This window comes from Bos mutus, chromosome 16 (assembly GCF_027580195.1).
Source record: "Bos mutus isolate GX-2022 chromosome 16, NWIPB_WYAK_1.1, whole genome shotgun sequence".
Classification (NCBI taxonomy): domain Eukaryota; kingdom Metazoa; phylum Chordata; class Mammalia; order Artiodactyla; family Bovidae; genus Bos; species Bos mutus.
The window spans coordinates 25,779,949-26,068,306 of NC_091632.1; the positions used below are offsets into that span (position 1 = coordinate 25,779,949).

Here is a 288,358-nt window from a genome sequence, read left to right on the forward strand (position 1 = left end):
GAACCGGCCCCGACACAGCATCATCACCCAAAGCCCATGGTTTACATTAGGGTTCACTCTTGGTGGATTGTGCTCCATGGGTTTGGACAAATGTATAAGGCTCTGCATCACCATTGTGTCACCACACAGAGTAGCTTTGCTGCCCTAAAAAACCTCTGTGCTCTGTCTATTCATCTCTCCCCCCGTGCCGGCCCTTGGCAACCACTGACCCTTTCACTGCCTCTATAATTTTGCCTTTTCCTGAATGTCATATAGTTGAAATCATACAGTATGTAGCCTTTACAGTTGGGCTTCTTTCACTTAGTAACATGCATTTAAGCCTCGTAGCTCAGTTGGTAAAGAATCTGCCTACAATGCAGGGGACCCAGGTACGATTCCTGAGTTGGGAAGATCTCCTGGAGAAGGAAATGGCAACCCACTCCAGCAATCTTGCCTGGAGAATCCCACGGACAGAGAAGCCTGGCGGGCTGCAATCCATGGGGTCATAAGAGTCAGACACGACTTAGAGACTAAACCACCACCGTGTCTTTTCACACCTTGATAGTTCATTATCTTTCTTTTAGTGCTGAATGATATTCCATCATCTGGGTGTACCACAACTTATTTATCCATTTACCTACAAAGGACATCCTGGTTGCCCCTGAGTTTTGGCAATTATGAATAAGACTGCTATAAATTTTCATGTGCAGGTTTTTGTTTAGCTTCAGTTCACTTGGGTAAATACCAAGGAGTACAGTTGCTGGATCATGTGGTAAAACTATGTTTAGTTTTGTAAGAAAGTGTCAAACTGCTTTCTGAAGTGGCTGAACCATTTTATACTTCCACCAGCAATGAATGAGAGTTCCCATTGCTCCACACCCTTCAAGCATTCAGGGCTGTCATCGTGCTGGATTTTGGCCATTCAGATTGATGTGTAGTGGTATCTTATTGTTTGCAATAAATTTTTTATTTATTACCTGTGTTAGTAGTGTGTGAATATTAAAGGAATTCTGATAGTTTGAGGAATGATGATGGCTACACTTTCATAAGATTAATCAATGGGCAGTGATTAATGTCATTGATTAATCAGGCGTAAAGAGTAGTCAGTGTTCCTCCCAAAGGCCCTTTGGAGTTGAAATAGCCATCGATAGACAGAATATGTACTGAACATTGCAGGCCTGGGTGAGGGGCTCTCTGTGATAGGATTTGATGGGGGAGGTGAGTGGTGTGGTGTTAAGGGCAGACAGAGTCAGTCAAGGTTGGAGACAGAGGAACAAAGAATTATGGAAGGAGACCAAACCCGGGATGGTGGAAATGGCTATGGAAAAACTTAAGAATGGACAGTTTAATATTTCTTTGGATGTAATTAGCATCTCTGTGATGTAGACCTTCTCCATTTCCACAAATTGGCTACATTATGTGAGTGAGCCTTTTTTGTGTGTGGAACTCCAGGAAAAGTGACTGAGCTCAATGCCTGTGTCCGTGGGGTAGGGAGAAGGAACAACTATCAGCAGGAAGGTGAGGGAGACTGTTACCTGATGCTGCCCCTCTACCTAAGGACTTTGTAGGGATTTTGTGGCAGCCAACGAGTTTGGGAGGGTAGGGTTTATATGCGACTTGTGATAAACTAGGGTGTTGGAGCTAGCCTTTATCAGCTGGCAAACTAATTGTTAAAATTTCAGGAATTCTTGTGAGTTGGTTGTCAAACCACAGGTAGATTGAACTCTGCCATGGAGGGAAGTATTTACACCACAGAAATTGGCACAGACATTACACATCCGCAACTTGTCTAACACTTCCCCCAGCTGCTTGTTAAACATTTACTCAGATGGCCGCTTCCGGTCTGGCTCTGGGCCTCTCTCCAGGCTCAGCTCACACACCGGAAGTGCCGAATGGACCACTATTCCTGTCCCTGGTTTTCTGCGAATGCTGCCCCCTTACCCTGGCTTCATTTTTCAAGATTCAAGTCCAGCGTCATTTCCTGGAAAAGACTCCTCTCTGCAGCTGCTGAGTCACGGTGGGGCCGAGTGGAGGGAGATGCTGTTTTTGAAACTGGAGGGGAAATTCTCCGGAGCTCCCTGGAGGGGGTGAGGTGAAGGGCAGCTCGAGCAGGGCCTGCTGACGGTGCAGAGAATGATCGAGAAGCCGCCCTCCTGAGCGCGGAGGCCTGGAGCTTCCTTCTGCGTGGCAGGAGGGCGCTGGCCTGTGGTCCCTCTCAGTGGGGGCGGGAGGAACCGATCTCTCAGCATGAAATGGTCGCCTGGCCTCTGGGAAGGCTCCCAGCAGTCGACGCCCAGGCCAGGCCTGGCCGGCTGCTCCTCCAGCTGCTGCTCCCAGCCGGAGCCATTTTCCGACCCCAAAGACTTGTCAGCAGGACTAGAAATGGTGACTTGAATGCAAATTTTAAACCGCGAGGAAACTGTTTAGGGCTGCAGAGAGAAGTGCTGCCCTCAGGGTTTTTACAGGGGTCTCTAGTCCCCAAAGACGACCCTTGTCTCAGGGTGTTCACAAGCCACTCCTGCCCCCAGCTCCATCAATTTTGGGGAGAGGGGGAAGGGGCGTGGGAAAGGGTGGTAAAAGATCGACAGAAAAATGGGAAGATGCCTGCTGAGCCCGGCCTCAGGAACCTGCAGGCACAGGAAACCGGGCTGCTGGCCCCTGGATGAGGCTGGGTCACCGAGGACAGCAGTGATGTGGGCGAAGGGCAGGCAGGAGGGTCAGGCGGGCTGGCAGAGAGTGTTCCCTGACACTCCAGTTTCTTACTCTCAAAGCAGTGCCCCATCACAAACACTCTTTACTTTAGAACCCTAAATTGCATTTTAAAATTCTTATTGATGATGATTATAAAATACACAAGCCAGTCTTCTGGTGCTGATGGGACCTTGTCCCCGTGCCCAGCAGGAGACGGCTTAGAATGCAGTGAAACCAACATTAGAATGCAGGGAACCAACCCGGGTAAGTCAGCCCACACCCCGCTGGGCCAGAAGCCCTACCCAGGGGCCTGTCCCGACCCTGCGCATCCTGGTCAGGATGTGTCCTTCACTGCCTCACCTCTCTGGTTTTATATTTCCCTGAGTGGCCAAGAATTACTTCCCTGGAAAGCCCAGCATCTGTTTTTCCTGCACCGCTGGTGCCCAAGCCAGCCTGCTGTTCTGACATCACTGCTCTCTCCTGGGAACTGCTCCCGGGGGGTTGACTCGGTAGCTTGCAGAAACCCTGTTGCTCAAAAGAACCCATCTCTGTGCCAGGGGTGCCTGCCAGGGGAGACCTGGGAACATGAAATTCCTTAGCAGGTTTGCTTGAGGGCTGAAAGCAACTGAATGGCTTTATAGGATCGCATCAAGCCCTTGTTATTTCGGCCTGAGAAACTCAAGTATTGTATGTTTCCTTGTGTCTTCCTTCCCTCTTCTGTGACTAAAGTGGGCACTAAAATAGGTCTCCGTCTTGCTGTCTCCACTGAAACAAGCCAAGGGACTGAGGATGGAATTCCCTTTATGATTTGTGGACACAGTGTCCTTCTCGGTGCCTCTTGACATAGGTTACAGTCAAACAGCTGCTGGGCACTTTCTAAGGGCTAGCTATTATGCTAAGCCATGCAGGCACCAACTCATGTATTCAATTCCATGATCTTACGAGGAAGGGAAGTCTTTTTTTTTTCCAATTTATTTATTTGGCTGTAGTAGGTCTTAGTTGTGGCATGTGGGATCTAGTTCCCTGACCAGGGATCAAACCTGGGCTGCCAGCATTGGGACTGAGGAGTCTTAGCCACTGGATAACCTGGGAAGTCCTAGAAGGGAAGTATTGGGTTGGCCAAAAAGTTCGTTTGGATTTTCCTATAAGATGTTATGGGAAATGCTATTACTTTTACTATAATACTATACTGTTACTACTATACTATTATTTTCACCATTTTTCAGGTGAGAAAAGTATGAGTCAGAAAGTTATGAAACTGGCAGCATAGCTCACAAGTTATAGAGCCAGGATTTAAACTCAAATCTTTCAGACTTGGGGATGCAACACTGCTTTCCAGCAACTCATTATTTCAGTTGATTCTAAAGTTCAAGTCTTTGGACAACAGACAAACCTCACAGTATCAGTCTCCTTTGGAGAAAGTAAAAAAAAAAAAAAGCCATCCCAGGGATATTTCTATCAACACGTTGACAAAAGGTGAAACTAAGTGCATGTTTGCCAGCTACTGACAGACGCTGGACTTCTGCCTTGTTTCCTCTCTACAACCTGTGTTTTCCTGTCTCTACTCACCTGGGAAGTATTATGTTGAGTCATCTGAAATCAATGTTATTGTAAGTAAAACAGGAAAATGTCTGCAATTTCATGTGATTTAGCCCAATCATTGGAGAAGGCAATGGCACCCCACTCCAGTATTCTTGCCTGGAAAATCCCATGGATGGAGGAGCCTGGTAGGCTGCAGTCCATGGGGTCGCTAAAAGTCGGACACGACTGAGCGACTTCACTCTCGCTTCTCACTTTCGTGCATTGGAGAAGGAAATGGCAACCCACTCCAGTGTTCTTGCCTGGAGAATCCCAGGGACGGGGGAGCCTGGTGGGCTGCCATGTATGGGGTCGCACAGAGTCGGACATGACTGAAGTGACTTAGCAGCAGCAGCCCAATCATAGACACTGCAACTTGAAAAGCCTTTATTATCTTTACTATTCCATCTCTCTCTATCCTCAATCAACAATATTTCTTGTCCAAATTTTACTCTCACTTCAAGTTTCAGCTTAAATAATGCTGTCTCTCCCAGGAAGTCTTTGCTGACTTACCATCTGGAAATCATCTTTCCTAAACGCGCATGGCACCTTGTTTGCCTCTCTTGTTGCCGTTTTCCAGGCATCATGGTTATTTGCCTCTGTGTGTACATGTCTTGTTTTTCTGGTGTGGAGCCATGTCTAATTTATCCCTACCTAACTGGCTCCCCTGGAGAAGGGAAAGGCTATCCACTCCAGTATTCTGGCCTGGAGAATTCCATCGACTGTATAGTCCATGGGGTCACAAAGAGTCAGGCACAACTGAGTGACTTTCAACTGGCTCCTGGCATAGTATATAGCACAGTATAGGTGCCTGTTAAGAGTTGGTGGAGCTCCACTATGTGACTTCCTTCTCCTTGAGGGACATGCCTGTACCAGGGCTCCATCCTATAGCTTATAGGAGAATCTGAGGTGGGGGCAACACTCCTCCCTGCCGCACCCTCCCACTCCTGACCTTCACAACCTCCCCACCCCCACCCCCACCTCTGCGCTCTCCTGGGAAGGGCCTGGTGAAGATGCACCCTTGGCCCTGCTGTTAATTCAAAACCTTGGGTGCTTCCCTGAATGTTGTCAGAAACAGACCCCCAGTACTCAGAGGGCAGGGAAAGACTAGGAAAGAGGCGGGCCATTGCAGAGTAAATTGGTAGGTGGCAGATTTGATAAATGAGGGGACTGACATATAAGGCTTGTCTTGGGCAGCTTCAAGAAGAGTAGATCTTTGCACATTCCCTGCCAGAATCTTAAAAGTTTATACAGAGGGCTTAGCTGGGTTCAGTCACATATACTGTCCAGATGGTCTCAACAACAGCTTACTATTTCAAGGCTGTGTCCTTGGGCAGCTCCTAGTGCAGGGACCAGGGGAGGGGTGAGGGGTCTTTGATTCCCACATCTTCCTGATGACCTCCTCCAATGCCTGCTTGAGAAGAAGCCTTCTCTGGACCAGACTTAATGCAAAGATCAAGTGAGGATGACTCCAAGTGTGCCAGAGACAAGGCCCTCCTAATGTTATTCTCTCAACCCTGGCTTGATGGGCAAAGCCATGAGCCATGGTTTTGGTCACTGTGTCCAGTCTTAGGACGTGCCACTGAGTCAGAAGACAGGTTGCTCTGCTCTTTCTCCCACTGACGACCCTCTGGAAAGGAGTGCCTGGCAGCCCAGGCCTGGTTAAAGTGGAAGGGGTTAGTGAGTGTGTTACTTCCTCCTGAGGAGAAATCCGCACATACTGAGTTTGCTTTCTCTCCAGAGAAGGTGGATAGTGGTAGACTGCAGACCCTTGAGTAGCTCATCTTAAACTCAGCAGAGCTTCAGTTTCCACATTTCTCCTGGTTTCCCCTCTCTTCCTTTCTGAAAGCATGATTGGAAAATGGAGGAGGCAGGATTTTTTTTTAATGAATGACAATCTCCATTTTTCTGTGGGCAATCGCCCAGGGCAGACTCGGGAGCCAGGCCAGTGGAGCCAAAGTGCTGAAGAAATAAGGTGGTGAGGGCGAAGAACCCAGGAAGAGAGTCTGTCTCCTGGGTCTTCAACATGCCGAACATATGGCCTTGGGCAGCAGCTCCCCCACCAGCCCCCCATTATCACGTACCTCACTTTCACTACCAGAAAAAGGAGGAAGAATAAATGGTTCCTCTCTTTCAGACTTGTCTGGAGGATAAATTAGAGTGCAGAGGATGTAGGTGGTACTTCTGAAGACAATTTGAAGTCACAACATCCACCCCCAAACAGATACAGAAATGCTTTGAAAAATCAGAGAGCTGTATAAATGTAAGGGATCGATATTATCCATCCACTCCTTACCTCATACATTGAACACCTGGGACCTGTAGGGCAATGTGAGTGGTGCTGGGTCACAAAGGTGAGAGGTCCTAATCCTCAAGGAGGTCAGAGAGCAGTGTGGGAGATGGACAGATGGACACACACACAAATAACCAACACTAGACTTAAAGACACAGGTATAGGCGAATGTGAAAGAGACTGGGTGTTGAGATCCAGTAAAGCAAAGATTCCTTGGAGAAGGCGGCCCCAGCAGAAAGTTGAGGGGTAGGAGTTTACTAGGGAAAATGGTTAGTGTGGGAGGGAAGGGCCTTCCAAGCACAGAAGTACAAGCACAGGTGATGTTTGGAGGTCTCCAGTGTACATGGTTTGGGGGAAGGGTACAGGGCCAGGGGCTCTGAGAGTGGGCAGGGCAGGTCACAGAGGGCCTGGTAAGCCGTGTGAGGAACTGCAGCACGCTCTGGAAATAGAGGATGTCATTGAAGGCTTGAAGCAGGTGAGTGCTGGGACCAGGCGTGGGGTATAGGGCAAATGTGGCTGCAGTGTGCCCTGGAGGACTGCCACACCACAGCCTCCAGGACAGAGCCTGCTGAGGAGCCAGTGCCGTCAGCATGGAAGTGAGATCATGGGAGACCGACATCAAGGTAGCAGAGGATGGGGAGCCTGTGTGGCCAGAGGCAGAGAAATGTTGGAAGTATTAAGGATGCTTAATGAATGAAGATAAAGTGAGCGGAGCTGGGGAAGATGAGAGGCGGGGAGGAGCACTGAGTAAGTGCGGCTGTGCAGATCCAGTGCCACTCTCAGAACTGGGGATGCAGGAGGGCATCAGGTTGTGGTGGGAGATGAAGAGTTCTGAGTATCTTGAGCTTCTTTCCTTTTAAGTGAGAAATAGCGTTCCCTTTCTTTATGCCAGTAATTTGTTTCATTGCATTTTGCTTTGTTGCAATAAAAAATCAGGTCATATAGAAAAGTATATAAGTGAATAAAATTTCCTCTCGATTCTACCACTCGGAGATAATCAAGATATTGATGAATATTCTTCCAATTTTTTCTGATATTTTAATTGTTATTGTTTAGTCATTTAGTCCTGTCTGACTCTTTACAACCCCATGGACTGTAGCCTGGCAGGTTCCTCTGTCCATGGGGTTCTTCAGGCAAGAATATTGTAGTGGGTTGTCATTTCCTACTCCAGGAAATCTTCCCGACTCAGGGATTGAACTTGAGTCTCTTATGTCTCCTGTATTGGCAGGTAGATTCTTTACCACTGTGATAAATGATTATTTTTTAAAATTTGAAATAGAGTATATTACTGTTTTTAAAACTTTTGATGCCCAGTTGTACCCTAGATCAATACAATCAGAGTCGCTGTGGGTTGGGGACTAGGCATCAGTGCTTTTTAAGGCTTCCTGATGATTCTAACGAGTAGTCAGTATTGAGAACAAGAGCCCTTAAAGATGAGACAGTACCAGACAGCAGAGCACAGGCAGATTCTTATTGATTCCATGCTGCTCCTAAAGGCTCCATAAAGAACCCCAAATCTATGTATTAACAGGAGTCAGTGACCATAAGGTATCATAGACTTCTCCCTCATGCAATCAGACCGAGTCATGATTCAAAGAACTGAGGAAAAGCCTGTATTTTTAGATATTCTGCTCAAACCCAATGGATGCTTCGCCCTGGTGTGGAGTCACTTCAGTGGTCTGATTAATACATTAATACCTCAAGATGGGGCCTCTAAAGCTGGTCAGTGGCAGTGAAGATGTCATCAATCACAGAGCAATGTTAACTTCAGAATCTAATAAGGAAAGGGATTCTGAACTCTTGGAACAGGCCTTCACCCTCTTAGAGAAAGAAAAGAAGGTGAAGAGGGAAAAGAGAGCCTCCGGTTCACATTAGAGTTTCGAGTCCAAGAATTGTAAACATGAATACACTGCCAAATCTCACTCTAAATATATTCCAATGATCTCATGTTTTCATATGCAGTGGAATCAAAAGAGGCATTTTTATTCATCTTGGATGACAGCATCTTGAGCTTTTATGGGAGTGTCCTAGTGGGATTCTTTTAACCAAGAGGGGCTGCTCAGTACTCCAGCCATTTCAAATCACCACAATGGGCGCGTTAAGTGCCCTGCATGACAATTCTTTATCTTCTTGCAGCTTGGACCCTCAAATGTAACCCCGAATATCAGCAGCAGACCCCCCCACCCCTGGGGGAAAAGTCTCCAATCAGAGATCCTCTGAGGCGAGCCAAGAGCGGTTTTGGAGGGAGCAGCGCATATTTTGAGGTGATTAACATTTCGGTTTTGGCCTCTTCATCCGTATGAGCTTCATCTGTTACTCGTTTTCTCTTTGGCCAACGAGACCGCATCCAATGTCCCGCAGGAGAAGGCTGGAAATTTTTCTGAAAGCCCTTTTAGGTGAAACCCAGTGAGAGGGCAAATGAAGCTTCACTCCTTTTATGGCTGTACCTCAACATGAGAGAGAGGGAGAGAGAGGGATATCATCTCTGTTCCCCTGAGACAGAGCCTGTGTGCTCCTCAGCACTAACTGAACAGAGTCGATCCTAAAACTGGCGACACCCTCAGTGACCCCTACCTAGGGCGACAGGACCCTTCAGTATCCCTCAACCCCCTGCCAACCCAGACCCGCCTTCACCCCCCTGCCCCACCCCACTCCAGAGTCTTCCCTTCTGCCCTGTCAGAGCATAAATCAAGCAGCAGGGTAGCTTGAAAATATGACGAATACCTTGGCTGGCTCCAGCTTGAAAAGACAAGTGGGGAGGAGAGGGAATCTAAAGTAACCAGGCCTGGCTGCAAGTGTGGCCAGAATTCAGTGTTCCTGGAGCTGGCCCCAGTGGCTCGGAGGGCTGGGCGCTGCCAGAGGCGTCTTCCCTGGGGGTAGCCCCAGAGCTCCACGTTTGGAGGAGGAGGAGAGCGCTTTGGTGTCTGTCAAGAACAGTATTCAGGAATCTTCGGATACTCCGAGTCCTCACTGTGAGCACTGAGACAAGGCGGATGGGTGGGGAGAGCTTTTCCTCCTCTGGGAGGGCCCTTGTCATGGCCCCAGGTTCGGATGTTGCTGTTTCCACAGGGAGCTTGCCCACAGTTGCTGTGTGTGATGCTCGTGTGTGTGGGTTTGCACGTCAGGGGCCGGTGAGGTGAGAGAGCCCCCCGAACCCTTCTGAGGACCTAGGTCGATGGTGCCTCCAGGTCCTCGGTGTCACCCTCCTGCCTGCCGAGCAGATGGTCATCACAGGGCCCCGCAGCGGGCAGATCCTGAGTGTCCACAGAGTTGTGGCTGCACTTGACAGGGTTCAGGTTTCAGGAGCTTCAGTGCAGAGACTCTTTTTGATTTGTTTTGTTCTTGAGACTTGTGATGAGATTCTTCCAGTGGCCAACAGAAAAGAGATGTCTAGGCCGTTGCCCAGAGTGGTGGGGCCACAGTGACACTTCTCTGAGAAGAGCTGTGGCAGAGATTTGGTCCCAGTCTCTGAGCACACAGGTATCAGAAGGGCTGCCTCCCTCAAACTGGTAATCACATTAAAATGAGTCACTCCTCTCTCCAATCCTCATACCTAAAAGCACTTCCCCCCACCCAGGCAATGCTTTACTGGGGATCCTGCTGCAGCAGGGGTGAGTGAGAACAAACAACAGATTCCTTGCTTGCTTGCTCACTGGGGGTGGGGTGATCCTGTTCCTTATATGGGGTGAGGATAGGGGTGTGTCCAGGGGTCAGGCTGGAGGTGTGGGGTGGCTTCAGTGTTTTGCCCACTGCTTTGGTGGTATTGAGTGCAGGGGGCATGCTCAGTCCCCTGCTTTTGAATTCTCGAGGCCACAATACTGGAGTGGGTAACCTTTCCCTTCTCCAGGGGCTCTTCCTAACCCCGGGATTGAACCCAGGTCTTCCGCATTGCAGGCTGATTCTTTACCAGCAGAGCCACAAGGGAAGCCCAAGAATACTGGAGTGGGTAGCCTGTCCCTTCTCCAGCAGATCTTCACAACCCAGGAAATGAACTGGGGTCTCCTGCATTGCAGGCAGATTCTTTACCAACTGAGCTATCAGGAAAGCCCTTGCTCCCTACACCCTGCTCTAAACACATCTTTTTAATGCCTTTTTTTGGTTTGTTTTTTTAAGGGAAGAAGCCCCATGAGAGCCTCCCTGCAAGAAGCCGGAACATTATCACCAACCCCTCTCCTCTGTCCCCTCAAAGGCCTCTCCTGACCACAGTGTTAGTCCTCTGAGTTGGCTGGTAGAACAATTAGCTTTCCTCAGGGCATGGGCGGATCACCAAGTCAGGCCTCCAAGCAGGGGTTTCCTGTCACCAAAGCCACACTAATGCAAATCCATTTTTTATTAGGTGAAAATAAAACTCACAAGTGACATCAACTGAAAAATGTTCTTTGAGAGCAAGTTATTCCCATTTAAAGCTAAGCACATGATAGCTGGTGACTTTTAATGGAAAGTAAAATTTGTTGGTCTGAATTACTATCAAACCACTTGAGAATTTGTTTTTAATTTTTCTTTTTGGAGAAAGGCAGTGGTTTGGCGTCCAGAAGAGCAGAGGAGGAATGGAAAGGTCTAGTCTTGTCTCTAATTGTGGCCTTAAAAGACCCTGGACAATCTTTGGCAAAATCATGGTACAACATCTCTAGGTACATTAATTTCCTTCACCTTTTACTTAAAGCTCATTTAAGAAGCTGGTTAGAAACAAACCTCTCTGTTCTAGAATTCATTTGGGCTCTGTACCAAAACAATTGTATGCATCCCAAAACCCGTCTACCATTTCCCCATTTAATGGAAAATATCTGGTACAAAAGAACCCAGTGGTATCTGCTATGGACTGAATGTATGTGTCCTTCCTAAATTCATAGTTTGAAAGTGAAAGAAATTGAAAGTGAAGTCGCTCAGTTGTGTCCGACTCTTTGCAACCCCATGAACTGTAGCCTACCAGGCTCCTCTGTCCATGGGATTTTCCAGGCAATAGTACTAGAGTGGATTGCCATTTCCTTCTCCAGGGGATCTTCCCGACCCAGGGATTGAACCTGGGTCTCCCGCATTGTAGACAGACGCTTTACCATCTGAGCCACCAGGGAAGTCCTAAGATCTTCCTGACCCAGGGATTGAACCCAGGTCTCCTCCATTGCGGGCAGATGCTTTACCCTCTGAGCCACCAGGGAAAACCCTATAGTTTGAAATCTTAACTAATATGATGGTAGTTAGAGGAGAAGCTTTAGGGACATAATTAGGTTTAGATGAGGTCATGAGGGAGAGGCCCCTGTGATGGGATTAGTGCCTTTTTAAGAATGGGAAGAGACTAGAGCTCACCCCTCTCTCTCCAAGAAGCCCACTGTCTGCCAGCCAGAGCTCTCACTAGAAATAGAATCTGTTGGCACCTTTATCTTGGACTTCTTAGCCTCAAGAACTATAAGAAATAAATGACTGCTATTTAAACCAGTCAGGCTGTTAGGAGCTCTGTTACCACAAACTCCAGGGGATCAGCTATCTGTATACTTGAGCTGCATCAGACATAAAAGAACTATGTGAGACAGCCTCTGTATGACCAAATTTATTTCAGGACAGTATAAATTCAGTTCCTCTTTCCCTCCAGAGTCTTCTAGCACTTTCAGATTCTAACACACATTTGCCATCTTTGTGGGCAGTATAGAGAGCACCTTCAGAATTTGGGGACATGGTCAGAAGGAGTCAGGAATTGAAGAATGCTACTAGAACCCTCATAATACATCTGAGATTAACCACTTGTAGATGTGACCTGTCTCAGGTAGGTTTTGCACATGCATTGTTGAGGATTTCATGGTTTGCTACATTAAGGTTCAGTTTAGTTCAGTCGCTCAGTCGTGTCCGACTCTTTGCGACCCCATGAATCGCAGCACGCCAGGCCTCCCTGTCTATCACAAACTCCCGGTAAGTTTAGATAACTCAAAATTTATTGGAAAACTGAATTATATAAAGAAACGACAAACTAGATTGTAATAAGGTCATGTTATTTGAAGAGAATTAAATGGGTAGACATGAATAGCCCTGTATTGAGCCTAGAAAAAGGGGGTTAAAGAATAATCACATTGGTATTTATCCAGGAGTGTTGAAAGAATGGTAGAGAGGGCATTCCAAACTCTTCCAGAATATGAGACACACACCCCTTAACACCTTTTCCCTGATTTCTGCTTAAGAAGTACTTTTCATAAAGTTTGATGCTGTTAGATGTGTATACATTAGGATTGTTGGGTCTTCTTGGAGTAGTGACCTCTTGTTCATTATGTGTCCTTCTTTATCCCTGATAACTTTCTTGCTTTGAAATCTGCTCTGATGCAAATTAATAGAGCCAGTCCTTTGATCAGTGTTAGAATGGTATAAACCTTCTCTGTTCATGTATTTTTAATCTACATGTGTCTTTATACTTAGTGCATTTCTTGTAGACAACCACTTGTTTGTTTGTCTTTTTATCTACTTTGGCAATTTTTGTATTTTAATTAGTGCATGCAGACTATTGACATTCAAAGGGATTATTGATATGGTTGGATTAATATCTATTTTATTTGATACTGTTCTCAATTTGTTGCCCATGTTCCTTGAGGTTATTTGTCTTCCACTTTTCCTGCCTTTTGCAGTTTCAACTGAGCATTTTATATGATTCCATTTTCTCTTTCTTGGGATATCAGTTATACTTTTCTTTCTTTAGTGGTTGCACTAAAGTCAGAATATACAAGCTCATTTTCAAATAACACTATACAATTTCTTGGGTCATGTGAATGACTAATAATAAGGAAATAATCCTAATTCCTCCCTGTCCCTTGTACCACTGATGTCACTCATTTCACTTATTATATAAGCATATTACATATATATACACACACACACATACACACATAGGTATATGTGTATGTGTGTACATACATATATATAAGATGTATAAGGGCTTCCCTGGTGGCTCAGATGGTAAAGCGTCTGCCTATAATGAGAGAGACCCAGGTTCGATCCCTGGGTGGGGAAGATCCCCTGGAGAAGGAAATGGCAACCCACTGCAGTATTCTTGCTTGGAGAATTCCGTGGATTGAGGAGCCTGGTATAGGCTAAAGTCCACGGGGTGGCAAAGAGTCGAACACAAGCAACCGACTTCACTTCAAGATGTATATATGATAGATACATAAGCATTCATAATCAAATATTGTTCCTATTATTATTTTGAACAAGTTATTAGATCACTTAAGGAAAATAAAAAGTTTTTACAAAAAGTTTTATCATTATTCCTTCTTTGATGCTATTTCATTTTTTATGTAGAGCTGAGTTTCTGATCTATGTCAATTTTCTTCTTTTCAAAGAACTTTTAACTTTTCTTCCAAGGCAGGTCTGCAGGCAACACATTCCCTCAGTTTTGTCTGTCTAAGGAAGTCTATTTCTCAGTTATTTCTGAAGGATAATTCTTCAGAGTACAGAATTCTAGGTTGGTAGTTTTTCCCTCTCAAAACTTTTAACGTTTAACTCCACTCTCTTCTTGCTTGCATGGTTTCTGTGAAGAAGTGAGATTGATTCTTGTCTCTGATCCTCCTTAGGTAAGGTGTTTTTCTTCTGTTTCTTTCAGTATTTTTTTCTTTACCTTTGCTTTCCAATAATTTGAAAATATATGCTCAGCTGTAGTTTTTCTGAGACATTCCTCTTGCTTGGTGTTCTCTGAGCTTCCTGGATCTGTGACTTGATATCTAGCATTTGGGGGAAATTCTGTTCTTGTTTCAGATATTTCTTCTGTTCCTTTTTCTCCTGTCCTTCTGGCATCTGTGTTACTCAGTTATATCGTTTGTAGTTGTCCAGAGACGCCAGATATTCTGTTCTGGGTTTTTTTTTCCTTCAGTTTTTGTTCTCTTTGCTTTTCAGTTTTGGAGATTTCTATTGAAATAGCCTCAAGCTCAAAGATTCTTTTCTCAGCTGTGTCCAGTCTCCTAATAAGCCCATCAAAGGCATTCTTCATTTTCATGTTTTTTTTCATTTCTAGAATTTCTTTTGAGTTCTCTCTCAGGATTTCCATCTCTCTGCTTACATTGTCTATCTGTTCTTGCATGCTATTTTATCCATTAGCGCCCTTACCATATTAATCTCACATACATATACAATTACATGTCCTAAGTCATACATACATATAATACGTCTTTTAAATTTCTTGTCTGACACTCAATAATCGACTGACTTTATTAGCAAGATATTTGAAAAGATAAGTTCAAATAGAATTTATCTTCCTTGGAATCCAGCTGTAAAAAGCATAAGCTAAAATGCTCTGTTGTTTGATCTTTAGTTTCTGTCTGAACTGACTCTTCACGTCAGCCTGTTTTCTTTAGTGATGAGCAAGAAGTTCCATTTACCATGGCTTTCCATACTCTGTCCTATGGCTTTTGTTTTCATTCAACATGTTATTTATTTGTCATGAAATAACATGCTATTTGGGGCTGATTAGAGCTTGCGGTGTTTACATTTATTCCCAATTATATAAATTAGAGGGCTTCCCAGGTAGCTGTGTGGTAAAGAATCCTCCTGCCAATGCAGGACACGCAGGTTCAATCCCTGGGTTGGGAAGATCCCCTGGAGAAGGAAATGACAATCTGCCCCAGTATTCTTGCCTGGGAAATCACATGGACAGAGAAGCCAAGTGGGTTACAGTCCACGGGTCACAAAGAGTCAGATACGACTTAGTGACTAAAAAACAATATACAGGTTAGAAGTATTATAGCAAACCACCATAATGGAACTATAAACCTCTTAAGCATCCTATAGCAACAACAAAAAATGCTAAACTTAAAATCATAGTAACAACTGTACTAGGCTTACCATGAGGCCTGGAGTGACAACCTGAGGGAGGAACACATGCAGGAAAGAAGGGGCTTCAGCCAGACACACAAGAAAGAGGATCTTTGCTGCAGTGCTGGCTAGATGTATGTGTGCAAGACCCTTCAACCAAGACTCTATTTCCTCATTTATAACAATGTTAACAATTCCTACCTCACGAGACTGGTGTAAGGATTACATAACATGACATATGCCAAATGTATGGCACAGTGCCCTGGAGGATGAAATGGGTGAAGTCTTACTGAAGGGCCCATCTAGTATTCTCAGATCCTTCTAGTATTCTCAGGCCTTGACCTCTATGGGTGGGTCTAAAGCATCCCAGATTCCCACCCAGAGCTCCATTACAGTTTAGCTCAGGTACACTCCAGTATAAACACAAAGGGAGAAGAGGAGCCTGTATGGACAGTAGTATAAAATAAGGAACAGGACGGTTGACTGTCAAAATGGAACAATTCTGAACTTTTTGTTAGAAAGCTACCTGTGTCCAAATTAACTTACGGGAAACTTGAGAGATATCACAATATAAATTTGCTTGATTGCACCTTCAGCTATTTGCCAGTGTCTAATGCTTTCCAGAGAGAGAGGGGGTTCCTAATAGCCACTTTCCACAGCAGTAAGTCCTCATAAAGCATGCTCATGGCTCAGGAGGTTCTAGCTGACCAAGGGAGCAGATTGTCATACTGGTGGCTCATCACTAGCAGTTATGAGCCTAGTGCCTGGCCTTGCACTTTGCATGCATTATCTCATTCAACCTCATAACAACCCCAGGAAGGAAGAACCATTTCATGCTGATTTTATAGATGAGGAAATAGACCGGAAAGGTTAAGTACAATTGATAGGAGGAGGTGAGTGAAATTGGCCGTTGAACATGCAGGGTGCCGGGAGGTTCTACTTTTTTCTAGAAAGGGTATCGTATTGCCAGTGGGGACCAACATAGCCTGCCCCTGAGCCATCGCTTGTCATTCCAGCTAGTACTGGTTACCAGAGAGCAGGGTGTCTGGGTGCCTGGGGCAGAGGAGCAGACTCCTTCAGTCTTGCCCCTCCCACGCTCCTCCTTTGGTCAGGCCCTCGTTCTCTCTCCCTTGGAGTGTTAACTACTCCCTGCCTGTTCTCCCAGCTTCTGCCCTCAATTCCTCATCCTGGCAGAGTCCTGACCGTTGGATTCCAACCTACTCTTTCTACTTTGTGCCCTGGGTCTTGTCAGTGTGATCTCTTCGCAGCCTCAACTGTGTACTTCTGAGACAGACTGGGACCTGCGAAGAAAAGGCCAAAACCCAACTGCCACTCTTGAGGCGCAGGGAGCAAAAGCAGGGGACTGAGCTTGCACCACAGCACCATCAAGCGGATGGGCAGACCACCTAAGCCAGCCCTGAAGCCCGAACCACCGATGGGCCCCTACACTCACCCCATTTAAGAGACTGGCCCAAATCAACCCCCCACCCCCTGCCACCCCTCATCAGGGAGCAAGCAAGGGAAACTGTTTCTTGTTCTCATGCCCTCCTGCTGTAATTGAGTCCCAATAAAGCCCTGCCTGAAGTCCTTGTCTGGACACCCCTGAGCAACTTAACAATAAGAGACCAAGAACCCAGGTCAGTTAACACTTCCAGTTCTTGCTTTCAATTCTCCTCTGGTCCTAAATCCTATCCACACAAAAATCTCCTCTCTTCCACCCAGCCTTTCCAAGCTCTCTGAGGCCACAGCATGGTGCTTTTCCTTCTGATTGAGCAGAACTTTTCTGATGTAACATGAACACGTGACATTTAAGCAATTCGGGGTTGTTCGTGATAATTGTTTTAGTGTTTTGTATTTGTGGTGAGGTTGTAAACTCAAGGGACCAGATTCAGCACAGTGCGTGCAAGGCCCATAGGGAGGCTCCGGCCTGGCACAGACATTGGAAAAAAAAAAAAAAAGATTACATTTGCATGTTGACAGCACATGAATTTCTTTAGCTAGAAACTGTCATAAGCAAGAATAACTAAAACAGGAAGCTGCTGGTTGTTCTTTCTTTGAGTCACATAATAAATCACAACATTATTTGCTGAGCTTTCGTGCTGCTAGCTCTGGGCACAGAAATTGCTAGGTTATGGCTCTGAAAGCCAAGGTCTACCCGGGTTGAGAATGAGACTGATCAGAGACTGAGTTCTGGCTCCACCCCTTACTGAGTGACCTCACTGAATTCCTTAACCTCTTTGACTCTTCCTGTTGTTATCTGGGAAGAAGTATCCTTTCCTCCTAGAGTTGTTATAAGGAATACTGAGAGATTGTGTATAACATGAGTAAGATTATAACCAAGCCATCAGAGATTGTGTGATGAATCAAATTGACAAGTTTCCATGAAATACGCTGGGGACTTGGGAGTGGGGTCTGCAGGGACACAGTGACAAGACACAGGGCAGGACTAGAGTGGGCTGGACTGAGGCAGGTGCTTAGTCACTTTGCCGAGAGTGGCTCTGGGGTCCAGGTGCCGGAACCCGGTGATGGGGAGCTGGTTGTCCCCAGACAGGGAAATGTGCCCCTTCTTCCCAGAGACTGCCCTTGTCTGACCTCAGCCGCAGGGTGAGAGCCTCTACCTGTCTCACACAGGTGATCACTGATCAGACGCTCGGTCACTCCTGAGTGGCCTCTCCTCAGCCCTCATGTTCCCAGCCGGGCAGCCCTCAGAGACAGCCTCTCATTGGCCAGAACCTGGCAGAGAGCAGGCATTCAGCACATACTGGCTTTTATTGGACATTCCCAAGTACATACTTTCCAAGAATAAAAGAAGAAAGACTTCTTTCTAGACTGACTTGTTAACTAGCAAATGGACAATTAAGATGATGCAAGAAAGCCATTGGCAAAGGTCCAGGAAGCTGCTTTTCTTGAACTCCTCACAGAGGTGCAGTGGGTTACATTTTTGGACAGCCATTACGTAGCTCAGGGCAGATGGAAGAACAACAAGTACAAAAGAGAACTTGATTTGAGCAAGACTTTTGACTGTTTAGCCACTGTTTACTGGATACCATAGTAGCGCGCCTTGTCCCGCTGTGGTGTGTGAGGTGCCTCGTTCATTAGCCAGTAAGGGTGAACGGAAATATTTGAGAGTAAAAGCCTAATCATTTTAAGACACATCAAAACAAAAGCAAGGAGGGAAACAATCTGGCTCTCACAGTTGATGAGAATTCAGCATCTCCGACGAAGCTGGTGCTGTCAGCAGAAGCAGAGCAGGGCCCCAAGGGAGCAGAGGGCCTGTTGCCGACACTGGACTGACCCCGCGAGGAGGCAGCTGCTTGGTCACCGGCCTCCCTGTTGACTGAAGCAGCAGCAGGGGCCTGTGTCTGGTTTACCCAAGTAGAGGAACGGAGTGTTCCCTGTTGAGCAGAACAGCGGCTGACCTGGCTCCCAACAGAGACGGCTCAGGGCACTCTAGCCGTGGGCGAGAGCAGAGGCTGATGGGGCTCCACGGCCCACCAGGGCGCCCAGTGTCAACACCTGTATCCTCCCTTTAATAGTAATACCACCACATAAGGAAGAGGTGTTTCTCTCCCTTATTTTGAGACTGTTAATGCCTCCTGGTTGTACTTTTAAAAATTAATAAATTGTGGGGGCACAAACAGAAATCTTGCAAGAAATCTATTATGTTTTTGCAGCTCCATCATTCCTTACCAGCGCACATAAGTCTTAAAAGTGGCCTGCCTTTTCCCCTTCTTCCTCCTTATTTTCTCTTTCCATCCCATCTTTCTTTTCTCTATTCTTTTGTGTCTTCTTTCTTTTCTCCTCTCCTTCCCCTCTTTTCTTGTCTTAAAAATAAAAGATGATCACGATCTGTAAGGAGTTCAGAAGCTGGACTCTGACAGGGTTGGGTTAATTCAGCAGCACAAGGAAATCACTAAGGACCTAGGTTCTTTCCATCTTTTCCCTCTGTTCTTGCAGACAGCTTTACTTCCAGGCCAGCTTCCTTCTTTGTCATAAAATGGGACCTTCTGTTTTAGGCTGCTAAAGAGACGAGTGGGGAAAATAGGTCAAAAGACTAGGGGGATACTTCCCTGGTGGTCCAGTGGTTAAGAATCCACCTGCTAATGCAGGGACACGGGTTTGATCCCTGGTCTGGGAAGATTACACATGCTGAGGGGCAACTAAAGCCCCTGAACCACTACTACTGAAACCCATGCACCCTAGAGCCCAAGCTCTGAGAAAAGAGAAGTCACTGCCATGTGAAGCCCTCACACAGCAACGAAGAGCAGCCCCTGCTCACCGCAACTAGAGAAAGCCCGCACACAGCAACAAAAACCCAGCACATCCAATAAATAAATAAATATTAAAAAAAAAAGACTATCGGGAGTGGTAGGGACTATGGCGCATTGGAGCAAATGACCTTGCTGAAGGCTTCCAAATACAGAACAATTTTCTTCCTGTTGCTTTGCTGTTAAGAGGGAGGAAAAGGGTATCCTGGATGTTCGGAAATAACTGCTTTGTGAGTAAATATATTGTTGCTGCTGCTGCTAAGTCGCTTCAGTCGTGTCCGACTCCGTGTGACCCCATAGACGGCAGCCCACCAGGCTCCCCCGTCCCTGGGATTCTCCAGGCAAGAACACTGGAGTGGGTTGCCATTTCCTTCTCCAATGCATGAAAGTGCAAAGTGAAAGTGAAGTTGTTCAGTCGTGTCCGACTCTTCGCGATTCCATGGACTGCAGCCTACCAGGCTCCCGTCCATGGGATTTTCCAGGCAAGAGTACTTGAGTGGGTTGCCATTTGTCGCAAGCAGTCAAAACATTGCTATGCTCCAGTTCTGCAGAGGTCAGCACTGAGCTGCAGGGACAGGAGATGGGCCAGAGATCAAATATGCGTGAAGCGTCCTCAGTCCTTGCCTCTCTGCCATGCCATAGCTGCTGGGAACCCTGTGGCTGCCCAGGCACAAGCTTGGCCTCCTCCCTCTCATCCTGAGCTATCTCAGAGTTTTGGGGTGCTGTCTTCTCCTTTTGTGCCCTCTTACCACCTGGCACAGATGCTCACACTCTGGACAGCACCCCGTCCACCACATTCATAGCACGAAGTTGCACACTCACAGCCTAGTGTGCATCGAAGATGGATCCTCTCATCTTCCCCTCCTAACCTAGTTTCTCATTTCCAGTGGTTCTCAACGTATGGCCTGCAAACCAGCAGCATCAGCAGCACCTGGAACCTTGTAAGAAATGTACATTTTTAGGTCCCACCCAAAACTGCTGAATCAGAAACTCTGGGGGATGGGACCCAGCAATTTAAGTCTTAACCAGCCCTCCAGGGGATTCTTATGCCTTTGGATGTTTGAAAGGCACTGTCCTAAAGCCTCTGCGGTGTTTAGAGACCAACAACCTAAATGTTGGTTTTTAACCCTGGCTACACATTCGTGTCATCTGAGAGGCTTAGTGCCCCCTGCCCCGACTGCTCCCATGCATATGGGATTGGTCTGGTGTGTAGCCCAGGCCTTGAAATTTTTAAAAGTTCCTTGGATGATTCTGAACTGCAGCCAAGGTTGAGAATCAATGATCTAAACAAAATGAAGGGAGACAACATACTGTAAATGAGTAGACATCCAAAAGTGAGACAACTGACAAAATATGTAAGGGGGGAAAAAAGGTTAATATGAGAGGATAAACTGTCATTCCAGACTCAAAGAAAGGCAATGCCCAAGAATGCTCAAACTACTGCACAACTGCACTCATCTCACATGCCAGTAAAGTAACACTCAAAATTCTCCAAGCCAGGCTTCAGCAATACGTGATCCGTGAACTTCCAGATGTTCAAGCTGGTTTTAGAAAAGGCAGAGGAACCAGAGATCAAATTGCCAACATCCGCTGGATCACTGAAAAAGCAAGAGAGTTCCAGAAAAACATCTATTTCTGCTTTATTGACTATGCCAAAGCCTTTGACTGTGTGGATCATAATAAACTGTGGAAAATTCTGAAAGAGATGGGAATACCAGACCACCTGACCTGCCTCTTGAGAAAATTGTATGCAGGTCAGGAAGCAACAGTTAGAACTGGACATGGAACAACAGACTGGTTCCAAATAGGAAAAGGAGTACGTCAAGGCTGTATATTGTCACCCTGCTTATTTAACTTATATGCAGAGTAAGTACATCATGAGAAACGCTGGGCTGGAAGAAGCACAAGCTGGAAACAAGATTGCTGGGAGAAATATCAATAACCTCAGATATGCAGATGACACCACCCTTATGGCAGAAAGTGAAGAGGAACTAAAAAGCCTCTTGATGAAAGTGAAAGAGGAGAGGCAAGAAGTTGGCTTAAAGCTCAACATTCAGAAAACAAAGATCATGGCATCTGGTCCCATCACTTCATGGCAAATAGATGGGGAAGCAGTGGAAAAAGTGGTTAACTTTATTTTTTAGGGTTCCAAAATCACTGTAGATGGTGATTGCAGCCATGAAATTAAAAGACACTTACTCCTTGGAAGGAAAACTATGACCAACCTAGACAGCAAATTAAAAAGCAGAGATATTTCTTTGCCATCAAAGGTCCATCCAGTCAAGGCTATGGCTTTTCCAATAGTCATGTATGGATGTGTGAGTTGGACTACAAAGAAAGCTGAGTGCCGAAGAATTGATGCTTTTGAACTGTGGTGTTGGAGAAGACTCTTGCGAGTCCCTTGGACTGCAAGGAGATCCAACCAGTCCATCCTAAAGATCAGTCCTGAGTGTTCATTGGAAGGACTGATGCTGAAGCTGAAACTCCAATACTTTGGCCACCTGATGTGAAAAGCTGACTAATTTGAAAAGATCCTGATGCTGGGAAAGATTGAAGGCGAGAGGAGAAGGGGATGACAGAGGATGAGATGGCTGGATGGTATCACTGACTCAATGGACATGAGTTTTTTGTAAACTCCGGGATTTGGTGATGGACAGGGAAGCCTAGCGTGGTGCAGCCCATGGGGTCATAAAGAGTAAATCGTAAATCGCTCAGGATACGACTGAGCGACTGAATTGAACTGACTGAGAAGTATAAAAAAAGAGATGATCTGTTTTAGACACTATGACAGATAACCCACTCCTACGATTTAAATTAGGCTGAAAAGCTCATTACCTCTTTTGGCAATGAGTATATACTGATGGGTTTCTAAGGCTGTAGGTGTTATATGAAAAGTTCTGTTTACTGCTTCAAAACACACAGCTCACTATGGTATAAGACACTTCCATCATTTAATACATTCTGTCACTGTCCTTTTCCTTTTTCACAGTTTGGATGGCAGGTACTTGAGCTTGAACTGCCAACAGAAAACGTCAAGTTATCATCAGACGTCTGACGGCCCTCTCTGAGAGTCCCTTTAGAGCAAAAGGCCCTCCTGCTGGAAGTAAGTGCAAAGAACAAAAGGCATCCACGGATGATTTTAACCAAAGAGGAAACACGAATACAAGCCTCTTCTTAAAGGAGAAACATGGAACCAGAAATGAGTCTTCCTTTAAGAGTCTGGGAATTTTAATTTAGTAAAACTAAGGAATCACAGAAAATTTGTCACTCAAGTAAGTTCATGAACTATCTTGATTTAGAATGAGACATAGAACGTAATTAGTTATGTCACAGCAAGTTAGGCTAGAATCAAAGGTTTCAATTCAAACTACATCAGGTCATACTCTCAACTTTTTTGTAGGCTGTCTATACCAAAGATCCAGGTAGATATGACCACAACCCAAAGTACAGTTATTTAATCTCTTTCAACATAGAAATCCCAATCCTGTATTCGTGTGGTTAAGATTTGCTAACACATCATTGAGGTTGCACGAGGTCTTAAAACATGGCTACTGTAGAGCTCAGTGGTCAGCAGAGGTTCACTGATTGTACTTATTGTTTGTACTTACTGATAATTGCTTAAGAAGTAAGAAACTCAATGTGAATCTCCAGGTTTTTCTTCCATGCCTAATGGAAAAGGATTCTGTTTTCATGTTAAAATCTCAGAATAGTTTCTGTCAATAAAAACAGCAACTTGTCTTTCTTCTGCAACAGCTCAATATAGATGCTAACAGTTTCCAAACCTTAACTGTATGAACAACTTGGTTTTGACAATTAGGCAATAACAAAGCAAATTCAGTAACTGTTATTTTCACTTGAGCCTGGGCTATGGGCAAATCAGAGCAAAATGAATTCAAAGTTCAGTGTGCACCAGGTACTGTCCTCATATTCCGATTTAGGCAATTTGGGGGTGGTGTTCAGAAGTCATCATTGAACAAGCAACAGGTGGGTGAAATACGGATCTTAATAATCAACAATAATAAAGTAGGGTTCTTTTTTTAGGTGGCTGTCCTTCAGGTTTTTCTCTACTTGCCAGTTAGTCTGTAATGAATATACCTGGTTTATTTCTTCATTTAGTTTACTAAGGTTTATAAGATACTTCTCAGTTCACTATGACTTAACTAGGCAAATACCTCTTCCTTATTCTCCCCTTCACCTCTAATCCCACTCTCCGTAACTGATTCCAACTCTCCCTAACACTGACAGTTCTTCCTAGTGCTGGCTCTGCTCATGGGGCTTTACAGACATCAGCTAAGGTGAGCCGCACAACTCTCTGAGGTGGGCTTGTCGCTGTGATCATTTTACAGAAGAGGAAACTGAGGAAGAAGGTTAAGTCACTTTCTCAAGATCACGCAGCCAGTAAGCAGTCCAGGGCTGGAATTCTGAATTCTTATGCTCTGTATATGTACACAATCTCTGTAATACTGCCCAGATGCTCTCTGGCACTGCCTCACCAGTTTGACAGGTTTAATGAGACAGCTCTTCCATGATTTACTTTGAAATTCTCTACTAACTGAGGTTGAGCATCTTTTCATAGATTAGCCACATAGGCCTCCTTCTATAAACTGTTTATTCATACCCTTTAGCACATTTCTCTACTGAATACATTTTCTTATTAATTTGCAAAAAAATCCAATCCATGTATATTCTTGATATGAATCCTTTGTTTTATAAACTCCAAATATTTTCTCACAATCTATTACCTTATTTGCAGCTAATATGACAATGGAATCATACTGGACAAACCATTAGAATTAAGGGATAAGGGATTTCAGTAAGGTTGCTGGGTGTTAAGTGTCAACATAAAAATAGCATTCCTACAGACAGATAACTCATAGCAGAAACAAAAACTAGTTTACCTAGGAATAAACTAATAAAAGAGGTATGAAACTAGGAGGGAGAAAACTATGAAACTTTATTGAGGGACATTAAAAACCCTAAATAAAACAGAGACAGTTCATATTCATAGATGAGATGAGTAAGCTTTTCAAACTGTTAATTCTCAAATTAATCTACAAATTCAAAGCAAGTCCAATAAAAATATTAACAGTGTTTTCATTGAACCTGACACACTGATTATAGAATTCATAGGGAGGATGAAAACAATGCAATTACCTCATCAGACATCAAGACTTACACAGCTATCCAGGGATGAAGACAATGTGGTACTGGCTCAGGGAACAGCCACTAACGAAACGAGGAGGGAACCCGGAAACTCAGCATGCACACACGGAGAACGAGGTGCTATGTGAGGCAAGGACAGGCTCACCCAAGAAGAGAATAGTCACTCTCTTTTGGTTCTAGCACAGTGTCAGTGAAAAATTTCAAAAGCCATCAAAAAAGTGAGAAAATAGTTGAAAACTGGGTTATGGTGTGCCCAAACACTGGGCATTCAGTCCCATCTGGAGGTTTCCCAAGCTTCTTAGAAGCAAACTCATGGAATTCTAAGAAAGGGCAGAGCAAACACCCCAGCTGATAACTTATAGGAGACTCAACACATGTATTTTGGTACTTCTTCTAATTTAAGGCTCCCTAGGTTGATGGCGGATTCTGTTCTCAGAAATGGTGAGAAGTGAGTGTCATGGTTTGGAATTTATGAAATATAGTATTAGCAAAGAGGGCCTCTATGGAGACTGCTCATATAACATACTTGGAGTGGGGAGATAGATATGTCGGAAATATTATACCCTTGACCTCTTTTCCCCAAGGCACCATCTGTCAGCATGCTGCATATCCTTGCTCTGGGATAGAGAAGAGCAACTGAAGTTTACCCAGACAGAAGCTTCCTTGTACCAACAAAATCCTAGTCAACTATTCTAGAAAGACTGGGAAAAAAGAAATCAACTTAAAGCATTTCTTTAAAAGTTAATGATAAAAATGTAACCATGGAAACAAATTATCCCCACACAACCTATATTTTTAAGTAATTTATTCCAATAGAAATATTTCAGAAAACTGTACTTAAATTCAAGTTAGCTTAAGCAAACACACTTAAGATCTCACACTCACATTTGCATATTAAACAGAAATCAAAAGTGAGAGAGGAACCAAGCTGCACGTCACTCCAGGAGGTCATAGTGCAAACGAGTACTTCATCTTTAGTACCTCAAGTTAACCGGGATGAAGGAGAGTAAAAATGGCTTGTGTTTTCCTGTATATTATCATTATTGGATATTCATCCCCACAGATGCCTTTATCTCCTTTAGATTACACTGTGAATGAGCTCCCCATCCCCTCCCCACACATACATACTTCAGTCAGCTGTAAAACAATGGATCTGTCGATAATCAAGGTATAGAAACTCTTGAGTCTGGTGACTTTTATCAGCTACTCTGTCAGATTTAGTAAGTCAATAATTATTGGACTATCTTCTGTGAATAGTTTTAATAGGTGATATCTTCATGGGAAAATTGATATTTGTTACCTGGTATCTAAAGCATAGCTAATTATGAAACTTTCTACTTGTCTATTAAAAAAAAAAAAAAAAAAGCTCAATCCCAAAGCATTCCTTTCATTATGTATTCCTTTAATCCCATCACCACTTTGCAGTCCAAATGACTAGAATCAAACTTTAAATCCTACTAATAACCTTCAAGGACCAGTTAATCCCTTCATTTGGCTTTAAAGACTAAATTTACTTGCCTCCTCTAGAACACACCAGCCCTTTACAAAATGTGGAGAGAGCATTTTGACTCTGTTGAACAATAGTATCTCCAGATCTCAGAGAAGCAAAATGCTTCCACACTTTGTTTTCACTGAGAAAGCTAGCTTAGTCTCTCAACTTCTCTTTAATTTATACCTTGTCATTGTTTTCACTCTCCTGACAGTATCTTCAAGTTAACACTAACCGGTAGGTGAAGCGACCGCTTATTGTTCTGAGTCCTGTTTAATTGTAAGAATGTACTGAACTAAATCTCACTTCTGGGCAAAGGAACTCTCATTTCAGGATTTTAGTAGCTTTTATAGAACCCAAACAAATCTTTCTGGCTGTACTGTATTCTTTTAAGGATTTTCTGAAAGGACTGATAATTGAATCTATGCTCAAAACAATTTCAACAACACAAAATAAAAATAAACTCAGCTGGATGGATGTTCTTCAAAGTTGCTCTTAGGCGTGTTCATCTAAAGGCTGACTTGGAGGGTTTATTTTTAATCTTCTCACCTGGAAGGAGAGGAGCAGGGAAGGAGCTTGTCTGAAAAGACTCAAAGCCAAGGAGGAATGCGATAATAACCCAGAGCGATCCGCACGCATTTTCTTAGACTTGCTGTGAGCAAGAGTAAGCTGGTGGAGAGAGGAATAGCACACACTCCTGAAATAAGAGGAGTAAGAAGCCAAATGATTATTGTCACACTCGATGCCCTAAAGTTGGTCTTCAAATTGATAAGGCACTGAGCAAATTTTCCCCGCACTACAACTGGAGATACCAGTGTAATGAAATAGCTTTCAGAAAGCTTAAAAGTTTGCTCACACAGATCTCTTTTGTTAGAATCCTCTAAATAGGGGGAAAAAAATAAAACAAGTCACCTTAGACACAAGCCATTTTTAAGGAAGCAAAACCAAAAAAGGTTAACTTCACACAGAAAATTGTTATCATCAATGTGTTAAATAACAATGTTTGTTACAAGAAAAGAGAATACTACTCTGGCTGTAAAATTATAAATTTACTATGCCTGAAAGAAATAATATAAAAGGAGAGAGACAGAAAATAAAAGCAAACCCTAAAAGACCACTGAAGAAGTCAGACATACCTCACCACTTGCTTTGTATCACCTATCACGCACCAGCAGTACTACTGTTCCACCAGGACACAGTCAAATTCATTTTCATTTTCAAAAAGGGATCCAATTATTTCAAAAGCCTTTGAGGCAGATGCTTTTTGAAAAAACTGATATTATCCTCTGTTAACAATACTGGTACCTCTTGTTTACAGCAAAAAAAAGATAATATGGTGGTTTAAAAGAACATTGAAAGGGACCATGTCTCAGAAAATAGGAACGAAATCAAGAGTGGATAGTTAATGGGTTAAATCTACTATTATTGACTTTTAAACTAATACCAAGTCCTGTAGTTTTGTTTTTAGCAGTAAAGTCATCTATAACTACAGATTTAACCTAAAAAAAAAAAAGACTTCTGCTCAAATCATTTGGCCAAGTGAATTCTAGTAATCCTAAGAGAGCAATAGGCCAGGCTGCTCTTGGCGGGCCCTGGTTTCAACTAACATACAAGGTGTATACACTAGAGACTGTAAACATTTTTCCCTTCTGTAACAGTGCACATTGGGCTCCTTTATAAACCTTCTAGAAGAGGAATAAAGCCACTTACAGAAACTCTGCAGCTACAAACACCCTAAGTTCCTGACATACAGAAAGATACAATACCAAAACAGTCCATACAGAAGGTAGCACAACAGTCATATGGCATTTTTCGCACAGGAAAACATTTATCATTGAAGCATATGCCTGGGGAGGAAAAAAAATACTCAGACTCAAATTGTTTGGATCCCTTTTCGTAATGTTTACACAAATAATATTTACACAGTGAAGAAAATGTAATAGGAAGGTGTGTTTGATTGGTTCTTTTAATTTTTATAGTTTGGAGGTTATATTAAAAATAATGTCTCTGAAAAAAATAAGTAGAACTCACACACAGAGGGGGCATGAGACCAAAATCAGAGCTCCTCAAGGTCATCATACAGTGATTTTTATAGCTGCATTTTAAAAACCGTTAGAGGTTACTTTTGCATGAAAAATAAGCTTCCATGTTCAAACAGTTAAATGAGATGTGCCTCAAATTGTATTTTGGTTGGTATTATACTGCTGCACCAGGCTGGATAATATACCAATCATTATGCTTATCAAAAACTAGCTTAAATTTAAATTATAATGGAATTTCCAATGAGTTTTTCTTGACTCAGAGAGAAAAAAATGGGCTTAATATTGGTGAAAATTTCAAGCTTGTGAGGTGCTAGTTTACAAATTTATTAAGGGTAGGCCTAGTAAGAGGAGAAAAATTTCATCTTCTCACTAACACGATGCCTAAATATTTAATATTGTAGTATTTATTTTTGCCTGCATTATTATTAGGTCTCATTTGGTGAATTATAAGATCAAAAATTCACCCACACTATTTTAATTCACTTCTCCCACTGGAATTCTCTTTGCTTCAAATGCTAAAGTAGCCTTAAAAAGCAATGAGCAAGCTTTTGAATGGACAAATCTGAAGACAAGAAAACAATGGTGACTTCCGCTACACAGTTCATAGTTTCCGTCAGTCAGAGGCCACAAATCTATGTGTGGTCTAGTCACCAAATCTGAACACTGTTCTCACTCTGCACAAGCAGCCTTGTGTTTAGCGCTGAAAATATCAAACACGTCTTCCACTTGAGCTCTCTCTTTGGCAAAACTGTGCTGTCAGGCTCTGACTTCCAGCTGCCCATCTTCAGCAATATGGTTAGCCTACCACTTAGTCTACTTTAGCTTATTTATGACAAACAGACAAGGTAATAAAAAATCCACAGGGTTCTCATCCACAATGTGTTTTAAAAGCACATACACTGTTAAAAACACTTATTTCTGAAGAGAAACAAACAAGTTAAGAAAATTAAAACAAAAGTCAGATGTGCAAGGTCTCAGAGTAATACTGCTATGCTGGTTATGCAGAGGGGGTCTTTTCCATGCCCAGCGTGGGCTGTGCTGGGAGGTCTCAGCTATGTTCTTGCCCTCTCCAGCTCATGTCATTTCCCACAAAACCAGAAATAGTGGTATTTCTAACTGTACTATGTGAGAAAAATATTTGAACTCTTAATATACTTTTCAAACAGAAAACAAAATTTAAAAATTTAGCAATCTGAGAAAGCTCTTCTACTTTCCAAATGGATATACTTTTAGTTAATTATTCTAACAAGCAATACTTTCTATGTAAGTTTCATGGATTCAAGGATGAAATACTTATGATTAAAAAGGAAAAAGATAAAATTCCCCTAGAATACAATCTGAAAGTTTTTATGTGAGGCCCAAAGTAATAGAAATCTATTAGAAGTTATCAGTCAAAAAGCACTTCTTACTCTGGGCCATAGGCGAAATTCATGCTGCCTCATGAGTTTATAACAGCCAACACACAGCCTTTGTTCAAGTGCTTTTTTTTTTTTTGGTTAAAACTCTAAGGCATTTCACCTTCAAACTTTTTTTTCCTCCTTTTTTTAAACTCAACATTTATTTTGGAAGTTAAATGCATTATTGCATAAAAGAGCTCTCACAAAACTCTCTTGATCAACTATTAACAAAATATGGTTTCATGGTAAGGACCTATTAGTAAATTTTGAGAAAAATGTTTGTGATAAAGGAAAGTTAAGTAGGAAGGAAAGTTTTGATACTCAAAATTTCCAGCCTCTCTTTCACCTTTTTCCCTTTGAAGATTATTCTGTATCCCTTATAATAAAATACATACATGCATACAAACACATGTAGATTCTCTTTTAAACAAATGTGATCCTGAATCTCATATTGAACAAAAATAATGAAAACAATTAAAAAAAAAAACTGGCATTGTGCACATTTAACACTGTAAAAGAAAATATCCTAATAAAATATTGATCCATCACCCTTGACGACAAAAATCACCTGTGAGTGAAAGAAGGGATAATCCACTTAAACCTGAAAACTGTAGTTACTGTAAAATCTTCTTAGAAAAGTTTAGGTTGGGATTACAGTTCTCTACTAAGCAGATATGTGGTCCAACAATGAATTCATATAGAAGGCCAAACTTTAAACCCAGTTAAAAACAACCATGTTTTCTGGAGCCCACTTGAAAAAAGTGTCTGGCATGTGAACACTCAGCCTTTATACCTCCAGCAGGAAATAATGTACCCCATACAGTACTAAATTTCAGAAGTTTAGTGTTTAAAAAAAAAAATCTCCCCTATCCAAAACAAAACAACCCCCCACCCCACCCCAGTCCCAAACAAACCCCAACAACTCACATTATTAACATTTCTAATTCCTACACTCTTGCTGTGAGAAAGCGCGTTGAGGCCGCTGACTCATGGAAGCTTAAGCAAACCTTTTGGCGAGGCGGCTGGTAGAACCTTACTAAGCTGAAACATCTTCACACTTCAGTTCAAAACCAGCTCCTGATGTCACCCATAAGAAATATGTTTTTCCTTTTAAAGTGTATCTAAAAAAAGGCATTCCCCCCTCCAAAATTAGTACAAAGTTAAAAGAAATGCAAATTAGCTACGATCTATTCCAAGCACAGCACCGCCAGGAGATTCACACGCACTGTTTGGTGTTTCGTGGTGGTTTTCCTTTCATTCTATTAAGGCAGTGGTTTCCACAGGTCAGTTCAGAGATAAGAAGCATGGTCCATGGCAGTTTGTTTTACAGCTCTGATGTGTTCCCTGGGAATATCTCACTTCGTTCCCTGAAATTAGTGCTTTTTTGGTTCAGGACTTCAGAGGCTGAGACGGAGACTCTGGGCTCTGCCTGGCACAGGATTGGTTTGTAGCTGGCACTCTTGCATCAGGTCCTCGCTTTCACTTAGGGTAACAGTTCACCTTGTTCTTTATCACGTTTTTACTCAAAAGTCATCAAGTTTGTAGGAACCTAAAAAATATAAGCATTACAAACTGATAGTATTTGAAAGGTGTTCTTCAAAGTACTATTTCTTATGTTCCCTTGTCATTTTAACTAAGCCCAAAGGAATTTGATAGAAGGTATTGTAATTGTTCATGAATAATGGATAAAATATACTAGAACATTTTTAGAGAAAAACCACTGAGATAAGTTAATACCCTTTCCAGTAAATTGAAATCTGGATGGCAAAATGGGCAGAGACAATACCTTTCTTGTCTAACACAGGGGAGCTCAGTAGACATTTGCTGAGTGAATAAATGAATGAGTGAGGAAAGAGTAAGTATGGCCTTAGTAGGTGTGAGATTCCAGACACACCTGTCATCATTAATTTTCTCATTATACGTATTATAATGAATTCCTACATGCAAATTTTAAAATCAGCATAATTTTATAACAGACATTACTAAGAATTTCTTTGTCATCATGAAATGAGTATAAAAGAATAAAACTCATCACTAGATAAATTCTAATCTGACACTTTGTGACTCTGAAAAATCTACAGGCTATAATAACAGTTGGCTGCTAATAGACTGGATCAAATTTAATTTGATTTCAAATCTAAAATTCAACAATAATTCTTAGAAATATAAATATATTTTGTTCTTAAAAATTAGTTGATGGGTCATCTAGTTAAGGACTAAAGAGGGTTTTGCCATGTTAAAAAAAATGCTCTTAACTTTTACTACCAGTTTTCCAAAGCTGTGCTGGTAGAGATATTCATGTATCAGTAGTCATTGCTGTGTCCTTTAGAAGAGTTTAACAGTTCTCCCTCTCTTTTCTTAGTTGTGGCATGCAGATGCTTAGCTGAGGCATATGGGATCTGGTTCCCTGACTAGGGTTAGAACCAGGTCCCCTGCACTGGGAGCATGGAGTCTTAACCACTGGCCCACCAGGGAAGTTAAAAAGAGGGTAACAGTTCTTTAACAACCTTTTCCTGAAAACCTAGGACACTAAAAAAAAAGATTAATCTCTTACACATGTCAGCTTCTGAATGAAAAATTATTTGATGATGTAATCATAAGTGAATTATAAATAAAATACAGTATGAAGAGACGAGTACTTAAAGTATAAATTCTCAGGTCTGGTTATAAGAAATCCATATTTAAATAAGGCAAAATTTTCATTTCCTCCTAAGTTGCCTGATGATGGTTTAAGATGTTGTATTTGAGTTACAGTCTTCTACTAAGTTTTCAAATTTCATGGCTTCAATTTATAAATTTGCTACTTCTCTCATTCTTCTAAGTATAGCAACAAACAAACTGAAAAAACAAAACCAAACCATTTATACACATCTGGTTAACTTTTTCAGCATGAAGATCCACTAATACAGTAAAAGAAACTGAATCTCTATGCTGGTATGCATACACTCTCTAGATTAACCTTGAAATCTTCAGATTAAAAAAAATGATACAATACTTTAAGGCCACATTTAAAGAAAATGTATGCATGCAACTGAATCCTCAAGAACTTGGTTTAGGCAAAAGAAGGTCTGTTTCCTTCATCCTGTCCCAGACACTAATTTGACAAGGGCAAGGATGTAATTTTTGCTTTATTATTTTTAAAACAAAAATTATAAGAGAACAAAGCCCATTCCAACAATATTTAAGAACGCATCTACAGAATGAAGACAGACTTTGTGTCTTAGGTCCACCATTTTTTAATTTTGTTTGTTTGTTTTACTTTTTTTATTTGTTTGACCTTGTCGAGGTCATTTATTAGCATTTTTAAGCCTTACTTTCTTCCTATACCAAAAAAGCGGTTATAACTTAGGTACTGATAGCACATGGTAAAAAACACATTTATAAGCTTTATAAACTTCTACAATGTATTATATAATTCAAAATTAGCTACTGATAATATTTACCATATACTTCTGTATTTCAGTACCTACAGGCAATAAACTTTTCAACTAAAAACTGGCCAAAAAGAGTGTAAAAACTTTTAACTCCAGTTATATTTATGTCTGCCCTCCCAATTCATTGTTCAACTTTAAATCAGCAGCAGGATTTGGGGAACACAGCACTATGGATTCATTCCTCTTTGCAGCCGAGTTCCCATCATAGACCTCTGTGGGTTAGGCCATCTTTGTTTCAGTGAAATAAAAACAAGGAAAAAGTCCAAATCGTTTTGGGTTTCACTGCAAGCATAGGAACCCACATAAAATTGTCAACAGAACAAATAGAGATGCATCAGAATAATTGTTGGCAAGGTACCATCAAATTTTTAACCTCTGAAGCTACGTTTCCTTGCCTCTCATTCCCATTCTTCTGACACAGGCTACACCTCCCTATTTTGAACACCTTAAAGCTTGTTTCACCTTCAGGGTCTTTGCACTTCCCTTCCTTTCACCAGAACTCTGCTCTCCCTTATCTTCACGTGGCTCTTCCCTCCTGTCATTCACGTCACTGTCATCTCCTTAGGGACACCTCTGCTGTTCACTCTTAATTTATTTAAAGTTGACTTTACTCCCATCCCTTCATATCACCTAATTCTATTTTGCTGCCTTCAAAGAGTTTTTACTTTTTGAAATGCTGTTATTTGTTCACTTGTTTATTGTCCATCTCCCTCACTAAAATGTGGACCTCACGTCTTGCTGACTGTGGTCAACAAAAAAAGAACATAAACAACACAGTTTTTCTACTTCATTCCAAAAATCAGTCCACATACTTCTCTTTCCAGCTCTTTTAAATACATTCCCAGTTTATGGACTCTTCTGAGGATGAAGAGAAATGCTCACCTGTTGTTTGTTGCTTTGGCAGGCTGCACTCAAATGCTTGAACCACAGCATTGCATTCATCCTACTGCCTGCTTGAAACTTGTACGAATTTCCTAAAATTATTAAAAACAAGGGGAAAACAACAAAAATTGATGAGAGTTCTCAGTCTCAGTTTATTTCTCTATCACCTGATTTTCCAATACAGAGTTCCATATGCTACATTCACAAGCTATAATTTATTCAGAAAGTCACTGCTTTGCTATTCATCAATTGGAAGAGAAGTATTTTGTTTTCTTACATGATCTTTAAGTATACCTAAATAAAACAATTGTTTGGCTTCTCTACATTTGTATGCATGGATGAGAGTACAGAATATCAGTTCTCAGCACTATTTAGATGACCTAAATACTAGTAGATGCTAAGACTAAATTTTTATAGGCCAAAATGTTCTAACATGTTTAACACTTAAACATTAGCTATTTAATGTGATTAAGGATTAATCAGCTAACATCAATATAACCTATGCTTTTAGTTTTTACTTACATTTGTCAAAATTATTAGAGAAGTTCCTAGGTCTAATAAGGGTTTATGTGAAAAATCTGAGAAAGCACCTTTTTCTCTTTTAGAAAATTAGAAATTCATTTGTTTCATTTGTGACATATATATTTAGACCTTGAAAGTGAAAGTGTTAGTCATTCAGTCTCATACGACTCTGTGACCCCAAGGACCGTAGCCTGCCAGGCTCCTCTGTCCATGGAATTCTCCAGGTAAGAATACTGGAGTGGGTTGCTATTCCCTTCCTCCAGGGGATCTTCTTGATCCAGGGATCAAACCTGGGTCTCCTGCATTGGTAGGCAGATTCTTTACCATCTAAGTTACTAGGAAAGACCATTTAGACCTTATGTTGACTAATAAAAAACTGATACACGATAAGAGTATTTTTATACATTTATATGTATTAAGGTAATAAACTGAGAAAAGAAGGGATTCATGTAGTATAGGCTGCCCTAAGTTAAGCTTAGTTCTCCTTCTCACTGACCTGAGTTGTTCTTATTTCCCAGTTCTTACTGACTTCTACTCTTTCCTTTATAACTACATCCAGTGATTCAGGAGCCTCATCTGATCTATATGTAGGCTTTATTCAGCTCTTCTTTGAGATTTTAACAATCAAAGACTTATTCATTTTCAGAAGCAAAAGTTCTCTTCACCATATGTTTAATTATTCAAATAACATTTTTTGCTTGTTGAACCCAGATCAAACATCAGATCAACCTAAATAACAGGCATATCTGACAAGCTGGCCACAGGGGCCATTTATCTACTCTTCTTCCTGAAAAAGGCTGTCAGTATAGATTTCATAAAAACCTTGTACTCAGAAGTAGTTCTATCAAGTACACTAAGGAATCAACGATTCCCTTGGAGAAGGAAGATGCGAAACGATTTCCTTTCTGGCTTCCTCTGTGGTGCTCATCAATGGCTGGCAGATGTTATAAAGCAAGAGCTACAATCATGTGAGGATCTGTTCTGATGATCACTGAGGTCCCCACGACACACACAAGCAGGGTAAGGAGACACACGACCTGATTCTACACGGCCCACCCTCCAGCCTCTCTCGTGCATTCTAAAAACTCCTGTGGTTAACAGCCAATAATGTTACTCATAAATGTCTCTACATATTATACAGTTAAGTCATTTCAGTCGTGTCCAACTCTGTGCGACCCCACAGACGGCAGCCCACCAGGCTCCTCCATCCCTGGGATTCTCCAGGCAAAAATACTGGAGTGGGTTGCCATTTCCTTCTCCAACGCATGCATGCATGCTAAGTTGCTTCAGTCCGACTCTATGCGACCCTATGGACAGCAGCCCACCAGGCTCCTCTGTCCACAGGATTCTCTAGGCAAGAATACTGGAGTGGGTTGCCATTTCCTTCTCCACTACATATTATAACCAAAGAATTATAATTAAAATTATACTTATATGGAAAGTGGTTTGAGTCAAATAACCAATTAATTTAATTAAAAATAATGGAACACAAACCATTTAAAGGAAAACTTTTGCCACATTCAGAATTTAACAATAACAATTTATTCAAGATATAAATGAAGGGGTATTGCATATTGTAAATCTGAGATTTTAAAGTAACAGTGTTTTATAGATTCTCAAATTCCCTCTTTCTTTTCTTGATTATTAGCTCTTCAAGCTTATTCCCATGTAGCAAAGAAAATAAGCTTATTAAAGAAGCAATTAATAGATACTGATATCTAAAAATATTGGCATAATTAGCATACATCACATGACAGAAATATTTCCTAAGAGGTGGAACAATATAAGCAATGCCCCCAGTTGAGTATTCCAGTTAAACTAAAATTTGGGTTATCTAAAGTTGTATAGTAACCCCTAGTTATTTCAATGATTCACCTTTCTCAGAGTCAGTAAGCAAGAAGAGATCCGGATGTTCTGGGTCATCAGCCATCATCACCATCCATCCTACTACAGACACGTTCTTATTTGATGTTGATTTAAACTGAGAGACAAAAAAAATAATAAAAACACAAAATTTATGGCTTATCCTAAGTAAAAACTTATTGTTAAAAAGTGTATTTTCAGTTTCTCCTAGGGAGAGACAAGATTTCCTGCTGGTTGGCTCTGCTCCAGCCTCTTACTACTAAATTCCATGTAGGCATGCCCTCTTCAGATCATCTCCTACTTTCCAGATCTTTCCCAGCTTCAACTCTTTATCAAAAGTTTAACTGTCAGGCTTCCCTGGTGGCTCAGTGGTAAAGAATCCACCTGTCGAGGCAGGAGACACAGGTTCGATCCCTGATTCAGGAAGATTCCACATGCCGTGAAGCAACTAAGCCTGTGTGCTACAACTATTGAGCCTATATTCTGGAGCCCGGGAGCCACAACTCAAATATTATCAACTCAGTTGATGTAAAATAAAAGCATTTGTTAGAATATAATGCATATTTGTGGTAGACTTGGAATTTATTTTTTTGTTTGTTTGGTAGATACTGTTACTGAATTAGGAAATTCCCTTCCAAGGAATTCAACAGTACCTACTAAACAAACAAAAGAAACAAACGACACTCCCCTCTTCCCCCAACCAACTAAAAAAAAAAAAAAAAAAAAACAACAACAAAACAAAAAACCTGAACAAAGTATACAGGAAAGAAAAACACAAAATAAAATAAAACCCAAACTAAAATTCTGCAGTATACGCTCAAGGGTAAAATGCATAAAACATTTCAAAGTCAGTTTCAAGACAAGGATGCCTACCATTGCTACTTTCATCCAATACTGAACTGGAAGACCTAGTCAGCATAATAAGAGAACAAAAAAGAAATAAAAGGTAAAAGGATGAGGAAGAAATAAAACTGCCATCACTTGCAGATAGTATTATCCATTCAGTTCAGAAAATCCACCAAACTAATAAGAAAAATGAGCAAGGATGCTTGGAAAAGATCACTATAAAAGTCATCTGCAATTTTATACACTAGAACTATAAAAGTCACTTCTAAGAAAGGTACCTAGGAATATATGTAACAAAAGACATACAGGAAAGTATAACAGTCAAAAGACATTCAAGAAGACCTAAATCAACAGAAAAATACCATGAGATGAAGAAAAAGGTTCAGTGTTGCAAAGATGTCAATTCACCCTTAATTGATCTACAGATTTAGTGTCATTTCAATAAAAAATTCAGTAGGGTTTTATGTGGAACTTGAGAAGCTGATTCTGAAATTTGTGTGTAAGACAAAGGATCAGAAGCAGCCAAGATGCTCCTGAAGAATTAGGCAGGACTTGCCTTGCTACACAACAAGACTTACAGATCTATAGTAACTGAGACTGTGAGTTACTAGGACAGGGAGAGACTGACAGGGCAATGGAAGTCTGGAAAGCAATCTGTGAATACTGATGCCAACTCAAACGACAAACATGGGCTCTGCAGACCAGCCAAGTAAGAACGGACTGTTCAACACATGGTGTCAGGAAAATAACCTCTCCAGGCAGATAAATAAAAATGAATGCCTATTTCATAACACATCTCACATATACCCTCCTCTGACTTCAAGTGGGTCAATGATTTTAAAGCAAACTGTAAAACTTTACTAGTAGAAAATACAGAACATTTTGATGAACTCACGTTAGAGAAGGATTTAAAAAATATGACTCAGGAAGTATTAAGCATAAAAGATAAATTTTATTACTTTAAAACTAAGAACCATTCACTAAAAGATCACAAAGAGAGTGAAACAAAAACTGAACAAATTGGAAGATATTAGTAATACATAATTGCTAATAAGTATCCAGAATATATATAAGGAAATTTTTACCAATTAGTAAGAAAACAAATTATTCAATAAGCAAAATAATTTATCCAGGCATTTTATAGAAGAAACACAAATAGCTAGTAAACATGAAAAAAATTATTTCAAACATTAATAATCCGGGGTATATGCATTAAAATCACAAAGTATGGACTTCCCTGGTGATCCAGTGGTTAAGATTCTGCATTTGCAATGCAGGGGTCATGGGTCTGATTTTGGTCGGGGAACTAAGATCCTTATCATGGCTGATAAGGAAGAAGATGCTATCTGGGAAGACTTGGATGATTCTTCTTATGCTGGGTGGAGTCATATACGTGTTTATTTATTATTCTTTAAAATATACACATATACAATATATCTTCTTCTGCATGTATATATTTCACAATTTTAAAGAAATGGGAAAAAGAAGGAACATATCACATTATTTTTAACAACATGGTTACAGCAAAAATGAAAGCCAAAGGAATTAGGAACTAGCTTTAATAGGATGAAGAGGGCTTCCCTGGTGGCTCAGCAGTAAAGAATCGGCCTGCCAATGCAGGAGACACAGGTTCAATCCTTGGGTCAGGAAGATCCCTTGAAGAAGGAATAGACAGAGGAGGCTGGAGGGCTACAGTCTATGGGATTGCAAAACAGTTGGACACGATTTAGCAACAACAATGCTGCGAAGAATCAAACTGGCAAAACATAGCTATCTGATAGTTTTATAGTTTATATCAAAGCATACAGCATGATTTTCTAATATCTTTTCTTAGACCCAAAAACCTCTGCATAAATTGCTTTTTTTCAGTAATAATAATAAAAACTCAAGCAATATAAGCCCATTCACAGAGTGCAAATGCCCTCGACCACCAGCTGAACCTCATCCTGCTCCCAGAATTTACCGTCCTTTGGGGTGTAGTCCTCTGGACCTTTCTGTCTGCATTACACCAAAGACTTCTTGTTGTTGTTGGTTTTCATATACAAATGGGGGTATACTTATACTCTGACTTGTGGTTTTTACCCATCATATTTCCTTAATAATAAGTATTTTCAGTGTTTGCAGACTGCTGATACTATAAATAGAACAGGAATATTCTTCTATAGATATCTTTGTGCATTAGCTTAATGATTTTCAAAGAACAGATTTTCAGATAAAGAATCACTGGTTATTATTAAGTTAAATGCTGAGTAGGACTGTCCACCACAAAAAGTACCAATTTAAATTTCTGCCAGCTTTGGGTCATAGTCTGTTTCCCTACATCATGGCCAATGCTACATTATCAATCTTTAAAATTTCTGCCTAATGGTCAAAAAAAAGCATTTCTTTAATCTGCCTTTTTGATAGCTAGTGAGGTTCATCACCTTTTCATGTACATTAACCATTTATATTCACTTTCTATTTATCTCCCTATTTCATCTTTCCACTGTTGTTTTATCCTTACTGAGTTGCGGAAGGTCTTTACATATGTTACAGACTTCTTTTTCGGGTGTAGACTTTGTTTTTAACTTATCTAACAGTATTTATTCACTCATTATGATGCAGAGAGGTTCAAAGATATCTGCAAACTTTTAAAAGTTATAATGAATATACTTTCATTATAAATAGTTTTACAGTGAATGCTTTCATTTTAAAACATTAAGAAGTCATACTCCTCTCTTGTCTATTCCCAAGTCTGCTCTTTTCCTCACATGCAAAGAAAAAAAAAAATTCATACTTTACAAAGCAATAAAACAGGTGTAGGTTTCCACATTTCTTCCTCCTGCATTTATTTACATATAGGAACACATATATTTTTATTAGTGACTTTTTTCCTCCTCCAGCTTTTAATTTTGAAAAAGTTCAAACTACTAAGAATGCTACAAGGATTACCCATATATCTACATTTTGCATTTGCTTGATCTCTTTGAACATTTAAATGTAAGCATCAGACATAATATTGAACCCTAAATATTTCAACATGTATCTTCTAAGAATATACTGATATTACTATATAATCACAATGGTTCACATTTAAGAAATTTAATGGACATAATCATATAAAGTCCATTATTATAATTTCTTTGATTGTCCTAATTATGAACTTTACAGCTTAAAAGAATTACCTCCAAGATTAGACCAAGGTACATACACTGCATTTAGTTATCAAGACTCTTCAAGTTTCTCTTAATTTAGAACATTCCTTCTATCCCTCTTTCTACTCTAGCTGTCAAATTTTGGTCTTAAGAATCCAAGCCAGTGGTCTTACACAATGTTCCATGATGTGGATTTGATTGCGTCCTCATGATTAAATTTTTGACAAGAACACCACACAGGTGATGCTCTGTTTATATATTTTAATCCCACACCTACTGCTTATCTATAGCCAATATTTTCTTTCAATGTGCATTTTAACTTTTGTTTGAAAATGATTAAAAACATTTTTCTCCACTGCTTTTAGTTCTGTGCCCTTTTTCTATCCTAAAATTGGATAAATATAAACATGGACTTGTCTCCATACTGCTTTGTTATTATAATTCTTTTTTTTAATCTTAACAGTTTAAACTAGAAAAGATGAGGAACACAGTCCATTTCCTTGGCACTCAATCTGGCTCCCTCACAGCCCACTAGGCTCTAATATCTAAACATTTCATATGCATTATTTATCACTTCATACAATTATAAACCCAAACTAGCTGTGTAAGTACCTATACTAAACACAAAAAGATACTTAACATATGTATTAGATAACAAATTCAGTTATTTTATCAATTCTCTAGTTTGGCTTCTAATTACAGTTAGGAAAAAATAAAAAAAATTTTATACATTTTACTTCCTTGTAATAGTCAACTAAGTGAAATCTAGCCAAGTCTCTCAAAGTGGCTAAGTGAACAGTTAACTATATCTGAAGATTATAATTCAGCTATATTAACCTTTTTTTTCCCCCTCCTTTGAGTACAGAATACTAACCAGAGGCAATTACTTTGCAAAACATTCTAGTGAAACTAAACTGTGGCTTTGTCAGGTATGTGGGCATTCTAGTCTATCCTTCACTTTAATGTGAGGATTAGATCTAGACATTTATAATACTGAACAAAAAGGTTGGTGCCTTTTAGGCACAATTAAAAAATGATACAATGTATCATTTAAGGAAACCTAAGTGGCAAACTCTAAAGAAAAGCCAGGCAATGAGTAACATGAATTCAGGACAGTAATAGGGTATGGGTACAGCTGATAAAGAAAGGCAGGTGATGCTATCTTATTACAGCATTTCCCACATTTATGTAAACCAAAACTGTATTTTTCTCTATTCCTGGTTTGATTAAAGGGCTAAAACTGTGAGAATAAAGAAAAGCTTCTCTGTATAATGATAATGTTTAAAGTTGAACTTATAACTGGCCTCATCCAACCAAACTTCAAACTAGGGATTTTCTCACTAAAAGGAAAAAACAAATACTTTGGTGAAGTAATACCTGATATTAAAATACATGCAATATGTATGTGTTATTGTTTTTGAGAGCCAGCCATTGTTGGAAAAAAAAAACATACAGTGATAATTGCCAAAAAGAAAAAAAAAGGGGGCATTTCTGAATTACACAGTATCACTAGATAATTTATAAATAGTAAAAGAACTTAATTTTTTTTCTCAGTGGCTTACTTACCTTTCCTCAATATGGTAAACCACTTAATTCCCCCCACCCTCAAAATACACAATTTAGAAATAAATTCCTCTCCAAGAGATAATGCAAAGCAGAAGATTATTTTCCTTTCAAATGGTGTATCACTGGCATACAAAGACAGACAGCATGCAAAAGAAGATTTATAGCAAGATTCTACATTTATAGCAAGATTCTACAAGAAAAGAGTTTTTCGAGGCATCTTTCAAGCACAAGAAGGTGACGATAGTAACCTTAGTAACTATTATTCCTCTTCACTGTTGGAAAAATCACTCAATCAGAGACTGAGGTGGAAAGAACTGCAGATGCTGGTCCTATTTTTCATACTTTACAAATTAGGAAATGACATTCCAAGGCAACAGTTTTCAACCATTTTTTCTGAAACAAAAAACCCCAGGTTTGGGAGGGCTTGGACATGAAGATAAGATAATGGCAGGGTGCAGTTTTAACATTTGCAAAGAAAAAACAGTATTCAAAAAAGGAACTTCAGAATATGGAAGTTATTCCAAGACCTTTCTTAGGATCATGTTACTAAACAAAAATAATTCCATTACAATACTCATACAAAGAAAGTCTAAGAACTTTTGGGTTAGAAAGTGGGGAAAAAACCCCAAACCCTCACATCCCATAAGGACTACTTTCCTTACCACCATATAGAGGCCGTGAAACTGTTAACGACTTGGAACAGGAATACGTACATGTTTTCTTTCTGTAGCCTTTAGAGATTTGGCAGCATAGTAGAAAAGCTGCGTCCCACACAAAGCTGCCCAATATTTTGTCCAAGATGCTACCTGGAGAGGACAGACACATGAATATACTACTCAAATGCTACCGGCTTCTCAGTCACTGTTCCTCATTGCCAAAGAGGCATTCCACTTCACTTCCACCACCTTAGCTTTGAGTTTGATCACTTCTGAAATCTTTATCTCAAATATTCTTACCACGTCTACTTGATACATTCTACTTAGGACTGACAAAACAAAATTGGCTGAATTCTGTTTTTTAGAGTTTTCTCTATTTTCTATTCCTTCTAAAAATACTCCTTAACAGGATATACTTTCAAGATTCTCCAAGAACTATATTAGGGAGCAAAGAGAAGTACAGGAGCATATTGATTTAAATACCTGAAGTGTATAATTTAACCAAAATCTATTAATATGTGGCAGGTATAATAACACTTTAAATAACATTGTGAGGCAAAATATATTTTAAATTATTTCAAGTGTATTATATAGCTGGTTTTATTTCAACTGTCTTCATTTTTTTAAGGATCTTATTCATTTGCTTATTTTTAGACATGTTTTAAAATATAAAATAATTCTTACTGTTGGCTTCTTGCCTTCTTTTAACAAAGTTTTTCTCCTGAGAACACCTTGAATAGTAACAGCCCCTGGATATAAATGTACTGCCAAATCCTCTGATTCTGCAGAACTATAAAAGTGAAAAGAAAAGAACATATAAGCACTTGAGTAATTATCAAGTAGGTATTTAAATAAAATTTAATTATTTTCAATTTTAAGACTGCTACTTTTTTAAGAATGAGAAGACACTGACAATTACAAAGGTTTACTGATCTGAAATTTACAAGCTGTCACAAAATGAATCAGGCAGTTATTAAAGTCAGCAGATGGTTAAAAAACGCATTTTACTGCATATCTGAACAAGCATAATTCAGAAAGAATACAGTGATTCACTTTAGTAAAGAGTAAATTAGGGATTCAAGACTTTTCTTCTCAACATGTCATACTGCAGCACTGCTGATACCTTTTTTTCCCCAGAAGAAACTCAAGTTCTGGTAGGAAAGGTGAGGACTCTATATGTTAAAAGTCTTTTTAAGCATATAAAACGCAAAATAAAAATATCAGAAAATCAAAAAAGGAAAAAAAGCAAAAGAAAATACATGCTCAATTCCAAAATAGGTGACAGAAGTAAAAAAGGCAACTAACAACATATTAAAAAATCAAACTTACTGCAATAAAATTTAATGACATTTTAATGTCATCAGTGCATCTAAGTGATTAAAGCCTAACAACTCTGCAAGAAAGGATTAACTAAAACTCAAGATTGCTTCCATCACAGAATAATCAAACATTTAAATATCTTTCCCCAACTCATTTAAGGTCCTACAGTTAAGAACAGAACAATTTTTATGAGTCAATTAAAACATATACACTGATGAAAAAAAAAATCTGTCATTCTCCAGTGATTTGATGTGAGCTGCAGAATTTCTACAACAGTGATGAAAACTGAAGTTTATCTCTTTTTGATTGTCTAGGTGCTCTCAATGACTTAAAAACCTAGAAACCACCAGAAATTTCATGCTGGAGCTATTTATATCCAAGGAGATTAGACACTATTAAACTGACATAAAATTAACTTTAAAATGTTTGCTATTGCATTGTCTCATGAGAATTGGTTGATTATTCACTACCATTAACCTCCAGTCCCCAATCAATCTACCATCTTTATTTTCTTCAGCAGCTAATGTAGTGCAGAAGGAGATCAGGATTAACTAGATAACCAAATGAACATGAGTTAAATACACAAATATTATTTCATAAAACAGACTTGTTTAAATTCAGACCTGCAGTTAATCTGAAAAATCCTTAAAAAAGACAAACTGAATGTAGTAAATTCTTTGATTGCAGCCTTTGAAAAACAAGTGGGTTTTTGCACTGCTCCTCTAATAATCAGCAATGTTAGAAAGACCTGTGCAGTTAAAAAGCTACTGATTTGGATTATTTAAAGAATGTGACATAAAGATGCAAATTTTAGCAATTAGCTCTGTGGATCAGAAAGAATACTTCAAATTTATCTCTAGATTAAATCTTGGAAAGAAAGTTTTCATGGGCATTTAATTTAGCTTTGAAACCAATTATCTGAGAAAGAACAGAAGTAATGTGAGACCACACCTATGAAAGCCAGTCACCACCACCAGAGGGGAGTTCTGTGACCCCTGAATGCAGGGGGATTGTACCTGCTGGCCTTCATGTGGCTTCGATAGCCATTTCGTGCCACTCTTGTCACCGGGCCGAGAGAATGGTATAATCTGTTCCTGTTGGATTCCATTATAAATTGCATATATTACTTTTATTTACATAGTCATCATCAATAACCTAGAACAGTATAATAATTTTTGTGTAATACAGCTTTCATAATAATTTCTTTGTGTAATACAGCTTTCATAATAATTTCTTCATGTAATACAGCTTTCTAAATCCTACAAAAGGATAGTATATGATTGCTCCTTTTTTTTTAAAAAAGCATGCAGCACAGATTTTAAATTATTATTTTCTTCTACCATTGACTATAAATACTTGAGGTTGCTTCTTAAACCATGTATTTATATACACATTCATTTTCACAAATTTACTAAAATAAAGAAGTATTTATATCCAAACAAAGCCTGAAATCCTTTTATTTATATTCCAGTTCTTAGATTCCACTTTATATATGGTACCTGGATTTATAGAATAATAATTTTTTATTATATGTCCCTATGAAGATACCTAAAAGCAATGTGATCTAAAAACTTAAAATTAATGTGATCTAAACATCTTCTTTTCTTTTCTTTTATATATTAAATCTAAAAAAAAAACTACTAAAATAGATAAACTGAACAAAAATAGAGGCTTTATTTTATTTTCACATCAACTACAATGCATGAGAAAGCCAGTAAATGATTAAAAAAAAATGGTATGAGTTAATTTTCATCCAAAATAGCATGTGATACTTAAAAAAGGAAATAAACACATACACACAGAAACACTGATATTTCTTTGCCTAGAAAAAGCCAAAAGCAGCACTGTTGATAAATGATATTTAAAACAAAAAGTTTTATTTTAGCAACTTAAGTGGCAAAATATTTGATGTCTATTTTCAAAGTTCATTATCCACAAGTACAACAGTATTTTAAATCCCAATTCTTTATTCACTTTTTAATATTTCATGTTTGAATCTTGCTGGGCAGCACTGATTTGATTTCAAAGTGTTCAAAAGAGCCACTGATTTAAACTTGGCAAAAGCACAGTAGATATTTTTGGCTGCAAATGTCTGCAAAGCAAAACATTTGTCAAAAGAAAAATACTATTTTGAGATGTGAAGGTTAACACTTAAATACCATCTTCCTTAAGTAACCTGGTGGAATAAGAACAGATTATTTAACACAACACCATTCTGGTTACTTGATTACTTCTCATGCCACATGATAAACAATTTTGTTCATCAATATTTTTTATTTAAATACAATACACTATAATCTACTTCTGATGATACCATGTTCTTACTAGAGGGAGACAACTAATAAAACAATTTGTACAGACAGAATGCCAGAGGCAACTCTTGTGATCTTCCTGTTTCAGGCAAACTCAAATAAAGAGACTGAAATAAAAACTTGGAAGAGAAATAATATGTAAAAACAAATTGTTAAAAATTTCCCAAAACAAAGAGAATAAAACTTAAGAACACTGATAATTAGAAGTGCTCAAAAGTATTTTGAAATATTGGATATGCAAGTAAAGTCTTAATCACCATGATGAGAATCTTCACGAAGCTTCAAGAACAAATGTGTGTCGTCACTCAGTCGTGTCTGACTCTTTGTGACCCCATGGACTGTAGCCTATGAGGCTCCTCTGATGGGATTTTCCAGGCAAGAGTACTGGAGTGGGTTGCCATTTCCTTCTCCAGGGACCTAATTTTCCAATAACACCATGAAATTGACCAATTCAAATATGTATAGTTCAATTTCAGATGTATAGTGAGTATAATTGCTTCTATTAAAAAGTGAGCAAGACAGCAAAAGAGATACAGATGTATAGAACAGTCTTTTGGACTCTGTGGGAGAGCGAGAGAGTGGGATGATTTGGGAGAATGGCATCGAAACATGTATAATATCATATATGAAATGAATTGCCAGTCCAGGTTCGATGCATGATACAGGATGCTTGGGGCTGGTGCACTGGGATGACCCAGAGGGATGGTAAGGGGAGGGAGGTGGGAGGGGGGTTCAGGATGGGGAACACGTGTACACCCGTGATGGATTCATGTCGATGTATGGCAAAACCAATACAATATTGTAAAGTAATTAGCCTACAATTAAAATAAATAAATCTATATTTTAAAAAAAGTGACTGGCAGGAGTTAGGTAACTAAATATTTTCAACTTCATCAAGTTTAATGTGACATTCAAAATTCAACCTAATCTGATTGCTCAGAAACTTATTGCTTAGTATATACACAATAGGAGCAATTATTTTGCTCAAGGTTCAAATATTTTAGTATGACAATGGCAGAACTAAAATGATCAAAGACAGCAAAATTCTAATGGATATTTATTAAATAACAATTATTTGTTCTACTTGCCTACATTTTTAGAAAAATCTTATACTGAAAGATCAACACAGCATATTTGCTGCAAGCAGATGACAGCTTTTATAGATTAAAGCATCAAGGAAAAGAGAATAGAATATGACTTACATTATTTAAGTATGTGTCTGTGTGCTTTGTGGAACCTTTTAATAAATAACAATTTAAATTCAAACTTTCATCTACTTATTTAGAGTATAATTTAAAATGTATAAATTAGCAGAGAATGAAATTGATCATTTCACTAAATACCTTAAAATTACTTAAATAAACCAGAATTTAAGGAAAAGATTTTACTTTTGTACATCAAAGTAGGTAAGCTATGATTGGTTATTATTTTTTTAAGTCATTTTTTTCATATTTTACTTATTTTTTAAAAAATTTATTTTTGGCTCTGCTGGGTCTTTGTTGCTGTGCAGGCTTTTCTCTAGCTGCGGACAGTGGGGGCCACCTCTCCAGCTGCAGTACGCAGGCTTCTCATTGTGGTGACTGCTCTGGCTGTGGAGCACTAGGTTCTAGAGTGTGTGGGCTTCAGTAGTTGTGGCTACCAGACTCCAGAGCACAGGCTCAGCAGTTGTAATGCACAGGCTTAGTTGCTCTGAGGCATGTGGGATCCTTCCGGATCAGAGATCTAACCTGTGTATCCTGCATTGGCAGGCAGATTCTTTACCACTGGGCCACCAGGGAAGCCCTGATTATTATTAATTTTAAGTTACAATTTAAAATGTACTAAAAATCAAATATATGTGTCAAGTCACCAAATACAATGTCTTTACGAGATAATACTGAATTCTAGGCTTAAGTATTAACTTTTAATTTCTGCCACCAGCAGGAAGCCTAAATAGTCCTTTTGTATGTAATAAATATTATGTCTTAAAATTCAGATTATCATATACTTTGTTGTTGTTGTTTAGTCCCCAAGTTGTGTCCGACTCTTTTGAGAGCCCGTTGACTGTAGCCCGGCAGGCTCTCTCTCCGTGGGATTTCCCAGGCAAGGATACCGGAGTGGGTTGCCATATCCCTCTCCAGGGGATTTTCCCAACCCAGGGATTGAACCCACATCTCCGGCATTGGCAGGCGGATTCTTTACCAATGAACCAATGAAGTATATGATGGGAAACATCATATACTTGGACAAAATAAACTCAAAACAGTTTAAATGGACAATTTTTCTTACCTTTCAAAAGCAGGCCATGAGGTCTCTTCACTTAGTTCAGAGCCATCACTGCTACCTAAAATCAAAAGTTATCTTATTTTTTTAAACATCATAATTATAGTTTAGATTTTACTTTAAAAAAATAAGTGCTCTAGCTGTGCTTATTCACATTATTTGTTGGTGAACATTCACATATCAATTCTTCATTCTAATACCATTGTGCTTGATTTATTTTGCAATATATTAGAACAGAGTTGACAAATCTACCCAAAGAAACAAAACAGCATAAAATATTTTTATATGTATACTTATGGCTTGAATTTATTACATTAGTAAACACTTTTTCTATCATCAGAGAATAAGTACATATAAGTTCACATATAAGCACACAATTTTTCCTTATAAGGTTTGTCATAATTTAAGACCAATATAATTACAAATTTCTTAGAGGTTCATGGTATACTTCCTTTTGCATTTTTTTTTTTAAAAACCCATTACTATCCTAAGGATAAAAAGCTCAATGAAATTCAACTTTTGTCTTTAGAGGCAAGGCAGAAGAGGATGGAATCCTTAAGAAAAAAAAAAGTAGCATAACAATGTAAAAACTTTCTCTTAGAGACCCAGAATATCAGTTACAATAGAAAGTTTTAAATTAGCTTAACTGGAGGGGAAAGAACTTGGAGAGTCCAAAACAGTGTAGGTTGATTTAAAATTTATTTTAAAGATAATTAATCAATAATTAATTTGTCCTTGTGTATCACATTGAGTCATCTATCAGACTTTTACAACCAGGGTTCTTTGAGAGGCTCAAACTTGAATACTATAAGGAACCCATTATGTGTGATGGATTTAACACCTCTTCCATGCATGTAGAATGGTACAAGTTATATCCCATCCTTGGAAGTACTAACAGTTACTGAAATAATTTTCTGGTTGTATGGCTCAGATAAGAAACTGGAGACAATCTGCTGTTGGTAGTTGGAGGCCTGTATGTTATTTTTGATGTGTAGAATATTATGTGATAAAGAATGAAAATTTAAGCATAATTAGTATGGCACCCCACTCCAGTACTCTTGCCTGGAGAATCCCATGGACGGAGGAGCCTGGTGGACTGTAGTCCATGGGGTTGCTAAGAGTCGGACACGACTGAGCGACTTCACTTTCACTTTTCACTTTCATGCATTGGAGAAGGAAATGGCAACCCACTCCAGTGTTCTTGCCTGGAGAATCCCAGGGACGGGGGAGCCTGGTGGGCTGCCGTCTCTGGGGTCTCACAGAGTCGGACATGACTGAAGCGACTTAGCAGCAGCAGCAGCAGTATGACTTATTTGTAGAAAACAAAAGTTTCTTCCAGAAGCACGGATCTTAAGTAGATATGCCTCCTTCAGCTGGTCAAGACTATTCTGGGATTCTGGGTTACCCAGGACATATATGCTATGTTAGAAAATGTTAGAGGCCACAGTCCCAAGCACTGGTTATTTCTTCAGGGTACTTTCTCAGAGCCTCCAAGGCATAAATTAATATTGTATGTAAAAGTTACAGCTAAGGAAAATATCTTTTTGTTATTATGAATTGTGTGTGTATATTTATAACTACCAGCTGTGGTTATAAACTTTCTTTTTAGAATGTTAAAGTTTTAAAGCAAACACCCTGGAAAGTAATGCTTATGTCTAATGTTCCTAATTTATAAACAAGGATACAACAATCCTTACTGTTCACCTACTTAGTCTTGGAATAATTAAACAATAAATACAAAGGCAAAAATTGAATTAGCCCCTTCTTGTTCTAAAAGATAGTTCTCTAAAATAAGACATTAACTGTAATGGAATGAAATAATTAGATAACTATCTTGTGGTAACCAAAAGAACATCTATGGTAAGTAAAAGTCACAAATAGAGAATAATCATCATTATAATACTTACGATAACTATTACAGAAAAGGCAAATATTTTATACTAAATTGAGAACTATAATTTTTAAAATTATTTTTTTTTTTGCTTAAAGTAACATGCTAGATTCCAGAACTGTAACACATTTTTAACTAGAAAAAGCTTCTTCCTCTCTCTTTTGCAAAATTATTCTGTGTACTATTTTTCAGATTGAGGTTAGTATTTGCATATAGGCAATTTACAGTATTAATGAAGAGATATTTCAGGTGACCAACTTGTCTTCTGTTCTGTAAATTTTGTCATCATTTGCATTTATAAAAAGGGAATACTGGACTAAAACTGCTGAACGAAGCTTTCCAGTTCCAAAGCAATGTCAGGGTTTGAAACTCTCAAGGGTTAAAAGAAGTCAGTATGTTCAAGAAAATGAACTACTATCTTTCTTTCTACTGATTGTTCATCAATATTGAGATGATCATATTAAGAGTAATAGACTAAGCCCCTGAGCAACCTTGGCAGTTAATCAGAGAAGACATTTTCCTCCTTTATTTTTTTTTTAAATAAAAACAGCATCATATAGAGATTTCCTAACTATCCAAAGAAATTATGCTCAGCTAGAAGGTTCAGACGGAGAAGGTCATGGCACCCCACTCCAGTACTCTTGCCTGGAAAATCCCATGGACGGAGGAGCCTGGTAGGCTGCAGTCCATGGGGTCGCGAAGAGTCGGACACGACTGAGCGACTTCCCTTTCATTTTCACTTTCCACTTTCATGCACTGGAGAAGGAAATGGCAACCCACTCCAGTGTTCTTGCCTGGAGAATCCCAAGGACGGGGGAGCCTGGTGGGCTGCCATCTATGGGGTTGCACAGAGTCGGACACGACTGAAGCGACTTAGCAGTAGCAGCAGCAGAAGGTTCAGAAAATAAATAACAGTTTAGGAAGTAAAAACAAACAAATTCTTCTTAACTTCACGTTCTTTTCCAGTCCTGGTTTTCTTCATAATAGCTATCTCTATTTTCTTACCTCTCATTCTCCAATCTACTCCAGCCAGGGCTTTGCCCACAGTATTCTATAAAGCAAATCTAGTCAAGGTCACCAAGTGCCTTTTATCTTGCCAAATTCAGTGATCAACTCCTGTTCTCCTCTTGTTTTCTCTTTTGTGCACTTGAATGGATACGTTCAGCACATCCCTCCCTTCAGAGATCCTTCCTCTACTGGGCTTTTGTGATACCACACTGTTTTTCTCCCTACTTCAGTGGTTCCTCATTTGTAGTTTCCTTTGATGGCTGACCATTTAAAAAAAATGACACCTCCAAATGTTAGCATGTCTACTCTTATTTATTTATATCCTTGCCCTTGGTGACCTTATCTGGTCTCATGGCTTGAAATACTACAAATATGCTAATTCTTATACCTGTATCTATAAATGTGACTTTACCTCCTTAAGCTTCAGATTCATACATTCGATTACCTACCTGACAACTCCCTATGGTCCAAACACGTCCAAAATGGAATTCTTAATTCCCCAAACCTAGTCACCCTTTACAAATACCTCAATACCTACAAATGGCTGCTGTTATAATGTTCTCTGCCTAAGTAACAGCACCACCATCTAACTAGCTGCTTAATCTAAAAAAAACCTGAGAATCATAACTCATCTGCCCCTTTCCTCATTCCTGCATTCCAACTACATGCAGTAACCAATTCAACCAGTGCCTGTTTTCTTCCCCACCATTCCTTGAATGCTTCCCCTTTTGAAGTCAAAAACATCAAGCACTTTTCAAACCATCATGAATTATTAATTTTTGCGGCTACTAGTAATATGATCTTATATCCACACTTTGCTACTTAGCTTTTATCAATTACTTTTTCTACCTGTAGTGGGGTTAATCATGCTTTTCCAGCTGAGTTTTGTTAGAAGTCTTATTTTACATAAGTTGGAACTCTCTCAGAGAATTATTTCTCACCTATTGATATTCCACTAGAAAGAGTAGAGCTTTCAGCTTGGCCTCGAGATGGTGCATGGGGCTCCATGACGCTATCATCTAACAGATGTCTTGGCCCTGCATTTGGGAACGTTGCACTCTTAAACTCTGCTGTGTTCATTTTATGAATGAAACTGGAAACAAAGAGAAATATTTTTCATATCTTTCATTACTGTTACTAATTCAGGATATAAAAGATACTCTTACATAAAGATTCAGGATATAAAAGATGTACCTGCTATCCTGAACTTACTTCTGAACTCTCATACTAATGAACACACAGATTTTACCATGAAAGCCTCAAGCTAACAGTTCAGGGAAAAATTTTTTAGAAAACCAGGCCATATCTACCTATATAACAGAAAATACTTTAATCTTGATGCTTGGGTTCATTAAAAATTATTTTCACATTCGCTTTTGAAAAATGTCTATTAAATTTCCACAAAAATCACGGCAAAGGTGAACCTGGGGTCCACTTTGAGGAAACAATCTTGTAAAGCTAAACGAAAAGACAGTTTCCCTTTCTTTGTATTTTGTTATAAAAAGAACAGTTTTTATATGCTTTATTTATGGTGACTTGTTTTGGTTAAGACAAGCAATGATATAAGTTATAATTTAAAATGGAAACAGTGTTTGCTTTCCTGATTTTATTTATGATGACGACCTGTAATGTTCATTTTTATTCCCCAAAATGTGAAAGCACTATTGGAAAAAGCTCATTTCCAAGTTAAGGTAAGGAAGAGATAAATGCCTTTATGCAAACAAGATAGTTTACTAAATCAGAAAAAGACTACTTTACACAAATAAAACTATGCAAGGACACTATTTTCTGTCCAACTAGTAAAATAAGTAGAAAATAAATCCAACTAAATACATAAAAATTTGAAAGATAAAATTCAAAGTGCTGACTTGTAACCCAAGCTATGGCACTTCCTGTGTCCATGCTGAATCAAGTTCCGAGGGGACGGTGGTGTCTGTGGTAGCAAGGCTCCTTCAGCTGCCATGCTTTTTCTTCCACTTTGTGGAGATGCTCCTACTTCAGGACCTTAAGGGTTAAATTAAAAAAGAGAGAGACAGAGACACAAAGAGATACAGACAGAAATTATTAAATGGTTTAGAAAGATTGCTTTATTTGTAATCCCTTGATATGAAATAAAAATTTTGGTTTAATTTAAGGTAATATGAATTCTATTTAATTGACTGAACATAAAAAATATTTAGTTTCTGAGTCATAAAACACAAAACCTCAAAACAAATAATATCTATTAATTTCTATCTCTTTTACTTGCCCTAAGTAGTCTGTTTATGGAGGAAGCAATGTAATTAGAAGAGATAGTGTAAGGGTCTCATATCACACACGAAACCTAGACTAAACCCTCAGGTCTTCTGAATCCTAGTTCAGTGCTTGTTTAATTTTCACATGACTGCTTCACTCTTAGTTTCAGCTTCTTCATAGATACAGAATATGTAGAGTAGGTCAAGGATTCAAGTTACAATTTAAATCTATACTGACTGCTCAAGTTTCTGGAAATTAAAAAAAAAAGGAACTTGAGAATACACAGATTTGCAAAATAACACTGAAAAATTTTTTTATTGGTTTACAGTTGCTTTACAAGCAAAATATCACTTTAAGAATGAAAAGAAAAGCAAATTTCAATAGATATAGCCTGAAACGATTTCCTCTGCTTGGACCACTCTCAGACCCTGTAGATACTGTCATGGTTTTGCTCCCTCATTCCCTTCATACCTTATTAGATGGGTCTCCAATTATTTTTAGGATATATAATAATACAAAGCTTAGTGCCAACGTCTGTATTTGGAATATTAAACAAGGTATTGTCTATGATTTCTTTAAAAAATTCTCTTCAATTTTACGTTTTTAGATTATTTATATACATATAAATCCCAATTGTAATGCAACAGATAAATTAAGAGACTATGACTATTCTTATGAGTACTTGGTCCAGCATTAGAGTGAAATTAAAAAAAAAAAAATTAAGCCACTAAAATTGACTCCTATAATTATTCAAATTAGTAAATTTTTCCACTTAGACCACAGAAATTTCTAACATAATTAACCCTCACTGCCCCTTACAGTATGCTTAATGAAAAAAGAACAGATAATTCATAAACACTTACTTATTATTTTCTGTTGGCTATATCTATTACTCTTGATTACTTGGCATATTTATTTGCATATTACTGAAAAACTACATGTGACAACTTTTTAATGAAAAAACAGGAAAACCAAATAGAAAAAGATGTATTTTAATACCAAAAATAAAACTGTGCAGGCAGAATAAAATGTGCTAAGCATTTACTCACTTTGGATATATCCCTTCTTTCTTATTAGGTTATCTGGTTTATTACTCAGTAACAAGAGAAAGCTGCACTAACCTACTAAATCCTCCCTGGAAGCAGCAGAACGTGGTGTGCTTGTTCCTGGTTCTATCTTTAATGAAAGCCTGAATTTCAGAAAGGAAAAAAGCACATAAAATGATTAATATTTGACAAAATAACATTAAAATCATATATTTTTCTACCAAAAGCCTAAAAACATTTTTTATAAAATAATCTCAACTATATATTTTTCTTCAAGGGTGATCTTAATTAAGCCCCCTTTCTCTTTCATACAAAGCTGATCTTACAGTGATTCCAGGAAATATTAAGAGAGGGAAAAACATCAAAACCTCATATTCAAAAACAGAGATAGCTCTCCCAAGAACCTCATTACTGCTGAACAATTCAACACATTTAAAGCTATTTGGTGATTTAACCTGAAGTTATACTGATACAAGGCAAGTAAGTTCAGTAAATTTCCAACACTGAGTTAAATTATGCAAATTCTTTCTAGAATCCTTATTGGATGGGCTAATGGTCTCTGTAGCACTGAAAATTAAAACAAAACAAAACAAACCTTATTTAAAACTAACCATCCAAAAAACCAACTCAAATTATCAAAAGAAAGATCTATCTATACAAATAAAAAGGCTGTTTACAAAATCCCTGATAAATCCCTTTCTAAGGCAGAGTTTATTAGTTGGAAATTAAGGTGGTTCAGTGGTAAAGAATCTGCCTGCCAATGCAGGAGACACAACAGACCTGGGTTCAATCCCAGGATCAGGAAGATCCTTTGGAGAAGGAAATGGCAACCCACTCCAGTATTCTTGCCTGGAAAATTCCATGGACAGAGAAGCCTGGCAGGCTACAGTCTATGGGGTCAAGAGTCAGACACGACTGAGCACACACACACACAAGTTCCATTTAGGAAAATGTATCAATTTTGAGTTCTGCAGCAAAAAGAGGTTATAATTCCTATCAGTGGAAATGGTTTCAGGAGATAGGATACTAAAGCAGTTGTAGAAAATATTTTGGTGTAGTCCAGGAAATACACTTTGGTGTACTCTGTATTATCATTAAACATTTGTCTGGAAATTAATGAAGACTTTTTATTTTTCAGCATCCTACCAACTGGAATTTTTTATGAAACTGCACAATACAAATGATATTATAATGATAAATCTATTCTAGGTGCTTAACTTTTTATCAATTTCTTTGATATCCTAAAGGAGAAATCACACATAATTGTACTCTAATTACTTAACCATGTAAAATACATGTATTGAACAGATGTATGATTAACCAGAACTCTCTGCTCTTTTTCTTGTTACAGGTAGCTGACTCTACTTATGTGAGCTTCAGACTATGCTATCTTCCTTCGCTGAACTCTTGTTTTGCGTCAGGCACAGTTCTCTCAGCACTGGAATATAATGGAGACTAAAGCAGACAGGGTGTCTCTCCCCTTCAGAAGCACAGTCCAGAAAAGTTTCCTAACACAGAACCAAAACAGAAAGGAACAGAAAGGAGGCTACGGGAGAATCACGCTGCTATTAACAATGGCTGATAACCGACAGCAATATAAAAAGTGGAAGCGTCTTAAACTGCACTTAAAGTGCAGTCAGTGTCAGTTGCCCATATCATCATCAAAACACTATATGTAACAGTGATGCGGGTTCACTGAGAAAAGATACCACGCTGCTGCTGCTGCTAAGTCGCTTCAGTCCTGTCCGACTCTGTACGACCCCACAGACAGCAGCCCACCAGGCTCCTCTGTCCTTGGGATTCTCCAGGCAAGGATACTGGAGTGGATTGCCATTTCCTTCTCCAGAAGATATTATGCTCAGTATTAAAATGAAATAACTTTGAAAGATTTTCACCCTGACTAAAACACATGCATGTAACTTGTAATATTGATACTGGCTGCCTATGTAGATGAAGCTGCCAACAACAGAGGCTTATGGATAAATGAAAAGTCATTTCTATTTAAATCTTTCATCATAAAATCCACTTTTCCCAACTTACGACCTTAATAGCTCTTATGTTAAAATGCTCTGATTTTCAACACATTTAATCAGTAGGTTCATGCAACACAACTGCATCTTTAGGAAAACACTATCTTCTTTAGCGTCCCATAAGATTCTCCAATACCACCAAGTGACTTGGAGTTCCCCAGCCGATTCCACTGATGGTTCCATCCCTGAAACACCTTTCTTAACTCTTCATGTGGAGCAACTCACCTGCTAAGATGCAGACTAAGGTAAGATGGTCACCTGAAGCTGCTCATGTTTATTTTCTCTTCACTTTTCCCAGTTAAAGCTGAGCTGGGTCTCCCCTCATCTATGTTCCCATAGCATCCTCTGCACATCTCTAGTATAGTACTCTTTGAACTATTTTGTAATTACTTATTTTGTAATCCCAGCAGCTAGCATTCACCTATAGCAAAAGCTGAATAAATATTTGTTTATGAATACAATGGGACTTCCCTGTAGCTCAGGTGGTAAAGAATCTGCCTGCAATGCAGGAGACCTGGGTTCAATCCCTCAGTCAGGAAGATCCCTTGGAGATGGAAATGGCAATCCACTCTAGTATTCTTGCCTGGAGAATTCCATGGACAGAGGAACCTGACGGGCTACAGACCAGAGGGTTGCAAAAGTTGGACACGACTAAGTGACTAGCACACAATGAGTATAATGGGAAGGCTGCTCAAGTTCTAGTTACTCATGAAAACAAAAATCAGTGTAACAGCATCCACTTTCTTACCAAAATGAAGCTCTCATGCCAGGATACAGACAGCTAAAACTACTTAAGAGCTTAGTTAACTCTATCCTTTCAGCATTAAAATTCACCATACTCTGTATTTATGCAACAGTTTCTTAGACTTCACTTCTACTGAAGGGGCTTTCCTGATAGCTCAGTTGGGAAAGAATCTACCTGCAACACAGGAGACCCTGGTTCAATCCCTGTGTCAGGAAGATCAGCTGGAGAAGGGATAGTCTACCCACTCCAATGTGCTTCGGCTTCCCTGTTGGCTCAGCTGGTAAAGAATCCACTTGCAATGCAGAAGACCTGGGTTCGATCCCTGGGTTGGGAAGATTCCCCTGGATAAGGGAAGAGCTACCCACTTCAGTATTCTGGCCTGGAGAATTTCATGGATTGTATAGTCCATGGGGTCGCAGAGATTCCCACTTGACTGAGCGACTTTCACTTTCTACTGAAGAGTTACACTTTAACTTTTAAAAAATCCATTAAATTTCTTGAGACAGACACAGAAATTTTAATAATGACTTACTCATGTTTTGAGTTTTAAGATAATCTTCTGTACCCAACTGGATAAAATATGAGTGTTTTATGCTATGTCAGTAGAGAGATGAGAGAAGTAAGTGATAAATATGACACAGACCATCACACTCAAGAAACTTACAATCTAGGGCATCAGATCTGTTAAACAGTGCCAAGATTATTAAAAAGCTGATGCACTGACCTCATACATTTTCAATGAATTACCCTATAAAATCTTTCCGTAAAACAAAAATTGATACAGAAAGATAAAGTGGTAATAATACAGTATGGTGGAGAAGATGACAATAAAGTGTTTTCAAATATAAATAAAGCTTTAGATACATTTTAAGTATATGTACAGAGCTTCTTAATATATTTGATATTTGAAGAAAAGTTATTTCCAGTTGTTTTCTGGAATTTCTAGCCTTTTATTATGGGTACCAATTCTGTTCTCCAGAATTCTTTAAAAAATGTTGAAACTTATGGAACAAAGAAGCTGATAATTACTATCACACAGCATAAGAAAATTTTTGTATATAATGCATTAATATTAAAAAATAACCTTATCTTTCACTTTGATAAAAATTTAAAGTATAACCTTTTACTGGAAAATATATTTGTGGTAGACACAAAGTTAAATTTGAAAGCTTAGAAACAGCAAAAAAATTTTTTTAAAATAAATGAAGCTGCAAGGAAAATGAAAAGCCTCAAGAGAAAAATAGCCTCTTTATCCTTATATCTTTTGGAAAAAAAAAAAAAAAAACAAAAACTTGGTAGTCATGATATAGAGCACACTACTGAAAAATAAATGCGAATGTACGTGTGTGTGCTCAGTCATGTCTGACTCTGTGACTCCATGGACTGTAGCCCAGCAGGCTCCTCTGTCTAAGGAAATTTCCAGGCAAAAATACTGGAGTGGGTTGCATTTCCGACTCCAGAAAAATAAAAAGGGTTAATAATGAAAAAATCCCTTTTCTGTTGGGCAGGACTGAGAATGGTTAAGCAAAAAGATATGGATATCAGCTGTTTTAAAAGTAAGTTTTGAAAACCTTTAATGAAGGACTTGCTTGAATAGAGGAAAGGACAAGTGTGGTGTTCTACTGGACAAATATTAATTCAGAGTCCAGAAGGTTCAATATTCTGTCAATACACAAAAATAACTGAAAACAAATTCAAAACTGTGTTAAAAATTTCCTTAAAGAGGAGCAATTTTTCTATTCATGGACTGCTTCATTAATTTTTCAGTCTATTAAAAGATACATTTCCATAAAGATTCAATGCTTCAATCGAGAAAGAAAGGAAGAAATGTAAAACTAGAACTATCAAACATCAGCTCTCAACAAGTTGAGAAACATACAATGCTTTTTAATAGAAGAAGAGATGACGTACTTGTATACTGGCTCAGTCACATCAAGTGACTGATTTAAAAACTTCACATGAATAGGTAACTTTACCACTGTAAATACACAACTGTATTTGCATGATAAGATGCAGTATTTAGATGTTTGAATACAGAGATGAAAGGGTAGAGGACAAGACACAGTTATACAAACCACTTCTGAAGATCCAACCTACTTGTAATTATCATCTTCCACAAACTTTTGCAGTTCTTCTATATACTGAACAGAGTTCAGGTATTTTTGGACGTGAGGCAACATGGGGATATCTAGGCAAAACATGATAAATAATTATCTGATAAAGTACATCTCAGGCAAAATTTTTAAAGTTAAGCTGAGAAAAATATATTTAAAGGTAAATTAAGGCCACATGAGTTTGGGTGAACTCTGGGAGTTGGTGATGGACAGGGAGGCCTGGCGTGCTGCGATTCATGGGGTCGCAAAGAGTCGGACACAACTGAGCGACTGAACTGAACTGAAGGCCACATGGCACCAAAATTTAAATTAACTCTAGAAGGACGTGGCTGAGGTAAATGTTATTTAATGTAAAACTGAAGGTCATTTAGAAAACTGCAGCTGCATGCTGTTTGTATAGATTAAAACACCTCCATTTACGAAGTCCCACATATATGAGAAATTTCATAAAAGAAAATCAGAGCCACCATTGTAATTTATAGTCAAACCTCATCTAAGTGCAACATATAAGGCAGTTTAGGGTTTTTTTTTTTTTTTTTAAAGAAGCCTGGCTCACATTTGTAGTTTTTTTTCTCTCCTACTTAGAAATTTCAAATAAGACTGATTTAACATTACAATTTGATGTTATGTTAAAAAAACTGAGAAAAGGATTAAAAAAAAGAAATTAAAGTTAAACAGCAACAAACTGTAAACTGTTTTTAAACAGCATTAAAATTACATAGCTGTAAAAACCTCTCTCTATTTTCTATCAAACTGAAAGCATTTAAATGCTTTAAAACAATAAATTTTTTTTTTCTAATCATTTGGGCTTGCATAAGTTCTTTTCACATATGTGTTTCCATAAAATACGTCTTGGACAAAACTGGTTATCTACTCAACATAGAACTCAAGAAAGCTTCTCAACTGTTACTACAACAGCCTCAGCTCAGTCCCTAACTGAAAAATAAAAGAAATATTTACATAATAGATCAGGGAGATCAAATGAGATGAGAAGAATAGAAAATAATTGTGAAAATTACATTAGCAAAGTTGCTACAAATTACAGAAGAGCAAAAGATAAAACTTAGCATTTTAAATATGAAATACTTGAACTCCTTAAAAGCAAGATCTTAAACAGGATGCTAAACATTGGACAGTGACATAATCATTATTTTCCTTTACATTAGGATGATGTACCCTGCTCTGTGAAAAGTGGCCATCAACCTGTGTAAATGAATCAAACCTTTATAAATAAATTACAGCATTACTCCCAGAAACTTACCATATTCACAGGACTGCTGCAAATCAGAAATTATTCTAAGGATGTTATTCATCAAGTTTGATCTTTGCTCATTTTCTAGAATGCTGCCAGTTGATGGATATGCTGAATCAATATATGTTAAATCAGATAGATAGATACCTGAAACAAAATTAAGATAAATGAGTGTTTTTCTACTTGTTAGGATGAGTATAGTTTGTTTATAGCTATATTTCAATATATGCCCTATTTAAAATATATTCATTATTAATACTGTGTTAAAACATGACCACTAAGGCAAGGAGATCCAACCAGTCCATTCTAAAGATCAGTCCTGGGTGTTCTTTGGAAGGAATGATGCTAAAGCTGAAACTCCAGTACTTTGGCCACCTCATGCGAAGGGTTGACTCATTGGAAAAGACTCTGATGCTGGGAGGGATTGGGGGCAGGAGGAGAAGGGGACGACAGAGGATGAGATGGCTGGATGGCATCACCGACTCGATGGACGTGAGTCTGAGTGAACTCCGGGAGTTGGTGATGGACAGGGAGGCTTGGCATGCTTCGATTCATGAGGTCGCAAAGAGTCGGACATGACTGAGTGACTGAACTGAACTGGACTGAAGGCCTAGATTTCTGTGGCATCCAGGTCAGACATGACTTAAAGCTGAAGTTAGAAACTCCAATACCTACCTACCCATGGGTCTTAATGGAAAGAAGATAAGCTCCTGAACTGGCTCTGCCTCTGTATAAAATAAAGATAATTATTCTAATTTCCAAACCTTGGTTTTTATGTCTATACACTAGTACCTATTTTTCAAGTTGTGGTACAGCCTGAAGAAGTTTTAAGTTAGCCAGCCTAACCACTTCCCTTCCACTTCCATGGGGCAGTTAACTTAATATTAGTTCTATACATGCTTGCCTCGAGTGGGTAACTATCACATGAGCCTTACTTTTTTTTTTCCTTTTAAATATTTATTTATTTGGCCGCACTGGGTCTGGGTTGTGGCACACAGGCTCTTCGCTGAGGTGTGTAGACTCCAGAGCGCTCGGGCCCAGCTGTCCCCATAACACATGAGATCCCAGCTCCTCAACCAGGGATGGAACCTGTGCTCTCCTCCCGCTCCACCTTGGAAGAGAGTTTCTTAACCTTGGGAGGACCAGAGAAGTCTTGATTCTTAATTACTTTGAAAACTGTCTCATTCTAGTAGAAACGTCTTGTTTTTATTAAAGATTAACAGTTGGATTTTTGAAATAGTTCTACTAACTACACATTGAAGTTAACCTTGCTCTTTTCTTCTGTACCAACAAAAATAATACATCCTCTCAAATGATTCAGTTGTCCTAGATATTCAAAGTCACATCTATAGAAAATATTTCCTGAGAGTTTACTATGCATGTGTAAAGCGTAAAAGGCACCATGTTCCTACTTTCCAAATCATTACTCCCGGTTCATGAACTTTCAGAATAAGTGCAACCAAAATGATGCACTTATTGCCTTCCAGATAAGCCCTGTGTTTTTTCTCATGCCGGTTCTTCCAGTTTAAATGATACCTGAACTCAACTCTGCCCATCTGAATCATTATCTTACATTCAGGTCCATGTCAACGGTTCTTTAGTTTCCTCACATATTCCAAGAAAGGAATTTAGAAACTGTCTAGTCCAAACCCTCTTTTCACAGGCAAACACTCTAAGGTCCACAGATATTAAGGAAGTGCCCAACACCACATGAATTGTTAGTGACAGAGCTGGATCTCAGAGTACACACTTGTACTCCAAGGTTTTTTTTTTTTAAAATTACACTGTTACAAACTCATACAGTATCTGTATCACTCACTTGATAGTTTTTAAGACTTTCTAATCTTTTTATTGAAAATCTTTAGTATTTTAATATTTAATCTGCTTAAGATAATAAACTCATTCAAGTGGTTACTCTATCTTGCACTTTAAAAAATGAAAATCCTGACCAGTATTTGCAGACAATTGGTGTTTAACAAAATGTAAAAAGTTGGCAATGGTAATCCTTTTACTCATTCCAGTATCATTCCTTTTCCATTCAGTAAATCTTAACAGTATTCTTTAAGCCATCTATCATAAATACTTCTTTTTCTTTAGAGACTCTCAACTTTATTTTTTATGACTTCAAATAAATCTGTAACCTAGCTCCCTTTCTTTCCCTCCTATCTCAGAGGAAGAAGAATCCCCTTCTTTTTCTTCCAAATCTAAACTGTGATTTTGAACGTAATCTCTACTGCCTCCTTTTAACATATCCACTGCTGCCTCCACTATCACTTACACTCCATGGCTCTTTTCCAAGAGCCAGTGTGCACATTTAAATCTCCTCTACATAAAAACACAAGCAAAGCAACCCTTCCTTTAAATCTGATCCCTTCCTCAATACAGGACTCTTGCCTTCTTCAACAAACACCTTGAAAGAGAAATAAGGACTGGTACAATTAATTTTTTTATCCTTCATTCTATTTTTATGTAATACTTGGTACATATAAAAGTTTACTTGTGTCAGGAAAAATTGTGATAGACTTTGCAATAGGCAAAAAGATTACTAGGTATATCCTGTTTCCAGTGCATCCTCTTGGCCTGAACTATTTTATAAGTTGTTGAAAACTGGTAATAATACAAATTCTTGTCCATAAAAATGCCAATGAATTATGTCCAGTGGGATGTAACTGATTATTGCCCTGTGGATGTTGAACAATTTTGCAACTATCTGTAAATTCATTCCAGCATTCCCAACGGCCTGCATGTATGTGCAGTACTCGGACTTCTTCCTTGAAGTTATTGTAAATATCTTCCTGATTCCCTGTATACTTAATGATTTAAACAAAACCTTTGACATGTATTCATATTTTATTTGTGTGAAAAAGATAACTGTATCTTTTAAAAATAACAGTTTAACATATAATATTGGTTATCAAATAATGTAATAAATACTCATCAATGTAAGAGCTACAATATCAGTACTGTTGCCTCATCTTTATCTTCTTTCCCTGTGTCATCTCTCTGCCTCCTGTCTAGAGGGAACTACCATTTCTAATTTTAAGATTATTCCCCTTGTTCTTTTTGGGGCACATGTCTGTACTCCTGCACATTTTATTTTACTTTTGCTTATTTTTGAGCTTTAAAAAAAATCATACTTTTATACGTGTGATTAAATGATAATATTGGTAAAGTTAGAATGCGTACACAATAAGTGATTTACAAATGGCTGTTAAATAAGTTTTTAAAAATATGATCTGTGATTGCTTCGTCTTACTATTTTGTTTCTAAGACTTATTCATCTTGTTAAGTACAGCCGTAATTCCTTAAGAGAATAAACTATATGTAACTATATTACAATTTACTTATTCATTTTGTTTGATACGAGTTTTGAGTTACTTGCCCCCTTCCTCCTTGTTGCTACAGACATTCTTGTACATGTCTCCTGGTGCACACGTACAAGAACTTCTCTAGGAGAGAGATATACACATATATACATACATGCAGGCATATATAATGTTCAGCTTTACAAGACAGTGCCACATTGGTTTTTAAAGCTATATCAACTGATACACCCACTGACAGCATATAGGTTTCTACTGATCCACATGTGCTAACATGTGAAATTCACATCTATCTCATTGCTGGAACTTATTCTGGCAAAGGCACACATGACCTTCTCACACTAATTCTTTAGACATCTCTCTTGGTCTCCTCTCTACTGCTCAGTCTCTCTGCAGTATTTGTACTACTTACTCCCTTGTTTCTCAGTCTTTACTGGCTTGAACTTGCCTCGCTTCCATCCTCCCTCGATTCTTCTATTTCCTCAGGTCCCTTGGAATTGGTATTCACCATGGTTCTGTCATTAATCTTCTCAATCTACATGTACTTCTGAATTATCTTATTTCTGAGGCCTCAACCATCACCTGATTGCTGATGACTCTCCAAATTTCTCTATAGAACACAGCTCCTGACTTTCATTTTCAATTTAACATCCCAAACTAACCATAATTTGTCCCTAGACACCTGCCAATCCACTTTCCAAACCTGGTCAGTGATATGAATTACTAACTAGTGAAGAAGAACTAAAGAGCCTCTTAATGAAAATGAAAAAGGAGAGTGAAAAAGTTGGCTTAAAACTCAACATTCAGAAAACTAAGATCATGGCATCTGGTCCCATCACTTCATGGCAAATAGATGGGGAAACAATGGAAACAGTGACAGACTTTATTTTTGGGGGCTCCAAAATCACTGCAGATGGTGGTTGCAGCTATGAAATTAAAAGATGCTTGCTTCTTGGAAGAAAAGTTATGGCCAACCTAGACAGCATATTAAAAAGCAGAGACATTACTTTGTTAACAAAGGTCCATCTAGTCAGAGCTATGGTTTTTCCAGTAGTCATGTATGGATGTGAGAGTTGGACTATATAAAGAAAGCTGAGCACTGAAGAACTGATGCTTTTGAATTGTGGTGTTGGAGAAGACTCTTGAAGGTCCCTTGAACTGCAAGGAGATCCAACCAGTCCATCTTAAAAGAAATCAGTCCTGAATATTCATTGGAAGGACTGATGCTGAAGCTGAAACTCCAATACTTTGGCCACCTGATAGGAAGAACTGACTCACTGGAAAAGACCCTGTTGCTGGGAAAGACTGAAGGTGAGAGGAGATGGGGACGACAAAGGATGAGATGGTTGGATGGAATCACTGACTCAGTGGGCATGAGTTTGAGCAAGGTCTGGGAGTTGGTGATGAACAGGGAGGCCTGGCATGCTGCAGTCCATGGGATCACAAAGAGTTGGACATAACTGAGCAACTGAACTAAATTAGAAACCCCTATACTGCTTAAACAAACAAGCTCTGAAGGAGTTTACTATCTCATATTTCTCCAGGTTAAGGTATTAGTGAATACAATGTGATCACTGAATGATCAAGTAATGTATTACATAGTATAAATCAGAGGCTAGAAGCTGTCCCAGTCTTTTTAAAATCAGGAAATAACATAGAAAGTATCTATATGACCTTTTCCTTAAAAAAATGGGGAGATCTGGCAATAGTGAGGTACAGCTGGGAAGAGTATAGATAGTAATCATTACAGATGTCAGTCTGTCGTAACCTATTTTCCTCTGCTCTCCTACTTCTCGTTTGCTTCACCTATATACATTACCTGCTTCATTCTTGTCGTGAGCATCTGTAGGCCTTTGAGTACACCCCTGCTATACCTATGTATGTCATGGGAATTTAAAGAAATAATTAATTCTGTGAAAGAAGTAGAAACTAAGCTGACTTCAAATAAAGGATGTTGATCAACAAACAGAGTTGATGATAGGGCCTGAGAAAGAGAAAAGTAGCACAAAGTTAGGCAACGACAGGGGGAAAGCACGTGGTATTGGTAAAGAGCCCACCTGCCAATGCAGGAGACATAAGAGACGCGGGTTCAATCCCTGGGTAGGGAAGATCCCTTGAGGAGGGCATGGCAACCCATTCCAGTATTCTTGCCTGGAAAAACCCCACAAAACAGAGGGCCCCAGTGGGTTACAGTCCATAGAGTCGCAAAGAAAACAAAATGACTGTAGGGACTTACACACACACACACACACGCACACAACACGTACAGAAAGTAGGAGCCCGCCAAGTTTTATCTAGAAGCAGCAATCAACAGTTATATAATCCAATCAGAGAGAGTGTGGCCAAATGCTTTGGAGTCAGAGTCAAATCCCAGTGCTACAGCTTAGTACTGAAGTCCTAAGCCAAATTACCTAAGATGTCTAAACCTGTGTCTCCTCAGCCACTGAGTTAATTAACATTCTTGATTTAAAGAAATAAAAAGGCATAGTCGGTACCTGACAATTACTAATTCTCTAAGCAGCTCCCTAATTTCATAGCAGAAGAATTGGGTCAGAGGTAGTAAAGTGACTTGTCTAAGTTCCCACAGCCAATGGGGGGCTCAGAACTCTCTCTTTCCCCTAAGACTCAGGCCAGGGTTATGTTTGCTTTTAAATCACAACATAAACTAATAAGAATAACTGTATTCAGACAAGTGGGGTCATGTTGCAGACTAGGAGGAAGTGACATTATGTAACATCAGAATTTAGTTATATAACATTAGAATTTAAGAAATATTAAATTTCTGAGAGAATTTTATACCTAGCTTTTCAATTATTTTTGATAATTGTATATAATGAGCAGTTTTATCTTAGAAATACACACCAGGTTTTTTTTTTTTACAACTTCAAAACCTTCTAAAATGGGCAAATTTAGTAAAATGTTTAAAAATTCTTCCAGGCTGTAAAGAGTATTCTATTAATTAGGATTAGGAGGCTAATTAGGAGGCTGCCTCTTTAGAACAGAGTCTCACTCCTAAGCTTTGTAATAAAAAAACAAACTCATCAGCCTGCAACTACTTCTAAGTGAAGTTGAGTACTATTTTTTCAGTATTCAACTTAAAAGATCTCTGCAGCAGACTCACATGTTTGTTTTATAATTGCCCGCTAAACTATGATAGTTTGTTTCCAGATGGTGCCCTTCCTTCAACCTGCACACAGTCTCTCCTTGTTTGCAGGCGTTCAACCTCCTGCTGATGCCACTACCCCCACCCCTATTTAAGGCTACAGAGAGGAAATCCTAAGGAGATTTTTCCCCCCTAGTCTCCAGCAAATTTTTGGTGACGTAATATGTGGGCTGAACTTGAGTCTCCTGAGAAAGAGAGGGAATCACTATTCGAGGGTACTGTATATACAATCTGGGTCAGCTGCAGCTGGTTTTACTGCATTTCTCCATGTGGCAGACAGAGCAAAGCCACAATGCTTTCTCTGCTGGATTAAAGACAGCCCGCAGACCAGGAACTTCCACTCTACTACTTAAAATTACATAGGTGGCTTGTCAAATTCAATTGATTAGTGCTGTAAGAAGAAAGAAGCTCCTTATTACAGCTTGGATTCAACGGTCCAAAACAAAAATGCAGTTGCCATTAAAGTCACAGACGAACAAACGTCTACTCTGATTTTTAAAAGCAAGAGTAAGAGCAGCAAGTTTCTGGGCTTGCTTTATCAACAGATGCAAAAAGGTATTTTAATATTTCTTTTATTTTAAAATTCTATGTATGCTGAAATGTGTAATTGTTTTATATTTGTAGTAGAAATGTCAAAATCTCTTATTAATCAAAGACTTTTGGAACATACTACAATTTGCTTGTCTGGAAAAGGTTTTGCTTTGCAACTTTAGATAAAACTGGTCATTATATACTTTGTGATGATTAATTTGAGGTTCAATTTAATGGTATTTAGTGTGTATGTTTATAGATTGATGTACATACATTCTGCATTTCAAAAAACAAGTGCTTTAGTGACATTAGAAATTTTAACAATTAACGTTAAATGTATAAGATTTATTGCACAATGATAAAAACAAAAGGATACAAACTAAATAGTTGTAAACATGATTAGTTTGTCTTTGCAGCTACAGTGTGTGTGCTAATGATTTACATGTACTGTTAAAATATCTTAAAGTAAAGCTACAAACACAATTAAGAAAACATCAAATTAACTGCAAGGCTTTGCAACGATACCCCAATCACAGCATAACCAAATATAACCTAGTATTTAGTAATCCTAAATATAAGAGTTTTAAAATAAGTCTATGGTATTTCTTGCTAAAACTCAAACTTTTAAGTAGTTTCTAAGTTTACATGTAACAGTACTTTAACTTGGGTAACAAAAATTAAAACTGCTACAACCGGAATTATGTGACAAACCAAAGCGATGGATACATTAAGTAGTCCTAAAATCTTACAGAGCATAGTTAAGAAGGAATACAATGTGACAGAAGCACTGCATAAGTGGCGGCGTTAACAATAGAAAGTAAGGACCCAGAAGACACAATTACTTACATACATAATTCAAAGACCAAAAGTATGTAATACTTTTAGACAAATACAATTTTGGTCAACGAACACAATTCTTTAAATATTCTATCTAGGAGCTTTGTTTAATTGTGTTACTAGACTAAAAATAAAATTACTAGTTACCAACAATGAGCTTTAAAACCAAAGACACTTAAGTTTGCTATGATTTGGGGGTTCTCTGTCCTTTTAAAAAACCAAAGAAATTCAAGGTAAGAATCTTCAACAAGCAAAAAAATGGTAAAGCTAAGTAAGATTTCCTCAACTTTACTTTCATGTCCTTTTCTTAAAGATTCAAAACTCTAAATACTGGGACAATCTCTGTTAAACATATTTTATAAGAAATTCTGATAAAATTTCCAAGAAATACTGAATCAGAAATATGTCATCCCTTTCTTTTCTGTTGTTGCCGCTATGCAAAGTACAGGACTTCAATTAAACCTTGGTTCTTATGGAAGCCTTAAGCAAGCATTTAATCTGAAACCCAGATAACTATTTATCCCTTTCTTAAACATCTCCAGGGGATGAAATCGTTCTTGAGGCTCTTCCCGGAACATAATTCACAATCTAGAAGTTCTTTATCTACAGTATCTTCAGTCCTTCATAAATTTAATTTCATTGCCTCATGCTGTTTTCAGGGCATGACACTGCCAGTTAAATGCCTCTACGCATTTACCATCTGAAAGGAAGTCAAATCTTTGCTTTCATTTCTTCTCCCTACTAACTGGCAATGTAGCAACTGTGAAGAGAAATAGTACCAATAAAATTAACTCAAAGCATGGAAGGCTTTTTTTCCCCCCTAAAAACAACCAAGCAGACATAGATTTAAACTTAAGTATACTGTAACTAATTTACAACATTCTCGTGGGGCCTAGGAAAATTTTAACATATACAGAAAGGTTTTATGAGGTAACACAGATTTATGGATCTTTCACTTTTAAAACTGAACATATGTGGGAAAATATTAAATGAGAGAATGTTTTCATAAAAGGTAACAGTAAATGTATTCTAAAAACTCATTCTTTACTCATGACGTAGCTAGTCTACTACTTAAGAAATGTGGCTCCTTATTCAGCTTTAGGTGACAACGAAATCATGACTTTTGTAAAGGATAAGGAAATTGTATTTATTTTTTTTTAAATAAACTTTCTGTTGTCCCCTTTAAATGTTAATCCTAGGTCAGATTCTCTTATCGTAGATGGTGATTCACCGTATGATTTAATTGTACAGGAACCCACAAAGAGCCAAGGCAGAATACAGCAAAAGGAAGCTATGGCTATTTTAATTTAGATTTGTATTTTCACATTTTTGTTCTTCCATAACAACACCGATACAAAGTTCCAACAGAGTTGGATTATATGCTTCTCAGTTCTATACAAATCTGTGTCTGGTAGGAATGTAAGACCTTCAATCAGAACACTGCTCAGAAAAGTCTACATGTTTTGAAGTTTCATGGTACTTTCTGAATTTTCCTTGTTTTGGTAGCTTTTTTTCATAGTAGATTACTTAGATAAAATGATTTTCTATGATCTAAGAGTTTCCATTCCATTATTGAAATGAAAGAAATGAGTGCATCTGAACAAGGGCTGCATTAACTACAGGAGAAACGCTGTACGTTTACCCATGAGGCTGATGGCTTCTATTTTACTGTCTGCAGTTTTAAAAATAAACCATATCTAAATCCCATGAATCTGCAAGTATAACAAGAAACATTTTACTGGTTTTTGGTACAGGTAACTCCAATATAGTAACTAAAGTCCTTTTTAAATAAAATAAATGAAACTTGGTCTAAATTTTCAACTGATGTCAGAAGGCAAAGGATGAAAACAAAAAATGAAAAGTACTCATCCAAGTGTGCTTCCGGCTATCTGTCAGCAAACAGAAGGCCTCGGACACAGATATGGAATATTATTATGCTCATCCCTCCTATCTTACGTTGATAAAGGAAAAAGAATTCCCTGCACTCCATCCATTCTTTGCTTTATTTTCATTATCACTCCAGTTTGCAAACCTTACTCATTTGAAAACACTGAAGTAGACATGGTTTTAGAAAGTAGTAGTCATCTTTATGAGGGAAGCCTGTTATAAAGGGGAAGCCCATCTTTATGACTCTAGTTGAAGAGTCCATATTTTATTGATACAACCTTTAATTTTAGGAGGATTCATAATCAAGTCAGACATGTTACTATCAACTGATAGAATAATATGGAGGGAAAGGAATGGCAGCAGAAAAGCTTGGGATATAAAACTGATCCACAAGTACTCGTGCATAATTAAGTAAGGGGTCAATGTAAAGAGATACAAACCAGGAAGAGACTGTGAAAGACAAGGAACACAAAGTTAAGATTCCTCTGCAGTTATGACCCAACTAGGATAAAAGTCACAGGTCTAGAGAGGTAAGAGTAGAAGATCTGAATCCCATCTAAGTGTTTCAGCTTCTCCAGGCTTATTCTCTGCAAAATGGTGTATGTTTACATCCCAGTGCTGCTGTGAATGCAAACAGTTAATATGAGTTAAGCACTACATAAATATAAAGGATTGTTGTAGTGTTGGTGATAGAAAAAAGGACAGAATATGTTGCCATATGATACAGTTGTTAATGAAAAACATGAACCCTGGAGTCTTCTGCTTGGGTTCAAATTCTGGCTCCATGTCTTAGAAAGCAGTGTGCCTCTGGGTGAGGTACTGATACTTAACATCTGGATGCCAGGTTTTTTCATTTGAAAATGAGGATAGTAATAACCTACCTCAGAGGGCTGTGGTAAAATCATTTAATGCATGTAAAAGGCTTAAACAATGCCTGGCACGCCCAATAAAAATGACCCACTGTTACTGCTGCATTGCTATTTATTAGTAGCATCATAAATCATTTGGGACCTGGCTTCCCAAATCAAAAAACAATTGGGTGGAAAATGGGATAGAAAAGTTCTTGGTATATCCACTGCCATCCTTCAAAAACAGCACACAAGAAGTTTATAAGAGAGGAAGGTGGGCTATCGTGCAGCACGGTGGGCTATACTGACGACAGGATGATACATCCTATTCATTCTAACCGCTACTGCTCTGCAGGGAGGTAATGAAAGAGAAAGGAAGCAGTTTTGCTTCCTGGAACTAGTTTTACTGTTTTCTAGAGTGTTTCTATCGATTATACCATAAAAAAATAAGCATTTATCTTTCACAGCAGAAGTGCAACATTCCAAGCACACATTTCAGCCTATGTGCCACTGCTAGAAACACTGACTAAAGAGCCAGGGAACCTGGATTCTAGACCTGGCTCTAATATTACCTACTTGTGTGGCCTTGGCCTTCAACATGCCCATGGGAGCAGAGAAGTCTTAGATGATATGAGATGGTTGTTAAACAGGCACTTTTCACTGATCAGATTCAACTACAGTTGAGTTTCTTTCCTTGGTAATGGTTATAAAAAGTTATTAATATTTTACAAAAATTCAGTTCAGTAGAACTTCTCTTAGAAGAATGAACCTGCTGAATCATATATAAACTTAGAGCATATATAGGAATATGATTTAGGAAACACGATTACCCACAGTGAGCATGCTATCATTCTCAAACTTGTCACCAATACCAAAAGGACATACTATGAAACAAGCAAAAACTACTATGCTAAAACATTCTGGTTTTACATTTTGTCTAAAAATGTTTCTTTAATTTGACAGATAAAACAGATACTTATTAGAGAAGGTCAAATTAATTCAAAACATACAATATAAAGAAAAAACACTGACCAGCAACTTTCACACTAGTTAGAGAAGAATGTTGTAATTAATTTTTTACAGGCATTGTGTACCATTTTCCGAGCCTTAAGACAACAAGTGAGCTTTTTAAAGGTAGGAGAAGTGTCTTACTAGGGTCTCAAAAGCCCCAAGAGCATCTAACCATATGCCTCAAAACAGGGACACCAAGATCTGCTCACTGAGCTGGGGAACAAAACGCATTACCTAAGATGGTAGTTGGAAAGCTCTTCTCTGAAACCTAATTTTTAAACAAATAGGAAGGCACTTAATATGGAATTTAAAAATTAATAACTTTAATTCTGGCCCCATTTATTAACACCAATAGATATTCAGTTTTTCCCTTACTTTTTTAGATTTCTGACTTAAAAAGTAGATTAATATTAATTATTTTCTACTTCTTCCCTTCATTGGTTTGCTTTTTCTTTTTTAAAGATAGCATACAACCTCATTTCAAAATGAAGGCTTTTATCTGGACCCTAAGTGTGCTATTCTTCCTACTAATGGGCATTGGACATGGCAGAGGAGGACAGTTCAAAATTAAAAAAATAACCCAGAGGAGATACCCTCGCGCCACAGATGGTAAAGAGGATGCAAAGAAATGTTCATACACATTTCTGGTACCTGAACAAAAAATAACAGGGCCAATATGTGTCAATACCAAAGGGCAAGATGCAGGTACCATTAAAGACATGATCACCAGGATGGATCTTGAGAACCTAAAGGATGTGCTCTCCAAGCAGAAGCGGGAGATAGACGTCCTGCAGTTGGTGGTGGATGTGGATGGAAACATTGTCAATGAGGTAAAGCTGCTGAGGAAAGAAAGCCGTAACATGAACTCCCGAGTCACTCAGCTCTATATGCAACTGCTGCATGAGATTATCCGAAAGAGGGATAATTCACTTGAACTTTCCCAGTTGGAAAATAAAATCCTCAATGTCACCACAGAAATGTTGAAGATGGCAACAAGGTACAGGGAACTGGAGGTGAAATACGCTTCCTTGACTGATCTGGTCAATAACCAGTCTGTGATGATCACTTTGTTGGAAGAACAGTGCTTGAGGATATTTTCTCGACAGGACCCCCATGTGTCTCCTCCTCTCGTCCAGGTCGTGCCACAGCACATCCCTAACAGTCATCAGTACACTCCTGGTCTGCTGGGAGGCAATGAGATACAGAGGGATCCAGGCTATCCCAGAGATTTAATGCCGCCACCGGATCTGGTTACTTCTCCCACCAAAAGCCCTCTCAAGATACCACCGGTAACTTTCATCAATGAAGGTGAGTTACCTCTTACTGCTAAAAATGGAAGTACAAGGTCAATATGTTTTATGGTTTATGAAATAATGCTCGTAATACATGCCTATCCTTCATTTTGGTGATGTAATTTTACATGAATATTAAATTTTCTGATTTTGTTTTCTATTAACCTGAAATTGTTCTTAAATACATCTCTCAGTCTTAACAGTTTCTAGAAACAGTATACTTTGTGGGAAAAGTAGTCATTCATCCAAATTCTTAAAATCTAAATTATTTGCACTGAGACAGGAATGAGTCCACAATCCACTCCTAACCTCTATGCCATCCTACCCGTCTCCAGCTAGGTCCTCACATTTGCTAAACATCCCTTTCATTTACCTCTTGCTGTTCTTCTCATCATTATCTTCCTCAGAAGGAATGTGTAACAATTAGTTCTCACTCTCCTAAAGTTACCCTGGTGGCTCAGAGGTAAAGAACCCACCTGTCAATGCAGGAGAAGTGGGTTCAATCTTTGGATCAGGAGGATCCTCTGGAGAAGGCAATGACAACCCACTCTAGTATTCTTGCTTGGGAAATCCCATGGACAGAGAAGCCTGGCAGGCTACCGTCTACGGGATCACCAAGTGTCAGACACGACCTAGCGACTAAACAACAACAGTAGCTCCCGAAGCTTAGCATTAACCTCCTCCTAGCTCCACTCTCAGCACATGCACCACCTTCTGCTGCTGTGCTGAGATACTTAGTACTAGGTTCCTTGTGCTTTCCTGTCTTGAAAACATTTGCATAAAACCCAGGCTTCTTGCTCTCAGTCTCAAGAAGAAGAAAAAGTACGCTGTGCTTAGTCACTCAGCTTAGTCCAGTTCTTTGTGACCCCATGGACTGCAGCCCGCCAGGCTTCTCTGTCCATGAGGGTTCTCCAGCCAAGAATACTGGAGTGGGTTGCTCTGCCCTCCTCCAGGGGATCTTCCCAACCCAGGGATCGAACCCAGGTTTCCTGCATTGCAGCAGGATTCTTTACTATCTGAGCCACCAGGGAAGCCCATGAAAAGGTATCCACCTCACCTATTTTTCAAAGCTAAAATACCCTGTAACCATGTAAATATAAATAAGTCTTCAATCCACAAAAATCCTGAGGATTGATCCTAGTATCTCTACCTCTAATTCCATCCCTTCCTCCTTTCATTCATTATCAGTCACTGATCAAGGTGTCTGCCACAAAAAGATGAATAAGTCATCTTTGTTTCCGTCTAGTAAGCTCACTGCTAACGTTCTGAATACATTTATTTTACACATACATCCAATTTCTCATAAGCTATATTCTCCTGAATTTTTTACAAATTGATTTGTTTTCTTAAAGGGAAAGACCCAAAGGCCCAAAAGTTAAAAAAAAAAAAAAGAAAGAAAGAAAAAAATTAATTGTAGTTTATTCACTTATTGAAAAGGGAGGACAAAAAACTGCATGTAGACTAAGAAATAATTTAAAAAAAAAACAGAAAAAAGACAAAAGACTGAAAGTATGTACACTGCAAAGTGCTCGTGTCTTTCTGTAGCAGGGGACATCACTGACCATTCACACATCTCTGCTTTCTTGGGTATCCAGATGATAATACTCTAACTCTTCCTACTTCTCTAGGTCCTTCACTGGCATCTTCTTCCTTCTCCTATGACTTAAAGGCTTTCTCGAAGATGTTGTGTTTTATTAGTGGTCTCACACTCCTTCAAGGCTACAAGCTTTACCACTGCTCAGATAACTCCGGCATGGAGCTCGCCCTCCTGATTCTAACCAAAGCTGGATGTTTGCACCTGGATCATTACCTCACATGCTGCTGCTTCCTCTACTGAAATGCCTTCTTTCAGCTTATCTGTCAACCTGGTAGATTTCAAGGCTTAGCTAAAATAGTGTCTTAACTGTTATACCTACTCAGATTCAAACAAATGTATCTAGAAGGCTCCCTCCCCAAACTGCTGACAATGCCTTGAACATGTTTTTTTCCATTACATTACACTGAAGTTATTTGTCTGCATGTCTGTCTCCCTGTTAGACTGAACATTTCTGGAAGAAAGTAAACTGTCTTTTCATTTTTCCATCTCAAACATCTAGCCAGGATTAGGTGTGGCTGTTGTATTCCACATATTGTAAGCACTACAATACATGCTTGAGGAATGAATACGTAAATTAGTAACTAGACCCTAAAACAATCTTTCCCTGAACTAGCATTCTGCTTTAAGAAATAAGTCAATTATTATTGTAAAAACAATAATTACTGAGGAAAATCTAGAAAATAGTAACAAACTTTTAAAAATGCTTCTGGAATATCCAAATCCTCAGAAGTAAACTATTACTGTAGTTTACTTCTGAGGAACTACTTTATAGTTAACAGTAGTAATAGGAGTGTACATTAGAGCATAAGATGCCCTTAGTACATTTATCTTTTAAGAAATTACAGAAATTTTGGAACTCTGGTCAGAAGCTCGAGATGAGAACCTATTTATATGGGCTTCCTTGGTGGCTCAGATGGTAAAGCGCGTGTTTGCAGTGTGGGAGACCCAGGTTCAATCCCTGGGTTGGGAAGATCCCTGGAGAAAGAAATAGCAGCCCACTCCAGTAGTCTTGCCTGGAAAACCCCATGGACAGAGGAGCCTGGTAGGCTACAGTCCATGGGGTCACTGAGAGTCGGACACAACTGAGTGACTTCATTTTTCACTTTCACTTTCTGAAAACACTTTGGTAATAATCTTCAGGTCTTTCTCCCCCGCTCCCCCCATAAACTTTAAAAATTAACCTTGTTCTTTTTCCCCCTCTATAATTATACTCTTCAGTTCAGTTCAGATCAGTCACTCAGTCATGTCTGACTCTTTGTGACCCCATGAATTGCAGCACGCCAGCCCTCCCTGTCCATCACCAACTCCAGGAGTTTACCCAAACTCATGTCCATCAAGTCGGTGATGCCATCCAGACATCTCAACCTCTGTCATCCCCTTCTCCTCCTGCCCCCAATCCCTTCCTGCATCAGGGTTTTTTCCAATGAGTCAACTCTTCGCATGAGGTGGCCAAAGTATTGGAGTTTCAGCTTCAGCATCAGTCCTTCCAACGAACACCCAGGACTGATCTCCTTCAGAATGGACTGGTTGGATCTCCTTGCAGTCCAAGGGACTCTCAAGGGTCTTCTCCAACACCACAGTTCAAAAGCATCAATTCTTCGGTGCTCAGCCTTCTTCACAGTCCAACTCTCACATCCATACATGACCACTGGAAAAACTACAGCCTTGACTAGACGGGCCTTTGTTGGCAAAGTAATGTCTCTGCTTTTCAATATGCTATCTAGGGTGGTCATAACTTTTCTTCCAAGGAGTAAGCGTCTTTTAATTTCATGGCTGCAATCACCATCTGCAGTGATTTTGGAGCCCAGAAAAATAAAGTCTGATATTGTTTCCACTGTTTCCCATCTATTTCCCATGAAGTGATGGGACCAGATGCCATGATCTTCGTTTTCTGAATGTTGAGCTTTAAGCCAACTTTTTCCCTCTCCTCTTTCACTTTCATCAAGAGGCTTTCCAGTTCCTCTTCATTTTCTGCCATAAGGGTGGTGTCATCTGCATATCTGAGGTTATTGATATTTCTGCATATCTGAGGTTATTGATATTTCTCCTGGCAATCTTGATTCCAGCTTGTGCTTCTTCCAGCCCAGCGTTTCTCATGATGTACTCTGCATAGAAGTTAAATAAGCAGGGTGACAATATACAGCCTTGACGTACTCCTTTTCCTATTTGGAACCAGTCTGTTGTTCCATGTCCAGTTCTAACTGTTGCTTCCTGACCTGCATATAGGTTTCTCAAGAGGTCAGGTGGTCTGGTATTCCCATCTCTTGAAGAATTTCCCACAGTTTATTGTGATCCACACAGTCAAAGGCTTTGGCATAGTCAAGAAAGCAGAAATAGATGTTTTTCTGGAACTCTCTTCCTTTTTCCAGCGGATGTTGGCAATTTGATCTCTGGCTCCTCTGCCTTTTCAAAAACCAGCTTGAACACCTGGAATTTCACAGTTCATGTATTGCTGAAGCCTGGTTTGGAGAATTTTGAGCATTACTTTACTAGCATGTGAGATGAGTGCAATTGTGCGGTAGTTTGAGCATTCTTTGGCATTGCCTTTCTTTGGGATTGGAATGAAAACTGACCTTTTCCAGTCCTGTGGCCACTGCTGAGTTTTCCAAATTTGCTGGCATACTGAGTGCAGCACTTTCACAGCATCATCTTTCAGGATTTGAAATAGCTCCACTGGAATCCCATCACCTCCACTAGCTTTGTTCGTGGTGATGCTTTCTAAGGCCCACTTGACTTCACATTCTAGGATGTCTGGCTCTAGGTGAGTGATCACACTATCGTGATTATCTGGGTTGTGAAGATCTTTTTTGTACAGTTCTTCTGTGTATTCTTGCCACCTCTTCTTAATATCTTCTGCTTCTGTTAGGTCCATACCATTTCTATCCTTAAAATTACACTCTTAGGAAATAAATTTCTGTAAATGAAACTGATAGGTAAATGGATTCTGACTTCTCTATTTTGGTGTATTTTACCACCCATTTCAGAATCTGTTTGGCTCATCTTTGACTCTTCCCTCCTGTCCCATGCATGGAGTCAACTGAGTTGTATCTGTGCTGCTTTTCAGTCTTTCATGGATGTGTCCCTCATTTCTGTTCAGAACCGGAACTCTAACTTAGATCCACATTATCTGTGAAAGCAGAGAGTGGACAAAAACGTCCTGGATTACTAGCTGGGTGACCTTAGCTGGGTGGAAGGGGTTGCTCTGTGTCTGTTTCCTCATCTGTAAAGTGGGGATAACAACAGTATTTACCACACATGAGGAGCCATTAGAACCATGGACCTGGCACTCAAACATTATTCTTACTGAGAATTGTAAAACAGCTTGCCAACTGATCTCTTTAACTCCATTTTCTCTTTCCACCAAAATATATTATACACTGCCAACAGATCTGCCTCAAATTTCCATCCTGATCACAACACACACCTGCCCAGCAGGTCCTTACTACAAACAGAAAACATCCAGTTTGCTTAGCCTGGGGAAGATTAATATCCTCCTCAAAAGAATCAACCCCACTTCTTTAGCTTTCCTTCTATTGATTTCTTTCACAAAAACCATCTGCTTCAATAAAATAAATCAACTCATTGTCTTCTAAATATTTTCCATGCATTCTCCCTAATTCAAATTGTAAGGCTCAGACTACAATATTATACAATACAAAAGTGAGTCCTCCTTGAAGCCTCTTTGAGAGCCTCTTTGACTTCCCCAGGCTTGAAGTGATTGTTCCTACATGAATGTCTCTACACTCTATAACAAAGACACGATATTTCTTATATTCACTGCTGAATTATCAGGTATCTTCACATGTACACACAGTACTTATGTATACACACATACATAAAATGCCTTCAGTCTATAGTGTAAGCTCCTTCATGGTAGGTGGATATTGTGTCCTTTGCAGATGCTAAATAAATGCTGATTAACTTGATATTATATTTTTATAGAGCTTCTTAAAACTGTCATTCCAAAGACCTTCATGAAAGTACTTTAACACATTCTACTCTACTGCAGTCATTCATTTTATGTTGTAACTGTCAGAAACAAGAGGCTAGTGAACCAGTAAATTGGGCAAATGATCATCATTAAGATCTCCATGCCCTCTGATTTTCAAGGGAATGATGTGGATGGAATGATCACCTGGATATATAAAGAAAGAAAAAACTTTTTTATATTCTCTTAAAAATAGATGTCTTGTCTAAGCCTTTAATGTATATAATTTATCAGTAATTTTTACATATAATTTATAAATAAACATAACTGAAGTGTGTGAATTTTTTTTTTTTAACTGATGGGATGTATAGTCACATAAATATGGGGATGACTGCCATGGAGTATCTTAATTTGATGGTTATCGCCAGTTCTGGAAGAAATGATAATTCACATATTCAGACAATGACACACTAAACATGCCTATGGGAAATGAGACACATCAGCTCTAGGTTTTACTAGACACTGAGCTGCAGTGCCAAAAAATCCAGTATTAGAGAGTTAAATCTCATGCTAAGGATTTAGCATATCAAAGGTCCCATTAAACAGACTTGCTTTAAAAGAAATAATGGTGTTTATATCCCAAATAAACCAATCCTTAATGTAAAAATGAAGCACAGGCATAACTTCTTCTGTTATTCATTATATATTTGTTGTTCTAAGCAAACATTAACTTTTTATTTTTTTCTGTAAATGTTGGTCTCTGAAACTCAAGGACATTAATTAGCTACAAGGGAAACTGCACAGAATTAAGGAAACTTGTTTTCTTTGTTATTGACCCTGGGTAAGTCACTTTGCCTGTTTTTCTCATTTGTACAAGTACTGGTGGGACTGGAAGACTCTAAAACCTCTTTCTAGTTCTAGTATTCTGTGATTCTTATCAAATATAAACTACAACAAGCAACAACAGACTTGCTATTTTTTCTTTATATATAATGTGCTAAAATCTTTGTTCATATTATTCCTATGTCAGACTGGAAAATATGTCAGCTGTTTGGGTACTTGAACAAAAAGGGCAAACATGGATGTCTATTGCTGAACTCACATATGCTCCTGGCACCAAGAATTTCATATTACTGCCCTCTACATGTAGGTACATGGTCATTCTAAACCCTTTAAATGAATAACGTGTATGTATATTTAAAAAGTGTCCTAGCCAATCACAGAAAGTCAAATACTATACAATTATTCTACATATATGTGAGGTATCTACAGTAAATTCAGAGGGACAGAGAGTAGAATGGTGGCTGCCAGGGGCTGGGGGAGGGGACGATGCTGAGTTGTTATTTAATGCGTACAGAGTTTTAGTTTTCCAAGAGGAAAAGAGCTATGGAGATTAATTGTATAGTAATGAAAATGTACTAATGCCACTCAACTGTATACTTAAAGATGGTTAAGCTGGTACATTTTATGTTATATATATCTTACCAGCATTTTTAAAAAGGTATCTTAATGACAGGCAATTTTATATTTTCATTTAAAATGGTTATAAGAAAAGTGCACCTCAGGAGAATAAACTTACTATGAGCTTATGGCAAAAAACAGAATATTTTTGTTCATTTACAATAAATAATCCCCAGAAAAATTACTTTCCCTCTACCTGAAAAACAAAATGTTTGGGAATGTAACTATACATTTGGCAGACTGCTATCAAAAAATTCTTAACTGGTAATGTTGTTCATTGGCGATAGTCTTTAATAAAAGAAAACACTTTCCTTTTACAGATGGTATATTTATAAGTTCATTCCTTGTAGGTAAATGAAGTTGAGAAAGTTCCTTCATAGTATGTTAGAGAATAGACCTGCATACCAGGAAATCTGGATTCTGGCAAGGCTCTTCTGAGGCTCAGTTGCTTCTTTTGTAAGAGCTTGTTGTGATGATTAAACGAGGTGATACAAATGAAAATAAGCTTTGTGTATGCTCTGACCATCCTTGTCGTATTTTTTTGGAGTGTACTTTCCAATATATGCCTTGCCATGTATGGGAATATAAAAGGCAATCTAATAAAGTTAAGTTTGAAAAACAGTCATTAGAAACTAAAAACATGCTTTTTAGTAAGTAATAAGCTAATTTTCAATTTAATTATTTATAATGCTTCCCATTAGTAAATTTTAAAAATGCAGCTGGTTTCAGTGGAATACTTATATTAACATTTAAACCAACAAAAACTAAATTAACGAGGACGACTAGTTGAGCAAAGGGGCTGAAGTACGCTTCTATTAACCAGTTATGAAAAACAATTGGTATATTCTTCAGTTCAGTTCAGTCGCTCAGTCGTGTCTGACTCTTTGCGACCCCATGAATCGCAGCACACCAGGCCTTACTGTCCATCACCAACTCCCGGAGTTCACTCAGACTCACGTCCATCGAGCAAGTGATGCCATCAAGCCATCTCATCCTATGTCGTCCCCTTCTCCTCCTGCCCCCAGTCCCTCCCAGCGTCAGAGTCTTTTCCAATGAGTCAACTCTTTGCATGAGGTGGCCAAAGTACTGGAGTTTCAGCTTTAGCATCAGTCCTTCCAAAGAAATCCCAGGACTGATCTCCTTTAGAATGGACTGGTTGGATCTCCTTGCAGTCCAAGGGACTCTCAAGAGTCTTCTCCAACACCACAGTTCAAAAGCATCAATTCTTCAGCGCTCAGCCTTCTTCACAGTCCAACTCTCACATCCATACATGACCACAGGAAAAACCATAACCTTGACTAGACAGACCTTTGTTGGCAAAGTAATGTCTCTGCTTTTGAATATGCTATCTAGGTTGGTCATAACTTTCGTTACAAGAAGTAAGCGTCTTTTAATTTCATGGATGCAGTCACCATCTGCAGTGATTTTGGAGCCCAAAAAAATAAAGTCTGACACTGTTTCCCCATCTATTTCCCATGAAGTGATGGGACCAGATGCCATGTATATTCTTAAGTAACTTCAATATAAGAGCTCAGGTTGCTAACTGCATTTTAAGCTTATAGATTAATAAACAAAGTAATTCATATTTTTACAAGAAAGAATCTATTATCACTTTAGAAGGCATTTGCCTCAAATTTCCCATTCCAGAAATGCTAAATATATTTATCTTATACTTAACTCAACCCAATTAAAAAATTTACCCCTCGAAAGATTTTACTTGCTGACCAGTTATCTGAAAGTTCTAAGCTGGTTATCCCTTTCGTCCTACTTCTTCTATCACAAAAAACACAGTACTGGGACAAAGTAAGGAAATTAATGAGAAATTCAACAACAAAAAGAAAAGGATTTACCTCTCAACTTAAGTAATTAAACAGTTTCTTTATAGAAAGAGGACAGGTATGTTAAATAAAGATGGCTTCCAGTAAAGGTGCTATTCAAAGTATGAAATCTTCTTGTCTTTTTCAACACACTGTTCTGTTCAAAACATGGGTTCTTCATAAAAAAATACATGTTGTGAGATATGTGGCATGACTGGTCAGTATTTTTCTTTCTTTTTTTTTTTTTTTTTGGTATTTTTCTATGATGAATCAGACCTATTAACTGGACTTTGTTAGTCTTATACAAATTTTAATCACCAAATAAACTGAGGAAGAAAGAGACCAGCCCTTCATATTCAATGTACAGAATTCCATTTTCACGCTTTGAGAAGAATCCAATTGCATCATAGAAAACAACTATTTCAAGATTACTCAGTGCAAGTCACTGATGTAGAAAACGAACTTATGGTTAGCAGGAGGGAAAAGTGGGGGAGAGGGGTAAATTGGGAGATTGGGATTGACAGACACACATTACTATATATAAAATAGATAATAATAAGAATCTACTGTATGGCACAGGGAACTCTACTCAGTACTCTGTATTGACCTATATGGGAAAATAATCTAAAAAAAAAAAAAAAGAATGGACATATGTATATGTATAACTGATTCACTTTGCTGTATACCTGAAACTAACACAACACTAAATCAGCTATATATACTCCAATAAAAATTTTTAAGAGGTTGTAAGCAAAAGGCTGTAATAAAATTCTTATTTTGGAAGAAAGGTACTCCTAGTCTATACCCGTAAATGACTAATAACAAATTCCTGAATCATATCATAGATAAACAAATTAATTTCTGATACTACACAAACCAGCAAGTTAAACTGGGAAACTGGCCTCTCAAAAATAAAGCTGGTACTTCTTTACTAGTCATTTAAGAATGCCTGGGAAGCACTTTTTATGGTAAAGAGAAAGCAGTAAAACATTTAATATAAGAATGATCTATAATCTAATCGCATAGCAGAAAATAAATAAGATATGAAAGTAATAATGAGAAAATATTTCTGCCAAGATCAATAGTATACACTGGGCTAAGACAGGTTAATGGTTTATTTATAAAAATAAATATAAACAAACACTAAATTCTGATACTTATTAGCTTTACTGAGGAGGAAAAAAATAGCTGCAAATACTGCTAATTTTATCCACATGTCTCAGAAAAGAATTTCTATCACATTTTCCTAAGCCTTGATATCAAGCAAGTATAACAGGCATCCAAAACTGCAAACATGAAGCTCACTACAAAAAAGTGGGTTTTGAAGATAATTTTAAATTTGCATAAACTGAAATCTTATCAAATCAAAGCTGGATCTAGAAAACCCAGGAACTCCCCAATTTGCCTAAATATCTGAGGGCCTATTAAATAGCAGAAGAGAGACAAATGGCATTCTACAAATATTCTGTCAAGGCTCAAAATGACGCTTACAAATGTTTTACAGCAATTCCAATAATCTAATACAAGTCCAACTTGTGAATATATATAGTAGAATATAAAATGTAAACTGTCAAAATTATACTCAAATGAGTACAGAGCAAACATTTACAAAGATGACATTCACTGAAGAAGCACACTTACGGAATGAGATTTGTATGTACTGCAACAAAAACACTTCATGTATGCATTAACTATAATACTGATATAAGTTTTAAAAGCAGTGTTCCTCAGATATTCTTGACTGTTCTGAAAGTGACAACTTAGAAAAAATCTGGTTAATTTTGTAAACAACTATGACAACTGCATTCTCAGACTGAAGACATCAATTTCAACCCTGCAGCAGACCTCAAGAGCTCTAAGAGCCACCCTCCACCACAGACATCTCATGCTGAACTTCTAACTCTCCTGGTTCATCAAGCTCTCTTCTCTCCATGCCTCGGCAGATGGAGCCAACACCATGGTTTCCCCACAAGTCTGGGTTAGCTAGTTCTTAGCCAGGTTTCCTGTGTGCCCTGCGGCCGATTGGAGGACTCATCAGGATATAGTGGAGTCTTCTCTCCCCACTTCCTCCTGGACTCTGTGGCTGTTTCTCTATCCCTGGAGCCTAACACAGTCTCCAGCCTATTGCAGATGCAGAAAAGACAGAACCAAGGAAACCACTGTGGCTGCCAGGAATCGTTTAATTCAACAAATATTTGAGCACTGAAGTGAGTTAAGCTAGATACACAGTTAAACTGGATATAAAAACTAGAGCTCTCACCCACAAGTAAATAAATAAAACATGTTACCATGCATTGCACAAAATAATCTAAGACTGGATCTGGAAATCATACTTCATTTAAACTTCTCTACCCTTCTCTGACTTGACTTGCATGCTTCTGTAACGTGAAGTAGCTCATACATGACTGGTTACAAAAACAATGGTGAATAACATCAGTGAAACAAAGTGGTCAAATTGGTTCACATGGGATTTTATCCAAGCATAGTAATGTTCTGTGCCACAAATAACTGCAGATGAACACAAAGTATGCTAAGAGCTAACATTAACTGTTATTTTTAGTGCATGATTTTGCAGAACATGAGGTTTTTCAGGAATACATTATTTTTCTACAATAGAAATGAGTGTACATTCAACTTTGAATAGCCACATTAAATCTTTTAATAAAACAAACGTATTTATTACACAAGCTACTTAAATTATTAAATAAGTTACTACTATGTGTAAAGGTCAGCAACAAAGAAGAAAAGGGAACTAAGTTACTGATGATGACTATTTTATTAAGCACTGTGTTAAAGGCTATGAATACTTTGTAATTTAAATTCAATAACCGAGAAGGTAGATAGGTAAAAATAATTCACATTGCATTTAAATGGAATGTGATCTAATTTACAGCTAGTGTGAAAAGGAAAAACATTATTTTTAGAAGAGCCCTCCCTAGCTTAAGAAACTATTTATGAGCTTTCACAATCTAACCAATATCCTCACAACTATAAAAACATAAATTCTTAACAAAAATTTAATAAATCAAGCTATATATAAAAATGATAATATAACATGACCAAGTTGAGGTTATCGCAGGAACAAAAGGTTGGTTTAACACTAAAAATACAATCAATAGAATTTATCATATTAACAAATAAAAAAGAAAAACCATATCATCATGTCAGTAGATAAATAAAAAGCCTTGACAAAATCCTAAATCCATTCATGGTAACAGCTCTCAACAAACTAGAAATAGAAGGAACAAGAATTTTTAAAGTAGTTATTACAGCTTAAAGGAAACTATGTCCATAATAAATGCAAGACTGGAATCTCAGAAGAGAAATAAAAATGATAAAAAATAATCTAATTGAAGCTCTAGAACTAAGAAATTTAATACTTAAAATAAATATAACCCAAGAAAGGCAGCATTATGTATTTCCAGTTTCTATAAATTTTTAGTAGCAATCAGTAGTGCTTACACAGTCATTATAATTTTTAAAAACCCAAAACAGAGAAATATCAATGAAACACAATAAAAATATGGACTAGAGAAATTGATCATCTCTTCTTTTTGCGTGTGGTTTTCAATTTCCCTGTATTTAAAATGTGAAAGAAACTCTGATTCATTTGCTTAACAAACTATTAAGTTTGAACTTAATAGTTCAAACACTGATGACAAGAAGTCAGAAGAAAAACAAAAACAGTCTCCATCCTTAAGAATAATCTAGAGGGAAGAGTTTACAGTTTCTAAGAAACCCTTCTCATGTTGTAGCTGTGTAACTATTTATTTAATGAGATTAATCCTACCCCAATAAGGCCCCATAAGGGACCTTGTACATACTTGGCATTGTACTGAAAACACATTCCTCAAAATTTCAACAATCCTATTATCATTACAGTACAGATTTTCTTGTATGAATTTTACTTGACTAAACTCTCACACAATTTCTAAAAATTCTACATGTCAGAACTTAAAATTTTTTAGTAAAATATAAAATTTGACAACTGAAATTTCTATATTCATTTGGTTGTTCTTTAGGGTAACTTAGGTTGATCTTTAGGGTAATTCTTATTTCTGAATCACTTAATATTTTGACATGCTTATTAAAAAATTCAAAGCATCAAAACACTGGAGAAGGGTGAAACTGAAGAATGCTCAGTAAACTAGATGCTATCTTTCTTTAGATCAGAAATATGGAAATCACAAGTTCAAGAGTCAGATACTCTACAAACGACTTCACAAAATGTTCTGTCGTTTTAAAATATATGAAGAACTTATCAGTGGATTAAAAAATAGGGAGTGAATTCATACAACTGTGAGATAACATGGGAACAATTGTAGCATAACAGTTCAGAGCATGGGTTCTGGGATTAGAAAAAAGTGGGCTTAAGTCTAGGGTTTAAAGACTAGTCAGTTAACTGTTTCATCTACAGAACATCTGTAAACTATTAGAAGGTTACTGTGTAGATTAAATAAGAAAATTACTGTTAGTCATATAAATTGATACAACACTTTAGAAAGGCATGTTGCCAACATTCCTGAAATGTATTCTTATGAACTGTTGTATGAGGGAAAAACTTTAAAGATTCCATAAGCTTGGGAGACTGGTTTATTTCAGGGCTTCTCAGTCTTTCATATGTGAATGTATACTGTGTTTCTGAAAGGGTAATATAATACTTAGCAGTTCTAAAACTTACTTGACCGTGGTATGCCATTTTCACTGAGTATCTCAAGGGACTAGCGTGATCCACTGAAATCAAATTTTGGTAACTATAAATTGGACCCCATGAAAAACTGTAAAACTGTTCACACACTTTTGATCTAGCAGATCAATCCTGCAAGATTTTCATACGTATGAAAAAATGAAGTAAAAAAGAAGACACTATGTATAGTGTTACTTATAATAGCAAAAATCAGATGAAACCTCAGTGCCTAATGGCAGAGGTAAGCATGATGTATCAACATCAAAGACTGTGTCTTACACTTACTGTAAGCGCTAGAATGGAGGCTGTAGTCCCATGGAAATGTTTCTTGAAACAAAAAGAATACAATTTTCTATGAGTGTCAGAATTATAACAATACAAAAAATATATGTATTTGGACAAAGACTTGCAAGAACAGTGGAAAATCAAGTTAATGTTCCAGATAGTGGGACTCGGGGGAGGGTAATTCTTTTATTTAGATGCTTTTTTAAAAAAAATTTAGTTTCTTTAGCTTTTAGAGGTTTGTGTACACAATATATTAAAAATGGTATCTGTAAAGAAAGATACAATGGTAAGACTCTTGACTAAAAACTACTTTAATATGGCTCTTTTCCTATTAAGTTTCCTGGCAATCAAAGCCAAACCAAAATTTTAATTACAGGACCATACAAAGATTGTCAGCATGCAAAAGACGCTGGACATTCAGTCAGTGGGATTTATATGATCAAACCTGAAAACAGCAATGGACCAATGCAACTATGGTGTGAGAACAGTTTGGATCCTGGGGGTTGGACTGTTATTCAGAAAAGAACAGATGGCTCTGTCAACTTCTTCAGAAACTGGGAAAATTATAAGGTAAATCAGTGATTCAGCCCTGGTGGGAGAGGTAGACAAAGCAGCTCTTGCAAGAATAGTCATTCTATGCAACAAATAAGATACACAGCTAAAAAATTGCTCTTCGTATGTTTTTCATTATCTGCATTTGTCCAAAAGACAATCCTCATCTTTGGTTTCAAGTCAAAATTAAAATGTAAAAAGGAAACTAAAGATGTACTTTAAAATGTTCCCTTTCAGTCTGGATGATTTACACATATATTTAATTCTTTGCAAAGATTGATCCTAATTTCATTTTCTAGGAAGACAACTGCTTTTTTGTTCACGACCACATCTGCACCCATTATCAAGTGTATTTAATCGGAGGTAAACAATCTTAGAAAAAAGGTCATGTTTTGGAAGTCCTATACTCTGTATTATTGCTTATAATAAGGAGACATTAATATATCCATGTGAGAAATTGTATAAATTTCTAAACAAGTAACAAGTGAAAGAACACAACCTCTTTGAAAATACATTTAGCATTAAGATCAGGTTTATCAAACTTATATTCTGCTGCATACTTGCGATGGCAAATATTTATGGAAATAGGATAGTTAATTTGTTACTTTCTTCAAACATTAACCTACAATTTTCCAACAGGACTTTGAAGATTACTATTTTATCATCTTACATTTACTAATTTTATTTTTAATAGAGCTAAAGAAGATAATTTGTTCTAAAACAGATACTACCATTTTTGCTGAGTATCATAAAAAATGTTAGATGTATTATTTATTTGACTATGGTGGAGACAATACCTATATTACTTTTAGAACAAAAATTTGTTTCTTTGTATGAGTATGAAAGAAATCAGGAACGCTTTTCGAGGATCTGGGTAGTGTACTAGTTAATATTTTTAGTTTCTATGAGTAATTTCAATTATGCTTTTATCTTATTTGTAGACTTTGGAGTTAGTTGTGCAAATAAATGCTGACAAATTGAGAGAAAGCAAAACAAAACAAAGTGATTACGTGGGACTTCAGTAGAACAGGTGATCTACAAAAATGGAAGATTACATTAACACTTAAATGGTCAATACCTTTCAGCTATCAGGTGTTTAAAACATCTAGAAAATGCTCACTATCTCTACACTCATTCATGTATGCATGTTCTTTGTTTAATAACAGAAAGGATTTGGAAACATCGATGGAGAATATTGGCTTGGACTGGAAAATATCTATTTGCTTAGCAATCAAGATAATTATAAGTTATTGATTGAATTAGAAGACTGGAGTGACAAAAAAGTCTATGCAGAATATAGCAGTTTCCGCCTGGAACCGGAAAGTGAATTCTATAGACTGCGTCTGGGGACTTACCAGGGGAATGCTGGGGATTCCATGATGTGGCATAATGGTAAACAGTTCACCACTCTGGACAGAGATAAAGATATGTATGCAGGTGAGTGAGAAAAAACTGATGCGTCTTCTTTGCAGGATCACCACTTTCTATGCACTAAATAGAACCCAGTTATAAAGTATATGCCACTGAAGTCTTTTCAGAAAAGTTGTTTTGGACTCAGTCAAAGGGAATACAACCTGCTAAAAGGAACAGCTTTTTAGGAGCTCTTCTCTAAGGCAATCGCAAAGCGTGAACTCTGTGAACAAGGTCTTGCTGTTCTAACCTGATGGGGTGGGATGGGAAACAAAACATAGTCATCTGGAAATAAACTTGCAACTGCCTACAACTGCTAACAAATCCCACTGGACACCTACCATGTGGTAGGCACTGTTGTAGGCTCTGAGGAACACAGCAGTGAACAAAGTTCCTGCCCTTTGGGAACTTACTTTCTGGAAGTAAATAAAATGATTTCTCAGGTGGTGGCAAGTGCTTCAGGAAAAGTAAAACTGAACAAGCAACAGGGAGGGTGCCATTTTCCGTGGGTTGGACAAAAAAGGTGACATTTGAACAAGGCCCTGAAGGGAGTGAAGGAAGCGAGTCATTTGGGTACATGGGGTAAAGGCACTTTTTGGTAAAGACGACTAGCAAGATGACTGCAGCAGGGGGTACAGGAACTGCAGAAAAGCTTTATTCAGAGGAGAAATATTCTCTTTAGAAAGACTCAATCAGGTCATCCACATAATGTAATTTTTAATTTAATTTTCACACACTTTTTGCCTTTTTAGCCTAGGTTTCTGGCTCTGATAAAGCGATATCTCCTGAAAATTGATTTATTTTTACATTGAGTTCTATGGCAAGCAGCACACAGGTCTCTATTTCACTCTGGCAAAAGAGGAAAAAGAAGACAGATATGACCATAATATATGCCTTATTTACAGAAACTCATTTGATTTGTTAATAGTACTATTTTAGATATAGATTTTTTTGCTATTTTAAAAATCAATTTTACCCAACTTTACTCTCTTTAGCAACTCCATATCTTTTTCCCTCCCAATCTCTCCCATTTCTCTCTCTTACATACAAACACTACTTGCATTTTATTTACCCTGCCTCCCAGCAAAGAAAATCACTCACAACAACAACAAAAAAAGCATGTGCTAATAAGCAAAGAGCAAAATAAAAAAGGCAATTCAAGTGATCTTTCAAGTAGTTGATACTCAAGCAACAGTAACAGGATAAATGAAAAAACACCACTGTGAAGATAAAGGTTAACTGAAATCAGTAAGAAAAACTCAAACTGTTCTCAAAGTAGAGTAGGTTTTTGATGGTTTACAGAGTACCACACTTAGAAGAAACTTTTACTCTGATGTCTGTATTTTTTTTCCTCAAAGGAAACTGCGCCCACTTCCATAAAGGAGGATGGTGGTACAATGCCTGTGCACACTCGAATCTCAATGGAGTCTGGTACAGAGGAGGCCATTACAGAAGCAAGTACCAAGATGGGATATTTTGGGCCGAATACCGAGGTGGCTCATACTCCTTGAGAGCAGTTCAGATGTTGATCAAGCCTATTGACTGAAGAGACGCAGTCTCCAATTTAAATGACACAGAACTCTAATTTTCAGTTCTTAAAAATGTAAATGTTACATGTGTATTATTTTGCACAATTCATTTCTACAGATATAGTTTTTTAAGTGAATTTTTACTATAACTATAAAAGGGGATTTATGAATATAGTTTCATCTTCCCTTAATATACTGTAGAAGATTATCTGCATCTATAATCCAAGTTATTTTAAAAATATTATTGACTGAATACAGCCAAAGTTTGTTTTCTAAAATGTAAATTATTTGTCACAACGTAAAACAAATTTTAGCTTTATTTTAAATCAAAATTCAATACATGTCAAGATCTTTAACAATTTATTTAAAGCCTTTATGAGAATGCTGTAACTTCCAATGGAAAAATAATTTTAAGATTTCAGCAACATCATACATTTTATTTATAAAAAATATAGACAGGAAATTAGAAAAAACTCTAGTTTTGCCAACAATTTGCATTGAATAAAAGTTATTTCAAAGTGAGTTTATGCCTTTCACATGAAATGATTAAACTTGAATTCTTGACAATATATTTTATGTCAATTTCAGAATGAAGAAATCTACAAGATACATATTTTTTAAAAACAAAAATAATGTTTACAGTATTTAAATGGCCAATTTATAGAAACAGAAATAGACAAATTAATTTTTCAATGTTACCTTCATATGATTTCGTATGAATACCAAAATTTCCTAAAATCTACTTTATGTTTTTATATCAGTAAAACATTGATATTACAAACGTGCAGAATATTTGGTGAGTCAATGGTTTTACAGAACTGAATTACAACTCTAAGCTTATTTATTAATACTTTTCCCTCCCTAATTTACTGATCTTAACTATTTAGAAAAAGTTTATCTGCTAGTCAAGTCAGAAAGTTTGGACAGCTTTACAAGCATTACTGCATACCGATGGGTGGGACTAAAACATCTTCAACGAGCTGTTAGATATCTTTCCAATACTGAGATTCAACAGTTTCAGGATGGAATCCACAGGGGTTTCAGTAGTCCAAATGGCTAATTCCAGTGTGTGTGTCTTTAGCTCATCTTTGCAACTAACAACTTTACTACCAATCTTCTAGAATAATTATCTTCTAAAAATATGTTCTGCTTAGAGCAGATCTTCCCTTAACTCATTTGTGAACTAAAAATTTTAGAGGAATCTCTTGAGACTTTTGCTCAACCAGGCAGAACTGAAGGTAATTATCTGCACAACTTTAATCCATCAACATCAAGTCCAATGTTTCTGCTCTGCCACATCTCAAAACTTCTGGTGAAAGAAGGTAAGAGAACATCAAGCTGACAGCAATGTTATTTCCTGCTTTATCTGGTCATTTTGGAATGTTTTCAAGTCCCTCTCCACCACCCCTAGAACCAGAAAACTCCACTAGAAAATTTCTGGGAGAAATTAGGCATCTAATCATTTTATCAAATCTTAATTGAATAAAACTTTACGAGGGCATTCCATTTATTTGCAGAACTACAGCATTTCACTCACACATCCAAAACCCTATTAAAGACAAGTCTCAGAGAATTTTCACAGAAGAGGAATATTATTAACACGAGAATCATGTGAAAGTCAACATACAAACTGGAAGACTGCTGAATGCTCACAGCGCCTTGCCCACAGGTTCATTATACCCTCCTTTATAGAGAGGTGATACAGCTCTGCTCTAAAGTTCCTGGAAAGCTTAACAATAACTTAGGCAACTGAGTTCCTCGAGATCAAGGAGTAGAAAGCAATTATTATATGATGGCTAAGCATAGGTCCTAAAGGCAGAACTGCTTGGCTTTGTGGCTCAAATCTACTATGTACATGTGTTAGACTTAGATATTCCTGAGGTCAATTTATATATTCCTGCCTCAGTTTTCATATCTATAAAATGGAGATAACAACAGTACTTAGCTCATGTAGTTACTGTGAAAATCAAATGAGGTAATACATGTGGTAAAACATTTAGAATAATGCTTGATACTAGTAAGGACTCAGTAGACTTCAACTACCAGATTATTCTTGCTCATCTATATACTTTCTGCATTACCTATCATGTGGTGTCTTGCACAGAGTGAGTAACCAACGTGCTAAAAGAAACAATATCCAAATTTTCCAGCACAAAATTACACTGATCCACGATCTTCATGTGCAAACTTAATAGAGCTATGTCACCTGTTAACGGCAGGTAGTAAAGAGCATTGGCCATAAGAAAAATTAAGAACAGCCATAGTAAAAAAAAGAAAAAAAAAAAAAGGACTCCCCTGGTGGTCCAGTGGTTAGGACTCTACGCTTCCAATGAAGGGGGCTAGGGTTCAGTCCCTGGTTGGGAAATTATGATCCCACATGCTGTGTGGCACAGCCAAAAAAATAAAAAAAGGAATAGCCATACTAAGAGATTTCAGCCTAATGAGAATCTTGTGAGCGATTAGGTTAAGTCGCATGTATGGTAGGCAAGGTCTGATAGCTAGCCACTTTACAGGTTACTCGGGAATAAGATGTGGTTGCCTTACCTTCAGTAACATTGAGCTATAAACTTGGAGCTGGTTTATAGAAGGATTACTTATGTTTAGTTATTTTTAATAAATGAAATGAAGCTTATCCTAAAAATGACTTAGACTCTATCCTCCACTCAATGGGACATCGTCAATATTAAGGAACCTTGACATCTCTAAAATTAAGTACATATGAACTAATAAACTCATCCTCAGGCTCCAAGCCTGTGTGAGTGTAAAGATCAGATTTTCAGTTTAATGTTCACTTGACTCTATGAGTCAAGGAGTGCTAATTCTTTTGGCATTATATTTGTTAGGACTCCTACTGGTAATCATATAAGAAAACTGTAAAAGCTTCTACAACTATGAAAATGTTTCAAATTACCTGTAAATCTGTACTACTGTGATATGATTTTTATATACTTGAATTAATCAATAGTAAGTTAAAGATGATTATATCCTAATGATTTTTTTATTCTTTTAGTGTCTGAGAAAATAAGTAAGAAAAGAATGATTCTACTTAATGATGGCATGACCTCTCCTTAAAGAAGCCATAAAAATAAGCTCAGTTTTCAAGATGAACTCAAAATTAAAACTAAAGACAGATTTCTAAAATATTAATATAATTCCATAATGCTTTCTTGGAGCTATAAATGAAATGGTTATAATGCATATCTTAAGAGCAAGTCAATTTAACCTCCCTTGTTCAGGTTTTTTCACTTACATGAATAATAATATCACTTATAAACTGTTGTAACAAATTAGAAAATTTATGTAAAGTGTACAATGTTGGGCATACGGGATTAAGTTGCAAATAAATGTTACTTAAGATTTTTATTATTATCCTCCTATTAAGGTTTGCTAAAAAATTTACGAAACACGTTACTGAAATATCAAGTTGGAAACACTGCTGGCAAAGCTGTTGGAACTGGGGGAATCTGATTCTCTTTATGATTAAAATGCAGATCTATATAACTTCTACACATAATATACATATATTTTAAAGATATAGGCCCTTCAAAAAAAACAAACAAACCCCAAAACGATGAAAATGGGAAAGCAATCAATATAACCCCATCCCTAGCCCTTTTATATCACAAGTCTCTGAATGGTCTAAAGTAAACTTCATAAAATACACTATTAAAGAAAGTTAGAAGAATTTTAAATATATATATAAAAAATGAGAGTAAAAAAGGATATAAATGAGGTAATGGAAAATGGGAATGTAATTTTGGCTAAAGAAAAAGCTAGGGCTAGCTGCCATTTGGTCAGAGCTCATTTCAGACCTCATTCTCAGGATTCAGAATAAAATGACTGAACATGCTTTATTGCTGTTTTAGAATTCACTATGTAATCCTAGTGAGAAGAATAAGGTAAAGTAATCCATGGTGTGTATTACCTACAAATCAAAGAAAGGAAAATGGAATAAAACTCTTAAAATATTAAAAGCCAGTGACATTTTTTGACCATTAGGCATTTTTGAGATCAGTGCCAAAGACTTTTATACATTTAACCACGTAAAATTCTACCAAAGAGGCAGGGAAAACACCCTCATTAAAACTTTGGACTTTGTCAAAATATCTTTGTAGAAATGTGAATAAAAAGCTACTGTTTTTGAAAATATTTGTACATAGATTAGCAAAAATTTCTAAAACTAATATAAAATTAAAGAACTATATTCTTCTAAGGGATCAAGATAGGTTGAAAACTCCAGAAACATTAAAGAGGATCAGATAAAATCTGAAGGTCCTTGCAAGTTTAGGCGTGCTTCAAACATTGCTGTGATGAGGGCACTGCTATCAAGGCCTGGTAATGTTATGCACCTCTTTCACAGCTTAGGAGATAGGAGAGGTTATTCACAAGGTAATGACATCAACACAGTCCTTGGTATTAAAGAGATGTTAAGTTCCACAAAGGAAGGGTTGAAGTCCACTCTGATCCCTGCTCTACATCTATCACCAAGAACAGCGCTAAGCAAACACTGGATAGCCAGCGGAACACTGGGAGAAGGTAGGGAGTTGTATACAAAAAATGACACACGAATAAAATTGCTGGAACAATGGGAAGAGCCAGAAAGGGATAATTTAATTAATGAAGTCAACCAGTTAAGTATTAAATATTAAGTGCCCACTTTTATTTGAGATGCTAAGCATAGAGCCCTGGACCAAGAAAAACTAAGGGTTTATTACACACTGCTGAGGGAGAGAGATTAATGAAAACAAAATACTTCTTGTCAGACGATAGGGGATGGAAAGGGTACAATTTATATTCTTTATTACAGATGGATATAAGGAAAGCTTTTCTATTCTCACAAAAAAAGAAAAAAAAAGCCCACCAGGCTCCTCTATCCATGGACTTTTCCAGGCAAGAATACTAGAGCAGGTTGGCATTCCTTTCTCCGGGGAATCTTCCCAACCCGGGGATCAAACCCTGCATTGCAGGCAGATTCTTTACTATCTTGAGACATCAGAGAAGCCCAACATAAAGACAGATTTTCTCTTCTCAAAAAAGGGAAAAAAAAGAGAGGGGGGTGAGAGGGGGCTATCTTGAAAATCTAACATACAAAATTGCAAATTAAGTTGGGGGGTGTCTCTATAAGAGACAGAGTTAGGCCATCTTACTTTTCTCTGTAACATTCTGCTTCTACTTGATAGGAAGCAGTGTATAGAACTGCAACAACTTCCTTATTTCCATAGTTTTAAAAACATATGCTTTCCTTCCCAGAAAACATCCTAAGCTGGTTGAGCTACTGCATCTTCCCAAAGTTACATAAATAAAGTAGAAATGAGGCTAGAAAACGCACATGAAAGAATATTTATCATGTTTCATACAACAACTAAATTATTTTTGCACAATGCTCTTTTGCCCTCTCTCCAGCAAAGCAAAACTTCCCATGCCAAATTCTCTAATAAGCCCCTTAAGACTGTTCTCCAATGACAAGAACAAATGAGTGCTGTTAATGATTTTCAGATTTAAAGCAATAATTCTCATATAAAACAATTTTTTCCTTGAAATTTGCCAAACTATTTCTCTCCAGAAAAACTGCATCCTTAGCCTAAGAACTTTTCACTATATCGTCCAGGCTGACTAATTTTTACCTTGAATGCAAACCAACAGAAGAGACAACTTTTCAACAGATGATGAGTTGAAAGCCAAGAAAACATTTTCTACTTTTTATAATTTAATCCACATTGAATTATAAATAAATCTGGCAGTATCAAAGTAAGAGTTTTGTCAGTATGTAAGCCTTCATTTTCTGTTTTAAATTTCACAGAGAATGATGGTTGGTTCAGTTCATAATTCATAACATTAATAACACTGTTAGTTTGGATAATGCCTCTTATGTTAAGAGTAGGTGATTAACCTTTACCTTTTCTCTGTACAGTACAGATTCTTTTGGTTGACGTATCTGTTCCAAAAGAACCTTCGCAGACACTAAAGGACAAGGGGTGGTTATTCAGTCACTGAGTTCTGTCTGACTCTTTGCAACCCCATGGACTGTAGCCAGCCAGGCTCCTCTATCCATGGGATTTCCCAGGCAGGAATACTGGCATACACTGCCATTTTCTTCTCCAGGGGATCTTCCCGACCCAGGGATCCAACCCTGGTCGTCCACTTGGCAGGTGGATTCTTTACCATGGAGTCATCTGGATAAAGGATAGCATTATGCAAATTCTGTACACTTGAGGAGGGATAGTTAACTAGAAGCTCCTAATATGCACAATGAGTATTATCTCTCAAATGTCTTCAGGACAAGTTATCTCCTATCAAATGTACAGCATCTTGTAAATATTGTCATTTTTGGCATCTATCTGCACTAGGCCTAGTTTAATATGAGTGGGGAAAAAATTCTGAAGAAAAGTTAAATTTAAAAACCATGATCCTAATTCATTTTTAATAAGGACAAAATATGAAAAATGTAAATATTAACAGGATATAAACTATTGTAAAATCTTCATTCTTCAACATACTTTAGTACTGAAGATTAGGAATGAGAAAATAAACCAGCTGCATATGATATAAATAAATCAAGCAGTCAAAAAGTTGTATAAAGTTGAAATGCTTCACATTTTCTTAGGAAAAGCATGTTTGTTTTGATAGATGGGATGAATACATTTAATCTCAAAGTGTGCTATAAAATGAAACTGTCACTGCATTAAAAAGGTGATTTTCATGCTGGAAATGAGCTTAACTGCATCACAAGAACTTGTCTGACAAATATTTCACTGTTTCATTTTCCTGTCCCAAGTCTACCAAATGTTTGTGCCAAATGTTCCACAATCATCTCACAATCTCAGATGCTTCTTCACAGACTGGTATAGGGATGAATAATTACATGGAGAATCCAATGTATAAAATTATGTAGATGCTAAAGTGTATGTTTCGTGTACAGAATACATAATATTCTTAGCAAGAATACACAGAATACTTCTGTACAGAATACTTCTGTACAGAATACAGAATATTCCTGGCAAGAATACACAGAAGAACTATACAAAAAAGATCTTCATGATTCAGACAACCATGATGGTGTGATCACTCACCTAGAGACAGACATTCTGGAATGCAAAGTCAAGTGGGCCTTAGGAAGCATCACTATGAACAAAGCTAGTGGAGGTGATGGAATTCCAGTTGAGCTATTTCAAATCCTAAAAGATGATGCTGTGAAAGTGCTGCACTCAACATGCCAGCAAATTTAGAAAACTCAGCAGGGGCCAAGGGAATGGAAAAGGTCAGTTTTCATTCCAATCCCAAAGAAAGGCAATGCCAAAGAATGCTCAAACTACCACACAATTGCACTCATCTCATATGCTAGCAAAGTAATGTTCAAAATTCTCCAAGCCAGGCTACAACAGTCTGTGAACTGTTAACTTCCATATGTTCAAGCTGGAATTAGAAAAGGCAGAGGAACCAGAGATCAAATCGCCAACATCCACTGGATCATCGAAAAAGCAAGAGAGTTCCAGAAAACCATCTACTTCTCTTTTATTGATTACACCAAAGCCTTTGACTGTGTGGATCACAACAAACTGAAAAATTCTTCAAGAGATGGGAGTACCAGACCACCAGGCCTGCCTCCCGAGAAATCTGTATGCAGGTCAGGAAGCAACAGTTAGAACTGGACATGGAACAACAGACTGGTTCCAAATCAGGAAAGGAGTATGTCAAGGCTGTATATTGTCACCCTGCTTATTTAACTTATATGCAGAGTACATCTTGAGAAACACTGGACTGGATGAAGCACAAGCTGGAATCAAGACTGCTGGGAGAAACATCAATAACCTCAGATATGCACATGACACCACCCTTACAGCAGAAAGCAAATAAGAACTTAAGAGCCTCTTGATGAAACTGGAAGAGGAGAGTGAAAAGTTGGTTTAAAACTCAACATTCAGAAAACTAAGATCATGGCATCCACTTCCATCACTTCGTGGAAAATAGATGGAGAAACAACGGAAACAGTGACAAACTTTATTTTTTGGGGCTCCAAAATCACTGCAGATGGGGGCTGCAGCCATGAAATTAAGAAAAGCTATGACCAACCTAAACAACATATTAAAAAGCAGAGACATTACTTTGCCGACAAAGTTTTCCAGTAGTCATGTATGGATGTGAGGTTGGACTATAAAGGAAGGTGAGCACTGAAGAACTGATGCTTTTGAACTGTGTAGTGTTGGAGAAGACTCTGGAGAGAGTCCTTGGACTGCAACAAGATCCAACCAGTCCATCCTAAAGGAAATCAGTCCTGAATATTCACTGGAAGGACTGATGCTGAAGGTGAAACTCCAATACTTTGGCCACCTGATGCAAAGAGCTGACTCATTGGAAAAGACCCTGATGCTGGGAAAGATTGAAGGCAGGAGGAGAAGTGGACGACAGAGGATGAGATGGTTGGATGGCATCACCAACTCCATGGATCTGAGTTTGAGCAAGCTTTGAGAGTTGGTGATGGACAGGGAAGCCTGGTTTGCTGCAGTCCATGGAGTCTCAAAGAGTCGGACATGACTGAGCAACTGAATTGAACTAGACTGAAAGTGTATGTTTTCTATTTTTAGCATAAGTTTTTGCCATTCCCCTTCACCCTTTGGCTTCTAATGGGGTTTTTCCAGTGGTTCAGGTGGTAAACAATCTGCCTGCAATGCAGGAGACCCAGGTCCAATCCCCAGGTCCAGAAGATCTCCTTGAGGAGGGCATTGCAGCCTACTCCAGTATTCTTGCCTGGAGAATTCCACAGACAGAGGAGCCTGGTGGCTACAGTCCATATAGTTGTGAAGAGTCGGACACGACTAAGCAACTAACACTTTCACTTTGGCTTCTAATTCTTGATAACCCTCACAAACATGCATCTTGCTTAACAGAGGGTCGCAAAGAGTCGGACATGACTGAGCAACTGAACTGAACTAAACTAACAGATGGTATGAGAAGTAGGGGAGGAGGAGAAATTCAGTAAAGCCAAAAACAAAGAACAGAAAACCCGCCAAGTGTTGAGGGTGGTGAAGCAGTGTAGATAATGCAACACTGTGATCACTAGGTCACTAAGCTAGGAGATAAGATGGGGATCAGGTATAGAAAAAGGGGGAAAATGATGAATATACTTCTGAACATGCTAAATTAAGAGTTACCAATAGATATCTCATTCAATCAGTATCTGAGTACCTAAAATGTTACTAGGCCACAAGAATTAGGAATTACTAGGCCACAAAGCCAATTGAATATATAGGTCCAATCTGAGATTTGGCAGTCATCAGGTGATATATGGGAAAAAGCTGAATGAGACCATTTTAAGTGTGTGTATGGAATAAATGGAAAGGACTGAGACCTTTAAAAGAACAGATTTGAGAGAAAGGCAGAGAAAGAGGAGTCAAAAAAACAAAAGCCATAAATTAGAAGGTAAATCAAGAGAGACTGGTGCTACTGGTGGAGAATTGCAGTAAGGAAGATTCTGGGTCATGAGAATATATAAAGTGAAAAGTAACTGAAAAGAGGAGTTAATGCAGACCAAATTGAAGACACAGGAAAGATTATGGTTTTATTATTTTCTCCAAACTAACTTCTATACCTCAGTGTTTTCTTCATTTGCCTTAACCCACAGGAAAAAATACTCCATTTCAGGTATCAGAGTTGGGAGAAAACAGGTATATTTTCTAAAGGAAAACTTGTCCAGATTCCACTATTTCAATGATTTCCCACCACACCCTCATAGGTATATAAGAGTGTGCTTAAGTGCACAGGCACAGACAAGTTCAAACCCTCTACTGAAGTTTCTATGTGGATAAATATAAAACAAAGACCCCTGAACTAGACATCACAGCACAAGGATTTATGTTATTTTGTCCTCTTTAATAGAAAATAATCTTAGTCTCCTTTGCTCAAAAAAAAAAAATTATGAAATTTGCAAAAAATATTTATTTCAATGAGAAAAAACACAATTGTGGAATCAGTAAATTTTAGAATAAGAGTTTAGCAGCTATAATTGGAAGGATGTTAGGTCAGAACCTCAGAACTGTCATTAACTAGGTTTTAGGATTCTGAATCAGCTCTTCTACCTTTCTGGACTTTGGTTTTCTCAAGTGTAGTATAAGTGATTTATATAGAAGAGATCACTGTCATCCCACCCAGCCTCAAGAAAAACATGTGTGCTACTTCTAGGTAAAGAAAACAAGGCTTAAAGAAGACAATTCAATGACTTGAAAAATGAATATCATAGAGCCATTTTGGAATTTACAGTTCCCAATTCTCAGTCTGCAATTTGGGAGACCTGGGTTCAATCTCTAGGTTGGGAAGATCCCCTGGAGAAGGGAATGGCGACCCACTCCAGTATCCTTGCTTAGAGAACTTCATGAACAGAGCCTGGCAGACTATAGTTCATGGGGTCACAAAGAGTTGGACACAACTGAGTGACGTGAATTCAAAAAATTCTGTCTAATGTTCTTTATGTTATGAAAAGTTTATGTTTTTATGGAGTATGAAGATATTGATGACTTTAAAAAGTCCTCTATTCTTCCTTTCCCCACTTTTAAGAATGTCAAAGCCAAGGTAATAGTAGAAAGTAGAGCGTATGCAGAATGCCTTTCCTAATATCAGCTTAGAGCCTGAGTTATGTTTACTATGGCCCTGAACCATGTATCAAAGAAACAGACAAACAGTACGTGGCCACTGCACAATGCACAGGAGTGCTCTGCCTTCAACACAGGATGTGCAACATTTCCTATTCCCACTGGACTCTGAGAATGTCCCACAATGATATGATGAGTTGAGATCTCTGACAAACTAAGGTGATGCTCTAGAGCAGCTGAAGGACAGTGCATCAGCTGTCTCTGCCCTGCTTTGAGTTCTGGTACTATACTGGTACTTTGTGTTCAGTGGTACTATAAAGACTTCAAAGATGACACTGTAGAGTCTCCTAAACAAGGAACAGGTTTTTCCATGATTTTCAGAAACAGTTATGATAAAATCCAGTATGAGTAGTTACATAAAAGACAGAGTGGAAATAGGAGGTAAAAGGGGATACCGGGAAAAAACAAATGTTATCTTTTGATTACTCTCTACATAGGATCAAGTCAATTTATTTTAATGCATATACTAGGTATACATAATATAATGCATATACTAGGTATACATAATATATTTTCTGTATTTAAATTCACATATACATTAAAAAGGTATAGTTTCAGTCATTTTTTTATTCAAACACCTAATGAACAATTACTATTCATATTTTGGTGAACATCTTACGTTATTGGTTTAATGCTTCTTGGAATTCATCAACACTGTAAAATATACAATAAAGAGATACACACTATGTGTAATAATATGTAAAATACAGATTTGTCTCAGCACTGAGCTAAATTTCCACAGCTAAACAGCTAATTTCTTCCAGAAAAACAATAACACCTTCATTGAGACTGTTTTTCATAATTCACTGTTAAAATACCTGCCAACAATATAAACTAAGAACTCATGATGTTGACAATAAATTCATTGTATCTTTTGATCAATTTCTTAAGTAAATGTTAAATATTTTCACAGCATTAAACTTCACTGCAAACTACTAGTTCATTCTTTTAAAGCATTACTAAAATAGGAAAAATGTATGGCTTTACCATATGCTTCATTTCTAAGAAAAAATGAAAATACATTCCAGGTAGTAAGGTAACACATTCCTCTAGACAATTTTTTCAACTTAAGAATCCTTTAATTTCTTTAAAGGACACACAAACTTTTAAAATACACTGAATTTTTTATAAACTATTGATTAAAGCAAAGCAACAACTAGGCATAATGAATATACAGTGACATAACTCACCTAAATAGGGAATGCAGGGTGTCATCTTTAAGCTACTTATATAGTCTCTGAGTCTTTTGTAATTATCTTCTTTACTCATTACATATTCTAGTTTTTCAAAGGTAGTTTTGTCTTTTCGACTTAATAACTATAAGACAAACAGAAAAGCCCAAGTTATCTCTGTATCCAATTTTATTAAAGACTTAGAATTACTATAAATTTGAATTTTAATTTCAAAGTTTTATTTTCTTTAATTATATTTTTGTAGTATGTAAATAAAACAAAATCAGACATGTTTATTAATATAATAAACCCATATTCATTATTTATAAAATACAATATACTTTGTATGTACGTAAAATAATTAACTTACTAAGTAGTAAATTATAATACATTATTTCTCATCTTTACTATTTTAAATGGTTAAACAATTTTTATTATTCATTTTCCTAATTTAAAATAATTATATATTCATATTCACCTCAAAGGCCCAAATATTTTCATGACTTGTCCTGTCCCCTCAAAGATAGTTAATTATGTAAATAAGCATTAGGAAATAAATACTGAATTTCATAATTTAAGTAATAACTTTTCTTGATGACTCTAACCATACCTAGTTCTTCCAGTACTATAAAACTACAATTTACATGTTTGGATTTCTGACATTTTTTTCCTTGATCCCTTTGATCAGTGCTGTATTATATACAGTTGAACAATCAACTGCAGCTGTTTTAGGAGGCTTGAGGAGTAGATCTGTAGTGCGTGCCCTTTGAGAAAAATGGAGATATCAAGGGGAATAAAAGAAAAGCAAGGACAGTCATCCGAAATAATATTAACTAAAAGATTCAGAAAATACATGTTTTTAAGTATTTCAAAGACTTTGGGAAAAAAAATCTCTTCTTTAAATATGTGAAGTTACTATTTCATTATGTTGTAATTTCACTTTATGTCATAAAATATTTGTTATTTTATAGCAGGCAAAACACTTCCACCTATAAAATTCTCATCTAATTCTCCTACGAGGTTAAGAGAAAAGTCAAGAGGACTAATTTAAAGATGAGGTGACTGAGACCCCAAGGAGAAGCAGAACACACCAACACTCGTCAGTCATCATTCACGAAGACTAGGTCCTGCTTTTATGGGTCTCAGTCTGGTCCTGGAGACAGAGTATTCTAACATCTAATCCACTACTCTTTTTAATATTACAAGTAATATAGTTGGGATTGATGCTGTAATCTATTTTTCACAGGCTCCAAGATAACAGATTATCTTTAGATAATCTCTAAAACAAAAACAAAAACAAAAAAACTGTCTAACCAGCATCCCTGAATGTTTTAGATGGGTTTTCCTGCAAACACTGGTTTCACGACTTTCTGTGGCCCAATTTCAATACACTTGATTACAACTTTCAAGATTTGGTGCAACTCTCCACTTCGATCTATAAATCCAAACATTCTTTTCTCTCCCACATAACAAAGTATTTGAATATGCAAAATATACTGCATGACATAGCAAGGATAACAAGAAATCTTTTTTTTTTTTCCCAAAGTCAATCATTCCAGAACTCTGGTACAATATCTGGAGAAACAAATTACTTGGAACTCATAGCTGATTTTGACATATCTGAAACACAAAACTGAAGAAGCATGGAGTCTGATATGTATAAAAATAATACATTTTGCAATTTTCATAACAAATCAATAGTCAGAATGAAAGGATTCAATTTGGGGTGGGATAGCAGAGACTTGTTTTCAGAGGACTATTTTTAAAAGCTGTGGTAAAATATACATAATATTTACCATTTTAACCAGTGTTAAGTGTATAGTTTAGTGGCAGTAAGTTCATTCACATTATCCATCAATCATTGCAATTATCCATGGCTAGTACTCTTTCCATCTTCCCTGAAATTCTGTAACCATTAAACAGAACTCCTCATTTCTTGCTCCTCTCAGCCCTGGGAACCACCTTTTACTCTGTCTGAATGATTGACTACTCTTGGCACCTCATATAAATGGAATCATTCACTATTTGTCTTACTGTGTCTAGCTTATTTCACTGAGCATATCATCATCAAGGTTTATCCAAGGTGCAGCTTGTGTCAGAATTTCAGTCCTTTTTAAGGATGTATAATACTTCATTGTATGTTTACACCACATTTTGTACATTCATCCATCTGTTTGTGAACATTTGGATAGTTCATACCTATTGGTTATTGTTAATAATGATGCTTTTTTATACACTGGTATAAAAATGCCTGTTTGAGTCCCAATCTTATGATTCTTTTGGGTATATACTCAGAAGTGGAGTTGATAGATAAATGGTAACTCAATGTAATTCTAATTTTTTGAGGATATATCTTATTATTTCTAATCTTTTTTGACTATGCTAAAATTTTTATGTTGAGTAGAAACAGTGAAAATGAGCATACTTTTGCTTGATGTTAAAAATAATGTTTCTAATATTTCCCCCATTTGTGATGTTGTTTTTTGGTACATTCCTTGTATTTGAGGGCACCAGGATTTTCCACCATACTACCCTTTCACTGTTCATTATTTCTTTCCTTTTACTTAGGTTAGATTCCTCATCTATCACAACTTTTATATTTACCTACTTTATCTCTTGTACTATCCTTGACCCCTCTGTGGTACAAACACGCCTAAAAAAATTCCAACTGGTTAAATACAATTAATTCTCAGCACTTCTTCATGGTAATGCTGAACACTAAGTTTCACTCTAAGTTCATGACCAAAAATCTCAAGTGGACCTTCCTAAGACCTACTGCTAAGTCGTTTCAGTCATGTCTGACTCTGTGCGACCCCCGACAAGGCAGCCCGCCAGGCTCCCCCGTCCCTGGGATTCTCCAGGCAAGTACACTGGAGTGGGTTGCCATTTCCTTCTCCAATGCAGGAAAGTGAAAAGTGAAAGTGAAGTCGCTCAGTCATGTCTGACTTTTAGCGACCCCATGGACTGTCGCCCACCAGGCTCCTCCGTCCATGGAGGCAAGAGTACTGGAGTGGGGTGCCATTGCCTTCTCCACCTAAGACCTACATGTTTCCCTAATTAATTCACTCTCACAGTCCCCTTGATGACTTTCATCCTTTCCTTTCTCTTCAAACCTCCAATACCTCTCCCACTGTCAATTAATGACCTTGCTTCTTATGTCTTATGAAACAGAATTCTGCAGAATCCCACCACCAAATCTACCAACATACCTGTGTTTGTAACCAAATGCACCCCCTTCTCTCCTGTTAAAACGGAGACACTGTTCCTGCCCCACTGGAGTACTGGACCTTATCTCCTCTGGGCTAATCTATGGTATCACAGCCTTGACTTCTTGTTTACCTCCTCATTTTATTAGATCACTGTACTACCACTCAAGCATACTGTCACGGATCTCATCTTTAAAATCAAAGCAAAACACCACAAATCTTTAATCTCACATTTCTTCTAGTTACCGCTGGCCCTCACCTCAGTACTTCACAACAAAATTCCTCAAAGGCATTCTCTATTCTTACTGTCCCATTTTTTCCTTCACTATTCTCTCAAATCTAATCATTCCAACATCTTTGACAAGGTCATCAATCCTTTTCAATTGCCAGGTCCAACTGCAACTGGGTCTAATCACTTATCAGAAATTCTTACCACATATCACAGAAAAGCATGAGGGAAGTATTTTACATCTCATTTACTCGGTTTTATTTTTCTACAGAGCATTCATCATTATTTATGATATATCATTTATATATTTACAGCTTATCTTTTCCCAGTAGAATGTTAGCTCTATATGAACAGGACTTTGTCTATATCATCCACTATGCACGTCAAACAATTAGTACCTAGCAAAACTGCAGAATATTTTCAAGTTTAACATGAACACCAAAAATTTTATTCAGATTAATAATGGAGCTGTTACTAAATTTAAACAAAACTATTTTTGATGCAAGACATGAGACAGAGACAATGAAAATAACTTCAGGAAACAAAATTAACTTGAGGGAAATGTATCTCATTTCTAAACCACAATATAAACCAGAGTACAATTTCTTTTCCCTAAAACTTCAAAGATGGAATTATGACTATATATTTATAATCACTTCCATTCCCTCATTAAATTAAAGTTTTAATAAAAGAGAATTAGGTCATCATTATTAAAAATAATTTTTAGAGTAGGAAAACTGTTCACTCAGGTGTTTCTAAAATACAAATGAAATATAAACAAGATCATAAGCTCTTCCATACTAATGTTTTTCCAGTATGAGAAACATCTGTCTCTTCAGACACTATGAAAAGTGAGAACAGCAGGCTAATTAAACACAAAATTATATTTTAGTAAGTAAAAAACTGTGATAAAGTTAGTCAAGTCTTTATTCCAGGACAGTAAGAACACACTAACCCTCTGCACAAAATGTAGTAAACAAAACCATTCCTCTTTAACATTAAAGAACAGTATTAATATGAACAGATTTAACTGAATCTAAAGTTTCAGTTCTATAAAACCTAAATGAAAAATACCCAGCAAGCTTGAGGCCAGTATCACATTGATCAACCATAAAAATACACAAATGTGCAAAAGTAAAACCTCACACTCTGACCCTGTTAAACAGAACCAAGTATGATTAGCATAATATCACAATGTGCAGAAACACTGCCTACTTCCCTGTTAGCTATCAGATTTTCCTTTATTCCTAAGGAAAAAACCCAAGAGTTTACTGAGTAAAAATATTGTAATGGAAATCTGAATCAGTAAATTTGGGGGGCAACTTACAATTTATATCTTTCTCAAATTTTCCAAAAGCATAATCTTTACATGATTAATGCAATTTATTTTCACATTTACAGTTTCCCATCAGTAAACTTGAAATTCTATATTGTCAAAGATGTTTTAAAAAGTTCTACAAAGATGATTTCCTAAAGAGCAGAAACCAAGCACCAAGTTGGTTTTAGCTCAAAATACTTAACAAGCCTCATGAAATACTTATTTAAGGGGAGAGGAAAAAATGTAGGTTTCAAAGAACAGAGTACAAACTAATTAAAAAATCCTTATCTATTATCATAATATTAACTTTACTAAGAACTACAAAAGGAACTAAAACATCTTCACTTCCAACAGGCAGTCTAACCTATCATTAACTAAGGAAGATTACTCACCGCCCATGTTTTAGTCAACCTGAAAATTGGGGCACTCTGTAAGCCAGAAACCACCGCCATAAGTGCATGAAGGTTATTCAGCTCATACAACTTCTGGAAGATTTAGAAAAAGGGGGAGGAGAGATGAAAAATAAATAGCATGAATACAAGACAACTTGAAGACAAATACAGTTTAGGCAACTGGTGGTTCTTATAGCATACTTATTACCCTCATTGTTGAGATTTGTTTTTGGGGTATCCACTGTGTTTACAGTAAGCTGATTTTTGGCCCACACAGAACTCCCTCCTAGCTCTGGGAATACATCTACCTCCAGTTGTCTAATACATTAAGAAAACCAAAGTTATGGCTCAGTATCAAAGTTATCTGGTATGCATCCTTGTTTCTAGTAGGCAGTTTCCTTTCTTATACTGAACTATTACTAGTTCTGCCTTATGATCCAAGTTCAAAGAAAGGCCCGCACCCAGGATCTTGATTTGTGTCCTACTCAGGTGCCCCTGCCTCCTAGGAGAAGGCAATGGCATCCCACTGCAGTACTCTTGCCTGGAAAATCCCATGGATAGAGGAGCCTGGTAGGCTGCAGTCCATGGGGTCGCTAAGAGTTGGACACGACTGAGGGACTTCCCTTTCACTTTTCACTTTCATGCATTGGAGAAGGAAATGGCAACCCACTCCATTGTTCTTGCCTGGAGAATCCCAGGGACGGGGGAGCCTGGTGGGCTTCCGTCTATGGGGTCGTACAGAGTCGGACATGACTGAAGCGACTTCGCAGCAGCAGTAGCAGCAGGCTCACTAACGGGAGAAGGAAATGGCAACCTGCTCCAGTATTCTTGCCTGGAGAATGCTATGGACAGAGGAGCCTGGAGGGCTGCTGTCCTTAGGGTCGCACAGAGTTGGACACAACTGAAGCGACTTAGCAGCAGCAGCAGCAGCAGAAGGACCCCTAACATTCCAGGGCTAGGGTTCAAGCTTGCTTTTCACAGCCCTCCTCAATTTCTGGCTTCCTCCCACCTGAATCCCCATCCCTTTTTTCCTTGTTCATGCTGGGACATCTACCTGCTTCCCAACACTAGACGTTGCTTTTTCTAGCCTCCATGCAGAAGAATCCCATATGATGCTGTGCACGCATGCTACTGCTAGGTTCCATCACTTTACCAAGAGATCATCTACTTTTGTCAAATTATTGCTAATTGCTCAGATTTCTCCAAACTATCAGATGTTTACACCTCAAAGGTCTTAGCATGTAAAACTGTCCTTAATTATTAAGAAACTCCAAGACAAAAATTGCCTGTTTTGAATATGAGAACCAAGGCAAGGCGAGGGGTTCTATTCTTTTGATGAACTCTAATACCACCTTAATTCTGGTCTGAAAGAACTCCTATAAAATTTCAAGAAATATGAACTCAAGTTTAAAAAAATAAAAAAGGGAAAGGGAAAAACACAAGGACTCTTTCTGCCATCTTTCTGTGCCACCATAATGGGGTGCATGAATGTCTTGGCTGATGCTCTCTAGAGTATCAACAATGCCGAAAAGAGAGGCAAAAGCCAGGTGCTTATTAGGCTGTGCTCCAAAGTCATCATCAGGTTTCTAACTGTGATGATGAAGCATGCTTACATTAGTGCATTTGAAATCACTGATGATCACAGGGCTGAGAAAGTTGTTGTGAACCTCACAGGCAGGCTCAGTAAGTGTGGAGGGATGGGCCCCATATTTGATGTGTGACTCAAGATCTATTACTAGAAAAATGGCAGAACAACCTGCTCCCATCCCATCAGTTTGGTTTTATTGCACTGACAACCTCAGCTGTCATCATGGACCAGGAAGAAGCAAGACAAAAACACATAGGAGAGAAAATCCTTGGATTCTTTTTCTTTTTCTAGGGATGTAGATTCATAAAAACTAGGGATGCAAATTCATACAAACAAAATGCCTCAGAGGAAAAATAAGAAAAAGAAAATGAAACAAGAATTCACAAATGGAGAACAACATCAGGTACTGGCTGATGAAAGCTATTGGTCTTACTGTCATTTCTTTGAAGGTAATTTGTCTTTTCTCTCTATATTTCTAGTATTTTAACCTGCAGCTGAGCACCAAGAGATTCACACAAGAATGCTGTATAAGTAGTGGTATTGATAACAGCAAAAATCCAGAAACTCCTTCCTAAGTCTCTAGCTTGTCTACTGGCCCTACGGACTCAAATTTGCCAGCCTCTCCCCAACTCAATCACATGAGATAATTTCTTAAACCTTTTTATACATGTTATACATTTACATGTGTGGGTGTTTTCTGACTCTATAGAACCTAACTGAAACATCTACTAAAAGAAGAGAAAGACTTGCCTGTTTCATAAGAAACAAAATAGAAGGCAGAGTCCCCAGTGGGACTGAAGACACAGTAATGGACAAAAAAATTAAGAATTTAGACCTTGGGGTAAAAGTAAGCACTATCAGAAATAACTCAAAGTATGAGTCTGAACAGGAATTAAATGATTATTTGATGAGAATAATGACAGGTTTAATGGATGTGGTGGTTTTGAGTGGAACATTCATAAAAAAAAGAAAAAAACTAACAAAAACACCAGAAAACAATAATGAAAATTCAGGATCTATGGAGAAAAGACATGGATTCTACTAGCTAAAATCCAATCTTTAACATATCACAAAGAATGTTTTTTAAAATTTTATGACACTTCTGAAAAAATAACAACTTTTAAGAAGGCTAGCTCTGCCACCTAGTGCCACAGAATGCTGGAATACAACTGCTCCCAGATGCTCAAGGAAGCCATGGAACAGTTAGGACTTACAATGATTACAATACTTTACAACTGTAAAAATCGTATCCTCAATTTATCCCATCTTCCTTCATTCACAGGTGAGATAAGTTATGTATTTATTATTAGAATAATGAATGTGGCTACCATTATACCTCTTTTCAGTCAACTTGACATAAATCTGGAGTTGTTACAAATTTTAGCAAAATTCTGTAACCTCTTGTGGAATGTCCTATTCCATCTTCCTCTGTAAATTTTAACTGTCTTTGAAATCCATGTTCTATTTCTCCTGCTGCATCTATTATCTATGTTACTCAATGTATTTGGTTAACACCCTCACTTATACTGTTCTTTTAAAATTAAGTCTTATTCTCCACATGGTTGGCAGAATAATCTATATGAAAGACAAATAACTGATATGTATTTCTCTACTTAATCCTGCAAGGCTTTTTTAGTCACCTGCAGAATATACCAAAATATTTTATAAATATTAAACTTCATCATAATCTGACCTCTGCCCAAATACAAATCAGCTTCTCTGAGAAAGAGAGGGAAAGTATAAAAGAAAGGGGAGGAAGATAGGAGGAATAGAAGAAAAGGCAAAGGAAACAGACATGCAATTTAAAAAATTATCTTAGGTTAATCAGTAGGCCTTATTTTCCAGCGTCAATAAATAGTGACTATAGTCACACAGGCAAATACTTACTCACAAGCATTCGTAAATGACTGAATTAAAAACAGAAGCACAAGTTTATCTTACCTTAGCAGTTTTAATATAGTGGCTCAAAACTTCTGCTCTAATTTTTAATGTTTGAGCATGAAGAATCTCTCTAACAACCCAAAAGCTTACCTGCAAATAAAAAATAAAAATAGGTGAATGGTAAGATTCTTTACTTACAGGATCAAAGAATGACAAGAGCTACTTGATGAACCACTGAGAATTGTGTAAAAATACTTTCTCTTGCCCCTGACTCACCACCAGGACATAACTCTTCAAATGCTGCACATACTTCATACACATATATAGACAGACAGATATAGACATGAGTATTTGTTTGTGTGTGAGTCCCTGTCACTAAGTCATGTCCAGCTCTCTGTGACTGTAGCCCACCAGGCTCCTTTGTCCATAGGATTTCCCAGTCAAGACTACTGGCGTGGGTTGCCACTTCCTTCTCCAGGGGATCTTGCCAATCTAGGGATCGAACCCACGTCTCTTGCATTGGCAGGCATATTCTTCACCGCTGAGCCATCAGGGAAACATATATACACATTCGTACAGACACATAAACACATCATAATGATTTTTCATCTATAAAAGCGAATGTAAAATTTGAAGGAAAAGAGAAAGCAATAAAACCATAATGATGCAACAAGAACAGTATACAAGTGTTTTTTGCTGTATTTTATAACACTCTGGCAGAATTAGATAAGCTCTAAGATCAGACTCTGTAAAACATGCTACTTATAGTATGTTTTTCTGTGTCTGTATAATCCCATGCTGCCATTTATTTACATGGAGTAGAATCCTAAATGTAAAGAATCTCAAGTATGGTTTTCCTGATATGAATAGGATAAAATATAAAACTACTTAAAGAAAAATATATCTAAGTCATTCTAAAATCAAGATTGTATTTTTAACAATTATGTAATGCTTTCTAATTCAATGAAACCATCTTCAAAATTTCTTTTAAAAAACAATAAACATCATTCATCATAAGGCAGGATGGGTCTGTAACATTACTAAAATGCTCTGGTGAAAATAGTGTGCTTATCATATGACACAGAGCAATATGTATGTAATATACATTTTTTATATAACATATTTCAATTCATGTACTATAAAAGCAAAATCAAAGCACTATCAGTTGGTTCAAAATTATACAAATCTAAAAGTAGGATGTAGTTAGAAATCTCAGTGCAAAAATAAAGCCACTACCACCTTTTCTTCTGAGAAATATTTCAGAATTTATTTGCACTTTCATCTATAAACAAACTGTCAAAATTTGTATATTTTAAAGTGTATATGTAAATGTAAAATGAATATATTTTACAAAGACATCTTTATATTTGTTACTATATTTGAGCTACTAATGACAATAATTATCCCTGATTCTAATAAATTTTACTTCTAAAATGTATCTAAAGTTAAGGTTATTTTAACAACAACCTTGTGCTGTCCTGTGCTTAGTCGCTCAGTCGTTTCCAACTCTTTGCAACCCCGTGGACTGCAGCCCGCCAGCCTCCTCTGTCCATGGGGATTCTCCAGGCAAGTATACTGGAGTGGGCTGCCACACCCTCCTCCCCGGGATCCACCCAACTTAGGGATTGAACCCAGGTCTCCCTGGGCATTGCAGGTGGATTCTTTACCAACTGAGCCACCAGGGAAGCCCAACAACAACCTTATTAGAAAATATTAATTATGATTCAATCTAAACTTCATGATCACTGACTTAATAAATTTAATGTCAAATTTTAAGACAAATACTATGGTAATTTAAAAACATGGCCACAAACTCTTTGTCACTCCTCACACTGAAAGTTGGGGGTATATGTCACCTCTCATCGAACCTAGACAAGCTCATGACTGCTTCAAGGAATAGAAAATTAACAAAACTGATACTGACTTCCGTGACAAGGTCATAAAAGAGCATGCAGCCCATGCCTTGATTGTTGGAACATTCTCTATGGGATTCCTAAACTACCACGTAAGAAGTCCAGCTACCCTGAGACCTCCATGACAGAAAGGCTAAGTGTAGGTGCTTCCCAATTCACAGTCCCTTCTAAAGCCAATCACACCTGATAATACCGCCCCAGAATCATCAACAGCAAGACACAGTTTAATGAAATTACTGGACTTAAAAGAGAAAAATCTTTAGGCTAAGAAAAGAGAAAGTGATTTTTAAGGAAAAGAAAATTTAATTATCATCAGACTTTTTAATAGCAACACTTTGCCAGAAAAAAAATGGGAGTACTACATCAAGTATTATCAAGGAAAGAAAATTTCATACAAAGGACAGGCAAACTTATCAACGTGTAAGAACTCAAGAATTATTGTTCCAATGAGCCCTTCCTGAGTAAATGCCTGGAGAACAGGCTTCAGAAAATCAAATGACTAGAGAAACACCAACATTAGAAAGACAGTGACCGTTAAATACACACATTCACAGAAATAAGAATGATAAGGGTTAAAAGAAGGAGAGTACATTATATAATGCCTATATGCCCAGACACTATATACTATTTATTATAAAAGAAATACAACATTTGCAAGAATATGTACATAACTGTTTAAAGGAGTATTATTGGCATTAGTATTGCTATTCTGAGACTGTTATTTGTTTATGCAGGTTAAGGCAAATGAGTAACTTGTAGGATACTGTATCACGCCCCGAATTCATGAAAAACCAGGTTCCAGGTGTGGAAGAAAGGATATACAGATATAATATGGAAGAGATTAAGTAGAACTCTGGTCTTGAATTTGAATTAGAAGTACTAGTATGAATTTATGAAATATTTTATCTTCAAGTAGTTGGTATATATATGTGTGTGTGTATGACATATAGGTATCCTAGCTATATCTGCTAAAAAAGCCTAGAAATTATGGTCACTCTAATAGCAATGAGCATTTTTAGCACCTAGGTCCATTTCCTACTATAAGAAACCAACATTTGTTAAAGAAACGCTGATTCCAGGCAGAGAGCTGGTAATGGACAAAATGAACATGCAACGTCTTTGCAAACAAAAGCAAAGAAACTGTTCAAGATTACAAGGGTCATGAGAAAGGTCATGAAAGCCAACCTGAAGAGGCTCCTGTTGGCCAATGACAGGATAATATGAGTTTCAATAATGATAATAATGGCAATGAAAATACTGATTCACATCATGTATGTTTACATTTATGAGTTTAAAATAAAATTAAAAAATTAAAAACTACTCTGTCATTGTTAAAGGATGACAGAACACCAATTCATTATCTTCAAAACCACTAAATAAAGTGAAAAAAATCAAATATTTATTCTTCCTTACCTGTATGAAATGGAATCTCTAGGTATGCAAATACTAGATGAGGGAAAAATATCTCTATAAAATTATCCCCACTAAAAATATTTCTTTATATCTAATATCTAATGTATCTACTAATATCACAGAAAAGATCTGATGAAGAAACCCCATACAACCCAGACTCTTGCCAAAGGCACTGAACCCAACTAAACCTTAGGAATTAGCAGCTAATTTCCAGAGAACATAGAACATATACTACACAAAATGCAATATAGACTATGGGAGACTATGGGAGACTCTAGAGGTTCTTCCACAGGAAATAGTAAGGAAGAGAAAAGGATAAAGGGAGAAATTGCAAATTAAAAAGTTGCAAACATTTAACAAATTAAAAAAACTCGCCAGGCTAAGTTAGGGATCCATATTTATGTGATAAAAACTATAAAAATAAATACATGACAGTGAGTGCTATAAAAGTCAGGACAGTACTTATTGTTGGAGGAAGAAAGGCTGTGAACTGGGATGAAGGCACATGGAGGGGTTTCTAGGGTAGTTCCCAAACTTTCATTAAACCATATGTTTGTTTTATGGGTTCTTTTTGTATCCATGCTTTATTTTACAATAAAGAGTTTAAAATAAAAAATAAGAGAATAATACACATGACCAGAGAAATCTGAAAATGATAGAACGTCTGAAAATGAAAAAAAAAAAAGTAAAATTAAAATTAGGAAGAACTGAATGAAAAAGTCCATAAAGAGAATGATCTCTGTTTTCCTTATTCACTAATATATCCCCAACATCAAGACCAATATTCAGGACATAGTAGGAACTTAGTAAATATTTAAATGAATGAAAATAAAAGTTGAGTCATTTTACATCAATTAGATTTCAAAGTTTAATGACACCAAGTGCTGATAAGGATACACAGTGATGAAAGCTCAAAGCAAACTGGTATAATCATTTTTAAAAATATATATTGTCTTATGTAGTTAAACATGGATATACTCTCTCTGACACAAATTTTGTATTTAGGAACACATTTTTCAAACAAATCACAGTGTTTTCCCGTTATTTTATGGTAACCAATTTAGTAAGTTTAAGCAGCAATTTTTTTTTTTAAGCAAAGACCGAAGTACATATTGTCTAATACAGGTAAGTATTATTTCAGAAAACTTTAGTTTGTATATTCAGTTACAATGTAAAAATATTTTATCTTATTGTGGGTCATAGCAAAAAATGTTTGAAAACCACCAATTAGAGAAACTACTGCACATGGGCACCCAAACTCTTAGAATATTCATAGCAACATTCTTCACAACAGCAAAAAATTAGGAGACACATTAGTCCACCCTCAAAATTAGTTTACCCTCAAAAGAATGATGAATTCTTTCTGATACATTCATGCAATGAGATGCTAGAAGATAGCACTGAAAATCAATGAGTAAGCACTATATGCATTATCACGGATACAGCAGAGAAATACAAGTGAAAAAAAGCCAACCACAGAAGTCTATATATAGTCTGATGATATGTTTTACAAAGATGAAAAGCAAGATATACAATATATTGTTTAGGGGCACAACTTTTTCTGGTAAATCTACTCATATAGGAATTATAACAAGAGTTAAAATTTTTAAAATCAAATTAAGAAAAGACAAAAGATAAAAAATTTTTTTCAGATAATAGTTACCCTTTTAGTGAGGACAGAGCAGAGAACATATAAAATGCTTCAATAGTTTTGGTAATATTCTTAGTTTAGGTGGTGAATTCACAGTTGTTTTATTATAATACTTCCTAATATACATTAGATTAACCATATGAACCTGCCAGTTCCGTAGGCCAGAACTGGCAGTTTCAGAAGATTCAAACAAACATTTAAAGTATTTTAGGAGTGAATCAAGTATTTCATTAAAAAGTATATCTTAGAAAACTTTTATTCAGAGGTTATTTCTAACTGTTGCTGCTTTATTCAAGCTTTTATAATCATATAAAAGTGTTATGAAAACCTTTTATTTACAGCCAAACATTTGTTAAGCTTTAAAGATAATTCCTAACTTTTTATCATGGAAATCTTCAAACGTATACTGAACTAAACATAATAATAATGAACTCCCCAGTACACATCAACCAGCTTCAACAACCAAGTTATGGCCAAGTTTTCTCACTTCTACTCTCATCCCACTCTCAAATGCTCCATTAATACTGTGAAGCAAATCACAGACAATATATGATAGCATCTATCAACATTTTCAAAAAGGAGTCTTTCTACAAACATAACCTAAAATTAATATCATTTCTAAAAACATTAATTTCTAATTAATCAAATTTCCAATTATCTAAAGGTAACATTTTTTAAAAATTTAGACAACCTTTCCCCCGCCCCACCAAAAAAAAAAATCAGAAAGCCACTGGCCAGAAGGCATAAATAAAAGTGACCAAAGAAATAGCCAAAATAGAATGAATATTAAAATTTTGATAGAGTCAAGTCACAGGAGACTATACAGATACTTAAAATGTTTTCAAAGTGATTTTATCAATATGATACAGTAACATTTCATGATACGTGAAGACAATAGGACTGTAAATTATATGTACAACATGATTTCTATTAGATTAAGAAAAAAATAAAGAATGGAAGAATATATACTAAAATATTAGTAACAGTCATCTCTGGGTGATTCTGCACCTACCCCCCAGCTTTTCATACATTTCTGCATTTTTTCAGTTTTCTGGCAATGTGTGCCAGTGTTTTGATTATCAATTGAAAAAAGCATAGTTTTAAAAAGATGTGGGAGAGTTCCATTTCTGGTAATGTGGAGAAGCAGGTATCTCTGGAAATGCTCCTCTGATTATAATTACAAATTATAAAAACAGTATTTAAAAGCACAAGAGAGGAACCAAAAGAAGGCATAAACTGGAGAAAAGATCTTTGAAAGAAGTAAGATGCACTGGATGAGATTTGCACTTATAAAGTTAAGTGTCTGAGGACATTCAGGGTTACCAGGTGGTGCACCGAGAATTTTAGAGAAGGCCACAGTCTTGATGGCTTCAAGAGTCAGAGAACAATCGGCTAGACAATAAGGGGTGAAATTCTGGAAAGGTAAGAAAAGTCCCCCAAATCTATATAAAAACTTCATCCAAATCTCCAGTTGACCTCGGAACTGTGCATGTGCAGGGGAAACTTTAAGAAGCCCAGATAAAGACAAAATCTGGAAAGAACCGATCTATTCTCCAACAAGAAAGAGAATTTAGAGTTTGAGCCCGGCCGAGTTAACTCAGTCAGTCAGTTCATTCGCATGTCATGTCCAATTCTTTGCGACCCCATGGACTGTAGAACGCCAGGCTTACCTGTCCATCACCAACTCCTGGAGTTTTAATGCTTTTTCTCTTAATACTCAGTCAACTTTTTCTTTTTCTTTGTGTGTCTGGTAATTTTTTCAATTGTATAGTCATCATTATGGATAATGTTATAGAGACTGTGGATTTTGTTGTCTTCTTTCAAACAGTAATGATTTTATTTTAGCAACTACCTACTAAAATTGTGTCAGATGGGGCAAAAAAAAAAAAAAAAAAGGAGGACTCAACTATATGCTATCTACAAGAAATTCATTTTAAAAATAAAAGTCTCTTTGCCACTTCTTTTGTAATTTGCTACTTCAGATTTCCCATCACACTTCTAAGAGAAAATAATAGAGTAATGGAATAACTAAGTAATGAATTTTATTATAGATCAACTGTAATCTTGATTAAGTGTAAAAGCTTTTGGTACACGGTGACATATTTGACCCTAACAATCTTTTGACTTACTTAAGAATAATATTAGTGTTTAAAAATCTAAAGTCAAATTTGTGGGTATTGTGACAATGTTTTTGTTGGCAAAAAAAAGTTTACTACGATGATAAATTCTGACCACTCCAGAAAAAATTTAAAACAACTGCCATATAGTTTAAATAAGCAATTCAGTATAAGACATGTTTGCTGTAGGTTCCTTACTAATGGTTTAATCTAACTGAAAAAAAAAATACTAACGGACTTCCATTTTGGGTAATGCAGTGAACCAAATAACTTGAGATATACTATTTGCTATAAACCCCTAGAAATGCTGAGTTAAAGAAAACCATTTTTTAAAAAGTAGGCTTCCCTGGTAGCTCAGCTGGTAAAGAATCTGCCTGCAATGCAGGAGACCCCGGTTTGATTCTTGGGTTGGAAAGATCCCCTGGAGAAGGGATAGGCTACCCACTCCAGTAATTTGGGGCTTCCCTGTGGCTCAGACGGTAAAGAATCTAGCTGTAATGCGGAAGACCTGGATTTGATCCCTGGGTTGGGAAGATCCCCTGGAGGAGGGCCCGGCAACCCATTCTAGTATTCTTGCCCGGAGAATCTCCATGGACAGAGGAGCCTGGTGGGCTATACTTCATGGGGTTGCAAAGAGTCAGACACAACTGACTGACTAAGCACTGCACATGACTAACTTGAAAAGAAAAGATTTCACTTGAGGCCAAAAATAAAGGAAATAAAGGCAAAAAAGGAAAGGGTATGACAGCTGCCGTTGGCAGATTTCCTCTCAAGAGCTTAGGGATGTGGGATTTAATACACCTTGTAATAAAACAAAATAAAAAGTTGAAGATGACTTAAGCAATTGAAAAAAAAAGGGGGGGGAATGATATTAGTGTAAAAAAAAGTACATAGATTTGAAGCAGATTTAACACATCTGAAGAGAATTGTTTTAGTGAACTGAAATATAAATCTGAGTAAATAACACAGAATGGAGCACAAAGGGATAGATGTAAAATATGACAGGTTAAGACACAAGTAGGAAAGAACATAAAGTTCCAGTAAATTTTCAATAGGAATTACAGAAGGAAAAAGAAAAAAAGATTATATGGAAAGACACTGAAGAGATATTGGTTGAAAATGCTCTAGAACTGATGTAAAAACTTAAATTATTTCTTAATGAAAAATTACATACTGAGGAATTGAATTTCAGAAACTAAATATCAAAATTTTATAAGCAACTCACATGATTAAATCTTCTTGTGAAGGCAACTGCATTTGGTGCAGAACTGTATTTTTCTTTTTTATTCCATCCACAACTTGAAAGCTCCTAAAAAATTAAATATAAATTCATGAAAAAGCCCAGTTTTCTTGTTACATTAATGGTTTAAAAGCATTAAAGACAGTTTGCATACTTTCCTAGAATTGTTTTATTTAATAGGAACATATTTAATAGTATAACCATTCAGGCAAATCACAAAAACAAATTTTACAAGAATACAAGTGGGCACAATTACTTATCCATATGAACATAGATAATTAGATCTATACTCCATATGCAGAATGTAGGTTCTTCTTTGAAGAGATTTGAATCCCAAGAAGAAAATCTACAAATAATGAAAGATGAGCATCCCACAACGTAAAGCGAAGCCTACTTGTTGCCAAGTCCCAGTCAATCATTCAGAGCTTCCAATCAACTTTCTGGTAACCTCAATCTTTTGAGCTGAAAGCCAATGACCCCAGGCATTTGAAGAAACCCCTAAAAGGGGATGTTTGATTCCCCATAGATCTATCAATAGAATTCAAAGAGCTCAAGAACTTAGATGTAAAAAAAAAAAAAAAGAAAATTACAATTCTGTTTTACACTAACCTCCAACTGAAATGACATTGCTTTTAATTATACATGTAGGCTACCGACTGTAGAAGAATTGGCAATATATGTGACTTATCTATGACTAATAAAAACACAGATTTTTCATATCACATTACGGTTGGTACAGATATCTCAAAAACATCATTTACACTCATCACTGCTTTGAAGTTATAATTTCAGCACCTCTAGATACTTAATATGTTAACAAAGGGGCACATATATAGCCATAGGACAGTTTTAAAAAAATATTTTGATAGGTGTATGTTATTAGAACTGATTTTCTTGGATTTTAAGTAAGGGTTCAGCTCCAGAAGCTTCAGTTTTCCAAAGGGGTTCAAGAGTCAAAACAGGTTAGGAACCCTGCTGTAATACAACGACCATGGCCAGAAAGAGACATAATCCATAGGAAAGAAGAATTCTGAGGACACCGAGTTAGGGTGGAGAAAAAAGAAAACAGAGAAAAGGGTGCTGCTAAGTCACTTCAGTCGTGTCTGACTCTGTGCGACCCCTGAGACGGCAGCCCACCAGGCTCCCCAGTCCCTGGGATTCTCCAGGCAGGAACACTGGAGTGGGTTGCCATTTCCTTCTCCAATGCATGAAAGTGAAAAGTGAAAGTGAAGTCACTCAGTCGTGTCCGACTCTTAGCGACGCCATGGATTGTAGCCCACCAGGCTCCCACCATCCATGGGATTTTCCTGGCAAGAGTACTGGAGTGGGGTGCCATCACCTTCTCTGGAGAAAAGGGTAAAACCATGTAATTATTACTTCCAGCTAGATATTGCTCCCATTAAACAGAAAAAATAGAAGGGTACAAACAAGAAAGATTCAGAGAACCAAATAAAACTCTTGGACATGAAAAATATAATAAAAGAACTGTTAAAATCAGGAAAGATAAAGGTGATAATACCTTTTAAACAATAAGCTAAATATGGGGGCAAAAATAGTATGTTAATTAGAAGAGTCCACTAGAGTCAACTTCTGAATAATAAAAATAATTCTAAAAGAATCAGAGAGAATAGAGGAAAGTAACTTATTGAAAAAAATGCTAATTCAAGAAAATGTCTCCTGAATCTAAAGGACAAGACCTGTCTAATGTCCATTATAAAAGATTAAAAAAAAAATACTCAAATCAAGGCCTAGCATCAAAAACCTGTAGCACACTGGAGACAAAGAAATCATAAAATCTGTCAATTCAAAAACAAAACAAAAACAGATAACATACAGAAAAAAAGGGATCAGAAGGTATCAGGTATTTCAACAGCAACTCTAGAAGATAGAAGACAACTGAAACAAAGCCTTCAAAATCCTAGAATTCTATATTCAACAAAAGAATCAATTAAGTATGAAAGTATATCACAGACATTTTCAGAAAGTCTCGGGGAATCTTCCTTTTATGCACCTATTCTCACAGAGCTTGCAGAATATGTCTTCCATCAAAACAAACTAGCAAAGTCAGAAAAAGGGAGAGAAGATCCAGGAAACCACAGAACCAAGACCGAAAGAAAATACTGGAAATCCCCAGATTAAGAGTAAAGGGTTTTTATAATAGCCAGGACATGGAAGCAACCTAGATGTCCATCAGCAGATGAATGGATAAGAAAGCTATGGTACATATACACGATGGAGTATTACTCAGCCATTAAAAAGAATACATTTGAATCAGTTCTAATGAGGTGGATGAAACTGGAGCCTATTATACAGAGTGAAGTAAGCCAGAAGGAAAAACACCAATACAGTATACTAATGCATATATATGGAATTTACAAAGATGCTAACAATAACCCTGTGTACGAGACAGCAAAAGAGACACTGATGTATAGAACAGTCTTGTGGACTCTGTGGGAGAGGGAGAGGGTGGGAAGATTTGGGAGAATGGCACTGAAACATGTAAAGTATCATGTATGAAACGAGATGCCAGTCCAGGTTCGATGCACGATACTGGATGCTTGGGGCTAGTGCACTGGGACGACCCAGAGGGATGGTATGGGGAGGGAGGAGGGAGGAGGGTTCAGGATGGGGAACACATGTATACCTGTGGTGGATTCATTCTGATATTTGGCAAAACTAATACAATTATGTAAAGTTTAAAAATAAAATAAAATTAAAAAAAAAATAAAAAAAAAAAAAAGAGTAAAGGGAGATTCTGAGACAAACCTAAGAGCAGACCATAAGAACGATAGTCCAGATGGTAAATAGCAAGGACGGAAATTCCAAGAGAGACATCTCTGAAAGATGAAACACTATCTGGAATGTTTGAACACAGAGAAAACACACTCACTGCATTCACTTCTGGCAGAAAAATCAGTGACAAGTCATAGAGAGAGCTAAAGGGATTCTCAGGTGGCTCAGTGGTAAAGAACACTCCTGCCAATGCAGGAGATGCAGAAGACATGGGTTCGAACCCTGGGTTGGGAAGATCCCCTGGAGGAAATGGCAGCCCACTCCAGTATTCTTGCCAGGAAAATCCCAAGGACAGAGGAGCCTGGCAGGCTACAATCATGGGATCGCAAAGAACTGGATACTACTGAGCATGCGCCCAAAAACAGAGAAAGTTAAAGTAAGTTATTTAGCTGAAAGAAAACAAAATTTAAGTAAGTAATCACGGATCAACTGTTCTTCAGCTTTCTCTACACTTGTAAAGAACAGCTGAGCCATGATTACTTATTCATGTCAAAATTGTGACATAACTATAAAGAAAAGAAGAGGAAATAAATTGTGCAAATGTGAGAGGAAGAGAAAATAGAGTGAAATCATCTTCCACAGTAGAGAGTCAATAAATCATAACCAAAATTGAAAACTCATAAACAATAGGTATTTAGATATATTATCTTTAAAACAAATATAAAGTCTTCCAAATAAGAAAAGTTAAGAGACCTGGATGGGTGTAGGGCTCAAAGGTGGAGGTTGGAAGGGTGGAAACAACAGGATATTGTTATATTTTGCTCTCTTGTGGAAATATTTAGCTCGTTAAACATGATATATGCATATCTTCAATACAATTTAAAAATTAAATAAAAACAAAAAAGAATGAACTGACTTCGGAAAGACTGAGGAAGTTATGATGGTATTATAACAACTTTATATGTTGTTTAATGTTCCCTGGAATAGGGTAGTATCAGTGGATACTGAAAATATCACTTGATCAAAAACTGGATCCACACAGTGTTAAGAATGAGGTATCCAGAAGTACTAAAACTCCCAAGTTTCTGGCCTGAGCAATTCAGATGGGGAATACTGAAGAAAGAGACAACAATTATCACTTTAACACAGTAAACAGTAAATTTTCTAAAGATATAAAGTACTTTTTTTAAACCTAGAATTTGCAAATTTCAAATCTGAAATTAATCAAGGAAAAGAAAATGACAGAAGCAACTCTACAATAAAAAGGAATTTGAGTACTCTGTACTCAGCCTAGATATATACTCATTTCACATAATCTTCCTGTATAGACACAAAATATTTAGTGATAGATATTATATTAACATAAACATGACACATGATAACTATATTAAAAACATCAAACTGCTAGAAAACATGTTTGGTCTTCCTAAATATCACAGTATATTTATACAACTATATAAAGATGTCAAGGTTTAGGACACAATTTCTAGGATTAAATCCATCAACTCTGAATTTGTTTTTAACCAATTACAAAATTTCCAAATTTATATTAATGCTATAATCAAAGTGTCTCTATGAAATTGCTATTCAACTTATCTAGCCATTTGACAAGCCATTTTCCTGTCATAAGTAAGGCTATATAGTATAAATAAAGAATATCCTTGCACCTTTTCTGATCATTTCCTAAATATACAGTCCTAGAAGCGAAATCACTAAGTCAAAGAGTAGGAACCCTTTCTTTCAAGGTCTTGACGCTTGTCAAACTGCCCTTCTGAAATACCGAATCATTCATACTAGCAACTCCTGTCAGTTTCACAAGCGTCTTATCAAAACTAGGTGTACTTAATTCTCTTTCTATACGTTATATCTTAACTTCCCCATCTGTAAGAGTAATTACAGTTGTTAAATAACAAAATTTGTTAAACAGAAAATCAGGGGGTGGAGAGGGGCAGCAGGCAGGGACCATACACCACCCAGAACCCACCACCTGAATAAACCTACGTAAACATCTTCCCTATCTCCTTTATGTGCATATAGAACTATTGACAGTAGCCAATACATCTGTCCTTTTCTGTGTGATCTAATCTTCTGACTCTGGGCTTAAAAAGTTCTTTCTTCCTTAGAACACAGGTCTTAACAGCTGCAATAAAAATAAAAGCTAACCCGAAGGCAGAGATCACTATGTGCCAGGCACTACTCTAAATGCCTTACACATATCAACTCATTTGATCCTATCTTTATCATTACAATTTATTATGATAAGGAACACAAAGGTAGCAGTGGATTATAGCCTTATGTTTTACATTAAAATTTTTTAAATTCTTTTCTGACTCCTCAAAATAAGAGAAGCTAAGAGGTTTTGAAAAATCCATCCAATTTTTGGTGAGTTGCAACATCACTAACTTAATGAAAAAATGCTTTTCCTCTAAGAAAACTCTGTTCAAGCAGACCTGAAAGAAGGCAGGGGATGAATGAAACTCCAGTCAAATTACTTGGGAGCAAATGGGTTAAAATTCCATTGGAGCTCTCCATCTTATACATAAAAAACATGAAGAAATAAAGAGGTTCTTTACCTTTTAAGAGTATATTTTCTGCTTCAGAAAACATTTCCCCTTGGAAACAATGTTCCATTACTAGCTCATCTAATACAACATCAAACAGACTAGGGTAGAGGACAACATGGAGGCTGCCAGGAACCGTGGATGAGGGAGTGGGGGTGTGGCTGCCACGGGGAAGCACAGGTGAGAGAGCTTTGTGCTGGGGGAACAGCTGTGTGTCTTGATGGAGGTGGCAGTTAGGAAATCTGCACAGACGCTGAACGCCACAGGACTGTACAGACATGCACTGTATAAACACCTACTTCTTGGTTTCAAAACCGTGAATCTAACACTATCTCTGGGGACTTCCCTGGTGGTCCAGCGGTTACGACTCTGTGTTCCCAGGGCAGGGGGCCCGGATTCCATCCCTAGCTAGGGAACTAGATCCCCCATGCCGCGACTAAAACATGGTGCAGCTAAACACATTTTTTTAAAAAAGGAAAAGAAAAGCAGTTCCCTATCTAAAATTAAACTATGCTTGTAGTATTTTTTTTGTAACTTTCTGTGAATCTCTAATTACCTTAAAATAAAAAGTTTATAAAACAACAACAAGAAAAACCCATATAATGGACTATGAAGGAGACACCGCACTGCGACTCATTCAGTGCTTTCCTCCTAAACCCTGACATGCATTTATGCTTAGCTGACCTTACAGGAATCTGTCTTGCCCCATCTCTACCTCAACAGCCACTAAATATCTCTGTGGGAAAAAAAACCTGCTTTTCCCTTTGTCTCTGTCTCTTTCTGTCTCAGACCCTAGAATCTTTCTCCACGTGAGACTATACCATCTGAGAAATGAATTCTCCTACCAGCACCATACTGTATTGACAGGTTATCTGCCAGGTCTCCAGTTACTCTATACTAAACCACTTCCCATGAACACCAAAAAGTTAAAGTAAACTTAGTGACTCAAAAGATGTTTTTTTAGGGTTTGACTCATGAATAGGACTGATTCAAGTTAAGTACACTATGTAAATAAGCCTCCATTTCAGCAAAGGCTAAAGGAAATAGAGCAGCCTCGATGCTTAAAATCTGCTCAAATGGATTCAACTTGCAATTTTTAAAACAGGCAGTGAAGAGAAAGCTTCTAACAGTAACTCACATATACAAAGGCAATTTCTTAATGGTCACTAAAAGTGTATCAGAGAGAATATGCGTGGGTTCATTTTTAGCCATTAAACAGATTATTTTGAAAGCATGTGGGAAGGCAAACACCACAACTGATGACCACCTACCCTATGAAAGAATTACTGAATTTCACGGGAGTCACAGCTTCTCTTATGTCTTGTAGGTCTGTTCTGTAAAGTCAAATTCTTGGTCTAAATTTCATCTTGTAGGTTCCAACACTCTTAAAAGGACTGCTCTAAGGGTGATGTTGTAGGGATACCTATAGATAGAAGAAGAGAAAAGGCCAATATAGACCAGTTGTAGACAAAGACTGAGGGAAAGAAAGAAAAAGCGATGGAATCTGTACAAGACTGAAAGGGTAGGGGTCCTCACAATGAGAAAATCACTACTGTTGAGGCAGGTATTCCTAGGCTCAAAACCTGGAAGATCTGGAGGGAACTGGTATATCCAGTATATCCATTCAGCCTATATGGCTGTTTAGAAAGAAGTCGCAGCCTGAAATGAAGCACTCACTGCGACTCCTACGCTTCTAATCCACAGAATAAGCTCTGAAACTATATAATTCTAATGTATTATGTTAAATTAAAAATATCACATCACTTTTCTAATGAACTCACATTCTCTACTCCCCCAACCTCCCTACTTCCAATACCTTAATGTTGCCCCTTACAGTGAGGTCAGAGATTAAGGCAGGAGCTATCTTCTGCTACCACTGATGGTGTGATATACCTACTCTCCTAGTCAACAGCTTTCTTCTTCACCTTCCCTAGTTCCCTAAGTCTGACCTTACTATATATTAAGAAAATTTTCAGTGAGAAACAGCAATAAGAACTGACAAAGCAGCTAACCTTACGTCCAACGAAATATGAGAAAAAAAGTCATATGTCTTCTTTGCTTTCTTCAAATCTCCTACTGTATTTATGGATTTTTATATTTTAAGCCTAATGAAAATGTTACTTTTCATTAAAACAAGGACAGAATTATGATATTCCTGATGTTGGAATTTCGGATGTTGCCAAGACAATAGTCTCTTTGCATACGAAAGAAATTTTGCATAGAGAAAGCTCTTTACATATATCACCAGAAAGATCACAATTGCAAGTTCTTCAGAAATGTTTTAATGAGATTCAGAATGACCTATATGTACTTTCCCTCATTTAACCAGAATTCTTCCTCAATCTCTAGTGTATCCCAGTTATACAGGAAGGTTTTATCTATCCTTTGTATTTACTGTTTATTGATATAATCTAAATGACTTATTGCACTGTGTTTGCGTATGTTATATTGTGTTTATTGATATAATCTAAATGACTTATTATACTGACCTACGTCCCATCACTTCATGGCAAATAGATGGGGAAACAGTGGCTGACTGTACTTTTTTGGGCTCCAAAATCACTGCAGATGGTGACTGCAGCCCTGAAATTAAAAGACGCTTACTCCTTGGAAGGAAAGTTATGACCAACCTAGACAGCATATTAAAAAGCAGAGACATTACTTTGTCAACAAAGGTCTGTTTAGTCAAGGCTATGGCTTTTCCAGTAGTCATGTATGCATGTGAGAGTTGGACTATAAAGAAAGCTAAGCACTGAAGAATTGATGCTTTTGAACTGTAGTGTTGGAAAAGACTCTTGAGAGTCCCTTGGACTGCAAGGAGATCCAACCAGTCCATCCTAAAGGAGATCAGTCCTGGGTGTTCATTGGAGGGATTGATGTTGAAGATGAAACTCCAATACTTTGGCCACCTGATGCGAAGAGCTGACTCATTTGAAAAGACCTGATGCTGGGAAAGATTGAGGGCAGGAGGAGAAGGGGATGAGAGGATGAGATGGTGGAATGGCATCACCGACTCAATGGACATGGGTTTGGGTGGACTCTGGGAGTTGGTTTGGGTGGACTCTGGAACCCCATGCTGTGGTTCATGGGGTCGCAAAGAGTTGAACATGACTGAGCAACTGAACCGAACTGAACAGAATAAACAATAAAGCACAGAACTTTCTTCTTTGAATGTAATACACGTCAGAGGACTTTCAGTCAGATCCTGTTACTTCATAAAGATTTGGGAACCTCTAAGAGAAGTAAACATTATCCAATGTAATGACTACAATACAGATTTCAAGCACAGCTGCTAATGGAAAGAAAACCTGATTGCAAGAGAGCGTTCTGTCATAACTCATCCTGTGCTGAGTAACGTGATACTCATTTTGAGGAGAAATCCCATCAGTGTAGTGAATGTGGCAATGACTTCAGAAGAAATACAAGTTTTATAGAGCATCCAAGAATTCATAATAGGAAAAAACCACAAAAATCCTATAAAGAAACATGGAAAATTCCTCAGAATACAGTCATTGCTTCCTCAACATGAGAGAACTCACACTGGAGAGAAGCCCGGTAAATGTGTAAGAGCTTTCTAAAGGAAAAATAAAAAACGTTCATGATTAGAAGAGAAACCATACTCGGGCAACCTCTGTATATAAGAAATGTGCAAAAACTTTAACAAGAGTTAATGGCACCCCACTCCAGTACTCTTGCCTGGAAAATCCCATAGATGGAGGAGCCTGGTAGGCTGCAGTCCATGGGGTCACTAAGAGTTGGGCATGACTGAGCGACTTCACTTTCACTTTTCACTTTCATGCATTGGAGAAGGAAATGGCAACCCACTCCAGTGTTCTTGCCTGGAGAATCCCAGGGACGGGGGAGCGTGGTGGGCTGCCGTCTATGGGGTCACACAGAGTTGGACGCGACTGAAGTGACTTAGCAGCAGCAGAGCCTCAACTAAATACCAGAAAATTCATTCTAGAAATTAATGAGTGTTTACCTTATGGTAAACTTTTGCCCTTACTGAACACTGAAGAATTCACACTGAGGAAGAAAATGTTGTGGATTATGGGCAGAGAGGAAAAAACACTTCTGCTTCCATAGAACAAGTGTTACTTGATAAAAATTACGTTCTTGGACTGGGTAATAGACTTTTGTGAAAATAACTAAACATGGTAAACAATGGGAGATGATATGCTTGCAGGCTGTACAGGCTGTACAGTGTACAAGCCTTGGAATGGTCACTCAAATTCAAGTATCGAATAAGTATCATTCAATCACTATAGACACACGAGCAGACAAGTTTCTGCCTTGGTGGAATTTATGTTCCATTGAGACCCTCCCGCCCCCCACCCCAATCTCTAAAAACTTGACTTCTGACCACCCCCAACACTTATCATCTCAAGACTTCTGCAGTTTTGGTCAAAATCCTATTTATTACTGATTGAAGCTACACTTAACTGAAGCTCTTACTCTGAAGTTACCACCCAAATTTATTCTACTTTCAGGAATCCTCAAAGACCTAAAGAGTATTTTAAAGGTCAAGTAGTCTAATATCCCTTCACTTATCTAAATTTTTTTTTAACAAAGCCTAATGACATAAAATTGATATTTCTCCTGGCAATCTTGATTCCAGCTTGTGTTTCTTCCAGCCCAGTGTTTCTCATGATGTACTCTGCATATAAGTTAAATAAACAGGGTGACAATATACAGCCTTGACGTACTCCTTTTCCTATTTGGAACCAGTCTGTTGTTCTATGTCCAGTTCTAACTGTTGCTTCCTGACCTGCAAACAATTTTCTCAAGAGGCAGGTCAGGTGGTCTGGTATTTCCATCTCTTTCAGAATTTCCCACACTTTATTGTGATCCACACAGTCAAAGGCTTTGGCATAGTCAAGAAAGCAGAAATTTTTCTGGAACTCTCTTGCTTTTTCCATGATCCAGCAGATGTTGGCAATTTGATCTCTGGTTCCTCAGCCTTTTCTAAAACCAGCTTGAACATCTGGAAGTTCATGGTTCACGTATTGCTGAAGCCTGGCTTGGAGAATTTTGAGCATTACTTTACTAGCGTGTGAGATGAGTACAATTGTGCAGTAGTTTGAGCATTCTTTGTCATTGCCTTTCTTTGGGATTGAAATGCAAAGTGACCTTTTCCAGTCCTGTGGCCACTGCTGAGTTTTCCAAATTTGCTGGCATATTGAATGTAGAGCTTTCAACAGCATCATCTTTCAGGATTTGAAATAGCTCCCCTGGAATTCCATCACCTCCACTAGCTTTGTTCATAGTGATGCTTTCTAAGGCCCACTTGACTTCACATTCCAGGATGTCTGGCTCTAGGTCAGTGATCACACCATCGTGATTATCTAGGTCATGAAGATCTTTTTTATACAGTTCTTCTGTGTATTCTTGCCATCTCTTCTTAATATCTTCTGCTTCTGTTAGGTGCATACCATTTCTGTCCTTTATTGAGCCCATCTTTGCATGAAATGTTCCCTTGGTAGCTCTAATTTTCTTGAAGAGATCTCTAGTGTTTCCCATTCTGTTGTTTTCCTCTATTTCTTTGCATTGGTCACTGAGGAAGGCTTTCTTATCTCTTCTTGCTATTCTTTGGAACTCTGCATTCAGATGCTTATATCTTTCCTTTTCTCCTTTGCTTTTTGCTTCTCTTCTTTTCACAGCTATTTGTAAGGCCTCCCCAAACAGCCATTTTGCTTTTTTGCATTTCTTTTCCATGGGGATGGTCTTGATCCCTGTCTCCTGTACAATATCACAATCCTCATTCCATAGTTCATCAGGCACTCTATCAGATCTAGGCCCTTAAATATATTTCTCACTTCCACTGTATAATCATAAGGGATTTGATTTAGGTCATACCTGAATGGTCTAGTGGTTTTCCCTACTTTCTTCAATTTAAGTCTGAATTTGGCAATAAGGAGTTCATGGTCTGAGCCACAGTCAGCTCCTGGTCTTGTTTTTGCTGACTGTATAGAGCTTCTCCATCTTTGGCTGCAAAGAATATAATCAGTCTGATTTTGGTGTTGACCATCTGGTGATGTCCATGTGTACAGTCTTCTCTCGTGTTGTTGGAAGAGGGTGTTTGTTATGACCAGTGCATTTTCTTGGCAAAACTCTATTAGTCTTTGCCCTGCTTCATTCCATATTCCAAGGCCAAATTTGCCTGTTACTCCAGGTGTTTCTTGACTTCCTACTTTTGCATTCCAGTCCCCTATAATGAAAAGGACATCTTTTTGGGGTGTTAGTTCTAAAAGGTCTTGTAGGTCTTCATAGAACCATTCAACTTCAGCTTCTTCAGCGTTACTAGTTGGGGCATAGACCTGGATTACTGTGATACTGAATGGTTTGCCAGGAGAAATATCAATAACCTCAGATATGTAGATGACACCACCCTTATGGCAGAAAGTCAAGAGGAACTACAAAGCCTCTTGATGAAAGTGAAAGTGGAGAGTTAAAAAGTTGGCTTAAAGCTCAACATTCAGAAAACGAAGATCATGGCATCTGGTCCCATCACTTCATGGGAAATAGATGGGGAAACAGTGGAAAGAGTGGCAGACTTTATTTTCTGGGGCTCCAAAATCACTGCAGATGGTGATTGCAGCCATGAACTTAAAAGACACTTACTCCTTGGAAGGAAAGTTATGACCAACCTAGATAGCATATTCAAAAGCAGAGACATTACTTTGCCAACAAAGGTCCGTCTAGTCAAGGCTATGGTTTTCCCTGTGGTCATGGATGGATGTCAGAGTTGGACTGTGAAGAAAGCTGAGTGCTGAAGAATTGATGCTTTTGAACTGTGGTGTTGGAGAAGACTCTTGAGAGTCCCTTGGACTGCAAGGAGATTCAACCAGTCCATTCTGAAGGAGATCACCCCTGGGACTTCTTTGGAAGGAATGATGTTAAAGCTGAAACTCCAGTACTTTGGCCACCTCATGCGAAGAGTTGACTCATTGGAAAAGACTCTGATGCTGGGAGGGATTGGGGGCAGGAGGAGAAGGGGACAACAGAGGATGAGATGGCTGGATGGCATCACTGATTCGATGCACGTGAGTCTGGGTGAACTCCAGGAGTTGGTGATGGACAGGGAGGCCTGGCATGCTGCGATTCACGGGGTCGCAAAGAGTCGGACACGACTGAGCGACTGAACTGAACTGAACTGAATGACATGAAATAGGTTATGTTAGTGGCACACTCTGTAGATGTCAAAACTGAAACAAAACTGCAAGTCTTCTGGCTCATGGCTTTTATGTTTTGCTACTAAATTATTTTTTGGAATTCAAAGGGCTTTAAAATAAATTTTAAAGTAAGTGAAATTAAGTAATTGAGAATTTTCTGAGCACCCACAGAAAGAGCTGTGAATGTTGGACCGATTTAAAAAAGAGAAAGCAAAATACATGACAATTTACCTCCCAAAGTGAAAGTGAAAGTCACTCAGTTGTGTTTAACTCTTTGTGACCCCATGGACTATACAGTCCATGGAATTCTCCAGGCCAGAATACTGGAGTGGGTATCCTTTCCAGGCGATCTTCCTAACCCAGGGATCGAACTGGGTCTCCTGCATTACCGGTGGATTTTACCAATTGAGCTATCAGGGAAGCCCATTTACCCCGCTAAACTGGTCTAATTTAAAGAATACTGAGAACAAAAAGACAGTGAGCAACTCTGATAGTTAAGAATTGTAAGGATGTATTAACAGAACTACCAGCTTTTTCCTTCCTTGTAATCAGTGTAACTGCAGTGTCAGCAACCGTATATCATTGTGTCTCCATCCCATGCCTATCACTAAGGAAGGGCTACTTAGAAGGAGGAACGGGAGAAGAATGAAAAGCCGGGTTTTGTGTGAGAGTAATCACCATTCACAGAAGCTTCCAAATTTGGCCATGCTGCTTGGGCCAGGGTGCAAATGAAGATTCTTAGGATTTCTGCAGCACTAGCTATAGGAATATCAGGGCATGGGATTTCTGTAGCACTAGCTACAGGGGCGGAGAAGACAATGGCACCCCACTCCAGTACTCTTGCCTGGAAAATCCCATGGATGGAGGAGCCTGGTGGGCTGCAGTCCATGGGGTCGCTAAGAGAGTTGGACACGACTGAGCAACTTCACTTTCACTTTTCACTTTCATGCACTGGAGAAGGACATGGCAACCCACTCCAGTGTTCTTGCCTGGAGAATCCCAGAGATGGGAGAGCCTGGTGGGCTGCCGTCTATGGGGTCACACAGAGTCGGACATGACTGAAGCGACTTAGCAGCAGCAGCTACATGGACGTCAGGGCAGTGTCCACATAAAGGAGGATCCACCAGTAAACACAGGTAACAGACTGAGATGAACAAACATGTACAGGCGCTAGGGAAGGTTCATACTCTGAGCCAGTGAGCTGCAGCCCTGTAAAAATACTGTGCTCTTTTAAAAAATTTCCTTCAGCGTTGACAGGGAAGCATAGGGAAGCAGAAGGGGAGAAAAGTTATTTAGGAAATAAAATCAACTGGAGATACTAAAAAACAGAAGAAAGAGGACAGAGGGAGAAGAGAAAAGAATGACTCGCAGGTTTCTGATTGGTACTAAAAATGGATAGACAGATGGTGCAAACCACTCAGAAAGACAACTTTAAAACCTGAGCAAACATTTTTTCTGTATAATTCTATTAAGTAGTTTGTAAAATTACTGAACTTTCCTTTACCATTAAATTCTTTTCATTGGTAAACATGTTTTTCTCCCATTATTCTCTATTATAAAACAATAAAACAAAGTGGCAAAATGTGTTCTTTTGTCTTCCCTTCACTTTCAAGCCATTTCAAGTGTAACACAAGGTTGGAGAAAAACCAGACTGAGCATTAAATCTGACTCAGATCTGCTTACTAAAAGACCAGATTTCTTCAGCCAGTGTTTTACTGATGACTAAGGATAGTCTCTATATAATAAAAAATAATTTTTGACATCTCAAACATAAGGCCAATAGTTTCCAGAGGGAAACAAAAGGCTTTGAGTTTTTCTTTTTTTTTTTCCCCTGAGCAATTCTGAGGTAGACAGTGCAGCAGACAGGCAGATAAACAGCTTTATTCTGGGAAAACAACTGGACTTTCTGTCTACAAGTCAATAACAAGTTTAGGGACAAAAGTTTAAATAAATTCTGCATGATACAAAAAGACTTGGGAATATAGAATTCCACAAGCTGGTAACAGTGGCAATGATCTACTTAGGGAACAGAATTAATGTGAAATATATAAGTTGCAAGTAGCTCAGAAATTGCCTCATTTGCAGAAAACTGAGACCTGTGTGGCTCAATCACCAACTTGCAAATCAAATCACTAAACCACATAGCTGGATTCAGAATCTACATTCTTCAAAGCTCAGATTTAGAACATTTTATTTCAGAAAATGTGAATAAATCATCACCTGAAATAGTTACATGTGGATATATACACAGAATACTGAGTTTTGACTAAAACAGTTTTAGTGTAACTAACGATCTTTTAAATAGTTTCCTTTTATATAGTATATATATAGTTTTTAAAGCTTTATATAAAATTATACAAACTTGAACATTGGTATAATGGATAGAAACATGAAGAAAAATTTATTTGGTTCAGTGATAACCACTGTTTTTTCATATCTGAGGTTAAATTTGGATTTAACAAAAATAATTCATCTGGTAGTCAAATTAATATTCTGACTACATAGAGAGACCTCATTTTATGCTAATATATGAGACTAATACATTAGACTGGACAACATCTTGACTTAAAAAATCTTTTGTTAAAGTTATCAATAGCAAGAGTTTTACATAATAAACAAATAATATCTGTACAAACAATATGGAAAACAATTTGGCAGTATTTAATAAACTTAAGGATATTAATGTGCTACAACTCAGTAATTAACGCACTAGAGTATAAACATGGATGCTGGTCAACAATGTTGGACATAAGTAGACAAAAAAGAAAATCACGGGATACCATACATAAAAAATCAGAAACATGCAAAAGCAAATACTGTTAAGGGAGAACATACACTTATAGAAAATCGATAGCTAAATGCACAGGAATGATACAGATCAACACTGGATAGCGGTTCCTCTGGTGGGAGGAGGGAAGACAGGCGAATATGGAAGGACGCAGAGTGGCTTCAACAGTACTGGGCTAGGTCAGTACACAGAGTTTCATCTTGTTACACTTTACATCTTATTACACGTCTTAAATATCCCAGGATCAATCAGAAGACGTTTTTCTGCCAGGTGACAAAGTCCTGTTGATGCTGCCAGAGTTAATGTAACCTTGAAGATTATATGAGATGGATACATGACAAGAATATTTTGGTGCTACATTGCTTCTTCCAAGAGTTACTGCTTCAATTTTGGGGGAAAAAAAAAGAAAAACATTCTCTCATTGGATAAAACTTACTAAACATTGTTCATTTTCTCATTCTAAATATTGCGTTCCCACTACATGCCAGATAAAATAGTAACAGTATCTGTCCTAAGTGTCCTCACGTAGCTTAAAACCTAGTGGAAGTAGCAAGCAATAAACATATAAGCCCAGGATTAACATCACTTTACACCAGATCACTCCTTCCTTCTTAAAAACACATACTTCACTTGGTTCACTGAATTTCACACTAACCTAGTTTTCCTCCTAAATCACCAGGTGCTGCATCTCAATTTCTTTTGCTAGCTCCTCCTCAACACTAAATAGGTTCCTTCTTTTCTCCAAGTATATTCACCCTCGGTAATCTCACCCACGCTTTAAATATCTCTACACTGACAACTCCCAAACTTACATTTCCAGCTTGAACTGGGGGTGGTGGGGTGGTGGTGGTAGAATATATATATACATATACATATACAAAATACAGTATATATTACCTAATTCAACATTCTCTTTGGCTGTCCAACACACACGTAAAACTAAACATGTCCAAAGCCAAACTCAAGCTCTTCCTTCAAAATCTGCTCCTCTGGCCTTTCTCCAGAATACACTGCATATTCTGTTTTCTATAAATGGCAGTCCCAGGAGCTATGAACACAATACTAACCATTTTCCATCTCAAAGGCTATGGAGTAAATGTTTCAGGTGTCAGGCCAAAAATCTTGCCATCATCCTTGACTCCTCTTTAGCATACAGTGCCTGACAACTTCTCACCACCTCCTCCCTTCACACCCTGACCCAAGTCACCTTCCTTGCTCATCTGATCTCCTCGATTCAGTCCTTGGTCCCTGCCCCTCCCTACCCCCATGGTTGCTTCCCCACATACCCTGGCCAGTTAGTCAGGAAGAGCTACTTAAAACCCAAATCAGAAAATGTCATTCATTTGCTCAAAACCATCCATACCTTCTGATTTTTTTCAGAGTAACGGTTCCCCAGGTCCCATGCCATCTGGCCCTCTCACTTTCTACTAGACCCCCACACTTACTCACTGAGCTCACTGGCCTTTGCCCTGGGCTTCACACCTCACTCCAGTAATCTTTTCCCTTATGTGAGCATAATAAATAGTTTATAGTGGGTAGATACATAATAAATGTTAGTCTAATTCTTTTTAAAAATGTCTTCCTTGATTTTTTTCTTGTCTTTAAGATACAACACACAGTCATATTATAAAGTCACAAAATAAAGGAAGGAAAAGTATTCAGGGCCATTGTAGACTTGTATATACTACACCAAATACACTATATTTTGTTCCCAAAAGAACTAAGAAAGAAACTTATGGCACTATATATCGGCACTGTTGTGTCTGCTTGGAACACCCTTCCCCCCAAACAGTTGCAGGGCTTGCTCTCTCATCTCGTTCAGGTCTTTCTCAGATGGCACCTTTGCAGTGAAGCCTGTCTGATCACCTTATGCAAAATCACAGCTCTCACGGCCCTCACACCCTGTCCTCTTCTGGCTGGCTGATACTTCCCATGACACACTACTAGCTTACTTTACTCAAATGTAAGATGCACAAGGGCAGGAATTTTGGTCTCTTCACTGCTATAAACCAGCATCTGACATAGAACAGACACTCAGTAAATACTTATTGAACCACAATCCATAAATGTAAAACTGCAACTGACAAATCCAGTGAAGTAGTAGGAAGTGCTGGGAGAGCCTGTATGAAGAGAAAAAAACTCATCTGAGAAAGTCAAACTTAACTTGAGAAGTGAAGGATGATTAGGAGTTAACTAGGATGCACACAGGCTCAGTGGTGAGACGGGCTAAAAGGCCACTGTAGCTAGACCAGAAAGAGGTGGAAAAGGCGGAAGATGAGGTTGGAGTAGGTAGGAAGAGGCAAAACTTAGAATAGATTCGTAGACAATATTGGGACAATTTGTCTTTATCTTCAGAGCAACAGGAAGCCGCTGAAGCATTCTAAGCAGAAGAATCATGAAAGCAGATTTATATATTGAAAGATGACCTTGGATCCTGGGTAGAGAAAGTTTAGAAGGGTCAGGATGGATGTGGACAGATAAGGTAGAGGGCAATGCAACAATTCAGATGAGTTACCATGGTGTATTTGATTAGGGTGTTCAGAGTAGAGATAGAATGGATAAATACGAGATTTAGGCTAAAAAAAAAAAAAAATCAACAGGATCAGTGTTAAATTCGATCAGGAAGTGGGGTCAAGGGAATTTTTAAGGTTCACTTCTAGGAAGTTCACAAAAAATTCCCATTGACTTGAAGCTTATGTCCATAAGCAGTCACTGCTAGATCTTCAGTGTTCAACCCCTTGCCACAAATGGCTATGGAGCACCTGCAATGTGGCAAGATGTGCTGTAATTGTACAATATACACTGAATCTCAAAGTCTTAGCACAGAAAAAAGAGAGTAAAAATCTCAATAATTTTTATACTGATTACAGGTTGAAGTGATAATATTTTGGATGTTGCAGTTAAATACAATTATTGAAATTAACTTTACTTGTTTCTTTTTATTTTGTAGAAAATGTAAAGTTATATAAATGGTTCACATATTTCTACTGGATGGCACTAATCTCGGATGAAACTTCTAGAAATATAGTAATCACAGTTTATTCAAAAGGAAAAAAAATATGTCTAAAGAGAAGAGGTAGTGCTAGTGGTAAAGAACCCACCTGCCAATGCAGGAGACATAAAAGATGTGGGTTCAATCCCTGGGTTGGGAAGATTCCCTGAGGGAGGGCATGGCAACCCACTCCAGTATCCTTCCCTGGAGAATCCCGTGGACAGAGGAGCCTGGTAGGCAAGTGCCCATCAGATCAGATCAGATCAGTCGCTCAGTCGTGTCCGACCCTTTGCGACCCCATGAATCACAGCACGCCAGGCCTCCTTGTCCATCACCAGCTCCCGGAGTTCACTGAGACTCACGTCCATCGAGTCAGTGATGCCATCCAGCCACCTCATCCTCTGTCGTCCCCTTCTCCTCCTGCCCCCAATCCCTCCCAGCATCAGAGTCTTTTACAATGAGTCAACTCTTGGCATGAGGTGGCCAATAGTTACACATGACTGAAGTGCCTGAGCATGCACAAAAAGAGAAGATGACTGAACTTTAGGACTAAACGTTGTTCTTTTTATGAAGAATTCAGTTTGCTTTGTTCAAGGATGTGAGGAAATGAATACTTCAGTTACTGTTATTTAAATACAAAAGCCATTTTTCTGTTTGTGTCTTCTTTATAGACTAGATTGTTCTGCTTCCTCTGTTGCTAAACTAATGGTTTCAGAGTGCCCTCCATCCACGGTATAGGGAAAAAGGGGAAAAAAAAAACCAAAACAAAACTGTAGATATAACAAAGACTCAGAGGTCATTTAGGCCCATGCTTTCATTTTGTAAGCGACAAACTTGAGATATTCAGAAATTAAGGAACTTGAAAAACACAGGACTGTCTATGCCACTGAAGATACAGATGTTTTCTCTAACATCTATGTTATAGTTGACTTGAAAATACTATAACAAATACATTATATTTTGTTCTGAAAGAACTAAAAATATATCTGTCTTAAGGTACTGAATATGTCAGTATTATTGATGACTTAGTTTGGGGATACAAAGTCATATGTATATTCTCACCTGATAAGAGTGGAAAAAGCATCAATTTTTAAAGTCTGAAAACCAGTTCTAATACTAAGCTGTAATCAGGGACAACTGTCATTCTGTTTTCTCATCAGTAAAATAGATGCTACCATATTCAGACTGTGATAACGATAGGAACATACATACACACACAGTGTAATAAACAGTTTACAGTGGGTAGATGCAGATAGTCTCCTTCTTCTTAATAAAACAAAAAATGCCTTCCTTCTCTCTCTTCTCGCCCAAGTGTCAACACACAGTCATATTATAAAGTCAAAAAATTAAGGAACAAGGGAAACGATTACTGAAGTGAGCTGTGAAACCCAGTAGCTTACTTCTTGGGAGTACAAGAAGATGGGAGTACAAGATTCAAAGCCTCAGGTAGATCATCCAACCTGCCTAAGTCTATGCCCCCTTCAGTAAAGTGATGAAACCAAATCAACCAAAATGACTGAGTCTCATCTATGACTCAACAGTGTATAGCTATGAATGCCACGAGTTTCCAAAGCCTGAACAATGCCAAAAGCTTTAAACATTTAAAAATTAATATAAAGTGTAATTTTTCGTTTCTAAAACTTCTCAATTTGAGATATAATTCACCATTTTGCATATTTTAAAGGGAAGTTCTTAAAACTACTCACATCTGGTTGAATGGCTTTAAATACTGGAACATCCATTAGTGTTATCTGACCCTGAAATAAAAAGTAAAAAATTTTTAGAATTTCTTCTTTGGAATGCCATTATATGACATATATTTGAAATTAAAATTATTAGTCTGTACTCAAATCTTTACTAGAAAAAAGTCCCAATTTTATAAGGGCTTAAAAAAATGAAAATTTAGTCCTTACACCATAAAATAAAATTATTTCTATTTATCTCATGCCTTTTTATATTTTCCTGTGAGACAAGTGGGGTAAAGTTACAAAATAAACAAATAATTTTAAAAGTTTGAACATGGTCATACATTGTGTGTGTTAGCTGTTCAGTAGTGTCTGACTCTTTTTGACCCTAATGACTGTAGCCCAACAGGCTCCTCTAATTCATGGGATTTCCCGGGCAAGAATACTGGAGTGGGTTGCCATTTCCTTCTCCAGAGGATCTTCCCGACCCAGGGACTGAACATGAGTCTCCTGTATTGCAGGCAGATTCTTTACCACCTGAGCCACCAAGGAAGCCCAAATACATACACTAAATCAAAACAAAAAAACAAAAATTGGATCTACTGGTTTATAAAGCAGTGGTGTTGCTGTGACTATTAAATCATACCTACTCAAACAGTAATATAAAATGTGATAATAATACAAGGGTATTTTTTCCCAACTTATGAAAAGTAACTGACTCTACACTAGCGGCAACTCATACTGAAGGTCTTCACGTGCTTATGGACCTATCCCTCTTGTGACTACACATATAAAACAAAATCTAGCAATACACCAAAGTTTATTCCTGGAATGTAAGAGTAGTTCAATATCAGGAACTCAGTATATGCTGCTAACAAGCCAAAGGAAAAAGATAACGCACAAATAAATGAACACTTGTCTGTTAAGAACTAAGTTTTTCTAGGTATCCTTCATGAAAATGCAATAATGCCTTCAACTTTAATTTTTTAATTTACAAAAAAGTAAAAGTACTTCTTTCCTACCTATGTCAGTAAAGTACATTTAGCTGGAGGAGGAGGTGTAGGTAGAGACGAAAGCAATTATCATAAAGGCTTACTATTACTTCTCAAGTTGATAGTGTAACCTACAAAGCTTCTCTAAAAGTATCAGTGGATTTTTTTCTTCCATCTTCCCCATTTCCTTCCTCTGCTTGCTCCATTGTTGTGCTACTCTCTCCACTGATTCCCACATCCAGTTTGTTTGTTTTTTTTTAAACATCTCCTCTGTTGGGCCTACAAATTCTAATTGGATAGCACCAATATGTAAATTATGTGCAAAAACTGGAGAACAAGAGGTGGAAGACTTACCGCATATTCTTCTGGTGTAACCTTAAGGACATCAAATACCACAGCATCAAAACTTTTCTTCAATTCAGAACCTTTGTCACTTAATGATTCAGAACTGCTACTTTTCTGTTAAATTAAAAAAAAAAAAGAAGCCACTAAAAAATTGTCTTGCAGTCAATATCACAGAAACTAGACTGGCTTTAAAACTGAGGAAGCTAAGAATACTGAGTTAACAAATTGTAGAAAAGTTAGTCGGAACAGACTGCTTAGTTGGAAGAGCACTAGAAAAAGGGTCGGGCAATGTAAAATTTAGCCTCAGTCAGTCAGTTCAGTCTCTCAGTTGTGTCCTACTCTTTGTGACCCCATGGACTGCAGCACGCCAGGCTTCCCTGTCCATCACCAACTCCCAGAGCTTATTCAAACTCATGTCCATTGAGTTGGTGATGCCATCCAACCACCTCATCCTCTGTCGTCTCCTTCTCCTCCTGCCTTCAATCTTTCCCAGCATCAGGGTCTTTTCAAATAAGTCAGTTCCTAAATTTAACTTCAACTTTAGATTTTAGGTTTGCGAGTAAGTCATTTTTCTGTATGTCAGTTTCCTCACCCTGACCTCCTATCATTTCCAATAGAAATGAAAGATTTTAACAAGTTCAATGATTTTCAAATGAGATTAAAAAAAAGGGGGGGGATACACTCATCTATAATTTTTAAAACTGATGTTTATTAAGAAAAAGATAAATTATTTTCCTAACATAACAGGAAAACATTTAAAATTCCATTAACTAAATAATAAATGACCCAGTCTTATCTGTCAAGTGAATGTCTGTCTGTGATAGTACAATTGATACTGCCCTTTCTATTACAGTACAAATTTAAGTGTTTTCTGCTTTAAGGTTACTGCTTAATTTTAATTTGTTGTTGCCATATGTAGAACAAAAGGTGGCTTTTGGCTCTGAAAACCTTATTTCTGTTAAATTTCCACTTCATCTGTACTACAAAATAAAGATGCATTTTGCAAATCATTGACTGAAATCAAAGAAAAAGCACTATAAGAACATTCAGATCATGTTCTGTTAAATGGTGATAGAATATCAGGCTACAGTAAATGGCACAAAAAATTAACCAAAGTTTCAATTACAGAGGTATAATATGTATGTCAAGCTAACAGCTATTATACATCAGTTTTGAGCACTTGTCATTACATTTCATTTTTACTTTTTCCTTCCCTTTCAGTTCAGTTTAGTTCAGTCCCTCAGTCCTGTCAGACTCTTTGTGACCCTTTCAGTAGCAACTAAATATCGAAATCATTACACAGGAAGGGATCTCTCGTTAATCTTGGGAAATTCTGCACCATTATTACTTAAAATATTTCTTCTGCTCCTTCCTCTCTCTCCTCCTCTGATGTTCCATTATGTGTACCCTACACCTTTTGTCACTGGCCCCACCACTCTTGAATATTGAATTCCGTTTTCCTCATTCTATTTTTCTCATTGCACTTCAGCTTGCGAAGATTCTACTGACATGTCTTCATGTCAGGTTCACTGATTCTTTCCTTAGGTGTCTGCTGGTCATCAGTCTCCTGGTGAGTCAATCAAAGTCATCTGGTACAACGTTTTTGATTTTCAGCATTTCCTTTTGATTCTTGGAGTTTCAATATTCCTGCTTATATTACACATCTATTCTTACACGTTGTCCATTATTTTCCATTAGAGCTCTTAACATTACTAATCTTGGCTATTTTAATTCCCAGCCTGTTAATCCCAAAATCTCTTGCCATATCTGGAGTCTCTTACTGCATTGTTTGCTTTGCCTCTTCAATCTAAGTTTTTCTGGTTACCTTTCAGCATGTCTTAAAATTTGCTGAAAGTCAGATGTGACTTAGTGGGTAACAGAAACTGAGGTAAATAGGCCTTTAGTGTAAGAGTTTATGTTTATCTAGATAGGAGTTACTTTGTTTATTATTTGTTGTGGCTAGAGGCGTCTTCACTTTCCTGTAGTGTCCTTGTTTTTGTCTCTGGGTTTCCCTAGAAACTCCTTAGATAAGATATGTGCCTTGCAGTTCTTTAGGCTGTGATCCTTTATTATCATACAGGAACCCTGCTGATGTGGTGGTAAGGTATGGGAAGTAGGAAGAGGAGACATGTTCCACCACCCTACAGTCTGTTACTTTGGTGAGCCTGTGCGCTTGGGCTGTGTGACCTTAGGTGATTCTCAGTACCCCAGACTCCCCTTAGAAAGTAAGACAGGAAGGCTGGAGGGCTCGGAATTCGGTATTCCTCTTTCCCCAGGTAGATTAGGATCTGGTAAAGTCTCCCCTGAGGACGGGTGGAGAAAAGAACATGCTGGGCATATTTCAGGATGATTACTTCCCCTTAGTATATTTCAAAATGGTTACTTCCCCTCCTCCAGCTGGAAGCATGAGGGATTTTTCCATGATCTTCACTGTGAAAACCTGGTGGGGCTCCTGGAGGTAAAATTCACAAAAGTGGGGTGGGAGGCCTAAACTAAGCCCCCAGGAGATGCTAACTCTCAAGCTAGTCCACACAGAGCCTCTAGCAGCTTGTCAACTACAGTAAGTGTTCCTTCCCTTTCCTGACTCCAGTGATTTCTGCTCTTGGTAAACAGTTATTCTCTCTATTTGCTTCTCTCTCCAGTTCTCAGGGCATCACTTGTCAATTTGCTCTGTGACATCAGTTCTCCAACAGAGCAGGTTTTCAGACTGTTCAGCTTTTTTCAAGCTGTGAGGACAGGAGTCATGAATTCCAAGCTCTTTATGTGTCTGAGCAGAAACCCAAAGTCTCATAAATGGATTTCATATATTTATCTTATTCCATGTATTTGATCTCTGTAACTATGACTAGCTTACAATATGTCAACAATGTTATTTTATATTCCAAGACTAACACAGAAATTTATTCATGTCAATAATCCAAATAGACATCAGTTAAACAGTATATACTAATCTAGTAACTACCAAATAATAAATATATTCTGTCAGGTAAAGACATTCATTTTAAATATAACTTGCCAATTTTCTCCAAGTTTCTAACTCATTCAAAAGAAGTGAGCAGGTCATAATGGCAATCTTAATGCTTATCAAAATGAATAATCATTTTCCTCCTTTCCTTCTTACAAACCAGTAGCAGGGGCTTAAAAAATTCTGAGTGATGTGCTTCTACCTGCTTCCCCACTGGCAATAAACAGTGGTATTGATAAGAAGCTAAGCAGTACCGAGACATAATGTACACTAAGTTCACAGTAGTTATTCTTTATCCACTGAAAGACTAAAAAACTATTGACACTTCTAAATGTATGAAAAAAGTTCACCACCCCTCTACTGATACCAGATGCTTAAGCACAGGTTAGGTCTAAAAGGTAAAGATAGAAGGGTAAGGGTACCGCATTTCTGAGAAGCTTGCATTTTGATATGTTAATACATCTTTATTTCAAGAGAAGGTAGAAAAATATGTATTTTTTATTTTATTTTCTTGACATAGCAGGAAGACAATTTAAAAGGCAGACTTTCTACCCTTACTTCTCACATACTGAATTATACTACTCTGAGGTCTCATGAAATTCATCTACTTTTAGAAAAAGCCAACATAAGTTTTTATACAAGTGAAATGATCTGTTTTATTTAACAAACAATTCTGTACTGTTTCCTATAATATTATTTCATATATTTCAGGACACAAAGTCATAAATATACCATCATATACCCACATACATCTAAGAAAGTTAAGAAATATGATTATAAAGATACCAAGTAAATATACATGCAATATAGACATATTTACAAATATATTTAATCCATGCCTCAAGGAGGAATAAAAGCTATATACAAATTTATGGAAAAAATGATTTAAAAAATTTTTTTAAAGTAATAGCTTCAGAAAGAAGAAAGCTCCTGTTTAGGGAATCAGGAGAAAACTTTCATAAAAGTATACCATTTAAAATAGAAAAAGCTGAGGGTTTATCCAAACATCAGCAAGATGTAGTATTTTTTCATTAGAATATAAATTTCAAGTAGAGAATCAGTGGTAGTTAAATCCATTAGAAGGAAAATTTAAGCCCATTTTGAGAAAAGTCCCAAATGCAGGGCTGAATGTCATGGGTATTTAGTTAGTAGGTAATGAGGAACCACGGACAGTTCGGGAATACAATAAAGTATAACAACTGTATTTTAAGAATGTTAAAATTGAGTTATAGTCAAATGGACCAAAAACAGCAGAGAACAGAAGTGCAAGATCAAAATAAAAGGCCACAACAATATTCTAGACAAGAAATAATAACTGACCAAACTAAGATGCTACTAGTAGAAACAAGGAGAACAGGACTGGCTCTCAGAGATAAGGTGTGGTGGCCAGGCTCTAAGCTGGTGCCAGGCATTCTCTATCTCTTGGTGTCACTGGCCTGTGTAATCCTCTCCACTACAGTGCAGGCAGGACCCAAGATGTTACTAGATGATTACATTACAGAGGATTCCAACTTATGTTCTGCTAGTGGACTCTCCCTGCTGTGATGTGAAAATGGTTGTGCTGGGCAAAGGAGAAGCAGGTTAATGCAAAATCTATAGAACTGAACTTAGATGCTAAGGAAATAGTGATGTTACTGATGGAAGTCAGAGAAGGAGGGTGAGCTATTTTCTTTACAAGTAGTAGAGCAAAAGAGAAACAAGTAAACTGATTTTGTTCATATTATAAGTAAAATGCCTGGTCCATCACAAATGCTTAATAAAATTTGTAACAGAAGCCAGAGCTAGAGTTAAAAATATGGAAATAATCTACATAGGAAAAATAATTGAAACTACTGACTGAGAATATTCTAACAACAGCAAGGCCTACGTAAGCTGGCTGGGCAAAATGAAGCTGAAATTACCAAGGAACTCTGAAGTCAAGGTGTAAAAGCGTCAAACATTTTTTCTCATCCTCTACAGTAAGGATGAAATAAAGGGGAAATACAGACGCTAGATGCTGAAAGTATTAAGGAAAGCAGGCAAGTACCCTAGATCTATAGACAAAGCAAAAAAAAGGGGGGGGGTGCGGCAAAAATAAAATCATAATCCATTAACCAGAGATGAGCATCAAGTTCAGTCTTCATCTCCAACAGTCTGAGCTACATCACCAGAAGAGCCCTTTCAACATTCCAGCCTAATGGTTCTTCAGCCTCCTTCGACAGGCTTGGAATCAAGGGATCTGACAGTGTCAACTGGTCATTCTCTGCCCCACTTGTTTTAATGCCCTCAATGTTCATATAATGTGAAAATACCTTAAAAAGAAATCCTACGCATCCTTCAAAACTAAAACTAAAAAAGAGTTTTAAGTAATCATTATCTGTCAATTATATTAAGTAGGTAGGGATTAACTCCTAAAATGTATAATGAACACATGGATGGTACAATTAAAATAGTTTTTTAAAAAACTGAAAAGTCTGTAACCCTTTTCTCATGCTATGATTTAAAATCTGTAACCAACCATAATGCTTAAAAAATTAGAATGCCAGGTAAGAAATTTTACAACTGAACTTCTTAACTGTCTTACCTCAGAAGCAGTAGCAGCAATATTAACATTGCTTGCCTGCCCGTTCATTAGGTCCATGCTTCCCACAACATCAGTCCCTGACGCTATTTAATAGCAACAGAAGACTGATTGCATCACGTCCAAGGCCACAAATACATTATTATTCCTGTAAAAAAATAAACAGCAAACTTTAACTGTGCGTCTTATTGGAAGTTTAAGAAAACAAACCCATACCTCTCACCATGCCCCCAAATAAAATACTTCCAGTTTACCAAATTCTGTTTTTCATTTAAATCAGTAAATTCAGTCTGAGGACAATCCTATTAATGCTACTTTCAACACGTATGTTCAATACATGCTACTGTTATGTTCCTTATCAGCCAAACAAAGATATAACTTTTCATTTATTGTTAGAAAAATTTTTAAAGTGTTTGCTTTAATAAAATAAAGTGTAAAAAAACTCTTGCCAAGTAACACATGGCTTAACAAAATAATGTCTTAGAGATCTAAATGACATCCCTAAATCAACCATACTGAATAAATTTAGCATTGCTGATAGTCTACAGTCACAAAGTTTACAAGTTGATAGTTGACAAAGATATCACAAATAATTAAAAACAAAATATTATTTATAAAGATATCACATGTTATAAAAAATAACACAATATATGATATATATATATATTTATTTGTATAGGGCTTTAAAGCTTATTGAATAGCCTCAATCCATTATCTCACTGATCTTCACAATGACCATAAGGCTAATTAAGGAGGATTTCATTATAGTCATAACACAAACACCGTCTCTGAGGACACAGGCTGGTAAATGAGGAGTCAAGAATAAAATTCAAGCCATCTGAAATTCTTGTCAAATATTTTTTCCACATTACCATATTTTTTCTACTTTACTGAAACTCAAAACGTTTACTTGTGATTCTAATCCCTTTCCACAAAGAAACTGCCTCCTAGATGGGTATGTTGGTAACTACCTGTTTTGGAGGCAATTTCTTCCTCTAAACAGAGTAAGGCCCCTTTCAAACTTTAAATTTCTAAGATATTTTCCAGAAGAGAAATAAGTGTCCATCAATTAGGTATTTAAAACTGTATCTATTTTTACTGAAGTATAATTGACTTACATTATTAGTTAGTTTCAGCTATACAACATAGGGATTTGCTATTTTTACACATTACAATGAGCATCACATTAAGGCTAGTAACCATCTGTCACCACATAGAGTTATTAACAATATTGCTGACCACATTCCCTATGCTGTACGTTATAAAATTATACCCACTTAACAACCGGAGCTTGAAATACTAATTTGCCTGAAATGCTAAGTTTCCTTTCTCTGGAAAAGCAATGTATGGCAGTGATTTAGAAGCACAAACTACAGGACAAAACTGCCTAAGTTTAAACCCAGTGAACTGTTTACCTTTTCTGTGCCCAGAGATAGAAGTACCTGCTTCACAGAGTGGTGATGAGAAACTAACACATGCAAAGCGCCTACAACAGCGCTGACACACGTGAAGAGCACTGTGATAATAATGCACATTCTGTCTACTCGCTACTGAATCCACACGAAGCTTAAGTTCAAGAGAATCTTCTAATTAAAAAAATACAAAAATCTTAGGAATATACCTCCGACAAAACACTTGTTGGTGGGCATCAGCAATATCCTGATTGCAGAAACAATGAATGAGAATACCTAAAATATGTTTCCCAGATGTAGCAAAAACATGTTGCTGGTTTTCAAATGCTTAAAAATTTTTACTAATGGTAGCAGGCTTCAGTCACATCCTAAATTTATCTTCATTTCTTCAGATATATCCTAAGTACCTGCTATGAGCAAAACACTGTGACAGAATTTTTTTAATTAGAAATATATTAGGAACAATGATTTTTAAAATAATCATTTGGAAAACCAATGTGAAAAGGAATAGAGCACAGAAATACTTTAATGTCCTCCAATCTACAGTATTTCATTTTATAAACTTTATTTTTAAGGATCTAAGAACATTTATATTTATGCTACTATGCAAAATGAACTTGATAATCCAAATTCTTTCTGAAGGCTACATTCAGTTTGCAATGAAATGTTTTCAAACAATTTAATTTCATTCCACATTCTGCACCTGATTAATTTAGATACAAATTCATAGATCAAGAGTGCCCCCTAGTGTTAAGAAAAATTCATCAAATCGTTAAAAGAAATGTATCCTTAGTCTAACTTACATATCAGATAAATAAATTTTATGGTTAATATTCGGAGAAGGAAATGGCAACCCACTCCACTACTCTTGCCTAGAGAATCCTGTGGACAGAGGAGCCTGGTAGGCTGCCGTGTATGGGGTCGCACAGAGTCAGACACGCCTGAAGCAACTTAGCAGCAGCAGCAGCATGGCTATTATTTACTAAAAAGCAGGTAATATACCAGGAGTAAACACTAATACGTTTGCAAACTATTGACAGTAAAGAATCACTCTCTCTGCCTGCATTTAATTAAAAAGTCATTCAAATATCCTAATGAAAACTGTCATATTAAAATCCATTATGTGAAATGAAAGGCAGCAAAGCATACCTTAATGAAAGTCTTATTCTAATAATCACTTACAAATGTACTACATGTCAATAGTATTTAACAGCATTCAAGTACAACAAAGCCTCATACAATACCATAAAAACATTGCAAGTCCTAAGAAACAGGCATGGGTTAATTTTTACAACATGTGCCTCAATACATTCCTGTGCTTTGCACACAAAAATGTTCAAATTGGATAAGACAAATACATGCTTTAATATTATTTACTTTTCCTAATACTATGTATAAACAGCACAATCATTCACAGTAAACACCAACATGACAGAAGCGCTTTTCTTAGTTAAATTATTTCCTACTATTCTCTTCTGAAACTTCTAAAAACAGTTTATCTGTCTTTTAGAAAGGTTTAAATCCCCAGACAGGCATAGTGCTTCAATATAATCCCCAAACATCAATGCTGCTTCTTTCCAAGCAGTATCATCCTCAAATACAAAACCTGAAATATGCAGATTTAGCTCCTTGCTTGAGGTCACAAGAAAGAAAAAAAAGAAAGTGCAGTCGTTCAGTCGTGTTCGACTCTTTGCGACCCCAGGACTATACAGTCCACGGAATTCTCCAGGCCACAATACTGGAGTGGGTAGCTGTTCCCTTCTCCAGGGGATCTTCCCACCCAGAGATTGAACCCAGGTCTCCCACATTGCAGGTGGTTTCTTTACTAGCTGAGCCACTAGGGAAGCCCAAACCAGATTATTAAATAAGAGGCAAAATCATTCAGTCTCCTAACCCCTCCTCACCTTCTCAATAGTATCTCCACCAAGAAGCCCAATACTTTTCATTTTATTTTTTTAGGAGAGAAAATTGTTTTATTCAAAACAAAAATACCAAGAGGGTAAAGTTAAAGTGACAACTTCTCACTAATTAATCTCCTATCATAATACCAGTTATGTATTCTTTTCTAAAATAATTTATGCTATCATCATTAGGAATATTATGTTAAAAACACTTAGTAATTTTACAAAATATACTTTAGAAGAGTTAAGCAATTATAAGGAAAATAGTGAATTATAATTCATTAGTGCAATTTCTTTGGAAACATTCAGATAATACAGAATTGATATGCTTATACATGCTGGCTTAAACTCTCAGTAACAAAAATAATCTCACTAAAACTCTGGAGAAGAAGCAAAAACTACATAGATTAAAAGTTATTCAAACAAGCACTATTTACAACAGTGAAAACCAAAAGTGACCTTAATGCCTTTGTACATAATCACGTTAAAAAATTCAAATAGACAATTTTAAGGAAAAAATATGAAAACAGAAATGACAATTTCAACCACAGAACCTAAATCTTATTATGATCATATAAATTTCATAAGAAAAAAAAGCAATATGGTGAAATTAAAACACCATAATAGAAACTCAATATTTATATGCTGTCATAGCACTTGCTTTCCTTTAAAATTTATTTTTAAATAAATATTAAAGACACATTTTATATGACAATAAGGAGGGCATGGCAATCCACTCCAGTACTCTTGCCTGGAAAATCCCATGGACAGAGGAGCCTGGCGGGCTACAGTCCGTGGGGTTGCAAAGAGTTGGACACGACTGAGCAACAAACACTTTATTTTTACGTGGAAGGCAAAAGGTTTAAACGGCCTGTATATCACAGCACTTTCAGCATGTATGACAGCTGAACTTTCACTGCCTTCTTTAATTTTTATTTAAGAAAATTAGAGATTAGTCCCAAATCCCCCAGTACTTTGTTTCAATAATTACAGCCAACAAAAAACACTGATGAGTAACAAAAAAAGACAATTTTGACTTTGACATGACTGATATTGAGCTATTTTGAGAGAAGTTTAGTAAAGAATGTGGTTGCCTCTTAAAATCATTTCTACTAGAGCACAAAACAAGATTATCTTTGGGTATTTGCTTATAACAAGTTCAAGTTACTACAAAAGAAATAGAAAGAGGTTATGATATACCTCCATCCAGGGTTATATGAGCTCCCCAATGCCTCCCACAAAGAGGTCATTAGTCTCCTTCCTTTATGCTTCCACTGCTCTTTTGTCAAAATTCTATTGCTCTATTTTCTCACTGATTTATGTATCTCTCCATAATGAACTTTGAGCTTCTTGATGTCAAGGACCCAAATTGAAAACAAAACACAACAGAAAAACCATGATTTTTCATCTTTGCACTCAGGCACATAAACATTATACTGACCTTAACTGCCTAACTTAAGCACCTGTCTGTGAAACATGAGTGAATGACTGAACAAAGCAGTTGTTTACATGACAACATTAAATAAATGTCCATTTAACAACAAACATACCGGCATAATGGCAATCAAATAATCAGTGCACACAATAATATACACATTTAAATGAATACAGGACTTTGCTGATGGCTCAGTGGTTAAGAATCTGCCTGCCAAAGCAGGGGACATGGGTTCGATCCCCAGTCTGGGAAGATTCCACATGGTGGGGGGCAACTAAGCCTGTGCGCCATAACAAGAGAAGCCACGGCAACAAGCAGCCCATCCACAACTAGAGCGCAGCCCCCACTCGCCACACCTAGAGAAAAGCCTAAGTACAGCAATGATGAGCTGGCGCAGCTTTTTTTTTTTTTTAAAGGAATCTTTCTATTTCTAGCAACATGGCTAAAAAATGACAACAAGGGATATTTAGAGATGGGGGCTTGGACTCTGACACCAGTTGAACAGAAAAATCAACCAAGAGATGAGGACAGAGACACATATACTATCCTCTCTACCCCATCCACACACAATTTTAACCAGAATAAAACCAGAGAGACTGATAGTCTACCCAATCAGTGATAAGATGGTTTACAAAACAATTCTGGTACAGAAAGATAAGTACCTGTATGTCTTTGCCTGGGCTTAATATGGTGGCTGGAGGAGGGTGCCTACTGAAATGAAAATCTGTTATCCTAGGCATGCTCCAGCATAAATACAGCAATTGAATTTATACTACCAGCAAGGTCCAAGACCTTCAAGATAAGATATTCACATAAAATATGTACACAAGCCAATGAGATGTACACAACCCAAAGCAGATGAAGGAAACAAAATTTGTGGGAAGTAACATTCCTTCAATCCAGGCAATGTGGAATTCTGAAAATAAGTTCTCACTGTCAAGATCAAAATATAAATATTTATGTTAACTGTGATTAGGATGATTAGTGATTTTAGATTGTCAATGTGTTTATAAGTTTAAAATTAACCTCTATTTAATAACTTTTTAAAATAATGACCTACGTTTACGTAAAAAAATTACTTCTTTTATAGACAATCCTATCATTTTGTTTTATACACTGAAATACACAAAACACTGCAATAACAAATCAAAGCTAACATTTATGGAGTGCCTGCTATCCAGTAGGTCCCACTCTAAGCATTTTTCCACTAAAAAATCACTCAATGATCAAAACAAATCCTACAAAATTATTACATTATATCCCCGTTTTTAGAGATGAGTGGAAAGGTAACTTGCCTAAGCTTACACAGTAGAAACAGGCAGCTAGAAGAAGAAAAAGGGAAGGAGGATGGATGGACAGAAAAACAAAAGATAGCAAAGATGGATAAACTGTTGCACAGATAGAACAAAAACTTGGGGTGGGGAGGGAGGAGGTAAAAAAGAGAGGGAAAGGAGTGGAGAGGGATGGTAGGGGGACAAAACGAGGGAAGTGGGGGTTCAAAGAAGAGAATCCAAAAGTTTTTCCTTCCTCTGAGCAGATTTATAATACAACTAGAGGGGAAACAGAAGACATCAGGGAATACTACAACTTACTACACAGTGATTCAGCTTCAAGAGTCACATGATTTCTAGAGGAGGAAATATCTTTAGGTTTACCAAAGAAGACAGGTTGAAGGGTTTGAAGAGAAGGGGAAGTAAAACACCACCAACAAGGGTGCAAATTTAAAAGCAAAGGTGGCCCAGAGAGAAAGTATGATGTGGACAGACTTGCTTAGTGGGGACAACCTTTCTGAGTTATTCTGAAAAGGTTCAAAGAAGTGACAGGACCAGACTGCAGATGGTCTCAACTGTTAAAAGGAGGAATTGAGACTGGAAAGGAAAGGTGCTAGGAACCATTCAAGTTTTCTGAGTAGGGAAATGACCTTAGGAAACTAAAACCAGTATTTCAAGGATTACCATGCCAGGGGTATGCCACTGAGCTTTATGGAAGGTGAGTAGTAAAAAACACGCTCTTACCTTCTGCCAAGAACAGCGAAGCACTTGAAATGATGTGCAGACCCTTTTCCTACCCAGGCTTCTCCAATCTCTGCTCTCCAGGACCCTCGCCTAGTCTCCTGGTTGTATAAAAAGCCCCTGATCACACCCTATCCCCTTAACTGCCATCACTTTCACCCTCCATCACCAGTTTCTAATTCAGAATACCTGATGCTGTGAAAATAGCAACTTTGGATGACATTTAAGAGAAAAAAAATCTAACAAAATTCATATTCATTTGTGAACACTGGCTCCACCCATCCTGAGGGGTAGTGAGAGCAGTTCAGTGGGAAAACCATAAGACAGTAATACTAATTCTAGAACTTTAGCTATGTGCTGTTGCGTAAATTATGTAATCTCTGAACTTTGATTTTTCTGTGTATAAATAAGAGACAATGGGCTTCCCGGATGGCTCAGTGGTAAAGAATCTGCCTGCCAATGCAGGAGATGCAGTAGACACAAGTTTGATCCCTGGGTCAGGAAGATCCCCTGGAGGAGGATATAGCAACCCACTCTAGTATTCTTGCTGGAATAATCTCATGAACAGAGGAGCCTGGCGGGCTACAGTCCATGGGTTGCAAAGAGTCGGACAAGACTGAGCACTCATGCATAGTCATAAGAAACAATAAAGTGTACATCAAAGTGATTTTGTGAGAATTATATGTAATCAAATAGGAAAAATTCAATGCATGTAGAAATGTTGAGTATAATAGCAAGAACACAAATTTTGGAGTTGGAAAGCCCTGGCTCAAATTCTAGCTTGGGCACTTGCCAGCCAGCTGTAAGGCATTGGCCAAGGAACTTTGCTAATATTTAGACAGAGGCTCAAAGTCCATCTATCAGTGATGGGCTTAAAACAAAACAAAACAAACATAAAAACAAGTAACCCACCCCCCTCCCCCCCGCAAAAAAAATCCACAAAAAATCAAAAGGAAAGGAAGAGGCAGATCTCAAATAACCCTTCTTTAAAATTCCAGAAGCATGTGAAAATTACAATATAAATTAATGAATTAGAAAAAATGGTAAACTATGCCTCTAAATGAACCATTTTGAAAGCATATTTTAAGACACAAGTACGACTGAAGCGACTTAGCAGCAGCAGCAGCACACTGGAAAAGAAATGTACTGAACAATTAAAAATTTCTTTTACTTAAAAAATATTCATTTCTTAGAAGTGCTATGTGTATCACATGTTAATAACAACTGTTATCTTTCAGCACAAGAAGGAGATAAACCTACAAAACAGTCTCCAACACTAAATCACTGCATTTAATGATGAGAGGTCTCTTAGGAGAGACACCACTTTGCATGCTGGCTGGCTAACTTCCAAGTGTAAATTAAACATGAATGTTGTAAATTATTTTATAAATTTATTCAAAAGTCCACTGAAATTATCCCATGTATCCTTAGTAGTACAGAATAAGTGATAAGATATTCTAAGCTATACTTAATTCTTAATCAAAGGATAACAAGCATTTTCAAACAATAGTAATTCACATGGCAAGAACACCCTGAAACTGTAAGAAAAACAAGATGTGCTGGAGAAGCTTCAATCACTGTAAGCCAACCACAAAGACAGGTTTAGCAATTTCACACACCACCCAGGTTGAGGGGAAAAAAAGACAGTGTTTAAACTAATCTACATATTTAGAAATCTTCTGTCAAAAGAACTTAATAAACTGTTTCCCAGCAAGACTGTTTACTAGATCACTTCCCAAATTACTGTTTAAGTTTAAACGTCTCCATGTTTTTTTCCAGGCATGTATTTTATTTAGAGATATTTTAGGTACATATTTAAGATATGTGAGAAAGATGATTTTCAAAACAAAGCAAGCTGAGACCTTAAATTAGAAGGAAGAAGATAGGGATAGCAGAAAAGTATTTCACTTAGCACACTGCCACTTTAACAGCCTGCCTGAAGCTGGGTTACAGCATATATTACAGGCAATGATGAAAACAAACTAGCCCGCTTAAACCTCCCTATCTAAAGACTCAATATAAGTTTTTCAGATATAATTTTGTTGCATTTCTACTAAATTGTACATATAATGGGATGAACCATTTATAAACTGGCCCAGAGCTGCACAGAAAACTTGTATGTCTATGTACCTAAATGGCCTAAAACTATCTGTAGGGGAGGCGAGGCTTTCAAATTAGATATTAAAGGGGGATAATCTATTAAGTAATGCCTTTAAAGGTTATACTCAATCTCTAGCATAAAATGTTCATAAAGATAATCTACCAAGATTCTAATACTTAAGAGGGGATTTCCCCGGTGGTCCAGTGGCTATGACTCTGCGCTCCCAATACAGGGGTCCCAGGTTTGATCCCTGTTCAAGGAACTAGATTCCACATGCCTCAGTTAAAGATCGTGCGTGCTGCAAGGAAGATTGAAGATCCCGTGTACAGCAACTAAGACCCAGTGCAGCCAAATAATTAAAAAAAAAAAAAGAGCTCCAAGATCTCCTATATGACTTGGCCCAAAATATAAATATAGGTTAACTAGAAATTCCATTAACAGAAAGGAAGCTCCAAGCAAAAAGATACCCTGTCCCTCAAACATCTGTTTTTGTGTTTTGGTGGGTGTGTGCGCATTTTGGTCAGAGGCTCAACTCAGAAGACTAGCCCATAAACGTCCATTTAATTCATAAGACTACATGCTATTTGAAAAAAAAAAAACATACTGCACAATATTGGCAAATAAAGCATAAAGACAAGTCAACTGAATCAGAAGTACATTTACGTATTTGGCAAAAGTGTGTCATTGTAGGCCTAGAAATGATTAGAGAAAGGAACTCAGCCTGTTAGTATTCAAATAGTGGAAGAGAAAGACAGCATGGTGAATCAGTGTGGCAGAAGCAGGACAGACATCAGAACTCTATGTCCAAGCAAAGACTTCAGGTGGGGCAACGGTACAGCCGCAGCGCCTCCCTTAAGACACAGGGGAAAAGGCTCTATAGACAAGGGCAGGGAATTCCCTGGCGGTCCAGTGGTTAGGACTCTGCGGTCTCATAGTTGAGGGCCTGGGTTCAATCCCCAGTCGGGGAACTAAGATCCCACAAGCCACGTGGCACAGCCAAAAAGATTATTTTAAAAAGGAATAAATAAAAAGGAGGACAATTAAACAGCCTGGACATTCAGGAGATTCTTAAACCTGAAATGTGAGGCTGACTGAACACCAGGAACAATCTATAGGCAATGGAACACTATGCAGTCACTAAAGAACAAAAGAATCCTCAATGATACATGCAAAAATGTCCACAACTTACTGCTAAATCAATAAAGCAATGTGACAAAAAAGGTATTTGAGGTATAATCCCTTTCGGCTGTCATTATCATTGCAGCATGGAAGAGAACCTGTACCAACACACACTAAAATGGGGCTGTCTCCAGGTTTACACATCAAGTTTTCCCTAACTTTGGCTTACCGGCATATTTTAAACTTTCCCACAAAGACTTCAATTTTTGAAAAGTAAAAAAAACCCAAAAAACCAGTGTCTTCTCACAGACTGCTTATTAGCTGCAAGAGGAAAAATAAACAAGTATACTGTGATGAAACTGGACAATGCCTTGACCTGAGGAGCAGACAGACATTGTGTGTCTCTCATGGGATACTCTGGGACACACCACTTACGAGTACTTGAGCTGCGACTGCACAGTTCAGTTCAGTCGCTCAGTCATGTCCGACTCTTTCCGACCCCATGGACTGCAGCACGCCAAGTCTCCCTGCCCATCATCAACTCCTGGAGTTTACTCAAGTGCATGTCCATTAAGTCAGTGTTGCCATCCAACCATCTCAACCTCTGTCATCCCCTTCTCCTCCCGCCTTCAATCTTTCCTAGCATCAGGATATTTTCCAGTGAGTCAGTTCTTCATATTAGGTCGCCAAATTACTGGAGTTTCAGCTTCAACATCAGTCCTTCCAATGAATATTCAGGACTGATTTCCTTTAGGATGGACTGGTTGGATTTCCTTGCAGTCCAAGGGACTCTCAAGAGTCTTCTCCAACACCACAGTTCAAAAGCAGCAATTCTTCAGAGCTCAGCTATCTTTACAGTCCAACTCACACATCCATATATGACTACTGGAAAAACCATAGCTCTGACTAGATGGACAATAATGTCTCTGCTTTTTAATATGCTGTCCAGGTTGGTCAAACTTTTCTTCCAAGGCATGTCTTTTAATTTCATGGCTGCAGTCACTATCTGCAGTGATTTTGGAGCCCCCAAAAATAAAGTCTCTCATTGTTTCCCCATCTATTTGCCATGAAGTGACTGGACCAGATGCCATGATCTTCGTTTTCTGAATCACCATTGAGCTTTAAGCCAACTTTTTCACTCTCCTCTTTCACTTTCATCAAGAGGCTCTTTAGAAAAAAAAAAAAAAAAGAGAGAGGCTCTTTAGTTCTTCTTCACTTTCTGCCATAAGGGTGGTGTCATCTGCATATCTGAGGTTATTGATATTTCTCCGGCAATCTTGATTCCAGCTTGTACTTCATCCAGCCCGGCATTTTGCATGATGTACTCTGCATATAAGTTAAATAAGCAAGGTGACAATATACAGCCTTGATGTACTCCTTTCCCTATTTGGAACCAGTCTGTTGGTCCATGTCCAGTTCTAACTGTTGCTTCCTGACCTGCATATAGGTTTCCCAAGAGGCAGGTCAGGTGGTCTGGTATTCCCATCTCTCAGAATTTTCCACAGTTTGTTGTGATCCACACCGTCAAAGGCTTTGGCATAGTCAATAAAGCAGAAGCAGATGTTTTTCTAGAACTCTCTTGCTTTTTCCATGATCCAGCAGATGTTGGCAATTTGATCTCTGGTTCCCCTGCCTTTCTAAAACCAGCTTGAACATATGGAAGTTCATGGTTCATGTATTGCTGAAGCCTGGCTTGGAGAATTTTGAGCATTACTTTACTAGCATGTGAAATGAGTGCAATTGTGCGGTAGTTTGAGCATTCTTTGGCATTGCCTTTCTTTGGTATTGGAAGTGAAAACTGACCTTTTCCAGTCCTGTGGCCACTGCTGAGTTTTCCAAATTTGCTGGCATATTGAGTGCAGCACTTTCACAGCATCATCTTTCAGGATTTGAAAGAGCTCAACTGGAATTCTATCACCTCCACTAGCTTTGTTCGTAGTGATGCTTTCTAAGGCCCACTTGGCTTCACATTCCAGAATGTCTGGCTCTAGGTCAGTGATCACACCATCGTGATTATCTGGGTCATGAAGATCCTTTTTGTACAGTTCTTCTATGTATTCTTGCCACCTCTTCTTAATATCTTCTGCTTCTGTTAGGTCCATACCACCTCCGTCCTTTATTGAGCCCATCTTTGCATGAAATGTTCCCTTGGTAGCTCTAACATTCTTGAAGAGATCTCTAGTCTTTCCCATTCTGTTGTCTTCCTCTATTTCTTTGCACTGATCACTGAGGAAGGTTTTCTTATCTCTCCTTGCTATTCTTTGGAACTCTGCATTCAAATGGGTGTATCTTTGCTTTTCTCCTTTGTTTTTCACTTCTCTTCTTTCACAGCTATTTGTAAGGCCTCTTCAGACAGCCATTTTGCTTTTCTGCATTTCTTTTTTTGGGGGATGGTCTTGATCCCTGTCTCCTGTACAATGTCACGAACCTCCGTCCATAGTTCATCAGGCACTCTGTCTATTAGATCTAATCCCATGAATCTATTTCTCACTTCCACTGTGTAATCATAAGGGATTTGATTTAGGTCATACCTGAATGGTCTAGTGGTTTTCCCTACTTTCTTCAACTTAAGTCTGAATTTGGCAATAAGGAGTTCATGGTCTGAGCCACAGTCAGCTTCTGGACTTGTTTTTGCTGACTGTGTAGAGCTTCTCCATCTCTGGCTTCAAAGAATATAATCAATCTAATTTCAGTATTGACCATCTGGTGATGTCCATGTGTAGAATCTTCTCTTGTGTTGTTGGAAGAGGGTGTTTGCTATGACCAGTGTGTTCTCTTGGCAAAGATCTATTAGCCTTTGCCCTGCTTCATTCTGTACTCCAAGGCCAAATTTGCCTGTTACTCCAGGTGTTTCTTGACTTCCTACTTTTGCATTCCAGTCCCCTGTAATGAAAAGGACATCTTTTTTGGGTGTTAGTTCTAAAAGGTCTTGTAGGTCTTCATAGAACCGTTCAACTTCAGCTTCTTCAGCGTTACTGGTCAGGGCATAGACTTGGGATTACCATGATACTGAATGGTTTACCTTGGAAACGAACAGAGATCATTCTGTCGTTTTTAAAACTGCATCCAAGTACTGCATTTCGGACTCTTTTGTTGACTATGATGGCTACTCCATTTCTTCTGAGGGATTCCTGCCCACACTAGTAGATATAATGGTCATCTGAGTTAAATTCACCCATAACCTGAACCTAATCTCAAGGAAATAGACAAACCTAAACTGAGGAATGGTCTTTAGATAGTCTTTTAAAAATGCCACTGTCATGAGACACTAAGAAAAGTTGAGGAACCATTACAAATGAAAGAAAACGCAAAGACACATGATAACTACACCCGCTGTATTGGACTACAGTAAGTGCTATACAGATGTTATTGAGGGCAATTCAGAAACCAGAATACAGACTGAAAATCAAAGTACTGTGTCAGTTTCCTGAATTTGATAACTATATTGTGGTTATATAAAAAAATAAATTTGCTGTTAATACAATCGAAGTATTAAGAGATAAAAGGGTATGAGGTATGAAAACTAATCTCAAATATTTCAGAAAAACAGCATATATGTGTGTGTGAGGGAGAAATAAATCAATTACAAAGTAAATAGGGCAAAATGTTGAAAATTGATGAATTTGTACAGAGGGTAAACAGGAGTTCTCTTTACTGCTCTCATAATTTTCTTTTTGGTTTGAAAGTCTTTCAAAGTAAAAAGTGAAGGGAATCCTACAAGTTCTTCTGAGTTATACAAAACCTTATTGGCCTTAAAATCTTCATTTCATAGTGTGTGTATGATCAGTCACGTCCAGCTCTCTGTGACCCCATGGACAGCAGCCCAACAGGTTCCTCGGTCCATTTCCGGGCACGAATACTGGAGTGGGTTGCCATCTCCTCCTCCAAGGGATGTTCCCAACCCAGGAATTGAACCTGCATTTCCTGTGTCTCTGTACTGCAGGCAGATTCTTTACTACTGAACCAGTGGGGAAGTCCCAAAAATCTTCAACTTGTAAAATTTCAAAGAATAAGGTCCATTTCTAATAAAAAGTATAACTCTTTCCACCAATAGATGGCGCTAGTGGCTATTTATTTAGTGTCACTTTCAACCTCAGAGCCAGAAACGATCTCATGAACAGCGTTCTGGAACTAAGCTACATAAACCCTCAAATATTTCTGCCTCATGCTACTACCAAGAATAACACAGATGAACATTATTTAAGAGGTGGAAAGGTACTCTGGAGATCTCCACTTGGAGTACATTTCAAAGCTCCAGGTCTTCATTTTAATATTTGCCCCTCTCAACCCAGGGAATGCCATTATCCTTCCCTAGGAGAATCACTGCTGTAGTAATTTACTATAAAGCAACGTGAAAGCACTGTATCCTTCCAATGTGCAAGAATAAAAAGGGGAGGGAAGAAAAATGGAAGTAAAGGAAAGAAGGAGTGGGTGAGTTTGCTAACCCTTTGCTTTATTCCAATCTCCTGATTTTACAGCTAGACAACAATCTAATGGGAGGGAGGTCATGTGATCTGGCCAAGCTCACATCATTAAAGGGACAGGTAGCTCTTAAACACAAGCCTTCTATTTGCTAATCCTTGGTGCTTTCTACAATGCCAAATTACCCTCTTCCTACTAATCCTTAACTGGATGTTTAAGTACTGTGGAAATGTGGGAGTGGTAGAGGGTAAAATATCTGGTTTCTCTCTTTCCACTTCTAACAGAAGTTCATTAGGTAAACACAATGACAAAGGAAAACACCATGTACAAAGGCTAGGGACAGTGAAATCCTTTGTCACTGGCATTCAGGGAACTGTCAGTAGTGGAGTACAATATAATTAGAGGGTAAAATGTAAAAAAGAGTGATGGGAAGCATCAGGAAGTGAGTCTGGAGAAGCTGGTATAAAGGGCAACGTTTGCCACAGCAAAAACAAAAGCTTGGACTGGAGGCAATAAAAAGACAGTCCTTATAAATGGGACTATTAAATTACAGGATCTTACAAGTCTCATTAAGAAGATATACACACATATACATACACAGTGATAGAAAGACATTCCTGTTGAATTCATAAACCTCAACAAATGGGTACCTGTGTAATTACTTCAAGTACAACAGATCCTCAATGTTTAAGAGCGATCTGTCTCAAGACATCTTGAAATATTCCCAAATTTGAGAATGTTGCTGCTGCTAAGTCGCTTCAGTCGTCTCCGACTCTGTGCGACCCCATAGACAGCAGCCCACTAGGCTCCTCTGTCCCTGGGATTCTCCAGGCAAGAACACTGGAGTGGGTTGCCATTTCCTTCTCCAATGCATGAAAGTGAAAAGTGAAAGTGAAGTCGCTCAGTCATGCCCAACTCTTAGTGACCCCATGGACTGCAGCCTACCAGGCTCCTCCATCCATGGGATTTTCCAGGCAAGTAGCACATTAAAGTATAACTAATTTTTTTACTCCAACAGACTTTCAGTGATTCTAAAAAACCCTGAAATAATGTGGAAAATTCTGAAAGAGATGGGAATACCAGACCACCTGATCTGCCTCTTGAGAAACCTATATGCAGGTCAGGAAGCAACAGTTAGAACTGGACATGGACCAAGAGACTGGTTCCAAATAGGAAAAGGAGTACATCAAGGCTGTATATGGTCACCCTGCTTATTTAACTTATATGCAGAGTACATCATGAGAAACGCTGGGCTGGAAGAAGCACAAGCTGGAATCAAGATTGCAGGGAGAAATATCAATAATCTCAGACATGCAGATGACACCACCCTTATGGCAGAAAGTGAAGAGGAACTGAAAAGCCTCTTGATGAAAGTGAAAGAGGAGAGGGAAAAAGTTGGCTTAAAGCTCAATGGTGATTCAGAAAACTAAGATCATGGCATCTGGTCCCATCACTTCATGGGAAATAGATGGGGAAACAGTAGAAACAGTGTCAGACTTTATTTTTGGGGGCTCCAAAATCACTGCAGATGGTGATTTCAGCTATGAAATTAAAGGACACTTACTCCTTGGAAGGAAAGTTACGACCAACCTAGATAGCATATTCAAAAGCAGAGACGTTTCTTTGCCAACAAAGGTCCGTCTAGTCAAGGCTATGGTTTTTCCAGTAGTCATGTATAGATGTGAGAGTGCCGTGAAGAAAGCTGAGTGCCGAAGAATTGATGCTTTTGAACTGTCGTGTTGGAGAAGACTCTTGAGAGTCCCTTGGACTGCAAGGAGATCCAACCAGTCCATCCTAAGGGAGATCAGTCTTGGGTGTTCATTGGAAGGACTGATGCTGAAACTCCAATACTTTGGCCACCTCATGCGAAGAGTTGACTGATTGGAAAAGACTCTGATGCTGGGAGGGATTGGGGGCAGGAGGAGAAGGGGATGACAGAGTATGAGATGGCTGGATAGCATCACCGACTCGATGGACATGAGTTTGAGTGAACTCCAGGAGATGGTGATGGACAGGGAGTCTTGGTGTGCTGTGATTCATGGGGTTGCAAAGAGTCGGACACTACTGAGCAACTGAACTGAACTGAACTGAACTGAATCCCTAGTTATTTGCAAGTTGCAAACCAGACTCTTTTACATCATGAATTTATTAAGCCACCACAGAATCTTACAATTTACCCCAAATTCCTTTCTAGATGTACTGTCTTCTACTTCTCTTTGATCACCAGAACTAGTTGCCTCCTGCAGCATAAACAGTCCTCACAACCAAAGTTACTACACACACACAAAAAAAACCAGAGAATAACAAATGTGCCTACCAGTGGCAGACTAGGACCAAATATGTGCCCAGCAAAATTACGAATTATCAGATCATACACCCTCCCAGTCATTCACTGAACAGTGAAAACCATAAGTGTTAATTTGTGAAAGATGGAGCTCTATTCTAGCAGCAACTGACTAGCCAAAAAAAGCATCACGTACTTTAATAGCAAAGATCCACTGGTCTTTTAAAAGCAGCAATGCCTATAACAACATAAATATTAGCATAGCAACTTGTAGCTTACAACACACACCTTACCACAATTTTGGCAGAAGGATTTCAAGAAATCTTGTATTACTAGATTTACAGCCTAGTTTTCCATTCAGATATTTTATTAAGAACCGAGAGTACTGGATCTCTGAAGATGTTTGCTCCTGCCTAAGTTCCTGGGGCCACCCAATGACCAGAGGAAGGGAATTGCCTGCATAAAGACTGACTTGATGTAGGGACTGGGACATTCATTTATTTTAACAGCCCCCTGAGATAAGTATTATTACATTCAACTTAGGAAACTGAGGCTCACGGAGGTTAAGAGGAGGAATATCTCTTAAAAGTAAGGAACTCTCTCCTAGAATTTTCCTTCTTCCATCCTTATCCATACCTTTCCCTTCCAAAGGGAAGGATTCTCTACAAGTCTCAGTCACTACAATTCCTCCGTATTTACTTATGTCTGTCAAGGAGGAAAGGTGAGGATGGCTTTCACAGAGAACCTGATATTTGAGATGAGCCTTAATGAGCAAATATTGGGCAGATGGAGGGTAATGGGAAGGACATTCCTGACAAGAGTAAATAATACTTGCAAAGACAGAAGAATGGAAGAAATTGGCATGTCAGGACAACGCTGGTTAGTGTGCTGCAGAAAAAGTGCGCATGCGTATATGTGTGCGTGTGTGTACGGAAATGAACAATAACCTATGAAGACAGACTGGAGGCAGATCACAAAATATTAACAACAGCCTGGGAAGAAACATGCACTTTATTCTCTAAATCAAGATTTCTTAACTCAGAGATCACGAATTAAACCCTAGGGCCATGAAATGCCCTGCTCCCCAAAGTATGAAAATTGTGTGTTAAACACACACACACACAAACTCATTTTCCTGGATCTGCAGCTATCAAATGATTTTCAAAGGAACTCAGAAATAAAAAGTGGTTAAGAACCACTATTCTGAATGACTGGGAACCACTGTATAATTTTTTATAGGCAGACATGTGTGCCATAACACTTTCATTTTAGAAAGGTAGCTGGCAACATCTGTGGAGGTTGATGGATTAGAGAAAAGAACCTTAAAAGCAGAGAGTGATAAGAAGGTATTACCCTGCTCCAGCCAAGAGGTTATAAGTACTTCTATTAAACACACACACACAACCTAATTCCAGAGATTTTTCAAAGGTAAACTTGCTAGAATTTGTCAACCACCTGCATATGGGTTGTGATGGAGAAGGGAACCAAGCCTTTTTTTTTAACTCTAATTAAAGAATTAAGGAGTTAACTCTCTTTCTCAGTTAAAGCTCCTATCATCTACTTACCCTACACCATCATCAAGAAAAGCCATTCAATACAGCAGAGCAGCTGCAAGTGACAAGGTACCTCTTTCTTCCATCTGCAACCAGCCACCACTGGGAAACTAACCAGAAATGCCAAATGTTCCAAAGAGAAAATGCTGATGGCTTACAACAGGGGTTGGCAAACTATGATCTACAAGCTGGACCCAGGCTCATTTTTGTAAATTATGTTTTACTGGGATACAGCCACACTTCTTCATTTCTGTACTGTTTATGGTTCCTTTTATGCTACAAAGGCAGACCTGAATAGATGCAACACAGACTGTATGGCCTACAGAGAAAAAAGCCTTAAGTATTTACTATCTGGGGCCTTGATGGAAAGTCAGCCAACTCCTGGCCTAGAACAAAAACAGGGATAGATTCTATCTCAGAAAATACTCCTTCAGTACAACAGGTGGGATTAACATGTAGAAGGCGGCTATGCGTGGACTAAATTCAACTGTGTAACATCAGTCTTCTGGGTGCAGCTGTAGATATATTTGTATTAGCAGCAAACTACTTATCAAACTGAATATACAAAATTCCTAGTTTCCCTCTATTTGAAAAAATACCACTTCTCATAAGGCAACATATTAAGGGCCAATGTTCTCAACCCAATTCAAATCCCTGTTCATTTCCTTCATTCTTCCACTAAAACCTATTTTCTCTCTCCCCTAGGTTCTCTTTTTTTTTAAGTAACAAGAAAACAAAAAATACTAAGATCTAAGCATCACCATATAAACTGATTAAATTCTCCAATCTGAGAACCTGGGTCTCGGCCTATTTGTGGAATATTGGCAAAAAGGTAGCAAAGTAGGCATTAGCGAATCTTAAACATAAATTTCCGGAGAAGGCAATGCAAGCCACTCCAGTACACTTGCCTAGAAAATCCCATGGGTGGAGGAGCCTGGTGGGCTACAGTCCATGGGGTCGCTACAAGTCGGACACGACTGAGCGACTTCAGTTTCACTTTTCACTTTCACACAATGGAGAAGGAAATGGCAACCCACTCCAGTGTTCTTGCCTGGAGAATCCCAGGGATGGCAGAGCCTGGTGGGCTGCTGTCTATGGGGTCGCACAGAGTCGGACATGGCTGAAGCGACTTAGCAGCAGCAGCAGCAAACGTAAATTTCAGATTATTTAAAAAACTAAATTTTAGTTCATCCATTAAAATTAAGCTCTACTGGTGGCCTCTATTAGACTAGGCTGGGAAATTATATGTATGGTGGTGGTAAGTTTTTAAAAACATTTTTTAATTTTTATTTATCTGGCCGTGTCGGGTCTTAGTTGTGTCATGCAGGATCTTTGTTCTGGCACGTGGATTCTCCAGCTGCGGCGCATGGGCTCAGTAGTTGAGGCGAGTGAGCTTAGTTTTTCTGCGGCATGTGGGTGGGATCTTAACTCCCTGAGCAGGGATCAAATTCATATCCCCTGCAGTGCAAGCTGGACTCTTAACCGCTGGACCACCAGGGAATTCCAAAAAATATATATTTTTTCTAAATGGTATGAGAACACAAACTTCAACATATCCAAATTGATCAACTCCCCACAGTTATATAAAAATTATTTCAAAAATAAGAGTCTCATAAATACATCATCTACACACATTCCCCAAAATCTAAGACACAATGTTCTCCAAAGGATTTTATTAAGCAACTTGTTTTACCAAGAATATGTTCGACATCAGTTCAGTTCAGTCCCTCAGTCGTGTCCAACTCTGCAACTCCATGAATCACAGCACGCCAGGCCTCCCTGTCCACCACCAACTCCCGGAGTCTACTCAAACTCATGCCCATCGAGTTCAACATAGGAAGGTGTAATACCACAGGTTTCAAATAATAAGCAGCTAAACAGATTTTAGATATTCTATACTAGGATTTCTTAACCTTGGCACTACTGATATTTGGGACTAGATAATTCTGTGTGAGGAGGACTTGGCTATGCATAACAGGCTGTTTGGTAGTATCTGTGGTCTCTATCCACTAGATGCCATTAACTAGTTTTGGCAATCAAACATCTCCAGATACTCCAAATGTCCCCTGGGGGACAAAACTGCCTCATTTGAGAACCACTTCACCAAATGAATTAAATTTTTTTAATTTTTATTTTTAAAAATACATTTAATGGTAGATATTGCTTTGCAAGTCAATTGTTTCACAGACATGTTAGGTGTCTAAGCTGGAAGGAACCTTGGAAATCATGTGGTCCAAACCATACATGTTACAGGTGAGAAAAATAAGGGCCACAGAGGGCCACTGGAACAGTTGTGATCTGAAGAGAGACAGGAGCCCATGATCCCCAGTTCCAGGTCAGGATACCAGGAGGACCAAAGAACCAATTCAATTCCACAGGTGCTTACTAAGCATCTCTTAATATTTTTCAAAGGGCACGCACTTTAATTTGATGGAGTTCAATTCATCATTGTGTTGTTTTTTGGGCTGTGCTTTTGGTGTTGTACCTAAATCAAGGTTACAGAGATTTTGCCCTGTTTTTGTCTCCATGTTTTATAACTTCAGGTTTTACATTGAGGTCTATGATTCATTTTGATTTAATTTTTGTATACAGTACAAGGTATAGATGAAGTTCATTTGCTTATACATAGATATATATCCAATTGAGCCAGCATCATTTTTTTTAACAGACTATCTTTTCTTCAATAAATTGCCTTTGTACTTGCATTAAAATTCAGCTGTCCATATATTTATTGGACTTTTTTCTGGACTCTTCTATTCCATTGATCTATTTCTCAATCTTTATACCAATACTACACTGTTTTGATTACTTTAGTTCTGCAATGAATTGTGATATCAGGTAGTATTAGCTCTCCAAGCCCGTTCTTCTTTCTCAAAGTTGTTTTAGATATTCTGGGTCCTGGCCATTTCTACATGAATTTCAGAATCGCCTTGTCCATTTCTACAGAAAAAGCCTGCTAAGATTCTGATTGGGCTTGCAGTGAATCAATAACTCAACTGGGCAGAGCTTTCACCTTAGCAGCAATGAGTCTCTGACCCCATGCACAAAGAATGTCTCCTGCCTTATCTAAATGCTCTCTAATTTTGCTCAGCACTGCCGTGTAGTTTTCAGTATTGCATACATGTTGCTATTGTCAATGGTATCGGTTGTATTAAATTTCAATTTCTGTTTGTTGCTAGTATAAAGAAGTGCAACTGATATTTCTACATTGATTCTGTATCCCATAACTTTACAAAACTTAGCAGTTCCAGTAGTTTCATAGGTTCCATCAGATTTTCTAACAGTTGTGTTTAAAAAAGAAAAAAGAGATACTTTTCCTTTTTCCTTTCCATTCTAGGTGCCTTTTATCTTTTTTGCTTGCTTGACTGTAGTGTCTAGAATTTATAGTACAGTGTGGAACAGAAGTGGTGAGAGTAGACAACCTTGCTTCTGGTCTCAGGGAGAAATCATTTGGTTTTCCATCATTAAAAATACATTATCCGTAGTTTTGGGGGGATATGCTCTTTATTGGGTTGAAGAAGTTCCTTTCTAATCTTGTTGTGCTCAGGTATTATCTGGAATGGACGTAAGACTATTAAATGTTTTTATTTTTGCATTTATAGAGATGATTACATGGTTTTTCTTTTTTAGTTGGTTCATAGAGTGAATTACATTTACTGCTTTTTAAATGTTAAACTAACCTTGCATTCCTGAATGATTACTCCACTTGGTCATTATATATATATTTTTAATAAAATGTCGCCTTCAATTTCCTATAATTTAAAATTTTTGCATGTGGAATATTTTTGTGCAGACTTTTTTTCTCATAAAGTCTATATCTTGTTTAAGTATAAGGGTTATGCTGGCCTCACAAAGAAAATTAGGAAGCACTCCTCCTCTGCAATTTTTTCAAGTGTTTGTACAGAACTGATATAATTTATTTCTTAAATGGTTAGTAGAATTCACCATCTGGGCTTGAATGGTGTTTTGGGGGAAATATTTAAATGACAAATTCAATTTTTCTAATAGATACACAGCCACTCACGTTGTCTACTCCTGAGTATATGTCTTTGAACAATCTTTTTCTTGTTATAAAATTTACAGACATAAAGCTGTCTATAATACTTTCCTGTTGTCCTTTCATTATCTGTGGAGTCTGTAATGATGATAACTCTGAAAGTCTGGTTAAAGCTTTATCCATTTTACTGATGTTCCCAAAGAAGCAGTTTGGGGTTGTAGTGATTTTATCTACTATTTGTCTGTTTTCTATACATTAATTTCCACATTGGTCTATACCATTTCCTCTCTTCTAATTACTTTGGTTTAATTTGCTTTTTAATTTCTTAAGGTAGAAGTAGAGGTCATTAATTTGAGATATTTTTCTAATACAGGCATTCAGTGATACAAATTCCCCCTAAGTATTGCTTTAATGGAATCCCACAAATTCTGGTATGTTCTGTTTTCATTTTCATTCGGTACAAAACTTTTAATCTCTTTGAATTGCATTATTTAGTTTCCAAGTATTAGTAAATTTTCCAAAGTTTTCTGTTTCTAATTTAATTCCATTGTGATCAGAGAACATAAGATCTCAATCCTTTTAAATTATAGAGACTTACTTTATGACCCAAAATATGGTCCATAATGGAAAATGCTTTATGTACATTTAAAGAGACCTGAGAATAATACTCCGCTGCTGTTAGATGAAATATTCTGTAAATGTTAATTAGGTCAATTTTTTAAATTCTCAAGAAAGGGTATTGAAACATCCAGCTAAAATTGCATATTTGACTGTTTCTCCTTGGAGCGCTATCCATTTTTGAAGTTCTGTTCTTAGAGGCACAAATGTTTAGATCCGTTATGTCCTCCTGATTAACTGACCTCTTTATCATTTTTTAATGACATCCTTTATTCTTGGAAATATCCTTTGCTCTGAAGAAGTCTACTTTGTCTAATATTAATACAGTCACTCCATCTTTCTTTTTGACTGTTGTGAGTAGAGTGTATCTTTTTCCATCCTTTACTGTTTGCATCTTTATATGTAAAGCATATTTTTTATAGGCAAGGATATAGTTGAGTCTTGCTTTTTAACCCAATCTGAGAATCTCTGTTTAGACCATTTATATTTAATATGATTCCCAATCTGGTCAAATTTAGGTCTATTATCTTACAATTTGTTTCTATTTGTCCAAGGTTCTTTTTCTCCTTTTTTTAATGCCTTCTTTTGAATTAAATAAGTATAACTCTGACTTCACTTTATCTCTTTTGATGGCTTATTACCTTCAACCTTTTTAAAAATAGAATTGCTTCAGGATTTACAGCATATAACTTTCGACTTACCATGGTCTAACTTCAAGGGACAGTACCACTTCACATACAGTATAAGCCTCTTACGATAGTATACTACCTAGTATCACTATCTTGCCCACCTAATACTCTATAACTAGATGCTAACTCTTTATTAAAACGGGAGAGAAGCACTAGAATAATGTAAAAGAAACTGTAGCAACAAACTCAAACCTTCTCCTTGGCTTCATTTAAAATGGTAAATAAAAACTGAAAAAGACATAGATGCTTTCAAAAAAGCCTAAAACTATAACCATACCACCTGGGTTCATTTCCTAGTTCTGCTACTTACATACTGTATAATATAAAGCAAGACAGTTAGCCTTCCTGTTGCTAAGTTTCTACCTCTTTAAAATGAAGGTAACAACCGTACCTTCTTTAACAGTTAATTGTGATGATCCAATGAATTAATACAGGTAAAATACTTAGAACAGCTCCAAGCAACTAGTAAATGGTTGAAAAATAAAGGATATTCCTGAGATATTCTGGGTTTAGTTCCAGAACACTGCAATAAACTAAATATTGCTATAAAGCAAGTCATACCAGTTTTTTGGTTTTCCAGTGCATATAAGTCATGTTTATACTACGGTCAATTAAGTGTACAATAGCATTATGTCTTAAAAAAAGGACATACCTTAATTTAAACATCTTTTATTTCTAAAAATCGCTAACCACCATCTGAGCCTTTAGCAAGTCAATCATTTTGCTGGTGGAGGGTCTTGCTTCAATGTCAGTGGCTGCTGATGATCATGTTGGTGGCTACCAAAGGTTGGGGTGGCTGTGGCAATTTCTTAAAATGAGACAAAGATGAAGCCTGACACAGTGACTGACCCTTCCTTTCATGAATGATTTTCTTGTAGCATGCAATGCTGACTGATAGCATTTTACCTACAGAACTTCTTTCAAAAATTGGAGTCAATCCTCTCAAACACTGCCACTGCTTTATCATTAAGTTTTTGTAATATTCTAAACTCTTTGTTAAAATTTCAACAATCATCACTGCTTCTTCACCAGAGGATTCTATATCAAGGAAACACTTTCTTGCTCACCCATAAAAAGCAACTCTTCATTCATCCGAGTTGAATCATGAGATTGGAGAAGGAAATGGCAACCCACTCCGTACTCTTGCCTGGAAAATCCCATGGACGGAGGAACCTGATAGGCTACAGTCCACGGGGTCATGAAGAGTCGGACATGACTGAGTGACTTCACTTTCACTTTTCACTTTCATGCACTGGAGAAGGCAATGGCAACCCACTCCAGTGTTTTTGCCTGGAGAATCCCAGGGACAGTGGGGCCTGGTGGGCTGCTGTCTCTGGGGTCGCACAGGGTTGGACACAACTGAAGTGACTTAGCAGCAGCAGCAGCAATCATAGGATTGTAGCAATTCAATCACACATTCAGGCTCCACTTACAGTTCTATTTCCACCATTGCTAGTTATTTCCTCCACTTATATCTTGAACCCTTTAAAGTCATCCAGAAGCAACTTCTTCCAAACTCCTATTTATGTCGATATTTTGACCTCTTCCAAGGAATCATGAATGTTCTTACTGGCAGCAAATATGGTGAATCCTTTCCAGAAGGTTTTCAATTTACTTTGCCTGGATTCATCAAAGTAATCACTATCTGTGGCAGCCATAGCCTTACATCTGTGACAGCTACGGGCTTCCCTGGTGGCTCAAACGGTTAAGACTATGTCTGCAATGCAGGAGACCTGGGTTTGATCCCTGGGTTAGGAAGATCCCCTGGAGAAGGAAATGGCAACCCACTCCAGTATTCTTGCCTGGAGAATCCCATGGACAGAGGAGCCTGGTGGGCTACTATCCATGGGGTCGCAAAGAGGCAGACATGACTGAATGACTAACACTTTCACTGATAGCCTTACAAAATATATTTCTTAAATAATAATGACTTGAAAGTCAAAATTACTCTTTGATCCATGGGCTGCAGAATAGATGTATTAGCAAGCATGAAAACAACACTAATCTTGAACATCTCCATCTCTTGGGAACCAAGTGCATTGTCAATGAACAGTAATATTTTGAAAGGAATCTTTTTTCTGAGCAGTAGGTCTCAACAGTAGACTTAAAATATTCAGTAAAACACGTCGTAAACACTGTTGCTGGGAATGTAAATTGGTATAGCCACTATGGAGAGCAGTATGGAGACTGCTTAAAAAATAGTTACCACATGATCCAGCAATCCACTCCTGGGCATATATCCGAAAGAGACAGAAACTAATTTGAAAAGATGCACCCCCCTCAATGGTCACAGCAGCACTGTTTATAATAGCAAAGACTTGGAAGCAACCCAATGTCTATTAACAGATGAATGGATAAAGATGATGTGAGATTTATATAGTCGTATATTACTTAGCCATAAAAAAAAGGAGGAAATAATGCCATTTGCAGCAACATGGGTGGATCTAGAGATTATTACACTAAGTGAAGTAGGTCAAAGACAAATATCACATTATTTATATGTATAGTCTAAAAAAGTGATACAAATGAAATTATTTATAAAACAGAACAGACTCACAGACATAGAAAACAAACTTATGGTTACCAAACGGGAACGGGAAGTGGAGGGATAAATTAGGAGTTTGGGATTAACAGATACATACTACTGTATATAAATTAGATAAACAACAAGGACCTGTTGTATGGCACAGGGAAGTATACTTGATATCTTGCAAGAACCTATAATGGAAAAGAATCTGAAAAAAAATAACTGCTTCACTTTGCTGTACACCTGAAACACGACACTGTAAATCAACTATGCGTCAATAAAAGTTGTCTTAGAAAAAAAAACCACAACAAACATGTAAACCAATGTGCTACCATCAAGATTTTATTACGCCATTTGTACAGCACAGGGAAAGAAGACTTAGCATAATTCTTAAGGGCCACAGGATTTGAGGAAAGGTAAATGAGCACTGGCTTCACTTTAAAGATACCAGATACATTAGTCCCTAACAAGAGAGTCAACCCGTCCTCTGAAGCCAGGCTTTGGCTTCTCATCTCTACCTGTCAAAGTCCTAGATGGCATCTTTTTCCAACAGTAGGCTGTTTTGTCTACATTGACAACCTGTTGTTTAGTGTGGCCACCTTCATTAGCTAAAACTTTTGGCCAGGTTGCTGCAGCTTCTTCATCAGTACTTGCTGCTTCACCTTGCACTTTTATGTTACAGAGACGGCTTCTTTCCTTAAACCTCGTGAACCAACTTCTGATAGCTTCAAACTTTTCTTCTGCAGCTTCTTCACCCCTCCCAGTATTCATACAACTGAAGAGAGTTGGGGCCTTCCCCTAATAGAATATTGTAACTGGTTTGATCTTCTGTTCAGATCCATTATGAACAATAAGGCTGGTTCCGCTTTCTTATCTTGGCTTTCAACATGTCTTCCATGCTAAACTTAATCATTTCTAGCTTTTGATTTCAAGTGAAAGGCGTGCCACTCTTCCTTTCCCTTGAACACTTAAGAGGCCACTGTAGGGTTATTACTTGGCCTAATTTCAATACCCCATTTTTTTGGAATAGGGAGGCCTCAACAGATGGACAGAGATCAGTAGAGGTGGAGACATCAATGGCCAGTTGGTGGAGTAGACAGAATGCACACATTAAGCTCACTATGGTATATGGGGAAGGTTTGGGGTGTCCTAAAACAATTACAATGTAACATCAAAGTTCACTGATCACAGATCACCATAACAAATATAATAAGAAAAAAGCTTGAAATATTTTGAGAATTATTACCAAAATGCGACCCAGAGACAAGAAGTGAGCAAATGCTGCTGGAAAAAAGGCACCAACAGACTTGCTCATGGAGGGTTGCCACAAACTTTCAAACTGTAAAAAACAAAGTATCTGTGAACTACAATGAAGCAAAATACAATAAAAGAAGGTATGTGAGTAAATACAGCAAGTCCCATTACTCATAAGGTGAATAAGACTATTTTTTAGTGCCCTGTTCACTACCTAAAATAACCCTGATTACTCAACCCACACACTAGGCTGCACTTCTCTAAGTGAATCTCCAAGCAAATTATTTCCTTAGGCTCTTTTAGTTGCAAGAAATTCATTCAAATTACCCTAAAGAGCATGTTATGTATGACACTACTCACTGAACACTGGTTATGATCTTACTATTGTTATTAAAACTTTTGTGTCATCTCATTTAATCCTGACATCAGCCCCATAAGGAAAGGTATCAATATTACTTATGATGCTCACTTTTTACACATAAGGAATGAGACAGAGGAGTTAAAACAACCTTTCCAAGGTCACACAAGTAGTAAAAGACAGAGCCAGAACTCTACTGCCAAAAGTCTGACACCAACGCCTGCACGCTTTCCTGGGGAAAAAACGGGATGGGGTCTCCAGAAGGGCAGGAGCCACAGAAGTCCTGGAGTAACCGGAGAGGAGTATCTACAGAGCCAGACAGCACAATCTCCAGTCTCAGGCTCTGTGCCCATCCCTCTCTCACCACATGGCTTCCTGCTTACAATTTTGTGCTTCTCTCATCACAGATGCCTCATTCTCTTCTGGTTACCAACTGGCTTCCTCAACTCCTTTACCATTTCTGTAACTCACAGCTTCTGCTTATACTTAACTTTCCAGTCTCTTAAACTTTAGTTTTACAGGACTCCACGCTAACGTTATCTTCCCAGCTTAGGCTCTCATGGCTCAGTGGCAAATTAACTCCATGTTCCCTATACATGGCTGTAATTTTCCCCACCAGACAATGCTAGGTTGTTAGCTGGTTTACAGATTAGCAGCCCTTAGGTCAAATGCCCACTCCTGGATCAATCAGGTGGAATACAGCTTTTATGTGGTTAAAAACATAGCTATTGAGGTCTATTCCTCTGCAATGTACTGTGGAACTGCAGGCACACCAGAATTATCAAACACATGTCTGGGACACTGAGTCAGCCAAGTCACCCTTCATCTGGGGCTCAAAAGTCTTGTCAGTATTTTTAATCTATTTAGTTATAGTAATTAAGCAGTCATAAATACAACTTTTGGTTGTTATTAAGGAGATCATATAATTTACAGTGTCACACAAGTAAGACATGGGACATAGGCCCAGTGATTGTTAAGTCGAGGGTGGCCACACGACAGCAACGATATTACGACTGAGACAAGGAAAGCCCATCATCGTCTATCATTTTCAATTCTGCTCAGACAGAAGTAGTAAACGTCAATAACCCTCTCCCTTCGTAGCTACGTCCGCTGCACCGCACTGAACTGAAGCAGAAGAGGGGTCTAGATGTGCTGACACTATTACTACAGCCAATTCACAGCTGCTCACACACAGCATAGAGGCCTCAACAGTACTCTGGTTCCCCCAAGTTCGAACCTGCAGAATTATAGCTCAAAATATCCTTTTGCAGATGAGTTTGACCCTACACCCCTTGGCTTTTTCAATGGCAGGGGAAAGACTTTGAAATGAAAACTTTCTGCTACATAATTAGCTAAAACCAAGTAAGAGGGACAGAAAGGAAAAAGCAAACATATAACTTATCAATGCTACTTTCCTATCAATGTTGTTTTAAATCTTCTTGTTGGGAGGATAACCCAATACATATATAACTTACGTAGAAACCCCCTCCTTTTGGGAAAAAAAAAAAAAAAAACAACACTGGTTCTAAACAGTTTGGATTTTCCCTCCAATCTTCATTTACAATTGATCAATTTACAACCTTAAAAAGAAAGGAAATAGAGTGAGAAGCCAAAAGTCAGTAACAGTATATGTTATCCCTTAAATTTTAACTTGCTTTACTTCTAAGGACTGAATAATTTGGTCTCATTTTATCAAATTATTTCCAAAACCTCCAAAAACCCTTCGGGCCAAAGCATGCCAAAACTGATTGCTGTTGCTGTAACTTCAGTACTGCTGCTCCCCAAAGCTTATGTTCTTACCACCTTAATGAAACACATTTCCTAAGGACCACTCCTGCCCTCACTGAGCACATAACTCCCCCCTCTTCTCCTGCACACTGCTCTTCAATCTGACACATAACTACGTACAATCTCATGTGATTTACTGTGGTTTCATATAGAAGATTTCATCTCTCTCTCTCCTCTTCACCAAGAAGATGTAAACAACCAGTGCAAGATCTAGAACTTACTCCTCCAAGGATAACATTCGCAAGTACTGGGCTCACAGAAACCATTCAAAAACACTGCTGACAAAAAGAAGCAAGTCAAAAGAGGAGTTTCTTATCCAAGGGTATCTTCAAAACATTTCCCTTTTAATAGACTTACCCCTGGACCCTCAGCCCTAAGAAATGGGATCTGAACCACACAAACCTATTAAAAAATATATCCACAAATCTAAACTGTGAAAGAAAAGCAGCAGAGGTTATCCTAATGACAATGACAGAATAAAAGCTGTATCAGTGAAACCTAAAATACATACGAATCCCCTACCTACAAAACCCTAAAAGCTATGAAGATTTCAGCACATTCACAGAAGAGCAGCTTAAAAGCAACAACAGAAAACAGACAGATCTGTCATGTAAGCTACTTCCAGGAGGCCAGAAAAGTTCTAGTCAAATCCTGAGACACCTAAATCAGAATTTGAAGAGGTCTAACGAATTCTTTACTCAAGTAACCCTAGAGATCTAGAGTAACCCCAGATACAAGAGAAGCTAGGCTGTGATTAGTACACTTGATCTTCACGGTCCTGAGAGGAGGAAGAGTTAAGAACTAATTCAGCCTAGTACTTTGCTTTTATATCTCCTCATCTAATCCTTACAGCGATCCTATGAGAAGATACTTCTATGCCCACTTCACAAACAGGGAGGCTGAATATTAAGAAAAATTAAGTAACTTGCCCAGATTCACACAAACTTTAAGCACAGGATTAAAACCATGGTCTATGTGGCAAAAAATTGTTTTAATTATTTGACTGATTCCAAGAATATTCAGATGCATTATTTAAGGCAATATGAAATCACAGTTGTAATGTTCATATTCCTCTTATTACAAATGAATTAAGATATATATTTAATAGAAAATGCAACTGGGACTTTTTAGACTAAACCCAACCAAGACCCACTGCCATATTAATATTTTTCAAAAAGCACATCTGACTGTATCATTCATTACTTATTCAAAAAACTGCTAGTGGCCTCTAACTTTATGACAACTGGCTAACTATTTGGGTAAAAGGACAAAAACTAGATCTTACATTAAAATAAACAGGATGAATTAAAGATGAAAAATGTTTAAGGCATAAAAATACTAGAAGTAAAACTAGGTGAATTTTTTTTTAATGTTGGTGTAGGAAAGTCTAGGACTGACAATAGAAAAATAGGAAATAGTAGAAAAGACTGATAAATCTGACTAAAGAAAACATACAACACACACATACAGCCAAACATATATATATATTTCATCAATTCTAGGATGAATATTTTCTCATCTTTTAACATCTCTGAAATTAGGATGCCTCTTAAACTAAGAGTGTCATGGTTTAACTGACAGTATATTTCTATCCTTAATTGTTTATTAAACAGAATATCTCACAACTGAAGCCAATATAGATTTAATAAAAGACTCTAAAAAGAGATAGTTACTCAGTCACATCCAACTCTTTGAATCTCATGGACTGTAGCCCACCAGGCTCCTCTGTCCATGGGATTCTTCAGGTAAGAATACTGGAGTGCTTGCCATTTCCTTCTCCAAGGGATCTTTCCAACCCAGGGACTGAACCGAGGTCTCCTGCATTGCAGGTAGATTCTTTACCGTCTGAGCCACCACGGAAATACTAAGTTATATGACAGAAAATAAGATAGGGAAAAGGTCTACAACAAGCAACAAAACCAATATTCTTCATACATGAAGAGCTCTAACATGTTATTAATGTTAAGCAACAGGATGCTTCAACTGCACTGGTAATGTTTCATTTCTCAAGTTAACTGTATTTTTCTTTTTTTTTCCATTATGGTTTGTCACAGGATATTAAAAATAGTCCCCTGTGCTATACAACAGGAACTTGTTTATCCATTCTATATAACAGCTTGCATCTGCTAACCCCAGACTCCCAATCCACCCCTCCCCTAACCCTCCTGCCTGGCAACCACCAGTCTGTTCTCTCTGTGAGTCTGTTTCCGCTTCACAGATAAGTTCATTTGTATCATATTTTAGATTTCACAGGTAAGTGATATCATTTGGTATTTATTTGTCTTTTTCTATCTGAGGTGTTAAGTGTATTAATCTTTATGTATTTTTTGTTTATTTGACTTACCTGCTTAAAAGACTTTTAAGAGATAAGAATACAAGCAATAAGTATATAAGATATGAAAAGGAAATTATAGCCTACATGTCCAAAAACATGAAAATATAAATTTCACCAAAAATATTTTAAAATGCAAATTAAAATAAGAATTTATTACATAACAGATCAAAATCTATGTTTGTAAAGTTAATCACCAAGTCAGTGAGAGTACAGAGAAACAATTATACGGCACAGGCAAGAATGCAAATGTACTTAACCTCCAAACAAGCAAACCATCCTCCTTTTAGGAATTCATCAAAAGGAAACGACCAGAAAAGTACAGGAAGAAGTATAAGAAAAAATGCAAACTCTACCGCTCTTTACAGTATATAAAAGTTAGAAACAACCCAAGAGTTCCATCGAGAGACTGCTTAAATAAATTATGATGCACCCACAGAAAGTGATATGATGCAACCATTAAAAATGAAGGCAGATATGGCTGATTCGTGCTGATGTTTGGCAGAAACCAACACAATTATGTAAAGCAATTATCTTTCAATTAAAAATTAATTAATAAAAAACTGAAGGCAGAGAGAAACTGTCTTTGGAAATGATATAAGTATCCTTAAAAGTATACAAAGACTTTTTACATGAGCACCAGATTTTTTAAAGCTTATTTTTTTCATTTTTTTCTGGCTTGATGTGTTTTACTTTTTTTATTGAGATACACATAAACACTAAAATGTACTTATGAATTTTTACTATGTAGATGTGCATGTAACCACCAGTCAAATAAAGATATAGAGCATTTCCAGCACTCCAGAAGTCTTGCTGTGCTAGTTCCAACCCTTAACCACTACTTTGACTTCCAACAACAGAGATGAGTTTGACCTTTTCCTGAGCTTCAAGAAAAGAGGATCACACAGAACATACTCTTTTGTGTCTGATGTCTATCAATAGTTTGTGATATTCACCCATATTTGCTAAGTATAGCAGTAGTTCCTTCTTTTTCACTGATATATAGTATTCCAGTATAGAGCATACCACAAATTATTGCTACATTTTTCTGCTGATGGGCAACTGGCTTGTTTCCAGTTGGGTGCTATTACGGAAAACAAACTGCTGCATTTTTTCAGATTTCATAAATGTTTTATTTGTATTGTTTCTTATTTAGTTTTAGATATTTATATTGATAAAATAAATCAAACAATCCAGAAAAATATAATAAGAAAAAGAAAAAAACCCTGGTATCTCACCACATAGACAACTACCATTTTCTTTTCAAGATTTATGTTTATTATGTTATAAATGCTCTTTCTTCTATATCAAGCCCTTTTCCTTCAAGTTATTTTCTCCCTTCTTTCTCTCCCTCTTTTTTACCTAAGACCACCTAGGTAACAAATGTTTACATCTGGTGTGCAACATTTTTCAATCTTACAAGATCACTTATACTCTGTAATAAACATTGGATTTTTACTATTTTATTAAAATGGGATATTTTATACTTTTCTCTGTAACTTGCTTTTCTCAATTAAATATAATGACATTGCCTCATATCACTGATTATTTTTGCCATGTCTTGCTTTTTTAAACAGCTTTGAAATATAGGTCACATACCATACAATTTATCCATTTAAAGTACACAATTCAGGAATTTCCCTTGTGGTCCAGTGGTTAGGACTCCTGAGTTTTCACTGACAAGGCCTCACGTTCAATCACTGATAAGGGAGCTAAAATACGACAAGCCACACGGAGAGGCCAAAAAGAAAACGTATACAGTTCAATGGCATGTAGAACTATCAATGCAGTCAACTGTAGCACATTTTTAAAATCTTAAAAAGAAACCCTATACTCTTTAGGCCTTCCCATCCCCTACCTGCAACCTCACGCAATCACTAATCAGCTTTCTATCTCTACAGATTCCCGTTCTGCATGTTTCATACAAATGTAATCATATAATATCAGGCCTTTTGTGACTGCTTCTTTCACCAAGCATAATATTTTCAAAATTTACTGATGATATAACATGTATCGTACCTTACTCCTTTTAAGGGCTAAATAATAATCCCATTGGATGGATATATCACATTTTGTTTATTCACTTGTTGGGTGATAGACATTTGTGTTATTTCTATTTTTTTCCTTACAATGAATAATGTTGCCATAATCATTTGGGAACAATTTTTTTATGGAGACATGCTTTCATCTTCCTTGGGTATATACCTAGGAAAGAACTGCTGGGTCATAATGGTAACTCAACATTTAATCTCCTTAAGAACTGCCATACTATCTTCCAAAGAAGCTACATAATTTTATATTCCTGTTAGTGTTTGAGGGATCCAATTTCTCAACATCCACACCTATACTTGCTACATCACCAAACTTTTTAAATTCTAGCCCTTCTAGTAATGTGAAGGGGTATCTCATCACGGCTTGATTTCACTTCCCTTATACCAATCCCCAGGTCACGGACTGATATCTGTCCACGGCCTGTTAGGACTGGGCCACGCAGGGGGCTAGTGCGTGACGCTTCATCTGCTGTTTCCCACTGCTCACATTACTGCCTGAACCACCACCCCCAACTCCTATCCATGGAAACTGTCTTCCACAAAATTAGTCTCTGGTGCCAAAAAGGTTGGGGACCACTGTCTTACAGCTAATGATGCTGAGCATTTTCACAATGTAAACATGTATTAAATCATCATTCTGTATACTTTAAATGTCTTACACAATTTTGTCAATTATACCTCAAGAAAGCTGAAAAAAAATACATTTAATAACATTATATTTTCTCATCTCTGCATAATGTTCCTTTCTTTGTTAATGTCGATGATGTTAGTTAAAATATAAGTGTAATAAAGGCAAATGTTTTTGTATTTTTGTTTACAGCTGTATCCCCAGCACCAAGAACTATTCCTGGAACACAGAAAATGCTCCATGGCTTTTAAAAAATGAATAAGCAAATGATTTCTAAATCAAATATGCATTTGGGAAAAATTATAGTACTTTCTTTTGGCATTTCTCTACAAATGAGAAGTTATATAGGTCATGTTTGTATGTATAAAAACATATACACATATAAGTATACAGTACTTATATGTGAATAGTTCTGATGATTAATTTTAAAAAACCTCACCTGATTGTGGGGGGAGGGGGGAGACCTTTAGTAAGATATCATATTTAGTGAGATTTTAGAGATATTTCTATTAAAGCCAGGAACCTGAAATTTAGAATCATCTCTCTCAGGTAAGTGAGCCCTTAATGCTGACAAGCCAACACAATATATTCCTCTCCTCTATTCTCTTCACTTTTCCACTCTTTGATGGACAACTGTGTCATGTACTTTCCCCCTTGTCAAACTTCCGATACACACAACCTTTCTTCCTCACTCTCAGCTAATGATCCTGCTTATCATCCACTAACAGAAAACCTCAGATGAGAACTTCCTCAAGCCACCACCATCATGTCTGTCTGCAAATTCTGGTCTTCTCTCCGGACTCCTAGTAAAGCAACGGCTAATCCTTCCACCTGTGCTCAGACTGGGGTCAGCAAACCACGTGCCTGTGCTGTCTACGGCAGCTTCATGCTGCAAAAGCAAAGCTGAGTAGCAGTAACACATGGTACTGCCCACAAAGCCTACAATACTATTCAGCCCTTCAAAGAAAAAACTGGCTCAGCCTCCCACTAGATGATCACCTCTCCTCTCATCTAATACAGACACTGCTGGCTGAAGTGCCCAGTGAGTCCTGCGCAGAAGAAATGCGCTAAGACCCACACAAGACACAGAAGACAAGAGAGACACAGACTGATGACCAAGAAAGGATCTCAACAGACACCGGTCACGTAGAAAGGAAGAAGAAGATGAAAGGGCATAAGGCTTTTCAACAGCCACCTGAAGCTAGGTAATTACAGTACCACCCCTTAAATTCTGAAGGACAATTACTTCAGTTTAGAATCCCACACTGAGGCGGGCCAAATTATCAACCAGCTGTCAGGGTAGAAGAAAGATATTTTCAGCAATGCAAACGTCTCAGAAATTTCACCGCCTCAAACACTCTTTCTTGAAAGTTACTGAGGGATGTATTTCACCAAAACAAAGGGGTAAATCAGGGAAAGAGGAGGACAGGGATCCAGAGAACATGGACCCTAACACAGGGAAAAGGTAAAGAGAACCCCCAGGGTCACAAAGGGAAATCACAAGCTGATGCCCAGCAGAGTGAAGAGCCCCAGTGCTGATTTGGGCATAAGGACAGGGAACTCTGAGATATTTCTAATTAAAAAAAAAAAAAATCAAGTGATCAATCTGATGTGTTTGCACATACTGAGACAGTTCCTGGTGGGGGCGGGGTTGGGGGGAGACAAATAGGACACTAAGCAAAAAAAGAAAAAAAAGAAAAAAAATTTAATATTTATTTATTTGGCTGCAACAGGTCTTAGCTGTGGCATGCAAACTCAGCTGTGGCATGTGGGATCTCGTTCCCTGACCAGCAACGCAACCTAGGCCCCCTGCACTGGAGCACAGAGTCTCAGCTACTGGACCACCAGAGAAGTCCCCCCAAAATTTTAAATCCATGAAATACAATCATAGAATACTGCATAGTTCAACAGTAAACAGATACACAAAGTCATAATAATGTAAACTATAAACAACAAGTTACATAACTATATGTTACATTAGGAGATATAACGTAATAGGAGGTGACTGTATTAAGGAGATAAAGGGAGAGGAAGCTCAGCGGGCCTAAGAACCCTAAAGCATAGACTCATTTTCCAGAGGAGGAAACCAACAGATATCTAAAATTGAAAAACAAGTAATATCTTAAAATATGGAAATAAATATCAGAAAGAAAAAAAAACCAGCTAAATGTATCAAAAATAATTGTTCTAAAAGCAGGACCTGGGAGGGAAAATTATTCAGGGGGTGGGGTTTTCATTTTAAGTCTTACGGTACAACTTTCTTTTTAACTGCACAGGTGTATTATTTAAAGTCAAAAGTTAATGTGTTGTTGTTTTCAAGAAACATAACTAGTGTTTTTTGTATCATTTAGTATCAATTAATTCAACCACTCCACAAAGTTTATCTGGGCATTGACTGTGCCAGGCACTTTTCTAGGTGCTAGGAAGACATCAGCGAGTAAAGTCTTTGACCCTGTGAAGGACTTCAAGGAAGGTCCCTCCTTATATCCAGAGGGAAGCAGATAATAAGCAAATTAACATATGCTTTAATGTCAGATAAAGTACTGTTGTGAAGAGAAATAAAGATGAGGGTAGAGTGTGATGGGGCTGCTTTTTAGGCAAGGTTTTCAGAAAAGGGTTCTCCAAGAATGAACAACAAGGAAATAGAGCTCTAAAGGAAAAATCTGTTTGGAGAAAAGGTCATATAAGCAAAATAACAGAAGGGTATCAATTAAGCTCAAGGTGAGGGCTTCATTTTCAAGCCTCTCATACACCAAAGCCATGTGTCATTCAAAAGCCTGTATCAAAGTTCCCTGTGGTAGCACACATAAGCTGCCAGACACCTTCAAGCTGAGTCCTATGAACACTGCTTCCTACATCCCTAACTAGCCATTACTGACTAAAGGGACTCACTAAATATATACTCAAACTTTCTTCTTTCCATAGAATAGGCAGATGCCACATATTTCAAATTTCAGTGTTTTTATTCCTATGACATGGTTAAAAGGTTTCCTAAACCAAAAGTTCAAGATGTTAATCAAGAAGGACTCCAGATTAATTTCAAGCTACTGAAATATGTCACGTCCAATCTTTATTTTCTCACTGAAGAAAATCCGTAAACCAACGGGAGTAAGACATATTAAAAAAAAAAAACAAAAAACAATTTAGAGGGTAATTTATTCTCCAAGAAATCTCACTCAGGTTAAGCCAGAGTTTCAGGCTATCTGAATTATCTTTTTATTGAAAACTGAGTGAAGCTATTTGCTTTATTCTATATACAGTTGTTATACAATAAAAACTTCACATTCAGAAAAGAAGATTAATTTTAATACATCTTATTCTCAAAACATTTATATCATTAAAAGTAGATCCAAACTGTCTTTTTTTATACAGCAATAAAAAGCAGAACTTTTAGATTCTAAACAGGTCTAATTAAATCTCAACTAACAGTTGGGTTTAGAGTTTAAAAGTTATTTAGAAATTTCTGGAAAGGCAGGCTAGCAGCTATACCGTATGCTGAACTGCAGCAGTGGATGTGGATGCTCCCCCATCAACACTCCCCAGGTGGAGCATCACACTGTAGTAAGAGCTAAGGCTTGGGTTTAGGTTCACTGCTTGCTCGTTGGTGTACTCACATTTTCAAACCCATTTCCTCAGCTCAAAATGGAGATGATAATACCTACATAAGGTCAATGTTCTGGGCCTCCCCGGTGGCTCCATGGTAAAGAATACGCCTGCCAATGCAGGAGACAGGGACTCCATCCCTGGGTGGGGAAGATCCCCTGGAGGAGGGCACAGCAACCTACTCCAGTATTCTTGCCGAGAAAATTTCATGAACAGAGGAGTCTGGCAGGTGTCACAAACTGTCAGACATGACCAAAGTGACTGAGCACACGCACAAGGTCAATGTTAATTGCTGGCACTCCTGTAAATAAGAAGTACCAACATATTTAAGAATCAACAGTATATTAAAAAGTTTTGTAATCTGCAAAGGTCCCTGGGTCAGGATGATCCCCTGGAGAAGGAAATGGCAATCCACTCCAGTGTTCCTGCCTAGAGAATTCCAGGGACGGGGGAGCCTGGTGGGCTGCCATCTATGGGGTCGCACGGAGTAGGACACGACTGAAGCGACTTAGCAGCAGCAGTATATTAAAAAGTTTTGTGATCTGCAAAGGTCCCTGGGTCGGGATGATCCCCTGGAGAAGGAAATGGGAACCCATTCCAGTATTCTTCCCTGGGAAATCTCATGGACAGAAGAGCCTGGTGGGCTATATAGTCCATAGGGTCTCAAAAGAGTCAGACATGACTTAGCGACTAAACGACAACAATAATTTGTGACAAACTATACCAGTGTTTGTCATATTTTAAAAAGAAAAATTTCCGTCAGAATTCTCTGATTTAGCGATAACAGTTATTACATTCTAAGGAAGAACAATAGGACCTTGGTCCACTCACACATACACAGCCAGAGGAAGAAAAAATTTAGGGAACGATTTAAAAAATTTAGGGAAAAAAAGAATTAGACTCCCTTAAAAACAAGTGCCAAGAAAAATATTTTTAGCAAACATCTCATTTAACTATATAAACCAAAAGTATAAAGCTGTCTAACCACATGTAAACTGTGCATCATGTGACTTAAGGTAGAGTGTTTATTTTGGGGAACCAGACACCCAAAGTACATAAACATCAGTGTATTTTTAAAATAACTTGTCTTGATGCTTTTGTTCACTCAGTAATAATACCCACTATCCTTAGAAGGAAAAACACAACAAATATCCTTAACCAAAAAAACTCTTCAGAGGAGTTTTTACTTCTTAAAGTTGTAAACTAATGCTAAATAGTGTTATCTGACAATCTGCCTACCTACCCTTTAAGCTCCATCAGGGCACAGACCTATCCTTTTCTCTGTTGTATCACCAACAACTAGGCAACTAACTGGCACCAAGTAGAAAACGAATAAACGTGTGGAATGAATGAATGAATGTACAAACTGGGCCTCTGGACAAAAGTGCCTTAAACTGCAACAGAACAATTTCACTTACACATATACCCATCATTCACTACAAAAAACTGCTGTCTCAGCTCTAATGACAGGTACTAAACCGAAAGAGACATGTACTAGGTACATAAACACACACAAATACACTACTCACATATATGATAAAAGAACATCAAGTATCCACAAGGTCAGTTTTAAAGTAATTATATTTTCTCTCAGGACATTTTGGTCAGTTCTTGCTGATAATCAAAGAATGTATCAGAAAAGCGTATTGCAATCTGGAATGATTTAGGCAAAATGAACAATATTTCCAGAGTTCCATTCTCAGTGTTTTAAAGTCAAATTTCTTAATTGAATGAAAGGTGGAATAAAATGGGAAAAAAAAAAAAAAGGTAGATCTTACCATTTCAAAATAATGTCCTTGCATTTGGTCTGTAAGCTAATAAAACAAGTACTTTTCCAAATCTTTGAAGCTAGACGATAAACTTTATGCCTACAAAGCTTGAGTAAGAGGCTTTTATTAAAATAATACCGTTTGGATAAGATCCTTCATAATTCTAAAGTCTCCAGGAAGATATGCAGCAGTAACAGTAACACACATTATTTATGATTCTACAGCACTGTATAACCATAATTATCTGGATGGAATAGGCTTTTAGAGCCAGCAAGCTATGATCTATGACTGTAATACTATGCTGCTCAGATCCAAAAGTTTCCCAAAATTCTGATGGTCATCTTCAAAGAGACAGAGCTGGCTTGATGGTGAATACAGAAAAACACCAAGATCAATTCACAAACACCGGTACGAAAACAAAGCTCTCTATAGCAACTACAGTGTCGAAATTTTAAAATCCTGGGCATGTAAAAGATAAAGCTCAATTAACTGCTGACTGTATTTCCTTCTTAACCATCTTAAAGGCCAGGTACTCTGTATTTCTTTTCAGAGCTTTCTTCAACAGAAATTTAGTGTTTCAATGGCCCCCTCCTCCACAGCTAACATCAGTGCCCTTTCTTCCTCCTCCCTCAACCCTCCTGGGTAAAACAAATTAACATTTGTACTAAGGTACCTCCTATCAGCTCGCAGCTTCTTCCCAAACACGCCCACGTACAGTGAAACTGGACTGCGTCTACACAACATACAGCTACAGGAAAAGAGCTTTGATGGGGGCATGTGGGGGCATAATTTAGCTCAGCACAGGTTTAAGGTTATTTTCCAGATACAGATAACAGCTCCTCACTCCTGGCTCAGGTTTCTCTCAAATCACCTCCAAAGCATGGTGTTTATGAGCCTACCTAATCCGATACTGCAATGGAATCCCGGATATTTGCAGACAGATATCCCCGCTCTGCAAGTGTTTGATCAGACCCCTGGGGGAACCTCTTATTTTTTATTTTTTCAGTACGCCCGCTCCTAGCAGTACAGCACACCCGATCTCCGGCAGCGGCGCCGGCCCCGCGTCCCGCCGCGCGGGGCCAGCGCAAGACCGGTCCCTCCGGGTCCGAGTCGGCGGGCGACTCGGGCTGCTGGCCGCTCCGCAACAGGTCACCCTGACCGCGAGAGTGCGGGTCCGCAAGGCGGCCAGCCGGGCGGCCGGGCTTCTGAGGCGCAGCTGCGAGGGCTGGGGAGGGGGTGTGGCCCGCCTCGGCGGGTTCCGGCTCCCGGAGCCCCGGCTCCGCTCACCTGAAGAGAGGCTGAGGTGCCGCTGGGCGCCAAGGCAGCGCGGGCGGAGGCCGGGGGCTTCCGCCACCCAGGGGAGAAGCGAGGGGAGGCGAGACGGGCTGACCCCCGGCCGCAGGACAGGGAGCCGGAGCGGGGACCCCATGGCCGCCTCCTGACGCCGAAAGCGAGCTGCCGAGGGAGGCGCGGCCCTGGGTTCCAGCCCCCTCCTCCCTCAGCCCAAGCCCCGCAACCCCCTCTTCTCGACGAGGGCGAGCAGTCCCGGGGCCCGCGGCCGGGCGAACGACACACACCGCAGCGCCCCAGGCGCCGCCATTCCCCGCGATGCCGCCGCCGCTGCTGCGGCTCCGCGCCGCTCTAGGGTCGCAGCGCACCCACCTTCCCTCCCCCGCACCGCCCACCGAGACTCCGCTCCAGGCCCGCGGCGAAGGCACCGACCTGTGCAGCCCCGGCAAACGCCTCGGAGGTTGGAAGGACGGCGCGGGCCTCGCGTTCCGCCGTTTTGCCGCCGCCGCCGCCGCCGCCGCCTAGGGTAGCGCTCAGCGACCGGAGCAGTCTGCGTCTCTCATTCAGCGCCGGCCGCCGCCGCGGCCGCTCGGGGGAGGGGAGTGAGCTGGATCCACCCCGTCCGCGCCGCGGGTGGGGGAGGAGAGCGGGCCGGGCGGGGGCGCGCTCCGAGCAGGCGGGGCGGAGCCGCGCTCGTGCACCAACCGAGCGCGCTCGCGCGGGCCCCGAGCGTCGCGGCCGGCGGGGGTCTTCCCGGCGCGCGCTCCCGCCAGCGGCTCCTTTGCCGGGCGGAGCCCAACTGTCCCCGGAGGCCCGGGGCCGCGGCGCGCGCCCACAGCCGCAGTCCCTCCGCCTCGAGCCCGCCGGAAGGAGGGGCCGCTACCAGCCAAACGAGGGGGCAGGGAAGGATTGGAGGGACGCACAGGTGGGGCCTCCGCAGCAGCTGGGCCACCGGCTCCCCGCGCCCGGCCCTCCGCGGTGAAATCCGCTGCGGTGGCCGCCTCTTTCAGCGCCCGGCACCTTACCTTTAAGGCCAGAGAACGAAGAAACCGAGAAAACCCTCGGCTCGCGGATACTATATCCAGCCCGCGCTAGAGGTGTTTTTCGAAGTCATTGAGCACAAGTGAGGAGGTTCCACGTGTGAAAAGCCACCCCACTGCCGTAGGATCATAAATTGTAGAGATCAATACTCTCTCTCATTAAGATTCAGGAGGTGTTAGAAGTAGGCCTTTGTGTGATGCCCTTGGCTTAATGAGCAGATGACAGGGACTTTGGCATCCCTTGGGTCTCAGATTGATGAGTTTCAGGTGAGCAATATTTTCACGTTGAATCCAAGAACAAGATTCTGGAATATTAAATATTTCCTGTGAATAAAAAAGGAATGGATTTCGTTAAACAGCGGAAGGGTGTTGTTTCGGAGGGTGCACTATACCGGGTGGCCTATTTAGAATTAGCACCATTTGATGCAGTCTGACTATAAATGGAAGGTGATCCACCTTTGTATATGCTATCATTAGACCATTTAGAAATGGATGGTTTATTGGATGATCTGCCTCTCTCTCTCCAGGCAATGTATGGTAGAATGTGAAAGGAATACTGTGAACCAGCGTTGCCCATAAAACAGGAAAGCGACAAAATCCTTCCCATTTACTTTCTTTCCTCTCTAATTACCCCTAAACAGAACAGATTAATCGTATATATTGTAGGATGCTAATTATTTTCTCCAATAACTGCCCTTCACTCTAGTTAGGGAAGCTAGAATGCCCTTCAACTCTTGCCTCTTAAATAGAGTTACTTCTTTAAAGCACCTCCCCGCCCCCTTCTCCACACCCAAAGTTGTTAAAGAGCAAACAAAAAAAGGATAGGTAAAGTTCATGTTCTTTTCATTTTTATTTCATTTACTTTCAAAGAAAGTCCTAAAAAAAAAAAAAATCATGATGAAATCACTAGGAGAAGCAAAGAAACCAAACTGTCAAATGAGAATAGACCAAGGGAAAGTAGAGCAGACTAATGGTGAAAAGGGGAGAATGTGTGATGTGTAAAGAAAGTTTTTCCACAGATGTTAATTGCTTCAAGTTCCAAAAAATAATAGGCAAACAGAACTAGCATTTGGAGGAAAAATCCTTCTAGTTGGGTAAATCTTTAATCTTCTTAAATTGTTAAGAGAGTAAGGAAAAGGTTATGTGCCCACAGTAATAATTCAACAATATAGATCTGCATATATAAATCCCATTATCACTGCTTTTGAAAAATAGGAAGACTGAGGAACAACAGGGAATTTTAGTTTGTGTAATTGTAATAACTTTAAATTTTGATTAGGGTTTCTCCTTGCTCAACATAGTGTGACTCATAAAAGAGAAAATTCTGATAGTAGCCTTTGCAATGGAACCAACAGCCAGAAGTTGAACTTCATACATCCAGTATCCACATGGGGAGATAACTTCAAGTACCAGGTACATGTGGGAAGCTTTCAGGAGCTGCTATATATTTTCTCACCTTGGCAGGACCTTCCCTTGGCCTGAGACGTAGCATTGCCAGTGTCTGTTGCGGAAACTGTCCCACTTCTACCAGCAGTCAGGCCACACACTGTGTATCTTTTATTCCCAATGTTCTCAGGTGAGGCAGACCGGCACTCTCTCTCCTGTTTCCTGGAGGGAATGATGAGTGATATGAACCCAGTGGGGATCCTCATTTCCTACCCGCTGGTGGTTTCAGTGTGGACATTACCCAGCTCCTGCAGAAAAGATCTGAGCTAGAATCTGCTGTAATTCCCCAAAGTTTTCCATTTTCCATGGACAGTATTGACTCTGCATGAGATAGCTGAAACGGATTTCTCCAGCCTCGGAATCACCCAACCTCGGAACTGCCTGCACCACACTATCCGACTTGTGCAATGACAAAGGCTTATTGTAAAAGCCTTTACTCTGTACTGTTCACCTGGTGGGGTTGATTGAGAAAAAGAAATGGGCTTTCAGGAAACAGGACTCAGATCTCATTTCTTCCCTTCACACCTACAAAGGTTTTGATTGCTTTCCATAGTTAGGAATAAAACTAGGAGAGTTTCATAAAAACAAATGAGCCTGTCTTCCTATATCTACCAATAATCTTTTAAAATTTACTGTAAAAGCAGTGAAGTTTTCATCTGGACTTGAGAAGAAGTCCTGTGACTCATGAAGCTAGGCCATGGAGATACTAAATTCTAACATACTGAATTTCTGAGTTTGGCATAATTACTCAAAATCTGTTTCTCATGTTGATAACCTGTAAAATAGTAATTTTATTAACCTTTAGAGTTGTGTTAAGTTCAAATTTCCAAAAGTCCAAATTTCGTTAAGATTGAGAATTTGTGTATAAAAATACAGAAAAAGTTCACTCTCAATGTCTGGTTCTTTTTTTTCCATAGCTTGGAAATTATTTTAGGAAGTCAGTATCCTTTCCTATTCATTGATATGCAAATGAAACAGTGACTTTTTACATCCAAAGAGGAAGAACAGCAAATTTTCTTTATCAGAGTATCTTTGCTAAGTCACTTCAGTCCTCTGTGCGACCCCATTGACTGCAGCCCACCAGACTCCCCCGCCCCTGGGATTCTCCAGGCAAGAACACTGGAGTGGGTTGCCATTTCCTTCTCCAATGCATGAAAGTGAAAAGTGAAAGTGAAGTTGCTCTTTTAGCGACCCCATGGACTGCAGCCTACCAGGCTCCTCCATCCATGGGATTTTCCAAGCAAGAGTTCTGGAGTGGGGTGCCATTGCCTTCTCCAAGAGCATCTTTAATCACAGTTAAATTCTCTGAGTTGCTTTATGTTTTCCATTTGCTTTTGCCAAAAGACAAGAAATATACAAAGTCTTAGTATAACAAAAAGTACTAATGTATAAAATAGAAATGCCATTATATAAAATAGAAATCAATAAGAATTCAATATGCTTAAAAGTAGTTTCAGAACAACCAGCATTATGTAACAGTTTTATTACTGTCCATCAATCTTATTTCCAAGGGGTAAGCCAAGGAACTCATTTAGATGTAGAACAAGCAGTTTCAAAGACGAGACCACCACTGTAAAAAAGAATCAACAAATAACTCTTGTCATTACACCTGTCAAAACAAAATCGAACTGGTGGCATAAGAAAGCTTATTATTTCAGTAACACTTAATTCTTTTACAACCAACAGAATTTCAGTAATAACATGTATCTCTGTTATTTTCCTAAGCTTTAATCTTTTTTTTTTAAATATATTTATTGGCTGGACATTTTGAAAAGATCTGTTATGTTTGCAGTGTTCTGACTGAAAGTATAGGCAAAGTAGCATATTCAAAATTCAAATGCACAGGTGTTTGAAGGAATAGACAGGCATTCTCCAGAAAACTTGACACCAAGTTACTGGAAAAGCCTGCCACAATTCCCAAATCAAGAGAGACATGCCACAGATAATAAGATACAAAGAACAGAGATAATCACCTGTCCATTCAAATATGAGCAACAAATTTCAAAAGACATCAGTTCAGTTCAGTTGCTCAGTCATGTTCAACTATTTGCAACCCCATAGACTGCAGCATGCCAGGCTTCCCTGTCCATCACCAACTCCTGGAACTTGTTCAAACTCATGTCCACTGAGTCAGTGATGCCATCCAACCATCTCATCCTCTGTCATCCCCTTCTCCTCCTGCCCTCAATCTTTCCCAGTATCAGGGTCTTATCCAATGAGTCAGATCTTCACATCAGGTGGCCAGAGTATTGGAGCTTCAGCTTCAGCATCAGTCCTTCCAATGAATATTCAGGATTGATTTCCTTTAGGATTGACTGGTTTGATCTCCTTGCTGTCCAGTAAGGACTTATTTTATGACTGACCTACCTCTAATAAGGGCAACTCTGCAGGGTATGGATCAGCAGGGATATATTTACTTTGTGAAGATTAATGTCTCCCTGGCACAACTCTTGGGGAGACAAACTAGTATGTAAATAAATGTTTGTATGAACTAATACAAATGAACTTTAATGACAATTGCAGTAATGCCTTATTTATATGACAGGATAAGGAAAGAGGGCAGCAAGGGATTGAACATAATTAGATATTCTAAGTAACTGAGGTTTTCATCTTCAAGTACTAGTTAGTAAGTTTCATTTAACCCACTTGTATTGATGTTTTTTTCGGAAATACCACTTGCTTCTCTGCCTGAAACTAATACAATATGGTGTAGCTTAACCTATTCCTAATGACCCAGAGGTATCTTATATCAATACAAAAGCTATGATACCAGGATGCCCCCAGAAGCTTAGAAGTACTTAGAACCCTTCATTCTACAGCAAATAATCATGGCCTACTATGTTCCTGCACCCCTTTGAGTCTAAATGAGCTGGACAGTCCTCATGATCAATCTTCCTGCTGTCCCTTCTTGCTGTACTGCTGCTACAGCATTGCCTGTGTGCACATTCACACCTCCGTTTGAATTGTCTTATCATGCTAGCCAAATAACCAATATTTTTTAAAAGGTGGGAGTAAAGAAACTCAGATAATGCTGCAGAGCAACTAAGCCCCATGTCCCACAGTGACTGAACTTGCACTCAGAGTCCACGAGCCACGACTACTGAAGCCCGAGAGTGCCTGGAGCCGTGCTCTGCGACAAGAGCCCGTGCTCCACCACAGTGAGAAGCCAGCGAACCCACAACTAAGAGTAGCAGCTCCCCCACCCCGTAACTAGAAAAAAGCCTGTGCACAGCAACGAAGAACCAGCACAGCCAAAAAAAAAAAAAAGGTTAGAATTAAAAAACAACAGAAATTCATAAATCCGTACTAGTAATAAACATTAAACCAATGGAGAAGGATATACTCTTGCTTATACTTGAACAGGTAAATGTGGAGGGAGTACTGGAGTTGGACAGTCATTTTGCAACCACAGTGGCACAGTTTGGGTAAGACAAGAATCATCAATAGGCACTAACTATGAGAAATTTTGATGAGGAACAGGATATTTGGGTCATCTTAAGAGTTCTTCCTAGAGATATCCTGTTAGTTGCAAGGAATGAAACACAGTAATTATACACTGGAGAAACTGAACAAAACCTTTACCAGGTAATCAAAATTAACGTCACGAATGAGGGACAGATGGACATTCTTTGCCTCAAGATGCAGTTCCCAGAGGACGTAGCATCTAATGAGGAAATGAGGAAATATAATGAGGAATCTAATGAGGAAATATCAGATAAATCCCAAATGAGGAATGTTATGTTGTTTTTTTTTTTTTTTTAAGGGGGTGGGAGTTATATTCTTCAAAGCTATCAATGCCATAAAAGGCAAAAGTTGTGAAAATATTCTAGCTAAAGAGCCATGACAGCTAAAGGCAATATGAGATACTAGGTTGGATCTTTAAATGGAGGGGGAAAATTTTATAAAGCAAATTATTTTATTAATTGGAAAGCAGATATTAGATTGATCAAAGTACTGTATCATTATATCATTAAAATCACTGAAATTCATAGCTATACTGTGATAATGTCCATAAATACTGCAATATTTAGGAGTAATAGGCTAAGATCTATGTATAATTGGAGGGAAGAAATATATTTATATAAAGAGAGAGAGGGAGAGAGAAGAGAAAACAAAAGTAATAAAAAAGTGAAATGTTAAGAATAAGTGACTCTGGATAAACATTGCTTGGCTGTTCCTTGTAACTTCTATAAATCTGAAATTATTTCCAAATAAAAAGCTTTTTTTAAATAAATGGATTTTAAAAAAATCATTAAGAAAAAAAAAGCAGCAGTGACAGAAGTAAGCAATCCATCCTAGACCGTAACATGCTAATTATTTTAAATGGCCGCCTTACTGCCAAATCCCCTATGCTTTCTAAAATTGACTACTTCCATGAAATTGTCTCATCTCTTGGGTTAAAATTACAGATATGGTGAATTTTTATAATTAGAGTCATCTTATCCAACCTTTTTATTTCATAAATGAGGAAACTGCGGCTCAGAGATTCAAGACTTATCCTAAACTCTTGAACCAGTTAACATGTCAGAGCACCGTCTTGATTCTACTTCAGTCCCTACAACTGCTGAGCTTTTTATCTGAGGTTACTGCTCAGTTTCTATCACTTTCTCTTTCCTCCTTCCTAACGCTGTTTCCTACGGTTCTTGTATTCCCTTCTTTTTATGATTATACAGGGAATTATTATGGCCTTACTGTTTCAACTATCACTGTTCCACTGGTGAAAGTCTCCCAGACCTCTGTCCACACATCTAATTGCTTCCATGGACATCTAGATGAGGACACTCATCATCAGTTCAACCCTTACAAAACTGAAATAACCACAGGAGAAAAAATAAAAATAAAACCTATGAAAATACACCTACCCTTCGTGATAATCAGAGAAAGAGATATTAAAGCAAGACATGTTTCACCTAATAGATTGACCCATTAATAAGATTCATAATGTTCAAGTTTAGCCAGAATGTAAGCAACAGACTGTCTCATAAACTGATGGCAGGAGTTTAAATGAGCATATCTCTCTGGTGGACAGTTTGCCAAAATTAAGGAAAATCTTAATGTACATACTTTTTGACTAAGCAATTTCACATGTAGATATTACTTGTCTTAAAAAAAATACTGCGATGACATTCAAAGAAATATATAGGACTGCTCTTTTAGTATTGTTTGTAATAGCAAGAATTGGAATACTTAATATCTATCAATAAAAGGGTTCAATTCAGTTCCGTTCAGTTGCTCAGTCATGTCCGACTCTTTGCAACCCCATGAATCGCAGCACACCAGGTCTCCCTGTCGATCACCAACTCCCGGAGTTCACTCAAACTCATGTGCATCAAATCGGTGATGCCATCCAGCCATCTCATCCTCTGTCATCCCCTTCTCCTCCTGCCCCCAATCCCTCCCAGCATCAGAGTCTTTTCCAATGAGTCAACTCTTCGCATGACGTGGCCAAAGTATTGGAGATTCAGCCTCAGCATCAGTCTTTCCAATGAACACCCAGGACTGATCTCCTTTAGGATGGACTGGTTGGATCTCCTTGCAGTCCAAGGGACTCTCAAGAATCTTCTCCAACACCACAGTTCAAAAGCATCAATTCTTCGGCACTCAGCCTTCTTCACAGTCCAACTCCCACATCCATACATGACCACAGGAAAAACCATAGCCTTGACTAGACGGACCTTTGTTGGAAAAGTAATGTCTCTGCTTTTCAATATGCTATCTAGGTTGGTCATAACTTTCCTTCCAAGGAGTAAGCGTCTTTTAATTTCATGGCTGCAATCACCATCTTCAGTGATTTCGGAGCCCCCAAGAATAAAGTCTGACACTGTTTCCACTGTTTTCCTATCTATCTGCCATTAAGTGATGGGACTGGATGCCATGATCTTAGTTTTCTGAATCAACGTTGAGCTTTAAGCCAACTTTTTCCCCCTCCTCTTTTACTTTCATCAAGAGGCTTTTTAGTTCCTCTTCACTTTCTGCCATAAGGGTGGTGTCATCTGCATATCTGAGGTTATTGATATTTCTCCTGGCAATCTTGATTCCAGCTTATGCTTCTTCCAGCCCAGCGTTTCTCATGATGTACTCTGCATAGAAGTTAAATAAGCAGGGTAACAATTAACAGCCTTGACGTACTCCTTTTCCTATTTGGAACCAGTCTGTTGTTCCATGTCCAGTTCTAACTGTTGCTTCCTGACCTGCATATAGGTTTCTCAAGAGGCAGGTCAGGTGGTCTGGTATTCCCATCTCTTTCAGAATTTTCCACAGTTTATTGTGATCCACACAGTCAAAGGCTTTGGCATAGTCAAGAAAGCAGAAATAGATGTTTTTCTGGAACTCTCTTGCTTTTTCCATGATCCAGCGGATGTTGGCAATTTGATCTCTGGTTCCTCTGCCTTTTCTAAAACCAGCTTGAACATCTGGAAGTTCACGGTTCATGTCTTGCTGAAGCTTGGCTTGGAGAATTTTGAGCATTACTTTACTAGTGTGTGAGATGAGTGCAATTGTGCAGTAGTTTAAATATTCTTTGGCATTGCCTTTCTTTGGGATTGGAATGAAAACTGACCTTTTCCAGTCCTGTGGCCACTGCTGAGTTTTCCAAATTTGTTGGCATATTGAGTGCAGCACTTTTTCACAGCATCATCTTTCAGGATTTGAAAGAGCTCAACTGGGATTCTATCACCTCCACTAGCTTTGTTCGTAGTGATGCTTTCTAAGGCCCACTTGACTTCACATTCCAGGATGTCTGGCTCTAGGTGAGTGATCACACCATCGTGATTATCTTGGTCTTGAAGATCTTTTTTGTACAGTTCTTCTGTGTATTCTTGCCACCTCTTCTTAATATCTTCTGCTTCTGTTAGGTCCATACCATTTCTGTCCTTCATCAAGCCCATGTTTACATGAAATGTTCCCTTGGTATCTCTAATTTTCTTGAAGAGGTCTCTAGTCTTTCCCATTCTGTTGTTTCCCTCTATTTCTTTGCATTAATCTCTGAGGAAGGTTTTCTTATTTCTCCTTGCTATTCTTTGGAACTCTGCAATACAAGGGTAGGTAAAAACAATTATACTGTTTCTTTGCATACATGAAAACATAGCTATATATAGACCAATATGGGAAAGAGCCCAAACATTGAAGGGAATCATGTACATGAGTCTCCAGTTTCCTTTTAAGTTGGTGCGTACATAGAAATCAGCAGAGAAAAGCTGTCACAATGGTTACTCCAGGGGAATGGAATTAGGAGTGGAGAAGGGGACTCCATTTTTCTACTTTATATATTTCTATTGTTTGCTTTTATCATTGTGGGGTTTTGTTGTTGTTTTGTTTTGTTTTTGTTTTACCAGAAGCATGATAGCTTTTATAAAAGCAACCACAGCAATCAAGGGTTTCCCTGGTAGCTCAGCTGATAAAGGATCCACCTGCAATGCAGGAGACTCTCGTTCGATTCCTGGGTCAGGATCCCTGGAGGAGGGATAGGTTACCCACTCCAGTATTCTTGGGCTTCTTTGGTGGCTCAGACTGTAAAGAATCTGCCAGCAACGTGGGAGACCTAGGTTCGATCCCTGGGTTGGGAAGATCCCCTGGAGCAGGGCATGCAACTCACTCTAGTATTTTTGCCTGGAGAATCTTCACAATGAGTCGGACACTACTGAGTGACTAAGCATAGCATAGCACAACAATCAAAGAGCTTTCTTTTTAACATGAAAACTTTTCTTTAATCTGTTAAAATTCCTATCAGTTCCTAAAGTTCCTAACAGTTACTGTTCCTATCACTTCTCTTTTCCAGGCTTTAGAATGAATGTTTACTCTTTTCCCTCCGTTAACATTTATCCACTTATTCTTGATCCTTATAATTTATTTGCAGACTGTTTTGCAATTATAAGCTCAAACAATGTATGTAGAAAGGTATTCCTAACTAGTCTCTTAGATTTAACTACACCCTTTTTTTATTCTTTTGCTCACTTTTCCTCCATCACTGTTTTCATTATGTCACAAGTCTTCTCCATCCTTACTCATTTGCCAGTTGAAAAATTCCCAGTTCTTTATGGTTCAACAAGGAGGCATCCAGGGACTTCCATAACCTCAGTCCACTCCCCGCCTGTCCCCAGTCCACACACTTGTTCAGTCACTAAGTCATGTCTGACTCTTTGAGACCATATGGACAGCAGCACGCCGGGCCTCCCTGTCCTTCACTATGTCCCGGAGTTTGTTTAGATTCCTGTCCACTGAGTTGGTGATGCTATCTAACCATCTCATTCTCTGCCCCCACCTTCTCCTTTTGCCTTCAATCTTTCCCAGCTTCAGGGTCTTTTCTAATGAGTCGGTTCTAAGCATCAGGTGGCCAAAGTTTGGAACTTCAGCTTCAGCATCAAGCCTTCCCAGGAATTTTCAGGGTTGATTTCTTTTACAATTGACTGGTTTGACCTCCTTGCAGTCCAAGAGACTCTCAAGAATCTTCTCAAGCACCACAATTCAAAAGTATCGACTCTTTGACACTCAGCCTTCTTTATGGTCCATCTCTCACATTTGTACATGCTGCTGCTAAGTCACTTCAGTCGTGTCCGACTCTATGTGACCCCAGAGATGGCAGCCCACCAGGGTCCCCCATCCCTGGGATTCTCCAGGCAAGAACACTGGAGTGCGTTGCCATTTCCGTCTCCAATGCATGAAAGTGAAAAGTGAAAGTGAAGCCGCTCAGTCGTGTCTGACCCTCAGTGACCCCATGGACTGCAGCCTACCAGGCTCCTCCATCCATGGGATTTTCCAGGCAAGAGTACTGGAGTGGGGTGCCATCGACTTCTAGTCATGTACAAATGTGGAGAAGGCAATGGCACCCCATTCCAGGACTCTTGCCTGGAAAATCCCATGGACAGAGGAGCCTGGAAGGCTGCAGTCCATGGGGTCACGAAGAGTCGGACACGACTGAGCAACTTCACTTTCACTGGAAAAACCATAGCTTTGACTAGATGGACCTTTGTCATCAAAGTGATGTCTCTGCTTTTTAATATGCTGTGTAGGTTTGTCATTGCTTTCCTTCCAAGGAGCAAATATCTTTAAATTTCATGGCTGCAGTCACTATCTGCAGTGACTTTGGAGCTCAAGAAAATAAAATCTGTCATTTCTTCCATTTTCCCCCTTCTATTTTCTATGAAGTGATGAAACTGGATGCCATGATCTTAGTTTTTTGAATGTTGAGTTTAAGCTTTTTCACTCTTCTTTCACCCTCATCAAGAGGCTTATTAGTTCTTCTTAACTTTCTGCTGTAAGAGTGGTGTCATCTGCATATCTAAGGTTGTTGATATTTCTCCTGGCAATTTTGATTCCAGCTTGTAGATTCATCCAGGCTGGCATTTTGCATGATATACTCTGCAAAGAAGTTAAATAAGCAGGGTGACAATATACAGCCTTAATGTACTCCTTTCATAATTGGGAACAAGTCAGTTGTTCCATGTCTTGTTCTAACTGATGCTTCTTGACCCACATACAGGTTTCTCAGGAAGCAGGTAAGTGGTCTGGTGTTCCCATCTCCTTAAGAATTTTCCACAGTTGTAATCTACACACTTAAAGGCTTTCACATAGTCAGTGAAGCAGAAGTAGATGATTTTTCTGGAATTCCCTTGCTTTCTCTAGGATGCAACGGATGTTGGCAGTTTGATCTCTGGTTCTTCTGCCTTTTCTAAATCCAGCTTGAACATCTGGAAGTTCTTGGTTCATGTACTGTTAAAGCCTACCTTGAAGGATTTTAAGCATAACCTTACTAACATGTGAAATGAGCACATTGTACAGTAGTTTGAACATTCTTTGGAATTGCCCTTCTTTGGGGTTGGAATGAAAACTGACCTTTTCCAATCCTGTGGCTACTGCTGAGTTTTCCAAATTTGCTGACATATTGAGTGCAGCACTTTAACAGCATCATCTGTTATGATTTTTAAATAGTTTCTTGTATATTCTTATCAATAAACAGCACAATGTCATATACATATATGAAGCTTGGAAAATACTTATTGAATATATTTTATACTAACTATGAACAATTTGGCATGAGATACTCAATATATGTTTAATATTTCCTAGAATTCAGCTTGGTTATAGAAGCTTATTCATGAGCTCCAGAGTAAAATTGCTTTCAAAAATCAAAATATTTTTAGAATAATGGAGAAAGTTAAGTGGGAAAAAATAGCATTCAGTTCAGTTCAGTTCAGTTACTCAGTTGTGTCCGACTCTTTGTGATCCCATGAATCGCAGCATGCCAGGCCTCCCTGTCCATCACCAACTCCCAGAGTTCACTCAGACTCACGTCCATCGAGTCAGTGATGCCATCCAGCCATTTCATCCTCTGTCATCCCCTTCTCCTCCTGCCCCCAATCCCTCCCAGCATCAGTCTTTTCCAATGAGTCAACTCTTTGCATGAGGTGACCAAAGTACTTAATATCACTTCATAAAGGTGATATGGTAGAAAATTTTAAAATATATTACAGAAGAGAATTTTCTACTATATCACCTTTATGAAATGATATTATAAAAGATATTTGAAAGAATATCCTTCTATATCTCTCTCTGCATTTATATATTGAGAGATATGCGTATAAAATTTAACAGTGAAACTGGAGTCTGTCATTTAGTGTTTTTGCTTACTCTGGTTCTTGAAAGTTTTTGCTAGCTCACAGTCAGGAACTGACTGTGGCTCAGATCATGAACTCCCGATTGCCAAATTCAGACTTAAATTGAAGAAAGTAGGGAAAACCACTAGACCATGCAGGTATGACCTAAATCAAATCCCTTACGATTATACAGTGGAAGTGACAAATAAATTCAAGGGATTAGATCTGATAGAGTGCCTGAAGAACTATGGATAAAGGTTCATGACATTGTAGAGGAGGCAGTGATCAAGACCATCCCCAAGAAAAAGAAATGCAAAAAGGCAGAATGGTTGTCTGAGGAGGCCTTACAAATAGCTGAGAAAAGAAGAAACACGAAAGGCAAAGGAGAGAAGGAAAGATATACCCATTTGAATGCAGAGTTCCAAAGGATAGCAAGGAGAGATAAGAAAGCCTTTCTCAGTGATCAGTGCAAAGAAATAGAGGAAAACAATAGAATGGGAAAGACTAGAGATCTCTTCAAGAAAATTAGAGATACAAAGGGAACATTTCATGCAAAGATGGGCTCAATAAAGGACAGAAATTGTATGGACTTAACAGAAGCAGAAGATATTAAGAAGAGGTGGCAAGAAAACACCAAAGAACTGAACAGAAAAGATCTTCATGACTGAAATAACCACGATGGTGTGATCACTCACCTAGAGCCAGACATCCTGGAATGTGAAGTCAAGTGGGCCTTAGGAAACATCACTATGAACAAAACTAGTGGAGGTAATGGAATTCCAGTTGAGCTATTTCAAATCCTGAAAGATGATGCCGTGAAAGTGGTATACTCAATATGCCAGCAAATTTGGAAAACTCAGCAGTGGCCACAGGACTGGAAAATGTCAGTTTCCATTCCAATCCCAAAGAAAGGCAATGGCAAAGAATGCTCAAACTACTGCACAATTGCACTCATTTCACACACTAGTAAAGTAATGCTCAAAATTCTCCAAGCCAGGCTTCTGCAATACGTGAACCGTGAACTTCCAGATGTTCAAGCTGGATTTAGAAAAGGCAGGGGAACCAGAGATCAAATTGCCAACATCCATTGGATCATCAAAAAAGCAAGAGAGTTCCAGAAAAACATCTACTTCTGCTTTATTGACTACGCCAAAGCCTTTTGACTGTGTGGATCACAACAAACTGTGGAAAATTCTGAAGGAGATGGGAATACCAGACCATCTGACCTGCCTCCTGAGAAATCTGTACACAGGTCAAGAAGCAACAGTTAGAACTGGACATGGAACTGGTTCCAAATAGGTAAAGGAGTACATCAAGGCTGTATATTGTCACCCTGCTTATTTAACTTATATGCAGAGTACATCTTGCAAAATGCTGGGCTGGATGAAGCACAAGCTGGAATCAAGATTGCTGGGAGAAATATCAATAACCTCAGATATGCCAATGACACCACCCTTAAGGCAGAAAGAGAAGAGAACTAAAGAGCCTCTTGATGAAAGTGTAAGAGGAGAGTGAAAAAGTTGGATTAAAACTCATAATTCAGAAAACTAAGATCATGGATTCCGGTCCAATTACTTGGTGGCAAATAGATGGAGAAACAATGCAAACAGTGGCAGACTTTATTTCTGGGGGCTCCAAAATCACTGCAGATGGGGACTGCAGCCATGAAATTAAAAGACGCTTACTCCTTGGAAGGAAAGTTACAACCAACCTAGATAGCATATTCAAAAGCAGAGACATTACTTTGCCAACAAAAGTCCGTCTAGTCAAAGCTATGGTTTTTCCAGTAGTCATGTATGGATGTGAGAGTTGGACTGTAAAGAAAGCTGAGCACTAAAGAATTGATGCTTTTGAACTGTGGTGTTGGAGAAGACTCTTTGAGAGTGCCTTGGACAGCAAGGAGATCCAATCTACCCTGAAGGAAATCAGTCCTGAATATTCATTGGAAGGACTGATGCTGAAGCTGAAACTCCAATACTTTGGCTACCTGATGCGAAGAACTGACTCACTAGAAAAGACCCTGATGCTGGGAAAGATTGAAGGCAGGAGGAGAAGGGGACAACAGAGGATGAGATGGTTGGATGGCATCACTGACTCGATGGCCATGAGTTTGAGTAAACTCCAGGAGTTGATGATGGACAGGGAGGCCTGGCGTGCTGTAGTCCATGGGGTCGCAAAGATTTCAACATGACTGTGTGCGTGACTGAACCAAACTGAACTGAGTGTAGTAATAAAGTTGCTTCTCACATTACAGATGGGAAAATCTTACTGCATAACCAATGAGTCCCTTTCCCTGGAGAGATGTAATTCTATCTGTGGTTTCGCATTCTGAAAATAAATATTCTAACTCCTTCTGAAAATTAGTAACATAAGCATTTAATTGTCCCTCTGTTAGACCAACCAATACATGTTATATAACTCTTACTGTATTTAATAGAGACTTCACTTAGCCAGAGAGACTTTCTTCACTATGACTGAGCATACACAGATTTGAAACTCATTGTTGAATAATGGCAATTATATTTTTCTTCACTGTATCTATAACATAGTGGTTATTAAGAGTATTTAACTTGAGAAAATATAAATGGTGGTAAAACTAGTTATAGACTGACTTTAAAATTGTGACTACACTTAGAAATCGTGATGTCATTAAAAACAGTTATTTTTCAAAAAATTGTTTTCAATTTACTAATATGTACCATAATATAAACAATAGCAGCACACATGCTGAAACTGAAATAAAGCCACTTTAAAACTAATGGGCTTTGGGGCCAAGTTATACCTAAACATAAATATTGATACTTGTCTCAGTTCAGTTCAGTCACTCAGTCATGTCTGACTCTTTGCGACCCCATGAATCCCAGCACGCCAGGCCTCCCTGTCCATCACCGTCTCCCGGAGTTCACTCAAACTCATGTCCATCGAGTCGGTGATGCCATCCAGCCATCTCATCCTCTGTCGTCCCCTTCTCCTCCTGCCCCCAATCCCTCCCAGCATCAGAGTCTTTTCCAATGAGTCAACTCTTTGCATGAGGTGGCCAAAGTACTGGAGTTTCAGCTTTAGCATCATTCCTTCCAAAGAACACCCAGGGCTGATCTCCTTTAGAATAGACTGGTTGGATCTCCTTGCAGTCCAAGGGACTCTCAAGAGTCTTTTCCAGCACCGCAGTTCAAAAGCATCAATTCTTCGGCGCTCAGCTTTCTTCACAGTCCAACTCTCACATCCATACATGACCAATGGAAAAACCATAGCCTTGACTAGACGGACCTTAGTTGGCAAAGTAATGTCTCTGCTCTTCAATATGCTGTCTAGGTTGGTCATAACTTTCCTTCCAAGGAGTAAGCGTCTTTTAATTTCATGGCTGCAGTCCCCATCTGCAGTGATTTTGGAGCCCAGAAAAATAAAGTCTGACACTGTTTCCACTGTTTCCCCATCTATTTCCCATATACTTGTCTAGATGTACTTATATCTCGGTACTTTTCTTCCTTATCAACATGATTAATTTTGAAATATAACCACAAGAAAGGCAAGGCTTCTGATAAATTAAAAACAAATTTATAGACTACCTTCTAAACTTGGTGAATTGAATATTCAAGTTTATATCTGCTACCTCCCAAAATTCACATAAAATTACAATAAAGTATAAAAAGAATGAAAGAAGAAAGGATAATGAATAAAGATTTTTAGAAGATGAAAAAATAAAGGATAAATAGATTTAAGTAAGTGGAGTAAAATGCAATGAGCTGTCTTTTTAAAAGGCAAAAAGAAGCTAGCTGATTTGCACAGCAGAACTCTGAGAAGTTTAGGAATTGGAGAGATGGGGTACTGAGAAAACTGTACCCATGTCATTCCTCATGTCATTATTCTAAACATTAAATAATATTACAAAAGTTAAAAAAATAACCTTGAAAAGTGTTTCTGTTGGATTTTATAAGTAATATCCTTTGTTATATGTTATGACATTAACTTCTAAGCACTTTTCTAAATCACCAATGTTTGGTGCTTGAAATTATAAGACTGGTACAATCACAGTATCTGCATTTCCTTTTCCTTGTTTCCAAACTACTGCCCAGAAATATCAGGTCAATGCTGTGTTTACCTTGTTTTAGATGCCTTCCAATTCTCTGCCTCATCAAACCCTGGGCTAGCCTTGCCTGCCCATGTCCACGGCAGGCTCCTCAACTTGCCTAGAAGTTCAGGGCCCAACTGGCCTAGAAAGGGAATTCACACAAACTTACTTGAGCAGCATTTAGTCAACTTATCTATTCTTTCTAGAGGGATTCATGTGATAAACCCATTTTAGGCTCTACACTCACAGTATAAAAACTTTCTGTCCTGCCACATTGTTGGGAGGTGACTGAAAAATCAGTCATCTTTCAACCTCCATCCCCCTTCTGGAAGGCCCAAACTCCACACTCTATCCTTCTTACAAACACCAGCTTTTGCCTAACTTTCGTTTCCTTTTACGTTTATTTCAATTTGATGTTACCTGTACACATCTCTTTCTATTAGGCAGGGCACTGTGTGATTTCCTCAGGTTTCATATAACCCACTGCTGCTGCTGCTGCTGCTGCTGCTAAGTCGCTTCAGTCGTGTCCGACTCTGTGCAACTCCATGGACAGCAGCCCACCAGGCTCCCCCATCCCTGGGATTCTCCAGGCAAGAACACTGGAGTGGGTTGCCATTGCCTTCTCCAATACATGAAAGTGAAAAGTGAAAGTAAAGTCGCTCAGTCCTGTCCGACTCTTAGTGACCCCATGGACTGCAGCCCACTAGGCTCCTCCATCCATGGGATTTTCCAGGCAAGAGTACTGGAGTGGGTTGCCATTGCCTTCTCCGATATAACCCACTAGGGAAAGCCAAAGTGGTGCTGAGCTACAAAGGAGCTAGGTTTCATATGAACTATAAATCCTATTCAATTAACCAAACAGAATTTGTTATGTAATCAGCAAACAGAAGTCAAACCTAAAATTAGTATTCAAGATCTAGGACAAGAGATAGAGACAAAAAGTCAGGAAGAAGATGAAATTTCCAGGTAAAAAAGTATTAATAATCAACTACTGTGTGTGCATGTTAGCCGCTCAGTCATGTCTGACTGTTTGAGACCACACTGATTGTAACCTGCCAGGCTTCTCTGTCCATGGAATTCTCCAGACAAGAATACTGGAGTGGGTTTGCCATTCCCTTCTCCAGGGGAATCTTTCCCACCCAGATATCAAACCCAGGTCTCCTGCATTACAGGCAGATTCTTTACCATCTGAGCTACCAGGGAAGCCCTAGTGGTTTCTGTTTTCTACAGAAAGCCTTGCAACATAACCCATCCTCTAGCCGGATTCATAAGAAAGGAAGATTCCCCACTGAATGTCATCAGGAAGAAACTAAGAGTGTAGCCAATGGAAAATGAGCTATCAACTTGAAAACTGTAACATGCTAAAAATCCTTGTTCAGATGTAATAGTAGGAAAAAATGTAAAAAAGAGGAATCTAAAAGGTAATTGTCCAGATACAAAACTGTTTTATCTAGTTAAAACAGAAATATTCTTAGAGTGGAAAATATCAGTCTATCTGACTCACAATCTATTATCTAGTATTTATTCCCAAAATGAATCTACCTTTGAAGCATGGTGAGATAGGGGAGGCACAGCTGGAGAGAGAGAATTAGGACCATATGGATGATCTGGCTAGGTAATTTAATAAATTCTCATCCTGATGCTCTTGCCCATTTAGTGAGATCTCCTCAGTCTCTGTATCCTGATTAAATTTCTCATCCTGCAGAGGATTCCTAGGGAGGACTGCTCCCCATTCCTACTATAACCAAGTAGGCCCCTCCTAAAAGAACAAGATCTCTCTCATGTTCATTATTGCACTTGGCATCTGGGCTCCTGTGTGCACCTGATTAACACTTAAAAAAAAAAAAAGTACATAATAGAACTTCTAGAAACTATTGTGTTAACAACTGGTGATGCCTTTAATGCACTTTCTACCTTGAATTTCATTAATATCTAACTTCTTATAATAGATTTTAAGCTCCTTGAGGATAAGAGTTCCTTCAGATTTGTAGTCCTTTGTTACCACTATCTCAGTGTCTTGCACGGAGAAGGTTATCATTAAATACATAACAGATAAAGAGGAACAATAATGATAATGGACAAGTCACTTTTCCAGAATCCTGGAATAAAAGTTTTTCTAGTGGTGAGCCATCAGCTTCTTCAAAATCTAAGTCATAGCTTACTTTCTCTTTTATTTCCTTAATCATTATTATTAATATTTATTGGAAATTTTTTCAGTGATATAAGAGCATATAGCTTGACAACAGATGTTTTAATGTTGTACCAGTTCTTGAGACATATTATTAGCAGATGCTTTTTCATCCCAGCTCGTCGCTAAGTTCCTTGAAAGTGGGGACCATGCCTTCAATCTCATCACACCATTTATAACTACTCTGCACACAGTATTGAGTAACATTGACCATATGCTTTTCATGGACCAGGTGTTTTCTAAGCATTTCATGCGTATTTAATGATTTAACCCTCATGGCAGCCCTATGGGGTAGGTACTAAACATAAGTAGCTAGTTCAAGGTCACAAGGCTGGGAAGTGGCAGCACCAGGATTTGATTCAAGGCAGTCTTGCTCCAGGTGCACGGTCCTAACCAATCTACTTTATTGCCTCCTAGACAGAAAACATTATAGTGGCTTCCTAAACAACTGATTTAATCTAAAATATTTCTTAAAGGCATGATTTTTGATCAGCAGTGATTTGTGGTATAGTCAGGTAGAAGAGATTTTTCTCCTCCCTTTGTTGTACTGTTCACATTACTAAAACATCTCCCTTACTACTATAATTCAACTTTGTTGTTCTTGGAATTCTTACAGGACAATCAAGTTATCCACTGCACCACAACTTCTTTACAGTTTGTTCATTTCTACTACTAGCATCTCTCTCAGAATGCCGAACCCAAAGTCCCTAGCTGCTGCTGCCTCATATAGGGCAGCAACATCAAAGCCATCTGCTCCTTACCAGCTAGGGGACCTCAGACAAGTCACTGGAATTCTCTCAGCTTCAGCTCTGTATAAGAAAAACTGGGATAATAAAATCTCCATGTAAGGTTCAGAGATGATGTAGGTTAGGGGACTAGCATAGCATCTGGTGCCTAGTAAAGCTCTGTTAGTGATTGTCATTATTCTCTTAGCAATTCACCTAACTCTTGCTGCATGAGTAAACCAACATAGTCAGTTCAGTTCAGTCACTTAGTCGTGTACAACTCTTTGCGACTCCATGAATTGCAGCACACCAGGCCTCCCTGTCCATCACCAACTCCCGGAGTTCACTCAAACTCATGTGCATCAAATCGGTGATGCCATCCAGCCATCTCATCCTCTGTCGTCCCCTTCTCCTCCTGCCCCCAATCCCTCCCAGCATCAGAGTCTTTTCCAATGAGTCAACACTTCGCATGAGGTAGCCAAAGTACTGGAGTTTCAGCTTCAGCATCATTCCTTCCAAAGAACACCCAGGGCTGATCTCCTTCAGAATGGACTGGTTGGATTTCCTTGCAGTCCAAGGGATTCTCTAGAGTCTACTCCAACACCACAGTTCAAAAGCATCAATTCTTTGGCACTCAGCCTTCTTCACAGTCCAACTCCCACATCCATACATGACCACAGGAAAAACCATAGCCTTGACTAGACGGACCTTTGTTGGCAAAGTAATATCTCTGCTTTTGAATATGCTATCTAGGTTGGTCATAACTTTCCTTCCAAGGAGTAAGCGTCTTTTAATTTCATGGCTGCAATCATCATCTTCAGTGATTTCGGAGCCCCCAAGAATAAAGTCTGACACTGTTTCCACTGTTTCCCCATCTATCTGCCATTAAGTGATGGGACCGGATGCCATGATCTTCGTTTTCTGAATCAACGTTGAGCTTTAAGCCAACTTTTTCCCTCTCCTCTTTCACTTTCATCAAGAGGCTTTTTGGTTCCTCTTCACTTTCTGCCATAAGGGTGGTGTCATCTGCATATCTGAGGTTATTGATATTTCTCCTGGCAATCTTGATTCCAGCTTGTGCTTCTTCCAGCCCAGCGTTTCTCATGATGTACTCTGCATAGAAGTTAAATAAGCAGGGTAACAATTAACAGCCTTGACGTACTCCTTTTCCTATTTGGAACCAGTCTGTTGTTCCATGTCCAGTTCTAACTGTTGCTTCCTGACCTGCATACAGATTTCTCAAGAGGCAGGTCAGGTGGTCTGGTATTCCCATCTCTTTCAGAATTTTCCACAGTTTATTGTGATCCACACAGTCAAAGGCTTTGGCATAGTCAAGAAAGCAGAAATAGATGTTTTTCTGGAACTCTCTTGCTTTTTCCATGATCCAGCGGATGTTGGCAATTTGATCTCTGGTTCCCCTGCCTTTTCTAAAATCAGCTTGAACATCAGGAAGTTCACGGTTCACGTATTGCTGAAGCCTGGCTTGGGGAATTTTGAGCATTACTTTACTAGCATGTGAGATGAGTGCAATTGTGCGGTAGTTTGAGCATTCTTTGGCATTGCCCTTCTTTGGGACTGGAATAGAAACTGACCTTTTCTAGTCCTGTGGCCACTGCTGAGTTTTCCAAATTTGCTGGCATATTGAGTGCAGCACTTTAACAGCATCATCTTTCAGGATTTGAAATAGCTCAACTGGAATTCCATCACCTCCACTAGCTTTGTTCGTAGTGATGCTTTCTAAGGCCCACTTGACTTCACATTCCAGGCTGTCTGGCTCTAGGTCAGTGATCACATCATTGTGATTATCTGGGTTGTGAAGATCTTTTTTGTACAGTTCTTCTGTGTATTCTTGCCACCTCTTCTTAATATCTTCTGCTTCTGTTAGGTCCATACCATTTCTGTCCTTTATCGTGCCCATCTTTGCATGAAATGCTCCCTTGGTATCTCTAATTTTCTTGAAGAGATCTCTAGTCTTTCCCATTCTGTTGTTTTCCTCTATTTCTTTGCATTGATAGCTGAGGAAGGCTTTCTTATCTCTTCTTGCTATTCTTTGAAACTCTGCATTCAGATGCTTATATCTTTCCTTTCCTCCTTTGCTTTTCGCTTCTCTTCTTTTCACAGCTATTTGTAAGGGGGTAACCGTAAAGATTTGCACTCTCGCTATTGCCTTTTGGTGCTATTACTTTTTAATTGTGCTGGTGTTAAAATTGATCAGATTCTATGTCTTACTGATGCTTATGCCCCATTAAGCAGTGAAAGGAGAGAGTGTCTGGGGTTTTTTTTGGCTGCCCCAGGTCTTAGTTGTGGCACACGGGATCATCTGTCTTCATTGCATCATGCAGGATCTTTTATTTAAATTGAGTAAAATCTTAGTTGCAGCACGTGGGATCTCATTCCCAGACCAGGGATTGAACCCTGCTTTGGGAGCATGAGTCTTAGCTGCTGGACTACCAAGGAAGTCCAAGGAGAGTGCTCTCTAATCATTGCTCTAGTTTCTTGCCACACAAAATTTGCAGTGAGTTGGCTGGTCATTTCACCTCTCTTGGTTAATTCCACAGCAGTCAGGTAGAGAGAATAGTGGCATTATTGATCTTGGGACATTTCTTGCAAGTAAAGAATATATAAAAATTTTCCTATCACTGTCCTAAGGCAGGGGCTTCCCTGGTGGCTCAGCAGTAAAGAATCTGCCTGTAATGCAGGAGACACAGGAGATGTGGGTTCGATGAGATGATCCCTTGGTGGAGGGCATGGCAACCCACTCCAGTATTTTTGCCTGGGGAATCCCATGGACAGAGCAGCCTGGCGGGCTACAGTCTACAGGGTCACAAAGAGTCAGACATCACTGAAGTGACTTAGCATGCAGGCACCCACACCTTAGGCAAAGTTGCTTACCGTTGGGCCTCATAGGTGCTAAACATTCCTGGAAGTTCATGGCAGATTGTACTTCAAGTTGATCGTCATCAGCGAGGAATGATAATGATCCAGATTGTTGCAGTACCAAAAGTATAAAGCAAGTGATTGATACTTACTATGTCTAGTCTAAAATTGCGCAGTGTACTGTTGGTAGGAATACAAACTAGTACAGCCACTATGGAGAAGAGTGTGGAGATTCCTTAAAAAACTGGAAATAGAACTGCCATATGACCTAGCAATCCCACTGCTGGGCATACACATCAAGGAAACCAGAATTGAAGAGACATGTGTACCCCAATGTTCATTGCAGCACTGTTTACAATAGCCAGGACTTGGAAGCAACCTAGATATCCATCAGCAGATGAATGGATAAGAAAGCTGTGGTACATATACACAATGGAGTATTACTCAGCCATTAAAAAGAAAACATTTGAATCAGTTCTAATGAGGTGGATGAAACTGGAGCCTATTATACAGAGCGAAGTATGTCAGAAAGAAAAACACCAATACAGTATACTAATGCATATATATGGAATTTAGAAAGATGGTAACAATGACCCTATATACGAGACAGCAAAAGAGACATGAATGTAAAGAACAGACTTTTGGACTCTGTGGAGAAGGCAAGGGTGGGATGATTTGAGAGAATACCATTAAAACATGTATATTATCATATGTGAAATAGATAGCCAATCCAGGTTCGATGCATGAAACAGGGTGCTCAAGGCTGGTGCACTGGGATGACCCAGAGGGATGGGATGGGGAGGGAGGTGGGAGGGAGGTTCAGGATGGGGAGCACATGTACACCCATGGCTGATTCATGTGAATGTATAGCAAAACCCACCACAATATTATAAAGTAATTAGCCTCCAATTAAAATAAATAAAATAAAATTGGGCAGTGTAGCATAATTAAATCTTGAGTTTGGTAGACTTGGGGATCTCCTAATTTTCCTACCCTCTTCTACTTCCTCCAGCCTAGTATTTGGATACCTTTATGAAAATTGGCAGGCGGTCATCCAATCTCTGCTGGGAATTCGGAGACCTGGGGATTGGGCTCTAGAACTAGCTGTGTCACTAGTCCAGACAACTCAACCACTGCAAGCTCCAGTTTCTTCTCTTGTGAGACATTGGCTCTCTATCTGACCTGCCCAGTTATAAACTCCTTCTTCACCCCTCTCCCAGCAAACAGGCAGTCCCAACTTACTATGGATCCTTCTCCAGAAGATTGCTGAAGCCTGGTATTCGGGACTCAGAAAAGATTTCCTGTTGAAAGGTATAAACAATGCTTGGGATCTCAGGTTTGTCCACACCAGTCTATTTCATTTATAATGCAGTTAAATTATGATATTTGTCTAAGAGTGAAAGAGAGGAAAAAGACATTTCTTCCCCCCTTTTCTGGATGCAAGTCAACATAGACAAAGCTTTGAAATGTGTGCAATTTATTGGGATGGCCAAGAAGTTCATTCAAGTTTTCCTTTAACATCTTACACCAAAATTCAAATGAACTTTTTGACCAACCCAGTATTTAGGCACCCTCTTACTTCCTTTTCTTTTTCTCTCTTCCATCTTCTAAGTGTCCCTTACTCTGGGTCCATAGACTCCACCTGTCATCCCATTCAGATTCTCATCACTCTGCAAAGCCCTGAGCTTTTTTTATCCTCTCCATTCCGACCCATCCCACTCCATCCCCTGTCTCCAACTCCTCTAGTCCCTGAGCCCTGACCTGGGTCATCTCAACAAACTTCCACTCCCTCAGTGAAGCAGTCTTCAGACAGATTAGTGAGAAGGAAATCCGATTTAAATGATGTATGAACACCTAAGCACAATAAGAGTTGACGCTTAAGTAGTGCTGTGCCTGGCACTATTCTAAGCATACGTCAATGATTTAGATCCTCAACAATCCCAGGAGAGAGGTGCTATACTGTCTACATTCCACAAATAAGGAAACAGGCACAGAGAATTTAGGTGGCTTGCTCAAAGTCACTGTACTACAGTCAGTGATGGAGTTGGATTCTGAATCCAGGCAACCTAACACAAGTGAATGTCCACATTCCAGGCAGCATAACATACATGTGAAAAAATTCTAGGAGTGTTAGAGAGGATTTTCTACCATAGCTGGCCACTGAACCAGGGTGGTGAAAGCAAATGCTTTGCAGGGCCCAAATAGATCATGAAAATGCATGAAATAGTGGCTTCACAGACACAACCTGTAGGAACCTTCCACCCATCCATGGACAAAAACACTGGCTCCTGTTTTTCTTGGTTCTCCCATTCCACATTTCTCTTCATAGAATTGTACAGATGACAAAACAAAGAATGGTTGACACTTCTAGTAACACACTTCAACGAAAGATAATTGTGTCTTGCAATGATAAATGGCAATCAGTGCTGGTTCCAGGTGTGTGAGGCCATCCCTATGGCAACTGCAGAGCCCGTGTGCCCTCTGGGAGGGTAGCCCTTCTCAGCCCTAGGCGATGCTTAGTTTTGCAGGCAGGTAAGGTGACTCCAGAGCCTATGCCCTCAACCACGTGTTATACTAGCTGGGTTCAAGTGACACCTAGACCACATTTTTAATGTACTTCATTGTAATATATTCACTTTCATGGTGAATGGTTGCATCTATGAATAAATTAGAAAAATGTCTGTACTTACCAGGACTCCTCCAGTTGTAAGTGCTATAAACTCAAGTATCTTTAAAACACACCCACATATGTAGGGGTGTGAGGACATGATGCTAGACAAGAGTTAAATCTAGGGGCCAAGCTATACAATCAAGCCCCATCCTTCCATCTCCCAGATCTTCTTGTATTGGTTTGTTGAATTCACCTACTTCTACAGATGAGAAGGTAGCACTCCAGATACACATCCTTCCAGCCCCCAGGTCTAGAAATGACAGCGGGTTTCCCCTCCAGCTCTGGCTGAAAAGTCCCAGGGAAGGACTCTGACTGGTTCCTCTTGGGTTGTGTGTCTACCCCTGAACCAATCACTTTACCTGGAAAGTTGGACCATTTTGATCAGTCAGGGCTAATTTATTTCAAATAATTTCAATAATTTCAAAAAATTGGCCTACTTCTTGTCAGATTCCAGTGGGTTATTAGTGTTTATAACTTATATTTATGGCTGTTAACAATTGATCCTAAACCTAGGTGTTATGTGACCTCTGTCATTTCTCATTCTTTTGTTTGTTTTTAAACTTTTTATTATGTATTGGGGTATAGCTGATTAACAATGTTGTGATAGTTTCAGGTGAACAGAAAAGGAACTCAGCCTTACATATACCTGTATCCAGGGCTAATTTATTTACTTGTCAGCATGATAGGGGAGAGTGGGTGGCAGATGACAGCTCCCCCCACCCCAAGCTCTAATAAAGTGCAAAGGGACAGTTGTCCAAATAATGAGTGGCTCTGAGCAGTCGAAAACTATAGCTGTTCACTCTAATGTTCAAGTTATCTCTAGCATGAAAATTAGGGAAATTAAAGAGAAAAAACAGCTTACACTGGATAAATTAAAAAACCAGAACTAGCTTTTGAATGCTTTGTTTATATAATATATGCCTTCTTGATTATAATAAATGTCTAAATAAGGAACTCCCTGGTGGTCCAGTGGTCAGGACTCTGTGCTTTCATTGCTAAGGGCCTTGGTCCAATCTCTGGTTACGGAACTAAGATCCCATAGGCCTTGTGGCATGGCCAATAAAAAAAGAAGAAAAAAGTCTAAATAAAAAGTGAAAAATTCAGTCAATCATAGAAATGTTTCTAAATGTTCAATTCCTTTGGTGTTTTATGAGAAACATAGATAACTGACAGCTTCCTTTATTTTTTGATCTGGATGTTTTAAGGCTACATTAACCTGGTTTAGTGTCATTTAGAATCTAGAATATGTAACTTAAAAAATTATGATTACACAATTAAAAAAAAAATCATTAGATCTTGTAGGAGATTTAGTGTCTTGCCATAACATGCTTACTCTCCACAAGTTAGAGCTAAACCAGAGAACTAATATAAGATAAAATGGAGAACTTGTTTTGCCATTACATTTCTATAATGGCATTACATTTCTTAGTTGAACTAAGAACTGAAATTGAGATATGCTTTACTTGAAAATTAGAGAATCATTTATCTTTGTGTATCTTTGTTATCTTTTCCCATTATATTTAATATGTAATTCGTACAATGGAATACAAAGATGTCTAGGGACTTCTCTCTTTAAAGTTAATGCCTTGTCTGTTTCTCTTTCAGCGTATTCAGTTTCTGTGTTAAATCCTCAAATTCCCAGCTGTAATATGGTGTGTGAAAGTAAAATAAGCATTTAATTTTGTATTGTTAAGGCAGATTTATTTCCTACTTGCTAAATGGAACACATTATTGAAGTCGTACCATAAGGCAGGTCCCTGTGCTAAACACTATACACACACAACTCATTGTATCCCTATAACTGTCCTGTGAGCAAAAGATCATTTACAGCTGAGGAAACGGGGGCATTCATTTAATTCTCAAAACAATCATCTGAGATAGATAACATTTTAACCTGGTATTATTGTTGAGGAAACTGAGGCCTGGAGACGTTTTGAAAATTACTCAAGTTCACAGAGCTAATTAGGGGATTTGAACCCAGGCGGTTTAGCTTTGTACTTGTGCCCTTAATCCCCGTTTAATACCTCCTCTAACTGCTTAATGGTTAGTACATTATCAAGAATACAATCTGTACTGAGGACAATTAACACTTAACCATAAAGTATGTATTAGACCTTGTTCTAAGATGAAAGTGAAAGTGAAGTCGCTCAGTTGTGTCTGACTCTTTGTAACCCCATGGACTGTAGCCTTTCAGGCTCCTCTGTCCATGGGTTTTTCCAGGCAAGAATACTGGAGTGGGTTGCCATCTCCTTCTCCAGGAGATCTTCCCGACCCAGGGATTGAACCCGGGTCTCCCGCATTGTAGGCAGACACTTTACCATCTGAGCCACCATACCCTTTGTCAAATTCTTCTTTATTGGTCTAAAGTTACACATTTCTCATATTTCTTTCTTTTCAGAGAAAAAGGTAGAAATAACTAAAATAACTCTAATTTACCATTCTCAAGTAAAATTTCAAAAAGACAAATTTCATAGTATTGCAGTAATTGAAGATGTTATGTTATGAAGTCTCACTTCAAACTTGTACCAGTTACCTGTTTACTGTTACAAGTAAAGAAGAGAGAAAGATTTGCCCATTAGGTCATTTGAACCTACTTCCAAATAAAGTATAGAAGAATTATGACTGGTTTCTCTTCTGCCTATCTTTCTTGGCCCAAGAAAAAGGTCTGGACTTCCTCTCCCCTTGAAGCAGATATCTATTTGTGGGCAAAACCTGTCTGCCTGAATCCTTTTCCAAAAGTAAATGTAGGACATCCAGGTCTGTTTGCATTTTTGTGTGTGTGTGAGAGAGATAGAGATCCTCTAAAGTCATTGTGACATTGAGAATTTGTTTACAGAAAATTTGTTTAGACCTCTTGTGTGACTGATTATACCACCATGACAATGAGTTTCAGGGAACCCCCCTTAATGATTAATGAAAGCATTCCTGCCTTTTTGTGTCCTACACATATTTCTGTCAAGGGTGAAGCTTCAAGTTAGGAACAGTGTTGATCTCATACTAGGATGGCTTAAATTCAGAACAATTGAAGCAGCATAGGTAAGTAATTCTTATTCTTTTAAATGAAACCATGATATTTTAAAGTACAAAAATTTTAAGACACATTTAATAAAACTGTTGGGTAAAAATTATATGTGATTTATTTTTAAATTCAGTTCAGTTCAGTTGCTCAGTCGTGTCTGACTCTTTGCGACCCCATAAATTGCAGCCAGGCCTCCCTGTCCATCACCAACTCCTGGAGTTCACCCAAACTCATGTGCATTGAGTCGGTGATGCCATCCAGCCATCTCATCCTCTGTTGTCCTCTTCTCCTCCTGCCCCCAATCCCTCCCAGCATCAGAGTCTTTTCCAATGAGTCAACTCTTCACATGAGGTGGCCAAAGTATTGGAGTTTCAGCTTTAGCATCAGTCCTTCCAATGAACACCCAGGACTGATCTCCTTTAGGATGGACTGGTTGGATCTCCTTGCAGTCTAAGGGACTCTCAAGAGTCTTCTCCAACACCACAGTTCAGAAGCATCAATTCTTTGGTGCTCAGCTTTCTTCACAGTCCAACTCTCACATCCATACATGACCACTGGAAAAACCATAGCCTTGACTAGACGGACATTTGTTGGCAAAGTAATGTCTCTGCTTTTGAATATGCTATCTAGGTTGGTCATAACTTTCCTTCCAAGGAGTAAGTGTCTTTTAATTTCATGGCTGCAATCACCATCTGCACTGATTTTGGAGCCCCCAAAATAAAGTCTGACACTGTTTCCCCAACTATTTCCCATGAAGTGATGGGACCAGATGCCATGATCTTCATTTTCTGAATGTTGAGCTTTAAGCCAACTTTTTCACTCTCCTCTTTCACTTTCAGCACACTTTATTCATTAAGCACATAAATAGTATATAATCATATCCAAATATATATCAAATTGATACATTCAAGCATTCCATAAAACATATTCCAATTTTAGTCAATCCTCACCTTATTTTAGTTTACAAAATATTTATTATACGCTCTTATTAGCAAGAAATGAACTTATATGGACATGATGAAAATTATATATATTAAATATATGCAAGGGAACACATATTTTCCAAAATTTGTATATACTGTGCATAGCCACCAGGTTTGAAGAATGAACTCAACTCCTTAGTATCACTTTCAAAATCTTTCACATTCAGATCCACAACTATATCTCCAATTTCAATCTTGATTATACCTTTGTATGAGTTTTTAAAACTCCTAAGCAGGATAAATAATTTTTAAAAATCATACTTAGACATATAATGTGATTGAAATACAGAAAAGTGAAATAGAAGATCTTAAAAGAAAATGAGTAATCATATATTATCTTCAAAGGAATGGAAATTAATTTTAACAGAAGTGGAAGTCAGAAAGTGGTAAAATAATATCTTCAATGGATCAAGAGAGAGACAAGAAAAACAATCTAAAATTATATAACTAGCAAAAACTTTCTTTCAAGAATTGAGATTCAGCCAATTGATTGCAGGAAATTCTAAAGAATATACTTCAAGAAGAATTAGCATATTCCCCAGAGGAAAGTCTGAGATGCAAGAAGAGATTAAGAACAAAAAAGGGGTTAAATTTGTGAGTAAACATAAATCTAAACTACAATATAGACAGGCTGTAGGTTCATCACCTCACCAGAACTGGTGTACAGCAGAAACCAACACACCATTGTAAAGGAACTCTCCTATAATTAAAAACAAATTTTTTTAATCCATATAGACTAAAAACACTTCTATAATAGCATATAAGTCCAGGAGTGATTAGAAATAGAATATTCAAAGGTTCTTGTGTTATTGAAAGTGTCAATAAGTGTTATACTTTGACAAGTTAAGCTATCAAGAAAGTCATGCTCTCCTGCTGGAAAAGGCCAGCCAGAGAGAGAAGCCCTGGAAAGACAAGGAGGAGAGAAAGGCCTGGGTTTCCAGCCATCTCAGCTGCAGTGAGGCCATCTTGGATCTCATCCAGATTGCAGCCGGACCTGCTGATTCTACCTAGAACAGAAAGAGAAGCCATCCCCACGGAGCCCCATGTGCGTGCTAAGTCGCTTCAGTCGTGTCTGACTCTGTGTCACCCTATGGACTGTAGCCTACCAGTCTCCTCTGTCCACAGGGTTCTCCAGGCAGGAATATGGAGTGGGTTGCATGTCCTCCTCCCGAGGAATCTTCCCAACCCAGGGATCGAATCTGCATCTCTTATGTCTCCTGCACTGGCAGGTGGGTCTTTACTACTCGTGCCACCTGCCCTACAGTCCACCCATAGAATCATGAAAAATAATAAAACGCTTGTCATTTTAAGACATTGGGATTGTCTGTTACACAGTAATGAATGCCTGATATAGAACACTAACAAAACCCTACAGCAGTCATCATATCCCATGGTGACATCCTGAAAGCATTCTCTTTAGGATAGGACAAGATTGGGATGCTCTACTTAACATCATACAGGAGATCCTGACCAGAATAAGAAGGAAAATAAAGTATAAAGGTTGAAAACAAACTAACTGGTAAATATGGCCAAGAATCTATGAAAAAGTTAATGATTAATTAGTTAATAAAAGATGATGCTCTTAAAATGCTACACTCAATATGCCAGCATATTTGAAAAATTCAGCAGTGGCCACAGAACTGGAAAAGGCCAGTTTGTATTCCAATCCCAAATAAGGGCAATGCCAAAGAGTCTAATGCTTAAAATCTTTCAAGCTAGGCTTCACCAGTATGTGAACCAAGAAATTCCAGACGTACATGCTGGATTTAGAAAAGGCAGAGGAACCAGAGATCAAATTGCCAACATCTGTTGGATCATAGAAAAAGCAAGAGAGTTCCAGGAAAACATCTGCTTCATTGACTATGCTAAAGCTTTTGATTGTGTGGATCACAACAAACTGTGGAAAATTCTGAAAGAGATGGGAATACCAGACCACCTGACCTGCCTCTTGAGAAACCTATATGCAGGTCAGGAAGCAACAGTTAGAACTGGACATGGAACAACTGACTGGTTCCAAATTGGGAAAGGAGTATGTCAAGGCTGTTAATTGTTACTCTGCTTATTTAACTTATATTCAGAGCACATCATGTGAAATGCCAAGCTGGATGAATCACAAGCTGGAATCAAGATTTCCAGGAGAAATATTAACAATCTCAGATATGAAGATGATATCACTCTAATGGCAGAAAGTGAAGAGGAACTAATGAGCCTCTTGATGAGGGTGAAAGAGGAGAGTGAAAAAACTGGCTTAAAACAACATTCAAATAATTAAGATCATGGCATCCAATCCCATCACTTCATGTTAAATAAAAGGGAAAAAATGGAAGCAGCGACAGATTTTATTTTCTTGGGCTCCAAAATCACTGCAGATGGTAACTGCAGCCATGAAATTAAAAGATGGTTACTCCTTGGAAGGAAAATTATGATAAACCTACACAGTGTATTAAAAAGCAGAGACATCACTTTGCCAAAGTCTGATTAGGCAAAGCTATGGTTTTTTCAGTAGTCATGTATGGATGTGAGAGTTGGACCATAAAAAAGGCTGAGTGCTGAAGATAAGAAGATTTCGAACTGTGGTTCTGGAGAAGACTCTTGAGAGTCCCTTGGACAGCAAGGAGATCAAACCAGTCAATTCTAAAGGAAATCAACCCTGAATATTCATTGAAAGGACTGATGGTGAAGCTCCAAAACTTTGGCCGCCTGATGAGAAGAGCTGACTCATTGAAAAAGACCTTGATGCTGGGAAAGATTGAGGGCAAGAAGAGAAGAGGGTGACAGAGGGTGAGATGTTTGGATGGCATCACTGACTCAATGGACATGAGTTTGAGCAAAATCTGAGTACAGTGAGGCCTGATTTGTTGCAGTCCATAGGATTGGAAAGAGTCAGAGACAATGGTGAATGGAATTGTTTCCTTAATTTCTCTTTCTGTTTCTCATTATTAGTGTATAGGAATGCAAGGGATTTCTGTGTGTTGATTTTATATCCTGCAACTTTACTATAATCATTGATTAGTTCTAGTAATTTTCTGGTGGAGTCTTTAGGGTTTTCTATGTAGAGGATCATGTCATCTGCAAATAGTGAGAGTTTTACTTCTTTTCCAATTTGGATTCCTTTTATTTCTTTTTCTGCTCTGATTGCTGTGGCCAAAACTTCCAAAACTATGTTGAATAGTAATGGTGAATCCATTCACCATTGCAATGGAAAGTATAAAATAGTTAGGAATATATCTACCTAGAGAAACTAAAGACCTATACATAGAAAACTATAAAACACTGGTGAAAGAAATCAAAGAGGACACTAATAGATGGATAAATATACCATGTTCATGGATTGGAAGAATCAATATAGTGAAAATGAGTATACTACCCAAAGCAATTTATAGATTCAATCCAATCCCTATCAAGCTACCAACGGTATTCGTCACAGAGCTGGAACAAATAATTTCACAATTTGTATGGAAATACAAAAAACCTCGAATAGCCAAAGCTATCTTGAGAAAGAAGAATGGAACTGGAGGAATCAACCTACCTGACTTCAGGCTCTACTACAAAGCCACAGTTATCAAGACAGTATGGTACTGGCACAAAGACAGAAATATAGATCAATGGAACAAACTAGAAAGCCCAGAGATAAATCCACGCACATATGGACACCTTATCTTTGACAAAGGAGGCAAGAATATACAATGGATTAAAGACAATCTCTTTAACAAGTGGTTCTGGGAAATCTGGTCAACCACTTGTAAAAGAATGAAACTAGACCACTTTCTAACACCATACACAAAAATAAACTCAAAATGGATTAAAGATCTAAACGTAAGACCAGAAACTATAAAACTCCTAGAGGAGAACATAGGCAAAACACTCTCTGACATACATCACAGCAGGATCCTCTATGATCCACCTCCCAGAATATTGGAAATAAAAGCAAAAATAAACAAATGAGACCTAATTAAACTTAAAAGCTTCTGCACATCAAAGGAAACTATTAGCAAGGTGAAAAGGCAGCCTTCAGAATAGGAGAAAATAATAGCAAATGAAGCAACTGACAAACAACTAATCTCAAAAATATACAAGCAACTCCTACAGCTCAACTCCAGAAAAATAAATGACCCAATCAAAAAATGGGCCAAAGAACTAAATAGACATTTCTCCAGAGAAGACATACAGATGGCTAACAAACACATGAAAAGATGCTCAATCACTCATTATCAGAGAAATGCAATCAAAACCACTATGAGGTACCATTTCACACCAGTCAGAATGGCTGCGATCCAAAAGTCTACAAGCAATAAATGCTGGAGAGGGTGTGGAGAAAAGGGAATCCTCTTACACTGTTGGCGGGAATGCAAACTAGTACAGCCACTATGGAGAACAGTGTGGAGATTCCTTAAAAAACTGGAAATAGAACTGACTTATGATCCAGCAATCCCACTGCTGGGCATACACACTGAGGAAACCAGAAGGGAAAGAGACACGTGTACCCCAATGTTCATCGCAGCACTGTTTATAATAGCCAGGACATGGAAGCAACCTAGATGTCCATCAGCAGATGAATGGATAAGAAAGCTGTGGTACATATAAACAATGGAGTATTACTCAGCCATTAAAAAGAATACATTTGAATCAGTTCTAATGAGGTGGATGAAACTGGAGCCTATTATACAGAGTGAAGTAAGCCAGAAAGAAAAACACCAATACAGTATACTAACACATATATATGGAATTTAGAAAGATGCTAACAATAACCCTGTGTACGAGACAGCAAAAGAGACACTGATGTATAGAACAGTCTTATGGACTCTGTTGCAGAGGGAGAGGGTGGGAAGATTTGGGAGAATGGCATTGAAACATGTATAATATCATGTATGAAATGAGTTGCCAGTCCAGGTTCGATGCACGATACTGGATGCTTGGGGCTAGTGCACTGGGACGACCCAGAGGGATGGTATGGGGAAGGAGGAGGGAGGAGGGTTCAGGATGGGGAACACATGTATACCTGTGGCGGATTCATTTTGATATTTGGCAAAACTAATACAATTTGTAAAGTTTAAAAATAAAATAAAATTTAAAAAAAAAACACCAAATTAAAAAAAAAAAGAGTCAGAGACAACATGGCAACTGAACAATAAATAATGAATCCATGTGATAAAACTATAAAGGAAAGCAAACAAATGCTATTTACAAAATTATAGTCTTTAGCTCTGAGAAGGAAGGGGAGGAGATTGGGTAGGGAGAGGTTCACAGGTTAACTTGTTTTCTTACACTTGAAGACTGAGTACTTGACATATATCTATAATTTACTATTCTTTTCAATCTACTCAATATTTAGTAAAGATTTCACCAAGTATTCAAAAACCCTCATGTTTAATCTGGATGATGTCAGGGAGGCATAACTGGAATGCCATGGTACCTAATAAAGTCTGAACCAAGCAGTCGTGGTGAACTTTGCAAAAAGAAAGCCTTGGAAAGGGGATAATCTGTTAACTTCTCTAAAAGGAAATGGAGAGCAAGAATTTGTCAGTGTCTGCCAAGTCCTCCCTTCCCGGCACCCCCACACTCACCTTTCCTGTTCATTCCCATTCCCTTAATACTCTCACTCCTCCATTGCCACTATATTCAATTCATATTAATTTGTATTCTCAGTATTTTTCATTTCTCCCCACTTTGAGCAGATTCCCAGGCCCCTTCATGTTTCCTTATCCTGGGGATTTTTTCTAGACAAAATTTACCAGGCAGCATGACATCTAAGGCTATTTCTGGGGTTTGTAAAAATCTCAAGCCCCTTGAAGAGGATGTGTCAGGTGTGTTAGAGGAAAAGGGATAGGGCGCATTGAACCAAGAGAGGGGCAGCCAGGAAACCTTCAGCGTCATAGATTACCTTCTGTCTGTATGTTTCAAATCATCTTTTCCTTCCCCACTCCATGTACTTCTGATGCAATAGAATGCGACTTCTGGTCCAGCACTTTCAAGTCTTATTGCTGGGCGGGCTGGCTCAGTGAGTAGTAGAAGCATTCCTGTAGCTATTCTGACACTGGAAGACCAGCAATGACTTGACTATTTACAGAAGTGATTGCAAGTTACTAAACCCAATCAGAATGCATCCCCAACTCAACTCCTTTATCAGACCCCCAAAGTACCCACGACCACTCCAAAGTCACCCTACTCCAGAGGAATTGTGACTGAGAAGAAGTAAGAGGGCCAGGAGATGGAAGTTTCAACTGTTTACTTAAAGTGCCTACTTTTGCAAATTTTACAAAAACATAGGAATGTATGAACTTATTATGAAGGCACCTCCCATGGTCATAAGAGGGACGACCCTTCCAAGTGAGGGACCATGAAACTTAACCAGTAATAGCTTTAGGATATCTTATCTGCTGGGGGGCTTGAGGAATGTTTGCTCAATGAGTGAGTGAGCCAAAGATGAGACACTTGCATACTAGGAATCTCTTTTGTAGAGGAGGAATTTTCTATCTTAGCATATCTATCAGGGCCTGGATACGTTATCTTATACTAACTCCATGCTTATCAAATCTTCTGACAGAAAAAAATTTTCCCCAGGTACCTTATATGGGGGAGGTGATGTGTACACAGCAGACCTGAGTGAAAGCACGTTTTCCAGTGCACATTGATGTATTGTCAGTCTGGGAAGAAATCAGTCTCTTGACAATTTGATTCACGTTGTTTAGTCGGTAAGTCATGCCTGACTGTAGCAAACCCATGTAGCCCACCAGGCTCCTCTGTCCATGGGATTTTCCCAGACAAGAATACTGGAGTGGGTTGTCATTTCCTTCTCCCGGGGATCTTCCCGACCCAGGGATCAAACCCAAGTCTCCTGCATTGGCAGGTGGATTCTGTACCACCAAGCTGCCAGGGAAGCCCCTTGATTTTGTAGCTGGGTCCTAAGAAACTGACACCCTAGAGTGCCCGATGAAATTCCACTTCAGAACACGGAAATATGGCACCCATCGTATCTCCACTCATAAAACCTTGTCACCAGGCTCACCCTTCTCAGACAGAAGCATCTAATTCACCAAGCATGGGACTTCCCTAGTGGTACAGTGGCTAAGACTCAATGCTCCCAATGCAGGGAGCGGGGTTTTGATCCCTGGTCAGGGAACTGGATCCCACATGCTGCAACTAAGAGTCTGAATGCTGCAACTATGACCTGGTGTGGCCAAATAAATAAATAAAAATAGAAAAATTTAATTCATGAAGCATACCTCAAAACTGTCACTCTGATGACTCAAACTAAACTTTCAAATTGGGTGAGAGTTATAGATTACCTGGACAAGCACAGGTGAGATTAAAAGGGTGGATTGCTTTTTTTTCTACTGCTTTTCTATACTTAAAAAAATTAATGCTTGTTTTCATAATAACTTTAAAAAAATGTATTTATTTAAAAAAATTTTTGGCCACAACCTGTGGCATGTGGGATCTTAGTTACCTGACCAAGGATTGAAACCAAGCCCTCTGCATTGGACCACTGGACTGCCAGGGAAATCCCATGTTTTCATAATAACTTAAAATGAGAAAGAAAAATTACTTGCTAGTATATGGGACTAGGAGAGAATTTTTTTGCAGCTGTGAAACAAAGCAGTTCTTAAACCCTGCAAGGCCATGGAAGCGAAGAGCAGATTTGCTCTAAAATTGCTCAAGTACACATTGGGTGTTGCTTCAAGATCACAACCAGATTCTTCACTCCTTCAAGTGTCAGGTGCTTTGAGGGAAAGAGGAAAGACTGCTGCAACATTAACCATTTACCATCTCATCCTGTTCTTACATTTGAAGATTTTTAGGGCTGGAAGCAGGCTGATCAATACACCTATTTCCCTTATTGTATGAATGGGGAACCCAGGACCAAGGTAAGTTACTCTTGCAGGGTTACATGGTCAGTGGTAGATGTGGGCACTCTGGAATAGGTTTAGGATATTATTTTTAGGCTTAAATAATTCAGAATTGAGTGTCACAGAGGGTGTAAAGGAAGATATATAGTAAGCCAGCCGTTGTCCCAGAGTGTTTGCTGAAGGGGAATCGGATCCCCACCACTTCAGCCAAGTTAACAGCTGGTAACAGTTGGAGGCAACTGTCAGTTCTTAGAATTTTGAGCTTGCAAAAATCTCGCAATTAATAATATTAGGGAAGGGTTGTTCCTCCTGGTCCCATCCATCATTCATCAGAAGGTGCCTGGGACCACCAGCTGTCACACACAAACTGACTCCTAACCAGAGCAGAAACTGAAGTTGGAAACAGGATAAAACCAATATCCATCAACAAGAAGTTGACATTTTGAAGAAGGTCCCCAGGGAAGGTCAACCTTGTCGTCTGTAAAAAGAGACCGGAAAGAAAGAGAGGAAACCATGGCAAAAACAAGATAAAAAGTTTCCAATAACGTCCCCATGGGGGAAAATGTGACAGTAAAAGAAAATGATAATAGAATACCTCTGGAAATATAAATAAAGAACCGATAATTGCCTCCCAAGAGGGGAACCAAGTTTCAGGGTTTTAGGCATAGGAGAGACATTCTTTTTTTTTTTTTAACTATATAAACTTTTGTACATTTGGGTTTTGGAATCATATTAATTTTTAATCTATTTTTAAAAAATACTAGATTTAAAAAAAAGTAACAAGGGAATCTTTCTTAAAATTGTGGCTGTTTTTAAATAATCCCTTTGAAACAAGGATGCGTCTAGCTTAGTAAAATCCAGCCCTGACCGGGGCCTTCTGTGGCAATGCCGAGTGCCGGAGGGTGCACTGCCTCAAGCCTTATTCAGAAGGGGCTGCCTCTGACTGTAGCATCGCTTTCTAGCACGAGGCCAACATAAGGTCCTCATTCCTTTCTAGTGTTTCTTGCTGTAACTATTAAATACCTCCATGAAACTAAATATTTCCTTTTTTGGAGAAGGGTTAAGTATAGGCAGAATGCTATTTTAACAGCTATCATCATGCTGTCTAGTCCAGTATAACAAAGTTCCTGTCCTCCTGGCCAACTGCCCATACGAGCATGGTTTTGCTCATATTTGTTGGTATGTATGGAGCAGCAGTAAGGATTTTATACACATACACCACATATATGGTATATGCTATTTTTCCTTAACATTTCTCTATATACATATGTCTATATATACATATCAGAGAAGGCAGTGGCATCCCACTCCAATACTCTTGCCTGGAAAATCCCACAGACAGAGGAGCCTGGTAGGCTGTATACATACATATATTGGGCTTCGCTGGTGGCTCAGATGGTAAAGACTCTGCCTGCAATACAAGAGACCTGGGTTCGATCCCTGAGTTGGGAAGATCTCCTGGAGAAGGGAATGGCAACCCACTCCAGTGTTCTTGCCTAGAGAATTTCATGGACAGAAGAGCCGGTGGGCTACAGTCCAAGGGGTTGCAAATAGTTGGACACGACTGAGGGACTAGCACTAACACATACATATATACTTTTTAAGAAAAATATTTCAGAGACACAGTATTATAAGGAATCAGATTTATAGAGAATGGTGTCAAATAGGTTATGAAGTAACCCACGTAGCATGTAGGGTGTAGCATAAAAGAACACAAAGTTCAAGAGGCAGTGTAGGGGTTTCCCTGGTGGTCCAGGCAGTGTAGGGACTGCTTTGGTGGTCCAGTGGTTAAGAATTTGCCTCCCAATGCAGGGGACGCTGGTTCAATCCCTGGTCAGGGAACTAATATCCCACATGCCACGGGGTAACTAAGCCCTCAGCCACAACTACTGAGCCTGTGTGCTGCAACTACAGAAGCCCCCTCGCATCGCAATGAAGACCCAGCAGAGCCAAAAAAAAGGGAGGAGGTAGTGTAGATTAACTATTTAAAGCATGGACTCTGGAGCCAGGCAACCTGGGGATCTAGCTTTACCACCTAGTTAACAAGGCAACTTTTAGCAAATTATTCACCCCATTGTGACTCAGGGTTGCCATCTGTAAAATGAAGCTGATAATAAAAGTCTCAAAGTTTCATTATAAAGATTAAGTTAGTTAATCGATAAGAAGTCTGGTACAGCGATGGACAACAGGGTAAGCACCATGTATAAACATTAACTGTTGTTATTTTGCAAAGAACAATTTGGCAATATGGATCCACATCATAGTCCTTCTGGCCCCTAGATAGATACGTTTCCCCAATGTAACCATGTAATGATATATTTGATCAGGGTCAACCATGGCCTGAGAAGTGAAAAAGTCCTCAAGACAATCAACTTCTCTTAATTCCATCCTCACCCAGAAAGTGTCTTGATTACTAATCCAACTTTTCAGGTATGCGTCCTCAGGAAAGAGGGTGTGGTATTTTGAATGTGATTAAGGTCATCTGTTTCCTGCCACAAAAGCTCGTCTCCAATTAACAATAAACGCATTAATACTATGATTTATACATCCACACTGTGTGAGTGTATCATTGAGTCTGCACCTCTGGGGATACACTTGGAAAATCTAGTTTGTGAACTTTCCCAGCTGAGGTCCAAACCCAGACCTTTGTGTAGTTACTAGGGAAATATCCACCCAGAGGCCTCTTGGGGACCAGTCACCTGTCTTCTTTCCTAGATAAAACCCCTGGAGCTCATTGTAATTAGGGAGCAATCATTCCACATGGTTGCAGAACACTGTAGTCTCTTTGCTTAGTTTTCAAAGTATTCAGGTACAGTGATTATACTTGAAAACCTGCAGATTTTTTTTTAACCTCTATGTGAAAAATAGAAGAAGGGAGTTGGTGATTCTATTTTGAAAGCTAAAGTAGAACCAGCAGGGATTGGGCCTTTCTGTAGGGAAGAAAGAGGTAGAAAGTATATTCTGAAATACACTTTTCTCTTTTTTCCTACAAGGGCCTGGTGTTTAGGGTGTAGGTTACACTTGGGTAAATTATTTGGGAAAATAGGTAGTTTACTGGTGAGATTAATTGGAATTAGGATGCTCAAAATTCCAATACCAGTCTCAGATTGAGTTATTAACAATACTACATTCTACTCCAGTCTCATGAGAGGCCCCCTCTGACCTGTACTAGTCAGGCTCCATCTAGAATAATAGGTTTTTCTTCTGGGACTCTTGGAAGAGGGTCATTGACAATCTGGAGCTTGTCCAAGGGAAGGAAACCATAACAACACCATCTCACATGTATCAGTCAGGATATATTTAGTTGCAAGGAACAAAACACTAGAATTAAACTGAGCTAAGCAAAAGTAAGAATTTGACACATGCAACTGAAACCAGAAAATTGTGAAGTAAAATTGTTCTAAGACAAGGCTTTGCTATAGGTTCACCTGATGCAACCAGAACTCAGGTTTTTCTCTCTGTCTCCTTTTTGGGTGTTGGCACCTATACCATTTTGGGTATAGGCCCTTCCCTTTGTGGTCTAAGACAGATGTCAATATTCCCAAGGTCCCAAGAACCCTTACCCCCATCTCACACCTTAGAACCAATGCATTAATGTCTTGAGATTTACTCTAACTTGACTGGCTTAAGTCAGGTGCCCACCCTTGTGGCTATCACTGTGGCCAGGAGAATGGAGTGTTAGCCCTGGCCGTGAACTCCACCCTTGGAGTAGGGAGGGGATCAGCTTATCCAGTACCACAGAGAGTCCCACTTGGAAATCAGGGCTGGTGGAAAAAGGGAAGAGGAAATAAATGCTGCAGGAATAACCAATAAAGGTACACACTTTAACACATGAGGAACATATAGCTTGAAAAAGAGAAGACAAAGAAAGAGCAAGTAGTTGCCTTTGAAGGTTTGAAAGTTGTTTGGGGGCAGCATTAGATTTATTCCATGTAATTCTAGAACTGGTTTTGACCAAATTTTAGGGAATGAAATGTAAAAATTTCCTCTTTCTTTCTCTTCCCTTCTCTGCTACTCACCTTCCTCTCTTTCTACTCTTAAGTTATAACCTCTGTGAACTGTTGAATGAAAACTTTTCTTAAGATTAGAGTTACCCATAAGGACTCGACTGTGTCTTAAAGAATTGATTGTCTCATGGCTTCAAGCAGGATTTCTACTTTAATGGACCTGGACTAGCTAATGGTAAGATACAAGGTTTCCATGTCCGAGGTAGTGTGATTTAAGGGAGATTTGGAGGTATTTATAAAAGGATGATAAGAACTTAAGACATTCCAGAGTAAGTGTTGTTTGCTGATGTAACAGAAGAACTGTGAACTCCCTTTCCTTAAAACCAGAGCAATGATAGCAGATGGAGTGAGTAATGAGAACACCTTGGGCCAGACTGTGAATTCAAGAACGAGCAGAACACACAGGGAGGCAAGAGTTTTCATACGGATGGCCAAGGTTCTTCTGACCTGTAAAGGCTGCTTTGACTGAATGTTCTTTGGGTCTCCCATTCACACATGAATAATTAAACTAATCCCTTGTCTATTCTAGTGTATAGCAGAAGAAAAAAAAAAAAAAAAAAACCGTTGCTAACGTTCTTAACTTATTTCATAGCTGGATCTGTTCCAATTATTCCTGACATATTAATGAAATATAGCTGTCTTCTAACTAATATTTCTGATGTGGTCTGAATCACTAGCAAACAAAGAAAATACACTAAATTAATTTTTTCATAGAATACAAGAATAGTCAAAATGATATTGTGTCTTGTCCAGGCCTAATCAGAAACTGAATCTTAAAAAAAAAAAAATAAATACCATCTATTGAATGCCTACTCTGATTCACATACTGCTTAGCACCATAGATCTCATTTAATAAAAATTTCAGAACAGCCCCATGAAGTTATTATTGTTATGTCCATTTTACAAATGAAAAATGAGGTCTGGAAAGGTTAAATAAGATGCTCAAAGTCACACAGCTAATAAGTGGTAGAACCACTTAGGATAGGGACATAGCTCTTTCTAACTATAAACGTATCTTTTCCATATGACGCTGCTTTTATGCATGAGAGCATGTTTATGTGTGTGTATAGAGGGCAAGTTCATGACACTATGTGGTTTGATATTGTATTAAGAGCAATCTCAAAATACAAACCTTAATTCTTTTTACATATTTGTTATGCATATAAACAAACAAATGTATGGGGTGGAGCGGTGGAGTCATTTTAAAGAAATAAACACGCCATGTGGATTTTCAGAGGAGCCTTTTCATTCTTTAGTGCTTAGATAAGTGAACTCTGAAACAGCTTTTTTTTTTTCTCCTTTTGTTGTGGGTTTGTTTTTGAATGACTTGTATAGCAATGACATATTTGATTGTTATTTCTTGGGCTTGTTTTGAAATGTGTATTGAAGCCTTGTGAACTTTACAGTTCCTAGGGTCACACATTTTTTCTTAATGACTGCTAAATGATGTGTTTTTTCCAAAACTCCTAAGGGAGTATGACCTCCTTTAACCAGCAGTTCTTAACATTCAGAAAATTTCCTTTATTTTTACCCTAAGCTAGACATTCCTTTTTCTAGTTTCTCTTTCAATTTAGCAGACCTTCATGGGCTCAGCCTCCCTGAGCTGGGTAGTTGTTCTATTATCAGCTCTGCAGACCCCTTCCCCATAGCTACCTTCATTACACTCTTACGGCACCCTGTGTATGACTTCTCACAATCTATGACTGTGTCATTTATCTACTTGTTTATTAACTGTTGGGCCCATAGGGTGTAAGTTCTAGAGGGTAGAGACCTACCTCTCTTCCTCACTGTTGAGTCCCCAGCAACTTAGCAAGATGCCTGGCATAGGAGGCTCTGAATCAACCTTGTGGGGTTTTTTTGTTTATTTGTTTGTTTTTATTGGAGTATAGTTGCTTCATAATGTTGTGTTAATTTCTACTGTACAGCAAAGTGAATCAGCTAAACATATACAAATATCCCCTCTTTTTGGGATTTCCTTCCCATTTAGGTCACCACAGAGCACTGAGTCGACTTTCCTGTGCTCTACAGTAGGTTCTCATTTGTTATCTATTTTACACATAGTATTAGTGGTGTATATATGCCAATCCCAATCTTCCAGTTCATCCCTTCCCTCCCTTTCCCCCCTGGTATCCATACATTTGTGCTCTAGATTTGTGTCTCTACTTCTGCTTTGTAAATAAGATCATCCACACCAATTTTTTCAGATTTCATACATATACATTAATATATGGTACTTGAGAACAAACCTTGTTGACTGATCAAATGAACCTAGCAGTGCCTGCCACGTGATAGGTGTTCCATGAATTTTTCTTCACAAAGAGTGAATAAGCCTGAAGTGGTTAGGGAAGATGGTGGTGTTTGATCTGGTTCTATAGTAGAATTTGCAATATTTTGTTCAGAACAGACATTTTTGGGGGGGGAAATGATCCTTAAAATCATGTGAGGGCTACTAATTGTGAAGTGCTTCAGAGAAAGGGCACATACCCAAGCTGAGTCAGTTTCTGCTCTCCATTCCCCTGGGCACATCGGTCCATCCCTAGACAGGCACAGGGTCCCAACCAGTTCAACCAGTGCCTTGTTACCAATATCTTTCAAACTTGAGTTGGAGAAAGTTTTAATCCTTTCTTCTTTGGTCAAAGAGCTGCAAGGATGTCCATCCAAGGCAGCTATGTCTTGTACTCCCACGGAGGAAGCCAGTCAGAGAGCAAGGCGCTAAGAGGCAGGAGATGGGGAGGGAGCCCTGATGGCCAGGGTCCAACTGACAGCTTTCCAAGGCTTACTGTTCAGCTTCAAATCTGAGTCAATCCAGTGTTCTCTCATAAATCCCGCCCCCCCCTAAAAAGCAAAATGCTTGAGTAGATAGGTTGAGTCCAGGAATCCCAGCTAATACAAATGTGAGTAAGTAGACAGGAGTAGGGAGGGGCTTCTGGGCAAAAACAGAGATTAGATTAAAAATGATTTTTTAGGTAAAGCTCAGAACTGAACACTTAAGAATAGATATGACCTTCAGCCACCACATTTTACTGCTGTCTCCTGAGCCTCATATACGCAGTTAGCTTCGGCCATTGAAGTAGGAAATGAAACGTGATAACATCAGGAAATACTTAGGACATAAAAGGAAGTAGAAAAAGATGGATACAAATAAAAACGTAGTAAGAGTACAACTCCAGAGCACAGTGATGTTGTGAAAATCACACACTGGTTTGTGTCCAGTTTTAATTTACTGGAAGCTTGATGATGAACAAAATTGCCTAACGCTTTGAGCCTTTGGTTCTCTCATTTGTAAATCAAGGATAATATCACTCAGGGTTGTTGACATAGTAAATTTAAAACCAATAGGTAAAAAATAAAAAAAATAAAAAAACAAGAAAAAATAGTAGGTAAAATCCTTAGCACAGTATCTGGCATTCAATAAGTGTTACTTGTATGCTGTACGTTAAAAATAACAACACTCACTGCATTTGAAATTTAAAAGCACTGCCAGAAACACATCTAAGTGTGTATAGTACTTGTGTTTGGATTTGTTGATTTTTTTTAAAACAAATATTTATTGAATACTGACAGGGAACAGGGACTAGAGACAACAATGGGATACAACAGTGAACAAACTGAAAAGTCCTTCACTTTATGTAGCTCAAATTCCTGAGGGATATAGGCAGTACACAAATAAATTAAATAGTGGGTCACGTGACCCGAAATGCTATAGTCAGTGAGTACATAGTGTTCATGTGTGTAGAGATGGTTGTGCAACAATTTTAAACCCAATGTCCTTAAAAGCTTCACCGAAAAAGTGATATTTGAGCAAGACTTGAAGATGAAGAAGGATGGCAGGACTATGGATATTTTTTTCCCCTTATATTTACTTTTCTGATTTCTTAAATGAGTATTTGGCAACTGATTTTTAGATAAAAATTGTAATGGAAACAAAAGCCTGAATCTTGCTAGAAGTATTTATTATTATAACTTATCTATGGTGTTTTAGCTTTAAAAAATGTTTTTCCTTATCACTTATTCTCAAAACACCACAGCACTGCTGGAAGGCAAGTAATATTTTTCTCTTTGTGTTACAATTGAGAATGAATTTCCTCAAGGTCATACAGTTATTAAGTGTTAGAACAGATTCTTGAAATTCAGATATTCGTGCTCCAGATTTTGCACTCTAATAAATTCCTATTTCTTATAGCTCATAAACACAGAGTCCTCTATCTTCTTCTGAAACTTTATTTATCTATACCTCCAGGGGTACTGATCAATAACGTCTAATAACTCCACAGTTATTTATTATGTTCACTGGAGTGGGAACTGCAATAATAGTCTCTACACAAAGAGGAGTGTACATAAGTTTTTGAGTGGGGTTATATTATTGAATAAGTCATATAGCAGTGATCTATGCATTATTTAGTATAATACTTCAAAAATTATCTTTATCTACATTTATTTTGCTAAATTGTTAATAATATACAACTAAGTGAAAGAGGAGAGTGAAAAAGTTAGCTTAAAGCTCAACATTCAGAAAACGAAGATCATGGCATCTGGTCCCATCACTTCATGGGAAATAGATGGGGAAACAGTGTCAGACTTTATTCTTGGGGGCTCTAAAATTACTGCAGATGGTGATTGCAGCCATGAAATTAAAAGATGCTTACTCCTTGGAAGGAAAGTTATGACCAACTTAGATAACTATTCAAAAGCAGAGACACTACTTTGCCAACAAAGGTTCGTCTAGTCAAGGCTATGGTTTTTCTAGTGGTCATGTATGGATGTGAGAGTTAGACTGTGAAGAAAACTGAGTGCCAAAGAATTGATGCTTTTGAACTGTGGTGTTGGAGAAGACTCTTGAGAGTCTCTTGGACTGTAAGGAGGTCCAACCAGTCCATCCTAAAGGAGATCAGCCCTGGGTGTTCTTTGGAAGGAATGATGCTAAAGCTGAAACTCCAGTACTTTGGCCACCTCATGCGAAGAGTTGACTCATTGGAAAAGACTCTGATGCTGGGAGGGATTGGGGGCAGGAGGAGAAGGGGACAACAGAGGATGAGATGGCTGGATGGCATCACTGACTCGATGGATGTGAGTCTGGGTGAACTCCGGGAGTTGGTGATGGACAGGGAGGCCTGGCGTGCTGCAATTCATGGGGTCGCAAAGAGTCGGACATGACTGAGCGACTGAACTGAACATCAATCAAGGTTATGTTCTGAAATAATCTGCATATAGCCACTGTGTTCACTTCTTGACACTTCTCACCGAAATGAGAGTTGGAAAATGTGCCTTGAGCTTGTTGGGAATGAGGGGCAAGTCAAATATTTCATTCTTCTTAAAGCTTGATTCCCACTGAATAGTACTTATCCTGACATTCTTTGCAACTTTCCTACCCACTTCCGTGACAGTTTTAGCACAAACCCAGCATTTGTTATTGAGATTCAGAATCAAAACATACAATTAAACTAAATACAGTAGTGACATTTTAACTAAAATGTATAGTTATAATAAAATATAGTTATTAAAAATATTGGCTCAGTGTTTGATATAATTAACCTTATAACACAAACATACTTTTTCTTCTTGTTAACAATCCTGAAACATGTATCTGAGTCTTAGAAGCATAACATTAAGATAAAGTAAGAATAGCTTGTTCCTATAATTCATAAAAGAAAAAATGAGAATGAAGGAGAGAGAGAAAATTTCTTAGTTGAAAGACAAATCGTTTGCCTCAAGAAAAGAATCACAATTTCCTAGTCTACATAGATGCGTGTAGATGTGGCTGTAAGTTAAATGAGATAAAATGTGTAAAAACACTTAAAACAGTACAAAGAAGATGTCCCAGATCTGTTCATTGCTTCTTCATCTGAATCCACATTTGCATGGAAGGCAGAAAATTTGTAAATGATGGGACTTGGCACTCATCATTTCTACCTTTTACAAAATCTCTTTCATTACTATTTCTTCAGTTATTGAGTTAGGTGTCAAATTTAATAGAGTATTTTTAACTGAGTGCCCAATATATTTTCAAAGTCTTGTATGAATGAGCATCCCTTTCATTCTTTCTTTTCCTCTCAAGCCTCAGAGAAGAGTCAGAGTTGGGGTGAAGACTTTTCTAAGTCACGATCTTTGCAAAAGGAGCATGGTGTATTCACACTCGTGTCATCATCACAACTTGTATGAAAGCGTTCAAATTTAAAAAGTAAACTAGATAGTTCGAAGGGCAGAGAGAAAATAGCTTTGATCCTTAAGGATTTTTACCAGGAGCCATTTGTATGTTCCACTTCACAGAGCCTGCACGTTTATCTGTAGATCGCAAAGCATTTTGTGAACACTAAAGCAGAAAATTGCCGAGAGTGGACCATTAATGTAGGTGCATCTTCCCTGTCCAGTCTATCTCACAGAACTTCCCTGAACTGTAATTCTTGATTCTGTGCTTTTTAGACCTCATCACTGGCAAGCATGGGCTCTTCACTATTGGGGGAGAAGGATCTGAGAACAGAAGAAGCACGTGCAATACTTTCCAACCAGGCGGTTTCTAAGTTCCCTGTTGCCACAGCACCCTAGTATTTACCTGAAGGTGGATGACCAAGAATACTGGCAGAAAATGTGAATTCACATTTGAATTTGAATTTCTGCCTTTCCCCACGTGAAATGGGGAAAGCAAAACTATTCTATCATTAATTTTAGGGTTCAAAGACTCCATTCTTCAAATCTCTGGTGGAATGATAGTGAGGTGTGTGTCAGGAGGAAGGATGTCAAGAAAAGATTATAACCAAAAACGGGTTGCTAGTCTTCATCCTTCACACACAGCCCCCCACTCCCAATAAAACTAAAAACTTAAAACCTGAGTTGGGCTTCCCTAGTAGCTCAGTGGTAAAGAATCCACCTGCCAAAGCAGGAGACACGAGTTCAATTCCTGGACTGGGGAGATCTCACATGCAGGAGAACAACTAAGCCCACAACTACTGAGCCTGTGCTCTAGAGCATGCGAGCTGCAACTACTGAACCCCAAGCGCTCTGAGCTTATGCTCTGCAACAAAAGAAGCCACCACAATGCCCGTGCACCACAACTAGAGAGGAGCTCCCACTCACTGCAGCTAGAGAAAATCCCGAACAGCTATGAAGACCCAGCACGGCCAAAAATCAATCAAATAAATAATTAAAAAAAAATAAATTTCATTATTAGTAGGATGAAAAAGAAAAAACTTGACCCAAGGGGCTTTGAAACTGACTGATCCTCCATCATTTCTTGGAATGAAGAACTAGTCTGGATTGATTCCTTAGTAGAATAGTTATACTGTGTTAATTTCAAATGCAGTTGAGCCTTGACCAATGTGAGGGGTGGGGAAGAGGGTTGAGTGGCTGACCCTCCTTGTAGTTGCAAATCCACCTATAAGGCCCTCCATATCCACAGTTCAGAAACCATGGATTCAACCAACAGCAGATCATGTAGCACTGTAGAATTTACTATAGAAACAAAAATCTGCATGAGTGGGACGGCACTGTTCAAACCCGTGTTGTTCAAGGTCAACTGTATATGAACGATCCAGGACTACTCATGTCAAATGTCTTCGTTAAACTTTTTTTAAGTGAAAAAATATACACAGCATAAAATTTACTACTTTAGCCATTTTTAGGTGTGCAATCAATGGTATTATTATGTTAATTACATTCATGAACAAGTTCATTCATTCATTCATGAACAAGTTCATTCATTCATTCAATAATTTTAATTGAATGAGTGCTATGGAGCAGGCACTGTAGTCTATGAACAAAAACAAAGATTCCCTGGCTTCAGAGGGTTTCTTCATTTTAGCACACAGAGGTAGAGAACGAGCAGAAAACATAAGAGGTAAATAGATTCTGTGGCATTGGCCTGGGATAAGTGCCATGGTTGAATTCCAGGCCACACTGCTCCCAGGTGCTGAAGGCTTCTGTGTCCTTCAAACAGCTCTGAAACCTTTGCTCATCCACCTCTTTCCCCACAAAGCCCTGCCTCCGGTGATTGCTAGTGCTTCTGAAGAGTTCACTGTTTATCCGATTGGGTAATTCATAAAGAAGATGTGTTCATCTGAACCGATCACTTACTAAACAAATATTCAACAAATTCTGAAGACAGTTGGGGCTGTCAATAAAAAAGGTTAGAGGTCTTTGTGACACATAAATATTGTGCTTTTCCCAAGAAAACACTCTTCCCTTTAAGAATGAGAATCAAGGCACCAAATTCAAACAGGAGGACACGCACTCTTTGCCAGTCAAGTCAAGAATTTTTTTAAAAGAGGGGATTGTATAGAAAGAAGCATTTGCATTTTGAAAAGTCTTTCTCCCATAAAGTATTTGCATTTTGAAAAGTCTTTCTCCTCAGTGGGACTTCCCTGGTGGCCCAGTGGTTAGGAATCCACCTGCCAATACGGAGGACATGGGTTCCATCCCTGGTCCGGGAACTAATATCCCACATGCTGAGAGGCAACTAAGCCCGTGTGCCACAACTACTGAGCCCCCATGCTCTAGGGCCTTCTTGCCACAACTACTGAAGTTCACAAAACTGGAGCCCATGCTCTGCAACAAGAGAAGCCACTGCAGTGAGTGAGAAGCCACTGCACACCGCAACCAGAGTGTGGCCACCACTCACTGCGACTAGAGAAAGCCTTCAAGCAGCAGCGAAGATCCAGCACAGCCAAAAGCAACTAAATAAAATTATATAAAGACAAATAAAAAAAAACTTATAGTGGCCAAAGAGGGAAGGATTGGGAATAAAGTGGTTTATTGTGTCCTGTGGTGACAGTGGAAAGGGGATCCTGAAATGCTTGCTTCTCAAATGCAAGGATGATGTCAGATGCTTCCTATCAAATGTTTAGCTTCTCCTCAGGCTTTTCAGAGCTTACTTGGTGGTTCAGATGGAAAAGAAATTGCCTGCAATTCAAGAGACCCAGGTTTGATCCCTGGGTTGGGATGATCCCCTGGAGGAGGAAATGGCAATTCTTGCCTGGAGAATTCCATGAACAGAGCAGCCTGGCGGGCTGCAGTCCATGGAGGTGGCAGAGAGTCAGAACGACTGAGCGATTGACAGGCTTTCAGGTTGTGAGGAATATTTACATACCATAATAAATGTCTATTTTAAAAATATACTGAGAGGGTGGTAACTAGCCTTATCATGGCAATCATTTTGAAATACATAGAAATATCTAGAATAGGAAAATGTATAGAAATACACTATTCTGAGTCCCAGGAACTAACATAGTGTTGTAGGTCAATTATTCTTCAAAAACAACCAACTAGACCAGGAAAAAGAAATTAGATTTGTGTTTAGCAGACGTGGGGTCCTGGGAGTAGAATTTGATGAAGACATTCAAAACGTATAAAGTTACAAATGTAAGATAAATCAGCACTAGGGATATAATGTACAACATGATAAATATAACAATCACTGCTATATGTTATACATGAACGTTATTAAGAGAGTAAATCCTAATCTTTCTCACCACAAGGAAAAAAACATATTTTTCTATTTCTTTAATTTTGACTGTGTGGATCACAATAAACTGTGGAAAATTCTGAAAGAGATGGGAATACCAGACCACCTGACCTGCCTCTTGAGAAACCTATATGCAGGTCAGGAAGCAACAGTTAGAACTGGACATGGAACAACAGACTGGTTCCAAATAGGAAAAGGAGTACGTCAAGGCTGTATATCAACACCCTGCTTATTTAACTTCTATGCAGAGTACATCATGAGAAACGCTGGGCTGGAAGAAGCACAAGCTGGAATCAAGATTGCCAGGAGAAATATCAATAACCTCAGATATGCAGATGACACCACCCTTATGGCAGAAAGTGAAGAAGAACTAAAAAGCCTCTTGATGAAAGTGAAAGAGGAGAGTGAAAAAGTTGGCTTAAAGCTCAACATTCAGAAAACAAAGATCATGGCATCCAGTCCCATCACTTCATGGGAAATAGATGGGGAAACAGTGGAAACAGTGTCAGACTTTATTCTTGGGGGCTCCAAAATCACTGCAGATTGTGATTGCAGCCATGAAATTAAAAGACGCTTACTCCTTGGAAGGAAAGTTATGACCAACCTAGATAGCATATTCAAAAGCAGAGACATTACTTTGCCAACAAAGTTCCGTCTAGTCAAGGCTATGGTTTTTCCAGTGGTCATGTATGGATGTGAGAGTTGGACTGTGAAGAAAGCTGAGCACCGAGGAATTGATGCTTTTCAACTGTGGTGTTGGAGAAGACTCTTGAAAGTCCCTTGGACTGCAAGGAGATCCAACCAGTCCATCCTAAAGGAGATCAGCCCTGGGATTTCTTTGGAAGGAATGATGCTAAAGCTGAAACTCCAGTACTCTGGCCACCTCATGCAAAGAGTTGACTCATTGGAAAAGACTCTGATGCTGGGAGGGATTGGGGGCAGGAGGAGAAGGGGACGACAGAGGATGAGATGGCTGGATGGCATTACCGACTCGATGGACAAGAGCTTGTGTGAATTCCGGGAGTTGGTGATGGACAGGGAGGCCTAGCGTGCTGCAATTCATGGGGTCGCAGAGTCGGACACAACTGAGCAACTGAACTGAACTGAACTGAATTTTGTATCTATGTGAGATGATGCATGTTCTTTGAACTTTCTGTGGTCATCATCTATGGTCACCACAGTCAAATCATTATGCTGTGCACCTTAAATTTAAACAGTGCTGTATGTCAATTGTGTGTGTAGCTTAGTCACTCAGTTCTGTCCAACTCCTTTTGACCCCATGGAATGTAGCCCACCAGACTCCTCTGTCCATGGAATTATCCAAGCAAGAATAATGGAGTAGGTTGCCATTTCCTACTCCAGAGGCTTTTCCCAAGTCAGGAATCGAACCCACGTCTCCTGCATTAGCAGGTGGATTCCTTACTGCTGAGCCACCTGGAAAGCCAATATGTCAATTATAGCTCAATAAAACTGAAGGGACAAAAAGAATGTACAGGGAAGAAAGTAGTAAGTCCATGATTATGAAACTGGACCACACTTTGCCCATGATCAAAATTAAGATGCCAGGGCAAAGGGACACATGTGACTCTGAGGTACTCTGAAAGGATGCAACATTACTAAAATGGTACCTCAACCAGAAATGCATAACCTGGGAAAACATTCAGTTCAGTTCAGTCGCTCAGTCATGTCCGACTATTTGCGACACCATGAATTGCAGCATGCCAGGCCTCCCTGTCCATCACCAACCCCCGGAGTTCACTCAAACTCATGTCCATCGAGTCAGTGATGCCATCCAGCCATCTCATCCTCTGTCGTCCCCTTCTCCTCCTGCCCCTAATCCGTCCCAGCATCAGAGTCTTTTCCAATGAGTCAACTCTTCCTATGAGGTGGCCAAAGTATTGGAGTTTCAGCTTTAGCATCAGTCCTTACAATGAACACCCAGGACTGATCTCCTTTAGGATGGACTGGTTGGATCTCCTCGCAGTCCAAGGGACTCTCAAGAGTCTTCTCCAACACCACAGTTCAAAAGGATCAATTCCTCGGTGCTCAGCCTTCTTTACAGTCCAACTCTCACATCCATACATAACCACAGGAAAAACCATAGCCTTGACTAGACGGACCTTTGCTGGCAAAGTAATGTCTCTGTTTTTGAATATACTGTCTAGGTTGGTCGTAACTTTCCTTCCAAGGAGTAAGCGTCTTTTTATTTCACGGCTGCAATCACCATCTGCAATGATTTTGGAGCCCCCAAGAATAAAGTCTGACACTGTTTCCACTGTTTCCCCATCTATTTCCCATGAAGTGATGGGACCAGATGCCATGATCTTAGTTTTCTGAATGTTGAGCTTAAGCCAACTTTTTCACTCTCCTCTTTCACCTTCATCAAGAGGCTTTTTAGTCCCTCTTCACTTTCTGCCATAAGGGTGGTGTCATCTGCATATCTGAGGTTATTGATATTTCTCCCGGCAATCTTGATTCCAGCTTGTGCTTCTTCCAGCCCAGCGTTTCTCATGGCGTACTCTGCATAGAAGTTAAATAAGCAGGGTGTTGATATACAGCCTTGACGTACTCCTTTTCCTATTTGGAACCAGTCTGTTGTTCCATGTCCAGTTCTAACTGTTGCTTCCTGACCTGCATACAGATTTCTCAAGAGGTAGGTCAGGTGGTCTAGTATTCCCATCTCTTGAAGAATTTTCCACAGAATTTCCCAGGAAATAACTGAACCAATTTCTTTAAAAATGGCAATGAAAGACAAAGGCTGAGGAGCAGTTACAGATCAAAAGAAACTAAAGAGTAGGGTGACCAACCATCCCTGTTTGTCTGGGACTGAGTGGTTTCCCAGGATTCAGCATTTGCAAGGTTAAGATGGGAAAAGTCCAGGCAAACAGGAATGAATTCGTCACCTTCATAAGGAACCATAATAGTTAAATGCTACATGTGCAATGGGTGAACCTGAACTGGAGGGGAAAATGCTATAAAAGACATTATTGGGACAAGTCACAGAATTTGAAATTTTTTGAAAACTGAGATAAAATATAATATAAAATTACCATTTAAACTATTTTTTGGTATATAGTTCAGTGGCATTAAGTATGTTCACAATGCTATACAATCATCCTCACTATCCATTTCCAGAATGTTTTCATCTTCCCAAATAGCAACTCCATATCTACCAAACAGTAGCTGCCCATTTTCCCCTTCTCCCAGCCTCTGGTAACCACCACTCTACTTCCTGTCTCTGTGACTGTGCCTGTTCTAGGTGCCTCATATAAGTGGAATTATACAACATTTTCCCTTTGTGTCTGGCTTATTTCACTTAGCATCATGTTTTCAAGGTTCATGCATGTTGTAGCAAACATTAGAATGTCATTCCTTTCTAAGACTGAATAATATCCCACGGTATGCATGTACCACATTTTGCTTGAACATTCATCTCCTGATGGATATTTCAGTTATTTCTACCTTTTGCCTATTTTGAAAAATGCTACAATGAGCACTGGCGTAGAAAGACACTTTTAAAGCAGTACATCAGTGTAAAATTTCCTGAATGTGCCTGTACTGTGGTTGTAGAAGAAAACATCTTTGTTCTATGGCAATACACACTGAAATATTGAGGCAAAAGAGTATGATATATGCATCCTGTTCTCAAATGCTTCAGAGAAAAAAACGGAGACAAAAGGAAATGTGACGAAATGCTAAAAGTTGATGAATCTAGGTAAAGAGTATGAGTTCTCTCTATTTGTCTTGTAACATTTCTACAACTTAAGAATTTTAAAAATTCATCAAAATAAGGGAGGGGGGATTTTATTTATGATGGCTAGGCCTTATGGAGTAAGATAAGTCTATGAAAAGCCAGCTGTCACAGAGCCTGAAATGTTCTCAGAGGAGTGGAAGGTAGCCTAATTGGGTATCTTGCCCCTGTGAGCAGAAGTTGGCCACAGCTCCCTTTTCTAGGGCTTTGTTATGGTTTCTCAACTACTCTCTGCTTCTTTTTCAACCGCTCCTGTCCTATCAACTAATTTTGGCAACCTGTCCTGTCCTCTCTTCCTCTTGCCTTCAGCTTGCTCATAGCTTCTGTTTCCTCCTGGTTTCCACTTCCTCTTCTCTATGTGTGTGTTGGCTGCCACTGCTGTCTTCCTTTGGTTCCAGGCAGCTGTGATGGGTCATGTTGAATAGAGCATGACAATCTTTGCACAGAAAGAGCTACAGCCAGGACACGTGAGCACATTGCTCTGCCAGTTCAGTCCAGCTTAATACCCCATGCCTGTAATGCTTGGTGTGGTTGGGGGAGTTGGTATTGGGGGTGCAGTGGGGAGAAAAAGCATCTCTCACCCTAGGCACTAATGATTTTTTTTTTTCTTTTTACTGCGTGGCTTGCAGGATCTTAGTTCCCTGACTAGGGACTGAACCCAGGGCCACAGCAGGGAAGGCACTGAGTCCTAACTGCTGGACCTCCAGGGAATTCTCTAGTGATTCATTCTTGATTCATCTTGGAAATGTGTGGGAAAAAATGGAAACTGTATATAAAAGCTCAAGAGAATTGAGGAGATAAGATGTCATTGCAGTTTTGGAGAAAATTATCAGAAAACCCTTCTTCCCTCCCTTCCTCCCACAAAAATTACATGAAAAGCATATTAATAATAGATACTTTGGGGAATCCAAATTGTGTAAGATGTGGTCCCTGCCACAAGAAGTTTACAGTCTAGAACTATGTGTTTTAAACTAAAGTTTGCACCCACGTAGTATGCATTTAACCTGCATTAAAAAAAATCGAATAAGAGGGAAAATTATTAGAGTCCATCACTTTGCAATAGTCAGTACTGTTTAGTGAATTTTTATCTGTGTGTGCATGTGCCCACAGGATTGTGATATTAAATGTATTTCTACTGTGGGCTATTAAAAAACTGTCTGTAAGCCATTGATCTAGTAGAACTTAAACCTAGAGCTTCACTGATCACCCATGTGCTGATTCATATCTCCAGGATAAAACTGAGCTCCAGAAATGGCTATCCAACTGCCAGCTGGACATGTCAAACTCAACCTATTCAGCATTGCCCATATCATCTTCCTTCTCAAACTGTGCCCTTTCCTTACCTTGCGTGTTGTGTGATATCAACATCTACCTGGTAAATCAAATCAGAAGCCCTGGAATTCTCTATGGCATCTCCTTCTCCACTCATTCTTCATGCCCAACTGACCAGTTGGCCTCTTCCTCTCCATCCTCACTGGCAGTCCTTGGCTGGTTTCTTGCCATCCTTTGCTAACAAGTCTTCTTGTCTCCAGTCTTCTTTCATGATTCCCAAGTCTGTGTATTACATTGCTAATCAAATGAACTTCCAAAAGTTCTAATGCGGCATTTTTGTTTCTGGTTGGAAATCCTTGCATGGTTCCCCACTGCTTTCAGTTTAACGTCCAATCATGAGAGCTAGAGTCTTTCTTGATTTGCCCCTGCTGCTTCTTCAGGCTCAGTTGCTGATCCTCAGCCCCCTCTCAGATTCTAGAGATACCAACTAAATCTGGCTCCCAAACAGCTCAGGAGCTGTCATATTTCAATGACTTTTACTCCTGCTTCACATCACTTCCTTTGCTTCTTCGCTTGTGTCTAAATTCTACTGCTCTTTCTGGACACAGCTCTAGGGTCACCTGGTCTTGAGACCTGTTCTGACCACACTCCAAGACTTCCCTAGTATCCTGGGCATGCCGCTGTCCCAGCATTGACCAACCTGCATGGTCACTGCTGTCAGGGTTGTCTTGGTTATGTGCTAGCTGACACCAAGCACTTTGTTTTGTCCATCTCTGTAAGATGGTCTTCTCTATAAAACATGAAACTAACCCAAAGCCTGACATGCTCAGTACTGGCCAAACATGTATTGAAAGAACAAGTGCAGATGAAATTTCTTACTGGCCTACTCCTTGATTGTAAGGATAGTATAGTGATCAGATCAGATCAGATCAGATCAGTCGCTCAGTTGTGTCCGACTCTTTGAGACCCCATGAATTGTAGCACGCCAGGCCTCCCTGTCCATCACCAACTCCCAGAGTTCACTCAGATTCACGTCCATCGAGTCAGTGATGCCATCCAGCCATCTCATCCTCTGTCATCCCCTTCTCCACCTGCCCCCAATCCCTCCCAGCATCAGAGTCTTTTCCAATGAGTCAACTCTTTGCATGAGGTGGCCAAAGTCCTGGAGTTTCAGCTTTAGCATCATTCCTTCCAAAGAAATCCCAGGGCTGATCTCCTTCAGAATGGACTGGTTGGATCTCCTTGCAGTCCAAGGGACTCTCAAGAGTCTTCTCCAACACCACAGTTCAAAAGCATCAATTCTTTGGCGTTCAGCCTTCTTCACAGTCCAATTCTCACATCCATACATGACCACAGGAAAAACCATAGCCTTGACTAGACGAACCTTTGTTGGCAAAGTAATGTCTCTGCTTTTGAATGGTAAATAATTCTTGCAAATACTGTAGCTTTCAAGAGTCATTAGAATCAGAGGATTACTGATTGGCCAGATGTGCTTTATCTAATTTCGATTCTATCATTCCCTTTTCCACTGCCCCCTTCTTTGTCTAGAGCCCATAAAATGAGAATAGGAGAACATTACCATCTGCTTGTGGGAAACATCCAGGAATTTTCCTCCCAACATGTCTCTGTTTTGATTTTTTTTTTTAACAAAAAAGAGGAAATAGAAAGAGAGAAAGGAAGGGTGGGAGGGAGGAAGGAAAGAAAGAAAGAATGGCAAGTGGGCAATGTGGATCAAGTTTATTTTATCTTAGACACTCTTTGTTGTTCTAACTGTCCATCTGTAATGCTTTTTTTACGCCTTAGGGAGGTAGGCCAGGTCCTTTTGGTGCTTACTTTGGATGGGAAACTGCTTGGAAGCAGAGTGACTTTTGAGGAAACATCCAGTCTGGACTGTGTATTGTAAACACCCAAAGCTATCATATGAATTTATTTGTTCCCCACAGATCCGTCTTGATTTTCTCTTTAATCTAAGCACTGGGGATATAGTGATAAAGATGATGTAGCCTTTTTCTGTAGGAAGAAGGGACTTTTTTTTTTCTTTGACCCTATTCTTTTGCTGTTTCAAACTTTTATTTTCTTGGATTTTGCTTAACATGAGTGAAATTTAGCTATTTCTAAGTTATTTAGCAATTTTGTTTCAAAGGGTTCCACCTCTCTGAGACAAGGCAGAGCTCTTTTTTTTAAAGATAAATATCTTTTTAAAGATATTTATTTTTATTTATTTATTTATTTGGCTATACTGGATTTCAGTTGCAGCATGTAGGATCTAGTTTCCCCACCAGGGGTCAAACGCACACCCCCTGCGTTGGGAACAGCTGGACCATCAGGGAAGTTCCCTGCAGAGTTATTCTTAACGCCAAGGTTTCGAGTCCAGAAATGGGAGCTCCAAGAGTCAATATATTCCTTATCCAAAATAAATAGACCGTGGATGCAACATATTCTCTGAGGTGTATCCTTTTAATGTGTAACACGGGTATGATGTTACCTACCGCCTTTACATGTGAGGATTCACTGAGCTAAAATAGGTGAAGCACCAGCAGAGAGATGAGGACCCAGTGATGTAACACCCACTAGATGTGACTCACTCTTCTAGTGCATCAGAAGACAAAGGGGACACCGAGGCTGAACCAGGAAGTAAATGGCACAAACAGGGTGTTTGCACCACCCTTGTGATGCTGTGGTATCCACACGGTAGAGGCACAAGGGAGGGATTTTTTTTTCCTTAACATGCGATAAGTGGTCCAGTTGCAGACTTGTGAATAAAACAAATCCTAAAGCATCCTTTAAAGTGGTCTTTGGTGCTACATAATGTGCCTTTCATATCTTTGAGGGGAGGGGGAAGTCAGGGAACTATAACACGTTTTACGATCTAATTAGTTGCTTGATCTTAATAGAAAACTGCCTGGGCCCCTTGGGTTTTCCTGTACTCATCTAGGTCATTTCCAGCTTTTTCTCACAGTGAATCTGTTCTCCATCTCTGTTACACAACATCTGGAGTGAATATGATTTCTCAAAAGGCCCAAGTATGCATCTTGAGAGCAAAGCTAGCCAGTATTACTTTGAATCATAACAAATAGTGGTTTTAGCTACAGCAACATTACAGAAAGATTTGCTTGAAATTCTGTTGGTCATTAAAAACCTGACATTTTCCCAACGATATTGCCAATATGTTTTCAGAATGGCCCTCATTCCCATGCTTTCACACAAGATCCGATACTTCCTGGTTTCTAGAGCATCAATTAATGACTCCCTGACCACTGAGTAATGTGAGGTACTCTTGGCTTGGCCCGTTCTCAGATTCTGCCATGACCTCTAAGTTTCTGAATGTCTCAAGAGCAAAGAGAAAAAAAAAAAAAAAAAAATTCTTCCTGGGATTTTCACTCAAGCTATGGGAGAAATGTGATTGTTGAGCCCTCTATCTTTTCCTAAGGCTTTGGCTGAATGTTGTGCTGGTGGCAGAACTCCCCTTTCTTCCCAGTTTCAGTTTTACATGATGCCACACCTGTTACTGACACCTTGCCACCTCCTTGGAAGAGGTCATGTTCCCATCAAGTGACTCCTCTCTATGACACATTCAGCTCTGGTCTGACCCCTCCTACTTATTCAACGTCAGTCTCTTTCTGTATTTGCTCTCTGTCTCTATCAGGCTGGTTTCTTATCATTGCCCCACAAATACTGTGGTCATATCTGGGTTTTGCTTGTGCTCTTTCCCACCTGTTAAGCCCTTTCTTCTTTTTATTTCACCTATCCAAATCCCTCTAGCCCGTCAAAGCCCAAACAGAATCTATTTTTTTTTAATGTTCTAACACTCACTATTCTCCTGGTTCCCCAAACTCCTTTATTATTAATAACCAATATCCACTCATCATTCATTCATTCATTCTTACAATAAAGACTTTCTAAGAACCACTATGAGTTATCACCATCCTAGAGCTCAGAATACAGTAAGACAAGGTCTTTATCCACTTAACATTTCTTCTACACTTATTCTAGTGTGGAAGACATACATTAAGACAAGTGAGTAGTATAACTTTATATTGAGACAAGTAGTATGAGAAAAAAAATAAAAAGGCAGGATAATGGCAACCCACTCCAATACTCTTGGTGGGAGAATTCCATGGACAGAGGAGCCTGGCGGGCTACATTCCACGGGGTCATGAAAGTGTCAGGCACGACTTAGCAACCAAATGACAAGGGCTAGAAGGTGATTGCAGGAGTGGAGGCTGTTTTTCATTCAGTGGTCAGGGAAGGCCTCTTTGAAGAGGTGATATTTAAGCAGAGACTTGAATTATGAGAAAGAGTCAGTCATGAGCCAACCAGAGAGAAGAGTGCTCCTGGTAGAGGGAATAGAAAGTGAAGTCCTGGAGACAGAAATGTTGTAGAACAGGAGTCCCCAGCCCCTGGGCCATGGGCCAGTACTGCTTCATGGCCTCTTAGGAACTGGGCTGCACAGCAGGAGGTGAGTAGCAGGCAAGTGAGAGAAGCTTCATGTCTATTTACAGGCGTGCCCCATTGCTTGCATTACCACCTGAGCTCCGCCTCTGGTCAGATTAGTAGCAGCATTAGATTCTCATAGAAGTGTGAACCCTACTGTGAACTGTGCATGCAGGGGATCTAGGTTGAGAGCTCCTTCTGAGACTCCAATGCCTGGTGATCTGATATGGAGCTGAGGCAGTTATGCTATCACTGGGGAGAGGCTGGCACTATCTCCCATCATCCCCAGATGGGGCCATCTAGTTGCAGGAAAACAAGCTCAGGGCTCCCACAGATTCTGCATTATGGTGAGTTGTATAATTATTTCATTATCTATCACAGTGTAATAATAATAGAATAAAGTGCACAATATGTGTAACGTGCTTGAATCATCCTGCAACCATTCCCCCACCCCAGTCTGCAGAAAAATTGTCTTCCATGAAACCGGTCCCTGGTGCCAAAAAGGTTGGAGACTGTTGTTCTAGAAAGACAAGGAATGTTCTAGAACATCAAAAAGGTTAATGTGAGGCAGAGTGAAGCAGAAGATGAGGATGTAGAGGTGAGAAACTGTAGGGCTTTAAGGGAGAGAAGAATCAAGGGTAACTTTTCAATGTTAAGTCTGAGAATGTGGTAGGGAAAGCCTGGGGAGGAAAGGAATAGATTTGTGTAGGCAGGGGAGATGCTGAAGTTAAAAACAAGAGTTCATTTTTAGATATATTAAGTTTGAGATAACTTTAAGCATCCAAGCGTAGATGTTGGGCAGACAGTTGGATGTATACAGGTCTGAAACCCAATGAGAGGTCAGGCTAGATTTATAAAAAGCCAGGGGACTAGACAACATCACCTAGGAAGAGAGTATAGATTGAGAAGAGGCCAGAGCCCTGGGGCCCACCAGCATTTAGAGGTCATGGAGGAGCCAGAAAGGAGACTCAGTTTGTGGTCACTGAACTTTCCCACATATCCAAACACATCTACGGAATTGAGTGGTAAGCTTGTAGTTTCCTGTGTGCTGGACTTGTCATGACAGCCAAGACTGCGAACTTTTTGTGACTGCTCTCCACAAGAGTGAAGGTAAAGATCCAAAGCAATTTATTGGTGCCTACAGTCTTGGCATGGTCCTTGTTTACTGCGTACTTCTTACTGTTCCAAACGTTCTCACAGTGCTGAGTAAACACTACCAGGCTGTTGGGGGAAATATAGCTACTTCCTTTCTCAAGGACTGGATCAGTGAGTTAATTCTCACATGTATTTTACTGGCAATAAACTGATACACAGAGAGATTAACTGATTTATGCACAGCCCACACTGAGTCCATAGCTAGCCTGAGGCCACGCTGCTGTGTTTAGAATGAGTGCTGACTGCCAGCATCACCTGGAGTACTGGCTTTTTTTATTTTTTTTTAATTGCTAACATATATGGGTGGTCTACTCAGTGCTTTAGATAGTAACTCTAAACCCTCACAACAACTCCGTGAATAGGCGACATCATCCCCATTTTACAGGAAATGGGGAAACAGACATGAGAGAATTTCATATGATAAAGTGGCAGATTTGTCTGGTTCCTAATCCATGCTACATGCCTACTGAAACAGAATATCTGGCAATAGGACACAAGAATAGTCTGTATTTAGAAAACTCTCTGGAACATTCTTATATATATAGAAGTTTGAGAATCCAAGGTTCATGGGATCTCAGGTCTGTTCTTTGAAGTTCATGGTCATCTTAATATTTGCTCTATTAAGCCAATTTTAATATGTCAGTATCCATGTTTAAGTAAATTTATTACAGTCTCATAGACTATTCTGAGTAGTATTTTGTTAAACATAGGTAACAGCTTACTGCATAGTTTATCATCATTTCCAAAGAGGTAAAGCACATAATTTTACACTGAACCAGCTTGCGTTGTCTGATACATTGACAATTACTACTTAACAAGCCTCATGCCATGGACACTGACGTAGCTTACTCTCAGCAAGAATAACTCATCTTTTCCCATTGTCTTTATGATTCTACACATTTGCCTACACAGATCCATAAACAATAATGAAACAAATCAATCATATGGCCAGCTCAAGAACATGAATGACTCCATGCTGCAGGCTGAGAGGAGGTGGGAACGGGTTGTGTTTGCACTTCTCAGGCTAGTAAAAAGAAAGCCTTTTGAGGTAGGAGGTGGCCCAGAACCTGAAGAAAAATCAGTCCATGGAGTGCTCTCTGACGACTTTTGCAGATGTTCTCAAGAGCTTATGAGATGAAAGGGAAATGGAGTCATAGAAGAATTAAAAAAAAGAAAAGGAATCTAGTTCTTGGGTGAAAAAAAAAAAAAGAACCACAGTGAATATAGAAGGCCTTACGGTCACAGGTGACAACATCCAGTAAACTCATTTTTGTTGACAGGGAGTTGTATTCTACTGTCACAAGCCTCCACCCAGACTGACCCTCCAGTTTGCATCATCTGTACAGTGAGACTGGTTTCACCAGTTTGCACCTGTTAAACTCTTAGTCATCAGTTAAGTTGTTAAGTCTATTTTCCCAGCAGTTTATCCTAGACACACTTTTTAACCCCACAACAGAAATCAAGTATGGTTACACACCTGATGGATATTGTCAAAGGGGGAAAAATAAAAACAATTTGGAGCTGAAATGAGGCCATTACACTAGGGAGGACTGCAATCTGAGTCTTTCATCTGAAGAGAAACAAAGAAAGAGAAACATAAATGGGCTGGAAGGTGGAGAGGGACAGTAGTGGTGGAGGGGTGGGAATTGGGATGAACTTCTAAGGCTTACATCTTGGGTATGATGGTGTCAGATTTGACCAAAAAAAAATGCATGCAGAGAAGAAAAAAATATATATATAAGATGCTAAAGTAAATCTGAATTTCAGGAAAACAACTGATAACTTTTAGTATAAGTCTGCTTCTTGTAATATGTCTGAGATACTGAAAAATGATTTGCTGTTTATCTGAAATTCACATTTAGCTGAGTGTCCTGTATTTTATCTGGCAACTTTACTTGAGTAGTGCCTTTGAATCTCAGTTTAACAAAAAATCCTTTTAGAAAACAGATGTCTTCAGGAAACTGGGTCATGGATTCAACAATATAACACTTGCTAATTATGCTGCACAGCATGATGAGATGATATATTTATTTAATATAAATAAAATAGCAACTGTAATGACTGAAACCGCTATTTTGATTTGAAAAACCATTCACTTTATTTATCTATTTGGTATGAGTAGGAATAAACTAAAAATGGACAACAGTGGTTCTAAGGCTTATGAACAAGAAAACATCCATCCATTCACTCATGTACTCTTTCTTGCCTTACTTTTCATGTATACAAAGGCTTTCTGGTACATATGTTTTATTAAAGTTTATTTTAATAGAGAGGATTTATGCACGGCTGATTCATTTTGCTGTATAGTAGAAACTAACACAACATTGTAAAGCAACTATACTCTAATAAAAATTAACTTAAAAAGAATAAAGATACACTTAAAAAATTATTTTAGTGATCAAAATCATTATCATAAATGGACTCTTCAACCCAGTTTCTTTTTTTCTCTCTTTTGTTCCTTTATTAAAAAAATAATTTATTCATTTTAATTGTAATACAATTAATTACAATTTAATTGTAAATTACTTTACAATATTGTAGTGGTTTTTGCCATACATAGACATGAATCAGCCATGGGTGTACATGTGTCCCCAATCCTGAAACCCCCTCCCACCCCTCAGGGTTGTCCCAGTGCACCGGCTTTGAGTGCCGTTTCATGCATCAAACTTGGACTGGTCATCTATTTCACATATGGTAATATGAGGAGATACCCCTCGTCCAAGGTAAAGCGCAGCGGCTGCGCTTTGCTGGAGCAGCCGTGAAGAAATATCCCATGTCCAAGGTAAGAGAAACCCAAGTAAGATGGTAGGTGTTGCGAGAGGGCATCAGAGGGCAGACACACTGAAACCATAATCACAGAAAACTAGCCAATCTGATCACACGGACCACAGCCTTCTCTAACTCAATGAAACTAAGCCATGCCATGTGGGGCCACCCAGGACGGGCAGGTCATGGTGGAGAGGTCTGACAGAATGTGGTCCACTGGAGAAGGGAATGGCAAACCACTTCAGTATTCTTGCCTTGAGAACCCCGTGAACAGTATGAAAAGGCAAAATGATAGGATACTGAAAGAGGAACTCCCTGGGTCAGTAGGTGCCCAGTATGCTACTGGAGATCAGTGGAGAAATAACTCCAGAAAGAATGAAGGGATGGAGCCAAAGCAAAAACAATACCCAGTTGTGGATGTGACTGGTGATAGAACCAAGGTCCGATGCTGTAAAGAGCAATAGTGCATAGGAACCTGGAATGTTAGGTCCATGAATTAAGGCAAATTGGAAGTGGTCAAAGGAGATGGCAAGAGTGAACGTTGACATTCTAGGAATCAGCGAACTGAAATGGACTGGAATGGGTGAATTTAACTCAGATAACCATTATATCTACTACTGTGGGCAGGAATCACTTAGAAGAAATGGAGTAGCCATCATGGTCAACAAAAGAGTCTGTAATGGAGTACTTGGATGCAATCTCAAAAATGACAGAATGATCTCTGTTCATTTCCAAGGCAAACCATTCAATATCATGGTAATCCAAGCCTATGCCCCAACCAGTAATGCTGAAGAAGCTGAAGTTGAATGGTTCTATGAAGACCTACAAGACCTTTTAGAACTAACACCCAAAAAAGATGTCCTTTTCATTATAGGGGACTGGAATGCAAAAGTAGGAAGTCAAGAAACACCTGGAGTAACAGGCAGATTTGGCCTTGGAATATGGAATGAAGCAGGGCAAAGGCTAATAGAATTTTGTCAAGAGAATGCACCAGTCATAGCAAACACCCTCTTCCAACAACACAAGAGAAGACTTTACACATGGACATCACCATATGGTCAACACTGAAATCAGATTGATTATATTCTTTGCAGCCAAAAATGGAGAAGCTCTATACAGTCAGCAAAAACAAGACTGGGAGCTGACTGTGGCTCAGATCATGAACTCCTTATTGCCAAATTCAGACTTAAATTGAAGAAAGTAGGGAAAACCACTAGACCATTCAGGTATGACCTAAGTCAAATTCCTTATGATTATACAGTGGAAGTGAGAAATAAATTCATGGGATTAGATCTAATAGACAGAGTGCCTGATGAACTATGGACGGAGGTTCGTGACATTGTACAGGAGACAGGGATCAAGACCATCCCCATGGAAAAGAAATGCAAAAAAGCAAAATGGCTGTCTGAGGAGGCCTTGCAAATAGCTGTGAAAAGAAGGGAAGTGAAAAACAAAGGAGAAAAGCAAAGATACACCCATTTGAATGCAGAGTTCCAAAGAATAGCAAGGAAAGATAAGAAAACCTTCCTCAGTGATCAGTGCAAAGAAATAGAAGAAAACAATAGAATGGGAAAGACTAGAGATCACTCCAAGAAAATTAGAGATACCAAGGGAACATTTCATGCAAAGATGGGCTCGATAAAGGACAGAAATGGTATGGACCTAACAGAAGCAGAAGATATTAAGAAGAGATGGCAAGAATACACAGAAGAACTGTACAAAAAAGATCTTCACGACCCAGATAATCACGATGGTGTGATCACTGACCTAGAGCCAGACATTCTGGAATGTGAAGCCAAGTGGGCCTTAGAAAGCATCACTAAGAACAAAGCTAGTGGAGGTGATGGAATTCCAGTTGAGCTCTTTCAAATCCTGGAAGATGATGCTGTGAAAGTGCTGCACTCAATATGCCAGCAAATTTGGAAAACTCAGCAGTGGCCAGAGGACTGGAAAAGGTCAGTTTTCATTCCAATCCCAAGGAAAGGCAATGCCAAAGAATGCTCAAACTACTGCACAATTGCACTCATCTCACACACTAGTAAAGTAATGTTCAAAATTCCCCAAGCCAGGCTTCAGCAATACCTGAATCATGAACTTCCAGATGTTCAGCTGGTTTTAGAAAAGGCAGAGGCACCAGAGATCAAATTGCCAACATTCACTGGATCATGGAAAAAGAGAGTTCCAGAAAAACATCTATTTCTGCTTTATTGACTATGCCAAAGCCTTTGACTGTGTGGATCACAATAAACTGTGGAAAATTCTGAAAAAGATGGGAATACCAGACCACCTGACCTGCCTCTTGAGAAACCTATATGCAGGTCAGGAAGCAACAGTTAGAACTGGACATGGAACAACAGACTGCCTCCAAATAGGAAAAGGAGTACGTCAAGGCTGTATATTGTCACCTTGCTTATTTAACTTCTATGCAGAGTACATCATGAGAAACGCTGGGCTGGAGGAAGCACAAGCTGGAATCAAGATTGCCGGGAGAAATATCAATAACCTCAGATATGCAGATGACACCACCCCTATGGCGAAAAGTGAAGAGGAACTCAAAAGCCTCTTGATGAAAGTGAAAGAGGAGCGGGAAAAGTTGGCTTAAAGCTCAACATTCAGAAAACGAAGATCATGGCATCTGGTCCCATCACTTCATGGGAAATAGATGGGGAAACAGTGGAAACAGTGTCAGACTTTATGTTTGGGGGCTCCAGAATCACAGCAGATGGTGATTACAGCCATGAAATTAAAAGATGCTTGCTCCTTGGAAGGAAAGTTATGACCAACCTAGATAGCATATTCAAAAGCAGAGATATTACTTTGCCAACAAAGTTCCGTCTAGTCAAGGCTATGGTTTTTCCAGTGGTCATGTATAGATGTGAGAGTTGGACTGTGAAGAAAGCTGAGCACTGAAGAATTGATGCTTTTGAACTGTGGTGTTGGAGAAGACTCCTGAGAGTCCCTTGGACTGCAAGGAGGTCCAACCAGTCCATCCTAAAGGAGATCAGTCCTGGGTGTTCATTGGAAGGACTGATGCTAAAGCTGAAACTCCAGTACTTTGGCCACCTCATGTGAAGAGTTGACTCATTGGAAAAGACCCTGATGCTGGGAGGGATTGGGGGCAGGAGGAGAAGGGGATGACAGAGGATGAGATGGCTGGATGGCATCACCGACTCGATGGACATGAGTCTGAGTGAACTCCGTGTATTGGTGATGGACAAGGAGGCCTGGCGTGCTGTGATTCATGGGGTCTCAAAGAGTCAGACACGACTGAGCAACTGAACTGAACTGAACTGAATATACATGTTTCAATGCTATTTTCTCAAATCATCCCACCCTCGCCTTCTCCCACAGAGTCCAAAAGTCTGTTCTTTACATCTGTGTCTCTTTTGCTGTCTCTCATATAGGGTCACTGTTACCATCTTTCTAAACTCCATATATATGCGATAATATACTGTATTGGTGTTTTTCTTTCTGACTTACTTCGCTCTGTATAATAGGCTCCAGTTTCATCCACCTCATTAGAACTGATTCAAATGTAGTCTCTTTAATAGCTGAGTAATATTCCATTGTATGTATGTACCACAGCTTTCTTATCCATTCATCTGCCAATGGACATGTAGGTTGCTTCCATGTCCTGGCTATTGTAAATGGTACTGCGATGAACATTGGGATACACGTGTCTCTTTCAATTCTGGTTTCCTCGGTGTGTATGCCCAGCAGTGGAATTGCTGGGTCATATGGCAGTTCTATTTCCAGTTTTTTAAGAAATCTCCACACTGTTCTCCATAGTGGCTGTACTAGTTTGCATTGCCACCAACAGTGTGAGAGGGTTTCCTTTTCTCTGCACCCTCTCCAGCATTTACTGTTTGTAGATTTTTTGATAGCAGCCATTCTGACTGGTGTGAGATGGTACCTCATTGTGGTTTTGATTTGCAGTTCTGTGATAATAGGTGATGTTGAGCATCTTTTCATGTGTTTGTTAGCCATCTGTGTGTCGTCTTCAGAGAAATGTCTATTTAGCCTTGGGCCCATAATTCTGCATAGTAGACTTAAAATTTTAAATTTAAAGAAATAATAGACCCCACCAAAGCCAAAACAAAGCCCCAAAGAAAGTGTCGACTTGCCACCACCACTTACCACAATCTGTCCAATTCCAATTTGTCCCTGAGGGCAATAATTTAGCACATACAGAGGCTGAAACAATATAGGCTTAGAGTTGGGTGCTGAGATTGTGTTGGGAGAGAAAATGGGAGAAATAGCATGAAGAAGAAATAAAGTCCAAGTAAAAGAAGTGCAGAGTTTCCCAGGTGGCTCAGCAGTAAACAATCTGCTTGCCAATGCAGGAGACACAGGTTCAACCCCTGCGTTGGGAGGACCCCTTGGAGTAGGAAATGGCAACCCACTCCAGAATTCTTGCCTGGAGAAATCCATGAACAAAGGAGCCTGGCAGGCTATAGTCCATGGGGCCGCAAAGAGTCAGAGATGACTGAGCACGTGCGTGCACACACACATACACACACACAAACGAAGTGCCAATGTGCCATATTCTGGCTGAGAGATGGTAAGGCAAGGATGAGGGAAAGATAAAGGGAGGAGGTCTGACCTGAGGTTGTTGGGAAAGTGAAAGGATGGCAGAGAGGAGTGAGCAAGTGTGAAGGCTTTTACATTGACCAATATTTGAGAGACTGTCAGATGAAAGGAAATTTATTTTGTCTAGCTCTAGAAAATGAAACCAAGGTCAATAAACAGACTAGCAGGAAAACAGATTTTTACACCATTTAGACAAGAGCTTTCTAAGCTTTAGAGCTATCTGCTGATACAATGGGTCATCCCAGGAGATGTGTGAAGCAGAGGCTGGCTGAGTGGTGGGCAGGCCTGGGATGGTGATGATTCCTGTCTTGAATGAGGAGTAGATTAGATAGATGCTCTCCAAGTCCCCTTCCCGCCTGGAATGTATGTTTCAACACACCAGGACCTTGTGTCTTCTATCAATTGCTATATCCTTAGTGCCCGCTTACATACAGTAAGGTCTCAGTAAATCCGCATGGTCACAGGGGAAGTGCTTTCTGGAGAAGGTGGCGCTACTTTACACCATGGGCTTGATATGAGAGGGAAAGGGAAATTAGCTCAAATTAAATCAACACAGTGAACATCAACATTTGGAGGAGGATGGCTCTAGGGCTCTATTTTGTGTGAGCTACAAATACATGGGTTTCCTGGATGGCTCAGTGGTAAAGAATTCACCTGCAAAGCAGGAGACTTGAGTTCGATCCCTGGACTGGGAAGGTCCCTTGGAGTAGAAAATGGCAACCCACTCCAGTATTATTTCCTGAAAAATCCCCTGGACAGAAGAGCCAGGCAGGCTACAATCCAAAGGGTAGCAAAGAATAGGACATGACTGAGCACACACAATTACAAAGTCCATGTTTCCCTATCCATACCAGCCTGGAGAGGAAAAAGAAAAAAATAAAAACAAATACAACATTTCTTTGGTTCTTTCATTCTCTGCTTGCAGTATTTCTATTCTCTTCAAATTTCTTGCCAACTGGTTCTAGGAGCTTCCAGGGGATAGTGCTCCTGCCTTCTGAACATGTGACCATAAAAGGGTATTTGATTTTACTTTTCTGTCCTCTGGCTTACTATTTTCTCTCCTGCTTTGTCATACGGTGGTGATATCTCTACATTTCTATCAGCTCCAATACGCCATAGCTTCCATATACACCACTAAGGCATCAAGGTTGCCTGGACACCTGCCAAATATGCTCTTCCCACTACTGCCAGTGACGCTGCATACAAAGTACACATGTTGGTATACTTATGGATGATTCACCTTGTTGTATGGCAGAAACCAACACGATATTGTAAAACAAATATCCTCCAATTAAAAAAAAAGTATACATGTTGGGAGAGTGAACAAAAATCGTAATGGAGAGGACACAGAGTCAGTCAGCAGCAGCAAGAGCAGGTGACGCCAACCAGAGAGTCACTGAGCCACCACCACGTAAAGTTCCAATGGAGGAGGACAACCAGGAGAGCAGCTGCATTGCATGAAAGAACATGACCCTGGAGCCAGAGCAGGTGGGATGCCATTCTTCACCACTCTATGCCTCAGTCTCCCCCTGTAAGGAGCAGGGACCACGATAGTGCCTTTAATAAGACTGTTGTGAAGACTAAGCGAGCACAGGCAGAGCTCAGAGCTGTGTCTGCCCAAGAAAGCTGTCTACGAGACCCTTTATGAACAGTGCTGTCAGGATGCTCTGAAAATGTCCAGTTCCCCTCGGGTGCCACTCTTCCTGCTTTCCTCACTGGCACTGTTGCCTTATCAGGCCTCCTTACCTGTCTGCTGAGAAACCTGTATGCAGGTCAAGAAGCAACAATTAGAACCAGACATGGAACAGACTGATTTAATTGGGAAAGGAGTATGTCAAGGCTGTTTATTGTCACCCTGCTTATTTAACTTACATGCAGAGTACATCATGCAAAATCCTGGGCTGGTTGAATCACAAGCTGGAATCAAGACTGCAGGGAGAAATATCAACTTCATATATGCAGGTAATACCAGTCTAATGGCAGAATGTGAAGAAGAACTAAAGAGCCCCTTGTGAGGGTGAAAGAGGAGAGTGAAATAGCTGGCTTAAAACTCAACATTCAAAAAACTAAGATCATGGCATCTGGTCCAACAGTTCAAGGCAAATAGTGAAAAAGTGGAAACTGTGACAGATTTTATTTTCTCGGGCTCCAAAATCACTGTGGATGGTGACTGCAGCCATGAAATTAAAGGACACTTGCTCTTGGAAGAAAAGCTATGACATACCTAGACAGTGTATTAAAAAGCAGAGACATCACTTTGCTGACAAAAGTCTATACAGTCAAAGCTATGGGTTTTCCAGTAGTCATGTACAGATGTGAGATTTGGACCGTAAAGAGAAGACTGAGCACTGAAGAATTGATGCTTTTGAACTATGGTGTTGGAGAAGACTCTTGAGAGTCCCTTGAACTGCAAGGAGATCAAACCAATTAATCCTAAAGGGAATAAGCCCTGAATATTCATTGGAAAGACCGATGTTGAAGCTCCAATACTTTGGCCACCTGATGCGAAGAGCCAATTTATTAGAAAAGACCCTGATGCTGGGTAAGATTGAAGGCAAAGGAGAAGGGGGCAACAGGATGAGATGGTTCGATAGCATCACCCACTTAATGGACATGAATTTGAGCAAACTCTGGAAGACAGTGAAGGACAGGGAAGCCTGGCCTGCTGCAGTCCTTGGGGTCACAAAGAGTTGGACACAGCTTAGTGTCGAACAACAAGTGTATCCTTACAATAAAATTTGAAGTGTTGAACCTCTGGTAGTCCAGTGGCTAAGGCTCTGAGCTCCCAGTGCAGGGGGCTGGGGTTCTTTCCCTGGTGAGGGAACTAGATTCCACATGCTGCAACTAAGAGTTTTCATAGCATGCTGCGATGAAGACTGAAGATCCCACGAGTCACAGCTAAGTTTGGGTACAGCCAAATAAATAAAAATTAAAAAATATATAAATAAACTTTGAACAGAGTGGGTTTCTGCTCCTTGGAACAGGAGCCTGATTATGACTGTAGATTTGAATCCTTGGGTGAATATAATAAATCAGATTCTCAAGTTAGAATTTTCACCACTATTGTTTGAGAAGCAGTAGAGAATAAAATCAACAGGTAGTGAGCACCAACAGTTATCAAATACAGCTTTCACAGAGCTATCTTTGTCTTGGGGAAGCAAAGCAAACATTCACTAAATGATGATGAAATTTGAATATTTGTTCACATCTTCAGCAGAAGTGATGACACTCATCCTAAATGTGTAGACTGTGGAATCTAACTGCTTTCTGGTCTTGGTGTTACAGATTGTTCAGCCACTAGCAACAGATTCTTTTCTAAACTTTATAAGAAATTTAAACAAAATTTTTCTTTACCCTGAGTGGATTCTACATTTCGGTCAAACTAGCCTTTTGCTTGACCTCAAAGTGGGCCTCAAAGAGTAGCCTTTATTTTCAAATGTTCTAGGATGGAATAACTTTTCATTATTACATTTTAAACATATTTCAAAAGTATCTAGAGCATATAAAGGGAGAAATATTTGCTAGCCAATGGAAATTTAAACCTAGTATTCAAGAGAAAGCTTGGGGCTACAGATACAGAGACTTGCAGTTTATAGGTCATAATTAAAGCTCTAGGATAATTAAAGTGAGTGGAAAGGGGGCTCGTATAAAATGAAGAGTGAAAAAGACAAAAGACTACTTAGGAACTTTTTCTAAAAATCCATTGCCATCAGCTTTGCATGTGGAGCCTGTTGCTCCTATGCCCAACTTGGACCCAGTAAACCTCAGCGACCGAGGTGAGGGAAGTCAGTCCCTTTCAACCTCCTTCACCCAGTTCACCTACTCTCAACACCACAACCACCAATCTGTTCTCTGAATTTTTAAAAAGCATTTGTTTACTCTATTTATCTACTTATTTGGCTGCACTGTGTCTTAGTTGTGGCACACAGGATCTTTAGTTGCAGTTTGTTGTTGTCCTTTAGTCGCTCAGTCGTGTCCAACTGTTTGTGACCCCATGGACTGCAGTCCGCCAGCCTCCTCTGCCCATGCAATCTCCAGGCAAGAATACCGGAGTGGGTAGTCTATCCTTTCTCCAGGACATCTTCTCGACCCAGGGGTCGAGCCCGGTCTCCTGCATTGCAGGTGGATTCTTTACTGCTGAGATACCCGGGAAACCCCCTTTTAGTTGCGGCATGTGGGATCTGGTTGCCTAAACAGGCATCGAACCTGGGTCACCAGCATTGGGACCGTGGGTCTTAGTCACTGGATCACCAAGGAAATCCTTGTTCTTTGAATCTTTAAGTTCGGGTTTTGTTTATTTGTTCAGTTTGTTTATTTGTTCACATATCAGTGAGATTATATGATTTGCCTTTGTCTGTCTGACTTATTTACTTAGTTTCATGCCTCAAGGTCTATCCTATGTCCTCAAGGTTTATCCCATGCTAACAAAACTTTGAGCCCCATAGAACTGAGAGGGTATATTTGTATCAGCCACAGACAAGGGTGCCAAAAAAGAGGCATAACAAATTGCCTCCTGGCTGGTGGTTGTAAATAAGTGTCCATACGGATTCTTTCCTGGATTTCTTGGTAGTGGCTTTTTCCTTGGCTTGGCTACTGTCGTGCATTGGAGCCAGAGAATCAGATGGTATGTAAAGTAAAAGGACATGGCTCACTTAAAGCACAAGTGGAAAATTGTCTCTAAGGCAGCCTCAACCAGGCTTCCATTTTACCAGGCTTGGGGCACCCCCTCCATGTCCCAAGGGTTGATGAAGCCGCATCAACGCAGGCCAGAACCTATGCTCTGTGAGAGACTGGGGGTACTAGCAAGCCACAGGCCTTTGATTCCAACATTGCCTTTCCAGAAATTGGGGAAGGGGTCATACCGGATCTCAGAGCCGACTAGAAGTAACAGAGAGCAGCTGTAGGTGTGTAGGCACTGAGGGTGCTGGTGGGGCACACCTGGGGAGTTTGTGTGACGGGGGAACCCCTGGGTCATCTGACAGAATCATGCTCGTGCCCATGAACTGCAGCTGGCCTTGCACATACCACCAGGCGAGAGTTGAGTCAAACCAGTCCTGATGACATCGCTGAAACCACTTGTGAGGGTGCTCCGCAGTCAATCCTGTAAGATACTTCGATGTTTTAAAAAAATTTAATTAATTCATCAAACTATTTGGCTGCCTCGAGTCTTAGCTGCGTCCTGCAGAATCTTTCTTTGTGGCACGTGGGCTCTCTAGTTGTGGCATGTGGCATCTTAGTTCCCTGACCAGGGATGGAACCTGTGTCCCCCTGTGTTGCAAAATGGATTATCAACCACTGGACACGCAGAGGAGTTCCAAGATACTTTGATTTTTTTTTTTTAAATTCGTGGCTATTTTGTGAGAAACTCCATCTATAATATATAGTATTTTTAATTAAGTAGTGCCATCTTTCTCTCAGGATGAATCTAAAAGGGTGACTTTTACAGAACTTGATGCTGCTGAGAAGTGACGAATTGCCAACATGCAGGCGTGAGTGTGGGCTTCTTGTTATGGTGCATGTTTCTTTAGGAAGGTGACTTTGTGGGGTGGCTGTGAAGGTCCTAGGATTGCTATAAACAGAGGGGGCCATTCTGGAATAAACATATAACTTTATGTTTATAACTTGATCCCGCATTGAACAATTGGGGCTATTAAATCCAACCATACATCACTGAGATAGAATTAGGTTACATAACACAAATGTATTTAAACCCAGCCAGAGATTACTGGGACAGAATGCATGTGTTCTTCCCCATTACCTCCCTAAAAGCAGCAAATGTAAGTCTTAACTGGAGTATAACTTACAATTTCCTTTGGGAGGGAGGGGGAAGTAGGCCTAGGCAACTTTAATATAACATTTATAATAACTATTTTATATACTGCAGAATTTAGCATCTTAAAATTGCTTTGCCTTCACAGAGAAAAGTACCAAAAAGAGATGATGAAGCATGGCCAGGGCGGGGCAGGGGCGGGGAGAGGGGGCGGAGTGGGGGGCAGGAGTGTGCTTGTTAATGTGTTAATCATAAATGTTTATGCTCATTTTTCCTTGTTATATGTGCTCATTGGAAATATTTCTAAGATCATAGAAATTCCCAGCTTCTATAGACTAGCGGGGTTAGCAGCTTAAATATTCTTGAAATTTTACATACACAATCATATGGATGATGAAGAAACTACTTTCCATAAAAGGGCAGGGAACATACAAAGCCCTGGGAAAACACATTCCCTGTGGGAGGAATGAGATAAACGCTGGTAATGGGCTGTATTAACCATTCTCAGAGACAAAATGCAAACAGTCAAAGGCAGCAGTGAGTTGGGCGTGACTGCCGTGGGTAGCTAGACTTCATCCTTGCATGCAAACCAGAAGCCAAGAGATTTACCGAGCTCCCCGACGCAGGCGCATCTGTCCCTTCCTTAAATCCGATTTTCTTGCCATCTGTTCCTTTACTCCAGCCTTGGCTGTAAACATAGTTTATGCACAGGGATGCATTGTGTTGCCAGGCAGCTCTCCTTGCTCTTCTAAAACAAATCAGTTCTGAACTGAAAGACTGTGGGTCTCCCTATTATCCCTTTTCTCTAACAATATAAATTGTGAGAGTGTTGAGAGTAAGTTTAGAAATGACATTTTTAACTTCGTTTGGTACATGTGATGCAGTATAACTATCTGCCTCTGTAAGGAAACAACATTTAACGCATCGGGATGATTTAGATTGTGGAAAAGGATTTCCCCTGCTGTGCAGAACAGTAAGGACATTGTTGGGGACAGTCACTACCACCGCAGTAAACGGATCAAGGAGAAACTGACATAGCAGCCGCAGCAGCAGAGAACTCACTGCCTCCAAGGTTACAATTTGTCATGGGGGTGGGGGAAGGAGAGGCGTGAGATGAAGATGACTTAAAGATGTGTATCCTAGGATGTGAGGTTATGTCTCTGAGAATGTACTAGAAGAACCATCTGGCAGCTGTGGAGAGAGATCACCTGACCTCTGGTCTCCAGCTCTGGTTTTTTACAGCTATATCGTATTTATAATGCACTCTTCCTGGGAGAAGCTTGGAGCAAGCTACACATCTTTGAATGGATTCAGTTAATCCTTTTACTGAGTATTACTCATTAGTGAGTAATGAGAGCAGCAGAGAGGAGCAAACAGGAAAAAAAAAAAAAAAAGGTTCCACATTGAAAGTGGTCACTGCCATGGCAAAGAAGAAAATAACATTCACTCTGCTAAGCAACACCCAGAAAAGTAAACCTTGCAATTCTTCTCCACTGAGTCTCAGTCTAGGCAGTGGCAGAAGTGGTCAGAATTCACTTAAAGACGGTTCATTCTGATTTTGCAAGTCATTGTTGATTATAAGTCACCCCGCGGCAGGAAGAGATTTGCCTGCTCTGGGGCCCACAGTTAGGGGGCAAACTTCAGGCTAGTGTGGCTGGGGGACTGGTGACATACAGGCTTGTTGCTGTTGTTCGGTCGCTGAGTTGTGTCCTACTCTTTTGGACTGTAGCCGGCCAAACTCCTCTGTCCATGGGATTTCCCAGGCAAGAATACTGGCGTGGGTTGCTGTTTCCTTCTCCAGGGGATTTTCCCGGGTCAGGGATTGAACCCATGTCTCCTGCATTGGCAGACTGATTCTTACCACTGAACCACCGGGGCAGCTCGATGCATGGGGAGGACTGCCCAATTAAGTAAATGCATTGAGAATTACTTGCTGTCCGAAGGGAATTACAAATTTGGAAAAGGGAAAGGCTAGAATAAATACTGTGGTGCTAAATTGGGAGTGGAGGAATCAAGGTGAACTCATAACTTTTAGGAAGACATGGATATGGAGTTAGGTATAAGTGAATATAGATGTTTATGTGTGTGTATTCACATATCATGCATGTACACACGTACACATATGTAGACAGAGATATACTTATATTTCCTAGTTCTATCTGCTGAGAGGGCCAGAAGCAAAGATATCCCAGAAGGAATAAGCTTAGCTCGCTTGCAGAATCTGGCTTCTACATGCTATTCTTCATTTAATGGACCTGGGTTTCTTGGAGAAACAGCTGATTTGAGGGCTGGGGTAGGGGAAATAAAAGGTGAGACAGGAACATCTCGTTCTACAAACTAAGGCGATGCTCAAAAAATGATGAGGACATAACAAAAGGGCACAAGGCTTGCCTTCAATGAGCTCCCACTGATCAAGTCTGGCGCGATTTGAGTATCCTAGTAAATGACAGTTACTGATCTTACCCACCTGAATAAAATAGGAATCCATGAATCTACAATGATAAAAATTAAAGGGATAAATGGAGGAGAAAGAAAGTCCTATCTTACCGTAGAAGTTTAAAGACATTTTCTTCACAAAACACTTCGGAATGACTCAGCAGAGAATCCTATAAAACATCAACTCCACCAAATGTAACAAGAAAAATTAGTAATGGGACAAATTAACATCATGTGCCTCCTGATATGATACAATAAGAAGAGCAAGGCATTACTTCTGAGAGATTCTTGCTGCAAATGCATAAATCACAAGGAAATACCAGACAAACCCAAACTGCAGGATATTCTGTAAAATAACAATGTGCCTCAAGAAATGTCATGAAAAGAAGGAAAAATGGAGGCATTTTTCCAAAATGAAGGAAATTAAAGAGAAACGATAACTATAAAAGACCTAGACCTATCACCATGTCAGCATGTGAAATTTTTTTTTTAAATTGAAGTCTAGTTGATGTATCATGCTGTGTTAGTTTCAGCTGTACAGCAAGGTGGTTCAGTTTTTCTTTCTTTCTTTTTTCAGATTCTTTTCCCTGGTAGGTATATGCAAAATATTGAGTATAGGTCCCTGTGATATATAGTAGGTCCTTGTTGGTTATCTATTTTAGATATATTAGTGTGTATATGTTAATCCCAAAGTCCTAATTTATCCCCCCCCCACCGACTTTTCCCCTTTAATAACCATAAAATTGTTTTCTGTGTCACAACAGATGAAATTTGAATGGAATCTCTAAATTAGACGGTAATGTTGGGTCGATGTTAATTTTCTGATCTTGATGGTTATGTTGTGTGAGAGCATGTGTCTGTTTACAGGAAATACATAAATACACATTGAAGGATCAAGACATAAGGGGCATGATATGTCTGCAACTTTTTTCTCAGATGGTTTAGGAAAAAACTTTAATGTATGTGTGTATAAAGAATAAGGCAGATGTGGCAAAATGGTAACAATAGGTAAACTGAGTGAAAGGTAGAGGGGAGTTTCAAGAGCTACTTGTACTACTTTTCTATGAATTTTAAATTTCAAAATAAAAATATAAAAATAGAAAAAAAAAGCCTACTGTAAGTCACTATGTACATAGACCATAGTGAACCAAAGTAAGCAGGTCAATTCGAATGTAGTAACAATGGAACTTCCTTGGCGGTCCAGTGGTTAATTAAGACTCCAAGCTTCCAGAGCAATGGGCAAGGATTCGATTCCCTGGTTGGGAAACTAAGATCTCACACACTGTAAGGCATGGTCAAAAAATAAAATAATGTTTAAACAAAAGGAGTGTGCTCCCTAAATCTATGGTGAAAGCCTAAAGTAAATAAAGTGAAAGTGAAAGTCACTCAGTCCTGTCCAACTCTTTGCAACCTATGGACTACACAGTCCACAGAATTCTCCAGCCCAGAATACTGGAGTGGGTAGCCATTCCTTTCTCCAGGGAGCACTAAAAAAACAAAAAAAACAAATGGAATAACAATGAAGCTTAATGCAGGACACCCCCTTACTGAGTCCCTTCCCTCAGGTTGCTCATCAAGGGGGTAAACGGTACCCTGATGGGGTGGGAGTGCAAGATAAATAGCACAAAGAGTCAGCTGCTACAGCAATTCAAAGGAGCCCGAAGACTTCCCAGAGTTTTTGGAATGAAGAACCCAAGACGGGATTGAGGTAGGAGACCGGGCTCTTGCTTAGCATATAGTCACAGGATTTAGGCAATTCTGAGAACTCTGTTTTCTTTATCATCATGCAGGCTGGTCTGTTTTTCACCTCCACACTCTTGTACCTATTGCTGCTCCTTCCTGGAAGGTGGGCAGCTTATGAGCTGGGAGGATCCACTGCATCCATTTTTCCAGATTATCTCCTACCTATTCCTTTGCTTTGTTTGGCTGACTTGCCCCATTCCAGATTGAAAAGTCCTTTTCTCTGTTGCACCTCTATCGTTCTTAGTACATGTATCATTGCACATGTTCCTCTTCATGGTGCTTGTCAATTTGTGTATCCATCTCCCCCAGCCTGAGTCTCCTTGATGGCATTGCATCTTTGTAGCTCTAATGTCTAACCATGCTGGGGGCTCAGGAGTTGCTAAAATAATCAAATTAACCTGAGACTTCTCAAAAGTGTGTTTCTTCTTCTTTCCATTTTTACTCGTAGGCTAATTAAAGTTTTTCTTTATTCAGTGTAAACATGCATAGGCTTTTCAATTTCAAGTAGTGTGAATCCAGAGGGAAAATATTTTCTTTTCTGGGGCTTAGTGGTAAAAAAAGACTGCCTGCCAATGCAGGAGCCACGGGTTCAATCCCTGGGTTGGGAAGATTGCCTGGAGAAGGAAATGGCAACCCATTCCAGTATTCTTGCCTGGGAAATCCCATGGACAGAGGAGCCTGGTGGGCTACAGTCCATGAGGTCTCGAAAGAGTCGGACACAACTTAGTGACTAAACAACAACAACAGTTTTCTTATCTACCCTGAGACTATTGGAGAAGGTGGAGAGAGAACCACCAACATGTTAGTAACAGCAACAAGATCTGCCACACCAATGGTTAAATTCTTGATTCATGATTCAGTGACTAACCCACGTAGAAATATGTGAACTACTTCTTAGGGTTATGTTAGGGGAGGCACCATAATGACCACAGCTGACTCTAAGAGCCAGCCAAAATTATGTTAACCACTGATGCTTGCAAGCTTCTCACATCAAAGCAGAGTATTATATAAGCTGCTATCTGCGGAAGGCCAGCAGAGCTTCTTGCCACAGTATTATTATAATAATAATTAGCAACCCTATAAGCATTCTTCATCCAGGCACCATAAGCACCCCACAAATGTCACAAATTCTGTGTACCCAGGCATTGCTTGCCCCACAATGGAATGAGGCAGCATCAGGGAACAGAAGGCAGCTGCTTCCTACATATATCACTGAGGCTCCAGTTGCAAAGCTGAACTCCTCCTCCCCTTCTCCATGGTAATTGTGGTCTGAGATTTGAAAGCATATCTTTTGTGAGTCGATTTCTGTTCCACCTCTTACGCTATACCATGTCCGAGATTGCTGTCTTCTTAGGAGCAGTAAATCATCAATCTGCTGCTGAATGCTGAGGGGCTTCTGACTGGAGAAATTCTCTCCTTGCCATAGTTAATGCGGAAGAGCTAAAGTGTTCCTTTGTCTGCTGTCTTTACCGGTTTTAAACATTTGTTTGCACCAAGTGCTGTTTCACCCTTGAGGGAGCAGCTTCCTCACCTCATGGGCAAGCTGGCAGCTGTTGGAAGAGTTTTCAACACCAGATTATTTTAAGGCATCTGTAAAGTGGGTGAAAACTAACTCCAGTGCAAAGTGGTTAAAAAAAAAAACACGTAAACTTTTAGAAATAAATCAGAATAACATCCACGCCTCACAGAACAGCTGGCTCCTCAAGCACCTAGAAGTTTACTTGGTGCCTGGCGGTGTTTGCAAGATTCTATCCTGACAACCGGGTCACGGGCTTTGCTTAACAAAGAATAATATGAATCTCCTGTTTTCACATGCTGTTCAGCAGGGTGACATCTGACCAGAAAGACTGTGGTAATTGCAGTTTCTGGTTTCAGCAATTTCACATTGAAGTGGTAAAGCAAAAAAAAAAAAACAAACAACTCATTGGCATATTATAAAATTTTTAAATGTGTACTTAGTACTAAATATCAGCTTGATCTTAAAGTTTGTTGATATGGCCTTAAAGCAAATTAAAAAACCAAACAGTTTCATTCTTACACATAACAGCACAGCACATTTCTCGGTCTTATAATATCATATACCAGCATGGCTTAATATGATTGAGCCAAATTATATGGACAAGCTTACAAACCATTGTTACTATATTTGCAGCCCAATCAGCCCAACCTCACATAGGAGGAGGGCAGAGCTATTACCCTTGTTTACAGAGGAGGAAATGAAGGCCCAGAGAAGATGCATGGCTGCCAGACTTAGAACACGGTTCTCATGGTCCTAAATTTAGCCCATCAAGTCATGACATCTTTCCTGGTTGGGGATTACGGTTTTAAAAATGATTGCTCATGTGGCGATTCATTATTATAAATAATCTAATAATTCATGATGAAGGAACTAGAAAACCAGGGCTAGCAACAAGTGTGTGACAGCTTGAATTTTCACCAGCTGTATTCATTGGCTCCCAGCCCAGATGCCATCTGACCTTCAAGCTAGCCAAGCACGTGGATATTTCTTATCAGCACTCAGAACCAAAAACTCACTGTGATATTTTAGAGAGCCAGAATTTTGTTAGGGAGGAGAGAGGGTGAAGACAATAAAGATGCCGTCTATTTTGAGATGGACTTGTTATTTCTTCTTGGTTATGGCTCTGCGGGTGGGAACCATCAGTGCTGTTTCTCAAGTATATTTGAGCCCTTACTTATAGGTCTAACCCTGCATATAGATTCTGTAGAGAAGAAGAAAAGGTTAAGGTACAATTTTAGGCTCAGTGGTTTTCTGTGTAGTTGTGGAGAGCAGGAGCACATAAGATGATGTCCGAGCAACACTGGCAATTTTTGGCCCATTGATCAAATTCAGTTTGCCTCCTGTTTTTGTACAGTGTGAGCTAGGCATGGTTTTCACAATTTTAAATGGTGGGGAAAAAATTAAAATAAGAATACTATTTTGTGACATATGAAAATTATGTGAAATTAAAAATTCCATATCCATAAATCAGATTTTATTGGCACACAGCCACACTCACTCACTTACGTCTTATCCGTGACTGCTTTTGCATCACAGAGGGCAGAAGAGCTGAGTTGTTGTGACAGAGACCATATGGGCCACAAGGCCTAAAATAGTTATGAATACTGTCTGGTCCTTCACAGAAAATAGCTTGCTGACCTCATGGTTGATACTACTCTAATGGTTCTAGTGGGGTGATTTATAATCAGTTTAAGAACCAGAATGGCACCCCACTCCAGTACTCTTGTCTGGAAAATCCCATGGACAGAGGAGCCTGGAAGGCTGCAGTCCATGGGGTTGCTTAGGGTTGGACACGACTGAGCGGCTTCACTTTCCCTTTTCACTTTCATGCATTGGAGAAGGAAATGGCAACCCACTCCAGTGTTCTTGCCTAGAGAATCCCAGGGACGGGGGATCCTGGTGGGCTGCTGTCTATGGGGTCGCACAGAGTCGGACACGACTGAAGTGACTTAGTAGTAGTAGTAAGAACCAGAGGCCTTCTACGAACAGTGGGAGCATTTGAGGTGGAAATAAAGCTTTGACAAGAAAGTGCTTCCAAGTAGAGCTTGAGAATCAAGATATTGAGCCTTGTGGCTGAGGGAAAGGCCAGTCACATATGGGTGTCCACTCGGCTCTCCACTGACAGCTATATAACCTTAGTACATTCTTTAACTTCTCTAGCTCAGTTTCCTCAGGATTTAAACTGAAGTCCTGATACCCACGCCTCAGGACTATTGTAAAGCCCATAGTAAGATACCATACACAAAGTTAGCATATTGCCTGGTACAGAGCTGTTGTCTTGTAAACATTAGCTGTTAAGAGTAGTGATTGCCATTAATTCTCACACTTGACCATCTATTAATAAAATAAGGCAACATTTCAACTAAAAATTAAGCCCTTCAGAGGTTATTAGCGAACAAGCTGTTAAAATCTTAGACATGAATTTGAGCAATTGAATCTTGTGAAGTTGTCCTAAAAGAATTATAGCATGGGAATATATTCCCTTCCCAATATGTTCTATGAAGATAAGTTTAATAAGCCAGATAGTTCTATTTTGCCAGTGTATCCAGATTGGAAACTCTCTACGAGAATCTAGTGAAAGCTACCAACCCCACTCCTTGATAAACGCACACTGCACATGTAGACATGTTATGCATACAATCTTAGGGCTTAATGGATCCTTTGAAGCCCAGCTCTGGTTTCTAGGTTAAGAACTCATGCTCTAGTTGCTCACTCATACTTAGCAAACCCACAAGATATTGATATATGAACCAGAATGCTAAATTATTAATTCATGAAGAAGAAATAATGTCAAGTAGACTAAAATCCTTGCATTGGCCAATCAGCTCATTATCTTGCTATACAAAAGCTACATGAAAAGCCAAAGTACAATTAAAACTGAGAATGGAATCATAGCATAGGGAATTAGAGAATGGTCTTAATAGCTCTTGTCGCCAGACTATCATAGTCTGATGCATCCGTTTCCGTTGTAGAAGTACCCCTGCCAAGGATGCTGGAACAGTCAGTCCAGACCCTCTCCTGTTGACAGTTCCTGATGTTTGTACTCTCTGCTTTGAGACACAGTAAAGGCTAACCTCCTTCTGTGATCACTCTTGCTAAATAAAGGTATAGCACAAGCAGTTAGACCCCCAACATGCTGCTGCTGCCGCCAAGTCGCTTCAGTCATGTCCAACTCTGTGCGACCCCAGAGAGACTCCCACATGCAGACATGGTCATTTTCTTACATTATATCTAGTCATTCTATGCATATGAAATATCTATGTCTGTCAATCTATTGGGAAGTTCCCTGGTAGCTCAGACAGTAAAGTGTCTGCCTACAACGCAGGATACCCGGATTCGTTCCCTGGATCAGGAAGATCCTCTGGAGAAGGAAATGGCAACCTATCTATCTAGGTCAATCTATCTATCTAATCTATAGATTCCAGTTTAGGGTGAGTTTATTGTATTCATTTTTATAATTTCTTTTTCAGAGGGGATCTTTGCTAGAATTCAGGAGGTACTTGACTGTTCCCCATCTCTCACCTACCTCCAATCCATACTGACTATAGAAGAAAAGGATCCATAGTTTCCTTTCTCCTTCCTTCCTGTCTGTCTCTTTCTTTCTCTTTCTTAAATAAAGTTTAATTTTGAAATAGTTTAAGGTGCCAGTACAAGAAATTTCAAAAGTACTATAGTACATAGAGTTCCCCTGTACATTTTACCGTTGCATAATCATGGCACAGGTCAAAACCAGGGAGTTACACTGGTATAATACTATAAACTCACATTACCTTACTTGGATTTCACTAGTTTTCACATGCACCCTGTGTGTGTGTGTGTGTGTGTGTGTGTGTGTGTGTAGTTCCGTGACATTTCAGCACACATGTAGATTGAGAAACCAACACCACAAAGAAGCTTTGTGTCACTCCTTACTAGTCAGTGATTTTCTTTTATAAATATTCCATTTTCAGTGTTAGAAATCTTAGTCCAGGAGATTTTTACTATTTCACGCATCTGAAGTTCTTATGCAAATGACCTTGAGGGACAACTGTTGTGACCTACCAATCCCTTCCCCTGGGGAATAATCTCATTCACTATTACCAAGGCCTCAATGGCAACTTCTAGTCCCAGACTGTCTTGAGTTTTATTTCTGAATCTTTGAATAGTTTCTGTTATTGAGCACATTTTTTTAAATGTACATTTGTAGAAATACTCTAGCAGGATTTTTGAAAGTTAGGATTTCTGATTAAAATTTCTCTGACTATAGTTGCATAATAAAAAATTTCTTGGATTTCCCTGGTGGTCCAGGAGTTGAAAGTCCGCCTGCCAGTGCAGGGGACATGGGTTCAATCCCTGGTCCTGGAAGATACCACATGCTACAGAGAAACTGGGTTCATGTACTGCAACTACTGAAGCCCACGCGCCCTAGAGCCCATTCTTGGCAACAAGAGAAGCCATTGCAGTAAGAAGCCGGTGCGCCACAGCTAGAGAGTGGCCCCTGCTTGCTGCAACTAGAGAAGCCTGCACACAGCAATGAAGACCCAGCGCCATAAAAAATGAATACATTTTAAAATTTCATAATCTGTGAAACATGTTGGCGTGTATGTGTGTGTGTGTGTGTGTGTGTGTGTGTGTTAGTCACTTAGTTGTGTCCAACTCTTTGTGACCCCACAGACTGTAGCCCACCAGGCTCCTCTGTCCATGGGGATTCTCTAGGCAGGAACACTGGAGTGGGCTGCCAAGCCGTCCTCAAGGGGATCTTCCCAACCCAGGGATTGAACCCAGGTCTCCTGCACTGCAGGCAGATGCTTTACTGTCTGAGCCACCAGGGAAGCCCATGAATACTAGAGTGGGTAGCCTATCCCTTCTCCAGGGAATCTTCCTGATCCAGGAATCGAACCAGGGTCTCATGCATTGCAGGCAGATTCTTTACCAGCTGACTACCACGGAAGCCTGTGTTGGTATATACCTTCACACAAACGTAAACTTATTTCCTCTGGGCTCTGAAGTTTCCTATACGTATGTCCTTCGTATTGGCTTTTCACCTTGGGGGGTTGCATGCGGACGTATTCAGGGCCAGTGTCCTCTTCTAAAAAATACCATACAAGGTTACAATCTTCAGAAGTCTGCTCTCAAGGAGTTCAGTTTCCTGGTGAGTTTTCAGAGCAGTACACTGTTGTTTGCCTCAGAGTTTTCATAAGTACTTTTGCATGACCATCCCTTGAGATAGTAAAAAACTAAATGGTTATTGGAGCCAGCCCAGTGAACTAAGTGTTTTAAATAAATAAATAATGACACGTGCATAGAGTGTAACCATCATAACTGTCTATTTAAGGTCATTACAGAGACCAAAGCATAATTCAACCCAGGAGAACATAGCTAAAACATTCTCTAGGACCTAATTAATTCTTAGAATAAAAAAACTGGTTGTTGATCAAAGATTGGAGGATGATTGTCCCATGACTTGGAGAGGAGAAAGGAACCCCTAATCGGTGGTGGGAATGCAAAACAGTAAAGCCACTCTGGAAAACAGCTTGGCAGTTTACAGTTAAAAGTTAAACATAAAACTACTTGGAAATTCCACTCTTACCTAAGAGAAGTAAAAATGTATGTTCACACAAAGACACGTTCAAATGTTCATAGCTGCATTATTCATAGGAGCCAAAATCTGCAAACAACCCAACTGTTCACCAAGTAGTGAAGAGATGCATAAAATGTGGGGTATCCACACAATTGATCTGTGTGTGTGCTGAATGCGGTCCGACTCTGTGACCCCATGGACTGTAGCCCACCAGGCTCCTCTCTCCATGGGATTTTCCAGACAAGAATACTGCAGTGGGTTGCCATTTCCTTCTCCAGGGGATCCTCTTGACCCAGCGATCGAACCTACATCTCTTGTGCCTCCTGCATTGGCAGGTGGATTCTTCCCACTGCACCACCTGGGAAGCCCCAGAATGGATGTTACTCAGAAGTAAAAAAGGAAAAACTACTAACATATGGTACATAATAGATGAACTTTAATAATGTCATGTTTAGTTAGACACAAGAGACCACATATTATATGATTCCATTTGCAAGAAATGTCTAGAAAAGGCAAACTTCTAGAGACAGATATTAAATTAACGATTGCCTGGGTTTGGAGAAGAGAACAGGATGAGGGCATAAGATATTGTGTTGAGGGGATAGAAATGTTCTAAACTGATTTATAGAGATTTTTACACCACTTGGTAAAGTTACTAAAAACAATTTGAAATAGGTAAATTTTCTAATATGTAAAGTGTAGCTTGACAGTGCTGTTTTATTTTTAAAAAGGGAAGTAACCCACATTTTCTGGGAGACAGAAGGATCAGCCATGGGTAAGCACTCTAAGAAATTCTGGGGATTTTTCAAATCTCAGTTTGGGCTGAAGCATATGTTGTCAGTCACTCTCCATGCCTCAGCAATCCTCACTGTATTTCTCTCTTTGGAAGGTGCTCTTTTCCTCCCATTTCTAGTTTGAGACTAGAAAGCATTTCTAGTTTATGGTGCTTGAGTGGAAGAACCAGCGCTTTTGTTACCCCTTATACCCTCGGCTTCTCTGAATGGGAAGGGCCACGTCAGCAGATGCCTAATGGAAAATCTTAGTGGGAGAAAGAAAAGCTTATTTGTCAGTCTAAATCTGATTTGAGGAAATGGGGAAGGGAGGGTGCAGAACTGAAGAGATAGTGTCCTGGAGACACAGGGGAGAGAAGGGGGATTGGCCTACCTGATTCCCCTGGGGGAGAGGCACAGCGGGTGTAGGGGCACCCAGGCTGGAGAGAACCCACTCCCCTGGGAATCTCACACAGCTCTAAGAAGCTACCCATCTTACAGTAGTCCTGTGTGTCCATGATATTTGCACGACAGCATGGCCAGAGGAAGCTGAGTGGGCTAGAGGGTAGGCAAGTGTGGTGTAGACCAGGAGAGGATCCAGGGAGCAGAGCCACAGTCCATCCAGTGTCCAGAAGAGGACAGCTTGGACTAGAAGTGATATAGTACGAGTATAGTTATAAACCTCGCATGCATATCTATCATTTATTAGTTCTGGGCTCTTGAGCAAATTAACCCCTCTCTACTAATGATCTATTTCTATGTACATTTTGTAGTACACTGTACTATTATGTTATTCTTTATTCTATCATTATAATTTGCCTGTGGTGGTTGCATTCAGCTTTAGGGTCAGCTGTATGCTGAGGTCAGCTGAGATGCTGAACCAGTTGGGCCTCCCTCACCATGTGGTTCTTTTCATTCATTAGTTTGATCTGGGAGTCTTAAATGAAGTTGGGTTCAAAGACGATAAGCTCCAATGTGCAAGAATTTATCAGTAAGTCATGCTTGCTGAAGGATCATTGGCCAAAGCAAATCACCTGGGTTAGCAGGTAGGTAATCATTGTGAAGGTGAGAATACTGGGAGGTCTGATTCAGGTAGGTACCAGAAGCATAACAGCCTACCACACTTCCTAAGCCTCAGTTTCTTCATCTGTAAAATGAGGATGAGAATATTTCATTTGTCTTATGCAGAATAAATGAGGTCATATATGTAAAGCACCCATAAAAAAGTCTAGCACTTAGTACTCAGTGGATACTTGTTTTTATCATCATCACTAACATTGTTATTATCATTATTGCTACTGTACTTTCACCTCAGAGTATTATTAGAGTATCAGGAGATTTGGGAGTGAAAAACCAGGAGGGCCTGACCTAATCTAGGAAGTCAGGGAAGACTTATTTGATAAAATATTCCAACTGAGGTCTGATATATAAATTAAAAGTTGAAGATCCCCTGGAGAAGGGAATGGCCACCCACTCCAGTATTTTTGCCTGGAGAATTCCATGGGCAGAGGAGCTTGGCGGGGTACAGTTCATGGGGTCGCAAAGAGTTGGACATGACTGAGCAACTAATACACACACACACACAAGCTAAAGACATGGAAGCAATCATCTAACTGTCCATCAACAGAGGAATGGTTAAAGAAGATGTAATATATATATATATTGCTTCCCCAGTGGCTCAGCAGTAAAGAATCCCCCAGCAATGCAGGAGACGCAGGTTCTATCCCTGGGTCGGGAAGACACCCTAGAGGAGAGCAAAGCAACACACTCTAGTATTTTTGCCTGGAGAATCCCATGGACAGAGGAGGCTGGTGGGCTACAGTCCGTGGGGTCACAAGAGTCAGACATGACTGAAGTGACAGAGCACACGCGTGCACACATATACATATCTCTGCCATTGCTGCACATGGATGAACCCAGAGATTAGCATACTAAGTGAAGTAAGTCAGACAGAGAGAGATTTAATATCACAAGATGTAACCTAAATATGGAATCTAAAAAATAGGACAAATGAACCTATTTACAAAACAGAAATAGACTTATATACATATTAATAGAAAACTTATGGTTATCAAAGGGGAAGGGGAGGGAGGATATACTGGGAATATGGGATTAACAGATGCATACTACAATATATAAAACAGATAAACAGCAAGGACCTACTGTACAGCACAAGGAACTATATTTAATATCTTGCAATAAGCTTTAATGGAAAATAATTGAAAAATACAGCATATATACGTAAATATATAACTGAATCACTTTGTTGTACACCTGAAACTTACCCGATATTGTAAATCAACTAAACTTCAATTTTAAAAAAGTTTACTAGGCTAAAGGGATCCATGGGAAGACCATTCCAAGAGAGAAAACGGTGTGTGCAAAAACCCTGAGGCTGGGGGGAGTACACAGTAGCTACCATAGCCATGAAACAGATGATTATACAGTGTTAGCATTGCAAACCCAGAGATATTCCCTGGATGTTTTGAACATGTCCACCTTTAACATTTGCAGGGCCCAGAGCAAGAGTACAAAAAGAAAGGCCCATTGACTATACATCTAAGAATTTAAAATTGTAAACCTAGCTAATAAACTATCAATACAATATGTTCTATCCTCCTACCTTATCAGACACACCCCTGGCTCACCCCTGTTGACTTCGCAACCCCAGCTCCATCCTGCACTGTGAGTGTCAGCACACCTGCACATGGACCCCTCAGACTGCATATCCAAGCTTCTCTCCAGCAGCAGACAGCCACTGCCCAGCTACCTCTCAGCATCCTCGGGGTGTGTTCACCAGCTATGTGGTCAACTTTCAAGATGGAGGCTGGAGGCCATTCAAGGAGAACATTCTGGGATCTTGAGTATCCAACATACGGTCCAGGAGGGAAAAAAGTCCATTCTCTGAATGGACATATTCCCTGGTCCAGGGGTTTGTTTGTCCTGGAAGGAGAGGCCAGTCAAAGGAGGATCAGAAAGGAGGGTCAGAAAGGAGCCCCTGAAATACAAGGCCCAAGCCTGGGCCCCTCACACCCAGCACAGACTGGTTTTGGGAACCCAGGGAAAATAACCAAAGCCATGGGAGGGAAAGGCTTCCTGGAGAAGGAAATGCCCAAGCTCAGTATTTCCCAACAGAGGAAGCATCTGCCACAAAATCGAAGTACATGGCATAATAAATCTAATGTTCCTTGATATCAAATATGAAATGCTACAACCAGGTGGCAGATGTTTTAGCTTTAGTCAAGGCATTTCTCTTTGAGCCCTTTTATTTGGCGAGATTGCCAGCGTTCTGATTAGCTGCAGTTTCAGTGAAGAAGGCTTACTCTGCTAGGCTCAAACATGGCTTAGCAAAGAACAGAGGTGTCTGTGCGCTCATTTCTAAGCTGTTATCATGAGGATGACTAGTTTGATCTCCTTGCAGTCCAAGGGATTCTCAAGAGTCTTCTCCAACACCACAGTTTAAAAGCATCAATTCTTTGGCTCTGCTTTCTTTATAGTCCAACTCTCACATCCATACATGACTATTGGAAAAACTATAGCTTTGACCAGATGGACCTTTGTTGTCAAAGTAATGTTTCTGCTTTTTAATATGCTGTCTAGGCTGGCCATAGCTTTTCTTCCAAGGAACAAGCGTCTTTTTCCCAGTCAATCCTAAAGGAAATCAGTCTTGAATATTCATTGGAAGGACTGATGCTGAAGCTGAAACTCCAATACTTTGGCCACCTCATGCAAAGAGTTGACTCATTGGAAAAGACCCTGATGCTGGGAGGGATTGGGGGTAGGAGGAGAAGGGGACGACAGAGGATGAGATGGCTGGATGGCATTACCAACTAGATGGACATGAGTTTGGGTAAACTCCAGGAGCTGGTGATGGACAGGAGGCCTGGCGTGCTGTGATTCATGGGGTCACAAAGAGTTGGACACGACTGAGGACTGAACTGAACTGAAGTGTGAAATAGCCATTTGCTAAAAATGGGAAGGGGAAAACACAATGGAATGAACACACACTGGAAAGCATAAACATGAGCCCGACATTCTTTCAGCTGACTACCACGGAAGCCTGTGTTGGTATATACCTTCACACAAACGTAAACTTATTTCCTCTGGGCCTGAAGTTTCCTATCATTATGTCCTTCAGATTGGCTTTTCACCTTGGGGGTTGCATGCGGACGTATTCAGGGCCAGTGTCCTCTTCTAAAAAATACCATACAAGGTTACAGTCTTCAGAAGTCTGCTCTCAAGGAGTTCAGTTTCCTGGTGAGTTTTCAGAGCAGTACACTGTTGTTTGCCTCAGAGTTTTCATAAGTACTTTTGCATGACCATCCCTTGAGATAGTAAAAACTAAATGGTTATTGGAGCCAGCCCAGTGAACTAAGTGTTTTAAATAAATAAATAATGACACGCATAGAGTGTAACCATCATAACTGTCTATTTAAGGTCATTACAGAGACCAAAGCATAATTCAACCCAGGAGAACATAGCTAAAACATTCTCTAGGACCTAATTAATTCTTAGAATAAAAAAACTGGTTGTTGATCAAAGATTGGAGGATGATTGTCCCATGACTTGGAGAGGAGAAAGGAACCCCTAATCGGTGGTGGGAATGCAAAACAGTAAAGCCACTCTGGAAAACAGCTTGGCAGTTTACAGTTAAAAGTTAAACATAAAACTACTTGGAAATTCCACTCTTACCTAAGAGAAGTAAAAATGTATGTTCACACAAAGACACGTTCAAATGTTCATAGCTGCATTATTCATAGGAGCCAAAATCTGCAAACAACCCAACTGTTCACCAAGTAGTGAAGAGATGCATAAAATGTGGGGTATCCACACAATTGATCTGTGTGTGTGCTGAATGCGGTCCGACTCTGTGACCCCATGGACTGTAGCCCACCAGGCTCCTCTCTCCATGGGATTTTCCAGACAAGAATACTGCAGTGGGTTGCCATTTCCTTCTCCAGGGGATCCTCTTGACCCAGCGATCGAACCTACATCTCTTGTGCCTCCTGCATTGGCAGGTGGATTCTTCCCACTGCACCACCTGGGAAGCCCCAGAATGGATGTTACTCAGAAGTAAAAAAGGAAAAACTACTAACATATGGTACATAATAGATGAACTTTAATAATGTCATGTTTAGTTAGACACAAGAGACCACATATTATATGATTCCATTTGCAAGAAATGTCTAGAAAAGGCAAACTTCTAGAGACAGATATTAAATTAACGATTGCCTGGGTTTGGAGAAGAGAACAGGATGAGGGCATAAGATATTGTGTTGAGGGGATAGAAATGTTCTAAACTGATTTATAGAGATTTTTACACCACTTGGTAAAGTTACTAAAAACAATTTGAAATAGGTAAATTTTCTAATATGTAAAGTGTAGCTTGACAGTGCTGTTTTATTTTTAAAAAAGGGAAGTAACCCACATTTTTCTGGGAGACAGAAGGATCAGCCATGGGTAAGCACTCTAAGAAATTCTGGGGATTTTTCAAATCTCAGTTTGGGCTGAAGCATATGTTGTCAGTCACTCTCCATGCCTCAGCAATCCTCACTGTATTTCTCTCTTTGGAAGGTGCTCTTTTCCTCCCATTTCTAGTTTGAGACTAGAAAGCATTTCTAGTTTATGGTGCTTGAGTGGAAGAACCAGCGCTTTTGTTACCCCTTATACCCTCGGCTTCTCTGAATGGGAAGGGCCACGTCAGCAGATGCCTAATGGAAAATCTTAGTGGGAGAAAGAAAAGCTTATTTGTCAGTCTAAATCTGATTTGAGAAATGGGGAAGGGAGGGTGCAGAACTGAAGAGATAGTGTCCTGGAGACACAGGGAGAGAAGGGGATTGGCCTACCTGATTCCCCCTGGGGAGAGGCACAGCGGGTGTAGGGGCACCCAGGCTGGAGAACCCACTCCCTGGGAATCTCACACAGCTCTAAGAAGCTACCCATCTTACAGTAGTCCTGTGTGTCCATGATATTTGCACTACAGCATGGCCAGAGGAAGCTGAGTGGGCTAGAGGGTAGGCAAGTGTGGTGTAGACCAGGAGAGGATCCAGGAGCAGAGCCACAGTCCATCCAGTGTCCAGAAGAGGACAGCTTGGACTAGAAGTGATATAGTACGAGTATAGTTATAAACCTCGCATGCATATCTATCATTTATTAGTTCTGGGCTCTTGAGCAAATTAACCCCTCTCTACTAATGATCTATTTCTATGTACATTTTGTAGTACACTGTACTATTATGTTATTCTTTATTCTATCATTATAATTTGCCTGTGGTGGTTGCATTCAGCTTTAGGGTCAGCTGTATGCTGAGGTCAGCTGAGATGCTGAACCAGTTGGGCCTCCCTCACCATGTGGTTCTTTTCATTCATTAGTTTGATCTGGGAGTCTTAAATGAAGTTGGGTTCAAAGACGATAAGCTCCAATGTGCAAGAATTTATCAGTAAGTCATGCTTGCTGAAGGATCATTGGCCAAAGCAAATCACCTGGGTTAGCAGGTAGGTAATCATTGTGAAGGTGAGAATACTGGGAGGTCTGATTCAGGTAGGTACCAGAAGCATAACAGCCTACCACACTTCCTAAGCCTCAGTTTCTTCATCTGTAAAATGAGGATGAGAATATTTCATTTGTCTTATGCAGAATAAATGAGGTCATATATGTAAAGCACCCATAAAAAAGTCTAGCACTTAGTACTCAGTGGATACTTGTTTTTATCATCATCACTAACATTGTTATTATCATTATTGCTACTGTACTTTCACCTCAGAGTATTATTAGAGTATCAGGAGATTTGGGAGTGAAAAACCAGGAGGGCCTGACCTAATCTAGGAAGTCAGGGAAGACTTATTTGATAAAATATTCCAACTGAGGTCTGATATATAAATTAAAAGTTGAAGATCCCCTGGAGAAGGGAATGGCCACCCACTCCAGTATTTTTGCCTGGAGAATTCCATGGGCAGAGGAGCTTGGCGGGGTACAGTTCATGGGGTCGCAAAGAGTTGGACATGACTGAGCAACTAATACACACACACACACACAAGCTAAAGACATGGAAGCAATCATCTAACTGTCCATCAACAGAGGAATGGTTAAAGAAGATGTAATATATATATATATTGCTTCCCCAGTGGCTCAGCAGTAAAGAATCCCCCAGCAATGCAGGAGACGCAGGTTCTATCCCTGGGTCGGGAAGACACCCTAGAGGAGAGCAAAGCAACACACTCTAGTATTTTTGCCTGGAGAATCCCATGGACAGAGGAGGCTGGTGGGCTACAGTCCGTGGGGTCACAAGAGTCAGACATGACTGAAGTGACAGAGCACACGTGCACACATATACATATCTCTGCCATTGCTGCACATGGATGAACCCAGAGATTAGCATACTAAGTGAAGTAAGTCAGACAGAGAGAGACGAATATCACAAGATGTAACCTAAATATGGAATCTAAAAAATAGGACAAATGAACCTATTTACAAAACAGAAATAGACTTATATACATATTAATAGAAAACTTATGGTTATCAAAGGGGAAGGGGAGGGAGGGATATACTGGGAATATGGGATTAACAGATGCATACTACAATATATAAAACAGATAAACAGCAAGGACCTACTGTACAGCACAAGGAACTATATTTAATATCTTGCAATAAGCTTTAATGGAAAATAATTGAAAAATACAGCATATATACGTAAATATATAACTGAATCACTTTGTTGTACACCTGAAACTTACCCGATATTGTAAATCAACTAAACTTCAATTTTAAAAAAGTTTACTAGGCTAAAGGGATCCATGGGAAGACCATTCCAAGAGAGAAAACGGTGTGTGCAAAAACCCTGAGGCTGGGGGGAGTACACAGTAGCTACCATAGCCATGAAACAGATGATTATACAGTGTTAGCATTGCAAACCCAGAGATATTCCCTGGATGTTTTGAACATGTCCACCTTTAACATTTGCAGGGCCCAGAGCAAGAGTACAAAGAAAGGCCCATTGACTATACATCTAAGAATTTAAAATTGTAAACCTAGCTAATAAACTATCAATACAATATGTTCTATCCTCCTACCTTATCAGACACACCCCTGGCTCACCCCTGTTGACTTCGCAACCCCAGCTCCATCCTGCACTGTGAGTGTCAGCACACCTGCACATGGACCCCTCAGACTGCATATCCAAGCTTCTCTCCAGCAGCAGACAGCCACTGCCCAGCTACCTCTCAGCATCCCTCGGGGTGTGTTCACCAGCTATGTGGTCAGCTTTCAAGATGGAGGGCTGGAGGCCATTCAAGGAGAACATTCTGGGATCTTGAGTATCCAACATACGGTCCAGGAGGGAAAGTCCATTCTCTGAATGGACATATTCCCTTGGTCCAGGGGTTTGTTTGTCCTGGAAGGAGAGGCCAGTCAAAAGGAGGATCAGAAAGGAGGGTCAGAAAGGAGCCCCTGAAATACAAGGCCCAAGCCTGGGCCCCTCACACCCAGCACAGACTGGTTTTGGGAACCCAGGGAAAATAACCAAAGCCATGGGAGGGAAAGGCTTCCTGGAGAAGGAAATGCCCAAGCTCAGTATTTCCCAACAGAGGAAGCATCTGCCACAAAATCGAAGTACATGGCATAATAAATCTAATGTTCCTTGATATCAAATATGAAATGCTACAACCAGGTGGCAGATGTTTTAGCTTTAGTCAAGGCATTTCTCTTTGAGCCCTTTTATTTGGCGAGATTGCCAGCGTTCTGATTAGCTGCAGTTTCAGTGAAGAAGGCTTACTCTGCTAGGCTCAAACATGGCTTAGCAAAGAACAGAGGTGTCTGTGCGCTCATTTCTAAGCTGTTATCATGAGGATGACTAGTTTGATCTCCTTGCAGTCCAAGGGATTCTCAAGAGTCTTCTCCAACACCACAGTTTAAAAGCATCAATTCTTTGGCGCTCTGCTTTCTTTATAGTCCAACTCTCACATCCATACATGACTATTGGAAAAACTATAGCTTTGACCAGATGGACCTTTGTTGTCAAAGTAATGTTTCTGCTTTTTAATATGCTGTCTAGGCTGGCCATAGCTTTTCTTCCAAGGAACAAGCGTCTTTTTCCCAGTCAATCCTAAAGGAAATCAGTCTTGAATATTCATTGGAAGGACTGATGCTGAAGCTGAAACTCCAATACTTTGGCCACCTCATGCAAAGAGTTGACTCATTGGAAAAGACCCTGATGCTGGGAGGGATTGGGGGTAGGAGGAGAAGGGGACGACAGAGGATGAGATGGCTGGATGGCATTACCAACTAGATGGACATGAGTTTGGGTAAACTCCAGGAGCTGGTGATGGACAGGGAGGCCTGGCGTGCTGTGATTCATGGGGTCACAAAGAGTTGGACACGACTGAGGGACTGAACTGAACTGAAGTGTGAAATAGCCATTTGCTAAAAATGGGGAAGGGGAAAACACAATGGAATGAACACACACTGGAAAGCATAAACATGAGCCCCGACATTCTTTCCCTTCCAATGCTATGCTGACCAAGGGCCGTCATTCACCCATGCCCCACTCATCCCCAAGAGAGCTGTTGTTGAGACTGAAGCACTAGAATATTTGATGGATAGAAGGATTCGTTCTCAATATTTATTCACCTACTTTACCATGAAAACGAGAAGTGTGCCTTTGTTTGTGGAAGCCCAAGGAAGGGTGGCAGGATTAAATGCACTAAAGAGAGCCAGGAAATCTTACATTTTTAAATGTAACAAGCTCAGTCATTTGGCCCAGGGGGAAATAGCAATGTCAGGAATGAAGTACTAATTATCAGCAATATCCCAGAAGGGAGGCAGGGAGATTGTGTTGAAAGGGACCCAGGGGCAGAGGTGGGTGACCCATGGCAGAGTCTTCTCAGCAGCCTAGTTCAAGGTCTTTGCAAGAGTAGGGCAGCCTCCTAGGGAATTTGTTCCTAATTCTTGTCCCATGCAAACCCCACCAAGAAAGCAATAAGTCTTGTCTGACTCTTTGCAACCCCATGGACTGTAGCCTGCCAGGCTCCTCTGTCCATGAAGATTCTCCAAGCAAGAATACTGGAGCGGGTTGCCATGCGCACCTCCAGGGGATCTTCCCAACCCAGGGATCGAACCCAGGTCTCCTGCACTGTGGGGGGATTCTTTACCATCTGAGTCACCAGAGAAGCCCTATATAAAGGTAGATGAGGCCAAAATATCTGCAATGGAGGAGAATGAGTGAACTCCAAAGTTCACTCATTGAACTTTGGGGCAGAGGCAGGTGAACTCCAAAGTTGCCAATTTGGAAGACTGGGAGAAAAGGCAAACCCATAGATAGATATTCAATTTAGGGAGAGTTGTTTATTATTGTTATTATAACTATATAATCAAGAGGGAATTTTTACTCAGTTCTTACTATGTGCTTAGCAGTGCTAAAATTTACAAGCATTGATTCTGTGAGGGACATAAACACCCTATGAGGAAAGTGCTATTATTATCTTGTTTTACGGATGGAGACAAAGAAGCTTAAGGAAATTGGGTCCAGAATGGCAGAGAAGATGATGGATCTGTTTTGGATAGAGTGAATCAGTTCTCAAAGGGCATCCCCATGACTGTCAAAAATCAGAAATTTAACCTGAAGGATAAAGTCAGGGTGGGCAGGGAAGAGGGGCATGTAGATCTCCACTATCTGTTCAGTCAATAAATAAAAATGTAGAAACAACACAAAATCAGAAACTGAAGTTAGGCAAGATCAGGACTAAAAAAGTAGCTTTGAGAGCCAGATGGTGCTGAGGACAGGGGTGTGGATGTGAATGGAAAACCTTCAGTGATAGGAGACCAGAGTGTGCTTGCGTGCTAAGTCGCTTCAGTCTTGTCCAATTTTTTGCATCTCCACGGACTGCAGCCTGCCAAACTCCTCCGTCCATGGGATTCTCCAGGTAAGAATACTAGAGTGGGTTGCCATGCCCTTCTCCAGGGGATTTTCCCGATGCAGGGATTGAGTCCGTGTCTCTTATGTCTCCTGCATTGGCAGGTGGGTTCTTTACCACTAGCCCAGTAGTAACCGGTAAACCAAGAATGGGAGAGATTTTTGTCTGTTTGCTCTTTTTCATCAACAGCCAATCAGAAGCAAACTTAACACTCTCTTGGGTCACAGCTTAAGGACACTTAACAGATAAGAGTTAACTCTGGGCTTGTAGAAGTGTTTAGAAGGCATGAGAAGAGATTCTCATCCACCTGAGTAATCCAGGAAACACTTATCCTGAAGAGAAGGCTAAGGCAAACTTTTCTAAACATAGCAATAGAAACTCTTAGGAGTGATTCACAGCCCCACTCTTCCTAGAAGCAAGTGGCTCAAGCATTTTAGTAAGAGGCCAAGGCAGATAAGCCACTGCATGAACTTAATTATGCATCGTTTAGTTTTTTTGCTATCCCGAGTGAGTAGGATTACTAAATGTTATATGTTTCATCTGTACCTATTGCAAGCACAGGTTGGGTCTAAATGCCCAGAAGAACCATTTCTCCAAAGTTCCAGCACTTCCAGCCAGCCCTTTGTCAGCACCAAATAAATGATGAGTGAACTGGAGAGGGGAGGCACTCTTTCTGAGAGACAGTGGTCCTCTGTAGGAGAGAGATGAGAACCACAGAACATCAGCTAACCTTAAGCTAACAGAGGCCTTGGAGATAACTAGGGCAGCGGTCCTCACACCTCAGCACACATCAGGATTTCACGGAGGACTCGTTAATATACAGGCTCCATCCCCACTGGCTTCATCACCTTGCTCTTTGATACACAGTGTGCATTTCTCTGTCACTGTAACGATGGTAATGACAAATTTTCATCTGACTGCACAATCAAGACATATTGATAGGAATGAAGTCCAGAGGCTGCACCTGAGCAGCGAGGGAGGTGGCCATTCAGGCCCAGTGCTCAGTTCTATGACCTGTACTGCTCAACTTTTGTCCTGTTAAATATATGCCATGTCATTAAGTGCTTTTAAATCTTAAAAAAACAAGGGAGAGGGGGGCATCCCCAGAATGGGATGGGATGGGATGGGACCTGAGAATCAGCATTTCTAACAATTTCCCAGATGATGCTGTTTTATTTCATCACACCTTGAGGATCACGCAACTGGTGCAATCTCTTCATCTCACAAACAGAAAGCCAAAGCCCTGAGGGTGTGAACAACTTGTCCTGGGTCGCCTAGTTAATGGCAGACCTAGGATTAGAATCTTAATCTTTCTCTCTCTTTTCCTCATTTCTAAGTGTTTCAGCATGTATTTCCTAAAAGTAAAAACTCTGTTTTGTAACCGGAGTACATTTATTTACTGTATTGTATTATAATGCCATATCAGGAATCAACACTAAAGCAATATTATAAACTAATGTACAGACCTTAGTCAAATTTTGTCAACTGTCCCACTTGTGTCCTTTATTGGACTAGGACCCAATCCAGAGTCACACAAATTTAGTTGTGATGTCTCTTCAATTTGCTTTAATCTGGAATGATTCCTCAGCCTATCTTTGTTTTTAGGGTCTTGATACTAAAGGGTATAGGTCAATTATTTTAAAGAATGTCTCTGGATTTGGGTTTGTCTGATGTTTTTCAAGATTAGATTCAAGCTCTGCAGTTCTGGCACAAGTAGCACAGCAGTGACACAGTGTCCTTCTCAGGGTATCATGTCAGGAGGCACAGGAGGTCTGTTTTTCCATTTCTCATGATAGGAACACTGATCCCTTGATTAAGACGGAATCTGCGGGGTATTTCCATGGTAAAGTTACTATCTCATCCCTTTGTAATAAGTGAATATCTTGTGAGAAGAAACCTTGAGACTATGTGGGTTTATTCCTCATCATACTTCACCTGCTGATTTTATCATTCATGAATAACTTTTCCCTGAAGCAACTATTAACGTGGTGGTTGCCAAGTGGTGATTTTTAAATTCTGTCCTTTCTCCTACATTTATTAGTTGGAATCCTACTGTAAGGAAAAATTTCCCCATTCCTTCATTCTTTCATATCAGTGTGGACTCACTTATGGGTTCTTTTTTATTCTAGAATCCATATCTCTTACCACCTAAGTCTGTTCTCTTTCAACTCTATGGCCCACTTGCTCATAACAGCATTATTTCAGAGATGAGTTCCTAGTTCATCACATTGGTTCTAAAACTGAATTGGAATTTTATTCAGACCATAAACTTTATGATAGGTCTCCTCTTTCATGACAGTGCAGGGTCCAAGCTACAGCCTAGGCACACCAGTGGTCTTAAGAGTACTAGTGTTATTGCTCTGGGTCACATTTTCCAAGGTCATAATAACAAGTTAAAAATTTTTTGCCTTAAAGCAATACCTTCATCATTTCCCACTCACCTTAACTCCTCTTGGGCTATGTGTGTAACAAGCCTAACCATGCTTGTATTATGGTCCTTGAGCAAAAGAAGGATCCCACCCTTGAACTCAGAGAATGGGAGAGAGGTAGGCAGAGCTGCTGCTGCTGCTGCCGCTAAGTCACTTCAGTTGTGTCTGACTCTGTGCGATCCCAGAGACGGCAGCCCACCAGGCTCCCCCGTCCCTGGGATTCTCCAGGCAAGAACACTGGAGTGGGTTGCCATTTCCTTCTCCAATGCATGAAAGTGAAAAGTGAAAGTGAAGTCACTCAGTCATGTCCAACTCCCAGTGACCCCATGGACTGCAGCCTACCAAGCTCCTCCGTCCATGGGATTTTCCAGGCAAGAGTACTGGAGTGGGTAGGCAGAGCTAGTCATGGCCAAACCTAGGTTTCTATGAAGGAAAAAACTGCTTTCGTTGTCAAGTTCTCTTTTTCCTGCTCTTCCTTCCCATTCCACTGTCCCTGGGGTACCTGAAGGAGGGACATCTGACTTACATTTGTACTTGGTTGTTCGAGTCCAAAGGAGAGTGCCAACTCACAAGTCAATGTTTGCCATTTTTCACTACTAATTACATGATTTTTAAAAAAACAAAACAAAACAAACGTTTACCACATCCTTGATTTCACCATCATGTCATTGTGCAAGAAAAA

The 288,358-nt window shown here is 39.0% G+C and overlaps 2 protein-coding genes and 1 pseudogene across 6 annotated transcripts; 2 read left to right on the forward strand and 1 right to left on the reverse strand.

Annotated features, from left to right (window-relative positions):
- Positions 1-26,096: 26,096 nt before the first annotated feature.
- Positions 26,097-188,417, reverse strand: RALGPS2 (Ral GEF with PH domain and SH3 binding motif 2). Of its 4 annotated transcripts, none has more exons than XM_070384875.1 (20): positions 188,089-188,417; positions 146,517-146,661; positions 140,998-141,102; positions 139,673-139,723; positions 119,706-119,789; positions 111,447-111,536; positions 107,918-108,010; positions 102,791-102,917; positions 60,809-60,946; positions 59,531-59,621; positions 54,734-54,801; positions 53,246-53,381; positions 52,319-52,470; positions 48,485-48,539; positions 44,921-44,998; positions 43,269-43,374; positions 42,642-42,734; positions 36,395-36,500; positions 33,998-34,089; positions 26,097-31,230 (listed from the first exon to the last, which is right to left on the reverse strand). In XM_070384875.1, exons 2-20 carry the CDS (start codon positions 146,571-146,573, stop codon positions 31,201-31,203), a joined length of 1,752 nt encoding a protein of 583 aa, XP_070240976.1. In that variant the 5' UTR covers positions 146,574-146,661; positions 188,089-188,417; the 3' UTR covers positions 26,097-31,200. The 4 variants fall into 4 exon arrangements, with proteins under 4 accessions (XP_070240976.1, XP_070240977.1, XP_070240978.1 ...); XM_070384876.1 differs by lacking the exon at positions 188,089-188,417 and adding an exon at positions 151,027-151,157; XM_070384877.1 differs by lacking the exon at positions 188,089-188,417 and adding an exon at positions 148,135-148,260.
- On the forward strand, positions 67,451-95,618 carry ANGPTL1 (angiopoietin like 1). Of its 2 annotated transcripts, none has more exons than XM_005909862.3 (5): positions 67,451-67,840; positions 72,866-73,707; positions 87,843-88,036; positions 89,185-89,455; positions 90,787-95,618. In XM_005909862.3, the coding sequence occupies exons 2-5, from the start codon at positions 72,885-72,887 to the stop codon at positions 90,972-90,974; spliced, it is 1,476 nt and encodes a 491-aa protein (XP_005909924.1). In that variant the 5' UTR covers positions 67,451-67,840; positions 72,866-72,884; the 3' UTR covers positions 90,975-95,618. The 2 variants fall into 2 exon arrangements, with proteins under 2 accessions (XP_005909924.1, XP_005909923.1); XM_005909861.3 differs by having other exon boundaries at positions 67,460-67,840; positions 72,862-73,707; positions 90,787-95,616.
- LOC106701562 (small ribosomal subunit protein uS8-like) lies at positions 109,390-109,851 on the forward strand (annotated as a pseudogene).
- Positions 188,418-288,358: the final 99,941 nt, after the last annotated feature.

Bases quoted from the DNA above. Each gene is read 5' to 3' on its own strand.
- ANGPTL1 (XM_005909861.3), top strand. The intron at 73,708-87,842 runs GTGAGTTACCTC...TTTTAATTACAG, and splicing joins GGTAACTTTCATCAATGAAG to GACCATACAAAGATTGTCAG. The intron at 89,456-90,786 runs GTGAGTGAGAAA...TTTTCCTCAAAG, and splicing joins AGATAAAGATATGTATGCAG to GAAACTGCGCCCACTTCCAT.
- RALGPS2 (XM_070384875.1), bottom strand. From the start codon at position 146,573: ATGGACCTAATGAACGGGCAGGCAAGCAATGTTAATATTGCTGCTACT. The intron at 54,802-59,530 runs GTAGGTTGGATC...TCTGAAATTCAG, and splicing joins GTGGAAGATGATAATTACAA to GCTTTCATTAAAGATAGAAC. The intron at 36,501-42,641 runs GTACGTATTCCT...TTTGTCTCTCAG, and splicing joins AGGCTACAGAAAGAAAACAT to TTTAAATCAACATCAAATAA.